At 40.1% G+C, this 225,646-nt stretch overlaps 2 protein-coding genes across 5 annotated transcripts; one reads left to right on the top strand and one right to left on the bottom strand.

The window, feature by feature from the left end:
* Positions 1–6,537: 6,537 nt before the first annotated feature.
* sox6a (SRY-box containing gene 6a) lies at positions 6,538–136,158 on the top strand. 4 transcript variants are annotated; one of them, NM_001164867.1, is given in 22 exon segments: positions 48,907–49,122; positions 52,194–52,404; positions 73,212–73,301; positions 81,407–81,579; positions 87,601–87,629; positions 95,956–95,990; positions 96,298–96,426; positions 97,380–97,459; positions 100,794–100,856; positions 101,098–101,120; positions 102,114–102,120; positions 105,979–106,002; positions 107,822–107,980; positions 110,244–110,421; positions 113,509–113,711; positions 122,577–122,688; positions 123,165–123,335; positions 130,750–130,963; positions 131,127–131,208; positions 131,651–131,671; positions 132,735–132,782; positions 133,725–133,916. In NM_001164867.1, coding segments are annotated over 22 exon segments (2,460 nt in total).
* A 19,633-nt stretch (positions 136,159–155,791) lies between these two features.
* On the bottom strand, positions 155,792–197,447 carry LOC101175315 (ethanolamine kinase 1). Its single transcript, XM_023955589.1, has 8 exons — positions 196,873–197,447; positions 188,814–189,076; positions 186,105–186,245; positions 170,697–170,845; positions 170,222–170,305; positions 168,190–168,350; positions 163,895–163,968; positions 155,792–157,061 (listed from the first exon to the last, which is right to left on the bottom strand). Exons 1-8 carry the CDS (start codon positions 197,011–197,013, stop codon positions 156,959–156,961), a joined length of 1,116 nt encoding a protein of 371 aa, XP_023811357.1. The 5' UTR covers positions 197,014–197,447; the 3' UTR covers positions 155,792–156,958.
* Between the last annotated feature and the right edge of the window lie 28,199 nt (positions 197,448–225,646).

The following is a 225,646-nucleotide window of genomic DNA, read 5'->3' as shown; positions in this document are numbered from 1 at the left end:
GCCTCCAAGAACTCCGGAGCCGTTCTGCCGCAGTATTAACCCCAGCCACGCCATGAGCCACGCTCTAGTCTTGACCACCAAGCCGCTGAAAACAATCCTTTCATTAAAACTACTTACCAAGCCACTCACTCTTGTGATCATTCTAGGTTTCAGTGTCTGGGTCTGTCTCGCCGGAAAACTATGACAGACGTACTTGAAGGTAACGAAAAAAATCTGAGTTTAAAAGATCAAATTTCTCTTTCAGTTGAGCAAATGAGGCAAAGGCATCCTCTATAAGTAGATCTTTAAAGCGAGTGATACTGGTGTGATGCCATCGCAGGAAACCTGAATCCATAGTAGATGGCTTAAAAAGGTCATTCATGGCAATAGAACTTGTTTTTAAAGTGTCTGCCATAAATAACTTGCCAACGGTTCCACATATCACAAGTGACAAGTTAATAAAAATAGTAAAAAACATGACCTCATATTTTCAGATATAAATGCATTAAAAATCCCTGATTGAATTTCTGATGAATGAATATAAGAGAAGTTTGTCTTGAACCTTTAATTTGTTGTAGTTAAACAAAAAATTGACTCATGTCAGAAGTCAGAATTCTATATCCCCCTCTGGTCACCAGCGGGAACCACCTCCAGAGTTCTAACCACACTACATCTCCCAGCAACCCCAGCGCATACTTCCTGGATGCCGCACACATGACTCTCATTCACTCAATCATAGCAAGTCTGAAAGCTGTGCTCCATTGAGGCTGATCTTAGACACCACCCTCGCAGAGATCAGCGCGACAGGGGAGGTAACGGGGTTGCCGGCTCCACACCAGGACCTGTGAGAGGCCTTCAATGAGCAGCAGGCCACACAGCTCCCTCCACACCAGTCCTTCCTGACACAGTTTGGTGTCTTTCTTTCTGTTTCTGACTTCCTCTGTCTTTTGCAGGTCAGCTGTCACTCCTCCTGGATGGTTCCTCGCTCCCCTTCCTGGTGCTCTCTGTGGAGAAGTGCACAGCTGCCTGCACTTTGTAATCAAGCTTATTTAAGTTGAAGTCACTCAGTCCTCTGTGCCGGCGCGTCCCTGTTAGGTCTGTGGTGTTCCTGCTCAGCCGACACTGAGGTCTGTTTGTCTTTCCTTTTGTTTTTTTTGTCTTTGCTTAGTTCTCATTTTTGTCTTTTTGCAGTTATCCCTCTTATGAGAAGTTTTGTTTTCCTGTTCCCACCTTGTGGCGTTTTGTTATTTATTAAATCGCTTGTTGGCGCATTCCAGAGACTCAGCCTGATTCCTCTCTGAACTTGGGTTTTCATCGTTCCAACCATAACATTACCACTGTGCCATCGATCCTCTGCCATGCCCACCCGAGTACAGCTGTTCCCACTTTCTTAGCCTGAGTCATGTAGGCATGCATCCAAGAGGAGTTGGCTAAGGGCTTCATTCAACCATCTACATCTCCAGCCTCAGCTGGCTTTTTCTTTGTCAAGAAGAAAGAAAGTTTGAGGCCGTGTGTTGACTACGGCAGCCTTAACTATGTGGCTGTTAAATATTGTATTCCCCTGCCTCTGGTTCCTGCAGCTCTGCACAGCTTGTTTCTTTACGAAGCTGGATTTAAGGCAGGGGTGGGCAATTCCAGGCCTCGAGGGCCGGTGTGTCTGCATGATTTCCAGATACTCTTGCCCTACTCATGGCTGATTACCTGGTTCAGGTGTGTCCAGCCAATAATCTTGCCCTACTCATGGCTGATTACCTGGTTCAGGTGTGTCCAGCCAATCAGAACATGCCAGAGCAGGGTATGCTGGAAAACATGCAGGACTGCGGCCCTCAGTGCCCACCTCTGATTTAAGGAGTGCCTACAACCTCATCTGCATTAAAGCAGGGGATAAATGGAAGACTGCCTTTTCCACCACCACAGGACACTGAGTATCTTGTCATGCCCTTTGGTCTTTGTAATGCCCCCTCTGTTTTTCAGTCTTTTGTCAACATAATCCGTGACATGTTGCCACGCTTTGTCATCTATATCAACATCCTTGAAATCCATGCTCCCACAGCGTCATGGTCAGGCACCAAGATGTTCCCGTGTGCCTACTTTTCCAGGAATCTAATGACACAGAGCGGAATTATGACTTAGGCAACTGGGAAAAAGCTGGCTGTTAGGGAAGCATTCTCCGAGTGGAGGTACTGGCTCCGATGGTCAGCTCAACCCTTCCTAATGACCACAAGAACTTGGAATACATAAAGTCCGCCAAGTGGTTGAACCCATGGCTGGCACGTTGGTCCCTGTTCTTCTCACGCTTCAGTTTCAGATCAGTTTTCATTATCACTCAGGCTCAAAGAATGCAAAGGCTGATGCAGCATGTCGTCTCTGTCGTCTCTCTGCCCACAGCTCCAGAAACGGCAGAACAACTCCACAACGATGTTCTGGCACTACAGTCTCCCAGAGGTGTCAGATCGTGGGCCCCAGTTCACCTCACAAGTGTGGCGTGAAATGTGCAAGGGTCTGGGCAACAATGTGAGTCTGACCTCCGGCTACCACCTTCAGTCCACTGGCCAAGTGGAACGCCTGAAACAGGAGATCACTCGCGCTCTCCTTACCTACTGTATCCAACAACAGGATGACTGGAGTTGATTCCTGGTTTGGGCCGAATACCAAGAATTCCTTAAAGGAGACAGCCACAGGGCTCTAGCCCTTTTAGTGTGTTCTGGGGGTTTAACCCTAGCCAGCAGTAGACGAGTGGTTCTGTCGCTGTGAAGAGACATGGAAGGTGGCTCATGTACAGCTCTGGCAAGTCGTTTGCTGAACACAAGATCAAGTTAATCGGCGAAAATGGGAGGGTCCTAAGCTGGTCCCCGGCCAGTAGGTCTTGCTTTCCATCCGAGACCTCGATCTTTGGCTCCCCTGCAAGAAACTCGTGCGTGGGTTCCAAATAATCAGATCACCCCTGTGATCACCCCAGGTTTAAAATCTGGTGGATTGAGATGGGTACGTTCCTGGGTTGCCGCTGACGACATCCTTGACCCCTCCCTGATCAGCGACTTCTACCAATGCCACCCGGACAGACAAGCGCCCTGACCTCGTGGTCGACCTCCGTGTCAGAGGGCCCCTTTGCTTCCGGTCCCGCTTGCAGGAGAGGGGGCTCTGTCAGAAATAAGAGCTCTGTCTCCCCCTCTGGTCCCCAGTGGAAACAATCTCCAGAGTTCTAACCACACTACATCTCCCAGCAACCCCAGCGCACACTTCCTGGATGCTGCACACCTGACTCTCATTCACCCAATCAATCACAGAATACTTAAGCACAGCACTGAGCCTTACTCAGTGCAAAGTATAGTTTGTGCCACTTTGGCTTCATTACCGAGTGTTATATCTGGATCTGGGGGGTATTCCAGTTTAAACTACCCTGAGTTTAACCCTGAACTCTGGCTGAAATCCGCCTAAACTTGCTTATTCTGGGTATGTCGGTGCCAAAAGACCGGATATGAGTTGGCGTAATTACTGTCGACTTGGTAACCCTGGGTTAATGTACGTGCACAGCAGGTACATAAAGACATTCTCAATAGATCGCCGATTTCTGGAGTCACCACGGAAATGCGTGGTGAAAAAAAGAAAGAAAGCGCTATACTTCAGTGGAATGGAGTCTGATGTTTTAATGTCGGCGTATGAAGATTATGCGTCCATCAAAAAAGTAACACGGCTGCATCATCAAAAAGAGTTTCTGCTTGTAGAAAAAGAACAAAGTAAACGCACAAGTTTCTGATCTTGTTTCCATTTTCCTTGTGACGCATATATATATAACTTATCCAATTTTGCCAACTTAAATGAATTACTTCTATTGGTAACAAATAATTGAGTTAAATTTATTCAACCTAAATTTTACGTTTATAAAACTCAATAATTGTTTATACAACTCAAATTTACGTATTTATCTAACTAAATGTCATATTACTCCAATACAATCAACATTTTTTCCATCTTAATTATATTTCTTGAACTCTCATATGTCTAAGTTTGAGCCGGCAGATATACTCATTTGTATAACAATGAAAAGGCAAAAAAAGGCAAAAAGTGCATAAATTCATTAAAGAATTTTCTGTCATTGTCAGTAGGGGTGCTATATAAACTCATCATCCTCTCCCTCCCTCTCACTCATGGTGCACAGACTTAAGCATAGTAGGACAAATTAACTCGGCAAAACACAGTAAAACAGCTAAACAACTAAACACATTTAGTCAAAAACCCACACTTAAACACAAATCCGTCCAGGCAAGCAAAGGGAATGGTTTCCCACAATCCCTTGCAGTGCCGATCTAACAGCAGCACCAAAGTTACACCTACTTAATTGAATTGATTTGAATGATAGCAAAATAACTGTCTGAAAACAACGTGTTATTTTAAGCTGACTTTACAACAAAAAGATTTATCTTAACTGAAGCAAATAATTAAGTTAGATCAAAGTAAAAAAGTTTATATTTCCAACATCCATACGTGATCTTATCACCCTCTCACGGTGGAAAAAGTATTATCTGAGCTTCTTCATCCACTAAATCATCTTCAAATGGACACGCCATGCTGCTTCACCTCTCTGAAAACAAACTAACCTTCAACTAAACCTGCTCCGGACCAGGTTATGTTCAGAGAACGAGTTGCCATGGCAACTTGACCTACCCTGAAACATATCTCCATTTCTGGAACCGAAAGCTGAGGTTATCAACTTCCTTAGCCTCAAACCTACCGTGGGAGCTAGCATAACCTGCTTTCTGGAATACCCCCCTGATCCTCTGTTTCCTGACCCTGTTTCTGACTCTGTTTGCCTGCCGCCTGGCCCGACTCTTGCCTGGATCCTGATTACTTTAGTTGTTTCTTTATTGTTTTCATGCTCGTTATCGACCTCTGCCTGCTTTTTGGACTATTAGCTGAGCTAATAAACCTGCTGCAATTGGAACCAGCCTTCTGCCTGTTCTTGAGACACAAATTGTATTTAATATTTCTGTTACTGTTAAAATGTCAAATTATTGCTTGATACTAGTGAAATTTAATTATCACCAAATGGATGTATTTGTGTGTGTGTGTGTATATATGAATATGTATTTGGTTAAGTATTTTGATGTAATGTTTGTGGTACATTTGTCAACTTGATGTTACGTTTTATTTTGTGTAAAGCGTTCCCATGGTTTCTTTTGGATGGGCTTTGATGATTGTGATGATTCAGATGCTTTTGCTTAATGTTGATTATTATAAATGAGGCGGCCATGGTGCAGAGGTAGAGCGGTTGACATCTGATTCCAGGTTCGGTTCCAATTCTGCATGCCCATGTGTTATGTTCTTGCAGGACCCCACATTGCTCCTGGTGGTAACAGGTTGGCACTAATGTTCAACAGTGGAGCCGCCATCAGTGTGTAAATGCGTGAGTGAATGGGACTGACTGTAAAACACTTTGGGCCCTTATAGAGCGCTAAGGCCTAAATGCCATTTACCATTAACAGCATTGTTTGGAGGTGGTGAGGTTGTTGCATTTAAAGAATTAAAAAAAATCAAACTTTCAAAACTGATAGCAAATTGTATTTTAGTTTGCGTATTTTTAAACACAAAACCTGTTGGGGGAGCTGCCTGTTTCAGGTAAAATTAGTCAAATGGAATGTTTAATTTGCTCTGTTTGAAAAGAAAATGTGGTTCAATAGAAATCAGAATTGCGTAAAAATCAATGGTTTGTTGATGATGATCAATAAGCTGCAGTTCTGGAGTGAAGTGGAAGACCTGTTTAATATGAATAATGTGGCATAAATCCGTGTCTGATAATTGGAGTTGGTAATGGTCTAATCTAAGCAATCAAAGCAAAATTAAAACTAAAGATAAACAACAGAATATCTATATCAATTTAGCAAAATAAGTCATGAATTACTAATGAAGCCAAAGTTTAAAGGACAAAGCCTGTGTTTATCACCAGTGACCCTCCAAAAGGTGGCGTGAGAGTCAACGCAATGAGGCCGCAGCGCATCTCACTCCAGCGCAGGTTGGTGAAGCTGCCTGACGCGGCGCGCGCACCTCACGGAGCGGGAGAACAGTCTGGATGGACTGGATAAACCTTTTAACGCGCTTACAAGCGCGTGCAGAGTACGCTGAGCTGCATGCAGGCTTTAGCGCACGTGTTTCATTCTGAAGCAAATGACAGATCACACAATTCACAGGGTAAAAAAAATCGAAAAGGCAAAAGTTTTTTTTCCTATAAAAATTAATTGCTTCTTGTTTTGTTTTTTTAAATCACACAGAACTAGAGGCTGTAGTTTTTTAACTGAGGTTAACATTTTGTTCACTTTTGTAATAAATGAATCATTATTTTACTTAAAAAAATACTAAAAATCAATCTGTGAGTCTCCATTCAGTTTTTAGTCTAAGAAATGATCGCAAAACTCCTGATCACGAATTTAACTTTTTAACAATTGTTTCCAGAATTGCTTTGGTTTGGATTTGTCTGTTGCACTAAGGTTTTGTTGTTATTGTTTTTGTGGATTGGCGCGCTTTGATCCACGCAAGTGTGAATCATGGTGACTGGGAAAAGTTGTGCCGGTCTCTGTGCGCGCAGCACGCACGTGAGCGAACTCGAGGAAAAGTTGAAAGAAAGCCTCTGAAATCAGACTAAAGCTTAATCCGTTTTTTTTAATTTTTTTTTTTTTTTTACTATTAGACATTCTTTGAAAGAAAGTGACACAGACAGACAGAAAGATAAAAAGCCAAGCGAGAGAGGGAGTGTGAAAGAGGGAGGGAGGGAGAGGAGGGGTTATCCTGTTTCTGCGTCTTTGCCCGGCAGTGCCCTGCACTCTGACGAAGCCTCAACACAGTGCTGGACGGGGAATAACCCAAAAAGACTTTTTCTACTATCTCCAAATTGAAAAGTTCTCGGGCGCAGAACAGCTGTTGAAAACGACGCCGAGGTGTTTGGGTTTTCCCTCCCTCTCAGATCCTTGGTGGAGCGCAAACGGAGGAGTTACCAAAGTCCACGACACGCTCCAGCGATGGTGACTTTACGCACGGGATTTGACGGCTGTTTGAACTGACTACTGTGCGCGCTGTCGTCCGCCCGTTAACACTCTCCAACTTTACAAGAAGTGCGCGGTGAACACTGAAGAAGTGAAAGCAGGTAAGAGGAGCACTGTGCAGCTGCAGCAGCAGCTCAGGGGCCACCGCCTGCGTGCGCGTCCTCCGCTTGTTTCAAAGTGGCTGCCCACCCCACCTGTGAGCGCTCCACAACAAAACCGCCCTGACAGCCATGCACCAGCCGGTCACCGTCAGACTCTAAGCTGCACTTGGGACAGGGATCAGTTTGGATAAACTTTAAAAAAAGTTTTCTCCTTTAAAAGAAAAAAAAATCCCACTCAAAAAAGTTTGACAGCTGTTTTAAAAATAAGATTTAAACTTTAAATAAGTCGCCAAATTTCATTATAAACTTAAAAGAACTTGAAAAAGCAAACGTCCCTTATAGTTTTTCACCCAATTCTTTTAATTCGTTCTTTTGTATAAAAAGGTACTATAGATTTTGTGAAAACTCTTTTTAAATACAAAGCTCTCATTTGCATTATTTCAAACTTGATTTACTTTTTACAGGCCCAACAATAAATCTGGCACTTAACACCAACACGTGCCAGCCAATACACCCATCATTTTGTGGTCTAAACTAGAGCCCAACACTTAATATGTCCAATTAAAATAAAAAAGCGCGTTATTTCATTTTCCTCTGCACCCTTCTTCCAGGTGTTTGCGCAGATCTGTGGAGGCTCGGGCTGCAAGGATCACTCCGAGGCGCACACACTCAAATTAGGCTGCAGAAGAAAGAGAACACTTGCGTCTTCCAGGCCAGAGTAAACTTTCTTATGTGGAGGTCACTGGGATGACCCGCCATATACGAGTGCGCCGTGCGTTCAACCAACCCGAATGATCCCAAACGCGAACGCGTTCATACATGGAGACAGAGCAGAGAAAATAGAAGAAAATATTCAAAAACCTTCCTCGATTGGGATTTTTACCACATGGGACAACGTGTTTCAAATGCGTTTTAACAATTTCCCCTTGTTGTGCAGCCCGGGACAGTCAGCGTTTGCGCTTGAACTTGAGGCAATGTGCGCTGCAGGAGCAGCTTGGTGATTCAGGCCGGACAATCAACTGAGCCCCGAGTTCACAGCGAGGATGGCACAGGGGGTACAAGAGGACAAGGCGCACAGCAGCGGCTTGGAAGACAGCGATAAAGCCATTAGGGTGTTCCCCGCGTTTAGAGCCACACTACACCTTCCAGATAAGCCTCTGCCCACCCGCAGATAAGATGCTTTCAGAGTAACAGAGCATAAAGAGACAGATCACACATGCGTGACCAAAATGGACTTTAAAAACCACCAAAGACGAATTGCTTCTGTGATTTTTATTTTTAATAACGGAAAAGAACATTTGTCGAAAACCATTTTCCACAGTCATTTTTGTTGTTTTACTGTTTGCACATCAGAGCTCCTCACTGGAGCCTCCAGCTGACAGGTCGGGCCTGCCCAGACCAGCCTGCGCTCTCTGACAATTTCCAACAACTTGTTTAATTGTTTGGACTCTGGCATAACAATTTATAACCCCCCCCCCCATTCCCCTCTCTTGGAAGTGAGAATGTCTGTTTGAAAAACAATCTGAGCATAGGGAGGTGTGGGGAAGGGGGATTGGGGGCCGCTGAAGCTGATCTCTTATGGCATTTTGTTTTGAGCAGGTGCTGCGGGTTGACGTTCCCTCATAAGGTAAAGTGGCATTAGTGTCCAAATGGCAGGCTTATATATAGGCTGCCAATTCAGCACATTGTTCCTGCTGGATGCAGCTCGCTTTGCTGTCTGGGGGAGACCTGCACCCCTGCACACACACAAACATAGATACACACACACACACATGCACACTTCAGCAACAACAACAGGAGCCTGAATACAGGGGACCCACTGTGTGGTCCCCCTCCCCCCAAACTCTTGTCAGCTGCCTGCAGTAACTATTATCAAAACCCCAGAACATCTAGACTCACATTTCATTATACAATTATTATTTGGTCATCGAATGGAAAGAAACACATTTCCAATAAAATGATGCTTCACTTTGGGCCCTTTTGAGTTTCCATTTCTTGACTTCAGTGAATCATTTCAGGCCCCTGAAACACAAGTGCAGGTGTTGTCAAAAACCTTTAGGAAGCCCTTGTTTTTGACCAAATCCCCCCCTTTTTTTGGTGTCTGTGCTGTTAATGCTAAATGAGACTGAGCACACTTCTGTGCTGTTACACCAGCTTTCAAAAACTCTGCAGGGTCTCTCTTCCGAGCAGTGGGACTCTTTGTTTTTGGGAAAAATGATGGCATCTGACAGCAAACAGACAAAGCAATTAGAGGAAAAGTAAGCAGGCCTTCCCTGGAATTTGTTGTTAATCAGAAATGTATTCAAATAGACAGGAAAGACCTGATTTAATTATCTATTTTATGGTGTAACTGCTCTTGCATTTATCTGCATGTTGGGCTTTGACATCTATCCTCCATGTAACCACTGTGTTTTATTTAAATGTTCCCAGATGTTGTTTTTGCGAGGATGTCATTCACCTTCATCGCTAAACCCCCGATCTGCCAATTTAAGCTTGTGGCCGCTCCAGAGAGTCTTAATTATTTGTTGTCGGGCTCTTTGAAAAAGACACCAGCGCCCAAATTGGACATGTGTTGTACAAACACAAATTAAACATTAAGTCCTAAGTATTTCTCCCTGGATCCTAAGTGCACATTAGTCAGCCTATACTTATCTCTGGCCTAACGGCACACCCAAATTGCAGTGTTGTTGCAGAAAAAGAAAGGTTGGGGCCCCGGAGAATGAGCGCTTGAAGGATGCTGGCAGATGCCCATATACGTTTCTCAACCACAATTCCAGCTTAGGTGTGTTTGTTTAGCACTGAGAGTGCATTTGTGGACTTTTTGAGTCTTTTGTGTTTTTGTAAGTGTTGACAAAAGGAATCTGACAAATGTGTGACTAATCGTTCCCGTGCACATTCAGTCAGGTTTTATTGTGCTTTTGCATGCACACATGTACAAGCATGCACTCGGGCCATGCGTGCTTGCGTGTCCTTGTCCACAGTTAGATGAGCACAATGTAAAAGCATTTTTATTACGTCCTTGTCAGAAGCGTTTGTGCCTCGGTTTGTGTCGTTCTCTGCGGATCCCTCCTCTGTTCTCCTGCACACCACACAGCCTTGGAAACAGCTTTGTAATTTTTTCCCTGAGTGGAGAAAAAAGGCCTCACCTGCTCCCCTCCACCTAATTTGAAAGCTCAGACTGAGAGCTTGCTTGACACACCAGCTCTTAATGGCACACACACACACACACCTACACACACACACACAGAGCTATTCACACATTTACATATGGCATGTAGTTTTTGTTTAACACCGCTCACCACAGTTCAGATTCAAAAAGTTCATCCTTTTTCTTAGCACTCTTCTTCCTTTCCATCAGCCATGGCTTTCTTAAGAATTTCTGCTATGCATAGAAAAAGATCGGGTCAAATTTTTAATTTGTTTCCCTTCGGAGCCTTTGACTAGTGACAGTTTCACTGTCCACACGGTGACATAGCTGGCAAAATGCCTGGAGAGTAAAACACAGAGGCGTTGCTTGAATTCATATTTAACAAACCATTCAGTTTTTTTTTTCTTTCAGCCACAATTATCTGGAATGAAAATCAGGTATCACATGTTTTTTTTCTCTCCCCCTTTTCCTTTTTGTTTGTTTTAAGCACTTCTTGGCATGGCAACCTGCATGCAGCATCACTCTCTCTGCGTTTGCGCTTTTTCTGAAGTGGAAAAGCTCACCATCAGGCTCTCCGCTGACGCACGGAGCAGAGAGAAACCATCCCTCTGTGCTGCCGAAAGTCACTTTTGGAAGTGCACAGCTAATGGAAGTCACATTAAAATGTTAAAACTCCTGGAAGGTGCTGAAGAAAACAAACTCGTAACATGGTTATAAGTGCAGGAACATCACGCAGAGCTTGAAATGATTAAGAGTTGTGTCCGCTTTCTAAAACTGGTCAAAAACATCAATGAAATAAAGTAAATTTAATACATTGATACCTATTAATGCAAAGTCGCATATTGGCCCTAAAATTACCTTAATTTTGCATCAACATGAAAGCAAAAACATTAAATATTTTTAATTCATAGCTGGAAATAAAGTCAGGCATCAATCTATGCATGCTCAACCTGAATTAGTGATTTTCAGAAAAAGCGTTTTTTGTTTGTTTTTTTTAGCAGAAAATCTCAAGGTTATAAAGAAAAGGTTGCAAAAATGACCTCCTTTTAAATAAATGCTAGGAACCTCATGTAAACCTTTTTCTAAAATGATCGCAGATCTGATTAGTCTTTTGGAACGCATAAAAAAATGTGTTTAAGGAGTTATTAGCTGTTGCCACTTTTTATTAAAAGCCAGTTTCTCCAAACTTTATTGTTTGCCTTTGAGCGGGCAAACTTACTGGAAAAGATGTAACTCGCTCTTCGTTTTTGTCTGCGCTGCTCCAAACTCACCCCATAAGCTTCAGCAGCCAGTAAACGGTAAAGCAGGAGTTCTGGAAAATTGTTGTCTGCTCTTGTTTCTCTAATTCATGGGCATAAATTACAGGATTAAAGTGCTGCGGTTAGGCTGCTTGCTGCAGCCAATCAGACGGCACAGTGTTTGTGTTTCTGCTAGTCGACGATGACTGACAATAATATGTTTTTTTTAAACCAGTTTTAACAATATTTGTTGCTGTGTAATTCATTTTGAATTTTTAATTTTCCTGTAATAAAGAAAATGTATTCACATTATTTGCAAACAACTTGTGAGTAAAAAAGACGTAAATAAAATATGTTACTTACTTATTTATTAATACTTACATGTATTAATAAATAACTTAGAGAAATCCTGAACAATTTCTGAGGCTGTCAACAAATTTATTCTGGTAAAAATAAGATAAAGGTGAATAATCTGAAAACAGATACTTTTGAACCAATATGTTTGTAACTCATGAATCGGTATAATCCTACGACTATTTCCATTTTTAGAGTTTTATATCATAAAAACTTTACTTTAGGATGAGAAACTTGAATAATGAAACATGCCTGACTAACTCCAGTTTGAAGCACTCCCAAGTAAACTAATATTAATGGTTGGCATTATAAAAATCAATAAATTTGCCCTCTTTTCAGAAATAGAAATAGGAAAAAAGCAGAAGATATAATTCACAGAGAGTTTTGGCGATTGAATTGAAGTGTTTGAAGTCATATTTATCGTCTTTTTGTGTTTGTGTCTCTGAATAATCAAGGCACATAAACCTCACCCCCGAGGCACTCCCTGATGGGCAAAACAAACGGTAGAAAAAGATTTGCACTGTCCTTTGATCAAAGTCTGCTGTCCAAGTTGAACCACTGACTCCTGAGACTGATCATGATGGTTATCAGCTTCATTTGTGGGTTTTTCATGTCAATTCTTTATCCCTTACGGTTTGAGTGGGAGCTGGTAGAAATGTTTGCCCCTCCAAGGATGAAAAAGAGAAGGAAAATGCGCTGAAGTGTTTACGAGGAGGAAAAGCGTCCAACGCTTTCTGAGATCATTCTGTGTGAGCTGTCGAAAGCAGAGATGCTTTCTGCGCCGACAGTGAAGCCACACAAGCATCTCGTACTGAAGCAAAACTTTAATCCTAAAGCTCACACATTAAATCCGAAAAAGAGAGAAATAAAGATAACCTACTAAAAAATTAACAAAAAAAATCATTTCATTTTTAGTGATTTTTTCAAAATAAATATGCATTTGAAAAAAAGGATCAGGATTAGAAAGTTGTTGCAGACCATCTTAAGTCTTGGCCAACATTTTAACATTTCATCATCTTTTATGGAATGCTCTGTTGCAAAAGCAGTTTTTATTTTTAGAGGCAGAAGGTTGAATGAAAATATCACAAGAAATGAAGCCATAGATGAGTTCAGTCTCATATCCCTTGTGCTATCTTAGATGACCCCACCCTTACATTGATGTGTTCTCCCTACCATGACAAAGGTGGATAAAGGTGGAAAGATTTCATGTAATCCATGGACACCAGTGAAGATCACAAATCATTGAAGATAAAAGGTTCAGAGCACTGTCTAGTGGGTCTAGATGACCCAACTCCCAATGGGAAAGTGCCTAGGATAGCACAAGGGTCACATGAAGAAAAAGGCAATGCTAGGTCTACCAAACAGATCAGTGCTAGTGATAATCTGTTGAGGTGGACTCTCTAAATCCATCTAAGAACAAGGAAAATAGGAAAAGTTCCCTTTTTTTAACAGTAATGTTGGTCATTTTTAAGATTCTGAGATTGAGTTAGTACGGTGGCCCTGAAGTATCACTTCATGCGCACAAATGCAACTTAATGCGAAAAAACAAATAGAAGATCACAACCATATGTTTCATGTATTTTAAAAGTGCATTTTGATTTCTGAAAATTACATTTGTTTTCAGAAATGTTTCTTTTTCTTTTTTATGGAAACCAGAAAAGGTCAGTACTATGAGACATTACTGATTGGATGATGATGTTTGTCCATCATAACCGAAAGTTATTTGGCATGAAGTGATACTTCAGGGCCACCATAATAGTTTTTTTTCTGTAAAAAAGAAACAATTTTGAAAACAAAAGTAATTTCCAGAAAATAAAAAATGAAACAAAGCGGTCTTAAATGTGTTTTTTTGCATTGAATAATTTGTTGATTTGCACTTCAGGGCCACTGCAGGTTAGACTCTGGAGCCCAAACACACGCAGACACAGTGACTTGGTTATGATGCTGTAACCAGAACTGTGCTGGTTTAAAAGGCAGGTTCCATCCTGCCAGATAACCCACAACTTCCTATGAAACTCCTAGACTCATTAAGATGTTATTTTGTCTTTGCTTGTATTTGAAATGTGCATCACTAACACATAAAAAGCCTCTATTTACGATTTTTATTTTTTACATTTTTCCTTTAGTTTTATTTTGTTTTTATTTGTTTGCCGCCAAGTGAACCATAAGTTCCAAGTAAATATATTATCACACAAAGCAGCATTTTTTTTTCTTTTCTGTTTTTTGCTTGTCATGGTTAAATTGAGCTGTTGCTGCCTCAGTCTTTATGAATCAAAAGGCCTCTGGAGACTTTGCTTTAGACATAAACACTTTGTTGTGTCTACGATTTGTCACCATTCACAAGTTTCATTCACTGGTTCCAATTTTCCATAAACCTTGTTTAATATTGGTACAAATGAGTGGTGAAAACATAATCGTGCTGCTCACAATTGTACTTCTGTTAAACCCCACAAAAAAAGTTCTTAATTTTTCCAAAGCTTGTTGTAACCATGGTGACCCTGTCAAGGTTGTTCACATACACTTTCCAGACCTCCCGTCATTTTTCAGCAGAGGAACATTTGAGTGAAAACGTCCCTGTAGAATTTTGTACATCATTTTATCATTTCATGTGATCAAACGTTTTTAATTTTTACTTCATTGGAATATTGCTTGTCTCTTAAAAATATGAGTGGAGATATTTTAGATTTTTTTCTTTTTTGACTATTTCTGATTATAGTGAATTCAGCAGTTCCTATACATTTAGATTTATTTCCTGTTTCTTTTTTTTTGCATTTGAAAATGAACACAATAATTATTGCGGTAATGTTAGGTTGACATTTTTCCTCTTAAAAATCATTTTTCAGCTCCCACCTTCCATGTTTCTTCACTGCTCCTCCTCCCTGTGAGACATCATGTTCGTCTAAAAGACTGCTGGTGAACTGTCACCTCACCACTCATGGTGGTTTGGAGTTAAAGGCCGTGGGGGCAGCGTTGGGGATCCCTCTAAAAAGGATCTTGTGGTAAAACCCAAATGACTAGGTTAACATGGTCCTATGGAGACAATGCCAATGTCCAAGTGGTTTGTCTTTGCAGGGCGTTTCCATGGTTTCAAGACAGTAAAGGAGTCTTTAATCGAACCGGTGTCATCGTGAAATGATGGGAAGAGTTTGGATTTTTCACGGGATGGATCAGACAAAAAGAGCAGTGGGATGGATGGGGCTGGATATGAACGGCGTGGTTTGGAGGTGAATGATGTTACTTAGTAGCTCTGAAAGCAGCACGTTGTCGTGAAGCCGTCCTGATTCATCTTGGCTCTCACTTTTTTGGGATGTGGCATGCTGGATATGCTGTTGTCCAATTTTGTGTAGTTGTGCCCTGCTGTCCAACCCATTCATGATGTTCAGGCAGTGGTGTGACATCATCTGGAAAAGATTGCCACCGTCATGCAGGAAGGGTTGTGTATCCTTTCCTCTCTCATGATTCGATGTGCATCTTGATAGAAGGTCAACAATTCAACTAACTTTGTGGTGATACAGCAGTCAAATTCTGTGGAGCTCTAGACATGACATTAAAAAAACAAAAAGTTCTCTCAAATTAAAAATTTGTGGCCACAATTCAGTATTTTTGTGCAAATTTTTTGGTGCAAGAATGATCATTTCCTTGTGCCCAAATTAGTATTTTGTATTTTACAATACAGTAAATTGTGCTCACAAATTAGTAGTATGAATCTAATTATGCTAAAATACTAATCTGTACACACAAAATACTAATTCATGGCCACAAATTATTAATTTTAGGGAATCATAAATGTATACTTTATGAATGTTATGTCCAGACCTCCCTATAACTCTTTAACCTAAATGGATTCAATTTAGATTTTTATTATCAATTTGGCAAAATTGCCTTTTAACAAAAATGCCTCCAAGATAAAAGGTACAGCACACATCATTCATTGTAATTCACCTTCAACCAATTGCAAATTACCCGACTTTGTAGAAGCAAGCTTGTGATTAGACCTCTGTTTGTTTGCATCACATGTACATAAAACAGTAGAGACACAAAAGGAAGAGAAACTGACAAAGCTGGACAGAAACCGATTATTCACTTCCTGATCAATTTGTATTTTATTGTTCATGTCTGTGACTTTAAACTGAAACTGCTGTTGTTGGATTGATTTTTCGATATGTATCGTTATCTTTTCATCCCTAACTAGAAGAAGCAGCAGAAGAGATATGAGCTCTTCATATATCAAGTCACTGTTCATTCATCCGTGATACTGATTCACTGTTTAGTGGGAGGTGACTGAACATTAGAAACAATCAGGTGAGTCGTCTATGGTCAGAGCTAGCGATTTGTCTCAGTCCACAAGGGGAGCACGACTGGATAAAATGGCTTTTTTGCCACGGTCCTTCAAGCTGATATTTCTTACTGCTGCGGGAGGGAAAACTGCCGCCTCAGCAGGCTGTTCAGTCTCATTCTCAGGCAGCCTACATTGTGTCTTCCTGTTAGAGATGGGAACCATACGCATACAGGCAGGCCTGTGATGTCAATTGTTGTTGCTGGAGGCTTGCTATAGGAAAAATCTTTTTAGCTTCGTAAAATACTGAAGTGGAAAGCGGCTTATGACACATTGTGGGTGTTTGTTGTAGCAGTCTGTAAGTGCCATTGCTGCGACTCAAACATCACTTGCATTTTTCTTCTCACTTTCTTGTAGACGTGAATGAACAATAGTTTCTGCTCAAAAAAACAAACAGCTGAGAGGTGGCATTTTGTACAATAGATTTCGAAATGACAGCTGCTATTCTAGCAGCCACTGATTTTTGTGCAGTTTGTTTCTTACGCAGTGAAAAGACTGGATAATGTGTGATGATAACAGTGATGAGAGGAGCAGTTCTGGTTAGTTCTAGTAAAAATAACATTGCACCATAAAAGTTCATTTTGAATCAAAGAAAAAAACAGTTTTCCCAAATTAACTGCGGCTCCAGCTGTAGTTTTGATTTTGATAGTTAACTGAACATGACGATCTAAAGCAAAAGGGAAAAATGGGTTTAGGAACTCTACAAAACAGAATATTCACTATAAATCATGTTGCCATAACACAAGATCTTAGAGCAAAGTGATACGGGAGGTCTGGATGTGGCGGATGAGATAAACTGTATCTGCTGGATTTCTTATGAATACAAATTGCCCACATATGGGTTGGTGGGTGGTTGGGGTATAGAAAAAAGTAGCTGATATTTATAGCCACCCCAGTTCCTTTTCCAATTGTTTTTTTTTTTCTCTTTTAATCATTCCTGACGACCTCCCTCTCAATCTCAACAAGTCTCCTCTCACATTCAGCCTCCCGGTCCTTCACAGAGCGGCAGATTTGTGCGCTGCCCCCTAAATCATTTCCCTCTCTCGCAGATTGCTCCCCTGCTGGAATATTGGCCTGACAGCCGTTTTTTTCCCTCCATCTACTCCCCCAATGGACTCATTTACATTTATGCACGCAGCAATTAATTACAGACTGGCGCTGGCCTTGTAAATTAGAGGGAGCCGAGGTCGCCCCCATTAATTGCCCTGACAGCTTAAGCCTTGTTTTGGTCATGTTGCTGCCTAAAGGTTGACGTTAGAGAGGAACAGAGGACTTGAGGTTGGATGGTCTAATTTGACTTTAGTGTTAATAGATGAATTTGTGTTGTTTTCTTCTTTTGTCTGTGAAGATGTTCCTTTTTCCCGGTCAAGTTGTTGCAGGATTCAGTTTTTCAGGAAAAGTGGATTTTAAAGACCCACTCTGATGAAAATGGTGTTTTTGGTGTTTTAAAATGTTCTAAATTAAACTTAAAATTATATTTTTGAGTATTTCTTTATTCAAATTGTTGTGAATCAGAAGCAGATGAAAAAATGCCACTGGAAAAAGCTGGTAACCGGTGCATTGATGCAACAATGGGGAAGCCTCAAGCTCCCTGCTCTGCTCCATTCTGATTCATTCACTTGCAGACAAATAGATCCATGTGCGTCTTTGTTTTTCTCATCGAGCTGGAGTCTGGATCAAAATAGCTCCAATATTGATCACCATTTCTGTTGCACTGGTAATGTTAAGTGGGGGTGTGGGGGGCTGTAAATTAGTGGGAGAGTGTGTAAATTAAGGAATGTTGGGAAATGAGGGCAGACTTACCACTTGCCAACGGTCCGGCCCACAACTCAGAGGTGATTTGCTAATGAACTCTCTTTGAGGGTCGACTATTGTTGTAACATTGGGCTGAATAATTAAAATGGAATGGAATTACCGCTCTTCAGAAACTATGTCCTAAAAATTGCAAAGGGTTTTAGATTTTGGCTAAAAATGGCATACTCATAGGAGACCACTGGTAAGGCTTTTATAACAGATGAAAAGATGCTCGAGTGGGACTTAAGGACTGCTCTGTGGTGGACTTCCACACATCCTTCTTCTATCACCGTGTGTTGAGATGCCCTCTGTGTGTTCCTGCCAGTGTTTCATCCAAAAACTTGTGAGGGGGATTTTCTATAGACCCACGACTAAGGCAGGAGACTTCTCACGGTATTGGCCTTTTCATGCAAAGACGCTCCAACTTTTTCCGGCTCCCAACCTCACAAGGCCTTCCTTTCTTCTCTGTCACGCAGGGATGTGTTTGTGCATACCTCACCGGCTCGACAAAAGAAGGCACAGAGATCTTATTCACTTTTGCCTTTGACATTCACCTCTTGTTTTTACAATCTTTCCAAGGCGCGCTGTTTGCCCAGCGGAACAGGCTTTGTCTTGAAGGAGTCGGACAATGGCGAGCACCACAATGTAATCTCTTAAGGGTAGCGAGCGGAGGGGTGAGATTCGGATGTATGTGCCAGTGCTTGCCCCTGCCGTCCCTCTCTCTCCCTCCCACCCTTAACTTCAGCCATATTTCATGTTCACGGTGACCTCAGAAAGAATACCTGTTGTCACTTAAACTGCTGTAATATTCACTTAGGTGCTTTGTGAAAGGAGCACAAAGGCATTTCATTCTTGCTAACAACCACTTCCCTTGTTCCACTTTTTAAAAGCATTCTATGCTGGTTTGCCCACCCACATGCTTATCTTGAAGTATGTCTTTTTCTAGTGATATCATCAGGAAACATAATCGTTCCAGTGGTTTAGTGGCTGCCACTTGCAAACCTTAAACTCTCGGGCCAAATTTTGCACCCAAACAAGATTTCTTCCTGCATTCGGACAACTGCTGCCGCGGACTGACAAAGGACCAGGACTGGCTCAACTGACAGGATGTGTCTGATTTATTGGATCAGAGCAACAAAAAATAAGAATCATTTGAAGTGTTTCAACTGCATGTTGTGAAAGTTAACTAACCTGTTAACATGATACTTAAAAAAAGCAACACAGCTGGAATTTTCTCCGTACTGGAGCAAACATGGATCGCCAGATAGATCTGGGATAAAGTTGGAAGATGCTGTCAAAACCTCCCAAATCCGGCAATACGCTAACATTTCAGTGTGTGAAATGCAGCAACTTAGGTACAACAAAGTAAGAAGGCCACCAATAAAAAAATAAAATCACCCTTGTTATTTTTGCAATGCATCTCCATATTGATGAGGATTTCTCAATTGTTGTCAATAATGATTCTAATTTTGACTCAAAAATTGAGGGGCGAGTGTTGGGCAAAGCTTTTGCTGTGGGGGCGCCCCCCCCCCTTTACCCTCGTAGCTCCTTCCCTGTTTTTGAGAATAAAGACGCAACCTTGTTGGAAAAAAAGTAAAACTTTACGATAAAAAAAGTCAATACTATATGATAATCAAGTTATGAGTTGACATTTTATGAGATTAATGTCATAAATTTATGAGGTTGTTAACCAAGAAAAATGTAAACAACAACGTCTAGTGCATTGTAAGCTGTTACTTCAACATTGGCTTCATAAATAAGGAAGTACTCAGTCTGTCAGTGAGTCAACATCATTCTATAATACGTATGAGGACATTAAAAAGAATTTTCAGAAACTGGACCAATTTAGAGGAAGATTCTTTACCCACAAGGAGTGGATTTCCGGTGGGCGAACGGTTTACGTCGTTGGCAGTATAGTTGCAGAGGTCCAAATGCATTATGGGACGTGGATTCCTTTGATAAACTAAAGCCTTACGGCATCGCCGTAACGGGGTGAATTGATGGATTTAGTCGAACATAACGTGGAGGCTTTTACAACCAACTCTATTTTTGCAAAAGCGTGGCTTTTTCCATGTGTAGTTACGATTTTTTTCTCATAGTTTTACGACTTTAGTCTCGTAAAATTACGACTTTTTTCTCCCAATTTTATGACTTTATTCTTGTAATTTTTCAACTTTTCTCTCATACTTTTACAGCTTTATTCCTGGATATGTATTTCTTTTTCTTTTCATGGTGGCCCTGATGCTCACATGTCTTACTTAGGAGCTTGTAACAGATAGATAGGCTGATCAGTTGCAGCCCCCCCAACCCCAACAGAGACATGATCATAGATCTGGTCTATGATCAGCAGGCCCCTGTTGCAAGCTCGTCATTTATGGGTCAAGCGAACTTCATTTTAGTTTAATTGGTCATATGATTAGACGGAGCTGCTCTTTGCTTGTTATGTTTCAGACGTGGAAGTGGCAGCTCACAGCCCCATGCCGCGCTGCGCTTATTTGGCAAGCCTTTGCCTCATAGAGTCTCATTGTTCTGCCCCCCAGTGTGTCCGTGTCGGCACAAGTGGCACTGACAGCTGCAACAGATGACATTTGGGGCCGTGCATATTTTGTTGTGTGAATGTGGCATTCACTGTGCAGGTGGAGGCCTTGCTGTGAACATAATAGAGTCGGTCTCCGGGTCGCCTGCGTCTCTGCTTTTTATTGTTGAGTCACAGTCCAGCTTTTCTCAGGAAATCTCTGGTTTTATACTCAAACTGATTGTAATCCAGACAGCACAGTTGGCCCAGTTGCACCATGACACAAGCTGTTTTTTTTTTTTTGTTTGTTTTGTTGTTTTTAATAAAAAAATTTTTTTCCTCTGAGCTTTCGGGCTGCTGCTTTAGCGGCTCTATTATCCCAACTCCAACATTTTTTCACGTCTTTAAATTCTGGATAGTCGTTTCTCTGTATCTGGCATCCTCCAGGTGTTGGACCTCCCATCTGCAGATGAGCGGCAGCGTGCGAGGATCGGAGGAATGGAGGGGGGGAGGGGGGGCTGTTAAGGGAAGAAACAGAATAACTGGTTCTGCAGACGTGTTCAGACGGGTCAGCGAGGGCTGCGGAGTGTGAACAGATCTCAGGGGAATCTATGTCGAAGTCACTCAATTGCAAAAGGAGGCCGTTTGACTTATTTCGTTTTATTTATCAAACAGAGATGTGGCTTCATCTATTGGTAATGCTTGTAAAGATTTTTCACCAAAGTAGGCCTTTTTTTTTCTAAATTAATATTTGTCCTTATTATCTGAACTTTTTCCTGTAAGGGCTTTTGAGTTGTTTGGGTCAGATCTACCCTTAATACATCCAAGAAAGAAAAAAAAATCATTTGCCTGATTAGAGGCATGAATAAAATATTAAAAGATCAGAGTTAGCTTTTTTCTTCATTGTTCTCAATTAGCCTCAAATTGCAGAACCAAAGGGGTGTTTATGTTGCCTTTTTTGTGGAACTCAGACGTTACGGGGCCTGACAGCAGGTTATGATGGCTGCTTTAGCCTGGGTGGGAAGGGTTCTTTCAGTTTGTCCTGTCCAGCTCTGCCTTTATAGAATTAGCGACCTCTCACTCTCATCTCCTGTCCTTTCTGTTGATCAGAGTGGGGCAGTCCTGATCGAGGGCCCTTCAAAGCACTCAGTCGGCACTTTGACCCCTTTGATGTTTTTTTGTATTCTGCAACCCTCCCTCCAGTTTTAAAAAAAAGTGTCTGTTTGTCATGTGATGCTTTATTAAAGCTGACCCGCAGGTTAACTCCTGGAGTCAGACCGTTCTGTTCAAACTGTGTTGCTAAAGAATGGAGAGGTGTTTATTTAACGGGAAATATTTCAACCTGAGTTCAATTGTGAAGGATATCATCCGACACGCTGACTGCATTAGCGCATATTCTGATTTTTACCTTTAAAGCTCTTGCTGTTTGCTGTTTGTTGAGCTTTGCGTGGCGCGGGACTATGTGACGTTTGTGCAGTGAACGTGGTGTTGGAGAAAAACACTGATCCTCTGTTTGCTCTGCTGTGGACTTCACACAGGACCTCTGTTCTATCTTAAAAAGGAATGACAGAGAGCACTCAGGTGGGCTGAGCAAGCTCACACCCCTGACTTTTTTTAAATTTCCAGACTTTGTCAAAAAAAAAAACGAGTCTGAGTAGTGTCCTTTCAGATGCTTATATGATTCATTAGCATTAAAACTGTTGCACAAATCCTAGAATCTGGTGATCTTTTTTGTTTTCATGTTGCCTCAATAAAATGATTAAAACGTCTTCTATTCTCTTTTAGGTTCATGAATTGTAAAGATTTTCACAAGTGAGAAGAGGGTGTCGGAGCTGAAGTCTCCTATTTCTGTGAGTTTTGCACATTCTCGGATTCTAACATCAAAATGCTTTCACTTTTTTGGGGGAATTTACACTCTTAAAGCAGGTCATACATTAGCAACAAATTGTTTCGGCAAAAAAACAAACAAACCCTCCTGCTGCTATTTGGACTGCATTAGTGTTGTGTTAAATGAGTAAACGAAAACTGGATCTGACTCTGATGCCTTTGATTGGTGGCGCAGTAAATGCAGACCTCCACTCCAGCTAGTGTTCTGCTCCGTGCACCCTCAATAGGTGCTTTCACTTTATAAAAGAAAGGGGTCTTTCAAAGACTCTCACAGGCGTCACTCCAGAAACCTTTCAGCAGCGGGTCCTACAGTATGCCTTCTAATGGACTTTCTCCCTGTGAGCAATAAAGATTGTATCTGGAGTCAAATAGTGCTGCAGGTAACGATGGTGTAAGTGAAGCTGCGCTTCTTCCGCTCTTCTTTTTTGTTTCTTCATGCGTGGCGGCGAAACCAGAAATGTACAGATGGAGAAAAGCGCTATCTGACCATCTGGCTAATCCTCCTGTTTAAGTATACTTATTAAGTCACTCTCTGGTGGCCCTTGAGCCGTGTCACTGAGAGGTCAACAAGCGGCCCGTTTGATTCTCCAACAAGTGGACAGTGTTTTGCTGTGACTTATAAGCTGTGTCCTGTTGTGTAGTGTGGGAGCTCACTATCAGGGACCTAAGTATCGACTTGAGTACACTTATTGATCAGGAGCTTTTTTCTCCTCCGGGTCACATCTCTGCCTTTCTTCCACGGGTACAGCTGAACTGGATCTTAGCAACTGTGTGGTTCAGGACTTTTCAAAGGACATCAATCTGTTTTTGGAATAGTCTTTTTTTTGTGGTTTTTAAACTGAACATAATGGCATTGAGTGCAGAAGTTTAATTATAGATTAGATGACTCATACACCCATTTACAATCTGTTCTGGTACATTGGGTCTTTTTCAAAAAAAGAGGAACAATAACTAGCTCAGCTGAGGCAACTCATGCCAGCAGAACTATGAAGCTACAGACATACTGGACATGTGGCGCAGGGTTAGGATTTGCAAGTTTAGCCCACGGTGTTCACACTGGACAAGCAGGGAGGGCTTTCTTCTTTTTCTTTTTCTACTGTTTACTACCGGATGTCCACCACCTACAGTTGGAGGAGGCTTGGTGGAAAATGTTGAAGCAGTGAAAATCTCGCAAGGCCTTTCTCCTTTCACAGATGTATTCTGAAATATGAAAGAATTGGTGTCATAAAATTCTGGCCAGGCACAATTATTACTCCTCCTCCATGATCAATTTTCAAACGGTTGGGACTTCCGTGAATCATAAGGGACGCCATCCAGTCCCAAATTGGCCAAACCTAGTTTAACCCTCAATGTGCGTTTAGTGGCTGCACGTTCTGTTGTAAAAACAGAGAAGACTGAAACACACGTTTACGCGTATTTACATGGACCTTTCTTTGAAAATGGCTGCTTAACCCTTGTGCTACCCTAGATGACCCCACCCTTACATTGACGTGTTCTCCCTACCATGACAAAGGTGGATAAAGGTGGAAAGATTTCATGTAATCCATGGACACCAGTGAAGATCAATAATCATTGAAGAAAAAAGGTTCAGAGCACTGTCTAGTGGGTCTAAATGACCCAACTCCCAATGTTAAAATGCCTAGGATAGCACAACGGTTATGAGTTTAGAACTTCACATTTTTGGGGGTAAAAAGTGTACGTTTATGGTTTTTAGATTTAACCCATAAGAGCCCAAACCCATGTTTCCTGAAAAATGAAACAATTTAGAATACACCACAAACCAAGTGGACCACTGAACACATTTCTGATCATTTTCTGTTACACTGATGTCACCATGGGTTCTTACGGGTTCAAGCTTCAAGACTAGTGTAGATATCTCTAAGAGCATCTTGCAATTTAAGGACAGTTTTAAAGACTTATAAACCAAAAGCAGTTTGGAAACAGTATCCATCCATCCATCCATCCATCCATCCATCCATCCATCCATCCATCCATCCATCCATCCATCCATCCATCCATCCATCCATCCATCCATCCATCCATCCATCCATCCATCCATCCATCCATCCATCCATCCATCCATCCATCTCCAAAACCTGCTGAATTCATTTTGGTGTCACAAGGTTGCTGGAGCCAACCCAGAAACTATTGGGTGAATGTTGGATACACTTCAACAGGTCACCTATCTGTTGTAGGGCTACACATGCACACCTAGGGGCAAATTAAAATCATCAAGAAACAGTAGCTGCGTAACATATGCACAAAACTTTGTTGAAATTCTAGAAACGTCGAAAAACACAATTTTGCAATTACACTGTTTCCATTTAATCATAATTATGTAAATAGACACAAACCAACTCACACGACAAGTCGTTGAAAAACATGGTGTCAGATGTGATCAATACTTTGATTTACAGCAGATACATTCAAACTTCTGCCACAGCACCAGCGCTCATCATCATCTATCAAAGGAGACGTTGGCATCTTATTCCGGCTGTGGAGCGGAGAGCTCTTTAATTGTGGGAGTGGCTAAGGATGAAGCCATTTTGGTGATTTTACAGAGGAGCTGTGGATTTTGATGAGCTGTGGGACCTCTTGTAGCGCCCAAGCCCACCAGTTCCTACCAAGATGCGCATTGCCGTCGCTATCTACAAACTGACTGCCTGTGCAGAATTTGTTGGTCACGTGACACTTTTCATTCGGAAAAAGTGTTTGCAACAGGCGAATTTATTACAGCAAATCCAATTTACACAATTTAACCCTTGTGCTATCTTAGATGACCCCACCCTTACATTGACGTGTTATTCATATCATGACAAAGGTGGATAAAGGTGGAAAGATTTCATGTAATCCATGGACACCAGTGAAGATCACAAATCATTGAAGAAAAAAGGTTCAGCGCACTGTCTAGTGGGTCTAGATGACCCAACTCCCAATGTTAAAGTGCCTAGGATAGCACAAGGGTTAGTGAAAATGCAGCCTATGAAGCATGTTTTTGGATTGTGGTGGAAGCCAGAGCCAAGGCCTTTTTGCTGTTAGGTATGAGCACTAACCACTGTGCAGCCCAAGACCTATCACCAATGTCTAATTTCTTAAGTTACAATTTGTTCAATGAATTGTGCTGTTGTGTATAATATCATATCAAGATTGGTGAGAACTTGAGCCAGTTGACTTCTCTTTTAATCCCATCATACTCGTGTAATCGAATGAGTTCTTCTGGAAACCTGAAATCTGTCTTTTACCCTGTAATTAGTTTCAAATGTAATAACCCTGCGAGGGGATGACAAGTGGATTCTCCTAATAAAATTGTAATCTTGCTGTCGTGACAGAAACTAGTTATGACATTGTCGTTTCACGGGACTTTAAAGGAAGTGGGTGTCGTCTACTGGGAGAATCAAAGCTTCGACTTCCTGTAGCTTTGAATTGATCAGGTCCCTGAATCTGACAGGTTCATCATGAAGCTTCAGAAGATGCAGAGTGACATTTCCTTATTCGTAATTGACTTTGCCAACCTCTGCTCCGCCTGTCCCTTCTCAATCCTTCTGTTTTTGAGCAGGAATTCTCCAGAATAATTCAGTTACTCTAAAGGAAATTGTGTCCTGATTTGTGTCACTCTGCTCCTGCATACAGCTGCTTTAATGGCAGTCATTTGCAAAGAGTTAGAAAAATTTACAGACAGCAAGCAGCTGTATGGATGATTTGTGGTAAACTAATGAGCTAATGAGTTAATGAACCCTATGAGGTTACCTCTTTGCCTTCCTCACAACAATTTCCTACTCTGCCCCTTTTTCTTTCTACTCCATCCCTGCAAGTGGACTCTACTGTGCTTTAGCTAATTGGAGGCATGTAACAAAATTTACTGTTGTTTCTTGGTAGTTAACCTTATGTTCACAGTGATTTATCATGTTCTCTTGAAGTGGGGTGGTTAGTTCCCGATTTCCCAGTGCGAAGAAAAGGGGTGCAGATGCATCTAGAGCACTTGCAAAAACACCTAAAAGACCCACTCCGATTGTATTTTTATCTATTTTCAAAGCGTTGCAGTGGTCTTTTAGTTATGATTATGCAGATCTTAGGCAACATTCAAAAACCTGTGCCGTTTTCTAGGACGTAGTCTCTGCAGAGCGGAAGTAGTTCATTAGGAATTCCTCTCTGCAACAAAAATGGTGAGCAATATCTGAGCTCTCCAGCTGGACATTTGATCCAGATTCCAACTCAGACAGAGAAAACAATGACGTACATGGATCTATTTTGTCTACAAGTGGATGCATCAGAATGGAGTGGAGCAAGGAGCTTAAAGGAAATACTTAAAATGCCATTTTAATCTCAATTTTCTCCATAACTGTCCTACATCGTCAGAAAAATGCCACAAGAACATGTTAAAAACACCAAAAATAGCATTTTCATCTAAGTGGGCCTTTAAAGTCTGCAGACTGTAAGGTTCTGTTTCTTGTTTTTGTTTGTTTGTGAGGCTGCGTCAGCACTCGTCTTTCTGTGCTTGCATACATGCTTGTGTTTTGTGCCCTCATGCCTCATCAACATCCCATTTGAGGCCCATCTGGTTTGCTTAAGAGGCTCGTGGATCTGCAGCGGCCGATGCTTTAAGGTTGGGCCAAACCAGCAGCAGTTCCTCCCCACTTACACATCAGTCCATGGTGCAAGGCCCTTTGCCAGTAACTGCATAGACCGACCCTTGTGGCTACTTCCCAAACCACCCAAGCTCATACACCACTTTCTCTCTTCTATTACCCTTGAAATGGGGCTTGCTCTAAATATTATCTCCCCTTGTGCTTCATCCCTCCATTTAAGTCGTCAGAGAGAAAAAAGAAGCTGTGTGGCTGAGTCACTTTTTCCCCTCTCGCTTCTTTTTTCTTCCCTTCTTTCCAAAACCACAGGCAGCGGCAGTGGCTTCCTGGAGATGAGCGCTTTTGTCTGTTCTGTGACCGCTGTGGCTTTATGCAGATCCTCTTCTGGTGAGGTAATGCAGCCGATAGATCAGGAGGCAGAGCTGGAAAACAAAAAGGTGCAGTGGGGAAAAGTTGCTAGTTTTTGATTTATCCTTTTTTTTTTTTTTTTTTTACCAAGACTTCCTCAAGAAAGACCAGCAGCTTCATGGATGTGAAAATGTCCTGTGGTTAGGACAGGTTGGGCCTGGTGAAAGCTGCTGAGCTCTTTTTCCCCCCCAACTTTTCAGACTAATAAAATCATGTTTCCTTGATGATCAAGAATGTAGAAAAAAAGGATTGTGTCTACATGGAAAACCTCAGTAACTGTATTATCAAATGAAGGATGTATGCAGTAAGGTAGAAGGAGGAAAAAAAGACAAAAACATGAAGGACTCTGATCTGAATGGCTGAAGCCATTTTGAAAAAAGTATAATTAGAAGGTAAATGGAGAAACACAGACCGGATACCTGCTGAGCCTGTGCAATACTGATTTGACCCTCTAGATCATTGGTCACCAACATTTTTAGCCTACGGACCGGTCTAATGTTAGAAAAACCTTTTTGTTTTTAAGCTTCTAGTGTCACTCAACTTTAAGGGGAAAAGTTAAACTTCCTCCTTGGTAAAACATCTGCACCTGAAACTTTATTTTTACTCCAAATTAAAATAGGAACCACTAAAGTGGGACATAGATTATCCTTTAGCCCATAACTGGGACAAAATGGAAGCTTTTAAATCAGACGGCAACTTTAGTATAACTTTTCAAGGTGCAATGGATAAAAAAAAAGAAAAGGTCATTAAAACTGGTATTTTCAAAATATAAACATAAACGGGAATCCACTATTTGAACAACTTTATCAGCAGCATCCTTGTAACATTAGGTTGCTGATTATACTGCATTAATATTATAGTCTGTGGGAACAACTGCCACATATAAATCCATAATTGGAGGAAAGAAAGAAATGCAGCTTTCTGTTACTTTGAAATCCAAGGCTCCTCTTTTGTTTTCCCTTTGGAACTTTTATGCTAAAAGAAACATTTCAAACGCATTCTATGTGTTAACTCAGCTAGCTTGATGGTTTCAATTTAGCCGCTTTAAGATAGTAGCGGATGAATTTTCAACTTGTGATCGAGTAACTTGACATGTGTCATGAATGAGTCGGATATGGTGGAGAGACTCCAGGAGTTTTCCAAAATAAAACTTCCTTCAGAGTTGGATTGCAAGTAAAACATAAAAGATGTGGCTGATAGGTTGTGTTTTACTTGAACTATACGAAATGTGGCTAATATTCAAGCCTTTTATACAATGTAAGCACCACACAGCACGATTACACTTAAGTTTGTTTACACGTACACAAGTCATCTACAACAACAACAACTACAACTTTATTGTTATTGAACGAATTGAATGGATGATCAGCTTTACTCGGCTTTCTCAAATGCAGAAATAACAATTTCCATTGAAAGATATTTTGCCTTTGGATTTTTAAAGTCTAAAAAAAATGACTGAAAATGTTTTGAGTGATGAGTGTAAATGTGCTCACATTGTAGATGGGGTCTGCAAAATTTACGAGCTCCATTTTTTCCCCCCTGACCTGCCCGTTGACAAGTGTCATCTGCTCAGACCTCCGGCCTCCGGAGCAGAAACGGCACCAGGCTGGCTTCCGTGGAGAGTAACTGCTTCCTGTTTTAACTGTCATGGTTCCTGGGGGTCAGAGGCCGGAGTCAGTCTCAGCTGTTGCTTTTTTGGCTGCACAGAATGCCACCTGGTCCTTAGATCATGATGATCCAGCATATCATTGTCTCCAAACAATATGCCTCTTTACCTTTTCTGCATTCTTTAACATGCTGCAGCTGGAAGAGCCTTTCCTACCAGCTGTTTTCTCTTCCTTCATTGATTGAGGTAGAAGAGGTATTTTTAAATCTGACCTTTGATGCTTTTTCATCTTGTAACTTTTGAGTTAAAATGAATGCTCATATCAGATTTGTCCACAGTTTAATGGGCTAAACACATGTGAGTTACTCGTGTGAGCCAAAACCCAAAGCTTCTGTTTTTGTTCTGCTCTTGTGACGAGCAGACATCAGCTCATGATGGGTTTCTTTCAAGCTCAGCTGCTCCAGGCAAAAAAACGCTCTGAAAGTCAAACTATTATCTTGCCTAAGACAAGCAAATTCTTCAAAAGTGCTATCAGCATTTTGTGTACGTCAGCACTGAAGTAACTGGTTTGTTAGTTAGCTTGTGACTATTTTTTTCTCATAAGATTCTGTACAACCTTTAAATTCCCACTACGATCATCTTTTCATCAGTTGTAAAGTCGTTCCCAGTGTTTTTTTTAATTATGATTATGTCGTTTATAGCCAAAATAAAAATAACCTGTGTGGTTTTAGGACATAGTTTCTGCAGAGCAGCAGGAGTTCATCAGAAACTGGCCTCTGAGTTGTGGGCAGGAAGGTAGCTGCAGAAGTAAGCGTCTGGTGATATCCCATCATCCATCTGTTTACACTCTTTCTTGTGAACTTACAGCACCCGACAACACCAATCTGACATAGCGGTGCAACAAAAATGGTGAGGATTATTGGAGCCATCCAGCCGTACAGTTTAGATCCAGACTCCAGGAATACAAAGACGTACATGGATCTATTTGTCTGCAGGTGGATGCATCAGAATGGAGCTGGGGCACTTTGGCCCGCCCATTTAACTTGCTGCGTCACAAGAAGAGCTTTTCCAAACTGCATTTTTTCGTCTGCTCCTGATTCATCCTGATTTAAAAAAAAATACTGAGAAAGACAGTTTTAAATATTTGATGTACTGGAAAATCTTTTAATCATGAGAAAAATGCAACAAGAACATGGTAAAAAAACAAAAACATGAATTTCATTGGAGTGGGTTTTTAATATTAGTTTTTATTCCTGTAAGGCTTTTGAAGTCAAATTTAGCAGTCAGTATTGTAGTCCAGTATAAAGATGGCTTCTTCAGACAGTTAGGAGGTGAATAAATCAGCTGGAGTTTCTTTGTTATGCCCACAATGACATTTATTTCACTCCGAACTAGAACTTATTGAAGTTCCTATACATTACAACGATCCAAAGCCTCTGCGGGCTTCAAGAAATCATCCAATCAAAAGAAAGTGAGCATTTTACAGGGATGAAAGGAGCTTGGATTACCACTAATAAGGGGGCTGCTGATAGTAATCATCTCTAGGATAAGTAAGACCTTTTTATGCTGTGAATCACACAAACTGCCCCCGGCATGCTTGTGCTCTCTTCTGCCGGTGGAAAGAAGAAAAGTTGAGACACCTCACGTCAGTCAGCTGAAGAAAGACGGTTTCCCTGCAATAATAGATGAGGCTGCGTCTTCGTAAACACTTCTTAAGTGATCGTAAAGAAGCTCGCACCCGAAACAACATCTCGTCTTCATAATTACAAAACTCTCATTACTGTAAAAATCCCAGATCGCATTTTAGAGTCGCCATCAGCTAAAATTAAGTGGCCTTAATGGCTACTGATCACATTCCTCTTTTGAATAACACCCCCCATCCCCATTTTTCCTGATCTGATCATTTAAGTACATATGAGCATAATTGAGGTCTCTTCCTTGATTAGATTTGCAGCAGCTTTTAACAAAAGCCTGTTCGAACTTAATCCAATGAGGCTCATTGTAGTGAGACTGTGTGTGTGTGTGTTGGGGGTGTGTGTGTGTGTTTCCAAGTTCGTTTTAAGAATCAACCACATCGTTGAGTAATTAGAAGCTTCACAGAGCTAATGTTGTTCTTTGTCTCAGTAGAGTGCTTCTTGGCTAAATGTTTTTTCAACATTAGCTATCATTTTAAGGTTCCGATTGTTGAAAAGGGTTACATATCTTTTTTTTTTGTTTTGTTTTTATATTAATTCACTTAAAGAATGTAAATTTTTGCATGCATTGTATCTACTTAGACAAAGAAAAAACATAAACTGAACACACCGAAACCACATCAGACAGGTACTGTATCTTTTGAAATATAAGTTTTGTTTTTTTCCATAGTTTGTCAGAGGGTGCAACTTATACACGCAGGTGCGACTTAAATGTGATAAAAAAAAAGGTTATTTTTTTTCCTAATAGCAACCACTAGGGGCACTGTAGATGTGTGTCTGTCAGTATTTGCTACTGAAAGCTATGCAAAGAAAAGGGGCGCTCAATCTGATTGATGGACATAGTCCAAAACAAACATTGAAGAGATCCTGATCATTCTCCTCCTGAACTTTATGATATTTTTCTTACTTGCATTGAGACAATGACAAAAAGGTCCTCTGACTTTTTAAATGTTTTTATTTTTAGCGCACCAAGCGTGAACTGCGTTTGGTCTGAATGCTTTACACCGAACGTGATTCGCGCTTCAGGGGTGTCCAGTTTCAATGTTAAGTCAATGTAGAGACGCAATCCTAGGTTCTGTGGAGCAATTTGACGTTGCCGCAATGTGATGTAGACATGTAGCGCATCAGCATCGCGTCAGTAGTTCAAACATCTGGACTTTGGCAAAGAAGACGAGTTGCGTCAACCAATCAGGGACTGGGCTTTGGCCCAATCAGCGGGTGGAGTCTAAAACATTGCGTTCGGGGTCAATGCAGCATTGCGCAGAGTTGTTTAAAAGGGTTGAGCTTTTTGTCCTAAAAGAGCGACTTGCATAATTTTTTTCTTTGTTGTTATACATTTTTTGGCTCCTGCGATTTATACTCTGGAGCAATTTATAGTGGGGAAATTACGCTAGATGTTAGTGTTTGAGACCTGCTGACAGGTTTTACACTAGAACGTGACATCTGACCTACATTGAAGGGTAGGAACAGATCAGCGAAACTCAAAGGTGTCCACTCGGGCCTTTGGTCCCCCAAGGTGACACCTGGTCTGCCATAATCACAGTTAAAGACTAAACCTCCTCTTCACCTGTGACTGTCTCAAGCTCAATCTCCTAATCTTCTCCTTTGTTCTCTGTCACCTCTGATTAGTCAGGTAAAAAGAGTCAGCCAGAGCTTGGTTCTTGGTTATATCATTTACATTGAATAGTCACTCAAAAGGACAATATTTATCTTGTAGTTGTGTTTTCTTTATATACCGTGTTCAATAAAAGTCCCTGTCACAGCTCAAATGTAAAAATGTTCTCTGAAAACCACCTGATGGAGATCTGCAACTGATCTTTTTATTTCTTGTTTTGCATGAACGCATTTGTCTTCCGTTTTCTCTCTCCAAGCTTCAGAGAGATGAGTCTGTATAGAACAGGAAGCCTTTGACAGACTCAAAGCTCCTGTTCTTCCTCTGTCTCCTCTCCCTATTTGTTCTGTGTCTGTAAACCCTCTTCTATTATTAACAATAGGATTTCACTATAAATAGGTCTAAACTTGTTGGAGCTCAGCTGTTCAAGCTGTAACTAATTCAGAACTACTCTATACTTCCCGGGATGTTGAATGATCCGGACCATAAGGTGGTAGAGGATAAGCAGGCATGCCAGTGCGTGTGACAGAAAGAGAAAATGGTTGGGGATGATGGTCTGGTGGGTCAAAGGTCATCCTAAAACTCAAAATGCTCCTGAAGGGCTTGAGACAACTGTGTGGTCCATCTGAGAGAGCCACAAAGGTGTCATCACAGGCATGTAAAGTTGAACTTAAGTAAGAGTGGTGTTACTAATCCTATACATGTAGTCACATACTCAAGTGCTTTACGTCAGCTTTGTTTCCTAAAATAAAAAAATATTAAAAACAACGATTTTATTTTTGTGACACCCTGATTTGAAGTAAAGTACTAAGTACTAAGTAATAGTGCTAATCTAAGTAATAACATTGTTTTGTGTTGTGAGTTAATGTGTGGTGTGGTAACTTAATGTGTTGTGTTGTGACCCTTCTGGGCCACCATAAATAACTCAAGTAAAAATATTTAAAGGTAAAAAACAAATCTGCTAAATCCCGCCCCCAAAAAACACACTCTATTTTCTTATAGTAAAGACCAGCAGTAAAAGTAAAACTCCTTGACTAAAGTCTTTTGGATGACAACACGTTTGTTTTCCTAATGTGCAGAAAAAAATGAGAAAATAGAAAAGCATCAAGACAATTAGAGCCAGATAAAGCTAAACGAGAACAAGTGACTTTCTTCATTCCATTTTTTTTGTTTAAATGTAATTTTATGTGAGACAAAAATGTGAAGGAAGTCAGAACTCTGTCTCCCCCTCTGGTCACCGGCGGGAACCATCTCCAGAGTTCTTAATGTACTTCATCTCCCAACCCCAGCACACACTTCCTGGATGCCGCACACCTGACTCTCATTCACCAAATCAATCACAGTCTTTTACTTAAGCGCTGTACCTAGCCTCACTCAGTGTGAAGTATTGATTCTGTTTGCCTGCCTGCCCTGAATCTCGCCTGGATCCTGACTACTCTTATTTTCTCCCTGAAGCTCCCATGCTCATTGTTGTGCTCTGCCTGCCTGACCCTGATTTAGCTTTGTGGAGTTTTAGCTGAGCTAATACAACCTGCTGCATTTGGATCCAGCTGTCTGCCTGTTCTTGTGACAGTATGTATAAATAATATGATATCATTAAAATTAAAAGAAGATAATAAATAGGCAGTGTTTTTTAAAAAAACTACACAAAAGATGATTTATCATATTGATAGAAATTAATTTATCCTAAGAAGCCTTTTGCTGTAATTAATAGCTATTGGCATATGCCCCTATATGTCAAACAGTAAACAGCATGTCTCATAACTATGTATGAGATCTTGGAGTCAACTAATGTATGGCTGTAAGGCCAAGAGACAGGTCCCGGGTCTTCATAAATCAGCCATATCTAATGAACCGCCTAATTGTAATTTACAGCCTGCAAGCCCACTGCTGAGACAGAAAGAAACAGCTGAAAATGAGAGAGCGAGGGCAGGGAAACGAGAGGCACAAGGCTAAACAGAAATCCAGCTTTATCAAAAAAATCTGCTGCCTTCCAGAAGCTGTAAAAGTCTAACAAAAAAAATCTCTAGGGAACCTTGTCCAAATTCAGTACCTGGTGAGGAAAAATGCAACTACTGCATGTAGTCCTGGTCTAGAGGAAGAGAACAAAAAGTTTTTTGTACATTTCTATAAAGCAGTCAATTCCAGCTTCTTTTTCTGCAGCTTTTTTGTCTCTGCTGATGTTTTCTTCCCAGTTATTTTCTCTGGCGGCCAAATTATGCAAAAAACACGTTAAAGATCACGTCAACTTCAAAAGCAAAACTAATAATAATAAAAACATTACATTTTAAAAATCAAAATTAAATTTCAGAAATACAAAATTAAGCAAAATAATAATGAAACCTTTCAGAAAAACAAAAGTAATTTCCAGAAATCAAAAGGAAATGCAACAACACGAAACAAGAAAAGAAACCAGTCAAAGTAGGAATTATGGGACATCGCTGAGTGGATGATGATATTCGATTTTTGACGTTTGATTCATTTCAAACACGTCTTCAATGTCCACAGAGTTTTATGATTATACAGTGCATATCCGGTATCGCATCATGAAAAATAACATTTGGTTGAAATCCTGAACAGCCGTCATGATCCAATCAGCGATGTCCCATACATTTTCTGATTTCTTTTTGTGTTTTTTAACATTTCATTTGGATTTCTGAAAATTACTTCTTGTTTCCTTTATGTTTTGTTTCATTTTTTGAAAATTGTGTCTTGATTTCTAAAATCTAATGGTATTGCTTTTTTATTTGTTGTTGTGATCTTAAATATGTTTTTGCGTGAAGTAATTTGACATACATTTTAGTTTGTTTGTTTAGTTTGTTTTTTCATAAATTTTGTTTTTTATCGCCTCACACGTATTCAATTCAGCTTCCCAATGCGAGAGGCAGAGGGACAAAAGTCAGGTTTGGATGCCTGACATGGGTCTCCACCAGAGTCTTCAGCATTTGCTCCTGTGATTGTTTTGGTTCTCTGTCATCTATTGTGTGTAAGTTTGTATCTTGAGCCTAACGCCGACGCTGCAACAACTGAATTTCCCAAGCTGGGATCAATAAAGTATCTTTATCTTTATCTTTATTCAAGGACAAAGCAGCTGCTGTGATTGGCTGGATTAATGCCCTGCATAGGTTGAAGTGAGGCCATGTGCGGCGTCACAAACAATGCATATACTCTGCAGGACAATGGATACCTTGTGCAGCATGAACTCACAGCTCTCTCTACATTCAAGACCATAAGCATATTGTACATGTGCTCTTACATACTTCACTGCATGGCTCTCTCTGAGAAGGATTTATGCTTTTTGCTGTCCTAGTTTTGTTTTCTCAGCCAACCTAAACTAGATGCAGAAATATTCCTATAGCATTTTATCTTTGTCTTCTCCCCATGTTTATTGAAAATGAAGTACTTAATTTATGTATTACAGTTTCAAGTCCCACCGCCTGCTTCCCACAGCACACACATAAACCCCAGCCCGCCCGTGAGCCCGCTGTAACGTGTGGCTTCACCCAGGCCAGGGGACAACAGTGCAGAAAGGATTAGTCTGGATTGTAGCGGCTTGACATGCCTGGGGACACTGACGTGCTTCCCACTGCCAAACAAGACAACTGCTCTTAAGGTGGAGGCGCTTTTCGAGGTGCTCAACAGCTGGTTCAGCAGTAACCTTGTTCCTTTTAAACCACCTTGGCAGAGACGCATTGAGATGATTGCGATTGTTAGATGACTCTGATAGTTAAAGTGCTTCAGGAGCTCACAAATAAATGGGAAAAATGTCTTAATCTCACTTTAAATTCAGTTGGTATTCCTGATTATCCTATCATGACTTTTGCAGCCTTCAAACCTCTTAAAGTCTCACTCAGATGTTGGCTGATGCTCTGCTTTTTCTCCTGAGACTAACATGCAGCAGAAAATCCAGTCTTGTGTGCAAAGCACAATACAATTCATTGCCACCATCTGTATGCATCACGCCTTCGCCGTGGTCAATAATTAAATAGAATATGTTGTTTATTGACTGACTGAAAGTAGCTCGCCTATGAATAATGCAGTCAACCTGTGTTCAGAAGGCTGAGTAACGCCTCACAGTTTGCCCTCACTGATAGGAAACAAAACTCATTGTCAGAGGATAGAGAGGCAACTGGGATTACAACAGGGGCATGCAGTGAAACGGCTTGTCAGTCCTAATCTGGGATTAGCAGGAATTCACAGCTCCTGGGTGCTTTAAAAGCCACCTGTTTGGAGGGATGATGTGACACTTTAGCGCTCCTTGTTTGAGTCGGAATCTTTTGTTTGCATTCAGGTTTTTCTTATTGATGTGTGCTTTTGTAGAAGTACTTCACCAGATGGCATATGTTTAAAATTTAACTATATTGTTTTTTACTCTTTTGCTGCTTCTGTGCTTTTCCAAGCATCTGCAAAAATCTAACATTTTTCAACCCCTTCACGCCATTTGTCGCTAATTTGCAACGTACAGTTAAATTCAGGACTCCACTTAATTAGCATCACCTTGAACGGAAAAAAAACATTGAAGAATGTTCTTTATATAACTGGAAATAAAGTCAGGCATGAAGGGGTTAAGACCAAACCATTTCCTTGACATTAAGAGGTTTTTTGGTGCCATTGCTGTCAAAACATTTTGTTACAAAAATGACAAACTAGAAATGTCTTCCCAATGTTTACTGTTGTCTTCATGTAAATGAGTGACAGACAAATGAGTTTGGTGATTGTTTGGTGGAACCCATGGGTCCTGTGATGACTTATTAAAACTCACTTCTTTCTGCTGCGGCAGCCTCAGGGCTAACGTCAGTAGTTATGTGCGAGGGCAGCTGTCATTTCACCACAAGTTATTCTGTGATAACCTTATTCTGCTGCTGTCCTCCTAAAAGAGGCGCTCCTGCTAATTGTGTGTTTGAACTGTGATCCATTTAACCCTTGTGCTATCCTAGGCACTTTAACATTGGGAGTTGGGTCATCTAGACCCACTAGACAGTGCGCTGAACCTTTATTCTTCAATGATTTGTGATCTTCACTGGTGTCCATGGATTATATGAAATCTTTCCACCTTTATCCACCTTTGTCATGGTAGGGAGAACACGTCAATGTAAGGGTGGGGTCATCTAAGATAGAACAAGGGTTAAAACCCACTCCTATGAAAATTGTGTTTTTTGTGTTTAACATGTTCTTCTGGGATTTTTCTGATAATCGAAAAAAAATAAAAATGGCATTTCTGAGTACTTTTTATTCAAATCGTTTTGAATCAGTAGCAGACACTAAAGTGGCTCGTAGGAGTGATGTAGAAGCTGCTACAGCAAGCCGCAAGCTCCCTGTTCCGCTCCATTCAGATGCATCTGCTTACAGACAATTAGATCCATTTAGGTCTTTGGCCGAATCCAAAATTCTTTCCCTATCCCCCTGGCTTCTCCCTATTGCTCCAATTGTAGGGGCATTTAGAGCTGTGGTGGTGTCCAAACTTGTTTTTTTAAGGGGTAACCGTAGTGACTTAAGGATGAATATCCCTCCACCGGGAGGGTGAGGAAAAGTAACGCATTTCTTCATGTGGGTGTGTTCTGAAGCACAAAAGTAATGACTTTTTGTTGTTTTTGCATGATTTTTTAAAGTTATAAAACCAATGTTTTTGCACCAGTTAGTTTGGGGGTGTGAGGGGCTGTAAGCTAGGGGAAGAAAGTGTAAACAAAGGTTATGATGGGAAATGAGGGCAGGCTTGCTCTGCATCAACAGTCACTCCCACAAATCAAAGATGAATTTCTGATGAACTACTGCTGCTAGGAACGATTTTACAACAGATCAAAAGATGATCGGAGACGGTCTTTATTGACTTATAAGCTTTAACCATCTAATTTAGTGATTTCTTTACCTTTCTTCCATGAACTATATATATTCTTAAGATAATTGGATTCTTCCTTGTTTACAGCCTCTGACAGCTACATGGAGAGGTTGCAGCAAAACAAGGCTTAAAACTTGTGTAATTAGCTTATTTGTGCATCTCAGTGGAGTTATGTTTGCTCTACAAGAGGTCAGAGGAAGCTGGTGGCTTCAGCCGAGAGGACAGAAGGCTTCGTCGCTCCACTAGATCCTGCTAATGGAGCTAATGGAGAAGCAGCGCATTACCTGGTGGAAGGTGTTTGTGGAGAGGCAGACTGTGTGTGCTTTAAGCTGACAAAGATAAGACATGAAACCAGGTCAAAGGAAGACACAGAGCAAAAAGGGTGCATGGATCCTGCAGAGTGATTGTGTGCCATGCACTAAGACTTTTTTTGGCCAATTTATTTATTTTTCCCCTGTTTAGGACATTTTTTGCTCTTTAGCAGAAAGAAACAAGAGGAGAGATATTACATTTTTACTTTTATTTTGAAAGTGTATGTCTTTTATGATCTAGTAGTGATGCAGTAAACATTTGTCGACCAATTATGACTCAACATAAACCCCCACGAGGGCTAAAGCTACATTACTAAAGTACTTTCAAACACACATTTCCGAAGAGATAAGCCACATTAGTAGGGGATCATGGTAGTGATAAGCCATGGAAAAGGTTGAATTTCAAGGGAGGAAAAATGTCATGTTTCATGAGTCGATGTAAAGACATTTTGTTTTATAAGTGTCAAGATGACGCTACTGTAAAAGTTAGGCACAATTACTGCTAAAAACAAAACAAAAATCCAATCCCATCTATGCAGTTTTAGAGCATAAATATTAAAGGTGTTTAGATGTAAAAGTATTCTGTTGGTTTTCTACTTGTATGACTTCATTTCCGAATAAAAGCTTTCCCAGTCGAGTAACAGAATGTATGTTGGAGCATCACATGGACCAGTGGGTCTTCAATACAACAATCGCAAAACAGGAGTGGATACATTTCCTATTTTTTGTAAATAAGCAAAAACATTTGTATCAACCAGTCATCACCACCCATCAAAGTACAGGACATCGTTCTGATAGATACGTCACTGCACATGTTTAACTACAGTGAATGGCAAATACACAGTGAGTGTTTCCTAAAACTTCAGAAAGGTGTGTGTTTGGCATCAGTGTACTACACATAGCTGGTCATTTAAAAATAAAACTTTGAACAGGACGCACACGGAACGTTTTTTGCTCTTGGTACACCGTGCGCTTTGAGTTGATGACATGACAACTACGAACTCACAGGTCCTACTCAACAAGCTACTGTTGGACAAATGACAGAGGATCTTTTTCATCTAAAACATTCATCTAAACGTTTCAGTTTTCTTCAAAACAATTGTCTGATTAATCTTAAAATCTGCTTTTCATAATAAATCTGTGTATCTAAGTGCATAAATATGAACATAAATATGTGTGTAAGTATAGGCAAATCTGACATAAACAGTAACTGACTCAGTGTTTGATTTCCAGTCACTTTACGTTTAGAGCTTCCGCTTCTTGACATTCAATTCTGTAATTTGAAAAATAGAAAAGCTATTCATTAATGTATTTACAAATTGAGTGCAAAATTTGCTTTAACGAAAAAACTTGACTATTTTGCAAGGTGCCCTGGGTTTGGTAAAGCTGTGAGTGAGAAGAAGCAGTCCTTGTGAGCTACTGTGTGTTGACTTTGGTCGTCAATGGTTTCTTCAGTAGTTTTTTCTGTATCTATGCCACGGAGCAGATAAATGTATGTGTGCTCTGTATTTGTTTTAGCTTTGGGTGTGTTAGCGTGCCAGGAAAAATAGCCAGCACAAGGTAGGGTGTTGGTCACTCTACGCCACATCTGGATTTCTGGGGGTCTGCGGTTGGTCCGGCATCACCTGAGCACAGAGGCTGAACACAGAGAGCCGGAGAGCACAGAAAACTGTGTTTACAGCCATGTACAAACGATGCATTCATGATTTTTTGAAAATTCCTGCTTCAATTGATATGAAAGTCATTAGGTTTGAATTTGGCTGCATGTGTTTTCTTGATGAGAGACAAAATCCTCAAACTGCAACACTTGTCTATAAAAAAAATTAGACAAATGCAAAAATATATGTTTTTTTTACATTTTATGTAAATTCTCTGAGATACATTTTGGGATCCTTACTTGAAAAGAAATAACGTTAGATATTTTATCACAAATGGTGTGACTTTAATTTACAAACATTTTGAGGAACATGTTGCTGTAAAATGTTTAAAGGGTTTTGTGCTCAAACTGGGCCTGAAACTGAAGGGTGGTAAGTTTAGACTGAGGAGGGAAGCCTCACCTGAGAAGCCAGCCTGTTATCTTCTCTCATCTCCCATAGGGGATTCAAAACAATGTGCCCACGGTGCTGAAAGATGTTAGCATTTATATGGTGTCTGCTATCTGCCATTCAAATTCAAACTTCTTCTGCACCTTTTAAATCATCTTAGTCTTATTTGATGTGGCCAAATTTGAAATAAAGGGTTTCATAAGAATAAAGAATAAACGGTTTGACTGGCAACAATCTGCTTTTGTATTGTAACTAAATAGTCCATGTTGCTGGTCTGTGGTATGAAAACATGCCTCTCAAAGTTTTATCTGAAGCATTCTGTTCAACTGAAGTCAGAGTTAAGAAAGAGTTAATGGAGTTCTGTACCTCGCCTGGTAAATACATTGAGCTCCCCACTGAAGAACACACAAAGACTGGTGTTTACCTGAGAATGGTGGAGGGATTTGGTGCTGATGGTTGACAGATGTAGTTACTTGTGTCAACCAACAATGGAGATCAGCATTCGCCCTTTCCTCTCCTCCTTTTATTGTCTCATTGAGTCGTGAACGGGTCAGAACAAACTGTGGGCAGGAAAGATGCTGAAACAGGACAGCCTGTATCCACAGCTACGCTTCTTCTGACACTGAAATGCTACTGGGTGTAGAAAACAAACTGATTCGGTAGAACTGGCTCAGAGAACAACTGGTGCTGCTTTTGACTTTTCTATTTTGGGCAAAAACAGGGGGATGAGGTTGAATCCAGGCCAAGCTGAGAGTGCTCACATTCCAACTGTGTGACCTGCAATGGTCCCCCCTGTTTGCAGTGATCTAATGAGAGGCTAGACAAACCCTATAGGAAAGTTGTTCACATATAAGACCCATTCTTCTCCTCGTCATTTATTTTGCCTGGTAGTGAAACTGAGCTCACTTTCTTTTAAGCAACGCCCTGTTTTTCATTCAGACCTTAACGTTCCATGCCCACAAACACTTATGAAAGGCTTGTGTACAAACTCTCAGCTGCAAAGCAATAGATTGTGCTGGTTCTTTTGGTTTTACTCTAAACTGCTGCCATTTTATCCTCTGTAAAAAATAAGAGTCTTAATTACCTGACATCCTCTAGATTTTGATGTTTTAAATCATATTAAAGTCCGACTCTGATCATCTTTTGTTCTATTTCAAAGCGTTCCCGGTGATCTTTTAGCTATGATTTTGCTGTGTCGTTTTCTATAACATAATGTCTGCAGAGCGGCAGGAGTTTATCAGTAATTTGTCTTGCCACATCTATCGGTTTACATGCTCTCCCGCTAGCTTACAGCCCCTTACAACCCCAACCAAACATTACCGGTTCAACAAAGATGGTGAGCAATATTGGAGCTATTTAGCAGTTTAGATCCAGATCCAGCTCAGACAAGGAAAACAAAGATCAAATCAACAAAACAAAAACAAAGATGGATCAAATCATCTACAAATGGATGCATCAGAATGGAACGGAGCAGGGAGACTATAGCCTGCCTTTGTAAGCTGCAGGCTTTTTCCAAAACCTTTTCTTGCATCTGCTCCAGAATCACGATTTGAATAAAAAAATACTCAGAAATGCAATTTTAGGCTTAATTTTTTTTATATATGTCCTCAATCATCAGAAAAATGCCACAAGAACAAGTTAAAAACTACAATTTTCATCAGAGTGGGTCTTTAAGAAGTCCAACATGTGATGGTAAACAAAATAAATTACACAAGAAACATCCACAGCTTTTAAAATTGTGTGATTTGTTTTTGGTTTTAGTTAACATTTCTTTTAATTTCAATAGAGACTGTATGTCAAATCTTTTTTGTCTTGTTCTCATAGGCGTGAGTCCTGCGTAGTCGATCACTTGCATTTGCTCCAGTTTACAGATGGCTTTTCCTGTTAAAAAATGTTCAAATGTCTATTTTTCCCTTTTTCCTTTGCTTCAGTTTCTGAAAAAAGCTTTACTAGTTCATCCAAGTGTTTTCATGTCAGTTCACTGCAAAAGACAGGCCCCTTAGTAACATCAACATTTTTTTATTTTATTTAAATAATCAAAAAAAAAAAAACTGCCAATGGGATAAGAAAATTTGTCTTGCCAAAAATTCTTTTTTTAATGTTGTATTCCAGTTTTATTACAACTTCTAAATTCTAATCACTAAGACATATTTTCTCAAACTGATCATTTTGCTTTTGAAAAACTTTTATTAAGATGATTTTTCTTTCAAGGCAGAAAATGGGAACATTTTCCTAAAACAAGGGTCTTTTTCCTTTCTTTAGATGCAGTTTTTGCTGTCTGGACTAAGACAAACGTGTGTCCACAATTGTTGATGCCACTCTAGTTTGTTGAAGCGGAGCAAGAAACATTGGAAGTTTTTACGTTTCACGCTTACTAAACCTGCATGTTTTGACCTAAACCTTCAGTTTGCTCCCTTTCAGGTTGTTTTCTTGCTGGTACTGTCCAAAAGACGAGCGGCTCTAAGAATTGTCCTCATTTTCTTTCTCCTCCTTGTGTTTTCTTCTCTTATCCTCTGTCTCTCCCTCTTTGGTATTTCCCACTTCCTCCGTTCGATCCAGCTGGGACGGCTGGAGATTTTACACCCAACTGGTTGAGTTGGAGGCCTTTGTCGGAGCCCTTCTCTTACTCCACAAGTGGCAGAAGGGACTTGGGTTGTGAATAGTGCTTTGTGTAATGTTTTTCTAAGAGGGGGCCCTCTCTTCCCCACTCTCATCTGTCACAGGTCTCTCTCCATCCACGCTCCACAATGCTTGATTGTTTCAGCCAAGTCGCCAGGTTCCAGGCCAGATCTGAACAACGCTCTTCTGCCAAATTCCGACCCTGGCTTTCGTTTTTCTTCCGCTCACAAAGGGATTCTAAGTTACTGTCCACATTTAGAAGAGGGCTTAGCTGGCGGTCCACCTTTAGTATGCTGCTTGCTGAGTGCTTCTTTCAGCTAAGGGCTGAAGAAAACCTTCCAAAATGTCAGACTTGAGAACAAAAACTCCAAGAGAACATAAGTGACACCCAAGGAAGCCCTTTGTTACTAATAATAGCTGCAAAACATGCATTCTATTTACATTTGATAATATTATTCCTTATGGAGCTGCATGGTGGTGCAACAGTTACCGCTCAAGACTCACTGGTTTCTCCAGGCACTCTGGCTCCCTCGCACAGTCCAAAAACATGCCTCATAGGTTAATTTGTGATGCTAAAGTGTCGATGTGAGAGTGTGTGGGAGTGATTGTGTGGCTCTGCAACAGACTGGCGACCAGTCTTGGGTGTACCCCACCCTTTTGCCCAACAGACAGGCTCCAGCAACCCTGTAACTCCAAAAAAGATATAATGGGTAGAGGGAACGGGATGTAGTTGTTTCTTAGAGGAATGGAATTTCTGTATGTCTATTTATAGTAAAAATCAGAACAGTAAATTGCTAAAAAAAAAAGAAAAATATATATAAATTGAACTAATACCAAGCACAGAGTCTCATCAGTGCCATTTCAAAGAAAAACTGTCAGAAAAAGTGTCTAAGTTTCAAATGAAAACAAACCTAAAACGTGTTTAACATTTAAAGACAGGTCTGCTTGCAAATTTATGTTGTGTATTTGTAGACAAAAGCATTTTATGGCTTTTGTAGTTGACCATTTTCCCCCTTTAAATCTATGCAGTGTGTTAGCCACAGCGTTTTCTTTCCTTTCGTGTTTGTCTTTGAACCCTTGTGCTATCCTAGACACTAAACATTGGGAGTTGGGTCATCTAGACCCACTAGACAGTGCTCTGAACCTCTTTTCTTCAATGATTTGTGATTTTCACTGGTGTCTATGGATGACATGAAATCTTTCCACCTTTGTCCACCTTCATCATGGTAGGAAGAACACGTCAAAGTAAGGGTGGGGTCATCTAAGATAGCACAAGGGTGAATAGTTGTTGTTTTTTATTTATTTGAATTTTATGACTTTTTATCGATTTAAACTAGGTTTATATATGTCGTTTATGTCAAGCACCTTGTGTTCTATAGCATGTTGATGAAAGGTGTTCTACAAAGTGATTGATTGGCTGATTTGTCACATACAGTAGCTGCTACCTGGGATAGTAGCATTGTCATGACACAGTCTTGCTGGTTTTGTTGTTTCTTTGCTGCGTCATCAATCTGTTATTTCTATGTTTTAGTGAGAAGAGTACTGACATTGTCATGTGTACAAATTGTCCTTGAAGACCCGATCCTAGAAGACAACACAGGTTTTTTGATTTGGGTTCAAATCTGCATAATCATAATTAAAAGATCAATTGGAAGGCTGTGAAAATAGATCAAAAGATGATCAAAATGGGACTTCAATTTGTCTGTGAACTCTCCCACTAAAGTTTTTCATTGCAAAATGTCACTGTTTTCGTAAAAAAAACATAACAAAATTGTATAGAATCAATGATTTTGCTGAAGCAGGATTTAGTCTGAACCTGTTCAAATCTATTTGGTAGCTTTTGTAAACAAGAGTCGTTGAAGCTGTCGTTTTGTAGTAGCTCTTACAAAAGACCACAGAGGATGTTGACACGCATCAACAAACTGAGTGCTGTTGCAGAGTGAAACCTTATCATTGCACAGGGTTAGGATGGTGGGCATTCCTGGCCATATGAGACAGCAATTCCAAGAAATGAAGACTGAAGCTCTCCCATAAACACAGCAGCAGCAGCAGCAGCAATATTGTCAGCTAAATATAGGCTGTCTTCTCCTTGCTGGGCTCCCCACTGCTTTGTCGTCTGTGATGTGAGGTGTTTGAGTTGATCGCAGATTAGTGATTCTTGTCTCAGGCCTCACAATGTCAACTGGAAATATACTACACAAAGCCTGAGCTGCTCTTCTGTTATTTTTAATAGGAAACTTGATGGTAGATTTAGAATTATTAGAAAAAAAAACGTTTTATGAGCAAAATAATGCTTGTTATGAAATAATCCGAGAGTTTTGGTTACGTAGCCTCTCGATAAAGGCTTTGTCATTTTTTCTTGATGTAGTTTTTCCCAGCAGCTAAATGCGAACTTGACTGACAACACTAAATCCTGTGCTGACATGTTGCCGCTAAAAAGATTTCAGAGCAATTTCCACAGAAAGTAAACAGAGTCGACGTTCAAGAAAACATGTGACATATTAAGAAATATACAACTGCCCATTTTTTTTTGGCTTTCTCAGGTAGATTTTGGTGCTCCAACACCTACTGTAGTCATGCTGGATCTGATTTTAGCCACACTTAGATCTCAAACTAATGGCTTTGAATTACACTCAGGAATACTTTGACACATGGAAGAGATCTGAGTGACTCAATGGCTCCAAAACAAGCACCAGTCATCATCCCCTCCAGCTGTGCTCCATGGTCGTTATTCCTGCTAAAATTCTGTTTTTTGTTTTTACCCAACTAGGATCTGCGCTCCAATCTAAGTAAGGCAAAAACAACCTGTTGTTATCAGCATTTTTGCTGATGTCTTCTTTTGCTGGTACTGTTTGAAGACACATCTAGATTCCACAGAAAAAAACTTGTTCCTACTTAAATGTGTTTTAAGTAGGAACAGAGCGCTAGTGTTGTGGCAGAAGTTTGAATGTATCTGCTGTAAATCAAAGTATTTATTACATCCATCGCCATGTTTGTAAATGACTTATCGTGTGAGTTGGTTTGTATTTATTCACATAATTATTATTTAATTGCAACAGTGTAATTGCGAAATTTTGTTTTTCAGCATTTCTAGAATTTCGATAGTCTTGCGCATCTGTGTGATGGAAACACAGCTAGTGTGTTTGATTTTTTGGTTTACAGATAACTGGTGGTTATTTTGAAGAACATTTGCCTAAACAATTCGCAGCCTTTGTCTATGATATCGTAATAGTATTATTTTAGTATTTTTTTTTAGCATTTCTCAACATTAAAGAACCATAAGGTCAGTTACAGATGCTCTAACACAAAACTATTAATGGTCCTCCAGCTTCTCCAGGTCAGAGTTTAGAATTTCACTTTCAAGCTGCAGTCCTCTAATTTGACCTGCGTTTCAGTCACTGGATGCTTCATTCTGACAGTGGTTGTAAAACGTGATCTGCACAGAACATCCTGACACACAGAGCCTCTGAACAACAGTCAGGATCAAACCTGCTTTTTTTAATTCCTACATTTGTAACATAAATAGATATATAATAGGAAAAATAGACAATCCTAGCCCAACAAGGAGCTAAAATTAATATTTTCTATATGTATTAATACCCAAATTTATTTATTGATCAAGACTTATCATTTAGCCTCCTCGTGGATGCTTCTATAAAACGACTTAGATTAAAGTTTGCCTTTCTTATATCAAAATAAACTATTTTTTAAAGGAGGAAGAACATTCATTTCAGCAAATTGCATTCTATTGTTGCTCCTTGTGCTTCACTATATTATCATTACACACCACACCCTTTTTTTTTTTCATTAAAGCTATCATTATTTTTACAGGGTAGCCCAAAGTTTGACTCATTTGAGACCGATTGTGTCTAGTTTGATTAAATAAATGTTTAGAAGTTTGACTTTTGTGCGCACTCTTAGCAGGTTGAAGCAGGTTGTAATAAAACTGGAATTTAAAAAAAAAGATCCCTTGTTGCTCGTAGTTTTAGTCTGATATAACCGTTTCAACAAACTCCATTTCCAAATCAAACCCGGCTCAGATACCTCACACACAGTGGCTCCTCTTTAACTGAGGGGTCAAACTTGTGTTTAAAGGGGCCCTGGAGGTTACACATTTCAAAAAGTCAGACAGCAGTGATTTATTCAACACTAATGTTGAAGAAGGAATCTGTTTTGCTTTGTAAAGTTTTTTTGTGTGTGGTATTGAGAGATGGGCTTTGCTGTTTTAAGCCATCAGAGGAGTAGCCCTCCTGACCGGACGCCTTTCTCTTGAAAACTTGCACCCTCGCGTGTTCAGGTTTGACTTATTTAAAACATTTTCATCTTTTTCACGTCGTTTTATGCATCTGAATCAAAGTCAGAAATATAAAAATGCAGTGGTTAGATGACGTTTTAAGGGAGGAATGTTAAGGGGAAAAAAAACTGTGAGCAAGTGCAGCAGGAGGGAGTCATAACAGGAAACAAGGTATTAGCCTAATGGCTCTTGCAGTGCACGAGTTCCATGTGAAAAATGAGAGATTCTTCCACTTGAAGTTGTCAGCACGGTCTGTGCTTCTTTAATAGTGCAGAGGTGATGAGAGGCCTTCTTAATGGATTAAAAGGTTATCCATGTGTGTGTTAGTGTGTGAGGAACAGAGGAGATAAAGAGAAGTAAGTTGCTCTGATGGGAAGACAAAAATCACTCTTTAAATCATTTTTCAGCTTTAATCACATGTCAAGCCTTAATTTCTGTATTTTTTATTTCCTTTAGATTATTCTTTCTTTTTAATTAAGTATATTTGTCACAGTTACTTCAGTTTTAAGTAGGAGAACAATAAGATTCATTGCATTATAAAAATGGATTCTACTTTAACACCTTTTTTTTATTTTATTCAATTAACAATAATGGGTAAAAAGTGCTCATTATCTCCTATAAAGCATCAATTTTGCAAATATAAAACAACTACAAGTATCAGTGGTGTGTAGAAATGATCTTGAAATGATCCATAAAATCAATAATGACAAAACTATATTTCGTTCAAAATCATTCACTGTGTGATTCTGGTAACTCAAAAAGTGCTGCAAAAAGAAACGCAAGATGTCAAGATGACTAAGATGTCGCTGTTTAAAGCATACATAAGACTGGTGAAGTACTCCTCCCAAAACACTCGTGATATTCCTGTTGGGATATACAGTATTTTAGGGTTACTTTTTCTGTGCAATACTAATGTTTTGGGGTTATAGTGGTTTCATTTTAACACAATTTATGCTTTCGGTTCATTTTGCTTTTTTTAAATAACCCAGCAAAAATAATAATAAATCCCTTATAACCTCAGAGTTGGGTTAAAAACAACCTAACTTGTGGAGTTTTTAGTGTGAAACCTAAACATGAATTCCATATTTCATTTTTTTTATTGAGTTCAAAACCCATGATCCAGCTAGAAAAACTGGTGATCATTTTGTCTAATTTAGTGACGGAGCTACAACATTTTACATGAAGGGGGCAGAAGATTTTGGACGGCTGGATGTTCCTGTAATGAATATTAAAACAGCAGTTCTTTCAACTGAGTTGCTATTACTAAAGTTTAAAGAGGCTATTTTGGATTATTTCTTATTCTCTGTCAATAATGATACAGATACTGACTCAAAATTTAGGGGAGTCAGGGCAAAGCTTTTTAAATTAAATTACGTCAAGACACACTTAAAGCCATTGTTTTCCAGTCCACCATTATGAGATCAATCACACCAGTTTGCCTCCTTTCGTGCTCAGTGTTCTTGAAAACGAGCAGAGTTTACCAATGCGCTTTCATCTTTCCTTCACAGAATGATGTCTTCCATGCGAGCAACTCCTCCCTTTCGCCCCCCGTCTGAGGAGGCAGAAGCGATGGGTCAGGACAACGCAGTCTGGGCAGATGAGGGGCCAGAGGGCCCAAAGGAGACGGGGTCCCCCTTGCTACAAGATCAGTCTCACTCAGATGAATTTCAGCCTGTCACAGAAAAGCGGATGGATGCTGACTGGGAAAATGTCGCCCCTGCTGCGATGGTGAGAAGTGGATTACTCGCGGTGAAGTGAAATTGACCATTTCTTATCTTGAAATATGGTGCTGTAACTCAAACCTATAAAGCAAATGCAGTTGCTGTACACAGTAAACACACTTGAGGCATGCAGGTCATAAAGCACTCGTGAAATACATGCAGGAGTACACGGAGTGTGCAAATTCTCATGCGTGATGACAAACGTGCCCTCTCGAGTGAACACACTTTCTAAGATGCATATAAACCCATTCCGGTCACACACACTCACACAGCAGCAGCTCTCTCTGCTCAGTTTGCTGCAGGCGGTGCTGCAGGCGGCCCTATGAGGGTCCTTCTTGAGAGAGTTATACCCCAAGCTTCTTTATATCTCCACAGCATGGATGTGTGTGTGCTTGTGTGTGTACTTGACTTAAGGTTCTGTGTGTCTCTGGTGGATAAGGCAGGTTGGACTGGAGCCTCTGAGTTTTTATGGGCCTCATCATTGTGGTAAAACACATCTAAAACTTCTCAGACAAAGTAGCCATTCTACATATGATTGTACATTTTTTGGAGAACATATTAAAGTTCTTTGTTTTTCTAAAAGTGTATTAATGCTTTTTCAGAACAGCTGTAAAAGTGACTTAACTTGGATGAGATTGATTACACCTTGGATCAAAGCAAACTTTTTGGCCGAAGTGTGCAGTCATACTGTGGTTGGGGCTCAATTCCCCAACTACTCAGTACTTAGTGCACTATCACCTAAAGTGCCTTTGCCATTTTTTCGGGGTGTCCGAAACTAGATTTCCAAAATCAAGTACCCTGGAAATTTCCCAGAAGTCTTTGAGAAAAACTAGTGTGCATCGAAGCTCTCAATATAGACCACAATGCATTGCGTTTGAATGATTTATTTAAAAAAATGCATTCAGAATTAATATTTAATAAATCATCAAAGTTCTCATCATCAGAACATAGTGGATTCATAAATAGTCTTTGTAAAATGATCATAATTTTTAGGCTTTTACTTCAGAAAATGCCTGATGAGACATAATATAGTTCCATTGTTTACATTTTATTCACTCTTCTACGCAATTACGGTAATTTCAGTGGATTTTGTAGTGAAGAAAAGTTACAGTGGTGATGTGTTCATGTAATCAATGTAAATCATTGGATTCTGACGCAGAGAAAAGCAACTTTGCACAGTTATGCAACACTTTATTTAAGTAATGTGTTGAATACCAATGCAAAGCCGACATGCAAAGTCGCTCTTCTCCGTTTCCGAATCAGCTAATTCACACAAACAGTTGAGGATTAAAGCATTGCTGGCAACATCTCCATTGTTTAAGGAGATGCTGTGGATTCAACAGCTCTTACATGCTCTGGAAATACAAAATACTTATCCTGATTGACTTCCCTTTAACAGTTTGATGAAGATATTGCAAAATAATACCAGTCACAAATCTCTTAGCAGAGAAAGACGGCTGAGTTGAAAAGGAGCCGGCTTGTCACCTTGTAAATCTTTAAAACTGAAACAAAAAAAAAAAAGAATTTATTGCAACATTAAACAAAAAGCCAAATGTGAATGAAATTTAAAAGCAGACTTGGTTTAGTTTAGGTTTTTAGTGCAGTGCTTGATGACAATTCGCTAATTCACACTTGTTACCGTGGACTGGCCTTTGGCTGTTCTTCCGGCTAATCTTCCTTCTTGTGTGGTTCTGATTGTGTAACATCCTTACTACACCCAGACCCATCTGAGCCATCCATGAGTGACGCGCTATCTCTCAGTCCTCATTAGAGAGGAATCTCCCGCTCTAAGACAAAACGAGCAGGACCTCCTGGACCCCTTTCAAGGGCATCTTAAGGTCCTGCCAAAGCCCCTTGTATTTGAAACTTAAGTCCCCCCCCCCCCCCCCCCCCCCCCACACACACACACACACATCCCCAAAGCACCTTCCAAAGCATCCCAAAATAGCTCTGGTGTTTAGGACACCTGTGTTAAAGCGTCTGTTGTGTGGGACAATGTGGTCATCTTGAAGGCTTATCGTCAGGACAGAAATAGACTCCTGCTGCTTCATCTGGACTTCCTTTATCCCTCTTTTTTTTTAGATCTTCTTGGTGAGGGGGGCCGCACTCCCCCAGTCCAAAAACACTCCTCATAGGTTCATTGGTGATTCTAAATTGTACCTAGGTGTGTGTAGCCCTACTACAGACTGATAGCTGTATAGAGTGTACCCCACCTTCCCCTAACAGGTCTTAGTACCCTACATACATTAGGTAAGTAAATAGATGGATGGATGATTAGATGGGATCCTCTAATCATCCTCTAATAAGGAAATTAAACATTTGTAACAAAAAACTCCTATTGACTGTTTTTACCAATTGGTTTTATGAAATCAACCTGAATGAACGAGTCAACACAGACACGCCTCCTGATTTTTTCTTGAGTCAAAACTCAGATGAGCAGACAGAAATCAAAGGAATTCCTTTATCAATGCTAATCTGCTCAAATTCTACAGAGAGGGAAATTAAGTCCAACCTAGACTGCTTTCCCCGAGAACAACTTCACAGCATCTCAAAAGGCTTTAACCCTTTAACACCGGACATGTCTAAATAACAAACGTTCTTTGACATCCCCTAAATCTTCAACCCTTTATGCGATCGACATAAACGTCTACAAAAGCAGCTTTTCACATCAGCTTTGAACCCGTCGTTTGTGTGTAGTGTATCAGCTCAAGGCTGCTTTTCTCTGTTTCAGGATCTGCTGGATTTTGTAAAAGGCCGAAGAGTTACGGTAGTCGAAAGAACACAGGAGCTTAAGATCCCATGTTGAAGGTTTAAGATTACTCTACAGTGTGATAATATTTTTATTTAGAACTGCTGTAAAGTCCAGGAGTTCCTCCAATATCTCTTTATGAACAACAGATCCAAGCAGTAAAAAGTACAGGGAAATCAACTGATCCTTAACTGCAGGCATCATTTCTAATTAGGAGCAAAACACAGACAAATGTCAGATAAGTTTAGATAATTTTCGGAACAAGTTTTTTTCAACATAAATGTAATGATCTCCAGCATAAATCCCTTCAAACACTTCCTTCCTTTCAGGACAGTGAAAGCAACAAGGGCTGCTCCGTCTACTCCCATCGAAATAACTCGACGTCTCCAACCAAGCTGGAGGAGAGCTCACGGGATCGGGGAGAGCCGATGACCGGCTTTGCCTTCGGGACGCCAGAGCGCCGCAAAGGAAGCCTGGCAGACGTGGTGGACACCCTGAAACAGAAGAAGCTTGTGGAGCTGACAAAGACAGAACAAGACGGTAAGAGGATCTCTTTTGTTTCTTTCATGCGGCCACGTTCCTGCGGGTTTCAATAGGAATATGACTTGTGTAAACGTCCTCTCAGACCTGCAGGCCAACTTGTTAACACTACTTGAAAGACAACTGTACAGCACACACAAATACAGCTTTGCTTGTGTTGAACAGTCTTGTTCATTCTTTTTGCTTCATTTCAAAAGCTGTCAGAAACTAGCGGGATATAAAGGTTTGTCCAGTGAAGGAGCACCATCCAGTTTATCAAGGAAATTCTTAAAATACGATTTGAGTTTTACAGGGTTGTGACCGCATCAGCAGAATTACATCTTTCTTGATGTTACGTTTCCCTCAGCACAGCACTGAATCACAAGTCTTGTGTTAGTTCATCAACAAAGAAAGAAATACATTTTCTTATTCCCTAACATTTATGGACATGATGTTTGCTCTCCCCTCCTTACCCGACTAAAGCTTTAAACATCCAAGACTGACATGTCCCTCACTCGTTAGATTCCAGTATTAACACAGGTTTCCCTTTCTGCCTTGTCTCCTCTGATCCAACAAAGGGAAACTGCTCCCCTCATGCCCAGGCTTGCCCCTTCCCACCCCACAGCAAGCAGATCTGAAACACCACTTTTCACTGTTATTTGTAGATAGTCATTGAGATATCATCAGAGGAGCGCTTGATCTCACTTATGTAGAGGTTTGACTTTGTTACTGATGCAGTAAAGTGGACCAAAATGGGACAGCCGGAGGTGCGGTTTAGTGCAGTGTCTCTAGTTGAAAGGTTGGTAAGTTTTCCTCTCATCTACATTGCAGCAAGTGTCTTTAAAGTTAAAACGACTGTCTGTGTTTGTGTGTTCCAAACCTTTGCTACACCTTCCTGTCAAATCAAAAAGAGCACAGGAGTGCAAGGAAATGCTCGAGGACATGCTTTAGTGGGAATCTTTTTTGCCTTTTCTGTTTTTAAACTGTGTGTACACATTCATAAAGATCGGACCTAACAGATCATGAACGTTTTTTGGTGGTTCTCTGGTTTGTTGCATGCAGGGTGTTCTCATTTTTACATAGTCAAAAAGATAAACAGAACATTTTTAGTTAAGATTTAAGGTCAATATACATTAGATAGAAAAAGGAGAGACTCAAAATGTGTCATATAAAAAAAAAGTTATAGTTGCTTTTACACCGTCCTAAAAGCAGTTGTAGCAGTTGGGTTGTCCAGACGCGTGGAGGTCTTAGAGAGGGGTGGCTACATCTTAAAGGAAGCACAGGTGTGTCTTGCAGTTCCCTTGAGGCTCTTGTGGCCATCTCAATGGACAATGTTGAATGTGAAACATGTGATTGTTGTGTGAGTGGTAGGTGCATTGATAAGTATTTTCAAGAATAATGTTAGTTCCACGCACTTATGACGTACGGGCGATGTGATGTTCTCACGCCGCAATCTAGTTGTTGGTAAAGTGCATGTTCTGGCTTCTAACTGGCTGACGGTGAATGTTGCACTCATGAGCACGAGATACGAAAGAGCCCGTAGGATGGCAACACAAACTATAACTGGGTTGTCGAATTTCCTCATTTTTTTAACACATGAACAGCACTAATGGGGGCCTTTTGTACAGTTTGGGGCTATTGAGAAAATGAAAAACCTGTACAACGTCACCTATTTCACCCTTACCTACCCTTATGTGTTGTTTTCAGTGGTAACTATGACCTGTCACTCGCAGCATGCACGTAGTAAAAATGGGTGTGAACATTTTCCTTTTATGAGTTCACTGAAAGGTCAATGACCTTAATTATTTCATGCAGGTTTCTTTACAAGTTTGCCTATTTTTTGCCAGATGACAACACTGTATTCACCCGTGAGGGCAGTTGTGACAAAGCCTTTTGACAAATCAAAAAGCAAAGGAGAAATGAGACAGGTATGGACCGTTTAACCAGGCACACTAAGCGGTTCAGCGTTGACATGAATGGCAGTTTTGTTTTCGGGCCTTGTGTAACCCTTGTGCTATCCTATGGGGTCAAGATGACCATTGACGTGTTCTCCCTACCATGACAAAGGTGGATAAAGGTGGTAAGGATTTCATGTAATCCATGGACACCAGTGAAGATCACAAATCATTGAAGAAAAAAGGTTCAGCGTACTGTCTTGTGGGGTCTAGATGACCCAACTCCCAATGTTAAAGTGCCTAGGATAGCACAAGGGATACATGAATGCTGCCATCCTTGAAGGCTCATCCTAAACTCATCACTGTGGCAAAGCCTCAAACTACCATCTCCTAATTTTTGACAGCCACTTCATTTTCCTTTTTTATTTTTTTTCCAAATGTGGTTTTTCAAAATGAAGGTGACACAAAAGCAGGGTAATCAATAGACACCTGAGGCTGAATGCCTCATGAAGTAACTTTGTTTCATTTGTGGCTTTTAGAACTAATGAGCGATGACAGCCCTGTGTTCCATCTTCCTTTTATTTCTAAACTTTTAATTTTGTTTGAATACTTTTGCATCTTTGGGTCAATTTTCAACTGATAAGAGTCATTCCCTCTTGTTTTTTATCTTTCATCTCTTCAGGTGTCTTTCAAATTACATTTTACACAAGCTTTCTGCAGCAGGCGACCTTGCTTACATCCTAAATTGAAGCTTTGTTGTGAGTCACCGGTAAAAAAAAAAAGAAGCCTTCCAAACTCACACGATGTTAGATTTGTTTTGTTTCCTTAAAAGAATGAACTGCCCACAGGAGTGCAAGGCCATGCTGGTGAATGGGTTTACAGTGAGCTCCAGTGTGACAGGGATCACTTTGTCTTTCAAACGCAGAAGAAACGCTCACTTGTACTCTGTATTTGTTGGAATTTTTCTATTTTTTTTTTCTTTATGCAGTGTGTGTTAAGTAAAACTGATATCTAAAAGTAATTTTTTTTCACCTCATTACTGCAAGAATTTGGGATTTCAAACACAATGGCGAACAATGGCGAACAATGGTGCCACGTGCGGCGTCTTACGCCACCTCCGTTCGCTCCCCTAGGTTTGATTGTCCGGATGATCAAACAGAGACACACAAAAAACACACACTCTAATAACTACTGAGCGCCCACTTAGCTAACTGATCCCTCTCTGCCGTGTAACCTGGAGCTAAACTGTGGAAGATGTGGTTGTTAGCCCCAGAGCGGCTCTCACCCCCTGTCGCCCCGCTTGTTAGCAGTCTGCAGCTCAGAGAAACTCTAAGTGCCTCTGACAGTTCTGATGAATGGACTCAGCCTGGCTTTTTACTATGTGGGAGATCTTTTTTTTTTTTACTTTTTATTTTGAAGCAACTGTTGCAGGAGCTTTTAAAAGGTTTATCGAGAATTTTTGAAGACTGCCAACTAGATGTATTACTGCATAGCTTGTTGCTGAAAATGCGTCTCTTTCACCGAGATGTCTACACAACCCAAACGGTTGACAAGAAGGTGAAGGCCGGATTCTTTTTCTCGACTCTGTTACCTTTTTGTAAACTTGGGCCTGTATTGTGTGAAGGCCTAAACACAAAGACGATCTGCATACAAAAATATTTCTGCGTGCCGCTAAAGCTTTTATTTGACTGGTAGGCTGGAGGCTTCATAAAAATGTTCAAGGGCAAAATAAATGAAACGGTAAAAGAAAAACTTTTTGCTTCGCACACAATGTTTAATGGAAATACTCCTCCATTGTTTAAAAAAATAGAAATGATTAAAATGTATTTTTTAGGTTAAAAATATGTAAAAGATTACTAAAATAGTAAAGTAAAGAATAAAAATGGGTGGAATTAAATATATTTGTTTTCTCTAACTCATTTTCAAGCAATTAATTAAAATGTTTATAACAAACTTCCTATTTGATGGATTCAAAGTGTCAGGTAAGAAAATAACTAATATTTCCATTTATGATTAAGAGTAATTTTAATGGTGTCATTTTTATTTGTATGTGGATCTTTAGGCTTTAAATTTGACTTTTAATTTTTTTATCACTCAAATAATGACTAATCAACTTAAGTTTGATATTATTGTGAATAGATATCCATCTCTTTTGTCTGTCTTCTTTGCTATTAGATTGCTTGAAGTGTATCAGTTCCAATTCCGACAAAGGGTTGGACAAAAGATAGAAGACATTCAACACTTTGATAAGGTGCAAATCACACCAACAAATCTAGATGGGTTTTAAGATCACAACCACAATTGAAAAAGCACAACAAATAATTAAAATGTATGTTAGAAATCAAATAAAATTCCAGAAATCAAAACACAATTCCAAAAAAAAAAATGAAATAGAAAAATTGAACATTTTGGAAAACAAAAGTAATTGCCAGAAATCCAAAAAAGAAAAAAAAAGAAACTAAGAAACCAGAGAGGGAAGGTATTGTGGGAGATAATTGGACTGATTAGATGATGATGTTTGATTATTGACTTTTGAATTTTTGAAAATGTGTCTTTATTTTGTCTAAAATGACAGAAAACAACATCAACCAATAAGCACTGTCCCATAATACCTCTTGTTTTCCAAAACATTTCATTTTAAAAAGTTCCAATTTCTTGGAATTATTTTATTTCTAAACTAATGTAGTTTTTTTTTTACATTTTTTAAAATTTATTTGTTGTGCTTTTTTACTTTTTGTTGCGATCTTTAAAATGTTTTTGTGTTGATTGATTTGTTGGTGTGGTTTGGACTTCAGGGCCACCGTACTTTGAGTATGAAATTGTCACTGAAATCTATGAATAACAATAATAATAAGTGTGATTAATGTAAGAATGACGGCCAAATCCAAAACACTATATTCAAATAGAGACTTATGCATAGAAAAAGCAGAATTCTTATAATAAAAGACTATAGAAAAATATGTAATTACAGTGAAAACTAAAGGATAAAATTCTGCCCCTATGATTTTAAGATTAATGTCAAACAAAAGGAAATGAAACTGGACAAAACTAAATTTCTGATACAGATTCATTCATCATACGCCTTCTCATTGAATTCTCAGTGCCCGGTAAAGCTCTACATGAAGGGAATTAACAAACTAAACAGACCACATTAACTGAATGCCAATCTAAACCACATTGGGATGCGGTACGATGGATGTCAATGAAGTGTGCAATCTAACTCCCTCAGTTTTGATGAATGAATTATAATCATTTGTCTTGTTGTACCTTAGGAGAGCCAACCTGCTGCTAATAAGGTCTGGCACAGACGATGAGCCCCTGTGCCAACTCAGCCATCCAATGTGCCAAGTGCAGCCCTGGCGCCTGGCAAACACTTAAAATCACTCTAATCCCTCCTTACACCAGCGCCTGGGCGAATTACTGTGCAATTCACGTGCTTCATTTACAAATGCGATTGGGCTCAATTACTGCTGCACCCCAGGGAGACACCTGCACCACTGTTTCATGAGTTAAAGTACCCCAACTGGAGGCCAAACTGTGCAAACTGTTTCTGAATTCTTTTATTGAAGACAAAACCATGTTGTTTCTTATTTTTAACAACAAAGGACAACACCAAATTTCCCCATACCTCAGTGCACACATTAGATATTCATAAAGAGACCAAGGATCCTATTTTAGATTTGTGAATGCCACCAGCTGCCCCTCCCATCATATGGAAATAGGCTAAAGCACAGCCTTCAATCTGGCATTAGTGGTAACATGATGATGCATTTCTAGAATCCAACAAAGCCGGCTTGTTTTCATAGGTTATAATGACTGTCTTGATTGATTCATATTCCAAAAACTTGAACTTGTGATAACTTATAATTAAGTGTAAAGTTTGAAGCACATGCCATTTTTGTTTGGCCGAGTTTCAGCTGTTTTCATTTTTCATGATGTCCCTTTGGAAGCAGAGCTCCATGCTGCGTGTAGCACCTTTTAATGTTTCTCACACTCTGACACAGTTTATTCAAGGCTATTTGAAATCAAATCTGTTTACAAAGCCGGGACTTTTCAGGATTAAGCTCTTAAAGCTTGCAAATCTCCGGTTTGTTGTACCTGTTTGCAGAAACGGTCACAGGCAGACAACAAAAATGAAGACCGTGGAGGGACTCTACCTTCCACATTGTCACTTTGCCACTTTCAGCTCATGCATGTTCGCCTCTTTAAGCTCTGCTGAGTGAGTCTTAGGTGGTGTTGTCCAGTTCAAAGAGCCCTGAACTTCCTTAAGGTTCCACTCTGAACATATTTTGATCTATTGCAAATTGTTCCCAGTGGTCTTTTAATTATGATTATCTTGTTTTTAGACTAAATCAAAAACTGTTGTTGTTTTCCAGGACATAGTTTCTGCAGAGCAGCAGGAGTTCATCAGAAATTTGCTGCTGAGTTGTTGGCATGGAGCAACCCTGCCCCCTTTCCTGCCAGTTGCTGAAAACTTTCTGTTTGCACGTTCTCTTGCTAGCTTACAGCCCCTTACACCCCCAACAAAAATGGCAAGCAATATTGGAGCTATCCAGTTTTTTGAAACTGAAACCTGCTCAAACGATGAAAAACACAGCCGTACATGGATCCAGTCGTCCAGAAGTGGACGCATCAGAATGGAGCAGAGTAGGGAACTTGTGGCTTGGGGTAAAAACGTTTTTTTTCCGTTGGCATTTTGTCATCTGCTCTTGATTTACCACGAATAACTTCAGGAAATACTCAGAAATGCAAATTTGAGCAGAATTTTCTTTATGTCCTCCATCATCAGAAAATTGCCTTAAGAACATGTAAAATACAACATTTTCTTTGGAGTGAGTTTTTAAGTTAAAACTAAAAAAATCTATAGTTGCCCATATAGTAGTTTCTGCAGCTGGATGAAGGGTTCATAGTAAAGGTTGTCCATAACTATTTTTGTCAACAAGAGAGACCTTTTTCAGGACTGCTGCTCCTTCTGTCAGCTCTGTGAACTGTTGAGTTTCCACGCCCTGAATTGTCCTGTTTGAGTTAGTAAAAGGGCTGCACGCGAAAAGTTTCTGTATTTTTTTTTTTAATGCTAAATTGCAGAATGAGCTGCCTGTGAGTTGTGCGTCTGGATTTGTGTGTGTCACATGACATCTCATAAGACAGAAAGGGTCAGCATTAGGAAGTGTGCTACAGTCACACTGGGCATATGTTGCAGCGCTTTAGCATATGGTGTTCACACTGGACTGTTGTTACCCGCCACAGTTGGAAGAGGCTTTGTGCGAAATGTCAAAGCGGTGCAAACCCAGGTCTTTTCTTTGACAGCCCTATTCCAATATATGACAGACTCGGTATTATAGAATTCTATTCGGGCAACAGCAATTAGTCATTTCTCCTTCATGATTGATAGCCAAATGCTTGCCACTTCTGTATATTAAAAAGGACGTCATACAAACGTCACTACTAAATTGGAGTCAATTGGAGTTTCCATAGACTTTGTGATGGTGGTGTGAACCCAACATGAAGCCTAAAGGCTAATGAACAAAGTCCCAGCTCTGGCTTTATGCTGCCAGCGCTTCATGAGGCCGACAGTTTGGTTTATAATTGTGTGCAGGTGGAGGCTTTGTTTGTGTGTGAAGATGTGCACAACAATTAATATCAACAGCACAAAATTGTGTATTAGCAAAGCTGAAGTGAGGAGCTTTTATTTCAACCCATTGTAGCCTTCATTCTTTAAAAAATGAACTAGCCACGGCGAAATCAGCTCCCTCTGGACTTCTTGTGGTTGCTTTCAATCAATTACTCAGTAATTGATTGGGCGCTCTTTGCTAACGATCAGCCACAGCCTGTGGGCTGGGACTACACATTAGTGGAATATGCTGGGTTGTCTCCTTCTGTGCAGATTGGCTGCAAGCCAGCCAACATTTGGTACAGGAGCATGCGGTGAGATTTGGTAAAACAATACTCTGCTTTACCCAAAAGGTTTACTTAATGCAAACATTTAATCTTCTTTATTTTATTTTAGGATGGATAGCAGTGAAATTCTAGACTCCTGCTTAATTTGATGAAGTCCTACATGATGTGTAACAGAGGAAAAAAGTCAAATGTTTCTTGGTCACATTTAAAATCAGAGAAAACCTCTCATCTTCTGTACTGGCCTAAACACAAATCATCCAAATTTTTTGTTTGTTGTATATTGTCATCGCAAACTGAAAAAAAAAATTCTTAATCATGAACTTTTTGAACCACAATAAAATAAACATATTTACTTATTTTCAGCTTAATTCATCCAAAAGGTTAAAGTGAAAGTGGTTCCATAAGTCAGAAAGGATCCCATCTTCTGGAATATTTCTAAATAATGTTGTTTACCTCTGGTAAACATAAAGGGTCAATTGATTTAAATTCTTTTTTTTGTGTTAAGAATTCAATTTTTAGATTTTCTGGTGGCTCTCAAACCTTGTTGTTTGTGATTGTTGGATGTGATTTTTACTGTAGAAGCATGGAAAGACATACTTTGGTTACTGTTACTGTTTTCTGTCAGCTCATGTTTACACCAGTTCAACCTATTTAAATAAATTCGCTTAAATCAGTAACTCTCACAAAACGCATGTAAATCTTTTAAAAGATGTTTTAATTATTTTCCACACTGTAGGGACCACCGGAATATAAGGCGCATTGCCCAGAAATTGCATATTTTTGAAATTGTGTTATAAATAAGGCGCACTGAACTTTAAGACACATTGAGACAACAAAGTCAGAGTTAAATCAGTCAATCAGTCAGAAGTAACTTAAAGTAGTTTGCAGCACGCTGCACGTTAGCCACATGAATAACATTAGCCGTGTACTCATATTCACAATACCTGTAACTCCTAACCTTGTTGGCAACTTGTAAAAAAACAGTGTTAGACCGCTACACGTTAGCCGCATTAGCATATTCACAACACCTGCAGCACATAAAAATACAGACTGACGTTTTGACAGAGCGCATTGTAGCTTATAAAGTCACTTTGACATCAGGAAACACCACCAGAATGAATCCATGCAGTCCGGACTATAAACTGTGCTGTTATTTTTTGAAGTGCGCCTTACGGTGCAGAAAGTATGGTACTATTTATGGTACCATTTTTAAAAGGTTGAGTAATTGTAAAGTGTGAATAAATTGTCGGAAAAAATAAATCTGTGTTTATTCAAATCAACAAAAATGGAATTTTAACAAAAGACCGTAAAAAAAAGAATTAATGAAAAAAAAATGAAAACACAATTACAGTAAATGTTTTCAAATAAAAAAAAATAAGAATGTGAAAGTGAAGGTGGCCCTTTTGGGTTCTCTTTCACATATTTGGTCAAGATCTTTGCCATTGTTGGCTTAGTTCACCCTCGCTCCACTGATATTTGTCTTTTTGACCACCCACCCAAATCGCTGGCTCCGCCCACCTTGGCTCTCTTGTGGGCCCAGACCCAAAACAACGCTCCTATTGTGTCTGACCCACACATCCTCCAGTGTCTGCATGTCCGTGCTGTGTGTGTAAAAGTGTGTGTGTGTGTGCGTTAGGGTAAGGTTTCACATTTCCAGCCTAAAGTAAAACCAGAAGCCTGGGTCCTTAACTGGTGCTTCAGGAGCGTGTGTTAAACAAAGAAATAGCTTTGTACTTCGTGTGAGAATGACTGCAGCTCCAACTGGGCTCTTTCTTTAAAATGTGATTCTTTTAGAAATCTGAAGGTTGGTAGATGTTTTCAGTTAACCTTTATGTTCAAATTACTTTTCATTTAAGATTGATAATCACAAACTAGAAGTTGAACCACAACTATGTGAGGCAAAGATAATAATGTAGGAGTCAATTATTCTGAATTCATATTCAGTTAAATCAAATAATTAACGAGTTGCATATTCCCTTTGTAAAATATATTTAAGAAATATTATTTTTTCTTCGTTTTTGTACACTTTAGTGTTATGGACCATTTTGTGTACAATCAATGTATTATTCAATGTATATTTAATACAAATAATGAGATTATTTACACTGTTCTGCAGCTCCTGCTTTGCTCAAAAACCAAGAGGAAGGAAATAAAGTTTGTAGATGTCTTCTGTCTGGCATGGATCAAACGGTAAATGTGCGTTCTGATCACTCTAATGCTTGGCACTGAGATCTCTTTCTAGTTTTTGTGATTGATACTTTTTCCAACTTGGGTTGTTTTAATACTCTAAAAGCAGAGCTTTTGTATCACCGTCTTTGGTTCCCATCTTGCTGGGTAGTCCATTGTCCTTCAGTAAAAAGTAATTTTAAGAGAGTCCACCTTAAAACTATGGTGGCCTGCACCCTATTTCTGATGGACCTGTCCAAAAGAAGCAGAAAGCCATGGAAATAAATGGGGAGTGCACCCTCACTTCTGTCTTTGTGGTCCTTCCTACCCATCAGTCACCTTGTCTTATCCATGAGAAAAATGGACGGCCATTATGCATTATCATTCCAAACATCCCTTAGCAAAAACCCACCTTCAATAAGCCTCTACTTCAAAGCAAAAACATTTCTTATAGCTATCAATAAATTCAGACTGCAAAGGGTTAATGTTTAGTGAGAGAAAGCTGTTTGCTGATTTGCTCCTAAAAATCCTTATAGGCTGAAGAAGATTATTGCTTTCGTCACCTTTTCCTTTTGAGTTTGTCTCCGGTAAGGAAAATGTTCAACACATCCACTCATAGTGTGGAGTAGAAAGGGGGTCTCCTACAGGCCTTCTCATGCTCTCCAAATTTTGACATGCTCTATAAAACACCAATTAATATTGCTTCATTAGCAGTAATGCAGCACAAGCTTGACCTCTGTTTGCACCTCTGGGTTTCTCATCCCTTCAGTTTGCTGGTTGGCCATCAAACTGGATTTGACTGAGTTACTTCAGCTTCACAGAGAACTTTGTCCAGTTTTCCAGCACAAGTGACCTTGAAACGAATAAAAGAGCAATTCCAGCAAAGCTGGAGACTTAATCTGCTTTCATTTTCACACCCAGCTGCAGGTTAAATGCAGAAACGATCACGCTTAAAGCTGGAATCTTGGATTTTCCAAAGCCGTAACAACCGTCTACTGCTGCGTGCTTTTTTTTTGTCTGATCACAAAATGATGCGGCATGATTTTAGGATGACATGTAAAGACTATTGCATGCCCCCCACCCCCCCTCAGTCCTCTTTGAGGCCACGTTCTGTGACAAGAGAGTGGAGGTGTCATCTAACAGATGAAAATAGTGTGTGTGAAATGAACACCGCGCTAACATGCAGCCAGGCTGACCATTCTGCAGTGCAATGGTTTTACAATACTGAGCAAGAGCTGTGTGTGTGTGACTGTGTGCGACTGTGTGTGTGTTATAAACCCACTTTGAGCAATTAAATGTCTCAGCAGTGTAGAGGCATTCTTTAATCAGTGTGTGTTCTTGAAACAGCCCCGGTGTTCTGAATCAGCATGTGTCAGTGTGCGTGTGCTTGTGTAAGTGTGTATCTCTTTCCTCCTCCTGGCTGGCTCGTCTCCTCATGTTTGGACATATGTTGAGTTTTATTTCACTGAGACATCAATCCTGCTGGCCAGCTGTTAGGACAGCTGCTCTCTGTGTTCTTCTCTGGCTTTATTTCTGTCTTTCATTCTCTGACTCTCCATCGTTCTGCGTCTTTATTTGCTTTTTACTTTGGCTTTTGTATTTTTACTCTTGTTATATTGTGTTTTTTCAACCAGACATCCCTTTTGTATTTGTTTTATCTGTCCTTAATGGTGTGATTTTGCTTTGGAAAGATTCATTTCAGTTCTTCCTTTCGTTCCTGTGCGTCAGATGCTGTGAGTTCTGCAGCTGAAGTTGCAGCTCTGACATAAATTTGGAGGCGCAAAGTGTTGCTGTCAGCTTCCATTTGCTGGTGTTCTGCAGAGCGCTGAAGACACTCAGGGTTTTTTCTCAGCACTCAGTGCTCTACACAAATAGCAGGCACCCATTGGAACATTAGCTTTTGTTATTTTTAACATTACCTAATTTTTTCAGATTAACGTTTCTTCTCTTTATTTTGGCGGTATGACAGGGGACCCTTAAGCTCTGGTGCCACAAAACTCGCGAAAGTGTGGGTTTTATTAGAAACAGGAAAAAAATCTGACTTTTTTTTTTAACTGCTTGACACCTTCATTTATTTTCAGCTATGAAAAAAAATATTTATGGTTTTGCTTTCGAGTGGAATTGAATTGAATTTGCATCAATAAGGTTTAAAAAAATATTGGTTTGAGTTTGGCGTCCATCTCAAACAAAATTATAAAATGAGTATTATTCTTTTTTTCTGTTTTATTGCCTAAAACTGATGATAAACTTTAATTATGGTATATATTAATAAAGCAAAATAACACTGAGTTGATACTTTCTCTCATTCACGACATTTTGGGGATCCTAGGACAAAACAATGTTTTTTTTAAATCTGCACATGCAGTGGATATATATTTAAAAATCAGAAAAATGTTCGAATTGAAAAAAATCTAACAAAAAAGCTGAATTAATTGGACCGGAGCTCTGCAACCTGATGCAGCTGTTTTATTCCTACACTGTGGCTCTTATAGGTTTTGAAGAAAAATGCAACAGTTTGAACAGATATCCAATTGGTTAAGTTAAGTGCATATTCTAAAATGTTCTGAACAGTAGTGTGTATTTGTTGTCATAATGATAGAAAATGTCATGTTTTTTTACTTGGTTTTCTTGCATTCTTTAATTCAAGTCAAGATCTTTTGACACAAGGTGTATTTTATTTTGAAAGGAACTTGTACTGCTGTCAAACGTAAAACAGTTTTTATTCATAGAAATATGTATACATACTTATTATACATAGAAAAATAGAACATTTATAATTTAATTAACATTTACTCCAGCTCCCTGTTTCATGTCTTTTGTTTTATCCTTAAAAATGACAGTTTATCTGGCCACAGGGGTTGCAAGCCAGTAACTTCTGTGCCGGTCCCAAGCCCGGATAAATAGAGAGGGTTGCGTCAGGAAGGGCATCCGGCGTAAAAATTGCCAAAATAACCATGCGAATCATCCACGAGAAAGATTTAGACATACCGGATCGGTCGAGGCCCGGGTTAACAACGACCGCCACCGATGCTGTTAACCTACAGGGTGTCGGTGGAAATTTGACTACTGTTGGTGGAAGAAAGAGGGGAGGCAGAAGGGTCCGTGGCCAGAGAGAGAAGGGAAAAGGCAGGAACATAGGTTTGAGAATAGGGACTCTTAACGTTGGCACAATGACAGGGAAAGGCAGAGAGCTGGCAGACATGATGGAGAGAAGGAAGGTAGATGTACTGTGTGTGCAGGAGACAAGGTGGAAGGGCAGCAAGGCACGTAGTATTGGAGGAGGATACAAACTGTTCTATCATGGTGTTGATAGGAAGAGAAACGGGGTAGGTGTGATTCTGAAGGGGGAGTTTGTAAACAGTGTTCTAGAGGTGAAAAGAGTCTCAGACAGGATGATGAGCCTAAAGTTAGAAATTGAAGGGGTGATGGTGAATGTAGTCAGTGGGTATGCGCCACAGGTTGGCTGTGAGTTAGAAGTGAAGGAGAGATTCTGGAGTGAGTTGGATGAGGTCATAGAGAGTATCCCCAGAGGAGAGAGAGTTGTTATTGGAGCAGACTTTAATGGACATGTTGGTGAGGGCAACAGAGGTGATGAGGAGGTGATGGGCAGGTTTGGTGTGAAGGAAAGGAATCTGGAGGGACAGATGGTGGTGGACTTTGCAAAGAGGATGGAAATGGCTGTAGTCAACACTTACTTCCAGAAGAGAGAGGAACATAGAGTGACATACAGAAGTGGAGGTAGGAGTACTCAGGTGGACTACATCCTATGTAGACGAGGTCATTTGAGAGAGGTTAATGACTGCAAAGTGGTGGTAGGAGAGAGTGTAGCCAGACAGCACCGCATGGTGGTGTGTAAGATGACTCTGGAGGTCAGGAAGAAGAAGAGAGGGAAAACAGCAAAGAAGACCAAGTGGTGGAAGCTACAGAATGAAGAAACTTGTGAGGAATTTAGGCAGAAGTTGAGGCAGGTCCTGGGTGGTCAGGATGAGCTTCCAGATGACTGGGAAACTACAGCAGAGATTATCAGGGAAACAGGTAGGAAGGTGCTAGGTGTGTCATCTGGAAAGAGGAAAGACGGTAAAGAGACTTGGTGGTGGAATGAGGAAGTACAGGAATGCGTCCAGAGGAAGAGGTTGGCTAAAAGGAAGTGGGATGTAGAAAGGACTGAGGAAGGTAGACAGGAGTACAAGGAAGCGCAGCGTAGAGTGAAGAGAGAGGTGGCAAAGGCCAAACAGAAAGCTTACGATGAGCTATATGACAGGTTAGACACAAAGGAAGGAGAAAAGGACTTGTACAGACTAGCCAGACAGAGAGACAGAGATGGGAAGGACGTGCAACAGATAAGGGTGATTAAGGACAGAGATGGAAAGTTGCTAACAACCCAGGAGAGTGTACAGAAAAGATGGAAGGAGTATTTTGAGGAGCTGATGAACGAGGAAAATGACAGGGAAAGAAGGGAGGAAGATGTGGTTGTTGTGGAGCAGGAAGTAGCAGAGATTGGAAAGGATGAGGTTAGGAAGGCTCTGAAAAGGATGAAGAGCGGAAAGGCCGTTGGTCCTGATGACGTACCTGTGGAGGTATGGAAGTGCCTAGGAGAGACAGCAGTGGAATTTCTAACAAGGTTGTTCAATAGGATTTTAGAGAGTGAGAAGATGCCTGAGGAATGGAGGAGAAGCGTTCTGGTCCCGATCTTTAAGAACAAGGGTGACACGCAGAACTGCAGCAACTATAGAGGAATAAAGTTGATGAGCCACACAATGAAGCTGTGGGAAAGAGTAGTGGAAGCCAGGCTTAGGAAGAAGGTGGAGATTTGTGAGCAGCAGTATGGTTTCATGCCCCATAAGAGCACCACTGATGCCATTTTTGCTTTGAGAATGTTGATGGAAAAGTACAGAGAAGGTCAGAAGGAGCTGCATTGTGTGTTCGTAGATTTAGAGAAGGCATATGACAGGGTGCCGAGGGAGGAGCTGTGGTACTGTATGAGGTCGTCTGGAGTGGCAGAGAAGTATGTCAGAGTAGTTCAGGACATGTATGAGAGAAGTATGACGGTGGTGAGATGTGCTGTAGGTCAGACAGAGGAGTTCAAGGTGGAGATGGGACTACACCAAGGATCAGCTTTGAGTCCTTTTTTGTTTGCTATGCTGATGGACAGGCTGACAGACGAGGTAAGACAGGAATCTCCCTGGACAATGATGTTTGCGGATGACATTGTAATTTGCAGTGAGAGTAGAGAGCAGGTGGAGGAACAGCTAGAGAGGTGGAGGTTTGCTCTGGAAAGAAGAGGCATGAAGGACAGTCGTAGTAAGACAGAATACATGTGTCTGAACGAGAGGGATCAAGGTAGAAGCGTTAGGCTACAGGGGGCTGAGGTGAAGAAGGTGCAGGAGTTTAAGTACTTGGGGTCAACAGTTCAGTGTGATGGGGATTGTGGAAAAGAGGTGAAGAGGCGAGTGCAGGCAGGTTGGAGCGGTTGGAGGAAAGTGTCAGGAGTGTTGTGTGACAGAAGAGTGCCAGCAAGACTCAAAGGAAAGGTGTACAAGACAGTGGTGAGACCAGCTCTGCTCTATGGGTTAGAGACGGTAGCAGTGAGACAGAGACAAGAGGCTGAGATGGAGGTAGCGGAGATGAAGATGTTGAGGTTCTCCTTAGGAGTGACCAGGTTAGACAGGATAAGGAACGAGTACATCAGAGGGACGGCTCATGTTGCCTGTGTTAGCGACAAAGTCAGAGAAGCCAGACTGAGATGGTTTGGACATGTTCAGAGGAGGGATAGTGGATATATTGGTAGAAGGATGTTGGAGATGGAGCTGCCTGGCAGGAGGGCAAGAGGACGGCCAAAGAGGAGATACATGGATGTCTTAACAGAGGACATGAAGTTGGCTAACGTTAGGGTAGAAGATGTTCATGATAGAGTGAGGTGGAAAAGGATGATTCGCTGTGGCGACCCCTGATGGGAAAAGCCGAAAGAGAAAGAAGAAGATCTGCTGAAACGGCAGCCGATCCCTACATGTGTAGGAGCCTTTTACAGACTTTAGGAAAAAAGGGTAAATGCATGTCAGAGCTCTGCCTTCTACTTTGGGTGATTGAAATGTTTTGTAAATTTGGAAAATGTCAGGACACAATAGGCCAGAAACAGATTCTGCATGGTTCCTGCCTCTGCCTGGAGGCACAGTTACAGAGAAAACCCCATCGTAGAGAACAGCTGTGTGTCCTCTGCAGCACACTGAAAACCACTGCCGTCCGCCAAAGCGCACTGGAGCTTTGCTAAATAAAAATTAAGGAAAATATGGTCAAACTTTTGCTACTTTTGTGCGTCATCTATTGCTGTCTTTGCTTGAAAAAATCTCCATGCTTCTTTAAGGTTTTTACATTGTTATTTTTTTATTTTTTGGGTCTTGTCTTTTTCTCCTCTGTACCTCCTGAAGTTCACATCTCGCTTCTCCCTCCTCTCACTTAGCCATCTATCGTCTGAGTTTCTCCTCTACATGATGAAGGAGTCGGTGCTCAGATGGCTAGAAATCTTTATGCACCCTCCAATCTAAACAGCACTTGAACCCTGACTCAGTGGAGGCGACAGATAGGGAACCATCTAGGGTAAAACATTTCCCTCTCATTCCTCTTTTCTTTTCCTCTTCCGCTTCCCCTCCCACCCCCCGCCGTCTCCTCTTCTGATGTGTTTATCGGTGTGAGGGCTGTAAATTGTGCATCGGTACACACACGGTTGACTTATGCAGATGTGTCTTGGACTTACATGTTATATTTTTCTCTCTAAGTGCTCTCATAAATTGTGTTCTGGGATTTTGTGTGATGAGAGACTCACTGAACAAATGCTTTTTGGTGTCTTTAGGTCTTGTGATACGAAAAAAAGGAAAGGGTCTTATGAGTTTTTACTTGTTTGATCCTCACCTGTAAGTTAAATCTATAAAAACAGGGTGGAATTCATTTCTCGAATATATCATAAAACTTTATTATTTGCATTAGTTTCTAAATGATTTTATTTTGAAATTTTCTATTTTTTTTCTTCAAGATTCTATTCATGGCAGATTGGTTGTCTCCCTTGTAACCATTGTCCCCTCAGTTTATATTAAAGCCCTTGTGATCTGGACCACTGCATTAGCTTATTTACTGCAAACATAATCCAACTGTAAACATGCGAAGCTTTAATGTACTCAATGAGGAAGCTGTGCTCAGCTGGTGGACAGCATCTCATGACCACACAATGTGCCCGTGTGCACAAAACTACGCATTAAGCCATTCACAATAGACCATGTGCTGTTGTTGAGTGCCTTCGGTGTCTTTTGTCAGGATAAAGGCACCACAAATGATCTATTGTCTGACTTAACCATTCTAAATCAGGCTAGCCCTGTGGGGCATATTTTCCACAAAGTGCCCAAGAATGTCTCCTTTTTGTACAAGTGTGTGTGTGTGTGTGTGTGTGTGCGTGACATCCGTGGTGAAAGACAGCTTTGGCTTAGGGGCCTGTGAAGATCTGACAGCATCCATGTTGTCACAAAAACCCAAGTAAGAGGATGAAGTTGTGTGCGGAGCAGCTTCTTCTCATGCAGCTGTGGGTTTTGTGTCCCGGTGTAGCACTTAGAAAATTTCTGCCTGCAGATTTTATCATGAGGATGTCTGGGTGCAATGTTTTGTGCTAACTGACATCTGACATAAAAGTGTGTGTTTGCAGAACACCTAAACAAACCAGGGGGGAGAGGCTTCGTTGTGACGCACTGTTGGAGCAGTTAGACACATCACTCAGCACGGTTTTCAAACGAAGTAATCCTGCAAAGATGCATGAGCAGCTTTTTCATGAAGCAGTTGCATTAAGTAGACAGGTTTTATCCGTCTTTGGCATATTTATTCCATTATATCATTTGTAAATATTTCTCTTGTGGATAATTTTTTCTCAGGGAATGATTCGCTGCTGCCCAATTGGGGAAAATTTTTGATTTAAAGTTACCATATTTTCTGCACTATTGGGCGCATATAATTACAAGGCGCACAGTCAAAGAGTAGTTCGTGTTTGAACTTAAGTCATATATAAGGTGCATCGAACAATAATGGGGCAGCCGTGGTGCAGCGGTAGGGCGGTCGACTCATGATCATAAGATTGCAGGTTCGATTCCCGCCTTGCACGCCCATGTGTCGAAGTGTCCTTGGGCAAGACACTGCCTCTGGTGGGAGGCTGGTGCCAGTGTTCGGCAGCAGAGCCACCATCAGTGTGTGTGAATGTATGTGTGCATGGGTGAATGGGACTGTGACTGTAAAGCGCTTTGGGCTTTCGTAAGAAGGTAGAAAGTGCTACATAAGTATACACCATTTACCATTTTATAAGATCAGATTAAGTCTGTTAGTCAGACTTCAACTGCGTTGACAGTAACTCTATGCCTATGTTACTATTCCCTCCCAAACCCGTAACTACAAAAAAAAAAACGATATAGTGCGAGAAATGTAGTGCCCTGGGTTTTAAAAGCAATTCGGACACCATGATCACTACTTTATTTTTTTAATTAAACAGGGATATATGATGTCACTAGTTTCACAAAGTGAAAATCTATACAGCATTTTATGACACTTATTCATGAATACTGTGTTCAGAAGAAGAAAATGTTGATGGTTTAGTAAAAAAAAAAACATTTGAAAACATTTTTTTTTTACAAAAATCATTAAATGCAATGCATTGTGGTCTATATTCCCCAATCTGGTGAGCATCAAGGCACACTGGTTTTTCGCAGAGACTTCTGGGAAGTTTCTAGGGCACTCGATTTTAGTGCTCCAATATAGTGCTCTATGTAGTGAGCAGAGAATGAGTTAGGACACAACCTAGAACTTGTTTGTGACACGCTACACGCAAGCATAGTCAGAATACCTGTCACTCCAAACCTTGTTTGCAACATGTAAAAAGAAACTGACTGATACGACTGAAACATTAGTCATAAAACATTACTATTTCCACGCTAACTCTCAACCTGGTTAGAAACACGTAGAAAACACACTGGCCAACACCGCTACACGTACCACTAAAACTTGTTTGACTGACATTTTGACAGAGTGAGGTAATCCTCCCAAAATTGCTTCAACATCAGAAAGAATCCGGATTGAAGACTTTTTTTGAAAAAAAAAGAAAAAAAAAGTGTGCCTTCCAGTAGGTAAAATTCGTTAATTGTTTTTCACCACAGAATCCTAGAAACGTTTGTGTATACACACATTGTCCTGCTTAAACATTTACAGTTATCTCCTTTTCCCTCTTTTTTTACTGCTGAAAATTAAAAAAGTTCCCATTGTTAAAGTAAAGTTCACAGCAGGACTGCGACCACACAAAAGGGACCTTATGAATCTTATGAGACCACGTGTCTGATGTCTTTTATCCCCGGGCTGTGAGACACATTGTGGGAAAAAAAAGACAGCCGCAAATAAGACCCCATGTCTGAACAATGCACACATTCTCATTTGGGTCAGCTGGATGGCTGCTGTGTGTTTTTTTCTTTCTTGTTCTCTTTTGAGAAAAGGCTAAAATAAACTCAATAAGTCAAAGTTGGTTTTTGCAGATGACTAGGAGTTGCTTAAAAAGAAAAAAACACCAATTGTTGAATGTTAGCAGGTCATATTTCTTTAACATTTGGACAATAAACAACCCAAAATGATAGAAATATTTTAGATATTTGCACAACACTGAGCATAAATTTAGATGTTACTTTCTCCAAAATGTGTACATCTTTTTTAAAGTTATTAAAATGCCTTAACCCAACATAACTATTCGTATCATATGTAAAATGTGCATTTCTGCATTTCTGAGACCCCTACTTCATTAGTGTGATCCAAACTTTCCTTGAAAAAAACATTGACTATTAACAGGTCCACGTTTTCTGTCTTGTAGTTCATCCTCATTCCACTAGGGGCAGTAGAAGGGCTTTTCCTGCTGATGTCAAAATGTCTGCTTCCATGAAATCTCAAAATGCTTTTGGCGGGAAAAAGGCATGCTAATTTTCCAAGATTTAGGGTGGAAATAACTCATTCATTGTTTTTAATTTGTATAAAGGCCTATTTGCTGAATTGGAAAAATACACAGTTAGTTGATAATTAATTCTTTATAATTCTCTATACATTTAAACTAGGGGTGTAACGATACGCTAAAATCTGAATTAGGTTCTGTTCAGAATGTTACAGGGCTCGGTTCGGTACATTTTGATTCGGTACTGCTGTTTAATAAATCTGCCTGACATGAACTGCTATTTTATGAACTATTATATTATTGTTATTTATTGTGTGTGTTTGTTTTGCTGCCGGACACCTGAATTTCTCCCTTAGGAGATTTAACTTGCACATTTTTTTCCTTGTAGACCCAATTGTTACAGTCGGGTGACAATGTTTTAAGTTCGTTAACAGATTAGATGCGTTACCTGTAGCATACGCTATCTTTGTGAAACAATTACGACACAAAGCATTCGACTTATCCAATTGTGTTTTTCCTTCATGGATGCTGACAACAAAGCCAAACACGGGAGAGCATAAGGGGGGGCTCACCTCTTGCGTCTGGTTCAGTTCAACTACGTCTATTGTTACACCCCTTATTTACACCATGCTAAAAATATGAAGCAGTGGGTAAATAAGGTGCTTTTCCCCCCCAAAACACTCCTGTCAACATTTTTGCATCTTAAACTAACCTTGTGAGTTTCCAAATGATCCAATATATCATGAATGATACTATCTATATCTCATCGAAAAAACAAAATTGCAACATTTTTTCATTTTTTTAATCAAAGAGTTATAAAAACATCTTAATTCCAACAGAATTGAATTTCCTATCAATTCTGTGATGCAGTGGGCTTCACCGGGTTAAATAATTTGTTGTTTTTCATTTTATTATAGAAACATCTTGCATGGAGAGGCTCCTCTCTAAGGACTGGAAGGAGCGAGTTGACCGCCTGAATGCCAATGAACTGCTGGGAGAAGTTAAAGGTGAGAGGGTGAGGGGGAGTTGTCCACCTCCCTACCTGCACTCTAAAAGTTCTAAAGGTTTGACGCTTCACCAAACATTTTTTGGCAAAGAAGTAAATGAAATATCGACTCTAAGGCAGGAAGACGAAAATCAGAACCAGGTGATCAGCAATTAAGGCTCCTCCTATCTTCTTTGGTTCACTTTGTGGTAAAGTTGGAAATTGAAGTAGAGCCTGGTATTTATAAAAATAAATAAAAAACAAGATGTGTTTTTATCAAAAGCTAATAATGGGGTGAGAACGGCACCGCGGCATTCTAAAACTGCGCCGATCTGCACATGAAAGCAGCAGAGAGAACCATCTCCATGGCTCACCTGCTGAACAGCGAAGGACGCTTGCAATCTTCCAGGTTGTAATTGTGGCTCTGATTAAAGGTTGTGCATGAGAGGAGAGACTGCACAGGCTCTAATATGTTTGCCTGCATCGGCAAGTGGCACATGTGAGGCCGTAAATCCAAGCAAATGTTTTCCTGACATGCTCAGAGGTGGAGTGGACAGACAGCAGCGCTCTGAAACTTCTTCTTTGGGGCAGTGCCACCATGAAGGAGTGATAGTTTTCAATTTTCAAAAATTTTAAAACCCTAATAGTTGATCTTCGCATATTCTGGTCATAGTTTGCTTATTAATTAAATTGTTCTAAATGCTTCCTCTAAAAGACACACGTAGTTATGCATGTATATCTCAATCTGATTAAAGCGTAGCATTAAACCCATAATCACTATAGTAACGGGTGCTGTCAGGATGTTTTGTCTCCAACAATATTTGCGTTTTGGATCTTTTTTTCATCCATGACTAAAATTCCTGCCCATACGGAGTTCATTACTTTTCACTAAAAAACTGCTCACAGTTGCTAAATAAAGAGCAATGATTGTAAGTGTGTTAAAGGAAAACATGAAGGCTCATTTTTGGTCAGAGATGCTTCAGTCATGCACTCTGCTGTTGGGCAGCTCTCAGCAAAGAAGCTCTTTGAGATCGTTTGCCGCTGTAACGACAAGAATTTCCTCTGCAAAAATAAGTGAAAGGGACTACAGAGACCCCTGTGCAGCAGAAAAGCACCGACACTGAGTTTCATTTGGGGACAGGTATCTGACTCCATGTGTCTTAAACCACAGCGTCCTTCTCCACACTTTGCAGAACTGCACTTGCATCTTAAAAGACATCTCGCAAAGAAAGTTCAGCATCTTTCACTTTGTTTCTCCTCTGTGTTGTAAAAATATTTCCAGCTATGAAATATATTTAAACGGCTATCTGTGGCACATGAATTAAGTATTGAATGTGAAAAGTTGAAGACTATAATTATTTTTTTGAGAATAAAAGAAAGAATGAAAAACTGTGATCAGAATAAAACAGCAAAATGTAAAAGTTTTGTTTTTGGTGGGATTTAAAGGTGTACATTTAATGAAATATTATTTTGTGAAAAACTGTTGTAACAAAAAAATTGGTATTGACCTGCCTCAGCTGAAATTATGAATTAAACACCCACTCCAATGAAAATGGTATTTATGGTGTTTTTAACATATTCTTGTGACATTTTTCTGATTATGGAGGACATATAGAAAGAAAATTAAGCTTAAAATGCATTTATCTATTCAATGAATTGTTAAAGGGAATATATTGATAATGTTTATTTGAGATGGGTGTGCCACAAGCTCCCCTGAGTAATGGGAAGGGGGGCGGGGTTGCTCTGTGTTAACAGTTCCGCCCACATCTCAGAGGGGAGTTTTTAATGAACTCCTGCTGTTCTGCAGAAGCTATGTCCTAGAAAACAACACAGGTTAAAGAAGACCACTGGGAACATTTTTGCAATAGATCCAAAGATGACGGGAGTGGGACTCGAACGTGAAAGACCTCACTACATCCTTTGCTAAAAAAAAGAGGGGGGGGATATTGTACAGTCAGCATATACTGTATATAAAAGAGGTAAACATAATCTTTCTTTCAGCTAAACCTAAACTTCTACAAGCTGTCTTAGCTGCAGGTTTGTCTGATTCTGTTCTCATTGAACCCCTTTGGAGCTACTGTACCACAGCTGACTGGTTCAGTAAATGCAAACTGCATGTTACTCCCATATGTTAATTCTGGCAGCCATTCCAGAAGCAACTTCTGCAGATGAACTCAAACACTGGGACACACTTAGAAATCGGGAAGCGCATTGATCTGAGTCAGTCCTTCCACTTTTTGACTGTTGAAATAAAGTCGCGCTAAATGTACAAAAACAACTGTGGCTCTGCTCTAACAACCTGTAACTCACTCAGGCTATTTTAAGAGTAAAGAGAACCAATTACTTCCCTCAATTCACAAAGAACACTCAATACTGCTCTCTATCTTATTTCAGCATGCAGTGTACTTGATTAACCTGCCTTCTTTTTTATTTATAACTGCTTCTTATACGAGGAGAGCTTCTAGAGAGCCATGGCTCCCTCAGGCTTCTGGGAGTGTGTCCAAAATGATCTGAAGCAGGAAAAATGTGAAAAACAGGTGACATGGTTACACTTAACTTCGGCTGTTCGATTGTTTGCTCTCTTTATCTTCATCATGGCGTTGTTTGCTGAAGTCCTTCTAAGTAAAACAGTCGAAGTGAGCTCTTTCTTCTTTCTGACGCTTTTCTTTCCATCATCATATGTGTCTTGTGGATCACTTGCTTTGGCTGCCTGGTTTTCAATTTTTTTTAATACAAATATGTGTTTATGTCAAATGAAAAGCAGTATATCTTATCCATATATGACAAAAATAATCATCTTTAAACATTCACCAATACATTGTTTTAAAAATTCCATCTGGAATCAATTAACATATTTTCCTCTCCTTTTCGTTATGCTAAAAAGATTTTTTTTCTTATTTCCTTTAAGACATTTTGTACGATTCCTAGAATTTGCATTTTTAATTATTTTGTAAAGCTAAGCCACAAATGTCTTGCAGCAGCAGAAGGATGAAAAATGTCTCATTATAACATTAGATACATGAGCTGGCACATCTGGCAGCAATAATCATATTTAAAGCCATTATATCCAGAAACTTACTCCATGCAACATTTTTTTTTTGCTGTTGTTGTAAAAGTCTTGCCGTCACTGCACAAGTGAGCTGGCGTTTACGGAAAAAAAAAAAGAGTGCAGAGTGGAATCACTGTCGTCTTTGTTCTTAAGCAGATCTCTGACGGAGCTCTGGCAGAAAAACGCAGACGGTGTTTTTCTTTAGGTTGACCATTTGTTGTGGTGCGACAGTGAGGAGAGCGTAGTCATGATGTGCTGGGAAATGTGGCAGTTTGGCCGAAGCTCAGCCACTTTAGTCAGAGGCGCGGTTGGGGTGAGCAAGGTTTTGTCTTTCTCTGGGTTAGAATGCACGCGTCGCTGGATTTGTTCTCGTTTAACTCAGTATTGATGATTAGACACTTTTCATCAATAGTAATCAAAACAAATTGCCTAAACTCATTTAAGACATTTCTATGATAAAGCCGATCATGTCATTGGGTAACGATTTAGGTTTTCACTTTAAAGACCCACTTTGATGAAAATTGTCTTTTTAACACATTCCTGTAGAATTTCGTTTTACAAAGCTTATATATAAAAGCTTTTTAAGCTTATAAATAAAATAAGCTTAAAATTGCATTTCTGAATAAACTTTTATTAAAATCGTTTAGCAGACCTTTAAATGCCTTTTGAAAAAGCTTGACGTAGAAGCTACAAATCAGTAAACCACAAGCTTTATTGCTCCATTATGATGCATCCACATGTGGACAAATAGATCCATGAACATCGTTGTTTTCCTCGTCTGAGCTGGAATCTGGATCAGAACTGTACGGCTGGAAAGCTCCAATATTATTTTTTGCACCGGTAATGTTAGGTTGGGGGGTGTGAGGGGCTGTAGTCTGTGTGTGTAAAAAGAGAACTCTCACTTTTGGGTAAAAGGAAGGAGAGGTGGGGTTCCTCCTCGCCTGAGGTCCTGCCCACAACTCAGAGGTGAATTTCTGATGAACTTGTGCAGCTCTGCAGAAACTATGTCCTAGAAAACAACACTGATGTTTTGTAAGTTTTGGCTAAAAACTGCATAATCATAATTGAAAGAACACTTGGAACACTTTGAAAATAGATCAAAAGATTATCAAAAAGGATCTTTTTTTAAAATTTGTTTTAATAAACCAATCTGATAAAATGGTCTAAAAGCCTCAATGGACGTTTTATAAATGGTTTAGAACTAAAGGTGCAGGGTAAGAACTGGATTCTGGAGGCTGACTTGAGTCAGAGGGACTTTAGGGGACCTTCCTCATGTTAGGAGACATAAGTTGGTCACACATGTGGGAGGTTTTAACAAATCATTCTGGACACCAACTACAAGAACCAAATAGCTTTTCATAAATGATGTTTTCACTTAACATTTTATGGTCTGGGCTTAAAATTTGCAAACATTTTGGAATGAAATCTGTTTATTCAGTCATCAGACAAAAAAAAAACAATAACTGAGAATCTTGTAATATTTTGCACCAATGACTGTGGGTCGGAACTGGACTGAGTGACCCCTCCCCCTGGCGTTCCAAACAAGAAGTAGCCTGTGGCTCTAAGAAGCCAAAATCCATAGACTTCTATAGAGAAATAAACAGCTTTGACTCAGTCAGTCTATTGGTCAGAATATCCATTCTTGATCTGATACTTTGTTTTAACATGTTCTTGATAATTTCCACTATTTCTTTTCTTTTGATCAAGTTATTCAAGTAATAAACTGACCAATCAGATGTTTCAATAAAAGTATGTGATGTTAAACGTTCAAAACGTTTGATTGACAGGTTCTGCCGAGCCTGCTTTCAACTATTAAGTTGGTGAGGGTGGTTACTATAGAAACTTTGACTGACTCAGAATCACTGTTTATGGACAATTTCTGGTTCCAATGTCCACAGTGAGGAAAAAGGTTGAATGAATTGACCTCAAATCATTGGAAGTCATTTTCTATGGGTGACGTCACACTCACTCAGTGCAGTTTTCTTATACAGTAAATGTTTTGCACACAAACTGTTACATTTATTAAATAAAAATTGTTTATATTTGACTCACTGAGGATATAACTATAACAATTTAATCACTTATTTAACATTTTCTTTCGTTTTTTTAATGATATTATTATTTTATTTTCAGTATTATTTCAGTATTTTTCATTTTTATTGAAAAAAAATCCTAAAAAAAACTGTAGGGGATGAAAGCCAGTTTCTGCTTAAAAAACAGCGAAACACTCATCGTTTGCCCCCTTCTGTTTTACTCCTTTTGCCTGTGAAATCCTCAGATAAAAGCTTCAGATGAATCTTTCTTTGTTTTCCTCAAATCAGAACGTTACTAGAAGCAGTAACAGGGACAGTTTGAGAGTTCTGGTTCAGGAACGGATCCACATTGTACACATGCAGGGAAAAACTGCTAATGGCTTTCTGTTTTGGCTGGTACCCTCAGCAGGTGTCAGGAGTAATCCTGATGGATGCAGAACGGAAAAGCCTCGGAAAGTCATCTGTGCCAGAAGTTTTGAAGGAATGCATGGCGTTGCGTTTCTACACATCTCATAATCCACACGGATGAATTATGGAGCTGTAGTTGTTGTGATTACACAATAGGCTTTACTTCTTTGTGAGGAATGTGGAGAAATGGAAAGAGGGCTGCGTTTGTGGGCGTGATTTTAGACAAGACAGAATTTTAAAGTTTCCATTAGTGTTGCAAGAATCATTTGGCTTAAAATATAAGGGAGGAAGTCAAAAAAGACGAGATGTGATCAAAGGATGATGGGGCAATAGCAGATTTGGAAAGTCGGTAAAACAAAGATAATAGAAAAAGAAAAAAGGGGAAGCTGATGAGTGTAGATGTAGGAGGCAAAAGGAAGTGAAGAGGAAGAAGAGGAACATTAGGAGGAGAGCAGAACTTTTGGCGATAAAGAAGAGAAGAGAATCAAAAGTGGAGACAAAAGGAAGAGCATGAGGGACAAACTGAAAGGATGAAGTAAAAGAAGGAAAACCAGAAAAAAAGGAATCAGGAAACAAAGAGGGCAGGAAAACTTGGAAATGGAGAAACCAGTAGGGAGGCCTTTTGTAGGAAACTGAACAGGGAACAAATGAAAGCATAAAAAAAGAGACAAGAAGAGGAGAATGTTGCCTTTGATAGAGGGGTGCTGAGGGGTGAGTTCTGCGAGATTGTGTATGTGTGTGTTTGGAATGGGGGGGGGGGTCGGCAGTGTGGGGTACAATAGGGGCCTGACAATACTACAATGGGGACTGTGTTAGTATGCAGGTAGTGTTAGGGGCCACCCTGCAACCTCCCTATAAGGCCCCAGGGCAAGACCCTACATAGCAGAGACACATGCATGCACACACAAGACGGAGAACTCCTAAACATGTTCAACTTTGGCTCCACACACACACACACACACACACACACACACGCACACACACACCCACCCACACACACCCACACACACACACACACACACACACACACACACGTTTGATTCCTTCACCAACAGGGATGAACAAACACACAGCAGCCCAAATAAAAAGCATGAAGATTTGTGTTTCGTACCAACATTTCTATTAAAACAAAACAAGCTGAACCAGAAAATTCAGTTTTTTGATGACAATTTTACAAAATTGCAAAGTGAAATGCATGGTATTCCCACCAGACAAACCAGGATGGGCTTCTTCTTCTTTTTCTACTGTTTACTCACCCATGTCCACCACCTACAGTTGGAAGAGGTTTGGTGGAGACTGCCAAAGCGGAAAAAATCCCCATGAATCTTGCTCCCAGCTTCTTCTTCCACAGCTCTATTCCAATATATGAAAGAGTTGGTGTCATGGAATTCCAGCTGCAATTAGTCATTTCTCCTCCAATGCTCAATTTTCTAATGGTTGGCACTTCCTTGATTTAAACAAACCCCATCCATATATCACTACCAAATCCAAGTCCCTGATTGGTCAAAGTTCACCCTGGTTTAAGTTTTCACGTGCGTTCAAAGGACTCACATTTTGTACAGAGAGCCTGAAAACGGTTGTAGAAACTTTTTGTTTGTTTTTGGCTGCCAAAGTCCAAAACAATATTTATATTTATTATTGATAAATTAAGAGACTAAAAATATCTAACCAAAGGTTTGCAGGTGTCAGTTGAAATGGGCTGTGAGAGAAAAAGCATGGATGGTAAAAAAAGGGATTTTTTTTCCCAAGCTATGTTGGTTTGATTGTTGTGATCAAAATTAAAAGTCAAAAAACGCTGCAAAAAAATTCTTTTAACCACTGCAAAAAAATAGGCCCCTTAGAAATAATTCAAATTTTTTTCCTTTAAATTAGCAAAAAATTAAAAAATAATCTGCCAGTTGGGTTAAAAAATGGTCTTACCATACATTGTTATTTTAAGAAAAAAATCTAAATTTTCTCAGACTAAGATTAATTTTCTTTTTATGATCACATTATTTTCTTGCAAGACAGAAAACAAGACTATTTTTCTTGAAAAAAATCTTTTCAGTTTCCTAAGATTCAGTTTTTGCAGCGTATTTTATGTTTCTTACAACCTGCATCCATGACATATTTAGTATATTGCATTCAACACAGCGCAATCATTGCATGGAGTTAAACATGGAAAGTCTCCGTCGTTGGCCTGCAAACTTCCAAAGAATGTCTAAATCATAAACGTGACAAAAAGCTGCAACAGCTGCATGTTTTCAAGGGCTAACGCAACAGACTTTTAGTGTTCTTGTCAACAGACAGTAGGTGATGACAAGCAGAGACAAGAAGGGAGATAATAAGTAGGACGATTTAACGACAAGACAGATGATTCATGGGATTGTTTCTTTTGGCCCACTTTTCTTCTTTGTGGAATTGCAGAAGCGTCTCCTGAAACCAATTCTTTGTTTTGGACGTTTTGTTCAAAACAAAGAATTTCCTTGTAAATCACTGCAAGAACAGAAGCATTTCTCTTACAATCCCAACTACACTTGAGGAACAACAAATGACTTTTTTGCTTAAAAAGACAATCATAACATTCACGGACAAAAGCGCCGTTTTGATTCTCTGCCTCTTTTCGATGCATCTGACCACTTTGATTTTCCCTTTCAGGCACGCCAGAGTCACTGGAAGAAAAAGAGCGGCAACTTTCCACGATGATTGGTCAGCTGATCAACCTTAGAGAGCAGCTTCTCTCCGCCCACGATGAGCAGAAAAAGATGGCCGCTTCACAGCTGGAGAAGCAGAGGCAACAGATGGAGTTGGCGAGGCAGCAGCAGGATCAGGTACAGACGCTCCCTGATGTCTGAACCCCTTTTTGAAAAACATGCACCAGTACTCAAGTTTGATTTTACAACCTCACTCAGGCACAAAATGCAAAAATTTGACAAATTCTCGTTATGGTTTTTTTAACTCCCCTATAAAAAATGGAAAAACTGTTGAATAGATTGTCAAAAACTTTTTTTAATTAATAAAGAGGTTAAAAATGCTCTGGTTTGATTCACAGTGTTTAACCCATTTTTCCTTACAGATTAAATGATATGGGTTATACCACAGACCAAATGGACCGCAGAACATATTTCTGATGTTTTTCGGTTACACTGATGACACCATGGCCTCTTACTGTTGTTATTTTTAATCATACCCTTGCCCTAACTGATCGACTAAAAGTTCAGTCCTTATTCTCACTGGACGAATGCTAAACAATAGCATTTTGCTAGTTTTTGGGTGTCTTTGACAAGTCAGACACATTTTTAAAAAAGATTTTAGCACTGACTGTATATTGTAACTGTATGTAGTAAGCCGTAACAGAGCAATTTAAAAAATAGATATTTTTGTTACTGTCCAAAAACATGCTCCATAGGTTAATTGGCAACTCTAAATTGTCCATAGGTGTGAGAATGAAGGGGTGTGTGATTGTGGACATTCTACCCTGCGACAGATTGGCGACCTGTCCAGGATGTCCCCTGCCTTCGCCCACAACTGGCCGGGATAGGCTCCAGCAGCCCCGTGACCCCAAAAGGGACAAAACGGAATAGAAAAAAGAAATAAAAAATGAATGAATATTTTTGTTAATTTGTAAAAAAGGACACAAAATACCTTTTTTACTTTCCCGTTCCTCACACTAACACATTATGTCAGATGTGAAACAGTTACTGGCACAGGTATTCACTCTGTTGTTGGGATCTGGATCCTGTGGGTTTATTGCCTTTTTGCATCTTGAGACAGGTTTTAACAAAGAAAATCTAACAAAACAACATATTTTTAATGCTCAATATCAACAATGTTTAAAGGAATACAAAACTGCTTCTTCAATTCTATTTAGGAATATATTGTAGGTCATAAATCCAGGAATTTTGTTTTGTTTAGACACACTAACAGATTTATTTTACAGTGAAAAGAGACATTATAGTAACAGTAAGCATCTGGAGAGAAGGTTAGTAACGGGCAAACACGTTCAAATTCCCTCCGGTCACCAGGCTCTTGTCATAAAATAATAATACATGTATGTGGCCCCCACACTTAATAAAAGCTGTGTTTACAGTTTCTTGATTGTGATTGGCTAAATTATGTTACCATCCGTTGTAAACCTGTGGCTACTTGAGCCTCAGAGCTTTAAGGGCCAAACTAAAGGAACAGATTTATTTGTTTCTGTGAAAAACCACAGTGGTTTGTACCTCTGTATTCGATTTGTGTTATTTTCCTGTTCATGTAATAAAATGTAGAGGTTTAGAGTGAGCATTTAATGGTGAATAATATGTAACATTTTATGTGAGCCCAGATTTAATGTTGGCGAAAGGTTTTTTTCCCAGACAGAGATTTTCTTAATTATTTATCTGGTCTTCAAATTTGAAATTACCAATACTTTGGGTACAAATGTTTTTAGATATTTGTCAGTTTTATGTGAAGGAAAGAAAGTTAATTTGCATTTAAAGTTTATGTAAGGGTTCAGAGAATGCAGGCAAAATCTGGCCCACCTTGAAAAAGTTTGGTCTCCCCTGGTTTAGAAATATAAATGCCACTCAGATAATGATTTTTAAATGTGTTCATGATTCTCTTCATAACAATATGGCCACATTATTATCTTTTGACTAACGTTTTTAAAGTCTTTAGACAAATGCAACGTCTTTCATGCTGAAAATACGTAAAAACAAAAGAGAAAAGTCAGAAAAAGTAAGGCCAGGCGAAGAGGCGTTCAGGTGATCTGCTCTTTGTTTTTTGCTGTTTCTCGACACGCCACACTTGGTCGGCATACGACAGGCTCTGTTTGGACAAGTCCAAGCTTCCCATCAAAACACATACCACCTCTCACAGCACAAGAAAGGAGCAAGTGAGGTGGGAAAAGTGAACAGAAAGATTCTAATATCAGCCAGTCATTTAGCTGTTGAGACTTGATAGGATAATGCCCTACAGACAAACCCTGAGAAATCAGCCTTTAATGAAATATGACATGTGTGTAAATGGGGGTGCCGCCTCAAATTCAGCAGTCTATAATTACATTTTACAATAAGAATACTAAACGACTTCTCAAGAAAAAAAAGAGGAAGACAGCCACTTTTTTTTCTGTCTTAGAATGGGTGGGATCGCATAAACATCTTGAAGTGCCTCTAAGGGTTTTAACTTCTCACAAATAGTCGCTTCCAGCTGTCCATCACTGGATGAGTCTTCAGATTAACTGATTGGTTCAGCAAGATTTTAATATAATAGGAAAACAAGAAAGGCAAAGGTGGAAACGACAGCTATTTTTCTTGTTGCCTGTTGTGGGAAAACATGTCAAGGTAGTCAGTTATAGGATGTGCTCATGTTGCTGCAGGAGCTTGACATGTCATTGTTCTCACTGTTCTCAGAGATCAAAAAGACCCGTCTCTGCACTTCTGTCTGTTCCATCCAACTGCTTTCCAGACATATTTCGCGAAGAGACACAGTTGGCTGCAGTGTAACATATACCATCAAGTACTTTATTCCTTAGTTTATCAGCTCAGCTTTAGGACATTTTACCCTCCACTGGTTTGACAGGATGGTTTCACTCACTCAAAGGTTTTGCTAAGTGCTTGTCAGAAGTGACGTCTTGTAGGCGTCCTACGGCCTTCTTATGGGCACTGACGCATCACATGCACGCCCCATACGTGCAGCATTTGCGTGTGGTCAGTAAGGAGCCAGTGCGTGCACCTTACAAACGACTGGAGTGCTGTGTAAGGGCATCGTACGACAGCATCATTTGTGCATCAAAAGTGCGTGTAATTTATAATAGCCTCACAAATGCTTCATGAAACACTCACCACACACACGATAATGGCACTTTCAAATAATTCCAAACTGCAATTATTCAGTTCTTCTTCATGATCAATTTTCACACGGTAACACTTCTGTGTTTTAAAAAAAGATGCCGAGCATACGTCACGGCCAAAGCGGGGTCCCAGATTGATCAATGTTCCACTGGTTTAACTTTTGACTCAATTACCTCGTGTTTTGTATGTAGAGTCCCAAAACGAACTAAAATATTTTAGTGACGCGTGAAAGTCAACCCGTTAACCTGCTCACACAAAAAACCCACATTTACATAGACTTTTCATTAAAACACGTGTTTGTGAGTCTACGAAGCTCAACATAAGATGCAGCTATCCCTGTCTGTGAGCCTCCATGGGCTCAAACGTCCCCAAAACCCACAACATGGGTTTCAATCCCTCGAATGTGTGCATGTAACTAAGACATAATGTGTGACCTGGAGTTTAGGCTTGATCACTACAATAAAAATATGAGACTATTAGGAAAAACAAACAAACGAGATAATCATGAAAAGTCAAAGTTAAATGTTAATTGGTGTGAAAAGTTCATTATATTGTTTGTGTTTATTCATTTCCACACATTTTCATCTTCTTGTGTGTTTGTGTGTGCAGATTGCCAGACAACAACAGCAGCTCTTGCAGCAGCAGCACAAGATAAATATTCTCCAGCAACAGATCCAGGTTAGTAGGCAGACTCACTCACGTCACCCACCCATTCTCCAGCTGCCTCCACCCTCTCATCTTCATGCGAATGCTGCTGGTCTGACGTCCTCCCTGCTCCAGCACAGTTTCATTGATGAATTTCCTCCGGTCCCATTATCAGCGTATCATGTTTGATAGGGAAACAGCAGTAACAACAGGGGTCGTGACCCGTACATTGCCTGCTATAGAGAGGAGTGACCCCGCTAACCTGCCGATACATGAACAATACCAACACAATGGTGACCCAGTAAATGCCCCGGTTATGGTTGGATTTCACAGCTGCATTGATCCACTGGCTCCCTTTGTGTGCCTCCATCCAGCTGTCTCTATTGAACCACATTCACTTCATGCAAACATATCTTCACATTACACGTTCTTTCCAATACTTGCATCGCCTCAATCTTCATCACTCTTTCATTTTCTCTTACTTTCCTCATGCGGTATGAAGCCACTTGAAGGATTCTGATTGGATGTCTGTGCAGTGTTTGCACACACACAAAAAAAAAATCCCCCCCAGCTGTGAAACCAAATGCTGGCAAATTTGCGTGCCGTTGCCGATGCCCACATGGGAATTAGGCCAGTTTGTGTTCGATCAGTTTATTTTTTTAAGTAGTCTGACTGCGGTTTAATTAAATCAGCTGAATCCACTTGGTGCGGAGATCAGGTCCAGCCCGTTACCAGTTTACCCCCCTGCTGTTCCCCAGCGTTGGATCTCTCTATGCTTTGGAGGTGTGATGGAGTAAATGAGGGCTTGTTTTCCCTCCCTTTTCTCTTCTTCTTAGTTCTTTTTATTGCGAGACCCCATCCTTGGATCTTAATAAAGCTCGGATCGGACTTCATTAGGCGTCTTAGCCCCAGGAGAGAACGAGACAGTAAAAAAAGCGAGCTCTCTCCTAGATTTTTCTTCATGCTGTGAAGCTGTGGAGACTGTGTCATGTTTGCTTTTGAGGATGAAGGGATATGCAGAAATTAGCTCCGGAGAGCAGCTCGTTAGCATGTAGAGCTTCAGAAGCATCAGCTGTAAACACGTGTTGAAACGATCATAGCATTACTTTTAATACATACTTATTTTCTGTTTTGGATCAAATTTTAGAGGTCTGCAAATACTGGCATTTGCAGAGAAGTAAAAGAAAGATTACTTAAAAACGCTAAATGTTATGTGTGCACTGCTGGATTGAAACTTCTTGTCATTTAAGATTCTTCTAAAACAATAAGTGTGTCTTGGCAAACAAACCAAACTAGCGAGAAACATATGTTGAATCCACTGTACGCAGGTTTAGGGTTATGGTGGCTGAGCTCCAGGCTCTATAGTCGCTGGGGTTTGGGCTGTTTACACTGTGTCGAATGTCTTGGCCTGGAGCGCACAGGCAGGGCTGCCCTGGTCTGTTTCTACTTATCAGCTCCAGACCTGAGCTCCTCTCAGGCCAATACTCTGAGGAGCTGACCAAATGCTACTGTTTCAGCCCGAAACAAAACAAAACAAAAAAGTTAGACCACAGTCTGGTGAAGCTATTTTCCTTCCAGGTGTCAGTTGTCATTGACATCTTAATTTAATGCACAAGATGTTGCTCAGATGGAGGAAATTTGAAAATCCAGAAAAGAATTTATGGAAAAGATCAACAGTTGCTGCTCTATACATTTTTTTGGGCATGCCTATTCATTGATTCAGCATAAAAAAAATCTACTAAACAAATGTGTTGTAGTTCTCTTCTCATCATTAATAAAATTAGGATTATGAGGCACAGCATCGATGAATGGTCTGTTTTCAAACTATAAGTGAGACAAAAGAGTCAGTTAGTCAGTCAGCCATTGTTAACTGTGCTCACAGCAACTCTAGAACTTGTTTGTAACACTCTACACGTTACATTAGTGTATTCACAATAACTGGAACTTCCAACCTTGGTTGCAACTTATAAAAAACAGTCTGATACAGCTAAAACAAATGCTACTGAGACTACGCTAACTCTCAACTTTGACAGTAATGTGTTTAAAAGAAAAACCACAGTACAACACCGCTAAACATTATTAAACAAAAACTTGTTTAATAAATGAAAATGACTCATTTTAGAACAAAATGTGAGCAAAATGAGAATACATAAGTAAAAGTTGGCTCATCTTAATAAATTTTCATAAAATGTAACAGTAGAACTTATTGTTCTTAGAACATAAATCTAATTTTTTTTCCCCAAAATAATGACCTAACTGTCTTAGAGATTTAGAATGGCTTGTCCATGTTATGAAGTATTTCTGTTTAGTAAAATGCTTTTTCCATGTCTTATGCACATTTTTTTAAATCAAGCAGTTTGATTTTGTTTTGAGTCTTTAATCACGTTTTTCTTTTGTCAAGAGTATGGAGCAAAAGGATTTTGACTCATTTTAATAATAATTTCCTTAATTCTAGATCCTGGCTTTTAATGAGATAAAAAAATGATCAACTGTGCTGACTTTGAGAAAAGCTGGGAAAGGCGTAGAGCAGTGGTGTCAAACACATTTTAATTGAGGGCCACATTAGCAAAGGGCCAAATATAACTTATACATGTAACTAAATATAATTAATGTAACTACTCCATAATATTAAATAACTTATTACTTTTTTACTCTAACTTTTTAAAGTGACAATTGCAGTTGCATAGAAAACATATGTTTACTCGTTACTTTAGCATAAATCCTTTTTAATTTTGACAGCTGATTAAAGCCACATAACTCCAGTAATGAAGGATCAAACTAGTGAATAAAAAAAAATAACATCAAACTGAGCTAGAAAGAACATGTATTATATCGTTACATTTAAAAAAAAAGGCTGCACACAGCCGTGCATCCAACTGATGGTTTGATGACAACAATTTGTCTGCATAAACACACATAAGACCTGCAAACATTGAATAACTACAACAGCTATACATAAATAATATGAACTCAATTAAAAAAAAAAAAATAAGAAATTAAAAACTTTAATGTTCTTGCGGGCCACATAAAATGACATGGCGGGCCACATTTGGCCCCCGGGCCTTGTGTTTGACACATGTGGCATAGAGCAAAGAGAAGTTAAAATAACTTAAAATCTGTTAAAATGTTTTGAATGTGTCAAAACAAGGTTCTTAAAAATATTAAACCATTTTCAGTGGTCTGTATCTTCCTTCTCTTTTTGATAGCGGCAGCGGAGAGTGTCAATGTGTTTGTCAGCCGCCGTGGTAGGGGAGCAGTTCAAAGTGACCCGGGTTTCCTGTCATGTGGTTTTAAATGGTGTAGAGAGCCAGCGGGGGATGTCCAGAGGTTAAAGAAATGCTTCCGAAGGCCTCATTCTGATAGATATAGTTACACACACACAAGCAGGCACACAAAAGTGTGAAGACAGGCACCACACAACCAATCCGAGCAGATAAAATGTCTCCACGCAGCTACAGGCCAACTTTTATTTTTTCACAGCTCTAATCGGGTCCATGGGCATTTCTGCATTAACCTTAAGAGGAGCCAGCTGACACTAATGGATAACTTACACACACGTGCTTTTGTCAGATACACACAAAGCCGCAAGAGCTAAAAAGTGTACACACTTGTGGAAAAACTTGCATACAGTCAAACACGCAGGCAGGCTCCCACACACGCAGTGGTGGCGGGTCCTTTGTGTGCCGTAAGCAGAGCCCAGCCTGGTGGCTGACAGGCATGTGTCTTTGTTAAGTCAGTTCTTATAATGGCTCTCATATGTGGCCCATTTCCTTCAGGCCCACAAAGACGCAGGCCTAAACCACAGCGCCCAGGCCCTAGCTAACAGGCTAATTAATGACTGCAAAGCCATACTCCTCCTCCTCCTCCTCCTCCTCCTCCTCCCTCTCTCTGTTCTTCATTTATAACTTTTCTGTCTCCCTCCTACACCGTCGGCCTTTTACTTGTCTGTCCTTTGGCTCTGATCCTGCAGTTGTTGTTTACTTGTTGCTTTCATCATTTTATCTGTGGGTCGTCCTTCATTTGAGCTTCGTCTGTTTGGGCTAATTAATGAAAAATGATAGTGAAATTCCAGCTGGAAATCCAGTTTCTTTGCTTTAGGTTACAGAACCAGCAATCTGTGATGACTAAATTATATAAAATGCTTTTTTTTTTTTTTATCAAACAGAAATCAGGGACACATTTCTTTGGTACTGTAAGCAAAATAATCTGCAGACATTTACAATAGAGCAAAGGACAATTCAGCAGGCAAGCAGCTATCAGATGGATGGATGGCTCCCACGTCAGCATGGAAAGCTTTAGACAAAATAACTCGGGAAGCCTTTAATGTCGATTGGGCTTGCTAGCTGACTCCTTACTTTACAGAGTCCGACCCCCGATTCCATTAACCTGTAAGTCTGTTACCCTTAAAACAATTGCTTCTCTGTCTCTCACTCAGCTCAGCTTAGAAACCTTTGAGTGTGGTAAGAGAGTGGTCATGACAAACACTTTCACAAAACAAAACCATAAAGCTTCCTGTTCAGCTATTCTTGAGGGACTTTAAAAAATGTGGTGCGATTCATATTTACAAAGAAAACAAAATTGTGTGCACAGTTATGAAATATTTGGACTCCTCTCCTAAAAAAAATCGCTCTCTGGGTGCTTTCATATGTTAGTTCCAATGTGTTTTAGCATATCAAATGACCAATCGTACACTACTACTACTGTTAAACTAATGTTACAGCAGCTGAATACTCAGATTAGTCTGAGGAGCTGAATATACCTGCATTTAATTTGACTGTGACTCTAAAAACTTTGTGGACAACGAAACCCAAGACCTCGACCTCGAAGACCTGGACTCTATAATGTCTGTTGTTGAGTCCTTCAAAGACCACGCTGTAAGTGTTGGGCAATGACTGTATAAGGAAATGGAAGAAGTGGATGAGTGAAGTCACCCACTGGTTTATGTTGGGTTGACATAAAGCCAGTCTTTTCACCGCTTTGTTGTTGAAATCTTGGCTAGAGAAGACAACCACCAGCCTCTGCAGAGAAAGGCAACTCGGTGAGAGAAACAAGAGTCAGGATCTTCTGCCCAGTTAGGGAGGCTGTTCAACCTAATGCTAACCTTGCAATCAAAAGACCCTTTTAAGTACATTTTGAATTTCAAACTCATAAATAAAAAGAGGTTCAAAAAATTCAGTCCGGTCGGACCCACCGGTTCTAACCACACAGGAAACAGCAGTTTGTGGAACCAAACTTTCCTACGGGGATTAATAAAGTTGATCTTAACTGTATATAAATAAACTAATTTACTATAGTTTACGCACTATAAGGCACAGTTAAAAACCTTAAAATTAATAATAATAATCTGTTTCCTGAATTCATGGACGAGGAGTGAACCGTAGAAGTAAATTTAATTTAGCTGGGTTTTTTTTCTTTTTTTTTACGAGTTGCACACAAGTTTGGTTGGTATTATGAGTATGCTAACATGGCTAACATCTAGCAGAGTCAGACTGTGTTTTTTTCCGTGTTACTAAAAGGTTGGTAGTCAGCGTGACACAGTAACATTTGTTTTTGTGATATCTGTTTTTCTACGTCTTGCAAGCAAGATTGGAAGTTACAGGTATTGTAACCCAGTTAAACCTGGTTTAACTTTCCATGCGCCTTTAAAGGCTGCACTAATGTGTGTTGTGCCAAAGATGGTTATAAAAAAGCGATGCGTGAACATGAGACTTTTGAACTTTGAAGACCAAAACGCACATTTACAGGCGTATGTAGACTTGTCATGAAAATGGTCACTTGAACATGCATCGCCAAGGGCAATGTGATCGTAGCTTTCGTACTCAAACAAAAAATCCTATTTATGTGTTTTCAGAAACACTTGCGAAACACAAATTTAAATCTTAGGACTTTCATATCTATGCGGCAAAGAACACCTAAAACCTATTACGCTATGAAGTATTGAGAGAATACTCAAAATAGGTAATTCTGCCGTGACATAGCATAAAGTTTTTAATAAGGGCCACTTTTTTGCCTCCCAATATATGTTTTGATGCATTGCGTTGGACTCAAAGGTCTCTATTTCTCCTTTTGTTCCTGTTTAATTGCAAAGCTAAGCTTAAAGTCGAGGACACTCTTGTCCTTTTAGGGAAAAATCAGAAGAAAGTTCAAACTGTTTGTCAGCTTTGTCTGTCCCATGCAGGCCTACATGTGTGCAAACGCATCTGACAACACGGTGGTTCTCTCCCTCTCTGCTTCTCAATCACTGGAACATAAAGACAGGCCAGATACGTACTCACTGCCCCCTAACCTGCTGCCCCCGCACAAGAGCACCATTAATTCTTAGAGCGTGTCTTTACACACACCAAGAGTTACACACCAACTTCTTGTTGCTTAGGTGTGTACGCCGTTGTGTCTGGTGGGCAGTTAGAGGACGGGGAGCTTGTGTTTTCTTTGGGGGTGAGCAGTGGGGGCCTCTGCTGCACCACCTCCCCATCCATTCATTGACCGACCCCCCTCCCTTTGGTAAAAGGAGATCTTTGTGTGTTTGCGCTAGTGAAGCAGCCCCAGTCAGTCCCAGTGTTCCCAGAGGAATACAATGAATGGGAGCATTTTGTCCCACTCTATAACCTCCACCCCCACCTCTCTCCTCCTCTGCTTTTTTTTTTTTTTTTTTAGCTATTTAGACACAGACTCATTTTTCTGCTCTCTTTCGTCTCTTTTTTCATGTCACAAGACGTCTCATCTCTCACTCCTGTGTGTGATTGGGAGTACGGGAATGTATTGAACATGCATGGGTCTATATGCTCGCGCCTCCGAAGGCATAAGGCCTTCTTCTTTTTAAGACGGTGACCTGAGCAAGGTTGTCTGAAGAGGTCACGCCACGAACACATGTAACTCCACACAGACAAAGCCGAGTACTGATAAGACAAACGCCTGCTGTTCACCCACACAGAAACACCCAGATGCAGCCTTATTCTAACCTTAACCCTGAAGACGGCTAAAGACCCGAAAATCTCTCCAACTTTCTGCTTTGTTAAAGCACAGAATCTGTAATGGTGTCTCATCTGGAAACTATGGCCCTGAATCTAAACTAAATACCAGAAACCAAAACAGGATTCTAAGAAACAAAAAAAAAATGAAACAAAAATAAAACGTTTCAGAAAACAGAAGGAATTTTCAGAAAAGAAACACACAAAAAACCCTCAGAAAAGATAGGTACTATGGGACGTCACTGATCGGATGTTAATGTTTGATTTCTGCATTTGAGCTTTTTTTAAATGCGTCTTCAATGTCTGCATAGTAATAAAAGTTTATCGTCACTAGGGAGCACATCCAGATTAACTTTTAATTAAAACGATGGACAAACATTTTAACATTTCAAATTGATTTTTAAAAATGTCTTTTGTTTTTCTGAAGGTTTCATTTTTATTTAGTTTCTTTTTTTTTGGAAATGTGTTTGGGTTTGTGGAATTCAGTTTTTATTTCTAAAATGTAATATTCTTTTTTTAATTATTTGTTTCACTTTTTAAATTGTAATCTTTAATTTGTTTTTGCGCCAAGTGATTTGTTGATGTGATTTGGGCTTCAGGGCCGTAGAAAGCTTGAAACTGACTTTTATTGGAGTGTGGGAGAAAGGACACTGGTACAGGGAGGAAACTTCTTGAAAGTTAAATAACTTCCATTTTTCTTTTTAACTTAATAAAAAAATATTAAAACTGGGCTTCTACTTTTCTGTTCATTCTTGAGTTAATGACTCACACGGTCCTTTTCATGTCTTTATCTCCCTATTTAGTCATGCTCTTTAAACCTCCCAACTGCCAGCCCTTTACCCTCCCTCACACATCATCAACATGCCAGAGGACAGCCTTCTTCCTATTTAACCGATTCAGCAACACAACGCCGCCTCACAAAGGCAGACAAGTCGAGGAATCACACAGGATGTCACAATGAAGGAGGTCAAAACGGGGCATTGGGGGCTGAGGGATATGAGGGCAGTCTGGTTCACGACATCAGAGTAACGGAGATAAAGCAGAGATGAGAGCAGGAGCATGTGAGGAGTGACTCCATGCTCATATTTGCTGCTTATGCTGCATTTTTAGCTGCTGGAATATAGAGTAAGAAAGTGAATAAAAAAACAACAACTATAAAACAAATAGAAAAAACATAGCTAAGCAAAAGTTATATATGAATAAAAATATGTCACAAAACAGAAGAGGTCATTAACACAAAAACATGATCATGATTAAAGTGTCATTCAATGAAAAATAGCATTTATGTCAAATTAGAGTACTCTGGAGATGGGTGCTTTTTGCTTTGCCCTCACTTATGTGTGGACATGGTTTTTCTAGGACAACATGCTTCAGACCTGAAGGGATTCTCACTCAGCAAAAATGACCAAAATGCAGATGGCATTTTTGAGAGAGTCTTAACATGTTAGCAGTGGTTCTCAATGGCTCTCTTATAGTTGCAGCTCTCCACATTTGTTGAAATGTTAAACAATCAATTCTTAAGTTCTAAAGTTACTCAGACTGTTCTCCGTTTTTGTTAATCAGACTTTGAAATCTATGGATTTGGGGTTGGTGTAGAGACGTTTCTATTGTCAGAGTGGTCCAGACTGTTGTTCCCCATCCGTTGATGGAGCTTCTGTTAAAAGGTCTGTCTTTTATAAACAGAAGAACCAACATTACATTTGTGCATGGAAGCAAAGTACAGTTTCCTTTAAAGTTAGGGTAAAGTTGATATTTATTGTCTGTTAAATACCTGCAGCTGCTTTAATCTTTTGTTCACTAGATTTAAAAATGTGAAACCCACAACTGTCAAGGTGGACACCAAAAAAATGTAGATGCCAACTTCAGCCTCATCTGACAGATGAGCAGTCACCAAAACTGGTATTGTACAAATTTAATCATAAACCTGACTCCACCGTTTGAACAACTTTATTAGCAGCAACAACTGTCACAATAAATCCATATTTGGAGTAGAAACTCCTGGTTTTTCTCTCTTAAATGCAGATTTCTTTTATTTTGAAGTCCAAGGCTCTTCTGTTTCCTCAGTGAATCTTTTATGCTAAAATAAACTTTTCAAATATGTTTGTTTTTGTGAACTTTGCTAGCTTGTTGGTTTCAATTCAAGCCACTTTTCAACACGTGACCGAGCGACTTGACGTGTCATGAATGAGTCGGATGTGGTGTAGAAATTCCAGTAGCTTTCCAAAATAAAACTTCCTTCAGAATCAGATAGTAAATAAATCAGATTGGTGCCAGTCTGCAGCGTCAGGTTTGGGGACCCCTGTCTTGCTCTTCTTTGCAGATTTTAATACAGTTTTATGACATACTTTGAAATGATCAAAAACACAACAGCTTATGCATTATTTCTGTTAGAGTAAGGGAAAGGAAAGGAACATTTTAAAGATCTGTGCAGAATTGATGAAACACTGACATGTCAGTTTATATCCAAAGGCGAAGATACAAAAATACTGTGTACATCCAATAAAATAACTTTGCAATACATGATAAATCGAATACAAATGAACACATTTACTGGTGATATGTTTCCTAAAAAACAGACAAAGATTCCAACACAACATGTTACCATGTAGGTAGTTCATAATAATATATGATGAGATCAGACTGATGGAGTCTCGCTATCAGTCATTTTTAACCAAGTTTTAGGATTTTATAAAGCAGATCTCGTTTTGTTATTTAAAAAGATTAAACATATTGTCTGTAGTTGTCATGACCAAAATACAAAGATAAATTTCCTTATGAGTCTCAGAAACTCCAATATTTTTATGGTATTTGCTCTTCTACGACAATAACAAGATCAATCCTACAATTGGTATCAGTTACTGTTAGGCTTTAATGTTTAAGAATCTGAAACTTTCAGGCAAAAACTGCATGGAAAAGGAGAGAAAAATACAGGAAAATAAGTAGGGAGACAGAGAAGGAAAGCATAAAAGCCCAAGACATCATCAAAAATCAGATGGGGAATTGAAAATTAATTTGATCTACAACGGGTCTGCATACGGGAATTCAGAATCCCCTCAATAATACAACCTAAAAATATTTAAAAATTGTTACATAAAATATATTTAGAATCATTATCAATCAAAATCAAATCAAAATCATTAGTGTTATTTCAAGTTGAAGTCTTGTATGAAAAGTTTGAATTATGACAGGTAGAAAACGAGAGGTGGTTTTGTCTCAGGCTTGATTGTTTAGCTCAACGTTAGTTTGAGGTTCGTGAGAAGTTTCTAAAAATAAAATAAAGGACGTTATTTTGCTGAATTGTAGCAGATATTTAGCGAGTAAATAAACAAATGTTTTATAATACAAAATATTCTACGTCACAAATCATTTGTAGTTATTACAATAGTATTATATATTATATATAGTATAATTGTTTAAGAGTTGCTATACGGAACTGTATTATTTTTTATTATGCATGCAGTTGGCAGGCCAGGTTAAAGCCAAACCCACCATGGGGTGCAAATGAAATATCTGGGGTGCTTGGTGGGCTGAGGGTTCGGCGTGTCATGTATCTCCAAGGCCCATATATGCAAAATGATCATATCCGTTCATCCATCCATATACTTATCGTCTCCTTTGATCTATTTGATTTGTTCTATAAGTTCTATGTTGAATGTTTTTCCTTACAATTCCCACTGCGTTTACCGGGCTTTGGACAGGCACAAGCAGGGCAGTGAATTGTGCCCTGTTGAAGCTGCAATTATCTTTTCTTTTTCTGTATATTTGTCCATCTGTCTGTTCGTCTATCCATACATATTTTTTGTCCTTTATTTTGTTTTTGTTGGTGTTTGTCTTTCTGACATTTGTATTTTTCTAGTTGTTGTAACTTTTATTTATTTTTAGGTAATTATGGATTTTTGCCGAATGTCGTATTTGGGGGGAAGTCACTGCATTTAGGGGGCATTGTCCCCCCAAATCCCTATATCTGGCCTTGGCAGTTGGGAAAATGTTTAAAGTGGAACGCATTAACTTTGCATGACTTTTGCAGTGTTGAGATACTTACAGTAACCTACCTCTCCATTTCCCACCCATCACTTCTTCACTCTAGTTTTTTTTTTTCTTGCCTCTCAGGTCCAGGGTCACATGCCTCCTCTCATGATCCCAGTGTTTCCACACGACCAGCGGTCTCTGGCTGCCGCCGCCGCCGCGCAGCAAGGCTTCCTCTTCCCACCCGGCATGTCCTACAAGCCAGGTATACCGTCTCGCACAAACACTGCCGTCCCAGTGTAAGTTAATGAGGTGTGTCAGGTGAGGAATGTTCTGGAAATTAGTGGAGAGATTTTCAAGCCCTCCTTGTTCACTCTGGGATCACCGCATTGGACACAGTGTGAACTGGAATGTCTCTTTCAGGCATTTGTCAAAGCATGACAGTGGCGCTGCACATCTGCAACATTTTATTTTCACACACTTGCAGGACTATTCGGCGACTCCTGATCATTTTGTGTGCATCGGCTGAAGATATGGTCACATCTCACAAAAAAAGTTAAATTTTCCCCAAAAATGATTTATAATTATGCACGTGCATTGCAAGTTGGAATTAGTTACAAAAAAGCTTTTCAAATTACTTCAAACCTTTTATACAAAGAAAAAATGCACAGTCGACTCTATTTTTTAAGATTCCCTGCACTGCCTGCTTTCTTTGCGTCTCTGCCTCGTTCCAACATTCCTTGATCCCATGGATTCCTCCAGGTGCTCTCTTGACAAGAGGAAGCACCGACTCTCCAGATTCACACAGAATAATCCATATTTAGTCCTGCAGCTACGGAAAAGAAACAAAAGTGAAATAACAACTTCAAATGCTGGCAAATTCTCCCATGACTGATCTGCGTTTAACAATAACCTGGACATGAAAAGCCTTTTAAAGTAGAACAGTGGGAGTTCTAAGATGTGCTCATGCATGAATTTGTGAGAGCAAGCTCTATCGGACCTGGTTTGAACAAACACCGAGCATGATCAACCTTCATCTGGCGGGTCTCCGTGTTTCATATGCCCTGAATAAAAACATGAGAGGAGCAGGAAAGGAGACAAAGCGATGAAAAAGAGAGTGAGCGGCTCAAAGGCAGACGATGAAGAGCGGGTTTGTTCTTGTTCTGAACTCTGCCCCTACCTCACTCTGTAACTTGTGTTGTTGTGGTTGTTCTGCAGGTGAGAATTACCCAATGCAGTTCATTCCGTCGGCAATGGCAGCGGCGGCAGCTTCTGGACTCAGCCCTTTGCAGCTACAGGTGCATTGCTTTGATCTCATCTTCTGCACATGATTGACGAAACGTTTAACAAAGCATTTTTTCCCCCATGAAGAATAGAGTGAGGGGTGTTTCAAAAATTGACTGTATAAGAGAACTGGAATTAGTGACCCCTCCTCTCTCACATTCCAAACAGGAAGTATCTGCTGGTTCCAAAAAGCCAAAATCCCATAAACGTCTACTGAGAAATAAAAATTACTCAGTCACTCGATTTGTCAGAAAAACCATTCTTGATCTGAAACCTTTTTAAACATGTTCTTATAAGTATGCAAACTTTTTCATGTTTTTCCTATAGTGCACGTAACTCAAGTTACAAACTGACCAATCGTATGCCTCTCTAAAAAAGGTGGTCACACGTTGAATGTTCAACATGTTTTATTGGCAGATTCTCCCGAGCCTGTTTTCAAGTGGTAGCGGTGTGCCCTTCGAACAAGCTCACTCCTGATTGGCGACAGGGGTTGCCATAGAAACGTTGACTCAGACTGACTCAGACCAATCACTCTTTACTGACGTCATTTGGCTTCAACATGGCGACATCCCTATCGCGATATAAAGTGGCGACTGAATTGCCTTTGGTTGGAGCCAGAATTAAACTATTTTCTATGCTTCCAGTTCTTATATCCAGTCAATGATCCTTAAATAAAGAAGAGAAACCAGAAACATGGTGTGACAGTGAAGTGAAGGAACATGAGTGTGTGGAGGTTCTTGGGTGTGTTTAACAGAGAGTACTAAAAGGCTCATGACAACATTGATACGCTTCCCAACTCATAATCTTTTTTTTTCCTGAAAAACACGTCAGTTCTAACAGCAAAGACAAGACTCCCTAATGAACATGTTTCTCTGTGGAATCCAACAGTTTTTCTCATGACTCAAAGTGACAATACGGAAGAGCAAAACAAACTCCAATACCTCATGATAACTCACATAAAACAGCAGAAACAATGACAGAGAAATACTGTTAGGAGTTTGTACAGTTAAAGCCTGAGGGTGAAGCCAGAAAACCCAAAGCAATTGTGCAGAAGTGTTCACATAAATAGGACAGACTACAAGATTAGGACCTGCATGGAACCTCCTGGTTCTTCCAACTTTTCTCTGACGCTGAGGATTGCAAACATTTTATTGACATTTCCATTCTCTGCTGAAACAGTGGGGTTCCTGTCAAATTTGTGTTGGATTTCATAGGAAAATGAGTTATAAAAAGAAAGAGGGCTTTTTTTTTTTGCTTTTTTGCTAATGTTTTACAGCATGCAGGACATTATGGCTTGGTCACAACTGTCCTTCCAGGTGAAAACAGGCTGTCAGCGCAAACATGGGGAAACATGTACGGGGCAAGCAGGTGGTCTGCACAACTTTGCTCAAGGGTTCATAGAAGGAAAATGTTCATACATATTTTTTTTGGCTATAACATTAAGTGTTGTAGCCAACACTTTATGGTAGGTAAAGGTGAAGTAGGTGAGATGGAGGCATGTTGTACGGATTTTTAATTTTTAAAACCTGTGTCGTTTTCTTGGGCATAGTTTCTGCAGAGCGATGGGTTTATTTGAAATTTGTCTCTGAGTTGTGGTCGGGACTCTTAGCTTGGATTAACTCTGCCCCCATTTCCCATTATCCCTTTGTTTACACGCCCTCCTGCTAGCTTACAGCCCCTCACAACCCTCAACCTAACATGGTGCAACACAATTGGTGAGCAATATTGGAGCTATCCAGCCATACAGTTCTGACCCAGATTCCAGCTCACACGAGGAAAACGTAGACGTACATGAATCTATTTGTCTGCAAGTGGATGCATCAGAATGGAGCAGAGAAAGGAGCTTGTGACCCCCCCCTCCCCTCCAGCCAGTGTAGTTCGTATATAACTTTAAACTTTTTCAAACAGCATTCTTCGGTCCTGATTCATTACACTTTGAATAAAGAAATACTCAGAAAGCTGTTTTAATCCTAATTTACATCATCTATGTCGCCCTTCATGAGAGAAAATTGAACATGTTAAAAACACCAAAAACACAATTTTAATTGGTGTGGATCTTTAAGTTGCGGCCGACCTGTCCATGACCCTCCACCGCCTTAAAAAAAACCCTCCATGGGTCATGTGACTAAGGCTTTAAATAAAAAATCGGCATTAATGAGATTGCTCATGGCTAAATAAAAGAAAAAAAATGACCGGAAGATGGAAGAGATCCACATTTAATCTAGGAAACACATCTTTCTCATTTCTCCTGACGCTTGATGGAGTTACAGTAAGTTCTTTAAAAACAACAACACGACACTGTTTAAGTGTCGCTCGGCTGCCTGTCAGCCGCTACAGACAAAAGCTGCTGTGATGAATCACAGAGGAATTCCGCCCCACCAGCACAACACCTGGCTCAGGCAATTCATCAAACATTTTATTGCTGTTTGACACCTGTGGTCGGAGAATAGCACTTATCCATAATGGTTATAATAGAGCATGTTTGCAAAGTGAAAAAAAAAAAAAAAAGCGAAACAGAAAATGGGGAAAGAAAAACGAAATCTCTTCTCCCTGAAGGCGGTTTGGAATTTCACAACCCAAACCCCATCAGCCCTTCCGTTTACACCTACTATCAGCAGAAAGAACAAAAGCTCTTTCACGTCCAAACAATGTTGCTCCATCATGTCAGTCATTACCGTAGCATGTCTTTGAGATGTTACAAGAATCCTTATCGCAGTTTATTGAGTTTGCATTGTGCCGCTTGCTTATCAAAGCCTTCATCAGCTGCTATTGACTGAGCAAAGCGTTGTGGTTCTCTGACGGGATCGGAGCCTTCTGACTGCTTTTCTGGCTTTGAAATCATCAAAAGGGCTGCAAGGCGAGCGAGAGGTAAGAGGCCGACTGATGTCACAGACGCTAACTCATTCACATTGAGACGCTGCAGGGAGAAAAGGAGGAGGTGAAGAGCCTGAATGAAACAGGAAGTTTCTCATCCAGGCGTCGCTGGAAACTGAGCAGGAGACTGGAACCGGGAGGACTGAGTGGGGAAGCATTTAGGATGGAAAAAAAGGAAGATTTAAACAATCGTAAAATGAAGGCGCTTGTTTTTGACGCACGTTTATATTGTCGTTGATACGCTGGTGTTCATTTGTAAAGCAACAATGAGATTTAAGGGCTTAGGGATTTTCAGAGTTAAAAAAAAACTGCTAGAGGTACAAGTTAATCCAAATTCATAACAGAAGATGAGAAAAGCAGGATGTGCAAGACGCAGTAAAAACATTTTCATAATGTATTCATGAGTAACACTATTTGCAGATGGTGGGAATGTGTTTGCAGTCCATGTGGTCTTTGTAGGCTGCACCCTTTTAGGTGTTTTTGTTCTGGCTGTCTGTTAAACTTTGGGTTTTCTTTACGAATCAAATAAAGAAACATGTCTGTATGTCTCCCCTCTGTTGAGCTGAAGGATCAGTTATGCTAGCTGTCTTAAAAAATGCCAAACTTTTCTCTGACTTCTGCTGGTTGACATAGTCGTTACAGATCTTTAGTCAGCCAGTAAAATAGAAATACTAAAAAATGCTCAAATAAGCACACTGTTTACACTTAGTACAAAAATGTTTTCTTTCCCAAATCATTTTGTTTTATTAACCCCCCCCCCCCCCCCTCTTTTTTTTTCTTAACCTATTATGACATATACAGGTAATGTGCGTTAAGCCTTAGTCACATGCACCCATATGTGGGGTTGACCCGTTACAGGTGGTGTGGATTTTGGGTTGTCCAGACCCCTGGAGGGTGATAGAGAGGACTGCATCTTGAGTGAAGGTGGATTTTGTGGTTCCCTTGAGGTTTGTGTGGCCACCTTAAGGGGTGCCATGAAAATGGAAGGATTGTCGTATATGTAAGGTTATTACCCCTAAGTGTTTTTTACGTGTTTGTAATCTCAACATTTTTGGACTGCAGGATCACTGGGTAATCTCTGATCTTGGTATTTCGTGCAGACCACCTGCCTGTCTTTCCAGATTTGCCATTTATCGCTCACGGTCAGCCCATATCCACTCAAAAAGGGCAGTTGTGACTAAAGCTACAGTCATGTTAATTTGAGGCGGGCATTTAGTATTTGGTGTTTAAACTGGACTCTTGCTACCTGATACCAGCACATGTACTCACAGTTGGAAGAGTCTTGGTGCGAAATATCAAAGCGGTGCAAAGCTTGCTCAGGGCTTTTCCTGTCACAGATATTTGAAAGTCTTGGTGCCATAGAATTCTGGTCGGACACAAACCCCAATTCTTCATTTCTCCTACATGATCAATTTTCAAGCGATTGGTATTTCCGCAAAATAAGAGGGACGCCATTGACACGTCTCCACCAAATCCAAGTCCCTGATTGGTCAAAGCTCAAGAGGTTTCAATACGTGTTTAATAAATATACGTGTTTTACGTAGAGCTCGAAATTGTTCATAAAAACCTGCGTAGCTACGCCTGAATGTGAGCGTTTTTAAGACGGAAGACCAAAAGACGCATTTACGCACGTTTACAGAGACTTTTCACTTTGGAAGTGACCGCTTGAACGGAGAATTGCCGAGGATGCTGAACGTAGCCTCAAGCTTTATGTTGAGCTTGAATGAATAAGTTACAGACAGAAAGACGACACTGCTGTTTCTGCTCTGGTTACATGCTGCCCTCTTTGTCTAGACATAAAGTGAGGTCACATGCACGGGCGAGTCATTTAAACTTGATCAATCTCATGTTAAGGAGTAGTGAATGTGCATAAAGGAAGAGGGTTAGATACTCTATTCCTGGGTAAGCAACGTTTATGACATGAAGGGCCAATTTAAAATGTTCTCCTTAATAACTGTATCATTTCCAACTAGATGCAAACTCTAACACAAAGAAATACAAAAACCTTTGCAATATATCTGAAGTTTTATTTAATTCACAAAAAGCAGGTCAGATAACAGATTTTAGCATAAACTGAAAATATGCTTTCATAACAATATTGCACAAGGAAAATAGGCCAAAGTTGAAATATAGTATTGCAATTATGTTAATTTGAAACCAAATCTACTGCATTTGTGGTTTGTCATACCTACATCAAAAGGATTGAATACATCAGAACAAAATACCATAAATATTTCTTTACAACCATTCACATGAAAAAAACAAGCGTAAGCTCCTATCTATTTATAAGTGGGCGGGTTCACAATAACAGCGATTGGGAAAAAAGGTCATTGTGAGAAGAGACGATCACTCGGACCGGATTTTTTTCAAATTCGATAAATACTAACATACGAGAGATTAAGTGATTATGTTGTTACACCCCTGTGGCCCACTGTGTTTCCCCTCCGTGTGGCACAGTTGGCACGCGTGCCCTAGGATACCGACCCCTGCTCTATTCCATGGGTCCAGCCTCTCTAAACAGTGATATATGTCACGTATCAGCTATGCAGAGGTCAGCTGATTCTCAGCCGGTTTTCAGACCATCCTAAACAAGTCAGGAGAATCTTCTGGATATGAACTGGGCAGGGAGGAAACATTTAGAGGATTTTCATCTGATCACATTTTTTGGCTATTTATTTTACCCTTGAAATCTCCAACCTTCACTTAAACTAAAGCTGATGGCAACTGTATTTTTTCTCCTTCTGGCTTTTCTGAGAGGCATCATGTTTACAATTATTAATTTGGATCAATGTCCATATTGTATCTTTTTGGAATACACAACTATCTCAACTTGTCTGCTGGCTTTGGCTTGATTGATTTTTGTGTCCAGCCGCTGAACATTTAAACAGGCTCTATCTGTGTTCACATTTACAAAGATTAAAGCATCAATTTTCATTTGCTGCTAACAGGCAGATCATTTTGTCTTCAGTCTCGTAAACCAAACTGAGATCTTGTTTATTCAAGTGCTCTCAGTAGTTAGTCTTAGACGTTGTGTGAAATTATGGATTAGCTTGCTGAAAGCATCGTAAAATAGCCAAGAATACCATTTAAGTTCCACATTTGCAATGCTCCTCTGCTACTGTTCATGCTGTTGTCATATTTTACTCACAACAGCTTGAGTCAACCCCCCCCCCCGCGATACTTGATACTGGAAAAACAGATTTGAGCAGTAAACTGACCTCGACTACTGCCGTGTAACGTAGGAAATTGTAGCGTACCGTATTCACAGACAGTTCTACCAGCAAAGGTTTGACATTTTATCATTTTGTTTGTTTTGAGTTCAGAAATAACAGTTTATTCGTGAACTTTGACCATTTGTTAAACCAATCAAATCAGCATCATTCAGATACTTGCCAAAAGCTGCAATGCTGTGTTTGACCTGTTGAGACCCAAATCAACAACTTTGATGGCACAAATGCTGCACTATTGGCGTGGGAACGTGTTGTGGCCAATTGTTTCCAGAGCCTGGAAGCATACCCCTTTGCAAACAGTGGATTTGTGCTGAAGAAAGGTCGTCTTTGTGTGCAGCTAATGCGAAGGGAATACAGTTGCTTAACAGACATTCTTGCTGAAATCATATGACATCTCTCACTATCTGTGTGCTCAGCTCCTGAACTTGACAATGCAAACAAAAGGTGAACAGTGCTCTTTTAGTCCTCAGATTTATTATTTTCACACCAACAAGCACTAATTAGTCCCATATTGTTTTCCTTTGAGAGAAGGCTTTCTTTGTTGAACCACATCTGTTCTCAAAGTAGAGAGGGCACCGGGATTTCCTCCCTGTAGTCTGTCTCTGTCCTTTTGTGGGATTGGAGCTGACCTCTGTGGTGCAATATTTAGTTTACCTTATCTGCATGAGTGAGGTCAGTGAGAGACGATCCATATCACCCTCTGTGTCCTCCAAAAGTTTGCTGAAAAAGGCAGAGCCTCTTTTTAAAAAAATTTTTTAAGATACAACACAAAACAAATCAAGTCGGGTACCCAGTGTCAGTGTTAAAGACCCATTCCAATAAAAATGGTGTTTTTGATGTTCTTACTGTGTTCTTGTGGCATTTTTCTGATTACGGAGAACACATATAAAGGAAAATAGGCTTTAAATTGCATTTCTGATAATTTATTTATTCAAATTGTTGTGAATCAGGAGCAGATGAAAAAATATCCTAGAAAACACCACAGGTCTTTGATTTGGACGCCATGGTTTGATATGGGTATCAGAATTTGGTGTCCAGTGTTTAAATGTCTGATCTTTGGCAAAGAAGACGTGTCACGTCAACCAGTCAGGGACTGGTAGAGCTCTTCAAAATAAATACACCTGATCTCTGAACATCATCTGTGTCTTCCATGCATTGTAAATGAGATATACAGTCAATGCTTCCATGTAAAAATGAGGCTAAAAACATTTGGTGGTGGCTCCTCCCACACGCATCTGGAGAAATTGAGTTTACAAAAGCAGCATGGAATTTGACGTGCATCAAAAGAGAGGTGTCCGATGCATGTTTGACACAAGAATCACGTTGGGTGTGGTCAAAGCATTGTTTAGGCCATACATAAGACGGACTCCTGACTGCAGAGCATCAGTTTAGACTCATTCTACCTGATTTTTCAGTGAAGAAATTGTCCAAGAACCTGCTAATGATTAGCTGGGTCAAAAATGACACACAAAGGCTTTGTCAGTAAAGCTGAAGTGTGGTTTAAGGTCCTCTTTGTCAATTTGTAATTTAGGAAATTGCTTCATTGTCTTCCCATGGGAGCTGATTGCACTGTGAGAGCTCCAGCGGGGGTTTACGCTGCACATTAGGAAGTCAACAATCAATTGCTAAGAGTCTTGCAAATTTAGAGAGAAAATAAAAGCTTTTCTTGTCAGGCTTTTGTTTGGTCGACACTTGTCTCCTCTCATTGTTGACAGAATTGCTGCCTCAAACACAACAGCGGTGGTTGTGTGTGCAGGAGCCGAGCTGTGTGCGTTTGCCTCAAAGACTCTTGTGTCAGCTGCTGCTTCCTTTACCGTCGTAAGAGAATCAGGCCTCTCCAGAAGAAACTCTGCGGTCGGCTTGACTGACGCGCGAGTTTTTCGCCGCCAGCCATTCAAGGCAGATTCTAACAGGGATCTCATATCGCCAGGGGTTGGCCCGAGAGATCCCGGTACTCTCCAAGGAAAATAAGCGGTGTGACATCAGGGCTTTGTTTCGACGGCAGGGCCCCCTCTGTTTGTGTTTAATAGAAGTGGAAAGAGGGCCAGACAGTTTTTCTGGCCTCGACTGCTGAGATTGGCGCTTTGGCGGTGAAGCGACGGTGGTCTCGTGTGTCTGCAGCTCAAAACTCCCTATCCGCCTCCCTTTATTTCTCCACGATGCTTTCTTTACTCCTTGGATCTCTGGTCTCAGGAGGCCTCACAGTTTTGACTACAGAGAAATCAGATCTCACAACACTGGGGGCCACTTTGGGTTAAAGGGGGAGCCTTTAAGCGCTGGAAAAAAACAAAAAACAACAAAGATCAAGATGGTATGTGAGAGTGAGCGCATGAGTGACCCTTCATGGAACAAAACTAAGAGACAGAAACCAAGGAGAAAGTCAAGGGGAGATCAAAAGAGGACAGGACGGAAGAAACGATTATATTTAGAGGGAGTCAAGCAGTATAGATGAGGTGCGAGGAACAAAAAATGAAAAGAAAGAAAGAGAAGATGGGAGCCACTAAAGGCCAGCCGGTCTGGGTGGTTTTCTTGAAGAGAGGCTTTTTGATTCTCCTGTACTCGCACTCCAATACATCCAGACAGGAGTTGACAGTAGTTTCAGGCAGCGGTTTGTCTGGGCAGCCAGCTTTGATTTACAAGACCCCGCACTTTTGGCGCAGTATTTGACTCTTTGATTTGAATTTGGATGGAAAGTCTGAACCATTTTTACCTCTTCTTTTGTGTGTCTTTGTGTGCGTATGTGTGTGCGTGTGAGGGTTGCATGGCTTAGTTCAGTGTTTATGACCAACCACAATGCGAACATTTTCCAAGTGTTTCATTTGGCCCGCTGATTATTTTTAATGCAGTTATTATTAGTTTTTAAAATCTGTATTTTGATATTTTAGAGCTTCATTATTATTGTGTCTTTTTATGACATCGTTACTTTAGTATTTTTGGTCCTTTGTGTGAAATTAATGATGATGGACATTAAATGCATTGCGTCACCAATGCAACCCATTGACAAAAATGCTAAAAAAGCACTTCGTTTGAAAACCCAAGCCAATTCTTGGAGGGGCAAGAATACCCAGAATCCTCCACACAGACAGACAGTGTGGGCTGCAGTTGTGTACAATCGTTTGAATAAAGGTTAATGTGGTTAAAGACCCACTCTGAAATTGTCTTTTTGGTGTTTTTAACATGCTCTTGTAGCATTTTTCTGACGAAGGATAACATTTATAAAGAAAATTAAGCTTAAAATTGTATTTCTGAATTTTTCTATATTCAAACTGGAGGATCTAAGGGCAGGGATGCCCAGTTTAGCTTAGTTTAGCAATTACCTATTGAATTTTATGACTGATATCATGTTCTTATACAATCAATGGTATGAAGCCCATTGACACGACTTTTGTTGTAAAACTGGGCTGTGGAAATAAAATCGACTTGAATTGAATGGAACTTAATTGAATTGAATTTCATCAGGAGCAGACAAAATAAATGCAGTTTAAAAATATCATATTTGTGACATAAAAAATACGCTGGGTGGGGCATGAGCTCCCTGCTCCGGTCCATTCTGGATCCACTTGCAGACAAAGAGATCCATGTACGTCTTTGTTTCATTGTCTGGCTGGATAGATCCAATATTGCTCATCATTATTGTTGCATAATGTTACGTTGGGGGTGTGGATTGTGGATGATGGGAAGTTGGGACTTACTCTGCACCAACAGTCCTGCCCACAACTCAGTAACGAATTTTTATGAACTCCTGTCACTCTGCAGAAACTATGTTGTAAAAAAGAACGAAAGTTATTTAATTGTGGCATAAAACAATGTAATTTAAAATGCCTTGAAATGCTTTTACAATGGATCAAAGGATGATCGGAGCGGGTTTGGCCCTAAAAATAGCTTTTTGTGTCCTGATGGATTCACAGTCTCACCCTGACATCTACATATTAATGATACATGATGGATTCTACACAATTTAAATTAAGTTTTGATGGAATATTTAATCTAGAAATACTTTAAAGAAATATCTCATTTGCTTGGGTTGCTCCTGTCAGCTTCATGTGAGCTACACAAACTCACATCTGTCTCTAAGGTTCTGCGTCTTTGACTCGCACCCAGCAAACCTCAGTATCTTCAGAGGACACAAAAAAGGAAAGGAAAACAACGGGATCTATTCTGTGTGTGTGTGTTTAAGAGAAGAAGACAGGACGTAGGATGAAAGAGGAAAGCCACTGACTAGCTTCTGGCAAACGATGTTAATAGCCTGTGGGTTTCGCTGGTTTCTTTTCTTTCTTGCAGCAGCTGTATGCCGCACAGCTGGCAAGCATGCAGATCTCACCAGGGGCCAAAATGGCTCCCCTCCCACAGGCTCCCAACTCCTCCAGTCCTCTTTCTCCTTCCACCCTAAAGAGCGAGAAGCAAGCAGCTAGTCCAGTTGCTCAGATTAAGGTGAGTTCATTTTTGAACAGATTGGTGACAATTCAAAAAGGGTTAGAAATGTTCAGAAGCCTGGCTAAAAGGTTGATAGTGTCGATCGGGGAGACGAACTCTTGTAAAAACAAGCAGTAGCCTGAAGGGAAAACAGTGTGAGGTAACAAACAGTCAAATGAAACAAAAGACGGAGTGGTTTCGGAATCTGTGTGGTGGGAAAACACTCGTGAATGATGATCTGTGCAACTAAAAGAGAACATGTGGAATGCTGGAAATTGCTGATCTGTGCGCGGCCCTCTCCGGCTCACTGTTAATTAGTAAAAGCTTGTTTAATAGACACTCTGATACGCACACGTACTGACACTGGCACTTGCTGCTGTTTGGCAGCAGCCCAGACCCGTTCGCTGAATAAGAGCGCACGCCCCATCTTTACTCCACAATCAGGCAGTAATGGAAACCACGTGTGTGCGCGGGGCACAGCTGCAGCCGACAGCACAATAGACCGGCGTCAGAGCTCACACTCAAACAGTAGTGCCGTGCCCCACAGAAACCCCACCCTCAGCTAACCTCCACACATGCTACCCCCCCTCACAGTGGCATACCACCCGCATCTAACCCCCCCCTCCCCCCCTTTAGATTCAAAACTCCTCCCAAATGACTTCTTAGCTGAGGTTCTGATCTGAATTAGACTCATGTTCAGAATGTGTTTTGTCATTAATTTTGCAAAGAATCCTTATGTGAGTTTCAGTTTGATTAGAATTTGCTATGAAACCAAGGAGACATGCAGATAAATGTGCTGCTGTCTGGATGAGAACAATCTCTGGGTGCTTTTCTATAAATACTATCTTGGTTTGTGCCGGGCCTGTTTTGAAAAACCAGCTGGTTTAAGTTCCACATCTACAATGCTGGATATGATGTCACAGATCTTTTTTTTTTCTTCAAATGGGCAGAACAAGCTCACCTGTCAGTTGTTAAAAAATCACTGACTGAATAAGAGAACGGGGCCTCGTGAGTGTGACATCACCTAACACAGAGTTTTCTAACCAAATTAAGTCAGTTCTGTGGCCATTTTTTTGGGCTTTACTTTTTGGACGCTGCCAGACGACAGTAAGCAGTGATTGGTCCAAAACGGTCTAACTCATTGTTTCTATGGCAACCACTCTCACCAATCAGGAGTGAGCTTGTTGGAAGGCCACATCCCTACCACTTGAAAGTGGGCTCAGGAGAATCTGTTAAATGTTTGAGCAAGACCACATACTTCCATTGAATCACCTAATTGGAGAGTTTGTAACTTGAATAAGTTTGACTAGAAAAAATATCATAAAAAATGAAGAGAACATGTTAAAAATAAAGGTATCAGATCAAGACTGGTTATACTAACCAGTAACAGCTGTTTATTTCTCTATGGGATTCTGGTTTCTTGGAGCCAGAGGGTACTTCCTGTTTAGAACATGAGGGGGGGGGGAGGGGGAATCAATCAGTCCAGTTCTAATACACAGTAAATGCATGCTGAGGTCAAAAAGCCCGGCCCTCCTTGATCCTGACAACAATATAAAGTAATAAAGCTCATGAAAACTAACCCTCAGTACAACTGTATTGTACTGTAATCTAACCACAAAAGGATAAATGTTTATGGACCCACAGTATTTAATTCTAATGTAAAATTGGTTCATTTTGCATTGGAATGACTGAGGGACACTCAACCTGGGGAACTGACTGCCTCCAGCTTCTTTTGTTTTCCCATCAACCTTGATGAGTGAGTAAAGGTGTTGCCCTTTTGGTCGCTCCTGACAGCGGTGTGACTGAAAGCGACCCTAAACAAATCAAAATGGGACATTTTCAGCTCTTCTGCAAGTTCAAAGTGAATCCGTGGAAACAATTAGGTGCAAAAGAGGAACAAAACTCGACATGAGCAGCAGTTTCCATCATAATGTTCAATTCAGGGTTGATTTGTTTTAATTGATCCGCCTCGTACAAGTTTTGTTTTACTCATGATCGCTGACACTTAACCAAATCACAGGGTAACCATGCAAAACTACCCAACATGATTAGATCTTTAAAAACTCAAGAATTAAATTTTAAAGTGATGTTGAAGACTTTGGTCTGTCAGACAAAGAAAAATTAAACATCCAAGTTCTGACTTGCTCCTTGCTTGTAATGTGTCCTGCATTTCTAAGCTGTTCCTGAGTGAAATCAAAACTAAAATACACCAGTTCGTGTTAACATCAAAGTATCTTTTCATGTTAAAGATGTCCAGGACATGTTTCGTTGTTGTTGACAGGAGGAAGGATCCACACAGCCGCTGAACCTCTCAGCCAGACCTAAAACAGCCGAGCCTCTTCGCTCCCCGACGTCCCCCACACAGAGTCTGCTTTCTGGAAGCAAGACCAGCCCCACCGGCATTGGCAAAGGTCGCATCCCAAGCCCAATCCCCAACATGAGCAGGAACAGCTCCCTGGGTAAACACCAGTCCCAGTCCAGAATCATAGCCTGATATTCATATAAAAACAAGGGTTCTGGTATTTCTGAGGTTCTCCTTGATACAGAAAGTATTCACATTGGCATGTTTGGTCCATCCCAGAGTTTTCTCTTCAGATTAGCTGCTTCTTTGGTAAGTGTGAAAAACTCTTCTGAACTCTAGCATGGATCAAGCAAGTTTCCAAACAAGAGTCTTGATTTGCAAATGACCCACTGCAGGACAGAAAGAGGCAGTTAGTGGCAGGTATTCAAAGAAACTCAATAAAAAGTCCATAAAATAGATCATATATAAATGTGGTGAGGAGGTAAAGATTTTTATCAGTGCAGCACTGGATGATTTTCTTCTGTGTGTTTTTTTTCCCTTCCCAGTTCGATTTAGTGCTCCTAAATGAGCAACATGTCATACCTAAAGACAGTTTGAAGTAGTCTGATCTCCTCAGTAAAAGCAAGCAAAACTGAGCCAAAGGGTACAAATGTCTTTTTTGTTATATTTTTTCAAATTTAAAGGCATCCACATTACTTTCCTAGTGTAACATTTTCCATATATAATTAATAAAAAATGGATTGACAAATCCACACAAACACAATCTCAACGCCCTCTGCGAACTCGCATTGAAGCAACCACTTTCAATGAAAAGTCTATTTAAACACACATAAATGCGCATTTTGGGCATCTGTGTTCAAAAGTCTCATATAGATCCAACTTTTTTCAGAGCGTTTTCAGCTCTACATACAAACAAACGTCCATGGACCACACTGTAAAAGTATAACCAGGTTGTACTCTGACCAATCAGGGACTTAGATTTGTTTGTGACGTATGGATGGCGTCCTTTTTAATTCACGGAAATACCAACCGATTGACAATTGATCATGTATTAATTGCGGTTTGTAAAAGAAAAAGCCTCTCCTTGCTTGTCCAGTGTGAACACCATGGGCTAAATTCAAGAATGCACGTTTAACATGTTCTCGAACGCGGGTCACATGCCCGGTGTAAACGTAGCGTTAAACTTTTCTTCTCTCAAAACAACAAAAACGGCATCCACTCCTACGCCTCCCCTCTCCCTGCCACCCACAGACAAACAGCAGCGTCGCATGTGTCTGATAGACTGCAGACACCTCAACCATGTGAAGAGACCTGTGTGTGTTTGTATGTGTGTGGGTATTCCGAGTGAGTGATTGTGTTTTACAGGAGTCCAAAGCCCTGTATTTATCCCCAATGAAAACCCTAGCAGCGGAAGCAGTGAAACCCAGCACACGTTATTTGGTTTTTAAGAGCCTCCTCACATTATTGTCTGCCCGCGATAAAACCTTTTATGCTCCTACCTCTGCTATCTGTTATTAAGGCCAATCTGAAGCCTCTCATTATGTCCCCCCCTAGAAAACAATTTCAGCAGCTCATCTGCAGTGGCTTTGAGGACCCAACACTTGTGTTTCCTGCAAAGTTATTTTTTGCCCGATTTAACGACCACCCAGGCATACCGAGCTTCCTACTTCTCTGCTAATTAAACAAGGAGGCAACGGAAACTATGCATCCTTTTATTTCCTTTTTTTTATTCGGCAAATGTGCATCAGCAATAAAGTGTGAAGCATGTAAACAAGAAGAAGGAGGCTTTGTCAAATTAAGACATGTGCACACGTGGCGCCCCCAAAAGATTTTCTGTGTTGCCAGATGGGTACAGGGGAAAAAAAAAACTCAAATTTAGTCTCACTTAAAAACCTTTTTTGTTTTCCATTTCAGGTAGATTCAGTTTTTCTTTAAAGTTTCTTCTTTTTAATATTGCAGTATTGCAATATTGCAAGTTAAGTCACGTCAAGTGTAGTGAATTGAAACGGCTTTTGTAAAAGACATGAAAAGTTTAATCAAAAATAGAAAAAATTACAGGAGGATTTGCTGTTTAGATTCACTGCAGAAAGTAAAAAAATATATTTAGATGGTAAACTTGTCATTTTGAAGAAGACTTCAGAGACGGCCATGATACTAATTCACAAAAAATAAAAATGCGCACAGGTACATTTTCCTTCTTCCAAAAATACGCATTTAAATGTTTTTTTGTTTTTTTGTTTCGGTTGTGTTTTTAACATGATCTTTGGCCATTTTTCTCATGGAGGACATGCATAAAAAATTGTATTTCGGAAAAAACGATTGTATTTCGGAGTGTTTCATTATTCACATCACTGTGAATCAGGAGCAGATGAAAAAAATAGGCTGCACGGTGGCGGAGTGGTTAGCGCTCTTGCCTCACACCAGGTTCAAGTCCTGGCTGGGGGACCTGGAGCAGAACATCAGTAACAAAACATCAGTGGTGGACCTTTCTGTGTGGAGTTTGCATGTTTCCCCGTGCATGCGTGGGTTTTCTCCGGGATCTCCTGCTTTCTCCCACTGTCCAAGACATGCTTCATAGGTTAATTGGCAACTCTAAATTGTCCCTAGGTGTGAGTGTCAGTGTGAATGGGTGTGTGATTGCGGCCCTGCAACAGACTGGCAAACTGTCTTGGGTGTCCCTGCCTTCGCCCACAAGTGACCGGAATAGGCTCCGGCAGGCCCCAAAAGGAATAAAACGGCAGAAGATAAATGAATTAAAAAAATGCCTTTTGAAAAAGATTGTAGTTGTGATGCAGCAGATACAGTTGGCGGGCCACACCTCCCTGCACCACTCCATTCTGATGCATCCACTTCCAGACAAATGGATCCAAGTACGTCTCAATTTTCCTCATCTGAGCTGGAATCTGGACGTTTTTGTTGTACCACTAATGTAAGCTTGGGATTGTGAGGGGCTGTAAGCTAGCGGGAGAGAGTGTAAACAAAGGGATGATGGGAAATTAAGGCAGGTTTACACTGCACCAGCAGTCCCGTCCACAACTCTGAGGTGAATTTCTAATGAAATACTGCCACTCTGCAGAAAAAGTGTCCTAGAAGGGACAAGTTTTTTTTATTTTGGCAAGAAACTACATAATCATCATCAAAAGACTACTGGGAACACTTTTACAATAGATCAAAAGATGATCAGAGTGGGACTTTAAACTACTTTTTTAATCGAAACCTTCCTTCCTGTTTTGTACTTCTGCAGACATCTTGTCCAGCCTCAACTCTACAGCGCTTTTTGGGGACCAGGATGCAGTGCTGAAGGCCATTCAGGAGGCCAGGAGCATGAGGGAGCAGATCCAGAGAGAGCAGCTTCACCATCAGCAGCACCCGCAGCAGCCGGGACACCAGAGCCTTGAGGCAAAACTCACTGCACTCAGCGGCATGAGCCTCAATAATGGCAACAAGGTGGGAGGGATTATACAAATATTACTGTATATAGGGTGCAAATATGGGAAAGAATGAGTTGTATAGTTTTTCAATGAAATTTAATACAAGTTCCCTTTCTTTTTTGAAATGAAACAGCCAAACTTTACAAAACGTTTACCGGAGTCAGAAAAGTCAGTCATGCTTCTGAAGATCTCTAACAGTAGTGAGGGAAAACGTCCTTACTTTAGGTTAGGCTGTTTAAAATTCTGTGACATAAACATATCTTCTCTTATAAAATTTGATTGAAGGTTAACAGTCGCCTGACTTGTGATCAGAAGCATACCTTAGTCACAACTGGATACTGGGGTCTGCGGGCATAAAATGGGCAAACCTGTATGCGTCACAGGAAATTTTAAGATTGTAGACCGCTCAGTAAGTCCACAGAGAGAATATGTTCATGATTTTTTCCTACGGGCATGCTGCAGGTGAAAGGTCATAGCAAAGACTTAAACTACACACAGGTTTACGTAGGTGAAGTAGGATTTTTATATTGTTTTAACCCCAAAAAATAAGGACTAGACTCTCTAAGGTCCTTTACAGGCCCGAACAACCCAAAAACCTGCAGCACCCGTACTGCTGCATGGGACCTAAGGCTTTCAGGTCGATGATTTCAAGAAATTCTAGCAGTTAGCTAACATAAATTCAAAATGGTAAAACATGACTTTGTACTTAATGATACATCACCCAAGCAGCTACGACCTGATTTTCACCCAAAAGGCTAGAATATTCATTAGAAATCGGCCCTTTTCTCCTGGTGTAGCCGTGGTTTCAAACATTTTTTTGTGTTTTTATTATTATTATTATTATTTTGTCATTGCTACATTTGATGTAAACAGGCCTTGAAAACAGAAGCAGTTAGAAAGTAAAAGTGTTACTTTTTAACAGCTATATTCATATATTAAGTAATAAAGACTTAAATGATCCTCTCTGAGTTTTAAAAGAAGGAAGAACATAGTTGGGGAAGGACTTTTTTCTGAATTAGCTTGCAGCCCTTTGGATAAGCACAGCAACACACACTGCGGTTCTCTTCCCCCCTCTGCTCTGTCACTTCTTTTCCTCCAGGATGGATGTTGATGGTTTCTCCTTAGCGAAGCGCACAAGTCAGAGGAATATTCATGAATGATATTTACTGTCTTTTGGCTTTGACTGCCGCTCTTGAAAACTTCTTATTTCTCCTCTCATCTCCATGGCCACCCAGAAGCTAACAGCTTTGAAGAGGGAGCAGCTGGGCCAATGACAAGTGCTGATTTTGGCGTGTTACTCTGTGTGTGTGTCCTTTTGTGCCTGCCTGAGAAAGTGTTTTTTGGAGAGGATAGGATGTTAACATTAGTGTGTCCATGTGTGTTTAATGGAGTCCAGTTGCCCCGTGGAAGGAGGAGTAAGAGAAGGGGGATCCCAGCCCAGAGGCTTTGCTCCAATTAAAAGCCCCTTTCTCCAGGGGCGAGGGTCCTCCCCGTACACCTCTACCTCGTGGTTCATCGCTGAGAAGGGCCCTTGTGCCCTGATTTCATACCCACAGGGAAATCCAGATTCCATCTCCAATCAGCCTGATTAGCCAATCATGAATTCCAGGGATCAGAGGTTTGGTTAGAAAATCGGAAATGCGATTAGACTGGCTCTCCCGTGCCTGTTGCTTGCGAGGATGAGGAGCACGAGGAGGAGAGGAACCTCATGAATATTTTAGGGGTGGAGCCTTTGAACCCGCCAACCCCAAGTAGGTCATGATTAGAGCACTCCAAGGATATGCTTTTTTGACGTTTTTTGGATTTGTTTGCCTTGTAATTTTAGGAGGAAAACATCCCCAATCTGGCAAAATGAATCACTGCTGTACTCTAAATCCCAAGATGACTTTTTTTAATAAGTCATTATCCTGGTAAATGTTGAAAAACTCATAAATTTAAATCCCATAACAACATGCTGATAAGTTTGTGCTTTTAATCAGTTTTTTCCTTAAATTTGGGCTTAGAAGTACGCCGCTTGTTTTGCTCTTTCTGAAAAAGCTTTTTATTTTTCACATTTTATAAGAACAAAACCAAAAAGACGCAGTCATTGTGTTTATAGCTGCGTGCTTGGCAGTAAAAAGCTAATTTGGAAAATCTCAAACTAATTGTTTCCGGTTCAAAGATGAAAGCTAGCTTTGGTGTTTTGTTGTCAGACTATCATTTGTTACCCGACAACGAGCCTTCAAAGTCTCGCTTCCTCAGTTGCCAATGCATCGTTTCTTTCACAAACCTTTTTTTTTGGTGTGTTTTTTACTCCTGAAGAGCTCAGAGGCTTTGCTTAAACAATTCATGGATGGAACCGCTGCAGACTGAGAGTGACTCACCCGTTCCACCTCCAGAGGCATAAAGAGCAGCACTTTTTCTTTACCTTGGATTTGTTTTTTGGGTGTTGAAGACATTCCTCGCTCGATTTCTCTTCTTTTGGAACGCCGGGGTTTAGCCCAACTCTTTTTGTTTCATGACATTGTATTAACACAGCACATTCGGCTTCTTTTAAGGCAATGAGGCAAGTGCTGTAAATAATATCTGAGTGTAACGCTTAATGCTGAGCTGTTTACTCCTCGTGCTGATTCGACTCACAGCGACTTGCTGTGACGTCTGAATGTGTTTGTCTTTGCTGTCTGTGTATTTTTAGCATTGCAGCATTCATTTCAAGCATCGACAACACATTTCCCTCAGAGCTGAAAGCGATCCTGTGCTCCTTTGTGTGTGTGTGTGTGTGTGTGTGTGTGTGTGCCCTGACGCTGCATCGGCCTTGGCCATGTTAATGTCATTATAGCGGGTGTACAGAGCAGAGGCCTGGCCAGTCGGTGGCATTGTTGAGTATCGCCTTACGCTTACGCTGCCTCCAGCTGGCCTGCGGCTGCCAAAGCTCACCGAAATAGCCCTGTGTGTGAGTGTGTGTGTGTGTGTGTTTGTGTGCGAAAGGCCCTGTGTGCAGAGTTTTTAGCTCAACAGTCAGAAAATACTACATGAACTTAAAAGAAAACTGTCAATCTTTCAGATTGACACATTATTACCCAACATCCATCTGCTGTGATGAAAGACTCCAGTCATCCAGGTCTTATCATTACACAAATGCATATTTATTTATTTAAATTGGAATACCTGGGAGTGCAAAAATAATAATATTTGACACGACAAAGCTATCTCCTCACAAAGATTTGTGTACTTTAACTGTGTAGTTTTCTTCATTATTAGTACATAAACATAGTATTTTTGACTAAAAATACTGTATAAGTTGTCAACTATGAAGTGAATCTATCTATCTATCTATCTATCTATCTATCTATCTATCTATCTATCTATCTATCTATCTATCTATCTATCTATCTATCTATCTATCTATCTATCTATCTATCTATCTATCTATCTATCTATCTATCTATCTATCTATCTATCTATCTATCTATCTAGTTTTATTTTTCTTTCACATTCAGAGGGGACACCTTGCTCCACTTGCAAGTGGACCTTTCCCATCAACAGTAATGCTCTGCTCCTGAAAGCCGTTTTGTTATCAATCTTGGCTAAAAGTTAAACACGATGGAACAGATCTGGGTCATTATCAAAAAAGAGCAAAATTGTCAACTTCTATGCTCTTTCTTTTGGAATAACAGATTCTAATTGTATGTCAAGCATTTTAACTTTGTTACAGTAGTTAAATTCAGTGTGCAAATGCTCTACTTTTGAAATTATTTGCACGTACAAGTCGCACCGAACGATAAAGCGCATTAAGTGAGACAAAAGAGTCAGAGATGAGTCCCTCAGTCAGTCAGACTTTATTAACGGCCTTCACAGTAATCCCGGAGCTTGTTTGATACACGCTACACATTAGAAGGATTCACAATAACTCCTAACCTTGTTTGCAACGTTTACAGTTTTTCTCCATCGGTTTGGCTCATTTCTTGAAACAGAAATTACATTCTGAAAATACTAAGATCATTTGGCAAAACAGTCTTATAGTTCAGCACAACACTAAAGCTCACTTGCAAAATCTAATATATCTCCCAAAACTGTTCACTCATGCTTCAAAACTAAATTCCTTTCCCATGTAAAGAGTCAGTGCCACCAAAATGGCAAAGATCCTTCTCAATTGCTTTGGCTCATTTCTTGAAGCAGACCGGACGTTCTCAACACTCTTGGTGCTTTTGTCAAAGTAATGTGGATGGTTCGGCACAACACCATGTTTCACCTGCAAAAGCTCATATCTCTCCTAAAACAATTCACTCGTGTCAAAACTATATTTCCTTCTCATTCAAACAGTCAGTGCCTACTTCGTCCCTTTGGCATTGTGTAAGCACTGCAAGTCAAAATGATTAGATGTTTTGTCACTATAGCAGATGACCATTGAAATATCCCTCATGTCCACCTTTCAGTCTTAGTTCATTCCTTTATTGACAATAGCTACTGTACTGTTTTTGTATAAAACAGAATACAATTTTGTATAAAACAGAAAAAAAGAAAAAGGATTTTAAGGTAAGAGTAACCTCTTAGGTTTAACAACACACATTGCACTCATACTGCCAAGGAAATTCTAACCATTATCATTCACACACATAAAGTAATTTTCATACATCAGAGTAAAAAGAAAATGTATACAGCAGAATATACTTCATAATATAAACACAAACAAAAAACAATGAAAATGATATGCAGCCTACAGTGCTGTAAATAATGCTTGAGTTTTTACAACTAACAGTTCTTCACTGGTCGCTGTCCTCACCCTCCCTCTCCTGGCCATCGTCCCCACCCTGCTGGCCATCCTCACGCTGCTGTCTGTCTGGCCACAGATTCATATACACATCACAGCGTATATTCTCCCTTGCAATGCAACGAGGGAAGAAAAGGCGTGCATGTCGCAACCATCCCCACACTGATCTCCTGTAATATCCTCACACGCAGCATCCATTGCATGGAGCAGGGACCTCTGATCTTGAGCCGGATGCTCATACACTCTCCACCTCAATAGGATTGAGGAAAAGAGAGTAAGGTGGTAGGAACACTATGACCATCCTTGGATGAGTAGTGAACCAGGCCCTGATGAGCGGGCCACGGTGGAAATTCACATTGTCCCATACAATAACATATAGTGATAGGTGAGGTCCTACGAGACCTCTCTCATTTTCAGGAATCAAATCGAAATAATAATAAATGTATCAAATGTTCCAAAGAATTCATCTATCATATTCATGGTATTATTTTCTTGACTCAGTTTGACAATTGAACAGACTATTGTGCATGTAGTGACTTACACAATGAAATGATGCTGACTCATTTTGGAGCGAACAACCATTAGACTGAGAATCAACAATCAGTTTAGATCAACAAGATCTATTCACTTGGAAACTGTGCTAAATGTAGGCTACCTGTACTTAATCAATTGCAAAGATTTACTGAGACATTGAGACATGTACTAAGAAATTTGCAATTTTTATGAAACTAATGAGAAATGCCATTCTGTTGTGAACAATTGCCAAGTGGTTTGGAGGTTTGTCAATGTTGTTTTGAGAATGTAACTTCAGTTTCAAGAAATGAGCCAAACCAATGGAGAAAAACTGTAAAAGACAACATTTTACTTTCCAACCTCAATATTTAAAAGTATCCTTTTTATCCTGAATACTCTTTTTATCACGTGTGTATAAACGTCTTGGTTCTGAAGCACAATATATGAAGAACCTCTGACTAGTTTTTCCTTTGATGAAAGAAAGCAACACCTCTGACAGTTTCAAGTGTTGATTAAAGCTTACCATTATGTTTGAAGCCTAAACGTCTACATTTTAATAATGCGTCTCACAAAAGTGAGTCTGGCACCTGCAAACAGACTGTTGAATGTCTCCTTCTTAGAAGAAAGCAGCCTTGAGTGGTGGAGGACTGGTGGTTGGTAACAAAGGCCCTGAATGGGAGGAGTGGTAATAAGAAAGAGAAAAATAGAACAGCACTGACTGACAGCTTTATCACACATTGTAAAGGTTGGAGAAGGAGACAGATGAAAAGCAGGAGGAGTGAGAAATGGCAGGAGGGGGACAGAGGAGTTTGCCAAATTTGATCGGTCCAGGAGGAGACAGTAAACGGTTGCGGGTCAGCTGAAAGCAGACTGTGCTGGCAGAGGGCGAGTTGTAACTGTGGTAATGAGCTCAATACGGTACAGATTAAAGGAGAAGGGAGAAAAAAACGCACCCACATGCAGACCAAAGTTTGGGGCGTTGCCTTAGCAACAGCTGAGAGACAGACGCCAGAACGAGAAGAGACCAAGCTGAACAAAAGGCATCGAGTGACTCTTACATAAAAAATTGCACCTTCAGCTGTAATGTGTTCTGTAAACCACAAAAAGGTCTACGCAGCAGCACCCGTGTGACTGTTGCCACAGTTTTATGAACACTTTGAAATTTCTATTTGTTTGTCTGCATTCATCGTCTTCTAAGCCGTTATGTCCCTTTCCGGGTCACGGGGCTGCTGGAGCCTATCCCGGCGACTTGTGGGCGAAGGCAGGGGGACACCCTGGACAGGTTGCCAGACCTCAATTTAGCTCAATTTAGAGTAACAAATTAACCTTTGTAACATGTTTTTGGACGGTGGGACAAAGCCGGAGAAAACCTACGCATGCATGGGGAGAACATGCAAACTCCACACAGAAAGGTCCCCCATTAATGTTCTGGTTCAGATCCCCCAGCCGGGTCTGTTCTTTATGTGTAGTTTGCATTGTTCTACATTAATTAATGATGTTTCGATTCATTTTTAAACTACTTTGTCTTTTCCATGACTCTTGTCCCTTTTACCAAGTACATCCGTACCTCTTATTATATGGCACAAATCCTCTGAAATCAGTCTTTTTTTTGGTAGCATTTATGACACTTCTTGCCTTCAGGAGAATCGCAACCTGCAGCTGCTGTTCACTGCCATTTTTAACCCAAGCAAGTATCTAAATGGAGCTTTTCCATGGAAGTACTCGTTCTCTTGACAATTCTCCCCCCTGCACCTCCTGTTTCTTTTGTTCGGTCTTTCTTTTCTGTCTATTTTTTTTCTTTGGTCCTTTCTTAGGCGGTTGCTTCCTGTGGTGAGCATGGCACTGCCCAGGCACATGTTCTGTGGTGGGCTTGATTACAGCCCTGCCGTAGTGCTGACATTGGCCTGCACCAACTCCTCATCCATAAACACACACATATAGGAACACATACACTCCGGCCACTAAGTTCCACCAGCTTTGCCAGCGGCTACCGCGGCATGACTTCACCCAGCAACCATTCTTTGCGTCAAACAAAGTGCCTCCGTCACCAGAAAAAAAAAAAAAAGTTGAGAGTTTAGAGGGAGGAGGCAGAAAAGAAGGGAAAGAAGAGGGAGAAGAACACAAGGAGAGTGTAGATGTGTGGTTCCTCTTCAAAGGCCTTTATGCTTTCAGCTGCAGTTTTGGAGCGTGTTGGGATCATAAAAGTCAATTATCTACATACAAAGCATAACGGATTTCCAAAGGTAACATATGTGGCCAAAAAAAGACATAAGGGTTTCACAAATCTAGACATATATATAAAATCAACAACAAGCGAACCGATTTATAAACGGTAAATAAGATATTCTGGAGTAGAACACCAGTCAAATCTCACCACCTAAATATTTTGATATGATTATAGTAAAACTGCAAGATTTCCGGGATTGACCCGTACAGCTACTGCGAGTTTTTAGGTTGTCCAGGCCTGTACAGGGTTTCCATCAGTGGCTGAATCTTAAGGGGAGCGCAAGTGTGTCTTGTAGTTCTCTTAACCCTTGTGCTATCTCAGATGACCCCCCCCCCAGTTACATTGACGTGTTCTCTCTACCATGACAAAGGTGGATAAAGGTGGAAAGACGTCATGAAAATGGAACATACCATTGTTGTGTGCATGGTAAGGGTTTCTGTAAATACTTGTAGGGAGAATGTAAGTTATATACATTTATGTCATACAGAGCCCTGTCCTGCACTCTAGTCATTAGTGAGGTGCAGGTACTGGCTCCCTACAGACTGTATACAAATGCAGCACACACAGGTGATACGTAAATTCCAGTTGCATGCCCACACAAACTACGCTCTAACTGTCTAACTTACTAAATGTTGAGAGTCGGACAGCAAGCAGGGAGCTTGCAGCAGAGGTAGAGGCACAGGTAGCGCTCACTTATCACGTCAACAGCACTAAGCTAGTGCTGTTATCACGTCAACAGCACTTGATGTGCACTTGTTCAGTCAACAGGATCCAAGGGGGTCGCAAAAAAAGAAAAATCCGTACAACGTGCTTGCATTTCAGCTACTAATTCTGTACTACCTATTGCTGCCGGCATGCTCGTAGGGGAAAATGTGCATAAGCCTTTGGCTTTACGGGCTCACCAGGTAGTCTACGATCTTAAAATTTCCACCTCTGTGTCCGGTACATGTTTCCTCCCCCAAAACAGACAGTATCCACCCATAAGGACAGTTGTGACTGAGGGATTAAACTAAACTCATAGACAGACCATCACATAGTGGTTGTATGACAGATATGAACTGACTCCAGCAGCAACTTACATAAGGTGTCTTGAGCACACCTCTTTATTTAACTTCTGGTGAGAGACACCAGCAAAAAATAACCACAGATTTGATCAGTAAGGACAATTGCCTTCTAAATTCTCTGATTTTTAAACCCCTGCCTCATCCCACTAAATCTCAACCCAAACTTCCATTTCTAGTGAAATTTGTTCCTAATGGTCCAATTTAACTGACGTTACTTTGACTCAGCAAAAAATGGACTGGAAGTGTTTTCGTGTGACTCTGCACTTTTCCTGTAAAATCTTAGGTGCATCATCACTTGTTGACTTTTTTTTTCCCATTACTTTTTAGGAGCGACTACACTATGAGACACTGAGCCAGCACCTAGGGAAGCTGGGGGAGGATGCTGGGAAGATGGTCCATCGTGTCATTGACCTGACGAGACCAGAAGATCTGGATGGTACACAACTTTGTTTGCCCCTCTTTTACCCACATTTTTTTTCTGTTCAAAAAATATTGACTTATGGGCACAAACAGATAGTTTAGATACATTGTGGTGAATAATACCTTCTGCACTTTACCAGGAACTGCTGTCAGTTTCTGAGATTTTTTTAATACCTTTTAATAGTGTATATTCTTTGCAGTAAGTAGCTCAAAGCAGTGTCACAGAATAAAGTTGAAGCAAATTCCTACCCAAATAACCCACCTGTTTCTCATAAAGCACCACTGTTTACAGGCCGAGAGAAGCTAAGAAGTACTCATCATGGTTTAGTTTAGATTCAGGGGAGTAAACACAGGAGCCAAGGTAGTGAGGCAGTCTCAGATGGAAGAAAGTCAACTCTACTAAACCTTGGTTTTACTTTTAGTACACATCTTGATCCAACAATTCTAAACCAAAGCCTTATGGAGAGATTTGTCATCCTGTTTTGTGTTTCTTAGGGAGTAGCATCACAGAAGCGCGTGTATTCAGGGAGGCACGGGGCAGGAACAGCAGTGAGCCCCATATCAAGAGGCCAATGAACGCCTTCATGGTTTGGGCCAAAGATGAGAGGAGGAAGATCCTGCAGACCTTCCCCGACATGCACAACTCAAACATCAGCAAGATCCTTGGTTAGATATTTCTATTGTTTTTTTTTTGAGTGTGTAAAATTGTTTAAACAAAAAAATCAGTTTTTCCTCTGCATATGACAAGCCTCAACTTTTGTACAGGTTAAGCAAACCCTTTCAGAAATTCAAATGGTCTTTTTCAAAATTAACAGAAATAAGCCTTAAATGCTGTAGCTCAACACAGTTATGCAGCTCATCACCATGAAACAACTTTAGCCACTCTGTCTTCTGCTAGAATCGAGGGTACATTATTTAGAGATGTCTTTAAAGGTGAGTCTGTGTCATTAGATCTTACCATTGACTACATATGAGAACTGGACTGAGTGAGAGTGATGTAACCTATAGAAAAGGGCTTACTTCCGGCTCCAACGAAATTAAACCAATACAGTCGCCTTTTTTTGTTGATGCAACATTTGTTTAGTCATCAATAAACGTATATGGGATTTTGGCTTCTATAAGCCAGCAGGTACTTCCTGTTTGGAATGAGGGGGAGGGGTCACTCAGTCTAGTTCTCATCTACAGCCATTGGTTTTTACGCCACCAATATGCTAAAGTTTACCACATTTCTGTTCAGCAAGCAGAAGATCATAAGAAGCATGTTGGATGGATTCAGCTACCGCCTAAGCTCAGATGTCCAATCACACGCTGCTCAACAGTTGTTGGTGAAATGTGTCTGAGGTTCTGCTGTCAACGCTTTCTGAATGTAAACGCTCCTCCTGAGCATCTGAACATACCACATTTTTATCAGGAGTGGTTTGACTTTTGTTTTTAATGAGTCTAAGCCCTTTGCGTCCTGAAAAACGCTACCCGGATGTCTAAAGCTGCGTTCACACCGAATGTGATATGTGCTGTAGGGGCATCCAGTTAAGTCAAAGTACTAATACCATCTGAGGTCCTGCAGTGAAAATCTGGGTAGAAAGGCGCCTCCAGAGTTAAAAATATCTAACTTTTGGCGAAGAAGATGATTCACGTCAACCAATCAGGGGCTAAACTTTGGGTATGTGATGCGTTTGATGGCTCGATCAGGGGTGGAGTTCAAACCCAACATGGAGGAGAAGCTGATCATTCTCATCTTGAACTTTATGAGGTTTTCTTTTATGCATCTAGACAATAATGAAAAGTTCATCAAATGTTATTCTTGCCTTTTAAAATTTCCTTCCATGGACTAATTCGGGACAGCAAGTCATCAAACTCACAGAGAGGCAGAAGAACCAAAGTAAGCAGCCAACATTGGAGCTCCTGCGGTGGAGCTCCTGCAGTAAATACTGAATCTCACCGTACTGAGAGAGTCTCTGAATGATGTCATGAACCCAAACATGGAGCGTGGATCACCGATGCTCTTGTAGAACTCTTTAAAATGAACAAACCTGATCTGTCAAAGTCATCCATGTCTTCCATGCATTGTAAATGAAATATACAGTCAATGTTTCCTTGTAGCGATAAGGCTAAAAATATTTGGTAGTAGCTGCTTCCACATGCGTTCAGGGTATCAATTATATGAACACGTGTGCGCAAGCATCACTGCACGTCAAATAGAGGCGGCCAACACAAATTTGACGCTCCTTTTGGTGTGAACACAGCATTAGATTCCTACTGCTACTTCAAAAGTCCAATTATTGAATCCCCATCATTTGCTTTGACAGTTGCACAGGTGTAGTAGTAGTAGTCTTTTTTTATTTTGGACTAGTGAAACAAATGTAAAATAACAGAATAAGACAAGAACGAGACAAAACTTACAAAAACAAGAAAAAGACAAGTAAATTATACAAAACAAAACAAAACAAAATGATATAAACACCAGTCCAAAAGGGAGTGAGAAGAAGAAAAATCTTATAAACTCTCACCCCCCTTTACCCTAAGCCCTTACTTTCCCACCATCAGAGTCCAGTGCCCTACCCAAGTGTATATGTACATATATACATGTAATTTTCATTTCCAAACAACATACAAATGAATAACAAAACGTATTGTCAAAGTATGCAGATTTATAAATGCTGACATTCTGTATTTTTTTGTATTTGCACATATTTATCCATGATCATCTTCCTGTATCTATATTTAAATTCTTTTATGTTTGGACATTGTTTCAAGCATTTACTGGTTCTGTTCCACAACTTCACTCCACAAATTGAAACACAGAATCTCTTTTTATTTGTACGTGCTTTATGTATGACAAATGTATCTTTTTCCCTAAAATTGTATTTTTCCTCTTTTGTAATAAATAACCTTTGGATATTTGTGGGTAATAAGTTGTTTTTGGCCTTGAATATTATTTGAGCGGTACAATACTCTACTAGATCGTAAAATTTGAGTAATTTTGATTCTATGAATAATTTATTTGTGTGCTCAAGGTAACTGACTTTGTGTATGATTCGTATTGCTCTCTTCTGAAGTATTGAAAGTGAATGTAACGTTGTTTTATAGTTGTTCCCCCAAACCTCTACACAATAAGAAAAATATGGTAAAACTAATGTACAGTATAACATGTGGAGTGATTTGTGGTCCAGAACCAGTTTAGCTTTATTTAAGACAGAAATACTTCTGGATAGTTTAGCTTGTATGTAGCTAATATGTGCTTTCCAGGTTAGTTTGTCATCAATTATGACCCCAAGAAATTTATTTTCATAAATTCTTTCAAGTTTCACCCCATTTATGTGCATGTCAATGTCAATATTTTTACCCTTATGGTGACCAAATAACATCATTTTTGTTTTACTTAAATTTAGTGAAAGCTTATTTACATCAAACCACAGCTTCAGTTTTTCCATCTCCTTCTTAACAATTTCAATGAGTTGCTGCAAATCATCCCCATCACAAAACACATTAGTATCATCAGCAAATAGAACTAGCCGTAATTTGTTAGAAACCTGAAATAAATCATTTATATATATAATAAACAATATTGGTCCCAGAACCGACCCCTGAGGGACACCACAAACAATGTCCAAACATTGGGAACAAGCACCATCAACCTTTACAAACTGCTTTCTATTGCTCAAATAGCTTCTGATCCAGTCTAGCACTAACCCCCTAATGCCATACCGATCCAATTTATGAATTAATATACAGTGGTTAATTGTGTCGAAAGCTTTTTTTAAGTCAATAAATACCCCGATTACATGTTTTTTATTATCAATAGCATTTGTTATATTTTCTATTACATTCATCAGGGCCAGTGATGTTGATCGATTTGACCTGAACCCATACTGTCCTTCGTCCAGTATCTTGTGCTTTTCGATGAAAGAGTTTAATCGGGTTATGAAAATTTTTTCCAAAATCTTTGATAACTGCGGTAACATAGAAACTGGCCTATAGTTTGTGAAGTGATGCTTGTTCCCGGTTTTGTACAATGGTATAACTTTTGCAATTTTCATTTGATTAGGAAATGAACCTGTTTGGAATGATAAATTGAAGATATATTCTAACGGTTTCAGAATTCCACTGATTACTGTTTTCACCAAGGCCATATCAATGCCATTAACATCAGTAGAGAGTTTACCCTTCATTCCTCTCACGGTCTTTAATATTTCATTTTCAGTTACTGGGTTAAGAAACATGCTACTGGGATTTCTGTCAATTAACATTTGCACATCCTTTCTAAATGTTCCTGGATCCGGGATTTGCTTTTCTAACTCAGGTCCCACGTTTACAAAGAAATCATTAAATCTTTTAGCAATCTCTTCCCTTTGATCTATTTCTTCACTCTTACTAATAAAATACTTTGGATAGGAGTCTTCCTTGTTACCCTTTCTTAGAATAGTATTAAGTATGCCCCATGTTTTTTTGATATTACTTTTGTTTTCCTCTAAAAGTTTTCCATAATATTCCTTCTTGCATGTTCTTATGATCTGCGTTAGCTTATTTTTGTATTTTTTATATTTAATTTCGGCCTCTTTTGTTCTCTTTTTTAAGTAGTTTTTATAAAGAGTATTCTTTTTCTTACATGCATTCTGCAGTCCTTTTGTAATCCATGGACAATGGAAATACTTAATTTTTTCCTTGAACTTTTTAACTGGACAATGTTTATCATACATCGAACCAAATATCCGCAAAAAATAATCATAAGCCTCATCAACAGTTTCTTTTTGATAAATCACATCCCAATTATGCTCAAGTAGCTCAGTTTTAAATGCATTGATGGAGGTTTCTGTTTTAATTCGTCTGTATCCCATTGAGAAATGCAACTTGTGGTTGACATAACTATTGTCATATACTGTGAAAACTGGAAGATGGTCACTGATTTCATTAATTAGCAACCCATTAACTGTTTTATTTTCAGTGTCATTGGAGAATATGTTATCAATTAATGTTGCACAACTTGCAGTTATCCTACTTGGTTTTGTAATTCTTGGAAATAAGCAAATGCTGTACATGGTGTTAATAAATTCTTCAACTGCTTTAATCTTATGAGGATTTAATAGGTCAATGTTAAAATCCCCACATACAAAAATTACTTTATTTTTATCCACAAACATTTTCTCCATCCAGCCTGTAAACATTTCCATATTTGAGCCTGGTGCTCTGTAAATACAACTAACAACTATATTTTTTTGATTTTCTTGAGAGATTTCGATTGTTAAACATTCAAGCATATTGTCAACAACAGCTGTCATGCTATTCACTACTCTGAAATGCAGAGTTTTATCCACATATAGAGCAACTCCTCCACCACCTTTGTTTAGTCTGTTACAGTATCTGAGTTCATAACCCTCCAAAATAAAGTTTTCAACTCCCTTCTCTGCATTGAACCACGTTTCTGAGATTGCTATCACACTAAAGCGTTGTGAAAAATTGCACAAGTATTCCTTAATGTTATCAAAATTTGCATACATGCTCCTGCTATTGAAATGAACAAGTGAAAACTTATCTTTACATTTAATGTTGACGTTATAATGCTCTTCAGTGTAATAACTGCAATTATCTGTGATGGCAGAGAAGAAATGGTTGATTGGGTCAATGTCATATTCCATGTCCTGTAAATTGTGATCAATGTAATCCAATGATTCCATCCTTAATTGGTCAGAATAAGAATTTATGTTTTGTGTTCCTGGTGTTGACGGTTGAGGTTGTATTGACATTTGATCTGAGGAAAAGTGTAGTGTAAGTGTATTACCTCAATTTCCAGAAGGCTCATAAATATCAGAAGATATTTAGTATTTGTCCAGATCCTTGATGTCCCTAATCAACACCACCTTAGCTTCCTCGGGGCTCCCGTTGAGCTTGATGAACACTTTACAGTTAGTTGTCCAGGTGCTTTGTATTTTTCCTCTTTTCTTTAGGTAACGTGCTTGTTTTGCTATATCAGCATTGTGTTTTGTAAGATGCTCGTTTATATAAACATCTGTTCCTCTCAGCTTTCTGCCCTGTTTCAGCAGAGCAGCCTTTTGCTTTCTATTGACAAACCTCATAACAATGGCTGGTTTATCCTTCACATTTTTCCTAGGCAAAGTATGGCAAGCCTCGATGCCGTCACAGTCCAGCTGGATTCCTTTTTCCCTTAGAAAACCCAAAACTTGTTGCTCCACAGAGCTGATGTCTTGTTCATCTGGCTCTCCGTCTCTGTTGGTGGTCACAGCTCTGGCGTATGATCTGGGTTTGACGCTCAGGCCTGTGATTGGTGTAAAGTATGTATGCTTTATTATGAAGTTTTAATTTAATTTACAACTGATTGATGAAGAAAACTGAGATGCTGTTTGCAGGAAGCTCTACAGATACGTTTCTTGATCTTTGTTCAGTTTGTGGGAGGAGGCAAGAACAAAAACTGAAGTTGTGTATGTGTATACAACTGTGTGTATACAAAGCACGTCCAGAGTAATAACACAGCTGGACTTTGGGGAGTTGGTGGGTGGCAAGCAGAAAAAAGGACCTCTGTATTTCCTGTGTCAAAAATACAAGTAGAGTTTGTGATAAACCTGGATAAACAGGGGAGTGAGGCGAGTGTATACATCAGTTGTCTAAGGGGCTCTACAGATGTGCAGCATTTTCCCATCTACTTGTTGAGGAAGACCGTCTCACTAGGGAGCATTAGGAGTACACAATGTATCATTCTTCTATAGCAAAGAGGAGGCAGAGACATCCACTCCTAAGTTTAAACAGCCTCTTAGGCTCAATGGTTTCTGGTCACATTAAAACGTCAAAACTTACAGCAATCCTCATTAATACAACTTCTGGGCCTCAACATACTTTAATGGCCCTCTCATCTTGAAATATCTTGTCAAAAAAGACATGAAGAACTTTCATAGAAAAAAACTTTAAAGTGATACACATTTAGAAGCAGGAAAGTCTGACTCAATGTGGTGTTTCAATGTGGTGTTTCAACGAGGCGCCAAACGTTAGCACCTCTTGACGCAATCGAAGAGGGCTACGGATGATTGAAAAAAACCTGTGGTTAGGGACAGCAAAGTTACAAACAAGTGTTTAAAGCAAGTGAAAGATAGCCGGTTTACCGGATGACCTGTCCTACTGTCCCAAACTCCCAGTGATCGGTAGTTAAGATCTGAGGTACAAGCAGTCAAGTTGGCTGCAATGACTCAGCCTTTAAGATGGAGAAGTAAAGACTTCTATAGCTTCGTTCCCATGAAAAGTCTCTGTAAACACAAGTAAATGCATATTCTTGGCATCAAGTTTCTACAACCGTTTTTGTGCTCTATTTACAAAACGGACATCCATTGAACGTTAAACCAGGTTGAAATTTGACCAATCATGGACTCGGATGTGGAAGTGATGAATGAATGTCGTCCTTTTTAAATTCACTTAAAAAACCAACTGTTTGATCATTGATCATGGAGGACAAATTAATAATTGCGGCTGGAATTCTGTGACACCAAGTCTTTCAGATATTGGAATAGAGCTGGGAAAGAAAAACTTGTAGCAAGATTCACCAGATTGGCACTGATTCAACATTTTGCACCAAGCTTCTTCCAACCGTAGGGATATTCGCTAGTATTGAGTAGCGAACGTCCAATGTGAACACCATGGGCTAAGCGTGCATTCTTTAATGCAAACTTAGCGTGTTCTTGAACACGCGTCACATGCTCAATGTGATGGTAGCATAATACTTAATGGGGTCTGGAAAAGTTTTTGATCCTTCCAATTGTTTGGAATTCTTTGTAAAGTTTTGTAGTCTGGTTGGTGTAAATGTAGGAGGACTTTGATGGACGCTGTACAGACGCCTCGTGTTCTGAGTCCAGACATGGACTCAGAGTCCAGATATGGACTCAGAACACCAGGAGAAGGCTGATCCTAGCTGGGCTCTTCAGATTTGTGGCAATTCAGTTTAGCCTTTTATAATGGGCAGAAAATTTGAAGTCATAATCACCATCTGCTTAATAAACATTTAACCACTCATTGAAACGTTTCAAAAAGGCATTTGTAAACTGCCCTGTGACCTTAAATACTTGTCATTCATGCGACCCAGGTTCTCGCTGGAAAGCCATGTCCAATCAGGAGAAGCAGCCTTACTACGAGGAGCAAGCCCGCTTAAGCAAGATCCACTTGGAAAAGTATCCCAACTACAAGTACAAGCCCCGGCCGAAGAGAACCTGCATCATCGACGGCAAGAAGCTGCGCATAGGGGAGTACAAGCAGATGATGCGGTCTCGACGTCAGGAGATGAGGCAGTTTTTCGTGGGGTGAGTGTGGTTTCTTCTAGCATCACAGCAACTTTTAGAGTTGTAGTTTTATCGTTAAAAATTAAAGAGAGTTTGAGCAAAATGCCCAAGAACTACAGCCTTGATGATTTATTTGAATGGTGCTGAGGCGTGTTTTTTAAAAATGGCATGTTTTTCTTTAAAGACCCACTCCAATGAAAATAATCTTTCTGGTGTTTTTAACATGTTTTGTAGCATTTCTTATGATGATGGAGGACATTTATAAAGAAAATTGCATTTCTAAGAATTTCTTCATTTAAATTGTTGTGAATCAGTAGCAGACGAAAAAATGCAGTTTGAAAGATTTGTGATGATGAGAGGGAGGAGAACGTTTGCTCTGCACCAATGGTCCCGCCCACAACTTAGAAGCAAATTTAATGGACACCCGTTGCTCTACAGAATATATGTCCTTGAAAAGATTTAGTTTAAAAACGGCATAATCATATATAAAAGATCTGTAGGAGCTCTTTCAGAATAGATTAAAGGATGTGGAAACAAGTCACGATTTGTGTATTTTACACAACTAAAATATCCAGAAAAGTTGTTTTATAATAGTTCAATTATACAAAAAACACTCACCATCTATAAGAAAATCAGTCAAACACATTAACAAGTAGAAGTCTCTTAACTATCTGTTAACAAAAATGTCAAGGTTTCTCATTTTTAAAGAATTCACAGAATTTATGTGAAGTAACCGTATACGACTTTTTGCTCATAGAGGATTGAGTGTTGCTTTGGTTTGGTCTAAATGGATTTTTTTCTATCATTGAAAGAAATGTCCATATTTTTTTGAAGCAACTGTGCTCTCATTGTGAGGTCTCTTTTTCTTTGTGCGCCAGAGGCTTGTGGAGTGACCGTCGGGGTTTATAGACCCTTTGTGAACAGTCTGGAACCTCCTGTGGTTTTATCTGTTCAATCTTTTAAACAGTTGCTGAAGGACAATATATTTTCTGGAGTGTGCTGCTCGTGGAAAACAGTGGCATTGTCCTAATAGAAAGCAGTCATGGAAGTGTTTGAAGCCATCACAGTGGCTTGTGTTTGAGATGGGTTTAACAGAGGCCCCAACTGGAATAGGAGCGATTTTTAATAGCTTGTCATTTATTAAATTAGGACAATGGCGGCTGCTTGCGGCCAGTAAAATTGGACACAGACAAACGGAGTGGAATATCGTATGTAAGCAGATGTTAGAGTGGGAATGAGGAGCGAGGCAGACATCCCAGGCTGAATGCCACATTTATGCGTGTGGTCAAGTAAACGTTCAAAAAGTTTCAATTCTCCAGTCCTGGACTTTGGGTTTAAGCTGCACAAGCAGTTTCTGGCAAAATCTACATGTATAAAGCTAAGAGGCTTTAAACCATTTATTATGTATATGAGGCTGTGTGAGCATATAGCGGTATTAAAAAAGAGGCAAAGGAGAGGAAAGTTTTGAGCGTGAAAGGTGACAGCAGTTTTTTTCTTTGCTTTATGTGCTTCATGTGAGGAGCCAGAGGGCCTGTTTTAAACATGAGCTTTTAGCCTCATACCATCTACATCCCAACAAGCTATTTACCATATGCTGCTGTGAGCATGGCTCCGTGCTGAGACATGCTCAAACAAATGTTTGATCTGAAGTATTCCGGCATAACAAGCAGCTTCTTCAAAAAAGGAGTTCCCATTTTGGGTGGATTGCTTAAAATCCCACCCCGATCTTTCTTTGAAATCTATGTTAAAAGCGTTTCCAGTGGTCTTTTAAGAAGGATTATGCTGTTTTTAGCTAAAATCGTGGCATGAAGCAACGCCGCCCCTCTTCCCCTCCCACATGGTGAGAGCTCAGCACATGCTTTTGGTCCATCCAGGGCATTTTCTATGTCATAAATAAGCTCTTTTTCAAACTGCATTTTCTTGTCTGGTCCTGTTTCACAAGGATTTATAAACAGTTAAGACCCAGAAATGCAATTTAATCTTAATTTTCTTTATAAATGTCTTCCATCGTCAGAAAAATGCCACAAGAACAAGTTAAAATCATTGGAGTGGGTCTTTGAGAAAACTGCTTGGGTTTTGTGCAAAAGTTTTAATTGAGCGTTGCTCAAAACAACATCATAACACTTATACTGATTTTTATTGAAAAACAAATCTTGGTATTTTTGGTCTATACCAGATCTAATGAAATGTTCAGTTCCTGAACACACACAAAAACAATCGTGGTTAAAAGTTTTCTAAAAAACGTTGGTAATTTGTGTTTTATTCACCAGTGTCCTTAAAAAAAACAACAATTTTGAATTAAGATTTAGATTTCACAAAATAAATTAATATTTTGCTTATTGTAATACTTTCATTTTTATTTATAGCAAACACTAACTTTAAAATGAGGTTCATAATGAGTTTTTGGGTTTTTTGGTACGAGGTAAGATATTTTTCATGAACCTGTTTTACTTTAAGTATATATAAGAGAACATGTTTTTCCTTCATGTTTTACTACTACTACATAAATTACCACTGAATACATTTTTTGTCTTTGGTCCAATCAAATTCTACCTTTTCATTCCTAGTCCTCATTTATTACAATGTATATATATATATATATATATATATTTTTTTTACTTTTAGGCCTCAGCCACCAATTTCTCTGGGAAACAGCACGGGAGGTGTAGGAGTTTACCCGGGCGCCATAACCATGGCAACAACAGCCACGCGGTCACCACACTTGACCTCAGACTGCTCAAGCAACTCAGTGAGCCCAGAACCAACTGTCCCCGTCATTCAGAGCACGTTTAAGGTGAAGTCTGAGCCCGGTGGGGGAGGGGGCAGCAACGGTGGAGGGGTTGGCCCCTTGGATCTGCCCGGTGACCCCGCCAACGGAGACGATGACATGGACATGTACGAGGACTTCGAGGATGACCCCAAGTCAGACTATAGCAGCGACCACGAGACACAGGAGGCCGTTGGTGCCAACTGAGCATGCTCAGAGTTTTAGCTGTTAAAAAACAAAACAAAAAAAGAATCCAACAAGTCCTATTCTACCCAAAGGACACATCTTTTCAGGACAGTTCCTTGAGGAGACCTTCAGGCATGCTTTCAGGACATCTGACTCCACGCACAGAGTATGCCCAGAAGGAATATAAACTCTACAGACATGCTCATGAAATACTGAATGCAGTTTGGATGGACCCAGAGTGGGAGACCAGGGCCACTGGGGGAAAATGTGGCCCAAAAAAGTGTCAAATGAACAATCCTCTGATTAAGTTGACAACGAGCTTCAGTTTCCTACACTTCGACAATCTTAAATGGGAGCGAGGTAGAGATAGAAAAAGGAACGAGAACATGACGAAGAACAAATGAGCGACAGACATGTTGCTGTGTGGTTTGGAAAAAAAGAGCATGCGTTGGGGTTTGAAGCATTAGAAATTGGTCTTTGACAGCTATTTGGTCTTAAGTGTTTAAGAAGTGCTTTAGTTTCATTATTTAGAGTTTACCTTTTCCCCTCCATGTTTTCTGCTCTCTGACAGGTCACTGCCTGTAAAATCTCTGGACTGTCAAACTTGAAATCGGAAAAGTTTTTAATATAAATCTTAGGTCTTGTAATCTTATAGTCTTACTTTTTACCTATAAATTGAATGCCAGACTCTCTTTTCTCTGCAAACTGCTTGCATCTCATTACAGTTCTCTTTTTCTTATATCCCAGCTCAGGTATTAATTGCAAAGTAAAGGGAAGACAATCCCCTATTATTATTATTATTATTGTTATTATGATTATTATTATTATAAGTCAGGAATGACCCAGACTCTGTACAGATTTTCCTCAAATGTGCCAAACATTCACATCTATTTGGGATGTCGTAGTCTTAATTTCTATTGCTGCAGAAAAGTCTTACAACTTTTTCTATCTGACAGATACCGTCTTCAGTAAACGCTGGCTCCCCCTGACATCAAATCACAGGCGGAGCTCAGAAAAAATACGTCTTCATTACACTCAGTCCAACAAAACACACGTGGCGCGTCTCTCTTCTGCAGCCCTTTAACTCCGACAGGTATGAAGCAAAGCGCCATAGAAAGCACCAGTTTTTTTTTCCCCTCGCCATTGCATCGGTGCTCTTGTAACCACATCGCCCTTAGATCCCTAGAGCCAAGTGCTTTTATGTAGTAGGTGCAGTCCAATACCATCATCTCTCCTTTTTCAGCTGAACTCGTACCTTAACCTCCTTTCTTTTGGCATTGAAGGACAGTGAAACAGGAAGATTTTCACATCCCTCCCCAAAAAAAAGTTAAAAATGTCTTTTACTTTTAGCTTGTTTACTTTGAAAGTGTCAAACTTGTGTTTTAGAAAATAGTTGGAAAAAGCCACAGAAATTGGAATTCATATGGCGGCAGCAGCTTTAGAAAGGTTCTCTTACCTGTGACTTTTAAGAGAGCAAACAATAAAACATAGAATGGAGGGAGAAAAGTAGAGTTCCAGTCAGCGTTACTCGGCACAAGCATGCTTCTCCTTTTTTCTCTTTTCGTCAAACGTGACTTTTTTTTCTCTGTAAGCATATTTTCCACACTTTTCTACAATTCCTAACACGTTTCAACTTTTCTGGGAGCCCTATTTAGTTGCTTCACCAGTCCTCCGAATATCTGTTCATGCAATTCCTACTTGGAAAAAGCGCCACAAGTTGGGACTGAACAATGCTTTTTGGTCACATTACAGGAAACTGTAATCCTCATGCATTTCTTCTTTTTTTTTTTTTTTTGTTACACATCCTAAGCACTTGATGTAAATTTTAATTTTTCTTTTTTTTTTTTTCTTAGTGTTGACTAATGTGAAGTTGTTTGATTTAAGACACAATAGTCAGTGATGGGTCAGACGTGTTTGGAGCCTTCTTCATGCCAGGCTCCAGTAAATTGCCATTTCTTTAGAAGTATTTCTTTAATTTAAGCAGATTAGTGTCCACAGCTCCTAGTGCCGCCTAAAAGGGTCACATGCCCTCTGACCTCTTTGATAAGGTTACCTCATGCTCTTGTCGGTCGTGGCCTGCAGAGGCAGAACAGATTTCACGGTCACACACATTTTGGTGATGAATATTGTATTTGAAATTCAATTGTGCATTTTAACATTTCATTGTATTTATTAGCCAGCTTTGGCTCTAAAACGTGTCAGTACATCTTGGTGAGAATGACAATCCAGAAATATATATAATAAAAAAAAAGTAAAGACTTGAGGTTGTTTTGTCTGTCCCTTGGTTATTGCTCCGCACTCATTTTCCCAGTTTCGTGTGGTTACAGGTGGTGCTGCATGAACCTTTATTTCCATCCTGCAAAAAAAAAAAGAAGAGCTTGTGTTTTTCCATGAAACTAATAATTTACAACACAAGGCTTTCTGTTTCCAAAGCCGAGATTCCATTTTATATTTTGGTGGCCCATTACAGTAAATGTGGCCTATTGTTTCATTGTGTGTGTGTGTGTGTGCGTGTGTGAGGTAATGCTACACATTCTGACTGCGCTGTGGTGTATACGCCACGGCGCCGCTGCTCGCTGCAGCCAATCCCAGCAACGTACGGAGAGAAACAGAGAGCTCAGCCATATGCAGCCACATCATAAATCTAATTGTAATTCCCAAATCAACTGTAGCGTCACCCTTCCAGGGGCGCCGGCAAGTTTGTCACTCTCCTTTGTGAGCGCTTGTGTGTTTATGTGTGTGTGTGTGTGTGTGCTGGGGCTTTTGGTTGGGAGGGCTGTTTGAAATCATACTTGTCCGTCTGCCATGCTAATCTCGTTAAATAAGTCGTCATAATTTACATTTCCCTTTTCCTTTCTGCAGGATGAACACTCGGCTGCTTTGCACATTGACAGATAGGTTTTTGTGAGCGTACGGTTAGTGTTAGCGTATATAAAGCTTTCAGCACCAAAAAAAAAAAGAAACAACTTAAGAAATACCTACTTTCACTCATACATACACATTTCATTTATCCCAAAGGAAACTGATGCAATGTTCCTTTTTCTCTGACTTCTCCCAGATGTTGTAACTGGTGAAGGTTGAATTCAGATAATGAAAGAAAGAAAAAAAATGTCATCAGAATTTGTAAACATGCTCTCACAAGTTCTTACATGACATTTTGCAAAACGCATATTTTATCGTCAGCTGGCAGGAGCAGCCATTTTTTTGTCTACATCATTATAATTGAGTGACTTTGCACAAGCACAATAAAAAGATCCTCCTTTTAACGGCCAAAAATGGGTTTTCTCAATCATCCCCCAGTTATATTGGGACACAAAGGGACTCATTTACTATTAAAATACTGGATTCAAACGACGACTGTGGATTAATACTTTGTTGATCCGATTTGATTTACTGATTAAGATCAGATCAAATCCGAATTCTTACCATTTTATCTACATTTGTCTGAATGGTTGCTAAATGTGTGTCTTTTTACTTGATGAATTTAAAATTTTAATCATATGTATTTTTAAACAATATGTTTATCGCGTTTGCCTTAATTTTGAGCAGGACACAAACATTTATAAAAAATGAAATGACATTTTTCTCTTTAAACAGTGTCACACTAGAGTTTTTCTGTCAACTTCCTGGTTAACTTCAGCAGTGAACAAACATAAACATTACTGTTGGCTTGGATTATTTCAGAACAAATCCTGAAAATGTTCTCCACAATTTCACTGACTGAAGTTCTGATAGGTAAAACGATAGAAAATGCACAACTAGAAAACACTGACAGTCTTTTCATTTAAACTGATAACAGGGTTTCCAACTGATATGTTTTACAAACTGACTATTTTTATCTTTAGAGGAAATTGATCACAAAATTTTTGTATTATGCTTACATTATATTTATTTATTGTATTTATTTTTACTCAAATTTCAGTAAACTCAAATTCATTCTCTTTCTTTAGGGAAAAACATTTAATGCCTTTTATTTTGAAAAGGAGAAGCTTCCCCAACACTTTACTTTGAAGGTTTATTTAGTTCCGGTCACACATTTAGTTTTAGTTTAGCTTACATACATAAAGTGCAATTAAAAACAAAAAGATCGCAAATCAGCTATATTCGCCAAAGCAAATGTTGTCCTCGCTGAATTTAAAAACATAATAAAGATCACACTGACAATTTTTGATTTGGATCATTTTAACAAACCCCCCAAAAATCACTTCTTGGCAACAAAGCTCATGCAGGTGGTAACCATGGAAATTGTTTCCTTTAGCTGAAAAAGAAAACCATAAAGTGATAAAGCAGCAAGTAATTAGGCACACTTAAAATGCACTTTTTGCCTTTTATTTATTTATTGGTGTGTGAGGACGATTAGGTATAATCACATGCTTTTTTGATAAAACCTCAGCCCAGGCATGGCTAAAACCTGAAGGCAGAGTCTGTCTTTGATTTTTGAAAAACTATACTGAACGATAGAAGGATCCACATCCTTGCTATTATTTTTCTCCCCACCAATCGTGAATGTAAACTAAGAGAATTATAAATTGTTAACACAAAGGAAGAAGCCCCTTCAGATGTGTTGGAGAGGCTCTTTCAGGAAGACATCAAAGCCACCCACAATGGTCATGATCCTGCAGCACCCTACTGTACTCTTTCAGGGTATGATCCTTAATCAGTCCAACTCTCTTAATTCAAAAGGGGGTTAATTGAAACACACTTGTGATTAGCTCATTGTGTTCATTTGATGAGGTTGAAGTTTTATTTATTTTCTCATGGTCAGACACTTTTTAAATGGTGCCTCTCTGGACCCTTCAAAAAAATAAAGAATATATATATATATATATATATATATATATATATATATATATATATATATATATATATATATATATATATATAACGCTCCTCTCACCCTCCGTGGGTGGTTTCTCCTCCAAGCTCGGGTCCTCTACCAGAGGCCTGGGAGCTTGAGGGTCCTGTGCAGTATCTTAGCTGTTCCTAGCACTGCGCTTTTCTGGACTGAGATATCTGAGGTCTTTCCAGGTATCTGTTGTAGCCACTCCTCCAGCTTGGGGGTTACTGCCCCGAGTGCTCCAATTACCACAGGCACCACTGTCACCTTCACTTTCCAGGCTTTCTCCAGTTCTTCTCGGAGTCCCTGGTAGTTCTCCAGTTTCTCATGTTCCTTCTTACTGATGTTCCCATCGCTTAACACTGCCACATCCACCACAACGGCTTTCCTCTGTTCTTTATCCACCACTACAATGTCTGGTTGGTTCGCCATTACCATCCTATCAGTCTGGATCTGGAAGTCCCACAGGATCTTTGCTCTCTCATTCTCTACCTCTTTTGAAGGTGTTTCGCATTTTGACTTAGGGGTTTCATATTCTGCACACGTTTCTGTACATTATGGCGCTCCATGTATGCTTTCCCTCCCAGCATCTTACACCCTGCAGTTATGTGCTGGATTGTTTCAGGTGCCTCTTTGCACAGCCTACACCTTGGGTCTTGTCTAGTGTGGTAGATCTGAGCCTCTATTGCTCTGGTGCTCTGGGCTTGTTCCTGGGCTGCCAGGATGAGTGCTTCAGTGCTGTCCTGTAGGCCAGCCCTTTCTAGCCATTGGTAGGACTTCTTGATATCAGCTACTTCAGTTATGGTCCGGTGGTACATCCCATGCAGGGGTTTGTTCTCCCATGAGGATCTGTCCTCCAGCACTGTATCCTCTGCTTTCCATTGCCTGAGACATTCACTGAGCACACTGTCAGTTGGGGCCTTGATCTTGACGTATTCTTGCATCTTGGATGTTTCATCCTGGATAGTGGCTTCTACGCTCACTAATCCTCGGCCTCCTTCGTTGCGGCTAGCATACAGTCTCAGTGTGCTGGATTTGGGATGGAACCCTCCATGCATGGTGAGGAGCTTTCGTTTTTTAACATCTGTGGTCTGTATCTCTTCCTTTGCCCATCTTATTATTCTTGCAGGGTATCTGATAACTGGCAGTGCGTAGCTGTTTATTGCCCGGGTCTTATTTTTGCCATTGAGCTGGCTTCTCAGGACTTGCCTTGCTCGTTGGAGGTATTTAGCTGTTGCAGCTTTCCTTGTTCCTGCTCCAGGTTGCCTGGTCCTCGATGTCTGCTATTGTTCCTTCTGGGAGTGAGACCCCTCCTGTGTGGACTACCTTGCCTATCTTTGTCACCATCCGGCTGCATTTCTTGAGCCCGAATGACATCCCAATGTCAGTACTGTAGATCCTGGTGGTGTGGATCAGGGAGTCAATGTCACGCTCCCTCTTAGCATATAGCTTGATGTCATCCATGTAGATGAGGTGACTGATGTTGGCTTCATTTCTGAGTCGAAAAAACAATATTGTATATTCAAAAGAAATATAGACATTTTGAAAAAAATAATAATTGTGCATTTAAAGCTTGAATAACAAAAAAGATTTAACCCTAAAACTGTTACCAATAAAAAAATGTTTATTTGTATTTTCACTTTTTTTTTCATTTATCCATTTTTGCTTTCAGTTCTCAGTTTTTAATTTCAACTCAGTTTTCAAGTTTTTGCCTCTGCTCCATCTGGAAGAAACCCATCCGCTGGACTATTCAAACATGTAGTTGTAGAGTTAGATTCTCTAATTCTAATTCTCTCTAAGAGGCCTGGGACATCGCCTGTCCGTCCTGGGGCAGGATCCCTGCTTCATGTGGGCTTCATGTGGGCACCTCTGAGGTGTTTTATTTTTTTTTTCCAGAATCCGTTTGTTTTAGGAGTTTTTTCTACAGAGAAGGAGGGTTTAAGGGCAGGGATAGCCCAGTTTAGTTTAGTCAGTTTAGTTTAGTTAAGCCATTATCTATTAAATTCTAGGAATTTGTGATCTTTATGATTTCATGTTTATTATACGATTAGCGGTATCAAGCCCATTGAGACGACTATTGTTCTAATATTAGGCTATATAAATAAAAATGAACTAAATTGCATGATGATAGAAAAAACCGTAACGTGTTAGCTACAGTTGTAGATGGTTTGTAACTTTTAAAATACATTTAGTGCGTAACTGTGTACTTGCAATTGTGTCTTCACATGTTCCTCTTGAATATCAAAAACTTACAAACACAAAATTCACAACTTTTCTAAACATTTAAACACAACTTTAAATCACACCAGTTTAAAACTAACTACGAATTTGAAATGGCTCCTATCATACAAATGCTGTTGAGAAGGACTTGACTCCGTCAGGGGTGTCGCTACCAAGAGGGAGTGGTGAGTTCTGGAAAACTTAATTTAAATCTTAATTATCAGGGCATATTTGCTTAACAAAGTGGAAGAATGTCAAGTAGATTTTATTGACTATCCTGTTTTTAATAGTTGATAAGAAAACTGACCAAAGATGACCCAGTCTTCTATCACAATCTAAATGCATCATTAAATACATCATCTGTGATTTTGTTTGTGTGTATCAAGCGATTGGTGCATCCTATATAGAGATTTGTAGAGACCATTTCGAATTCATAGTAAGCTGCTGTACGTTTTTCATATTTGAGTGTACATATAAAAAACCCAACTGCAAGTACACAATTAGGCACAAAATGTTTGGCATTATTTACAATTTAATATTACGGAAACACAAAACCAGTGAAATTATTTTACTCTCGTAAAGGTGAACAACACTGGACCGAGTGAGTGTGACGTCACCTGTAAATGGTTTATTTTTGGCTGCAACAAAATGAAGTCAATTCAGTTGCCATAGAGATGCCTCCATGTTGAACCCAGATGATGTCAGTAAGTAGTGATTGCTCCAAATCGGACTGAATCACAATTTCTATAGCAGCCACACTCGCCAATCAGGAGTGAGCTTGTTGGATGTCCTCATTCCTACCATTTGAACGCAGTTTAAATTGAGAACACATACTTTTTTTGATGCATCTGATTGGTGAGTTTATGAAAAAAAAATCATATCTATAGGATTATCAAGAACAGGGATCAGAGGAAGAATGGTTATACACTGAATGACTGAGGAACAGCTGTTTATTTATCTATATTAGTCTATGAGATTTTGGCTTCTTGGAGCAAACTTCCTGTTTGAAACCTCAAAAGGGAGGGGTCACCCAGTCCAGTCCCATACAGTCAATGTTGGGGAATCAAGTGGATTAGGCCTTACAATTGCCTCTACGTCCCTCTCATGTGTTTTCCCAAATTCTTTTTATTCAGATTGTTCAATAGAACATGAAAATATTCCAAATGAGATTTTGCTTCAACAAAGTCATTGTTTAAATTAGAATAAATCAGTTATGGACCTTTAGACCTTGTTAAGAGAGCTACTAAAACTCTATTCACTATTTGGACTAATCACATGCAAGGTTAGGAAGATGTTGATAAAAAGCTTGAAATTTAACTTTGACTTTTGTCCCATTGTCTTTTATATAGCTTTACATTTAGCTTTAGCTTTTCTTATGTAGATAAAAGTGTATATACACACAATGATAAATAAATGGATTTTGTAATATTCTATTGATTACAATTCTTGGCAATTTTAATAAGTCCATGACAATCGCAGAACAGAAGGAGGATTTATTTGAGTTTCCGTGGACAGGAGCCTTGGAAATCCTTCAACAATAACTGATAAATGTTAAATGCAATACCTGAATAAAAGGAATAATTATACAAAAACTCCTTTGAAGGAAATTGCTTTAGAAGTTTCTGTTTTTCATGTCTTTGAAACATTGTATAAAGGCATATACTTCTTTTTAGCACAATTGATGTGAAAGGCAAAAACATCTACAGTACCTTTTCAGGAAAGAAAAAAAAAACAGGCCATAGACAAAAGGCCAGTTTTTCCTTTTTTGTTGAAAAATCCTTGGGGGTTTATAAGTGCATTAGTCCTGCTAATTAAATATTATATGTTTAACGAAAAAATTCTACCATGAAAGCGGCTGGATTGTTTGGCTGAAAGACAGGCGGCTGCAGCCTTGATGAGGGGAACTGTGTGCGACCATGAGGTAAAGAGGCCTATTGTTACAAGTCTTCTCCTCATTTGACCAATCATAATCATTTAAATGATTGCACACTCACATTCACCTTTGTACCTTACACACATACAGACAGTTGACAGAGTTATGTGTTGAATAGTCCTTGTTTAATTTCTGAGTGTGCAAAGTAAAATATTACTTTGTTATTGCTCCTGACACATGGGTCTTCAATGAAAACAGAGAACCAATGTTTCCCCAGAAGACAAGGCAAACCCACAACTGGGTTTAATAGAAAAAGCTGAATGAATACTATATGTGAACAAAAAAGAACAGCTCTAAAACATAGAACACCTCAAAAGTACTTTCTTTGCCACTCCAGACCTCCTCATACACACCACAGCTTCTATCTCTGTAAATTTAATAGACGATCTGGAGATCCAAAGAGACAAAATGCTGCTCTGTCTGACCGCTAAAATTTTTAACACTTGTGCTATCTTAGATGACCCCATCCTTACTTTGACCTGTTCTTCCTACCATGACAAAGGTGGATAAAGGTGGAAAGATTTCATGTAATCCATGGACACCAGTGAAGATCACAAATCATTGAAGAAAAAAGGTTCAGAGCACTGACTAGTGGGTCTAGATGACCCAACTCCCAATGTTAAAGTGCCTAGGATAGCACAAGGGTTAAAAAATTATTCTCTATGTAAACATTGCATCGGTGGTACTCTTCCTTGGCATTAAAACCATACTATTGCTCACAAATGTTCAGTTTTGGCCTCAGTCTAGCTTTCCCCACTCTTTCCCATAACTTCATTGTATGACTCATCAGCTTTATTCATCTGTATTTTCCTCAACTCTGCCTGCCTCCCTTCTTCTTAGAAATAGGCACCAGAACACTTGTCTTCCAGTAATCAGGCATCTTCTCACCTTCCAAGATCTTGTTTAAACACACCAGTCAGAAACTTCACTGCCTTCTAAACTCAATCTCCTCTTCAATGTCGCCCTATACTCCTCTATTTTCTGATATTTTCCATGTTTCCAATGAAAACCCCCACCATCTGTACTTCTGCATTCCTGTCCTGAACGCTAAACTTACCTATCAATTCCTCAACATCTCTGTTTGCCTCCCCTACATGTCTATCAAAATGTCTTCTCATCCATAACCAGTTCAACATTACACCCCCAACTTTGAGCTTAGACCATCACTCTGAAACTCTCTAACCCTTGATCCATTTCCATCTCATCTCTTGAACACACCGGACACCTTTATTATTTTTGTTATGTCAAAGTCCCTGCATTAAAAGTTTCTACTACAAGCCCTTCACTCCTGCATTTGCTTTTCATTCTCTACCAACAAACACACCTTCCTCCTCTCCTTTCTCCCATCAAAACGATTCAATTTCCTGTAGGTTAACATCATTGGTGGCGGTTGTTTTTAACCCTGGCCATGACCAATCAGGCATGGAAGTTCTGATCGTGATTCAAGTGATTGATTGATTTGGTTTTACACTGGATGTCCTTCCTGTCTTACGAGCGGCACACAGACTCACTGTATCATGGCCAAATGTGCTTCCATCATTATATTATTTTTTATAAATTGACCTTAAAAATTGATTTAACTGACAGGTACCCTATTTTCCGCACAATAGGGCGCACCAGATCATAAGGCCCATTGATGTCTATATTTTAACCTATGGCACACCAAACTATAAGGCGCATTAAACGAGAGTCAGTGATACAGTAAGTCTGTCTGTCAATCAGACTTTATTAACTGCGTAATGGTAATTCTAGAAATTTAAATTCAAATAATTTTTTTTCCCTACAGCACTTTGATGGGGTTCTTATTTGCCCTGAAGGAATAAATCAATTGCAAAGCCAGCAAATTTCTAACAATGGGATTTTATTGATTCCAAAACAATAACCCTCAACCAGGAAAATTTTACCCATTTTAAAGGCTTAGCCCCTCCCACAAGCCTATTAACCAAACACTTCATTAAAACAAATTCCTGGAGGATTCTTAAACATAACCAAAGTTACGGGTATTTTACAAAAAAAAAAAAAAGATTGAAATACAGATATAGGCTTGAAATAAAATCAATTAGATAGAAAGGGGAACAAAGCAAAAAAAAAAAAAAATCTGACGTGTGAAGTCACTTCCTGTTTCCTGTGGGTATGTATGCTGATGTGTACAATGCCCTGGTTTGGCTGTTTGTGGAAGAAAACCTAAATGGTGAGTAAGATTCTGTTTAAAAAAAAAGTGTGTACCCTTAGAATAAAACAAAGTATGAAATGTGAAGGATTTGTTTGCCTGGGTGTGAGCATGTGTCTGGTGAAAACTAAACTGCTACTGGGCTGGGAGAAAAGAGACAAAACAAACAATTGAGGCTGGTGTTCAGGCGCTGTCCTGCATCCTGTGATGCTACTTAGTCACAGGCACCTTTCATGTAAAAGAAAAACAGCTCAGGGTGCTGTACATAAAAACAAACTAAAACACAAAAACACCAATCCCCACACATGCAATAAGAGAATAAAATAAGGCCCTCATATGGTGTCATATGGTGTCTTTAAAACCAATACCAGCCAGATACAATTGCAGCAGTCCCACCACTCCTGCCTTGTAACATCCAAATTTGTTTGCAACCCGTAAAAATACAGTTGGAAATTTTGATGGAGCGCCGTGTACCTCTTAAAATTGTTTCGATTTCAGAAAGAACAACCAGAATGATTCCATATATAAGATGCTCCGGATTATAAGGGGCACTGTCCACTTTTGAAAAAAAACAAACAAACAAAAAAAAGGCTTCTAAGTGCGCCTTGCAATGCGGAAAATGAAGTAACTGAGAATTCGGAGCAGGTAGTTCTTCTGCACCGGGCGTTACTCTGTTGACTCCATATCAGGTCCAGCAGTCTGGGTAAAGAAGATATCTATGAAAAGCGCCAAATGACAAACCCTGGATGAGGTTTGTATGAGCTTCCAGATCCTGAAGGACAAAATGAATTACAACAGTTTTGATAGGTAGGATTTCACCAGAACACAAGTACAAGCCCCCATTTGCTGAAAGAATCTTTGTTGACCCTGCAGTGATAAGAAGTGCTGTTGTTGGGTCATCTTTAAAATATGCAACTGTGTTACTATTTAAATTTCTTGAAATGTGCTCATAAGACTAGAATAGCTATTTATTAAATGACCATAACAAAAAAATATGATAATTTTTCTTTATCTTTTATTATAACCCTATTCACTCTGGTCAAAATGCTAAAATCTATGACTATTCCAAATATAACAATTTTAAATGTAATCATCTAGAAACGGTATAGCAGGAGCACTGAAGACGGCATCCAGCTGGTTTTTATTAATGTTCTATATGCTGCTGATTGCCTGGATCAGATCATTTGACAACACAAAGCTTTAAGGGCAGGAACGGTTGGAAAACCAGCTGTTCGTACTGCTCAGAAGCCCGGAGGTCAACACCTGTACTATACACCAACTGTTCATGGTAAAGTGAGGTATGCATTGTGCTTTTACACTAGAATTGTTTTTGGTGTAGTTAACGTGAATGTCGCTTATGGGCATTAAAGACCAGTCATAAACGGTTCTGTGTCATTTATTACCAGGTGGGCTGGACAGAAACGCAGCTACAAAGCACTGTTTACCCGTCAAGCAACATAAAACTAAATGTCACATCACCACATTTGGAATCCATCATTTTAACAGTCATTTTCCAAATCCTCCTTGTTTCTTACATTCTGGCAGCACAAACTAGTTAAAGTTACCCTTATCAAAAACAGGATATCGGAAAAGGGAGCGCTGATAACCACGAGGTGATTTACAGCTTTTGAAATCCTGACGCTTTCACATAAACGCAACTTGTGGTGAAATAATTTACAAAGTTTATGTTTCAAGTTCAAGAATGAACTTGACTGAAAGAACTTCACTCAGAGTTTTTCCTTTACAGTATCCACCCTTGGCAACCGACACTTGATTAAGGACTGTGTGATGATGTTAAGCAACCCAGAGGACTTTGTTAAATTTCTGGCAAAGAGGTGGTTGCCAATACATCATGGGCTTCTACGCAACCAAAACTCTCTAACTATAAGTGTGGTTTTGGTGGAAAACCCTGACACTGATTTGAATGATTAGACATAAACTAATGAGCTGTGGAGCCTCAACCATCCACCCTGCCCTCCTCTCTACAAATGCTCATTACAGGGCGGCATCTCTGCGTCCTGCACTGGAACAAAACCATCAGCCCTCAGCTCCATGTTTTAGTCTTTTAAAACTTAATACATACAACGAGAAATAAGAAATTCCTGTTTACATTTCTCTGTGAATCTTGTTCATTTCTGTCTCATCGGATAGTGGTTTTGTTGATCCAAGGCTCCATTAGCCTTAAAAAATTCAAGATATGATGAAAAACACCTTTGATCGGCGTGAGCCACTTTTAAACACACATTTGATAAAGAAGTTTTCATTTCAACAAACCACGGAACAAAAAGCTGACATGTTTAAATGTAGTCTCATTTGTTAAGCTCAAATCATATAAACGTATTTTCTGCACTAAAGGGGAACTATAACAGATAAGATACATTTGCTTCCTTCCACTCCATTTAAACCATTCATTAATAAAGTGTAACGACCTGGGGGTTAGCCCTGCCTTCAGCCCTTAAGACTCATGGGAAGTGGGGAGTTTTGGTGTGAAAACCTTGAGTGAGAGGGCTGGAAGCAGAAGTGACGTCCATGCTGTTTGGGCTGTTTGTGTGCTCTAATAGATTGGCTTGATGCCGAAAAGGAATCTTTGCCTCTCTTCCTGTTTATTTCTCCTTGAGACCGACTGGGATTGTGCGGTGTATGGGGCACGGACAGCTCTCCAATGAAGCCACTTCACTAGCAGCTTGGATTTCGCTTCCCCGCTAAAGTGACACACTGGCTGGGTCGTTACATATACATAATAGTACTAGGTGTCATATTCTGAATGCATATGAGTTGATGTGTCCATCTATGATTTAGAGTCCGGATCCGGTTCCGGTTCCGGGTTACACAGCAGGATGCGTGGCGTGCCTCTCTGCTTGCACATGTTTTTTATCTTTTGATACTTGATGAAATTTTGCTATGAAAATTCCTGAAACAGTATTGTCTATTTTACTGATATAGTATTATGTTTTATTCATATGAATGGCTTTTATAAGTAACATAATCTGCAAATATTTCAGATGACTGATCTGCATTTGCCATGTTGATTTCTAAAATAGTTATTTTTGACGTAATACTTAAGTAATTCATCTTTGTCATGTGCTTTATCGATATCTTATGATTTTTAATTCTGTCTGATAAAAACCGGGAACCGGATATTGATAAATCATGTGATAAAATGGTTACAGTATAACAGGGTGGGATTATATAAGTTCGCTTCCTTCCACTCCCTTTCAAGCAATATTTATTAATATGTCTAATTATCCTAAGTTTGATTAGTTGGGGAGCCGGTTTAGCTCGTGCTGGTTTGCGGCGCCTTCCATCCGTGAAACCTGGGTTCGACTCCGGGCTGCTCCCTGTTCCCTTCTCTACCTCTGAGCCGGTCCCATATGGAGTTATTTCAGTCTCAATAATCAGAAATGCACACAACCGGTTTTACAAATGCACACGCTCCGATTCACAAATGTCATTTTATGCAAACGTGAAAAATAAATTCGGAAATACACACCCTGTGTTTCACAAACACACACATTGTGTTTCACAAATGCACACTAAATGTTTTACAAATGCACAATAAGTGTTTCTCACAAATGTGCACACTGTTTTTCACAAAAACATTTTAGAAATTCACAATAAATGTATCAGAAATGCACAGTAAGTGCTTCACAAACGTGATTTTTAGTTACACATGTGATGTGAACTCACAGATCATTCGAATTGCAGACTGTGCATTCAAAATCCCGTTCTCGTTTGTGAATCTCCCCGTGTGTGTGAGAGATTTTTCTACGGTGAATATTGAGACTCATCTGACGGAGCAGGCTGACTAATGTCACCATTGGCTAGTGAATCTGTCAATCAAACTCATCGGCAAAGCAGGCGGGTTCGCTTTTAGCCAATCGAATGGCCCCTTACACTCCTCACTTTCAAAGTGACGAGGGAGGGAGCTGTTCAGCACAGCAGTCGGGAGGACGCGGGCGGCAAACATGGCGGAGAGTTCTTCCGAACGGGATCAGTCTCAGCCCGTAAGTAATGCATTTATTTGATCATTCCCTCGTTGTACGTCCTGTAATGTTATTGAATACTAAGTTGAAGCGTTCCCCTTAGCCAAGTGACGTGTGTGAATGCTTTATGAACACTTCAGCCGAGTCGTTTGCAGAGTAACCCCACCGCAAATTAGCTTAGCTTTGCTTTGCTTAGCCTGTGCGGTCAAATTTTTTTTAATGGTTTTAAAGCGGGGGAGGACTTATGATGGTTTTGTCAAGTAACTACAACCAACCAGGGGCCTCGAAACTAGCCGGCTTTCGACTCAAGTTGTGTCTGCCTGTGTGAGTGAACTTCAAGCCGGTGTCGGTTCAAGCTAGCGTCTGTAGCCAATGATCTGTAGGTTCTTAACATGATTCAGATAGACCTAAGGGGAAAAGCATGCCGGATTTACAGCAGCAAAGAAAGTTTAATTAAAAGTATTGATTTGGAGACGGCGATTTGTTTAAACACTGATGCTATGCTATGCTAACTAGCTAGTTGTTCCGTGTGCTGCCTTTATGTAAACGCGATCCGGGTTAAAGTTAGACACAGCATTTTCACAACCCAGACTTTAAGATGGGGTGGATATGTGCAACAAAGTTATTTCATATGACATTCATGAAAACGGCATTTTTTAAGTATAACAGACGTGACTCCACTGTTGAATGAAAGAAGCCTCATTAAGTTTCTAACGTTAGAACCCGTATTTTGCTGAAAAGCCCTGTGAGATTGTGTCAGATCAGAGTGACAGCCACTAAAATCCCCGTATCTTTACTTCCAATGACGTAATGACAAGAATCCCAAACATTATGTTTTTAGGCTGTTTTGTAGTCGATAAGTAGTCACAGAAAGGGTGGATGGGAGAAATATGCTGTCAACAGTGATTTGAGTAGAAGTTACTGTAAATATTCCACACAGGCTTCCTGTGATCAGTGTCTTGTCTCTGATTTTTTTTAAAGCTGTTCTTTACTACAAGCTCAAATTATCATAGCAAGAGTGTTTAAAAAAATTCCCCTTTCAAATATTTGAAAATTATGTAATTTAATCTCAGACAGCTAAATTATCTAATCCATATTTGTCGTGTTTTTATTTATTCTCTAGGAATTACTGAAGCGTGACAGCGTGACAATCTTTTGTTCCTCAGGCAATACAACTCTATGGCAGGGCATCTTACAAGTAATTTCTTTTAATTTTACCCACTGATTTTCCAATTATTTACCTTTTTTTATCAATCTTTTTATTTTGTGATATTTCTATTTGTAATGCATGTGTGTTTGTGTTTTTTAAGATGGCCATTTTTAAAAAATTTCCTCAGGGATTATTAAATACCCTTCTATTCTATTCTATTTCATATTTTATCATCCTATTGTATCACTGTTTTACCTGTCAATTGGGAATTTAGCATTTTTGCCCCTGTAAATATCTGTCAGTTGAAAGTATTTGTACTTGTATTCCATAGATCTTGTACCTGAAGATAGCAGACAACAACTGTGCAGACACCCACTTGGCCTTCTTCAGTGACGCTGTGAACGTTTATGGCTTTCCTCTGAGGTATTCATGTTATTCATAAAGAAATATTTTATTCACATATCAGGCAGGATAAGTACTTGGTTATTTGTACAAAAATAAAATAACTTTTTTTAGACTCCTCTCTGAAAACAAAGGCAACTCTAAAACTCTTTCCCCTCATGAATAACATTTTACCCCCCCCCCCCACAGTCTCTCTTGCCTCAGTTTTTCCCCCAGTGATACATGTAACCCACTCCTGCAATTTATTTAACCTAGAAATTCTACTTATTGGCAACGTACATAAGAACATTACATTTTAAATTGATGTGTACCATATTGGCGATGCATTTGTAATTATGTGTTTGAGACATGATTTTCATGTTATTGTCAGGGTGAGAGGAGATCACGGAGGAGAAAATGTGGGCATAGCCGAGTTAATGCTCACAGTACGTACAACTGACACAAACGGCTTCATTACAGGAAAAGTGTACACACAATCAACGGTGAGTTGAACCTAGTTTTAGAAGCTTTAATATATACACAGGGCTCCAGACTGCGACCATTTGGTCGCATTTTGCGACCAAAATTTGAGAGTGTGCGACTGAATTTTACACCCAGTCGCACATGTGCTACCAGTAAATTTGCCTCCCCCACCCTCCGTGTTTTTTATACATTAAACATGAAAGGAGCACATCAATGATCGATGAAATGAGAGATGAAATCATCAATGAGACGCGAGCGCACACGCACGCAGGCAGACACACACACACTCGCGCGCGAATACTCATGAGACTGGAGCACACGAGAGCACACACTCTCGTGTCATTGAGTGATGCCTGAGACGGCCAATGCGTGTGAGAAGAATAGGGAAAGTCACTGTAAGTGGCTAAAATATGTGGAGGGGCGGGGCCTAGAGATAATCGAGTGCGCGTAAACATCTGTGGGAAGGAAACGGAGACAAATATCATCACAACCTGATATGTGCGTCTGAGCTATGAGCAAGCGAACTATTGATTCGTTCTTCCGACCTGCAGCTAGTGTACCAGTGACAGAGTGTACAGCAGGGGTCTCAAACTCGCATGAAATCGAAGCTGCAGTGATACTGAAAGAGACCAGGAATTAGGAGTTGTCCTTAACATTCAATTTAGTTTTAATATGCCTCTCCCCCTAAGTATGAGCTGTGATATTACATCTTTTATAATTATTTTAATGTTTTGTAATGGATGTAGCCTTTTTTAATCAGTTGGTATTTTAAATTATTTTAATTGATCAGTGAACTACAAAGGTGATCTGTGCAGTGTTGCGTCCATCTGGGTGATCTCAAACACGCTTATTGTGCATCTTGGCTGAACCTATTTGGTGTCACCAACATGAATTTCCATCCTCTAATATTTACACACATTTAAGTATTGTTTGAAACTGTGAAATGACCGAAAGGTTACTACGGTAATCACTTGTTACTAAAAACTTTTTTTTATTCTAAATGTATGTTATTTTTTTTTACTATTTTTACTTATTTGTACTGTCATGACAGCGATGCTTTTGTCAGTTTACCTCGTTGTTGCATCTTCAAAAGTGCAGAATAAAATGTGACACTGCATTTGAAACAGCACATTGTAATTTCTGCATCTATTATTAAAGTATTTATTCGTAATACAGTGGAAATTAGTAGATTTGGTTAGAATGTTGATTTACGGTATGCGCCCCTAAATTTTCTGGTTGTGCCCCTAACATTTTCAGTTAGGGGCCACAGTGCTCCTAGTGAAAAAAGTTAGTCTGGAGCCCTGATACATAAAAGTGAATGATGTATTAAAAATAAATCTGACAATATAATATTTCTTTTTGCTTTTTTCCAAATACAGGATTGAGCCCCTCTGGTGTGATGTCTTCGTGAGTGTTACTGGTTTATATTACAACATCCTGCACTCTCCTGAGGACCAAGACTTGCTCAATATCAGTAACATCACGTATTCTGCTACCATTACATTTTCCTACCACGCATTCAGGCCAGTTTGGATGTCTTTAGTGACGCGTGGGACAGCCATCCAATCAGGACGGAGCAAAGCATGACACCAAATCAGCTGTGGCAGTTGGGCTTGACCCAGAACCCTGTTTCTGATCCCCGGGTAAATGCTTTATGTAATCTCACTGTACTGGACAACTGATTTGTGTGCAGTTTGACTAAAGTGGAAAGTATCAAGAAGAGTATCATGAAATCATAATGACTACAGTGAATTTTCATCGAAAATGAATGAAAAGGATTATTGTTGTGTGGTGCAAACAATTTCCCTAAATTGTTTGTTTGTAGGAAGAATAGCACATCTGCAAGTTCAAAATGCATCACAATGCATGGCATTATGAGCCATCAGATGTACCAAAGTCACTACTTTGTTAAGGTTCACTTATTTGCAAATTATAAACAGTTATGGAGATATGAGGTCTGCCTGCAAGCAACAATATAAGTTGTTATTAGTCGGTCACTGTTCCTACATAATCTAAAACACACAAAAAACAGTGCTATTCATAAACAGTTTTTTTTTTTTTTTTTGTCAGGGTATGCTGGTTCCAGAGATTGAATGGGAGGAGAGTGGATCCATGACTGAACCTCATCCTGGGATCAATGTCCTGGTATGGGACAGTCCTCTTTTGGGTCCACAAATGTTGGAACTGCAAGACGACATCAACACATTGTGGAATTCAGACCGTCTGGGAGTGGACCTACATCTTTACTGTCCCTGTTTAGAACTTAATTTAGGCGACATAATTACATACAGAAGAAGAGAGACTGAGGGGAGGAAGACAGAGTTCAGATCAATACTGCTGTATTGTTCAAGGGACTTCATTGTATGTAAGGATGTTGTGAAAATTAGTTCCAGTTTAAATAAAATTCAAATCAGTAGAGATCCCACATTTGCTTAAATTTTGATGTTTGAATCTGTCCATGTTTTCACTGAATTTTACTCTGCAATAAAGGGTGAATGTTTGCACTTTGTTGTTCTATGACCATCTTTTGTTGTGTAGTATTTAACCAGCTATAAAACCCAGAGAGATGAAGATCTTTTTTGCAAGGGTGACCTGGCCAAGAGGTGTATATGTATATGGTTACAATATAAAATCAATGACATTTGAGTTATTTAAAAAAGTAAAATTAAGGTCCAGCAAAGTGACTTTGGGCTGAGCAGGGGGGGTGTATTGGGTATCTGTGATTGACAGTGAGATGAACTTGAGGTAACGTAGTCCCACTGCGTGGTACGGAGCAAAGTGATGCCAGTTTCTCCACAGAACCTACTGTGGAAGTTAAAGATTTTTCTCCTCCACCTTCAGATGATCAAGACCGAAGGGAACCGTGTCTGAGTGTTGAAATGACGCTAGCATGAAAGCTAAGAGAATAACGTACAAACGATCCCGAGTGAAACGTTCATTGTAAATCTCATGACCAGAGTTCGATGGATTCTATGTCAACTGCATTCAACCACTGTTGCCTTGCTTCCAGGTCCACTGAAAAGTTGCGCAAGCCAGTAAATTTTGACAACCGAAGGCAATAAACCGACAAGCCATGCTAAAGCTAACACGCTAACGACCGACTGGTACAGAATCAAACATGGGCGGAGCTTTTGCCACCTGCAGAAAGTGTAGAGAAAGTGTAAGGGGCCATTCGATTGGCTAAAAGCGAACCCGCCTGCTTTCCCGATGAGTTTGATTGACAGATTCACTAGCCAATGGTGACATTAGTCAGCCTGCTCCGTCAGATGAGTCTCAATATTCACCGTAGAAAAATCTCTCACACACACGGGGAGATTCACAAACGAGAACGGGATTTTGAATGCACACTCTGCAATTCGAATGATCTGTGAGTTCACATCACATGTGTACCTAAAAATCACGTTTGTGAAGCACTTACTGTGCATTTCTGATACATTTATTGTGAATTTCTAAAATGTTTTTGTGAAAAACAGTGTGCACATTTGTGAGAAACACTTATTGTGCATTTGTAAAACATTTAGTGTGCATTTGTGAAACACAATGTGTGTGTTTGTGAAACACAGGGTGTGTATTTCCGAATTTATTTTTCACGTTTGCATAAAATGACATTTGTGAATCGGAGCGTGTGTATTTGTAAAACCGGTTGTGTGCATTTCTGATTATTGAGACTGAAATAACTCCATAGTCCCAAGCCCGGTTGCTTTGAGAGGGTTGCGTCAGGAAGGGCATCCAGCGTAAAACACTGCCAAGTTTACCATGCAACTTGTTCGCTGTGGCGACCCCTGATGGGAAAAGCCGAAAGAGGAAGAAAGAGATCCTAAATTTGATTAGTTACTGTATGAATGTATAACTGATGATTATATTGCTGTTGTGTATTATTTTTAATTGCTTGAAATAAACCATTTCAAATCAAAAAATTCAAAAAAATAAAGAGTACAAATTGAATTATTTATAAGTGTGGCCTATGTGGATGTAAGTGTATTAATATGTATTTTCCAATCAATGTCTGGACTAATTATCTTATAAATTAAATATTCCTGATAATAAAACCCGACCTTGTTTGCAACTCGTAAAAAAAACTAGACTGATATTTTGACAGAGGTGTGCCACTCAAAATGACTTTGACATCAGTAAACATACCCAGAGGGAATCCTTATACGAGGCACACCGTTGTTTTCAGAGATCTCTAACATCATCACTCTTTCTCTCAGAGGGTGTTTGGGTAATTGAGTTGTAGACGTGTCTTTATCTTCTCACTTTAGGACTGCAATGGTTGTCGTCTTAAAACAAATTACAGTGAAAAACAAAGAAAACAAAAAAATGATCTCAAAAACCAGAAATGTGAGCCAAAAAGTTGACCACACCCACCATGTGAGCGTCCAGCAGGTCACCTACAGACTTTGCTGTTTTTTGCCCGATATTTTCGTCGACTGACTCAGAAACAAACAAAGAGTTCATATTAGTCAGTAATTACTACTTTTTTCCATTTGCTCTGTATACAGTAAGTATGAAGAACAAAACAGACTGGTGATATTTCAGAATTTCAGAATCCACAGCTTTTACACATATCATATTGTGGCGAGGACATAAACGCAACAACGTGGATCATGTCTATGACACGCACACATTGTGGATATTAAACTTCTAGATGCGGCTCATCTTATAGTTATCATTTGCAGATGAGGTCATTTCGTTTGTAGTTCTTAAAATTATTAAAACAAAAATCACACACAAAAAAATTTCAATCACGATCACACTTTTTTTATTTAATTCAATACACTTCCTTACAAGTCAACTGTGTTTATTCTCTAAGAAATTATTCTTTTTATAGAAAATCAAAGTAAAATGGAAAGTTAGAGTGATGTCATTTTCAATGCAGCTTTTTCTGGAAAAAGCCTGTATCGGAAGCCAAAACATTTTAGTAAAGCAAAACACGTCAAATAAAAATATGTGCATTAAAAATGTTTATTTATTCACTTTATATTTAAGGAATTGATTTTTAATTTATAATGAGCAAAAAGCATTTATAAATGAGAACTGTCATTTCAGACACCCTAAAGTCTGGCAGCATCAAAATCAGATATAAGGTTGTGCAAATTACAAATGACTGTTTGGGGACACCGGCTCTTCAAATTTAATAATGAGCAATCATTTCTAAAAGGTCTTACATAAAAACTGCTGAACAACAAATGAAAACAATTCAAGAAATTATAACAATAACAGAAAAGCAACAATACTTGAGAGAAAGATAATGGATTACAGGAGCTATTAATTATTAGGAAGTGATTGTAACATATTTCTGTATAGAAATTTGGATAATAATTAAAATAATTAATTAAAATCTATGCACACTGTAACTCAAAAATTCTTAATTATGCTCTTATAGAGCATTTCTAAAAATAAAGTTATAATTGTGCCTGGAAACCTGCCCAAAGGCCCACATCTTATACCTGCAAAACAGCTTTAATGCTGTTTTTCAGGAAAGGCAAAACAAATATTGAAATATTATCTATATTTTTTACAGAAAATATGTTGAATTGAAAAACTTGTTTTCAATCAAAACTGCGGTGCATATTCAATAAGGCCGCAAATAACCCTGTTCTGGGTTTTATGATTACGCTCTGCTTTTGTGGCTTCATGCAACTTGGCTGAATATGGGAACAATTAATGCTTTCCTGGCAGGAGAGAGAGTCTCAATTTGCCAAACAGGCTTATCAGCACACTGACTGCGGTTAAAACAAAAATTCTAAAAATCACAGTGACAGCAAAACATATTAACTCTCCCTATATCCTGAAATAACAAACAATAAGGAATACTTTTATAGACTTGCTCCATGCATGCACTTTGAATTATCCAACAGCTCGCGTTTCGAAACAAGGAAGAAATCGTCACACTGAAGCCAACTTCATTGCCTTTCATGTTGAGGGGAGAGGGTTAGCTGCCTCATAGTTAACCCGAGAAAATCTTCCTTTTTCTCAAAATAGTAGTTCAGTCGCATCAGGGCGTATCTGAAAAAGAAAAATAAGAGAAAATCAGAACGATTACCAGCTATTTGTATATATTTATACATTTTATATATCAAATCAAATCATCAGCATAAAATAGCGCTTCTCATGCATTTGTGCAGCTCAAAGCGCTTTAACATTAAAAACAAAAAAAACCACAATATTACAGTAAAAACCCAACCCACCCTTCCCACTCCCCTCTGTTAAAACATATGACCCATGACCCCCCACGTACAATGAATAATGACTATGTAAATGTAAAAATAAATAAATAAACAATAAATAAAGAAATAAACAAACAAGTAAGGTTTGGCTCTGCTGTGAGGAAACAGTATTTGTGGCCCGCCCAGCAATATTTACTATGTCACAACTACAATCTTTTTTCAATGGCATATTTTCATCTGCTCCTGATTTACAACAATTTGATCTAAGAAATACTTAGAATGCCATTTTAATCCAAATTTTCTCTGTATATGTCCACCGTCATCAGAAAAATTCCACAAAAACATTTTAGGAGCACCAAAAATCCTGAAGTGGGTCGGTAAAAACATCTATCCATTCATTTTCTAAACCTGTTTTATCTCTCACTGGGTTACGGGGATGCTGAACCCTGGCCACTGTTGGGTGGGGTACACCCTGGACAGCTCGCCAGCCTGTTGCAGTGATCTTTAACCCTTGTGCTATCTAAGATGACCCCACCCTTACATTGAGGTGTTCTTCCTACCATGACAAAGGTGGATAAAGGTGGAAAGATTTCATGTAATCCATGGACACCAGTGAAGATCACAAATCATTGAAGAAAAAAGGTTCAGCGCACTGTCTAGTGGGTCTGGATGACCCAACTCCCAACGTTAAAATGCCTAGGATAGCATAAGGGTCACAACATAATTTGCTTTCAGACTTCTTATAAAGCCAAGAAATAGTTCTTACACATTCTCTACAAAAGACCCTCATGAGGATCTCAGTGTGCAAACAGTTCAGAATGTAATGTGACATGAAAAATAATTTCCTTTTTTTTTAGTTAGTGTTTCGCAGACGTTCAAAGAAACCATGCTGCTAATAGCTGAAGGTGGGCCCAGAGTGTGTTGCAGAAAGCATATATGACAAAATTACATTGAGTCTGTTCAATGCAGTGATGGGCCTAAAAGCATGCGCCCATTTCAGAACTTGACTGTGAGAGAAGTCTTTTTGTGTTTCTTCAAACCATATTATGGAACATCTGAATAAATTGGATTTCTGACGACGCCGTTGTCCTTGGCTATTATACTATACCCTTTAAAGCTAAACGACATTTCAAAAGTAAAGAGAATAGATGAAGAGAGGACTTTAATCAGTGCTTTCACACAAACTCAATGCCAAATCAATTTTGTCACTCTCACTGCTCTGAGAAACAAAATGATCTTTCAAACACAAGCCTATTAGTTACTATGTTCATCATTATGTTCTCCACCTGCCTTAGTGTAAAAACCGAGCTCTGATCATTGTATCAGAGTCTGACCTGTGTTGAGAGCTTTCCTTGAAGTCGTTTCCTTCTTGTACTTTTTGCTGAAAGTATAAAACACGCACCATGAGGTCGCTGGTGAAGGAGTGCATCTGAGGAAAGTGTGTTAAAATCAAATAGTTCATAAAGCTACTGACACACTGAGCATTTTACGCCTGTTCCAGGCTAAACTTGGGTTCTTGAACGCGCACATGGCCAATAGTGTTCACACCGTTGACTGTATAATATATCTGTATAATATATCTGTAAAACTATATGACTGAATAACTGGAAGAATCGCGTGTGACGTCAACCAGAGAAAATGCCTCTTTCCGTCTTCCAGTCGCCATTTTTCCGCGATATGTCCGTCGCCATGTTTGAACCAGACGTGCTCAGTAAGCCGTGATTGGTCCATCTAAATTCCTATGGTAACCACTCTCTTCAATCAGGCGTGAGCATGTTAGAAGGCCACACCACTGCCACTAAAAGCGAGCTTTGAAGAATCTGTCAATTAAATGCTTCGGCCACCTTGTTTTACTGAGGCATCATATTGGTCAGTTTATAATTTGAATAACAATAATATGTAATGAAAAAAAAATGGATTAACAAGAACATATTAATAAAATTTAGTAGAGCAAGAATGATTATTCTGACGAATAAAATGACTAACATCTGTTAACAGCAGTTTATTTCTCTATGGAAGTCTATGGGATTTTAGCTTTTTGGGACCAGCAGGTACTTCCTATTTGGAAAGCAAGGGGGGAGGGGTTTGTTCAGGTCCAGTTCTCATTTACTATCAATGCTTCACACTTGACAAGGAGGGAAGGGCTTCTTCTTTTTCTACTGTTAACCAGGACATATACCTACAGTTGGAAGAGGGTTGGTGCGAAATGTCGAAGTGGTCCAAATTTTGCTTCAGGTTTTTTCTTTCACAGCTCTACTCCGATAAATGAAAGACTTGGTGTCACAAACCACACAAACTGGGCGCAAACAACAATTAATAATTTCCCCTCTATGAAAAAATTTCAAACGGTTAATTTGTTTCTGGGAATTAAATGGGATGTCATCCATACGTAACCACCGAATCCAAGTATGATCAACACGTCATCAAAAAGAGTTCAGTTCACCCAAAGCATCAGGATGTGACGCGGGGGGGGGGGGGGGGGGGTTCCTGTCATGTGTCCGTATATGACAACTTGAGGTGATATCGTGTGTCTCATTGGTCAAAGATCAACTTATAGTGTAACTTTTAACACGTGTTCACTGGCTGTACATTTTATATGTACAGACATATAACGGTTGTAAAAGTTGCATAGCAATGCGTGAGTTTTGCACGCGGAAGCCCCCATGCGTTTACATAGACCCTCAGTCGCTTGTGTTGCTGAGGGTAGTGGGAACGTAGCAGACACTTTTCACTTCTCTGGTTGTGGTTTGGTGAAGCTTCAGAGACGTTTTCTCTGGACGGAGTTCATTAGCAAACCCCTGCAGATGACTTACAGCCTCCTCATTCAGTCTGACAGCAGAGTGAAGCCTCACTAATCTACAGCTGAAAAAAAACAAACTGAATAAAGTGAACGTGGCTCATTTAACCATAACCGGATCAGGCTGAGGACCAGCCCAAAATTAACAAAATAACGAATCAACACTTCTCTATTTGTGTGATTATCCATCATAGGTAAGAAACGTTTTATTGTTGATATCATCGAGCAGAGAGGCTGGCTTTGGAGGCGTCATTCACGCTGGTTTTCTACCAGGCCACCACCTTGAAGCAGCGTGCTTAACGTTTATCATCTTTAGAGATGAAACTGAGACCTTCCTTTCAGCTCAGCAGAGGTGGGGGGAAACGACGTCCTGCCAAAGCAGGTATTTCATTTCACAATGTGTCTTTGTGCACAATTCACTCATTTTTGCAGTCGGGCTTTTGCAAGTGGAGGGCCTCCTCCATGTCCGTTTCACCATAATAATTTCTTTGTCTTCCAGGATGTCCACACGTCGAAGCTGATGTCCTTTAGACACTTTCCGAACATGAATAACAAACATGCAAAGCCAACGTGGATGAGAAAAGTAGGGAGGAAAAAGGGGGGCGCGCAGTCTCCTTGTGGCTTCCTATTGTCACATCCACATCTGGTTTTGGTTAAAGCAGAAGGCCCAGGCAACGCCTGTCACACACTGGGAAGTCGGCAGAGATTTGGCTCTGTGGAATAGGAGTGGGGTTTTCTTTTCTCACACATACACATGGACGAGCACACAGTTCTCTCACAAAAATGTTCATCACAAGGACCACATTGTTTTTTCTTGAGTTTGAGCAAATGAAACTATTTGGTAGTTTATTCTATAGTTATACCTTGTTCTTTTTCACTATAAGGCGTACTTAAAAGCCTTCATTCTTCTCAAAAAAACGACGAGTGCCTTGGATTAACATTAGTTGTGTTTACTGATTTTGAGAGGTACACGGTGCTCCGTCAAAATGTCAGTCTTTTCGTGTTACAAGCAAAGGTTGAGTTAGCTTAGTCACAGTAGCATTTGTTTCAGTGGTATGAGTCTGTTAAAGGTGTCGTAAATACGATAGCGCAGCTTCTAAAGTGGCTAACATGTTGAGTTAGCTTAGTCACAGTAGCATTTGTTTCAGTGGTATGAGTCTGTTGAAGGTGTCGTAAATACGGTAGCGCAGCTTCTAATGTGGCTAACATTGAGTTAGCTTAGTCACAGTAGCATTTGTTTCAGTGGTATGAGTCTGTTAAAGGTGTCGTAAATGATAGCGCAGCTTCTAAAGTGGCGAACATGTTGAGTTAGCTTAGTCACAGTAGCATTTGTTTCAGTTGTATGAGTCTGTTAAAGGTGTCGTAAATACGATAGCGCAGCTTCTAAAGTGGCTAACATGTTGAGTTAGCTTAGTCACAGTAGCATTTGTTTCAGTTGTATGAGTCTGTTGAAGGTGTCGTAAATACGGTAGCGCAGCTTCTAACGTGGCTAACATGTTTAGTTAGCTTAGTCACTAGCATTTGTTTTAGTGGTATGAGTCTGTTGAAGGTGTCGTACATACGGTAGCGCAGCTTCTAACGTGGCTAATATGTAGAATTATTTCTACAATTTCTGTGAACGTAGCAATTTAGTCTTCAGTGGTACAGTTCCACCAGATTCATTGTAAATACCTATTTTGACAATTCTTGTACCTGTATGTTTTTCAGTCTGTGCGGTGGTACTGGAACTCACTACGTTCACGTATCACTATGTGCATGTAAAAAAAGACCCATTGACAACAACCCAGAGCCGTCTTCAATAAACATCGGAACGCAACCCAAAGTATAAAAAGGAACACAACCCATCTGACAGACTCCTTTTTTGTCTCACATAACGCGCCTTCAGTGTGCTCATGACATCATTTCAAAAATAGACCATTCAATGATGGTGCACCTTATAATCTGGTGTGCCCTAGTGTGGAAAATTCCGTAATTTTATTAAAGCACAGAATTTTATTGTAAATGTTTCTTTCATATTAAACCAAAAAAGAAAGCTTTTCCTTTGAATTAATTTTTTCCTTCCAATCACTGGTTTGATTTGACTTCTGTTGGTTGTTGTTCATTTATGATAGAGAACCTTTAATATTTGTAATTTCTGTCATTTTATCATCTGTTTTGTTTAGAGCTCAGATCAAACTCCTGTGGTGCATGGTTTATCCCCTCATCGACAATGTTGTTTTGAAAGTGTTTTATTGATATAAACAGCAATTATCTCCTATTATTGAGACAAAATGTTTGTAGTCAAAAAATGAGACGGAACAAAACTAACTGCTTTACCTGATGTGAAATCTTTCAAGCTACATTCACACTGCCCTCAGCAACCCACGTTCAAGTGGCCACTTCCAATGAAAAGTCTATGCACATAAATAGGCATTTCAGGCTTCCATGTTCAAAACTCTCGTTCATGTGTTGCTCCCCCAATGTTTTACATACAAAACACTGAGAAAACAGCAAGTTAAACCAGATCAACATTTGACCAATCGGCGTCTCAGATTCGGTAGGGACAAATAGATGACGTCCCTTTTTATTCATAGAAGTGCCAACCATTTGAAAATTGATCCTGGAGGAGAAATGAATAATTCCACTTCAATAGTTCACACCAAGGCTCTTCTAAGTGTAGGTGGTGGACATGCGCTATAGTAAACAGCAGCAAAAAAAGAAGAAACCCCTCCCCGCTTGTCCATTGTGAACAGCATATGCTAAACGTGCGTTTAGGAGCTTTCATGGCGCTCAAGAAAGTCTTTGACATGCCCGTTGTGAACGTAGCATCAAGATAATTTTACAGTTTAGGTATTTAAAATAAGTGACAGATACAGGACTGAAAACAAAACAGACCTGACCTTTGAACCAACAACTCCAAAGACCCAAAATGTGGCGAAGTAAAAAAGCTGGGATATGTGTGTGTGTGTGTGTATGTGACTGTAGGATGAAGCTCTTCATAGCGGCTCATTTCCAGTTTAACCCTCCTGTTAAATAGAAGTAACTCAACCCTCTCGGTGCACTTATACACAACCTTAGCCACTGGCTTAAAGGAGAAAACGTCTAAGCAAGTCCTGTATGGAAGGCAGGGCCAACGGCATAAAAACAATAGTGCCTCTGTGCCTCGGCACCCCTCTGGATCACATTTCCTCTGAGGTCCAGATCGAAATGTGGTGGGGGCCCTGTTGCTGATCTAGCAAGCCAGTAAAGAAAGCCACATTGGAGGGAGGTTGCCGTATGTCAATAGTGATTAGGATCACGGTCACAACTGTTGCTGGTGCGGGGCACACAGAAAAGAAAGGATGAAATTCTGGGGGGAGGGAGAAAATTTGCCTCCTTGAGTACTACTGACTGGTAGCAGCTTGTGGGGATTGCCCCACATGCAGTCTTATAAATGAATCAATAAAACATCATTTTCTGGTTCGTCTGAAAGTTCAAATGGAAGCTGTGGTTCCCCCCCCCCCCCCCCCATCTAGGTCATGGTGTGATTGGGGAGAAAAAGCACAGAGCCTCATGTTAAAATGTCTAGGGAACATGTTCTCGTCTCACAGCCGAGAACAATCAAATATTCCTTCATTGTAGTTTTCTACATTCTAATACAATCTTAGAAAAAAAAAATCAATTTTGCCCAACTGCAAATCTAAACGTTTCTAAATTCATCGTTGTGGGTCATGACGAAGCAAGGTGAGGCGCGTTCCTATGGCTTTCCTGGGAAAATGTTGATATTGTGTTACTGTGGAGGCAGCACTTTAACATGTGGAGGACATTGATTTGAAATATATTCAGACAGTTTAAAAAAAAAAAAGAAGCCTTTTCAAATGAGAGACTTTGCTGAAGCAGTCGGCAGCCACACAAACCTTTGGAAGTCAAAGTCTATTGAGGAAAAGCGTGATTGCAGGATGGCCCAGAGACCCCAGAAGAAGTTGGATGCCTTGAAAGGAAAAAGAGAAATAAGTACCTTTGGTAGAGCTTATTAGTTTCCAAAGTGTGCTAAAGTGTGTCAGAGTTTTGAGGCAGGCGATGCATTGGAAAATGAAAACATTTGAAATAAAACAGGAAAAAAAATACACTGAAATGTAAAATTATTTGTTGCAACTTGTACTTTATGTTGAAGTAAATAAAAAGAAAAACGGTTCTCACTGATTTGTTTTTATGGAAGTTTCATGAGGATAAGTTTCACACACAACAAAAGGCAAAACGTACATTTAAAAATGATTGTATTTTCATCATTTACATAAAACAACAGTGTACCTTATAATTCGTTATTTATGGAATAATTCTGGTTGTGTTTACTGATGGTCACAGGATTTTAAGAAGTACGCGGCGCTCTGTCAAAGTGTCTGTCTGTTGTTTTACGTGTTACAAACCAGGTTGGGTGTTGATGGGAATATGGTAACGCAGCTAACATGTAGCTGTGTTTGTTTTACATGTTACTAACAAAGTTGGGAGTTACCGTAGTCACAGTAAAGGTGCACACACACCGGCTGAATGTGCATTCATGTAGCCGTGTAGAGCGTGTTCTTGAACGCGCCACACTCGTCTGGTGTGAACGCACTTTCACCTTTGTTTTAGTCGTATCAGTCAGTTTTGTGTTGCAAACAAGATTGGGAGTTAAAAGGTATTGTGAACACGCTAATGTTGCTAAAATGTTTTGATGTCTGCCTGTTTTTTTTTGCATGTAACTAAGAAGACTAGGAGTTACAGGTATTGTACGGTACATAAACTAAGGTTGCTGTTTCGGTGTCAGTAACTATGCCCAAAGTCCTTCACTAATCACTATATTATGAACTATATAGTGCGTTCACCATTTTGTAGTGCTTCCGAATCTACAATTCCAAAATAGTGTCTTAGAAATTTTCTAGAAGTCTCTGCGATACACCAGTGTGCATCGATGCTCACTAGATAAGCAAATATAGACCACAATGCAATGCGGTTAAACAATTTTTGCAAAAACATTGTATTTAAATGTATTTATTTAATAAAACATCAACGTTTTTATCTTTAGAACTCAGTAGATTAAAGAATGGTTGTTGTAAAACGCTCAAATGAATTAGATTTTCACTTCGTAAAATCGATGACGTCATGGAGCCTAGATTTTTATTTTATTTTATGGGCATATGATTTATTTTCATGAGGTGGGTGATAATTCACTTCATCTAAAAAGAAAAATACAAATTTTAATCATTTTTCTCTAATCGTATTTCTCAAAAAAGCCCCTTATAACAGGGAGATTAAATGTCAGTGCCTTGCTCAAGAACACTCTTTGGCAAGGCAAAAACATAAAAGGCTGGAGGCAAAATGTTTAATAGACGGGACTAAGCCCGTGCAGCCAGTCAGCGTATATTCCCGCAGAAGTAGGACTATTATAGGTGTAAAAATGTAGATTATGCTTGTGGTGAACAGGATCAAGAGCTGTATTTTTATGTTTGGTTACATTTCCTTGTGCCACGGCGCGGAGCTGTAAAGACAGGCGTGTGTGAGCTCCAGTTGTTGCTCCGTAACGGCTTCTAAACTGCTGCTGCTGCGTGCCAACTGCACGCCGCTCAGTCAGAATGACAAACTTCTGAATTGAATGGTTCCCTCCTTAATGGCTTTGCTCACTTAGGCTTGTGGACTCCTATGCCTCCATAAATTTCTGTTGTTCCCCACCCTTATTGTAAATCTTCATGGTAAGGCCACTAGCGAGTCCTAATAAGATCCAGACGGGCCTCTGTTCTGCGGCCCAATGATATAATCACATTTTTATTTGATAATCAAATAAAGGGTGGAATAAAATACTTGAAGAGCAATGTGCGGTTTCCCCTTGGCTTTTTTTTCCCCCCTCCCTGGCGGATTTTCATCTCTAATCTTGGTCTGTACATGGAGGAGGGGGGGGGATTGAGTGCCTTTCTATTATGATTAATAACTGCTCTCCATTAAGACAGCATTAATCCAACACTTAGAAGGGACTGTTAGAGACAGGGAGCCATTGAGAAAAAGGGAGATGAGAGACGTGAAAGAAGAGCCACATCGGCGAGGATCCCTGCAGAGGAGAGGCTGGTAGCAAAAAAGCTGCTGCGTTCGCCGCCGTTTGCCAAATATAAACGCAGGAAAGTCGACATTTCTGCTGAGAATTGGCAAAGGGTCACACGTTGTTAAAGCCACAAGGCTCCCCTCCTCTGAGAATATCTTGAAGAATTGTTTATATGAAGGCAATTTAAGCCGAACTATTCAATGGTTTGCCCTACTGTCATTGTTGCAAAGAATTAGCAGGGACTGATGTAAATTGAATAAATTGAAGAGAGAAGAAACTCGACTAACAAGCAGAAGAAATGGAGCGTGTTACAGATAATCAGCTATAAAATCAAGTTTGATCAAAAGTGATGGGAATCATTTCATATTTATATAAACACAACCACTCTATAGCTGCAGATTAAACTAAAATCAAGGCCACACTGTAAAAACTGAACCTTAGGAAAGTAAAAAGAATGATAGCTCAAGAAAAGCTGTCATATATTCTGTCTTTGACGAAAAATAGTCTTTTTTTAATAGTGAAAAAACGTTTTTTTCCTAAAATAGGAGTTCTTGGTGAGAGCATTTTTCTTACCTCACTGACAGATTTTTTATCTAAAGAAAATCTGCCAATGGGGTAAAAATGTTTGACCCTTTTCTAAAAGTCCTAAAGTATAAAATATATTTCAAAATGGAAATAAAAGCAACGCAAAGACAGAGTTTTTATGATGCAAGAAATACATTTTTTTGTCAGAATGAAAAGAACGTTTAACTTGCTATTTAAAAATGTTAATAGAGCCTAAATTACAGAATTAACATTATTTATTTTGATTTAATTCAATTTTTAAAAGGGGCAGAGCTAGAGGGGTAACAAGAGGGGGTAGCTGCCCTACCAGCAAAGACATTTGCCTCCCTCCAATTGCTCCCCAATTTTTCATCAATGTTTGCGTCATTATTGACAAGGGTTAGGGAGTCACTCATTCAAGCTTTTTTAAGCATTCCAAAAATAACAAAAGCAACATTTTAATCATGATGCCCTCTAATTATTTGCTACGCCCCTGTATTATGTATGCCGGCCCATCTGGGCTGTCAGCTCCCTGCCCTTAGCCAAAATCCACGCTGTGTTCATGCTATGGCACGAAGAAATTCCTATTTTGAAAAAGCCCAATAATAATAATTAATCAATTATTGTTTAAAATACATATTTTTAAAAACACAATAAGAACTCTGCTGTTCTTATTTGCCCCCCTTCTAAAGTCGGTTCCAAAGTTGCCCCCCCCCTAATTTTAAATGTTCCAGCTCCACTGGAATGAAGCATAACCAACGTTTAGTTTGTTTTTTAGGTAAATAACCCAATGTATTCCACTAAGGACACAGGCTAACTCAAATATAAAAACGTCTTTGTGGATTTTACATTTTTTTTAGTCTAGAAGATCAGTTTCGTTCTTTTTGACACGCGATTTGTCAAAATAAGTTGAGCTGGAAACTTGGCTTGTTATGTGTCAGTGAACAATTTCTCTCACATCCCCGGAGTCAGGAGCCCCCCCCATGTTTGTCACAAAAAAATCTGAATTCAATCAGTGGGATGTTACCCCCCCCCCCCCCCTTCTCTTTTAAGTCACGTCCCCCCTCCTCCTTCTAATTTCCCGCTCTCTGTTTTTTATGCCGGAGCACCAGTTATTTTAAAAAGTAATATGCTTTCTCATCACTTCTGGGCTATTTCAAGAGACATTCACACCACACAGAAATTGGCCAGACAATTCTGCACATTGTGTTGAGCTGTGAAAGCTAGACAGATAGCCCAGCACCACTTGAGCCACCAAAGAATGAAAATTGTGGCCATAAGAAAAATAATTTTGGCCGCCGTCTTTCATTTTTTCCTGCGCTAGCTTCTAATCAACTCAAATGGACTCCATCAAACTTTGAACAGTGGTGGGTCAGTAGTGGATGCTTTGGTTTTTTTAGGGGGGGAAAAGTGTTCCGCTGCTGCTACTGTGCCATTCCTGAGGTCGACATCCATGTGGATGTCGTTGAAATGAATTAATCTGATAAATCTGAGTTCATTCAGCAAAGAAGAAACGCCACTCAGGAAGTTTGTCAAAAGTCTAGTCAGAGGTAGGCGAGGCGTAATATCGTTCTTTTTTTTTTGCAAGACACTCACTAATGAGAATTTGCAGACTTGAATGTAGAGCTGCGTGACATCTGCCTCTGTAACTGTGCCGTCCCGTCCCGTGTTGTGCTTGTAACTCTCCAGGTAAGCGGTGAGCCAGTCTCGCTGCAGCTCCATGCTGGGATACAGGCTGTAGTCCACATCTGTCACACCTTAAGCACATCGCACATTTAAGGCAGTGGGGAAATTCATTGTAAACCATGTCATTTAAACAAGAAAATTCTATTAAAAAACGTAATTGGCCTGAACTAAACTCACAGTGTGGCGTTAAATGTGAGAAAAAACTCAAACGTCACAAAAATGTTTATTATGGCAGTTTCTTTGTGTTTTGTGTGTTGCTGAAAAATAATGACTCTAAACTGCAAATTTCAGATGAACAGGCACTCTGCCGCTCTGCAGAAACTATGCCCTAGAAAACGACAAAGGCGTTTTGGTTTAAGCTAAAAACGGCATAAATATAATTACAAGACCACTGGAAAACATATCAAAAGATGATCCGCGTGGGAATTTAAAGAGACACCCCAATGAAAATCGTCTTTTAGGGTTTTTAAAATGTTCGTGTAGCATTTTTCTCATAGTTGAAGAAACTCTATGTTATATTTTGATAATTTGATATCAATAATCCCAGCACTGCTTTGCGTAGAAAGTATTTATTGGGTTTCCGGGAAGATAAAATGGAATATATCACATCAATATATTATAAAGTGTTTTTTTAATAATATAATATCACAAAGAGACATTTGGTATATTATGATTACAGACATCTTAATATTTGCACATTTTATATTTTGCATATTTGCACAGTTCCTTGGTACAGTCTGGACATTTTGACATTTTTATATTATACTTGTTTAGATTTGTTATTTTGCACTTTGATGGTGACTGCTTTAGTGTCATTGTCCAAGTGGAAAGTGACAATAAAGGCATATCTTATCTTATCTTATCTCTTAATATCGCTGTCGTTTCTGAATTTGCTGTGTGGGCAGAAGCACTGCTTTTCATTTAAAGGACAGCCTCTGAAAATGTCCTAAAAAGTAAAATGGACAAAAAAATCTTAGAGTCTTAGAGTTCCCAAAGTTTTGTTTTATTCTGCAAAATAGGCTATATATATATATATGTATTAGGGCTGCACGACATGAGCAAAACTTGCGATATGAGTGATTAATATTGAGATAACGATATAATTTGCGGTAAATAAAAAAATAGCGAAACAACCAAAAACATCATTCCCAGGTCATTGCAACAGTTTAAGAATTATACTCCAAATGACCCTTGTCTACATAGGAGGGGAACATCTAACATAAAAGGGCTCATCTGATTGGTCAACAACGTTAAAGGGTCAAATGCATAAAGGGATTTATTTGATTTGTTAAATAGTTCAAGCTGCCATAAGATTCATTTAGCACATTTAAGGTAATCATTTATGGCAATTTTTGCTGTCTTTTTTGCGACATGCGTATTGCACAGCTTGATATTGCGACAACGCCAAATTTGCGGTATAATGTGCAGGCCGAATGCATATATATATATATATATATATATATATATATATATATATATATATATATATATATATATATATATATATATATATATATATAATTTATTTATTTTGATTTCTTTTTGTGGTACATTTAAAATTGGGATTAAGTTCTAAGTGGGATGTTCTAGTTTGCAAAATACTCTACTGTACGATGGAATTTTAATCTTCTGAGACGGCCTCAGAGCTCAAAGCAGAGGCCTTTCCAGTTAAGGTGGGATCGAGAACGATGCTCTACAAATAAGGTGTAGTCAAGCTTTGGCGTGACACAGCTGCTCCATGAAAGCCGCTTTAATCACCTCCCAAAACGGGGGCTGAATGCAGCAATTAGCTGCATTGCAGGCAGGACACGGTATCATAGTAAATCCAGATTACAGATATAGAAGTAAGTCAGAGATGAGGCACAGTGAGGACAGACGCTGCAGATCACATGACAGATTTCCTTACAAGAAAAGGATCCAAGGACAAAAAAGTCAGACCTACCGGCAAATTCATTAAAGTGATTGCCAATATCGAAGGCCTGGTAGTTGTAGTCTGCATACTCATAGTCAATGAATTTCACCATGTCTGATGGAGGAAGCAAGAGTTAGAGAGGGCAGGACAAACACACCTGGATAGTCAGGTGACCCTGTCCAGATGACGTTTCTGCTAAAGCTGCTGCAGGTAAACCTATGTTACGGGTCTGATTTACAATTAAAGTCTCATTAGCTGTCACACACCTAGGTGTGTTCTCTGCATCTGACCCATCCCTGGGGGAGTGGTGGGATACAGACACAGCCACGTTCGGTAAACGTTTGGTGGTTCAGCCTTCCCAATGCAACCTGGGTCCCCCCCTCTTTTTTGTAGAATTTTTGGTATGACCCGTCCATAGATTTGAACTCACGACCTTCCAGTCTCAGGGTGGACACTCTACCAAAAGACCATTGAGTATTATAAACACAGATAAAAGTTTCCTCACTTTCTTTGGAGTTGTAGATGATGTTTTTGGTGAGAAGATCGTTGTGGCAGAGGACAACCGGGGAGCCGGTCTGTGAGAGGTTCCTCTTCAGGGACTCCATCTCTGCAGACAGAACCTCATGGCCGGGCATGTCTAGTGCAGCTGCAGAACTGGAAAGAAAAGAAAAATTAAAGATTAAATGAGATGTTAATCTGGTTAAGAATTTTTAAAAAAATGAAATGTTGTAACTTTTTGGAGTTTATAAGCAGGAACAAATGGTTCAAATTATTTAAATGATTGTATTAAAAGAAGTGCTTTTAAAATTATTTTTCTTTTGTTTGTTAAATTTCAATTTTAGCTAAGAGTCTCTTTATCCATGACATCCTAGGTCCTCCTGAAAAACGGACATCTTGACAAAACAATCTCCTAAACAGTTTAGCGTCTTAGCTAAAAATTCCCCAAAGTCTGAAGCTTTTTATTTTTATGCTTTACAATAACTTTTCTTGTGGAGAAAATGGAGTAAAAGTAAAGGTGCAGATATAGAATATCAACTTTTTCATGTAGTCATCCTACAACAGCACTTCTATATTTATCTATTTACTGTACTGTAAATACAAGATGCTGGCTTTTCCCTCTATAATTCAGTCTGTCGGAGCAGAAACTAATATTCTTGAACGGCAGTGCACAAAAAAAAACTAATTGTCTCCTAATTAATGTTAGTGTTTCCTTTTCAGCCCCAGAGCTGCTCTGACAAGAGGGTCTCTTTAAACAGAGTAACTTAAACACTACCTATTTACTAGTAAAGGAACAAACAGATGCTCTGGTATTATACACACTTGGAGAAATAATTTAGTGAGGCCTGGGAAGAATGCAGAGGAAAAAAAAAAAGGAAAGGGGAGAGAAGCTGTGTTTGATGACGGCTAGGTTTTTCTGCAAAAACAGATAAAGTGTTCTGTGAAACATTTGATTTCCTGTTTTCCCCCCGAACAAAAATACAACTGTCAAAAAGAAAAATCTAAATTCTTCCGTTTCCTACTAATAATTAGGATTAAAAAAATAATAAACTTAGTTTACCACCTAAGAAAAAAGAAAATGTCTTTATTAAGACCCGGGAACCTTTTCTGCTATCGGATTAGAGGACTTGTGCTCTAAAAGCAATCACTACTGGGGGGTTTTTCTGCACATCTTCTTTTTCTTATATTTTCCGGGTTTATTAGGACTTTTTGCACATTTTATTTGTCTTTTATTGCCCAAGTTTTTTTGTGTTTTGTTAGTGTGTTAAAAACCAATAAATATATATTTTGGTTAAAAAAATGTTGGTTATTTTCCTTATTTTCCTGTGAATTTATGAACCTATGTCCTAGTATTATATTGTCAAAAAACTGCATAATTACAATGGAACTATTACTGGAAACGCTTTGAAAATGGATCAAAAGATGATCAAAATGGGAGTTTAAATGACTCAAATATTTAAGTTTTTTTTTAACAATGTGGCAAATTATTTCTATTTAATGAAAGACATTTTTTTCTGTTTTTGTTAAGAAAGATTTGACATCTTTTGAAGTTTTTTTCCCCCTGCAAAATACACATTTTTAACAAAACAACTACCGGTAACATCTTACAATAGTTGTTTGAAACATTTAACATTTAATAAATCAGGTTAATATTCAAATAACTAGATGTATTTTTTTGTCTTTTTTTTACCAGTATTTCTTTTTCAAAGCTGTGAGTTCAGAGCCTGCAGCTTTTGTCACTGATGATCAGCCCCCCCCTGGCACACACAGTTCCTGTGTATACTTCCTAGTATGAGCTAAAAAACGCAGCTGAATGGTGAATCACACTGATTCCTCTTCAGCTCCTCCATCAATTTAACCTAACAAACCACTTTTGTTCTAGAAATCTGAGAAAACTCGGAGGGAAAAGTTCAATCAAAGACTTCAATGGGAACCTGTCGTCTTGCCATCAGATCTTTTCCTCTCTTTTCTGTCCTTCTGGTGAAAAAGAGCGCGTCAAGTGCGTTCGCCTCCTGCTCTCTGTCGAATTTCTGTAAGGTAATTAGTGGAATTTCCTCCTCTGGCGCTTCATTATCAATGTGCCTTATTTACATATGATTTCAAACACAAGCTAAGCACTTCGATTTTTTTCCCCCCCCTACTTTTTGCAATTTGATGTGACGTGTGGGAGTGCAGGCGGGAGGCATAGCAGGGGGCCTTTGACAGAGAAAGAGGTTGCACTTATGCTTTCCATTGCTTTTCTTTCTTTTCCATCTCTGACTCGTGCATTGCTTCCCTTCTCCCCGAGTCTTGCAGCAGCTGCAGGCTGTGTGGCTCTCCTCCTTTCCTTTCCTCTCCTCTCCTCTCCTCTCCCTCCATCTGTCTGTCTGTCTCTCCACACAGCGGGTGGCATGGGAGCTGAAGACCTCCTCTGCAGGTGCAGCCTCTTCCTGCTCTCTCTGCCTTTTCTTTAAGCATTTCCTCTGAAGATCACATTTATGTCGGCACTCACATACAGTCTCAAGTACAAAAGTTTCTTAGATGCTTATTTAAAATCCATTCTGCCTTTTTGAATTCATTTTCTCTCTTTTTTTCCCATCCTTATCCTCAAAGGCACGCTTCCCTCAGGCTGCAGGTCTATCTTAAATAAAAAGCCAAATTTGTTCATTCTAAAACTTAATCAGTGCAAATGTTTTTCTGATTTTTCCTCCTGGTTTTCCTAATTTTCATGGCTTCAATCCTGATCTCTGGTTCTCTGAAGATGAGTTGAACCGGACTGTGTGGAGTCACACAAATGCCTCACAATATAGCTCCATCTATTGGGGCTCTGAATGTGGTGCAGGTTGCTTTGAGTGTCTTTTCTTCTTGTCCTTGTGAACAAAACCCATGTAGAGTTTCATAAAATGTCTTGTGAAAAAAACTAATCAAGAATAGTTGAGAATCATTCTAACTCATTCAGATAAATGTTTATTTTTTACCAAAATAAATTTGGTTTAAGGCTCAAAATATATAACACAGTTGTAAAGACCTATGTGTTTTAAACATGTTCTTGTAGCATTTTTCTCATGTTGGAGGACATATTTAGAAAATTTAGCTTAAAACTGCATTTCTAAGTATTTCTTTATTCAAATCGTTGTGAATGAAAAAGAACTTGCTACAGGAAAAAGCTTGTAGTTGTGACCTGCAAGTTACGGCGGGCCACAAGCTCCGTGCTCTGCTCCATTCTGATGCATGCACTTGCAGATCCATGTATGTCTTTGTTTTCCTCATCTGAACTGAGATCTGGATCTGAACTGTACCGCTGGATAGCTCCAATATTGCTCGCCATTTTTGTTGCACCGCCACTGTTAGCTTGGAGTTGTGAGTGGGGAGGCTAGCAGGAAAGAGTGTAAACAAAGGGATCACTTCTTCGCCAACAGCTCCGCCCACAACTCAGGTGTGAATTTCTGATGAACTCTGCAGAAACTATGTCAAGAAAACAACACAGGTTTTTTAATTTTGGCTAAATTCGTAGTTAAAAGACCAGGGGGGTATTCCAGAAAGCATGTTTAAACTAGCCTGACTTTAACCCTGAACTCTGGCTGAAATCCGCCTGAACTTGCTTACTCGGGGTATGTCGGTTCCAAAAGACCGGATATGAGTTAGCGTAATTACGCTCGACTTGGTAACCCTGGGTTAATGCATGTGCACGACAAGTACATAAAGACATTCTCAATGGATCGCCTTTTCCGCCTGAATTTGTGTTTCCAGTGGTGCCCAGCACAAAATAAAGGGTGATGTAACTCCCACATATTTACATCCAAGATGCTCATTGCCCGTTCTGAGTTTTAAGTCCTTCCAAGGCTAATGTTTTGAGCACATATTAATCCAATGCTAACCCGTCTTCCGGTTCCTTGCAGCGAAGAATAAAGCACTGACCGCACGGATTTAAAAAAAACATGAGCGATCAGGCCCTTTATAATAATCATGACAATAAAAGCACATTTATTTTTTTTTATTTTTTTTTAACTTGTCCTGTCCAACAGCTAGGCAGACAGATGAGAGCTGAGGGCCTCTTGTGTTGGACATATTTTACTTTAACAAGAGGGGTTATTAATCTTCAGACAAACCAAAGGTATGTGTGAATAAACCCCTTTTGTAATTGAGGCCAAACTTTATTAATTTCAATCATGTTTGAAAATCTTTGGTGTTGGACCGGACGGAAAAGGAAAGAGGGGAAGAAGAGAGAGGGACGTTAGAGAGGGGGGGGTAGGAGGGTGATAATAGGAGGGGAAGGGGGGTAAGACCATGAAGCAGCATAAAGCAACAAGTTTAATGGTTGTTAATCATTATGGTAAGGTTCAAATGTAGTACAAGAAAGGGCGGGGCCTATCCACACACACACTCAAATGTTATAAACACACCTGCTAGCTGCAAAAATGTCCACCTGTCGACATGTACACAAAACAGATAGTGTTCACACGCATACTTATGCCTTAAAACCAACTAGTGTGAAATATTTCAGTCATTCAATCATGCAAACTGTTAGTGCAAAGGTGAGCTAACACCTGTGCTCAGGTGAGTGTTTATGTTCTTCTGAAATGGATGGTGGAACGTGACAAGAAGTAGGGAGAGTGCCCAGCCATCCCCACCCCAAGACCCCCAACGCCACACGGGAACCGGCAGGGAACAACCGCCGCCCGGGCGACCAAGCCCGCCACCCAGGCCAGGGCCAGCAGGACCGCCGCAAGGCCCCCAGAGCCAGAGAGCAGGGAGGCACGGAGGGAAAGAGAGGGCCGCCCCAGCCCAACCAGGAGAGCAGCCCCCCCGCCGCGCCGGGAGCGCCCAACGCAGGGCCCCACCGGAGAAGGACGCCCACAGCCCCAGACGAGCACCCCACCACCACCCAGGAGTTCCGGGCATCCCCCCGCCCCTACCCCAGGTACGAACCAGGACCCCCCAAGGGAGACCCGCTCCGCACTCCAGGCAGCCATCCGCCCGGCCCACGGTTGGTCCAGGGAGGAGCAAGGCAGGGGCCCGCCGCCCCCGCCCAGGAGGGGGGAACCCCGGGGAAAAAAAAGGGGCCCACAAGGGGTGTTATAAATATGGCCCGACCAGGCTCGGCCATGTTGGAAGTTTGGCGGGGCCCAGCGCTCAGGGGCAAGGACCATGACCCACCCCCCAGGGACACGAACACCCCCGGCTCAGGTGTAATATGAACCCCCCCCACCGTGCGGAGAGAGCACCGCCGGGCCCAGGGAGCCAGCACCCAAGGGACACGGCCGCCATCGCCAAGGGGCCCGCACCCCCCACCAGGGAAGGGGTAGGGGACAGATGGACCCAGGTCCCACCTTCCTTGCAAAATGTGTGTGCGTGTATGTGTGTTTGAAAGGGTGTGTGTGTGCATGTGTGTGTGTTTATGTTGGAATGTATATATTGAAGGGGAGGGGTGTGTTTACTAAGGGGGGTGCAGTTAAAATTGGCGAGCAGGGCACTAAGGGGACATCTCCTGATTACTCACAGTGATGTCCCCTCACCCTCCCCACCAAGGGGCCCTAAATGTCTAAGGTGCGGTTAAAATTGGCGGGTAGGGTGCCAGGAGGACATCTGCTGCTTGCTGGCAGTGATGTCCAAGCACCCCCCCTACCAAGGACCCTACATGTCCAAGGTGCAAATAAAACCGAAAGAGGCGGGGCCCACTCCATACGGCAACCATAGGAGGGGGGCCACTGCCAAGTAGCCCCCCCGCCAAGGCGCATCGCAGGCTAGACCCCCCACCCCCTCACCCTAATATGAGGTTATATGAGGAAGGGGGTAAGTTGGGGACAGCTGGTAGACTGTCCCCCGGTGGTCAAACAGCTGTCCCCCAGCCCCCCCCTGCAGCTTTGCGCTGATTTTGCTGTTCGATGCCAGCTGGAGCCCCATCAACAGCTATAGCAGATTTCGCAATGCTAAACGTTTGCTGGTTGGACCAACACGCACTCAGCGCAAAGCTGCTGACGAACCGCGGTGCGTCCGAAGGAGGACCGCAGAAGGGGGAAAAGGAGGGATTGCTGCTACGCAGTCCTGAGAAGCTGTGTTAAATCATCAGGAGTGCACAACAGTCACAAAGCCCTCTTCTCTGCCGCAATCACAAAGCTACACTGCTCATGTGTCTCTTAGCAGCCGGACACACGAAGATAGCGATGACATCATCGCCCCGCCTCCTCGCTGGAAATGCTAAGTCGAATTGAATAATGCAACACTATTTGCAGGGCTGATGGGAAAATGAAAATGCAGTCCCCTCTTTGCATTTTCATTTTAATTATGACACAGAATAAGCAGTTTTTAAGAAGAAAATGAAAAAGCATTTTGAAATATTGCTTTTTCATTTTAATTTTGATGATGCAGTTACATTTTGAAAATGAAAAAGCGTTTCTGTTAATCCATTTTAATTGTCAAATTAGACATTTCTAAATTAATTTTGCTACACATTTAACAGAGATCTTTTTGAAAATGAAATGTCAAATACCACTTTCATTATCATTTTAATTAAGTGACAGAATAAGCGGTGTTGAAGAAGAAACTGAAAAAGCATTTTGGTAATTTGCTTTTTCATTTTAATTTTGATTCAAAAAATGCAGCTTCATTTTGAAAATGAAAAAGAATTTCTGTTTTTTACTTTTATTTTTAATTATGTTACAGAATCGCTTCCATAATATACAACTTATAAAACTTAAATGAATTGATTCAATTAGTAACATGTAATTGAGTTAAATTCATTCAACCTAATTTCTTACGTTTATCCAACTCAATAGTTGTTTATACAACTCAAATTTTTCATATCTCTTAAAATAAATGTTATATTACTTTAATTTAATTAAATGTTTTTCCACAATAATTTATTGTACCTCTTGAATTCTCATGTGTCTAAGTTTGAGGCTACAGATTCTCTCATTTTTATAAAATGAAAATAAATGATACAGTGTGGTTTTACAATATTTACTTTGCTTTAATTATCATGACTCTGATTGTTACTTCTGTTCATATGCAGCAATACTGCAATAGTGGTGCTAAATAAAGTCATCATGCTCTCCCTCCCTCTCACTCATGGTGCAGAAAGAATTAAACAACAGGGCAAAATAACTCTGCAAAACACAGAAAAACAGCTACAACTAAATATATTTAGACAAAAACCTACACTTGTGCCCAAATCCTTCCAGACAGGCAAATGTAATGGTATCCCACAATTCCTTGCGCTGATGATCTAACAGCAGCACCAAAGTTACACCTACTTCATTGAATTAATTTGAATGAAAATAAAATAACTGTCTGATGACTACGTGTTATTTTTAAGTTGACTGTACTCAAAAAAATGATTTATTTTAACTAAAGCAAATAATTAAGTTAGTAAAAAGAGTTTATTTTTCCAACACCCTCTCATGGTGGAAAAAGTATTATCTGAGCTTCTTCATCCACTAAATCATCTTCAAATGGACACGTCATGCTGCTTCACCTCTCTGAAAACAAACTAAGCTTCAACTAAACCTGCTCCAGACCAGGTTATGCTCAGAGCATGATGGGAACTAAGCATACCCTGAAACATACCTCTGTTTTTGGAACCAAAAGTTGAGGTTATCCGCTTCCTTAGCCTCAAACTTACCGTGGTAACTCACATAACCTACTTTTTGGAATACCCCCCAGTAGATCAGTAGATGATCATAGTGGGTCTTAAAGTTTGCATTATAGAAGAGAAAATACGGCTCATTTTTTGGAATAATTTGGTCTTAATTCTACAGGTCCACATCCTTTTTTCCTTGTAGCTTGTGAGCTGCGTGGTAAAACCCAGGCAGTTCCACGCTCACTGGACTCCTGACCCCTTCAGTGCAAACGCAAACAAGGCTGAACGTTTGGCTGATAAGGCAGAGCTTCTCAGAGAAGCTCGTGGCCAAACGTCTGTTTCTTTGTAGTATCAGGACGACCGCTCTCACCTCTCACCCCTCAACCCCTGTCAGAGATAATGCAATGTCAATGCCATGAGGGCCACGAGGGCCACTCCCACGTCTTGCCCCATCATCAACCAACGTTAGCTCATAAGGGAAGATAGATCTCAGTGAAGGTTTCTGGAAAGACAGTGAGTGGGTGGATGGGAGAGCCTTTAACAGAAATGAAATGTGTGGGAAAAGCATCAGTGAAAGCTCTGCTGCCTGAAAGAAAATGTCTGTGTTTTCTCAATGAGCTGACAGCAGAAATCTTCCACTGAGGGAGACTTTCATCTCCACCTCCACCACGGGTGTTTGGAGAAAGCCCTGTTTTCTCCACAGTCAGAACTGACAGCTCTTTTTACCAGCTCACACATTCATTCCCCTTTAGTACCTGACACGTTAGTGAACTTTTCACAAAGACCTTCCGCCGTTAGCTACCACCACCACACCTGCCAAGATTCTAAGTCTTGTTTTTGCCAAAGCATGATGATTTAAATTTGCAAGCTACAGCTTAAATCTAGACGCTTGAAGTCTAGAAGTGTTGGTGATTGAAAGACTGTCATCCAGGTCCACTAACGTTAGTTTAAGGAACTGAAAGTCTAAAATTGTCCACCGGCCTGTTGAAACCAAAGAGGCATTTGGGTCAAATGTGAAATTTATTTCAAAAATATTGAAATTTATTTGTAGTTCATCCCATGTTGACCTGTTCTGATGACTGGGCTGTTACACATACATGTACTGTTGGCTTGGAATGAAGCATAACCAACGTTTGTTAGCTGGCAGATCTAGTTTGAACCCACTATTCCTCTATGTTGTCAGCAGGGCTGGGTGAAAAAAACAATAGTCGTATTTTACTTTTTCTCAATAGAAGAATGAGTCTATCGTGATAAACTTTTATTTTAAAAGGGTCTGAAATAAACACTCCTCATTCGTGAGCATTTTCTCCTCTTTGCCAAGTAAAAGTCCGAGGGTTAGTTGTCACATAGCGAAAAAACGTTTGTGCAAACTTAACCATGTTTATTAGCTCTCCTTTTGGTGAATTTCTTTTGTCCTCTCCTCCTCTACTGTCTGCACATTAGTGAAAGAAGTGCATGCAAGACTGTGTAACGTTCATTTTTGAGCGGTGAAACAACAGAACATTTGGTGATTATTAACAGTATTCAGTCAGAACTGGAGGAGATAGCTGCTCCACTTACAGCGGATCAATAAAACAAAATTAATTCTTAGGACATTGATAAAAAACTTTATTTATAATAATAGAATAGAATCCACTGTATTCTAGCAGCATCTTTGTAGCGTTACAGAGCTGGTGTTACACTGAAAAATGTGACCTGTCCCTTCCCTCACAAGAGACGCAGCTTTAATGTCAATAATATAAAATAACAATAATCCAAAATATGATACTGTTATGATTTAGTATAAAATGTAATCACCTGGAGGCAGAATAAGCAAATCTATTGGAAATCTGTCCTTGTTTTCTCTGTTTTCTTTGAATTTGAGTTTACAGTTAGATAACAAAAAAAGGCGTGTTCATAACATTTATAAATTACTTTTATGCATTTTCTTTTTCTTAAAAAAATTGAGAAAAAAGTTAAACTTGGCCGATGACTAAATAATTAAATTTCGGCCCCTGTGTGGAGGTAGTACCGAGAAAAACCAGAGTAACATGCACTGCATATCTGAAACTGAAAATACTACCAATCTTTTTATCACCTGAAGCAGAGCCACCAAGCATGTTCAATGTCAGACTGAAATAAAGGACGATGGGAAAACCTGCACAGCAGCAACAGTCTGAACTGCCAGAAGAAATTTGGCCCTAGTTGTTAGTGAAGATAAACTTCAGTATTGCATCAGCAGGTTGAGATAAAAGTATATGTTGATACACATTTAATAATAAGAGGTAATGATGGATTTTTCTTCAATAAAAGCAATCTAGGAAATTATCTGTGGACTTTGTCTCTCTAAAAAACAACATTCAGCTTCATCGTCTGGACTAAAACATAATACAAGAGGTTTAACATGGCTCTGAAATCATACTTATCACTTAACATGACGTTTAGCTTATATATCTCTTTCCTCTGCTTAACAGGTGCAGCACTGCAGTGCAAGCAGCCGTTACTACGGCAAGTATTACAGTATAAGCATGATGACGAACTGTTCACATCTCCGCAACTTCCTTATTTCTCACACAGACACCTCGTCAGGCATTATCACTTACCGTATGACCTCGAATGACATTATACTGAAGGACTACATACAGTATCTACATACAAGCATCCCCCGCTGATGAAATCACTGGAATTATTATATGTAAAGGGGTTTAGTTAAGTTTAGTATTGACATCATTCCTGTCAAATTTATTGAAATGTATTTCTTTAATTCCAAAGATAGATTTTCCCTGTGCATGGAAGAACAATGGTGGAAAACCAGAAACCAAGAGTCAAGTAACAGGCCCATGTGGTGCATTTCAAAAGGCTGGGAGTCCTACAAAAAAATCAAAAGTTATAAAAATAGCCAAAACCTAATTGAGATATAACAACTTTTTCAATTGGCAACACAACAATATCAAACAATTATTTGACTAAGTGGAAGTTTTGGCGAATGAATTTTTTACTTTACTTTACTGTACTCTGTGTCAGTGATGTGAAATTAACCCAGCAGTGATGACTCCAGGGGGGTATTCCAGAAAGCAGGTTATGCTAGCTCCCACTGTAAGTTTGAGGCTAAGGAATTTGATAACCTCAACTTTCGGTTCCAGAAATGCACGTATGTTTCTATGGAAGCGATTATGTAGCATAAATAAAAAGCAAAGTCAAAACCAGAAATGCTTTTTCATTTTCAAAATGAAGCTGCATTTTTTGACTCAAAAATATAATGAAAAAGCAATCCACCAAAATGCTTTTTCATTTCCTTCCTCAACACAGCTTATTCTGTCACTTAATTAAAATTAAAATGAAAATGGTATTTGACATTTCATTTTCAAACAGTTTTCTGGTAAATGTGTAGCATAATTCATTTAGAAATGTCTAATTTGACCATTAAAATGGATTAATAGAAATGCTTTTTAATTTTCAAAATGAAGCTGCATTTTTTGACTCAAAATTAAAAAGAAAAAGCAATATTTCAAAATGCTTTTTCATTTCCTTCCTCAATACAGCTTATTCTGTCACTTAATTAAAATGATAAAGAAAATGGTATTTGACATTTCATTTTCAAAAAGGTCCCTGGTAAATGTGTAGCATAATTCATTTAGAAATGTCTCATTTGACAATTAAAATGGATTAACAGAAATGCTTTTTAATTTTCAAAATGTAACTGCATTTTTTGACTCAAAATTAAAAAGAAAAAGCAATATTTCAAAATGCTTTTTCATTTTATACTTAAAACCGCTTATTCTGTGTCATAATTCAAACGAAAATGCAAAGAGGGGATTGCATTTGCATTTTAACATCCACCCCGCGCAAGTTGTCACAATATTCAATTCGAAAAAGCATTAGCAGAGGGGAGGCGGGGCGATGACGTCACTGCTTTCTCCGTGTGTCCGGCTGCTGACTGACGCACACACGCGCACCAGGAGCAGACTGTGTTAGCGGCAGAGACGAGGGTTTTGTGATGGTTGTGAACTTCTGATGAGTTTCCACAGCTTCTCAGGACTAAGTAGCTGCATGTCCGCCTTCTGCGGTCCTCCTCCGGACGCACCGCGAACAAGCTTTGTTCTTTGGACCGCCAGCTGCCTTCGCACAGCGGAGCGCGAAGCTCCGACGATCGCTGAAGGCGGAAATGCTGCTACGATCTGAGAAACCATCATATGAATTTGTGTTTCCAGTGGTGTCCAGAACAAAATAAAGACATGTAATTCCCAGATATTTACACATTTATTTGCAGCTTTCCGGTGAATTTGCTGTTTGATTTATTAAGATCCAGGAATCCAGGTTTGACTAGGCCAGGTCCAGCGGTTTTTGAACAGGACCCGGTTTTACGTAATCTTAATATGAAAAATGCAGCAGAATGTTCCTTCAGCTCCCTCGCGAATCAGAAGCTGTGAATCGTAAGCAAACTTTAGCGTCGTCTGACCGCACGGATTTAAAAACATATAATCGAGCAGAGCAGGCCGTAAAATATTAGCATAACTGTTATAAAAGCACATTATGAAGATAGTCTCCTGCAGCTTCGCGCTGAGTGAGTGTTTTTGGTCCAACCAGCAACGTTTAGCATCGAGAAATCTGCTGTCTGTTGATGGAGCTCCACCTGTCATCAAACAGCAAATTCAGCGCGAAGCTGCAGATAAATGTGTAAATATCTGTGAATTACATCAGTCTTTATTTTGTTCTGGACACCACTGGAAACACAAATTCATATGATGGTTTCTCAGATCGTAGCAGCATTTCCGCCTTCAGCGATCGTCGGAGCTTCGCGCTCCGCTGTGCGAAGGCAGCTGGCGGTCCAAAGAACAAAGCTTGTCCGCGGTGCGTCAGGAGGAGGACCGCAGAAGGCGGACATGCAGCTACTTAGTCCTGAGAAGCTGTGGAAACTCATCAGAAGTTCACAACCATCACAAAACCCTCGTCTCTGCCGCTAACACAGTCTGCTCCTGGTGCGCGTGTGTGCGTCAGTCAGCAGCCGGACACACGGAGAAAGCAGTGACGTCATCGCCCCGCCTCCCCTCTGCTAATGCTTTTTCGAATTGAATATTGTGACAACTTGCGCGGGGTGGATGTTAAAATGCAAATGCAATCCCCTCTTTGCATTTTCGTTTGAATTATGACACAGAATAAGCGGTTTTAAGTATAAAATGAAAAAGCATTTTGAAATATTGCTTTTTCTTTTTAATTTTGAGTCAAAAAATGCAGTTACATTTTGAAAATTAAAAAGCATTTCTGTTAATCCATTTTAATTGTCAAATGAGACATTTCTAAATGAATTTTGGTACACATTTACCAGGGACCTTTTTGAAAATGAAATGTCAAATACCATTTTCTTTATCATTTTAATTAAGTGACAGAATAAGCTGTATTGAGGAAGGAAATGAAAAAGCATTTTGAAATATTGCTTTTTCTTTTTAATTTTGAGTCAAAAAATGCAGCTTCATTTTGAAAATTAAAAAGCATTTCTATTAATCCATTTTAAATGGTCAAATTAGACATTTCTAAATGAATTATGCTACACATTTACCAGAGAACTGTTTGAAAATGAAATGTCAAATACCATTTTCATTTTAATTTTAATTAAGTGACAGAATAAGCTGTGTTGAGGAAGGAAATGAAAAAGCATTTTGGTGGATTGCTTTTTCATTATATTTTTGAGTCAAAAAATGCAGCTTCATTTTGAAAATGAAAAAGCATTTCTGGTTTTGACTTTGCTTTTTATTTATGCTACATAATCGCTTCCTTATGTTTCAGGATATGTCAAGTTGCCATATTAACTCATGCTCTGAACATAACCTGGTCCGGAGCAGGTTTAGTTGAAGCTTAGTTTGTTTTCAGAGAGGTGAAGCAGCATGGCGTGTACATTTGAAGATGATTTAGTGGATGAAGAAGCTCAGATAATACTTTTTCCACAGTGAGAGAGTGACAAGACCATGTATGGATGTTGAAAAGATAAACTTTTTTACTTTGATCTAACTTAATTATTTGCTTCAGTTAAGATAAATCATTTTTTTGTTTGGTTACCTTAAAAATAACACGTAGTTCTCAGACAGTTATTTTACTTTCATTCAAATTAATTCAATTAAGTAGGTCTAACTTTGGTGCTGCTGTTAGATCGGCACCGCAAGGGATTCTGGGATATCATTCCCTTTTCCTGTCTGGACGGATTTGGGTTTAAGTGTGGGTTTTTGACCAAATGTGTTTAGTTGTTTAGCTGTTTTACTGTGTTTTGCCGAGTTATTTTGTACTACTATGCTTACCTCTCTGCACCATGAGGGAGAGTGAAAGAGAGAATGATGAGTTTTTATAGCACCCCTACAAGTTTCTAAAGTAATGAAAATGATGAAAAATTCTTTAATGAATTTTTGCACTCCGTGAATTTTTTTCCGTCCTTTTTATTGTTATAAAAATGAGCATATCTGCCGGCTCAAACTTAGACATATGCGAGTTCAAGAAATATAAGTAATTAAGATGATAAAAAGATTAATGGAGTAATATGACATTTAGTTAGATAAATACGTAAATTGGAGTTGTATAAACAATTATTGAGCTTTATAGACGTAAGAAATTAGGTTGAATAAATGTAAGCAAATTATTTATTACCAATAGAAGTAATTCATTTAACTTGGCAAAATTGGATACGTTATATATATCTATATATATGTCTATATATAGATATATAGATATATATATGCGTCACAAGGAAAATGGAAACAAGATCAGAAACTTGTGCGTTCACTTTTTTGTTTTTCTCCAAGCAGAAACTCTTTCTTTTGATGATGCAGCCGTGTTAATTTTTTGATGGACGTATAATCTTCATACGCCGTCATTAAAATCTCAGACTCCATCTCACTGAAGTATAGCGCTTTCTTTTTTTCACCACGCTTTTCCATGGTGACTCCAGAAATCGGCGATTTATTAAGCATGTCTTTATGTACCTGCTGTGCACGTGCATTAAACCAGGGTTACCAAGTCCAGCGTAATTACGCCAACTCATATCCGGTCTTTTGGAACCGACATACCCAGAGTAAGCAAGTTCAGGGGGATTTCAGCCAGAGTTTAGGCTTAAAGTCAGGGTAGTTTAAACATGCTTCCTGGAATACCCCCCAGAGCTCAGTTTGCTCCTCTGGTCACCTCCGGGACCCGCCCCCAGAGTTGTAGCCCCATTTCAGCTCCCAGCAACCCCAGCACACACTTCCTGGAGGCAGCACACCTGATTCTCATTCATTCATCAACCACAGCACACTTAAGCACTGCGCCACACTGAGTACAAAGTATTGTCTGTACCACTCTGCCTTCTTTACCGAGCGTTATATCTGGACCTGATCATCTGTCTTCCAACCCTGTTTCTGACTGCGTTTGCCTGACGCCTTCACCGACTCTCGCCTGGATCCTGACTAACCCGTCTCTCCTCTGAAGATCTCATGCCTATTATTGACTCCTGCCTGCTTGACCCTGATTTACTTTTGTGGACTTTTAGCTGAGCTAATAAACCTGCTGCATTCGTTCTTGAGACAGTTTTGGTGGTGTTCCAAATTTCCATGACATTACAGTTTTTCTTCTAAGGCTCAGGGAAGGAAATTAAAAGCTCCAAAAGGAATTCAAGATCTTTTGGTATTGTCACTTACCAATGATTTGTGGCCAATGGCTAAATTCCAGTGAGATAAAGCCCTCACTGCAGAAAATGTGAACGTTTTAAGAAAAAATCTGACTGATCCAGCAGGGAACCTTCTACTAATGAAAGCAAAGTCATTGGTTGGAATCATCAGATTTGCTTCATGTAAAAACAATAACAACACATGTAACCCCAGTGAGCCTTATGAACATACCCTGCCCTCCACACCATACCTTTTTGGAGTTGGGCAGCTCTTGGTGCTGCTCTGCATCAGTGTAAGAAAGTGGGACATTTTGGTCCAGATCAGAGGTTCAACAGGCAAGTTGTGTTTTGGCTGAATGGAGTGGATTCTCCCCATCTCTGCTGCAATCAATCTGTGGAGAGAATTTATTTTCACAGATAAGCTTGGCCGAATCTGCTATTGCACAAACAAACTGTTATTATAGCAGAGACACAGCCTCCTTTTCCATTTAGTCTTCTTATCTTACTCCAAAAAAATGGGCCTTGTCGAACATGTGACCTTTTAGAGCAACATTTGAAGGTGGGACATGGAGTTTTTCAGTTTTCCCTGCAGAAGCAGAGCGTGCTGATTGATGGCTACCGTGGCCCTGGCTGCTCAGCCTTGGCTGGCCGTGTTGTGTCCTACTATCCAGAGGAGTGAATAATGATGCTAACCAGTTATTATCAGAGCAAGGAGTCGCACAGGGGCGTGAAAAAACAGCATTGCTCACTATGAAAAGTGATTATAAATAACTCAAATATTAAGAAAACACCTGAATCGGCAAAAATAAAGAGGTCACGTTACACACTAAGAATCAAAAGAAAAAAAAATCTTCTTTAAGGTTTGTACCATTATTCAGCACCAACTCACAGTTTAGATGTCTGAGACTTGGAATCAACATCATTTAAGTAATTTAAACAGTTTTCTTTGACAATAACATAGCTATTTTTTTCTATTTGCGTTACAAATGGTTTGTCTTTGGACAATCTGATAATTAAAGACGGATGTTTGATTAAAGCCACAGCTAAAGAAAGGCAACAAGCAGAAGAGTCTTGTTTGGGCAAACGTACACAAGGAATGGACATCAGACCAGTGGGAATCTGTGCTTTGGTCTGATGAGTCCAAATTTATGATTTTGGCTCCAAAGACTGTGTCTTTGTGCGACACAGAAAAGGTGAACAGATGGACTATACATGCCTCGTTCCCACCGTGAAGCATGGAGGAGAAGGTGTGATGGTGTGGGATGGCTTTGCTGGTGACACTGTTGGGGTTTCAGTCAGACAACTCATGCAGTAAGATATTTATTTTCACACTCTTTTAGTAGTGGAACTGCTATGTGTGACCCGGCACCATTGACCGTAGGGCCGCTCCTGTTTGAGTACAGCGCCACAAAGGGAACACACTATCTAGATAGAAGAGGGAAAAAAAAGAGCCAAGCAAAATTGAACGTGGAGCCAATGTTGTAAACACACTGTAGGGAACTATAAATTGAACCTGCCATGAGTCAAACCTGTAACAAGGACATCAACTTAACATCCAAAACCCGACGCTTCCACTGGCATGCTATGATACAAGCTGAAGTAACATCCATAATTTTGACGCTTCCATCTGAAGTACAATGACACGAGTTTAAGGCCATAAATTCAATGTTTCCATCTGCATACTAAATACGGGCTAACGTAACATCCAAATTCGAGCTCCATTGGCATGCTAAATACAAGCTTAAGAACATCCTGAATTTGAGGCTTCCACCTGGCAAATAGTATTCAAACATCCATAATCCGAGAATTTTTTTTTTCCATTCTGCTGCTAACATATTGGTTGAGTTAAGTCTGAGTCTCTTTGGAATACGGAGGAGGTCCACTGCCCCATCACTTTCAGAGCAGAAACAGGTACGTGGAGAGCAGTCGTCGTTGCGGCACCAATTCAAGGAGTGCAGGGCTGCAAAGCCGCAGGATGAGCAGACACTGTGGAACTTAGAAGCCAACTTTGTCAAGGGTTTTGCGTCATCCGCCAGAAACGGAAGTGCTGACCGGGGACTAAGGGTCGCAGGCTTAGGAAGCGATGCATGGATAATATGCATAATAATGTTAGTCTTGGCAATAATATATAAATTACTTAGAACTGATCAGTTTTGGAATGCTTGGAATAAAAGGAATAAAGGTGCTTTTAAAGAACAAATCTGAGAAAGTGATATCAAGTAGTTAGTTTAAAGAGAAGGTTCTATTTGTGTATTCACCACATCATAGAAAGCCATCTTGGTCCACCTGATTCTGGACCAAGCGAATTAAAATGAGAAAATGAGCCACAGATGCTACATAAAGAGACCAATGACAAGAAAAATGTCCACAGTTGACAGACGGGTCCATAGACAGACCAATCCAAACGCTGGTTAAACTATCGAATGTACACAGCAGCTTCAACAGAAAAGATACGAAAACAGAGAGCCCCATAACAAAGCCAGCATCGAATGATGGCCAAGAGTCACATCCGGCTCCTAAATAAAACAATAACAGAGAAATACGCCAAAAACCACAACAAATTCAGCCAGCATGAGACGAGGTGGTCCAGACGAGGACCACCAGCCTTGGGGCGGCCGTGGTACAACGGTAGGGCGGTCGACCCATGATCGTAAGATTGCAGGTTTGACTCCGACCTTGCATGCCCATGAGTCGAAGTGTCCTTGGCCAAGACACTGAACCCAACTTGCCTCTGGTGGTAGGCAGGCGCCTGTGTTTGCCAGCACAGCCGCCACCAGTGTGTGAATGTGTGTGTGACTGGGTGAATGTGTGTGTGACTGTGACCTACCTTTTAGGTAGAAAAGCGCTATATAAGTATACACCATTTAAGCCATGTGTGAGTGTTTGTTAGACAAAGGACATCTCAGGCCTAAATCCCCAAAGGTATTTCTATACTAGCTAATAACATTTTCTGACGAGACCTGTAAATGGACGGCTGCTGGAGCAGGTGATCTTCCAACACTGATCCTGGGATGAACTTGTAGCAGATGCCGTTCTGGAAAGTGCAGTAGATCTCTGGACCACAGCCATGCGCGTGGAACACCTGCAACATCTTCACCTCCCTGTCCCGGCTGACGTAAAGGTCCGTCATCCTGCCATTGATTCGTACCAGGACACAGCCGGACTCCTGAAGAGAGCCGACGAAGCAGCCGATGAGCTGGTTGGTGATGCCTTCTGTGAATGCCTGAAATTAAAAAAAGAGATTCTTATGGAGATGTGGGGACATATTAAGTGCAATCATTGAGGTGTTTTTCTGGTTTAAACAGCATTAAGTCCTTAATCTGCTGATAATATTCTCTGTAATGTTTTCTTTAAACTGTTAAACTGATCAAAATGAGCAGTAGCAGCCAGACAAGCCACATTTTCCGGAAAGATCCTCATTTTTGCAGAATTCTGTTATTGCCTAATAAAACTGAAAGAAGATTTTGCTGCTCTGACTCCTAATATTAATTAGAAAAGGTCCTTCCCACGATTTTGCCTTAGTCACATACGGGAGGATAACCTGTATGGGGTTTTCGGCTTATCCGGGCCCATAGAGGGTCATAGAGAGGAGAGGCACCATCTTAAGGGAATCACAGGTGTGCCTTGAAGTTCACTTCAGGCCTGTGCGGCCACCTCAGAAAAATGGAGTGTACCATTTTTGTGCGTTTGATAAATATATTGCAAAGTATTTGTTAGGAGACTAGAAGTTACACACATTTATAACTTGCAGGTGATGCTGACCTTACACCACACTCTCAGCATTAGTGAGATACTTGCTGACTGTGCTGAAAAGTCTGCATGCACGGGACACGCCCAAAGTGCTTGTAGGATGTCTGTCCACACAAACTGCTCTCTGATTGTCTAATTTTACAAGGAACGCGCACTTTTACATGTAAAGCCCTAACGGGCCCTTTGTAAAGTGCGCAGGACTTGAGGAGGGTTGAAAAAGGCAAAAATCTGTACAACACGCCTGCGTCCCGTCCCCAAACCAGATCCCTTCCGGCCCCTGGCTGCGCCTAGAAATTCTGTCCATAAAAACAATGAACAGAACCGGTGATAAAGGGCAGCCCTGCCGGAGTCCAACGTGGACCGGGAACAGGTCTGACTTACTGCCGGCTATGCGAACCAAGCTCCTACTCCGGTCATACAGAGACCGGACAGCCCTCAGTAAGGCTCCCCGGACCCATACTCCCAGAGCACCCCCCACAGGATGCCACGGGGGACGCGGTCGAACGCCTTCTCCAAATCCACAAAACAAATATGGACTGGATGAGCGAACTCCCACAATCCCTCCAGCACCCTAGATAGGGTGTAGAGCTGGTCCACTGTTCTACGACCAGGACGGAAACCGCACTGTTGTTCCTGAATCCGAGGTGGAGAGGTGTTCCGGGCATGTCCCACTGGGCGGAGGCCCCGGGGAAGACCCAGGACACGCTGGAGAGACTACGTCTCTCGGCTGGCCTGGGAACGCCTCGGGGTCCCCCCAGAGGAGCTGGAGGAAGTGGCTGGGGTGAGGGAAGTCTGGGCATCTCTGCTCAGTCTGCTGCCCCCGCGACCCAGTCCCGGATAAGCGGAGGAAGATGGATGGATGCTCTCTGAGTGGTCTACAATCTTAAAATTTAGTGCGGGCCACCTGCGTGGTCTGTACAGGTTTGCCAGTTTTTTACCCGCAGACTCAGGTTTCAAATCATTTTTTTTGAGTATGTGCGGCATTTTTCTTATAAAAGAGAAAGAGCAAATCAATTAAACCGTCGCAAAGATGCTCGGTTTGAATTTAAGAGCCATTGTGCAGTCATTACGGCCCGCACGTAATCAAAAATTAAAGCTAAAGTCCCAAATGTGTTCTCCGCATTCGTGCTCTCTGACCAAAAAAAACGTAAAATATGCATAAACGGCGTAATTCTCAACTGACCAAGCTCAAAAATGAATTCAGGTAAGGACCTGTCGCCTGAAACCCTCAATGGACCCAAGGAACACTTATGAATAACTTATAAGTATCACAAAAGAACGCAATTTTATACGTGGAAAATGTGCAAAATGTAGGTGGTGACTGTGTGATGTGGCCTTCGTGCATGAAGTACTTGCACAAGTCACATACATTGTGGACACCAACTCCGTATATTTCTCTGAACAGATGAGAGGAGGACCTTCAGGCATTTTCAAACAACCATGTTCCTGAAGGTACACAGCTCTTTTTGCCTCCATTGATTGATTTCATTTTTCTGTTATGCAGAAAGTCCATTTTGTTGTTGAAGGTTAAATTAAAAACACACGTTTCCATCATGGCAGTACAAAAATCTCACTTGAATATTTTTTTACTGCGAATGAAAGAGGGAAAACCGAATGAAGAAGTTTTTACAAAAACGTAGTTTTCTCTGTTTTAGTGTTATTATTTTGTTTGACATAAACAAAATAAGCATTTGGTGGTTAATGAGGAACCACTGAATGACATCCCATGCCACAGTGTGCTATTGTAATGTACACAGATGCTCTAAAATACTTAGACTGCATTACTAGACTTATTCTTGGTCCATACAGCTGCTATCAGACATTTCTCATTCATGCTGTGTTCCCAGGTGTGTTCTGTGCCTCAGATTGGACACAATAATAAACACCTGCTTACCTGCCCAACGGGTTGAGAGGGTGAAAAGAGTCAGGGCTGTTGACAGCTATTTGGTGAAGCCATGTTTCCACTAATGCGTTCAAGTGAGCCTTTCCTATCAAAATCTGTGTAAACGTGCATTAATGTGTGTTTCGGGCTTCTGCATTCTTGCATTAAAACCAGGTTGAACTTTGACCAATTTGGCAGTGACGTAGGGATGGCGTCCCCTTCAATTCACAGAAGTGCCAACCGTTTGAAAATTGATCGTGAAGGAGAGATGAATAATTGTGGTTTGAGCCCGGCTGGAATTCTATGACACCAAGTCTTTCAAATATCGGAATAGAGCTGTGAAAGGAAAAGCCCGGACAAAGATTCACCAGATTTGTACCGTTTTGACATTTCACACCAAACCTCCCTCAAACTATATGGGCTGGTTTAGAGCAGCTGTAGATCTGTCCGAATACCATTTGCTAAAAGCGAAGCCATGAAGAATGCCCGTTCAGCACGTTCTTGAACGCACCACACATGCCTGGTGTCAACGTAGCTTTAGTGAAATGAACACACAGCGTTCCTGTCAAATTAGGTTTTTGTGTTTTTTTCAGTATAACCCTTGTGCTATCCTAAGCACTTTAACATTGGGAGTTGGGTCATCTAGACCCACTAGACAGTGCTCTGAACCTTTTTTCTTCAATGATTTGTGATCTTCACTGGTGTCCATGGATTACATGAAATCTTTCCACCTTTATCCACCTTTGTCATGGTAGGGAGAATACGTCAATGCAAGGGTGGGGTCATCTAAGATAGCACAAGGGTTAAAAGACTAACGAAAATAACAGCTCAGGCCAAAAACTGGCATTTGAAAAGAAAACTCTTTCTTTGACACGGAGGGAAAGCACATGCGTGACAACAGGCAGCGTCCTTCTGCCGTCCAACACAAAACATCATGACAGTGACTTCAGGGACTGAGAGCTGAAGGAGAACTGCACATCCTTTGTGTACATTACTACACCCGGGCTGGACAGTAAGGTCACTCGAGCAATGAATAGTCGCCCAGAAAGTAAAAAAACCCTATTGCTCAGAAAGATTGGACCTTGAGTTTGCACATGGGACCAGATTGTCCTCAGATTGGACACTCTGAAAGTAAATACAAAGAAAATAAAAAAATAAAGAATCCCTCTTTTTCATACAGCTACTATATGTCAGTAAAGTGTGGGGAGCAATTTATGACAAATAATTTTAATTTCAGAAAAATTTGCTGCAACACGGTACTTGAAGCAAGAGAATGTTTGTTATCATTTCGGTAAAAAACTTTAGGTTTAAAGACATTTGTGAGAGATTGCGTGTGTGTGTGCATCAACAACTTGACCACACACACACACACACACACACACACACACACACACACACACACACACACACACACACACACACACACACACCAACACAAAAAGTTCTTTGACAAGTCAACTTTTAATCTGCACTCTTTCATATTACAGCCTTTACACTGTATGCAAAAACTTGCATAAAGATATTTTAAATTACCACATTTTGTAAATTTTGGTAAACAATTTATTAGATTTTTTTTTTTTGGCCAAGAATTGAAAAACTTTTTTTACCTTAAAAACTTACATTGAGACAATTAATTACATTTAATTTAGAATTAGTAGTGACTTTAGTAACTCTTTTTTTAGATACTTGCGTTGAATTCTTTTTACTTTGCTTTATTCCTTTTAAATCCTCATTACTTTGTTGTAGTTATTTATTTTTTTATCCGTTTTTTTTTTTTAAGTTTTGGACTTTCTCCTTGTTGGACCTGTTCCCTAAAAAAACAAAACAAAATGTATATTGTAATTTATGTTCTGCAAGTCAAACTTTTAATGGAATCTGTAAATCTTATTGACATAATCATATTAAGATGCCTATATTGACATGACCAAAGCTTGAATTAAAATAAGGCTTGGACACGTTAGTATAAAAGTCAAAAGGAATGCTTAATAAATGTATTATTAAGATAGAAATTGATTGTTCTTATCATATCAAGACAACTTTCTATATAAAATGTTATTTTTTGGGTAAAATACGTTTTCTTGCGGGATTAGAAAAATTTAATCCAATCGAACAGACAATATCGCTCTGTCCTATTTTTGTTTAGGAGCATTTCTGTAGAATCTTCTTTCTCTTTCGGCTTTTCCCATCAGGGGTCGCCACAGCGAATCATCCTTTTCCACCTCACCCTATCATGAACATCTTCTACCCTAACGTTAGCCAACTTCATGTCCTCTGTTAAGACATCCATGTATCTCCTCTTTGGCCGTCCTCTTGCCCTCCTGCCAGGCAGCTCCATCTCCAACATCCTTCTACCAATATATCCACTATCCCTCCTCTGAACATGTCCAAACCATCTCAGTCTGGCTTCTCTGACTTTGTCGCTAACACAGGCAACATGAGCCGTCCCTCTGATGTACTCGTTCCTTATCCTGTCTAACCTGGTCACTCCTAAGGAGAACCTCAACATCTTCATCTCCGCTACCTCCATCTCAGCCTCTTGTCTCTGTCTCACTGCTACCGTCTCTAACCCATAGAGCAGAGCTGGTCTCACCACTGTCTTGTACACCTTTCCTTTGAGTCTTGCTGGCACTCTTCTGTCACACAACACTCCTGACACTTTCCTCCAACCGCTCCAACCTGCCTGCACTCGCCTCTTCACCTCTTTTCCACAATCCCCATCACACTGAACTGTTGACCCCAAGTACTTAAACTCCTGCACCTTCTTCACCTCAGTCCCCTGTAACCTAACACTTCTACCTTGATCCCTCTCGTTCAGACACATGTATTCTGTCTTACTACGACTGACCTTCATGCCTCTTCTTTCCAGAGCAAACCTCCACCTCTCTAGCTGTTCCTCCACCTGCTCTCTACTCTCACTGCAAATTACAATGTCATCCGCAAACATCATTGTCCAGGGAGATTCCTGTCTTACCTCATCTGTCAGCCTGTCCATCAGCATAGCAAACAAAAAAGGACTCAAAGCTGATCCTTGGTGTAGTCCCACCTCCACCTTGAACTCCTCTGTCTGACCTACAGCACATCTCACCACCGTCATACTTCTCTCATACATGTCCTGAACTACTCTGACATACTTCTCTGCCACTCCAGACGACCTCATACAGTACCACAGCTCCTCCCTCGGCACCCTGTCATACGCCTTCTCTAAATCTACGAACACACAATGCAGCTCCTTCTGACCTTCTCTGTACTTTTCCATCAACATTCTCAAAGCAAAAATGGCATCAGTGGTGCTCTTACGGGGCATGAAACCATACTGCTGCTCACAAATCTCCACCTTCTTCCTAAGCCTGGCTTCCACTACTCTTTCCCACAGCTTCATTGTGTGGCTCATCAACTTTATTCCTCTATAGTTGCTGCAGTTCTGTAGAATAATTAAAAATAAAAGTCAATAGCAGAAATGCTTTTTTATTTTCAAAATGAAGCTGCAATTGTTGACTCAAAAGTAAAATGAAAAATCAATGCGCCAAACCACTTTTTATTTTTCTACTCCAACACCGCTCATTCTGTCACTTAATTAAAATGATAAAGAAAATAGTATTTGACATTTCATGTTCAAAAAATTCTCTGGTAAATGGGAAGCAAAATGCAATTAGAAATATCTAGTTTGATAATTAAAATGGATTAAGAGAAATGCTTTTTCATTTTCACAGTGTAACTGCATCAAATGACTCAAAAATAAAATTAAAAATCAGTCCTTCAAAATGCTTTTTCATTTTCTTCTACAACGCCGCTCATTCTGTGATATAATTAAAGCGAAAAGGCAAAGAGGGGATTGCATTTTCGTTTTCACATCCACCGTGCGAAAAGTGCAGCATAATTAATTTGTACTGACGTCATCACAAGGGACTTTTGCCACAGCAGAACAGTGTTTTTCCTCTTTTTCCCGCTTTTATGCTGCAATTCATTGGAAATGATGGCTTTGTTTAAGCCCTTGTGCTATCCTAGGCACTTTAACATTGGGAGTTGGGTCATCTAGACCCACTAGACAGTGCGCTGAACCTTTTTTCTTCAATGATTTGTGATCTTCACTGGTGTCCATGGATTACATGAAATATTTCCACCTTTATCCACCTTTGTCCTGGAAAGAATAACACGTCAAAGTAAGGGTGGGGTCATCTAAGATAGCACAAGGGTTAGGAGTCTATTGAGACTGGAAAAATGCGTTGGTCCGGACCGAGTCCACTTCATTTGGTCCGGATCAAGTCCTGAACCTTGTGTTCAGACTGCCATCAACCGTCCATTTCTGTTTTGAACCAAAGCTAGTAAACAATAAACATGTGGGAAGTACTAGGGTAGGGCAAAGCAACAAGAGAGAGAAAAAATAAAATCCTGCGCTTTGCAGTCCTTGTCAAGGTTGTTTACTGATTCAAAGTTTATATTTGGATGACCATTTGTGTCTATATCAACGTCAGGTCCAGCACTTTTTACTTGCTACTTTGGTATGGTGAAGTTTCGCTGCAATACTGAGGAGGCAACGGCTAAGAAGGTACGCTGATAAATGTTTATGACATAAAGATTGTCAAGAAAACAGTGTGCGAAGCAATGTGTATGACAGTAAAAGCTGTTTCCTACTTTCTTTACATCCCACAATGCCTGGCTGCGATGGCCGTTTTGGTTCAGTTGTTGAGTGAGGAAACTGTTTCCTCACTCAACAACTGAACCGAGGTTCCGTCTGATTGGAAACGAACCGAGACCACCTCCAAAGATGGGTCGGAGAGCGGGTCCTGCTCCCGGACCAAAGTCTGTCTTGGGTGTATTTAGACTGAAAATCGGTTATGGATTATCGAAGGAAATGAAGTCTGGTTCACTTTAACCCTTGTGCAATCCTAGGCACTTTAACATTGGGAGTTGGGTCATCTAGACCCACTAGACAATGCTCTGAACCTTTTTTCTTCAATGATTTGTGATCTTCACTGGTGTCCATGGATTACATGAAATCTTTCCACCTTTATCCACCTTTGTCATGGTAGGGAGAACACGTCAATGTAAGGGTGGGGTCATCTAAGATAGCACAAGGGTTAAGTGAACCGATTGTGACCAGTCTGAATCCAACTCTCGTCTTCTTAGTCCAGCATCATATCAACAAGCAAAAAAGGAGCATGAATGATGGCATTTAACTTAATGAATCACTTCCTACTAGTAACGACAAAAGTTCTTTTTTTTTTTTGTCTAGAAAAACGATTCTTTCTGACATGACCATGATCTTGCTCTGACCAGAAACAGCTTTTTTTCAGCTGTTTCCCTTCACAGCTGCAGCGATATGCTATAATATTCACTGTGATCACAATCTATATCACCAAAACACTGAAACATCCAAGTTTACATACCTTCATCTGAATGTCAGCCGCCTTCCAATGAGGACGGAGTTTGCTCAGAAGTTCCAAAATTCCCCGGCGTGGCTCATGTTCGTCAATATGGATGTCCACATGGAGGAGCTGATTTCCAGCATCAGAAACGTTCATTTCCATTTCAAAAGAGGCAAATAAATGTTTGGATTTCAAATCTCTTCACGAATCTCCCAATCAGGAATATTTTGTCTGGATTACAGCTCCACTTATATCGCCATTTGAAATGTTACACAAACCAGTTTCATTTAGAGCAAAATTCGGGTCAAATCAATACCAAATGTTATGGACCAGGTTGACAAAAAGCCACTGCACTCTTTGTATATCACTGATCTGAGTTTTTACTAATCCCAAATAAATAAATATGTTTTCGTTTTTTTTATAATTTGAGATTTTAAAGAAGGTTGCAGGTCAGATAATCCATATGTGTGTCTGGGCAGATCACCTTGCTTATCAAGGGCCAATGTTCCTTTGGAAATCTTCATCCTCTCTGCTGCAGTTTACTTATTAACTCATGCTGGCCCAAACGTGTTATTTTAATGCTGAGCTGGATTTTAAAGAATCACAAATGATCCAATAGGATCATTTAGAAAATATTTTTCAAACAAGTGGACTCCATGAAACACCATCAGATTTAGATACGTTTTTGTTGCAGAAACTAATAACATAAACCTGTTCTGACTATTTCATCGACTAGGGTCACTTTAGAACGCACATAACTTTCTAGTTAATGTGATGTAATCTGTGTGTTTGGGAGGTCACAGCGATCGAAGTAATGCCCAACGTTTAGCAAGGATTAAGGTCGACTATTTTATTAACTTATTAAAATGAAAATTTTGCTGAAGAACTTTTTTGCCCCCTCTTTTTCCAATTTAGTTTTTTATGATTTGATATGATTTATAGATTAATTTCAAATATTGTAGTCAAAGCAATAAAGAATGTACACAGATTTATCAAACTCATTACGGATATTAAAAAATGCATTAAAGATCAAACAGAAAATAAAACAAATAAAAAGTCACTTGATATCTTAAATTATTGCTTGAAAAGGAGTTGGAAGAAGCGAGTTTATACAATCCCACCCCTACTGAGTTAATTCATTGAATAGTTTTACGTAGTTTTTGTTATCTGGTTCTGATCCGATAGGTTCTTTTCAAGTTACAAAATCCAGTGTCTATTAATGATTGATAATTTTTAGAAAACCTTCATTCATGATTGCAGTAAACAGTAACGGTAACCGTTATGTAATAATCATTGATTATTATTAGAACACATTATCACATTAAACTAGTATTGCTACGTATTACAGATCAGTTTTAAAAAAACAATAACTTCTTGATTAAAAAAAAACATTTCAATAACCATTTTTCCACACTACACAATGTAATACTCATTGGTTGTAATTAAAAAATGTTTGAATATTTCACCACAATCAAGTTCACACATGTATTTGGAATCAGTGGAACACCTGTTGATCTTTAACTCTCCTTGTCTTCATATCGTGAGATCAGATAAAATAGGAGTTTTTTGGCGATTTTTTATTTTGAAATTTCAAGCTTTCAAATATGAATAAAACACAAACAAACATTACAATCATCAGTTATCCCTTGTGCTATCCTAGACACTTTAACATTGGGAGTTGGGTCATCTAGACCCACTAGACTGTGCTCTGAACCTTTTTTCTTCAATAATTTGTGATCTTCACTGGTGTCCATGGATTAAATGAAATTTTTCCACCTTTATCCACCTTTGTCATGGTAGGGAGAATTTACATAATCCCACCCGTGTTCTACCGTAACCATTTTATTACGTGATTGATTATTATCTGGTTCATAGCTTTAATCAGACAGAATTAAGAATCCTTAGGTATCAATAAAGAACATAACAAAGAATAATTACTTAATTGTTATGTAAAAAATAGACACAATTTTAGAAATCAACATGGCAAATGCATATTAGCTATCTAAAATATATGCAGAATACTTTGTTATGTATGATTAAAAAATAATACTAAATCAGTAAAATAGACATAACACTGTTTCAAAAATCTTCAAAGCATAAATTGATAAAATATCAAATGTTCAGATTAATAAAATATCTGAAGATTGTTCACACCAGATACACTCTCACCACAAGGCCTTCATGCTGTGTTCACACCGGCCCTCAGCAATGCACTCAAGCAACTACTCCCAATGAAATGTCTGTGTGAAGGAGGTTAATTTTGTGTTTCAGCCTTCTGTGTTCAAAACACTAACGTTCACATGCAGCCACTCAAGTTTTTAAATCTGTTTTCGGGCTCTACATTCAAAACGAGCAGCCATTGCATCAAATCAAATCAACCTTTATTTATTTAGCACTTTTACAACAACACATGTCACTCAAAGTGCTGTGCATAAAATACAATAAAATTTTAAAACAAGATGACAAAACAAGAGCGTGCGCTCTGAAAGTCAAAGCCGGTCAAACTTTGACCAATCACGGACGTTGTATGGATGGCGTCTTTTTTAATTACTGAAAGTGCCAACCATTTGAAAAGTGATCACAAAGAAGGCGGAAGGTGTAATGACATGACACCAAGACTTTCATGTATCGGAATAAAGCTGTGAAAGACAAAGTTCAGATTCATGAGAGCCGAGGGGTAAGGAAGAATTTGAATTCAGCTTACATAATACGTTGAGACTGAAGAGCTTACATTTGTGGGCGGAGTTTAACCCCTTTCTGCCAGAATTTGTTTTTCTCAATTATATGAAAAATTCTTCTTCTTCGTTTTTGCCATTCAAGGTGATGCTTAATTAAGTGGAGTCTATGGATGTGTCTGACTTCTATACTCACTTTATAGTACATTCTATGGTGCTTTAACCATTGTGTGGTCTGAATCTACAATTCCAACATCCAGTGCCCTGGAAATATCCCAGAAGTCTCTGAAAAAAGATAGTGTGCATCGATGCTCTTTAGACTGGCACATACTGACCACAATGATTTTTTTAGGGAAAAACAAAAATTTATTTTTATTTCTTTTGTATGAATCATCCAAGTTTTTACTATTAAAACGTGAATTCATAAAATGTAAACTGTTTGTATTAATTAGGTTTGTTACTTCAGGAAGTTGGTGACATCACATTCGCCCTTAAAAAAACTTGTGAGCCTGGTGCCCGAATTGCTTTTAAAAAACTGCTTTTACAACCCAGGGCACTAGATAGTTTTGTACGGAAAGAAGTTGGACATAGCTTATTTACGTCACAAATTAGCAACATAGGGTATGAAGGGGTACATTGTACCCAAAATAGTTCAATTAACTCAGGTATAAATTCTGTTTAATTAACTCCCAAATAAAAGTGTTTTTGACCCAAAACAATGGTTATAGGATTTGTTTTCCTTTAAATGAGCTACCATGACAGTAACGTATCACAGTAGCTAACAATGTTATGCTCTGATGAGGTATGGTTACTCCAACAACGGCAAAAATAATAAAATAAACTTTAAAAAAAATCTAAATAGTAATGATTCTGTGAGGAAATCTGGATATAATTCATTCATCTTTGTGCTATAATAACTGAACTATACGACTCACGGTTTGTTAATGTTGGCATAGTTGATGGAAGAAATCAAATATTCAGATGTTTTTTTCTTTTTAATTAAATTTAATGTTTATCTAAACCTCCAAAAGAAACTATTTCATTCAGGATGTGTTAGGTTTTTTAGAAAGCTAATAGGCCTGTTTTTCACTTTCAGTACATCCCATCAAAGGTCGTCACAGCGGATCAGCTTTCACTGATTTGTACAGGTGGTTTGGCAGAGATGTTCTTCCTGACACAACCCTGTATTCTATCCGGGCTGGGGACGGGCACAGGGGAACCCCGACTTTGGTCCCTACACAGTTAGACAGTAGCGTGAAAGGGCTTGCCCCACTGGATGAAACTCACTGCCCTGCTTAGGAAGAGAACCCAAATTTTGCACGTGCCAGCCCCAGTAAACTGAGCCCCCCTGCCGCCTTGATAGAGCTCACACGCTTACATTCCTGCTTACACAAGTGACCTGGCTTCTGAGAGGCCTCACTGAAATGGCTTCTGCAAACATGACCTCCACTGCTTGCTCAGTGCAGTCGAACATTTGAACATGATCGCTCTTTCAACACCAAATAAACTTTGGAGCTGCATGTTTTAGCCTGTTAAATTATTCACATGTAGGAGCAGTTATTTACTGTTTTGCATCATTACAATAATTGCCTGGAAGTCACGACTGGGGTGCTCATCTTGAACCGAATACTCTTTTTGCAAGCTTTTAGACGCAAATGAAATTCACCATTGCCATCACAGAGCGTCTCATCATCAAAGGTGTTGTGCATTGAAAGAGAAATGAGTGTCTTGATTAAAAATGTAAGGGTCAGACAGCAGAATGGAGGAGAGGAGTCTGTGTTTGCATTACTGCTTGCACGTCTTACATTCAGCTGAACAAGAGTCTCCCCTAATAAAAAAAGATGGCACGTACAATAAAGTCCACCTACAGGGCAGGATTCTAGCACTTTACAAAATGTTTCATAAACTTGAGGGTTTACTTCTGCCGTGCTTCTTGTCTTTATGATGAGTGAAGTAGAAGAAGCTGAAATCAACACTTGGGGTCTCTGAGCCTTGAAATTTAATAATTTACAAAATGGTCAACAAAGTACCCACTTCGTTCAAGACTGCAAAGCAGAAATGAGTTCATGTTGGCAAAGTTTCTTTTTTTCGTATTTTATTTTTTCTGTACTATACCTAATCAGTGAACAAAGTGAGCACAAATAATGTGCAAAAGTTCATTTTTGACTTTGATTAAATGCTTTTGTTTCATTTTGCCTTTCAATATCTGGGTGTTCACCTGAACAACAGACTGGACTGGTCCAACAACACGGATGCTCTGTACAGGAAGGGTCAGAGTCCCCTCCACCTGCTGAGGAGACTGAGGTCGTTTGGCGTGTGCATACAGCTGCTGAGGACCTTTTACGACACTGTGGTGGCCTCAGTGGTCCTTTATGGAGTTGTGTGCTGGGCGGGGGGCAGTGCAGGCAGAGACTTGAAGAGGCTTAACAAACTGGTTAGGAAGGCCGGCTCTGTCCTGGGCTGCACACTTGAGTCCATCAAGGAGGTGGCGGACAGGAGGATGTTAGCTAAGCTGACATCCATCATGGATAACCCCTCCCACCCCCTGCACCAAACTGTAGAGGCGCTGACCAGCTCCTTCAGCACAAGACTGTTGCACCCTCAGTGTAAGAAGGAGCGCTACCGCAGGTCATTCCTCCCCACAGCCATCAGACTTGACAACAGTGTTACAGTGACACTCCACGGTCCCAGGGTGTTTTTTTATTCACTCATTTATTTATTTTCTTTTGTTGTAGTTGTTGTTTTTCAATTTTAAATTGTTTTTTATTCCTGAACAGTTGTTTTTTTTGGTGTGAACTTCATTAGTTATTTCTGTATTTTGAAAAAAAAATTGTAATGTTTTTTTACAGTTTACATGTTTCGCAAACCTCATGTTTTTTACACTTTTGCAGCTGTATTTATTTAATATTTAATATTTATTTCTGTATTTAATAAGAATCTCATTTTTGATAATAATTTTTCATAATCATTTTAGTAATATTTTTAATTATTTAATATAAATGTCATTTGTGATGTCCTTTATTGATGTTATATTATATAGATTATTTCTGAATGTCGTGTTGCTGCCACAGATAAATGAAATTTCCCCATTGTGGGATTAATAAAGTCATCTATCTATCTATCTATTTCAGGAAAAACATTGCTCAAAATAGAATTATTGTAAGGATTGTGTCCTTTGGTTTGATTTTAGTGGCCTTTTCTTGGTTCTGTTCTTGTCATGTTCTGTCACATCAGGTTCAGGTTGATAATCATCCACCGCTGATTTATTTCAAAGGAATTCTCTTCATTTTGTTTAAACCCTTGTGCTATCCTAGGTACTTTAACATTGGGAGTAGGGTCATCTAGACCCACTAGACAGTGCTCTGAACCTTTTTTCTTCAATGATTTGTGATCTTCACTGGTGTCCATGGATTACATGAAATCTTTCCACCTTTATCCACCTTTGTCATGGTAGGGAGAACACGTCAATGGTCATCTTGACCCCATAGGATAGCACAAGGGTTGGATGTCGGATTTTTAAGTCATTTGTTTGTGACCTTTTGTTGGGAGAGGGGAGTGGATAACTGAATCCAAGTGCAGACACAAACTGATAGAAGTTAGGTTATTTAATTTGACTTGGCAGGCAGACTGATAGGCTGGCAGGCAAACTGGAAGGCAGGCAGGCAGGCAGACTGGAAGGCAGGCAGGCAGGCAGACTGGAAGGCAGGCAGGCAGGCAGACTGGAAGGCAGGCAGGCAGACTGGAAGGCAGGCAGACTGGAAGGCAGGCAGACTGGAAGGCAGGCAGGCAGGCAGGCAGGCAGACTGGAAGGCAGGCAGGCAGGCAGGCAGGCAGACACAGGGTGAACAATAATCTGGCGCTGGCAGGAGATCCTCCTCAGGAATAAATAGAGTCTGTGATGGCCTGCAGGTGGGGAGGTGCTGATTGTAGAGATGAGCAGCAGGTGTTGGGCTCCAAGGAGGAGGCATGCTCAACAGAACCACAACAGTACCCCCCCCTCAACGGGAGCCACCAGGCGATGGAAAACGGTCTGGACGACGCCTGCGAAGATCCCGGATCAGGGAGTCATCCAGGATAAAGGACCGAGGAACCCAGGCACGCTCTTCCGGGCCATACCCCACCCAGTCAACGAGGTACTGGAACCCTCGACCACGTCGACGAACATCCAGAAGACGTCGGACAGAGTAGGCGGGCCGGCCACCAACCAACCGGGCGGGAGGAGGGGGCTTGGAAGGAGGGACCAAGGCACTGGAACAGACCGGCTTGAGGTGTGAGACATGGAAAACGGGATGAACCTTCATGGAGGCAGGGAGCCGGAGCTTGACCGCAGACGGGTTGATGACAGCCAAAACCTCAAAGGGGCCCAAGTAACGGGGAGATAGCTTCCTTGAGTCAGTACGGAGTTGGATATTCTTGGAAGACAGCCACACCTTCTGACCAGGGCTATAGCAGGGAGCAGAAGACCTCCGGGCATCAGCCACGCGGCAGCTACGTTCCCGAGCACGCAGGAGTGCCCGATGAGCCAATCTCCACACTCGACGGCACCTGCGGATGTGCAGCTGGACAGATGGCACCGAAACCTCCTCCTCCTGGGCTGGAAACAGGGGTGGCTGAAACCCCAGAGAGCATTCAAATGGTGACAGACCTGTAGCAGAGCAGGTGAGGGAATTATGGGCATACTCAACCCAGTCCAAGTAATCGCTCCAGGAGGAGGGGTTTGCCTCAGTCACACACCGCAGGGCTGTCTCCAGATCCTGGTTGGCGCGTTCGGCCTGTCCGTTGGTCTGAGGGTGAAAACCTGAGGACAAACTGACGGTAGCACCGATGGACCGACAAAAAGCCTTCCAAACTTGGGACGTGAATTGAGGGCCTCTATCCGACACAATGTCAGCAGGAAGCCCGTGAAGACGGAAAACGTGATGGACAAGGAGGTTGGCAGTGTCAGTAGCAGAGGGTAGTTTGGGAAGGGCCACATAATGGACAGCTTTGGAGAAACGATCCACAATGATAAGTATGGTGGTGTTACCTCGAGACAAGGGCAAACCGGTGACAAAATCCAAAGCTATATGAGACCAAGGGCGGCCAGGAACGGGTAGAGGACGGAGGAGACCAGCAGGGGGTTGATGCGAGGCCTTATTACGAGCACACGTTGGGCAGGCAGCAACATACTGCCGTACGTCCTTCACCAAGGTCGGCCACCAGAATCTGCGTCTCAGCAGCGAGCAGGTGCGGGCCCCACCAGGATGACAGGTACGGCGAGAGGTGTGACCCCACTGGATGACCTGTGAGCGAACAGAGTCTGGCACAAAAAGGCGATTAGCAGGGCCTGTACCTGGATCTGGTTGTTGTTGCTGGGCCTCTAAAACTTTGTCCTCGATCTCCCAAGAGACAGCAGCAAGTGTACATGATGAAGGGAGGATGGGTTGCGGCAGTGTTGGTGCATCTAAAGTAAACTGGCGAGACAAGGCATCAGGTTTCTGGTTCTTGGAACCTGGCCTGTAGGACAAAAGAAAGTTAAAACGAGTGAAAAACAAAGACCACCGCGCCTGACGGGGATTGAGTTGTTTTGCTAATTGTAGGTAGGAGAGGTTTTTATGGTCAGTCCAAATGATAAAGGGATTCTTGGTTCCTTCCAACCAGTGTCTCCAATGTTCCAAAGCTAGCTTAACAGCCAACAACTCTCGATCTCCCACATGGTAATTTCTCTCAGCTGGGGTCAGGCGTCGGGAGAAAAACGCGCAAGGGTGCAATTTTTGTGTGTCCATGGATCGTTGTGACAGAACGGCTCCTACCCCAGTGTCAGATGCGTCTACCTCCACGATAAATTGCAGGGTTGGATCAGGATGACGAAGAACAGGAGCTGATGTGAACCTCTCTTTCAGCGTGGAGAAGGCCTTGGCTGCCTCCTCTGACCAGTGGAAAGAGACAGATGGAGAAGTTAATCTTGTCAGGGGAGCAGCTATCTGACTGTAATTTCGGATGAACCTGCGGTAGAAATTGGCGAACCCCAGGAAACGTTGTAGTTGTTTTACAGTGGTGGGGGTAGGCCAGTCTGCTACAGCTCGTATCTTTTCAGGGTCAGCTTTGACCTGCTTGTTCTCAAAGATGTAGCCGAGGAAGGATATGGAGGTGGTGTGGAACTGACACTTCTCAGCTTTCACGAATAACTGGTTTTCCAATAGTCTCTGTAGCACTTGTTGCACATGTTGGATGTGCTCTGTGACTGAGGGGGAGAAAATAAGGATGTCATCTAGATAGACAAACACAAACCGGTTCAAGAAATCTCTTAGAACGTCATTTACAAGTGCTTGGAAAACTGCAGGGGCATTACAAAGACCAAAAGGCATAACCAGGTATTCAAATTGGCCTAGTGGAGTGTTGAAAGCTGTCTTCCATTCATCTCCCTCCTTCATCCTTACCAGATGGTAGGCATTTCGAAGGTCTAGTTTGGAGAAGATTGTGGCATCCTGGAGAGAGTTAAAAGCTGAATCAATGAGTGGCAGGGGATATTTGTTCTTCACAGTGATGTTGTTCAACCCCCGGAAATCGATGCAGGGACGGAGAGTACCCTCTTTCTTCGTGACAAAGAAAAACCCAGCTGCTACTGGAGAAGAAGAGGGTCTGATGATTCCTGCAGCTAGAGAAGTTGTAATGTAGTTTTCCATGGTTTCCATTTGTGGCCTAGACAGGTTATACAGACGGCTGGTTGGTAGAGGGGCCCCTGGGAGCAGGTCGATAGCACAATCATAAGGACGGTGTGGTGGAAGGACAAGGGCACGATCCTTGCAGAAAACTTCCTTAAGGTCATGATAGACTTCTGGAATGGTGGACAGGTCAGGTGGGTCAGGTGGGGATGTAGTGGAGGGACCTGAAGGCACAGCAGAGAGAAGACAGGATGTGTGACATGTGTCACTCCAGTTCAGGATGGTCCCCGTCCTCCAATCCACATGAGGATTGTGTGAGACCAACCAAGGATGTCCAAGGACCACTGGGTTTTCTGGAGAGGCAACTATGAGAAATTGGAGCTGTTCGTGGTGATTACCAGAGGTAATAAGCTTAATTGGGGCTGAGCGTTGAGTGATCCGGTAAAGCTCCCGGCCATCTAAAGCTCGTGCAACAGTGGGTGAAGGGAGGTTCTCTAGAGGAAGACTGATCTGGGACGCTAAGGTCTGGTCAAGGAAGTTAGCCTCTGCTCCTGAGTCCACCAATGCCAGAACTGGATGGGACGACTGATTAATGCACAGCGTAGCCGAGAGCAGGGTCTTTGTGTGGGTGATGTTAGTGGAGGTAGTCGTGGTCGTCAATACCCCCACTGCTACTGACGACCACTGTCTTTTGGCCGGATCGGACAGGAAATGACAACATGTCCAGGAGTTCCACAGTACAGACAGGCCCCACTAGATATTCGTCGCTGGCGTTCCTCAGTGGAGAGGCGGGCTCGACCCAGTTGCATAGGTTCCTCAGGTGGAGGGCTTGCAGCATGGAGCGGGTGAGAAGGTGGACATGAGGAGATTAATGAACGTGGACTAGGTCCCTGTTCCCTTGCTCGATCCCGCCGCCTGTTGTCCAGCCTGATTGTCAGGGAGATGAGGTCACCTAAGGTTGAGGGTGGATCTCTTGAGGCCAACTCATCTTTCAGCTGCCCGTTGAGACCATTTGTGAACAATGCCTGCAGTGCCTCGTCATTAAAGCCCACATCTGCAGCCACAGTCTGGAAATCCACAGAATACTCTGCAGCGCTCCGGGCTCCTTGTCTCATGGAGATCAACTGCCTTGTGGAATCCCCTCCTCTCACTGGGTGGTCAAAAACACGTTTTAAGTTCTCTACAAAGTCAGAGTAGGACAGCTGCCCAAAGCCATGCCGGTCGAAAGAGGCTTCTGCCCACTGCAATGCCTTGCTATCCAGGAGACCAACAACATATGACACCTTTGCTTGGTCACTGGCGTAAGAGAGAGGCTTCTGTTCAAAAATTAAAGAACACTGTAACAGAAAACCCCTGCACTTACCCAGGTCTCCGGAATATGGTTTGGGATCCGGGATGTGGGTCTCTCTCACAGCTGCGGGCGGGTTTCCTGGAAAAACAGATTGAAGCGGAGCTGGTGTAGGTTGTGCTGCAGGGGCGGTGTGAGTGGACAAAGACTGAGTGAGTCGATCCAACTGAGCCAGAACTGCATTGAACTTGTGATCCAGGTTAAGGATCATCTGTTCGTGGCGTAGAAAGTTCACATCAGAGTGAGGAAGGGGATGCTGAGCAGGGTCCTGGGAAGCAGACATGTCCGCTGGATCCATATTAAATGGCCAGATTATTCTGTTGGGAGAGGGGAGTGGATAACTGAATCCAAGTGCAGACACAAACTAATAGAAGTTAGGTTATTTAATTTGACTTGGCAGGCAGACTGATAGGCTGGCAGGCAGACTGGAAGGCAGGCAGGCAGGCAGGCAGGCAGGCAGGCAGGCAGGCAGGCAGGCAGGCAGGCAGGCAGGCAGGCAGGCAGGCAGGCAGGCAGGCAGGCAGGCAGGCAGGCAGGCAGGCAGGCAGGCAGGCAGGCAGGCAGGCAGGCAGGCAGGCAGGCAGACACAGGGTGAACAATAATCTGGCGCTGGCTGGAGATCCTCCTCAGGAATAAATAGAGTCTGTGATGGCCTGCAGGTGGGGAGGTGCTGATTGTAGAGATGAGCAGCAGGTGTTGGGCTCCAAGGAGGAGGCATGCTCAACAGAACCACAACACCTTTTTTTTTAATTGCTTCTTTGTTTCATAATTTCTCCATGTTTAAGTTTATTCATCAAAGGTTGAAGTTTCTGCCATGAAGACTGCCTTTCAGGTTCCTCCCCACCAGTTCCAGAGAATTATTGATTCCAAAAAAAGCTGCTTTTTTCAGCAGATGAATCTGAAAAAAGCCGAAGTACTTTATTCTAGGTGTGAGTGAAGTTTAAAAAAAAGCTGTTTCTACCTGATTTAATTACAAGCTATAAACAACAATACCTATTTGATAAAAAGCAACTCAGAGGAAGAAAGATGAAGAACACTAGAAATTTATCCCGGACAAGGACTTCTGTTAAGGACATTTTACATTTTCCAACCTTTAGTTATAATGACCTGGTTCTGAAAAAAACAAAAAAAATAAACAAAAGGCAGAAAAACAAGCAGTTTGTCTAAAGCATGATGCCATGAAAGGAAGGTGATGTTTTCCTGAACACTTATTTCAATATTTTTACATCCATTGACTGTATATGAGAACTGGACAGAGTGACTCCTCCCTCCTTACCTCCCAAACAGGAGTTCCTTCTGGTTCCAAGAAGCCACAATCCCATAGACCATAGTTTCTGTTGAGAAATAAACAGCTGTTACACAGTCGTATTTGTCAGAATAACCATTCTTGAACTGATACCTTTTTTTTAGCGTGGTTTTGCTAATCTTAGCGTTAAAACATTTTTTCTGTTGTTAAAGTTATGAACTGACCAATTTGATGCATCAATAAACATATGGGGTGTCATGTTGAACGTTGGAAAAGTCTGATTGGCAGATTTTGTGTAGCCCGCTTTCAAGTGGTAGGGGTGTGGCCTTCCAACAAGCTCACTCCTGATTGGCGAGAATGCTTGCCAAAGAAATATTGACTCAGACCCGGACCAATCAATGCTTGCTGACAATTTCTGGCTCCAACATAGCGACATCTGTAGCGCAAAAATGAAGCGACTGAATTGACTTAATTTAGTTGGAGCCAGAAGTAAGACATTTGCTATGGGTTATGTTAACCTTGCTAACTCCAGCTCTCATATACAGTCAATGCAATAAATATAATTTAACTCTGGTTTATTGAAAACTTATTTCAGATTCAAGCTCTTTTGTAGATAGAAACATAAGATTAGTTTACATGAATAATATTCCAACAATAATGCAAAAAGACTTACATGAAAACTGTCAAAACATGACAAAGAAATGACCAATGAGGCTTTTATTAAGAACAAAACTGAAGTAAAGAGCAAGGAAGTGACCCTCTGCTAATTGTGGGAGGAGCAACAATAGCTCATAAAACCCAAAGTATAAATGGTAACCACGGCTTTTAGAAGACTTGACAAAAACAACACTTACAAATAAATAAAGAATAACTCTGAGCCACATAAAAAAATGTATTTCTTTCACAGAAAACGGATGCAAAATTAAAATATTAAATGGTGCATCTTTTATTCAGCTGCTCGTCTGATGTCTGCAAAGTGGCACAAAAAAAGGAAGAGTTTTGTTACTGTCACCAAGAGAACAAACGTGTACCTGTGTGTGTCAGATCACTTAAGCTCTCCACAATTTCAAATGAGTTCGTCCTTCACGGTGCAACACTTCTCCCAACACAAAACACGGCCTCTCTTCTATTCCCCAGACCTCTCTGTGTCTTTCACAAGTTTTTGAAAAGAAGAAAATTCTCTTTCATTACAAGGCAAACAGTTGTTGGTGTCCTTTATTAAAGCACTCTTTGTAGAGGAGAGGAGAGACAGAGCTATGCAGACATTTAACCTTTTTATATAGTCTTACAATTGGGGCTCTCAAGGCCTTTCATTTGTGAAGTTCCTGTGGAAAATCAGGGAGCTTGGACTCATTTCCCTACCGTTACAGTATATTTATATTTCAGCTCCAATCAAAGCGAGCCAATATGCCATCCCTAGGTATTTTTCCTTCTGAGCCCTGCCTCCCCACTATAATTTCCACTGACATTTTGTGTGCAAATGCAGTAATAGACACATTTATCACATCAAAAGAGATTCCATTTTCTTTTCAATCATCGAGCGGTATGAATAGCAGCACATCCTCTGCGGCCAACAATGAGGGGCCATTACCACGAGCCGAAGGATGTCTTCGCCTTCTCTCTGCATTCAAGGGGAAAAGTGTGTCAAACTGTTTTCTGACGCCAGCATTTGTTCTAGGCAAAAGCAGACAGCTTTCAGACAGGTTAGTATCCAATTTTATTGTCAGACAAATGTCATTTTTGTTTGGGGCTGGAGTAATCATTGGGTTCAGACGTTGGTGCTCCTCAGCCAGCAGTTAGTCCATTTAACACTCTAACTCTCATGTTAGCGCCAGATTGCCACGTCCAGACATGACACCGCCTTTCTCTTTATTATGTGAAGTGGGAGGAATTTGGGATGGGGGCTTAGGGCTGTGAGGTGAAAGGAAAACAGCGTAGGTAACAACAATGTATAGCACGTTAAAAAAAAAAAGACACTATCTGTTGGGCTTCTAGTGCGGTGACGCACGAGTGCAATTTCAATGTTTCTCCATTGTTGTTTTTTTTATTTTTATTTTTTATCTTATTTGATCTATTAACACTGATTCAGTGACTACTGCCCCCTGTTGAGCAGAGACTCTGGACTCTAGAGACTCTGACCTGGAGCCCAAAGCTCCACGTCTCTGTTCCTGTCTGAGCCATAAACTGTTCATGAGAACTGGACTGAGTGACTCCTCCCTCCTCCTTCCAAACAGGAAGTAGCTGCTGGTTCCAAGAAGCCAGAATCCCATTGACTTCTATAGAGAAATAAACAGCTCATTCTATTGGTCAGAATAGTTATTCTAGCTGTGCTACCTTTTTTTAACATGTTCTTGACAATCCTAATTTTTTTTCACGAGATTCTTTCTTTAATGAAAGTTATTTAATTTATAAACGGACCAATCAGATGCCTTAATAAAAGTCGGTGGTCTCACATTGAACATTTAAAAGGTTTGACAGACTATGTGAAGCCTGCTTTTTAGTGGAAGGGGTGTGGCACTCCAACAATCTTAATCCTGATTGGTGAGAGTGGTTGCCATAGAAATGATGACTCAGACTGACTCGGACCAATCCCTGCTACTTACTAACAATTTCTGGCTCCAACATGGCGACATCCATATCGTGAAAAAAATAGAGACTGAATTGACTTCATTTGGTTGGAAGTAAGACATTTTCTTTGTATGATGTCACACTCACTCCATCCAGTCAGTATCTGTTGGTTGTCTCAAAAGAAAAACTCCAAATTCAAGCATCTTATTTTACAGAATTATGCAGGATAATGGCAGAAAACAATAAATCGTCTCCGTCAAGATGTAAAGGTGTCAGCCTGCAGATGCCAGCAGACTCTGTCGTGATCATCTTGCGTCAGGTTGGTCAGACGTTTGATTTGGCTCAAAAGTACTACTGTATATTTTCCAATAAGCACTTTGTGTTATATTTTTTATGAAAAGTGCTTTATAAATAAAGTTTGATTTGATTTGATTTGAGGTGTCTAATTGACACCGGTCTCCAATAAATGGCACACGCCCCCTCGGTGCACAGTCGTACAGACGGCAGGGGGTTGCAAAGAAAGCGAGCGACGAATTAGAAGAACTGGTTGAAACATTGAATTACTGAGCAAAAACGCAAAGCTGTGCGTGTCTCCAGGTTGATGGGAAGCACTGTTGTTGCTTGATTCCCAAAATTTGACTGCCAAAATTGGCGGAGAGGGCGTTGCAGTTGCGCAAGGAGGCATATCCATTAGGACTCCTTTCCTGTTTGGATTCAGCAACAAACCCGTTCAGTGTAAAGTCTGCAATGGCGCAGTTTACAAGAACCTCCAAAGTTCTGTGTTCATTGATGAATGACATGTAAGAAAAATAACTAAATTATAGATAAGTCTTAAATCCTCAGCACAACATGCACATTGACTTTAAAGCCTGTCTTCTTCTACTAGTGGCTATGAAAGCTCATTGAACGTTGAGCTAAAGTGCAATTCTATGCAGTCATAGTGCACACACACATCCACACACAAAAAACAGATCCACTGTATATTAATGATCCTGAATGATGAATAATGCAGTGTATGAACGCCTAGCAATGATTTAAAACACATCATTTGTTCCTCACTCCAAAAAGGAGCAACGACAGCTGTGAATTATGATAAAGCTTCGGCGTTACATGATCACGTCCTGCCTTTTCCTATTAAATATTTAGTACACTGAGCTGGGCCTCTAACCTTGGCTTTGGAGGGTTTGCATATTTTTTTTACCTTAAAATAAAAAGAGACTGCCAGCAATTATGGCACGTTAATTACAAATTCACTTTCATCTGCAGAAAAATTACATAGATATGCGCTTTTTTCCAAAGATTGGCCCTCTGTTGATGGGGAGGGGGGGGAAGCTCCTATATTTGAAAAATATCAGCCAAGTGTCTTGTCCAGTGAATATCAGCAGTTTTAGTTCATTGTGTAGGCCATGTTTTACCAACAGAAAATAATTTAGGTACAGCAAAAAGTTTTTTTTTTTTTTTTACTGAAATTAATTTCCCAAAATTTCTGACGCATATCAGAATTTTTTTACCGAAAGGCCACAACGTTGTTTTTGAGGAGATGTACTGATTTGACAAACACTTTTCACCCTGATACACACCATGTCTGAACAATTTGAGCAGAAATAACAGCATGGTAGGAGTGCAGGGTGGCAGCTATGTCTTGTAGACAGACAGAAGTGGAGTAGATTACATCAAATTGAATGAAGGCATTTTACCGAGCGGGAGAAAGAAACAGAAAAAAAAAACATATAATGATATAATAATTTCAAGCTAAATTGCCCAAATAAAAAATGTATGTCTGTCGGAGATGGTATTTGGTCTGGGACAGGGCGGGACTCGGGACATGGAAATCAAATGAAAAAGGGAAAGTTACCTAAATTTTGTCTAAATAGAAATAGCAATTTCACTTTGATGTGACTTGTAACGTTGGAGTTAATCAGAGATTGGGTGCCAAAAATGAACTATATTAAAGTGTTTGATCACTAAATATTTTGGGGCGCGTCTACACAAAGAGTATTCCAGCAGACTTGGCTTGGATGCCAAATTTTCCCCTAAATTTGATTTACTTTCAAATAGCACTTTAGTGAGCGTGTCGTCCTCATGTTTGTTACAGCAGATGTTTATTTCGAGGAAGGACTGACCAAAAGTTCTAGCTACAATTAGTACGTCGGGCTCCAACCTTTTTTCCTCCTAAAGCTCTCGCAGTAAAGTTGCACGTCTTGTTTTGCTTCTCCTCCAAGACTATACATATAGCCGTTCCAGTTTAAATACATACTTGAATTGAGTTGCTCAGTCTTTTGGACAGGACCCCCCCCCCCCCCCCCACACACACACACACACACACACAGACACACACTGATGTATTAGTTACTGTCAAATCTGTTTAGTTTGGTCAGACGTGTGAGCTGCAGTGCTGACGGATTGTGGGCTGTTACACGATATCCTCTCATAACTGTGGACACAGACAGTTAACACATGCAGCCCAGTGGTTTGCTGCTGTCTGCACAATATGGGCTACTTTACAGGACGAGCATTCACACTCTGCTGTGCAGTGTTACACACACTAACACACACACATGAAAATAGAAAATAGAATGAATTTAAACAGCTCAAAGGATATACGTGTATATGTGCAGTGTTGTAAAAAAAACAAAAAATAAACAACAGTCGTGCTCAGAGAGTTCAACTAACCCTTTAACACTGAAGATGGTGCCTATTGGTGTGTTCAGACTGGACGCATTTGGTCCGTTTCAGGTAAACCAGACTTTTCAGTCGGAAAACACATAAGCGGACCCTAGTCCAGGACCAGAAGCCGCTCTCAGACCCATCTTTTCAGGGTAAGCTTCGGTTTGATTTTAGATTTCTTAGTCTGAATAGGCGCCGTCCTCGGAGTGGAACAACTGGACCAAATGACAGCCGTACCCGGGCATTATCGGGTGTAAACAGAGAGCCGCCGAGAAAATTGGAGTGACGATGAGACACAGCAACTCATTGAAATGTTGTGGTCGGATGAATGCAGGCTCATTTGAACAACTTTAACGTGATACACATTGCCTCTCACACTGTTTCCTTGATAATCTGTCTGTCACATACACTTATCAGCGTAACCTTCATAGCCGTCGTCTCCTCAGTGGCCGCCTCGCTGCATGTTGGGAACAGGAAAGTCCGCTTGATGGCAGTTTGAATACAGACCAAATGCAAGGTCCAGGACTCGATGTGGATCAACCTAAATCAGCTCATTCTGATGCAGACTGTTAACATTGGCTTTACACCGATCTGCAAGCGCTATGTTATATATATTTTGGAATTATATAATAATTGTTTTTTGTTTAGTTGAGTTTTAATAATCTCTATTAACTAATTGCTAAACTCTCTCAGATTTGTCTATTTGTTTTGGACACACATTGAATATTTAAAACCTATGCATCATATGACCACTAGGTGGCACAGACCCGTCGCTCCATGCTGAAGTAATTCATAGAAGAAGATGTTTTGTTGTTCAAGATTTTGTCAATAAGAAGTAAAGATGGATGGAGGGCCACCACTGTCATTTTAGCGTGTGCTGCATCTTTGCCAGTTGTCCACACGAGCGAAACTTTGTGTCATCCGTAACATAAGAAGAGGTTAAAAGAAAGAAGAAGAGAAGTAGCAGAATTAACCTATACCATTACGTCAATTGCATGAAAAGTTGAAGACGGTAGTCAACATGAGGTCAACACTGGAGCTAAAACTAAAATATTCAACTGTTAAATAAAAGTTCTCCAAACAACACAATGATCTAGTCATCCAAAAATAACTATCTGGTTATTAGAACAGTTTTCCGTTCAAAAAGTCAAGAGTTCAACTAATCATGAGTTAATATTTGTGTTGGAGCCAAAATCTAATCAGTTTCCTCACCTTCCTGTTGATTCTGTTGAACATCATCTTTAAAAATGAAAAAGATTATTAGGTCAGTGTGAATTCTTCAAATATTAAAGATACAAACACATTTATGTGCAACAAATAAAATTGTCGAGGGACTTCCTTCCTGCTGGAATTGCCTCATCTTCGCTTAAAGGCGGCACACACACTCAAGCGAATACATATTCATTCCAAACTACCAAGATATCAAATTTTAATCAGTGCATTTAATTAAGTTATTTCCTTTCTAACCCTTTTTATTGAGCTATTGCATGCCCTCTTTAAATAGTTATTCTCCTGAAAACCCCAAATGAAAGCATGTTAATTTTCTTTTGCTTAAAATGAATCATTTTTGTTTAGCTTTTACTTTACTTTATGAAAATTAATTACACCTTTTGCCAAGGCCACTGGTTGTGAGAAGAAATAAAAAAGGAGCTTTTTCAGCCTTGGCATCCCACAGTTATTTGAGTCTCACAGAGAGACCTCCTACCATCCTGCACGGTGTGACAAGATTGAGATGCATTCAACCTCAATTGAACACGTTTATGGTGGTCCACGGGGAATTCTGCTGCAGAATAGAGGTTGTTTAGTGTACAGGACACACTCACACGCTTTAAGGGCTGTTTTATGGTTGGTTTGTCCGTCAATACACACGTCTTTCAATACGTTCTTTAGGAATTCAAATGTTTTGAAAGGATGTTTTTTTATTTTACTTTTATGAACTTAATGAAACCACAACAATCCCAACTGTTGTTCATTGACTTTTAACAACACAAATCTGTGTAACTTTGTTTTAGACATGTTTAGTAATCTTTCAATCTGTCAAAATGCATTCAAAATCCAAAATACCTGGTTGCAAATTGATTCCATAAATATCTAAATAACCTAAATAAACCAGAGATTACAAATAATGGTGGATGGAAATGAAATACATCAATCAAATTAATCAAACTGTTTTTAAGTATAAACTTAACGACCGGTTTCATGTAAGTCGATGGGATTTCTTCATGTAAATCACATGCTGAACACAAAAACTGATGCAGGATGTAAATAAAAATCATATTACGAAAAAAACACATTAAAAAGAGGGTTTAAAAAATACTGTGTTTATCCCCATGGAAAAAATTGAATCTAAATGAAAAAAAAAGAAAAGAAAAAAGGAAATGTTTAACACATTACAAGCATGGTATACTACTTGCTGTGTTCATTATTACGCCATATACACTGACCAAAAATATAAACGCAACACTTTTGTTATTGCTCCCATTTTTTATGGTATGAACTCAAAGATGTGAAACATTTTCCACACACACAAAATAACCAATTCTCTGAAATATTGTTCACAAATCTGTCTAAATCTGTGATAGTGAGCACTTCTCCTTTGCCAAGACAATCCATCCCACCTCGCAGGTGTGCCACATGAAGATGCTGATGAGACAGCATGATTATTGCACAGGTGTGCCTTAGACTGGCCACAAGAAAAGGCCACTCTGAAATCTTCAGTTGTATCACACAGCAGAATGCCACAGATGTTGGAAGTTTTGAGGGAGCGTGCAATTGGCATGCTGATAGCAGGAATGTCCACCAGAGCTGTTGCTAGGGAATTGAATGTCCATTTCTCCACCATAAGCCGTCTCCAAATGTGTTTCCGAGAATTTGGCAGCACATTCAACCGGCCTCACAACCGCAGACCACGTGTAACCACACCAGCCCAAGACCTCCACATCCAGCATGTCCACCTCTAAGATCGTCTGAGACCAGCCACTCGGACAGCTGCTGAAACAATCGGTTTGCACAACCACAGAATTTCTGCACAAACTGTCAGAAACCGTCTCAGGGAAGCTCATCTTCATGCTCGTCGTCCTCATCGAGGTCTCGACCTCACTCCAGTTCGTCGTTGTAACCGGCTTGAGTGGGCAAATGCTCACATGTGATGGCGTCTGGCATGATGGAGAGGTGTTCTCTTCACGGATGAATCCCGCACTGTTCAGGGCAGATGGCAGACGGCGTGTACCATACCATAAAAAATGGGAGCAATAACAAAAGTGTTGCGTTTATATTTTTGGTCAGTGTAATTATAACATGATGCTTTTTTTGTGTGTTTTTACAAATATAGCACAAATAACAGTCCAAACCATGGTGTTTCATTGCTGCCATAAAGTGAAAGGGGGTAAAGACAACTGTGTGGGCGTAGGAAGTGAGTTAGCAAATCTTACTACCGCGCAGGCGCAATTCTAACCAAGCTGCACGCAATTCTACAATTGCACGCCTGCAATCCTAACTGAGCGGTGATCCTCCAAAGTCAATTCCTCTTTGCGCCCTCACCAGGATTTCGGCTCAGTGGTAACCCTTGTGCTATCCTAGGCACTTTAACGTTGGGAGTTGGGTCATCTAGACCCACTAGACAGTGCTCTGAACCTTTTTTCTTCAATGATTTGTGAACCTCACTGGTGTCCATGGATTACATGAAATCTTTCCACCTTTATCCATCATGGATATCATCATATCATGGAATAACACGTCAATGTAAGGGTGGTGTCGTCTAAGATAGCACAAGGGTTAAGGGGGCGTTTTTGTCACTTGGTGGCAGTAACCTTTCTGGTTGATCTGATTGGCCGAAATTTGCTGGTCAAATTCAGCGAGGCAGCAGGGACTTTCATTTTTTAGAGCAGGGGGGGGGTTAACAGGCGGCTCTTGAGCTGCATGCGGCTCTCTGCCTTTTATCATAGTTTCTATATACAGTACTTTCACAACCATAAGGCGAACATAAAAGTCTCACATTTTCTCCAAAATGTACGGAGCGGCCTTAATGTGTTGTGAGGATCTAGAAGAGAACAGTGAGAACGGTATGGAGAGAGGCGAGGACGTAAAAGAAGACCCCCCCCCCCAGTACAAAGGTGCAGATATGTGCATAATGCAGAACAACATTGGAAACCCTGGAAATGCAAAGAGACACGATTATGAAGCACAGTTTAAACTGCAAGCTATCAGCTACGAGGAGGAACAAGAGAATCAAGCAGAAGTTCGGTCCCTTGGCAGCTGTCTCGCTGCATGTCTGCATTCACATCTTGAAGCAAACAATTCTGATTAAAAGGCAAAAAAGGATCTTTTTTTCTTTAGAAATGCATTTATAGTTCACTCTCTGTGTTAATACAAAAGGATTGAGAGACTTGCTGACACATTTGAACGTTTATCAGAAGAGTTATTGAGGCCGGAAGTCTGAATCCGTGAAGATCTTTCTAACTTAACTGAACCTCAGCTGCCAGAGAATTTAAAATAATGAATCCATGGTTCGTAAGTGAGGACGCTGGAAAACCAACTCCGACAAGACAAGAAGACGCAGCAGCAGCTGAGTTTCCGCGGAAACAAGGCGAGGTTGCCTGCGTTGGAAGATCGACCGTCCATCCTCCGCTCCTTTTACTGGGACGCAGCGCCAGGTGAGTTACGCCACACTTTTGGACTGTAGAACTCAAGTTGGGGCTGATGCGTCTGCCTGCACCGTTCTTTGGAGCCGCACGGCAACGAGACGGACTCTGAAGTTGACGAAAGGGAAGCTGGCGTGTTTCATAAAAATTTAGCCCAGCTGTTCATTTTGGAAACATACATGTTTGCTCCAAAAACGTACACAAGCATGTCAAAATGTACACAATACAACTAATGTTCACACATGCATGCTTATGCATTCAGCCCAACAGTTGTGAAACATTTCATTCAGTCATGCAAACTGTTTGTGCAAAGGTGAGATAACACCTGTGCACAAGTGAGTGTTTATGTTCTTCTAAGGTTGATCATGGAATGTAAAAGGAAGGAGGGAGTACGGTGGCCGAGAGGTGCAAGACACGCTCACATTTAAGATACAACATCATCAGATCACATGCAGTACAAATTAACAAATACACAACAGCAAATCACAAATCACAAAACACAACAGGAAATCACAAAACAAATTACAGAGTCCAGGTGCAAATTACCAAATACCGTATTACAAAAAACAACCCTGTTAAAAATCACCAAATCCATTGTCAAATCAACAACAATGAAAGCGGAGACACGGCTTCTAACAGAAAGGGACGTAATGTAAAACCAATCGTGTATGATTTTTTAAAAGTTATTCATTACTGTTTTCTTTGGACCTTATAAATACATGAAACAGTCCAAAAGCATTTTTTAAATTGTATTTCTACAATAAAATTACAACAATGTTTAACAAGGTAAAATTTTTGTGTCCCATGTCCCAGTAAGAGTATTCCCTTTCCGTGAGCAGCTGCTCTCTTTTTCATTTCTTTTTTCCATCTTTTGCTCTTGTGTTTCGGAAAGGGTACCCTTAATACTGGAAGTGATGCAAAAACCTTAACTTGCTAAACATTGTTGTAATTTTTATTGCAGTAATACAATTTAAAAAATGCTTTTGGACTGGCACATGTATTTAAAATGTCCAGATAAAAAAACAGTAGTAAATAAATATAAAAAATCATACACAAATAGTTTTGTATTACGTCTCTTCCAGGATTCAGGACGTCCTCTTTCTGTTATAAGCCAATTCTCCGCTTTCGTGGTTGTTTTTCTGGAATTATTATTATTATTTTTTTAACTTGTTCTGTCCAACAACTGAGCAAACAGATGAGACCTGACGGCCTTTTGTTTTGGACAGGTTTCACTATCACAAAAAGAGGTTATATACAGTATCTTCGAAAAGCCAGTGTAAATTTGTATACACCCCTTCTTGTTTTTTTATGATGTTTTATTTATTTGTTACATTTAGTCTGTGTGGGGAGGGAGATGGGAAAAGCGCGTGGAAGAGAATAAAAGGAAGAGAGGTGGAGAAAATGGGGGATACAAGTGCTGATTTATATACTAATACTGACACGGAGAAAAGCAGCTTTGTGTTGTTATGCAACACTTTGCGTTTGTAAAGCGCTGTATTTCAGTGCAAAGCTGACATGAAAAGTTACTTCTCTACGCGTTAGAGTCAGCTGATTTGCACTGATCATGTACACGGGTGAAGAGTTACAGTATGTCAAAGAGCGGCAGGTCTTTAGGTGTGTGACTGGCGACATCTCCGGTGGTTGGGACATAATGGGTTTATTAAATATTTGACTAAAAAGGAAGAGCACAGTGTGAACAAGGGCAGTTTAAAAAAATCCATGTGATAAATAACTGCAAAGTTCAATAAGAGATGATCGTTTAGTCTGGTCAGCCAGATCAGCAGGATAAGGGGAATCAAATCCCACATGACAAACGTTTGCACAGAAATAATTACTGTCTGAATTAGACTGACTTGGCTTGATCTATGTGGTTAGTTGAGGGTGGAGGTGGGGTTAAGTGACATTTCTAATGATGAGGCGAACAAATGAACTCATTCATCACTACATCAGTAATTAGAGATACATTGAGTAGGGAGGAAAGACAGATCTGGTGGTGGAAGTAGGGGACAGAAGCCTGACAGTCACTTACAGAACAGATTTATGGGTAGAGATGGGATTTGACCCAAAATGAATCTAGTTTTATAAAGATAATACCGAAATGTACTATCTTTTCACGGAAACACATTTTCATGACTTGATCAAAACTGTTTGTTTTTATTACGCCTTTTGAATTCTTAAAAGAATTTCACCAATAATTATAAAATGTTTAAATAAAAAGATTTCTATTGATTAGCTAGCTAATAAATTGCAGTAGCATTAGCCATGTTAGTTTATTAACAATACCAGTAGCCCACCTCCCAACTTTGTTTACAACAAACTGATCCCTCCAAAACAAACGTTACTGTAAATATGCTAACTCCTAACCTACCAGTAGCATAACACAATACCTGTAACTCCCAACGTTGTTTGAAACAGGTAAAAAAAATAAGAAACAGACTGATACCGCTAAAACAACTATTACTGTGACTATGCTAACTCCCAACCCTGTTAGTGACAGATAAAAAAACACAATCAAACACTGCTACACATTAGCCGTGCTAGCATAGTCATGCCCAACATGACCGGGCGCCGTGTAGGGGCTACCTCTCAAAAACACTTCGACATCAGTTAGCAAAACCATACTTAATCCATGTGGATCACAGGACGCAATGTCGTTCTTTTGAAAAAAGAAAATGAAGGCTCTTAAGGGCGTCCTAGAGTGCAGGAAAATATGATCTGCACACGTTTCCAGTCTGTTACTTGTCATTTTCTTGTCCTCATGTCTTAATCTGGAGACCATTTCATCAATGATAAAGTCTTGATACACTGCTCCATATGGCAGAGAAATACTTTAAAACTTTCATACATTGATGCATGTGATAAATTACAAAGCAAAGCAATAATGCAACATCTCCTGAAAGAAGTTTAAAAGGAGCAGATAAGGAGTCCTCTTTAACTCAAAACATCAAGATTGAGTAAAACTGTCAAAATGAAAAGGACAAGATGTGACATAAAAAATTCCAACCTCAAGAGAAGAAAGGGGAAAGTCCAGTAGAAATCCCCTGATTCTTTCCTTGAGCAAAATATATTTAATGCTTACTCTGAAAGAGAAAAAAAGCAAAAGTAACTGACGAAAATGCTATTTTGCAATCTTATTTTTTGTTAAAGATGTGCACCGCTCATAACTTAAGTCGTAAAAGGTCAGGGCAGTTAGTAATGAACAAAATACCTCCTCCTTGAAAGTATTTATTTGGTTTTGATTGAAGGAAAGGCAGTAAAAGCTGCAGTCAGTATCAGCAAAGGTGATGGCAACAGAGTAATATGGAAGTTCACAGGTTCTGAAACTGAGAAAGAGTCTGAGCTAACATAGTTGGTCGTGCGGTCGTAGCCAAGTCAAAAACAGTATCAAAGAGAACCTGAGCTCTTAGGCTTTCTGTTTAGTCCTCCTCTGCGTCAATACATATTTCAGTGGTTCCCAACAAAGCGAGGCAGGAGCATATTCTATCACAAAGCCCTCTGAACATAGTCCCACGTGGACGCTGGACATAACACCCGCGTGCACACACACACAAACAAAGCAGCTCAATTGTCTAGATACTTGGCTGCAGTGTTACAAGTCCAGACTCAATATTAGTGCCCTTAGGTGAAAAAGAAAAAAACAAGGCCCCTCTCAATTGTCTCTCCAAGGAGAAGAGGGCCTATGAAATAAAGAAATACTGACCCACATATCAAAGGGACAACAACAAAAAGGATAAAGTTTTGAAGACAGTGTTGCACATGTCTTTCCTTTTACTTTCTTGATATTTTTAAAACAGAAAATGACCTTATATTTAAAAAGTATTTTTTTTTTTACAATGTTCTTCTGCTTCTGAAGGCTTTGTCACACAGGCATTAAGTACATTTTGCCTTTTGTCCACGTATGAAATTTACGAGTTTTGTGATACAGGCATGATGTACTTAATTCACACGTGTTTTTTGGGTTTGTCATTTGTCCATCAAGGGTTCCAGCAGACAAATCTTTATGGGAATTTGGCTTTGTTTTTTTTTTTTACATTTTTGTTGGTTGGGAATTACGCACTTTATTTTACATTGTTAATACGCAACTATAACCTCTCCTTTGCCATTCCACGACTGTTCCACGTATGTCTAACAGACTTTTTACTCACGCACGGCCAATAAATAATTTTTATATCGCACATACGGCACACATATCGCATTCAATTACGTGATTGATCACTACTAAATTGCATATAAATAGCGGCATAATCATGGACGGTTCATGTTCTACGTTGATTTTCGTGCTTTTTCGTGGTTTATTCCTACTTCTTCCATGGTTTTAACGTGGTTCATTCATGATCCATGTGTGAAAATTTCACTTAAAGACCACATCTTTTTTTTCACTTTTTCCACATATATTCATGTATAACCTATTTTTATCTGTGCAATATGTGGAAACCGTACATAGTGTCATGGTGCCTCTGTCAGCTCTCCTCCCCCTCCCCTCTCTGCTTGGCCACTGATTCATCCCAGCTGCGTCCACTCATCTCATCACCCCGCCAGACCTTCTTAAGGAGCTCCAGGACCAGGATTCATCGCCAGTTCATTGCCCCTGATGGTGCTAGTCTGGTCTTCTCTAGTTTTCATGTTACATACCTCATGCTCTCGCCTTACGTATATTTACCTTGTCTCCAGGACCTTCATACCCACGAGTGGACGCCTGAATCCGTGACTACCCAAGCTGAACCCCATCCAAAGTTACCTACCTCTCAGCGGAGCTTCGCCGAACCTCCAGCCACGCCATGAGCCATCGCCAAACCTCCAGTCACGTCACGAGCCGTTGCCTGAACCTCCTGTCATGTCACGAGCCTTCACCGAACCGCAAGTCTCGCTCCGGACCCACACCGACTCTCCTGCCTTGCCGCCTCCTCGCTACAACATTACTACCACAACATCGGAGCAAATAAACTCCTTACTTACCAATACTCACCTCCTATCCTCCTTCCAGGTTCCAGCATCTGGGTCTGCCTAGCGTAGCTAGCCATGACAAGTAGTGGCTGTGTGACATGGCCTTTAGTCTGATTTTCCACCTAACCCAGAACCCTGTGTCATTTCTGTTCAGTCACAGTGTGATGTGTTCCATTGTTAAGATGTGGTTTGTTTTAAGGTAATGTTCTTTAATTTTACAAAAATATTCTAAAATCTTTTAAATATGATCCATAATGTTAAAAACATAGCTTTCCATTATTCTATCCAAAACGCTGAAGAAAAACACTACCTAGACATGACATTGCTCTCTCTACAGTAGCGGTCACCAACCCCCGGGCCGCAGACCAGTACCGGTCCGTGGGTCATTTGGTACCGGACCGCAGAGAAAGAATAAATAACTTACATTACTTAATTTTTATTTTTTTCAGAATTTGAAAGATTTTTTATTTTGAACAATTGCACGATTCTCTATTACATCCGTCGACGTCATTTTTGACCCAGGCCAAGGCGCTCTTCTCGGTCACGTGATAGGATACCGCTAAAATAAAACTCAGGAGCTAGCAAAAAGAGTAAAGAACAAACATCTTTGGAAAGTTTCTTTACCAAGGGGAAAAGGCCCAGCCAGGAGAGAGAAGAGGAGCCTTCAACTTCCCAAAAAAATCTACATTTACGAGACAGTACTTATTTCTCCAGTTTTCTGTTTATCAATGTTTCAAAGTGCTCAGGTTTTGGGCGTTGAACGGGCCAGAGCTGCATGCTTAACCCTTGTCCTATCTTGTGGGGTCCAGATGACCGCACTCCCAGTCCAGATGACCCCACCTGCCTTGGAGGTACGTTAACGTTGGGAGTGGGTCATCTGGACCCCACTAGACAGTGCGCTGAACTTTTTTTCTTCAATGATTTGTGATCTTCACTGGTGTCCATGGATTACATGAAATCCTCTCCACCTTTATCCACCTTTGTCATGGTAGGGAGAACACATCAATGTAAGGGTGGGGTCATTTGGACCCATTGTTTAGCAGTACGGATGCACCTGTAGAATGTTGTCTGTTTATGCTCGGCTTCTAAAAACTGTCTGAGGTTTCTTCTGCAGACCTTTCTGATCCAGAACATAAACTGTAAGCCTCAAAACAGCGCTCAAACAGCTGATGCTTCTTGTTGTAAGCTGGTCACTTGTCAGAGGGCTTCTCTGACTTCCTTATTCCAAGCTGGATGAATGGACTTGGGCTCTCAACCTTGTGAATTGTTGGCAAAAGCCTTACATGTTTTCGCTTTGTGCGTGTTTTCACTCAGCAAAAGGACTGGCTGCCACCGTACAGCTGTGTTCATGACCATTTTTAGGCTGATTGGGAGTAAAAAGGATTTTTTTATTTTAGTCATTGCAGAAAACTGGCCTCAATTTTATTCTGTTGACCCAAATGTAAATGTTCCAGGTAAAGGTATTTGTTTTTTTAACAAAAGCAGGGCAGGATTTTGTGAATGGGTGGACTTTCATTCCAGAACAACAGAGCTGATCGTGCTGTTCTATCAAACAAAAAATGGAGAACTTAAAAAATGCAGAACAATATTTTTTAATCACTTAAAACTGCATTCTAAATTTTTAAAAAAGTGTTTTTTAAAGACAACGAAATAATACAAAGAGGAAATAAATGAACAAAAAATTTATATTCCAATATTTTTAATCTGTCTCCTGTAAATTCTGCCTTAGCAAAAACAAGACTGTTGATATACTTGCAGTGTTTTTTAATGGTCTTTGTGAACAGTGACAGAACAGCTTAAACCATGTCTGTCCGAATTGTGTGTTTGTTTCTCATGACAATGACAAGAAGAACACAAGTGAGGATGAGGTGTGAAATGAGATCATCAGAACGAAAAATGAAGTGATAAATCATCAGAACGTTACTCATTTGGTACCTTAAGTGCAAAAACCGAACCCAATCTCTGATCAGAAAAGTTAAAAAAATTAATAATAAATAATTGATAAATATTGATAGTTTTTTTTAAGGTTCTGAACATAAATTAAAACACTTAAGCATTCTCAT

Source organism: Oryzias latipes, chromosome 6 (genome assembly GCF_002234675.1).
Source record: "Oryzias latipes chromosome 6, ASM223467v1".
NCBI classification, from domain to species: domain Eukaryota; kingdom Metazoa; phylum Chordata; class Actinopteri; order Beloniformes; family Adrianichthyidae; genus Oryzias; species Oryzias latipes.
Note: the sequence above shows the minus strand (reverse complement) of the source record. Positions and strands in the feature narration are given on the sequence as shown.

What these genes read in the sequence shown, in the direction of transcription:
- sox6a (XM_023955377.1), top strand. Translation starts at nt 48,904, where the DNA reads ATGATGTCTTCCATGCGAGCAACTCCTCCCTTTCGCCCCCCGTCTGAG. An exon ending in ATGTCGCCCCTGCTGCGATG is followed by an intron (nt 49,123 to 52,193) that starts GTGAGAAGTGGA and finishes CCTTCCTTTCAG; the next exon opens with GACAGTGAAAGCAACAAGGG. An exon ending in ATGAGGCAGTTTTTCGTGGG is followed by an intron (nt 130,964 to 133,567) that starts GTGAGTGTGGTT and finishes TTTTACTTTTAG; the next exon opens with GCCTCAGCCACCAATTTCTC.
- LOC101175315 (XM_023955589.1), bottom strand. Translation starts at nt 197,013, where the DNA reads ATGGAAATGAACGTTTCTGATGCTGGAAATCAGCTCCTCCATGTGGAC. An exon ending in CATCTACAACTCCAAAGAAA is followed by an intron (nt 170,306 to 170,696) that starts GTGAGGAAACTT and finishes TTCCTCCATCAG; the next exon opens with ACATGGTGAAATTCATTGAC. An exon ending in TCACTTTAATGAATTTGCCG is followed by an intron (nt 168,351 to 170,221) that starts GTAGGTCTGACT and finishes GATGTGCTTAAG; the next exon opens with GTGTGACAGATGTGGACTAC.